Here is a 266,687-nt window from a genome sequence, read left to right on the forward strand (position 1 = left end):
ATCAGAAGTGATGGAGTAAGTAGCCATATTAGTATCAGACAAAGTAGATTTCAGAGAAATCATCAAGGATAAAGAAGGCTATTCCATAATGATAAAAGTGTCAATTCACTAACAAGACACAACAATCCCAAATGTATTTTCATCTGACACCAAAGGTTCAAAATTCATGAAGCCAAAACTGAGAGAACTAAAGGAAGGAATAGATAAATCCAAAATTGTAGTTTGGGACTTCAATACTCCTCTCTCAATGATCAATATAACTAGTAGATAGAAAATCAGTAAAGACACAGAATGGAACAGGACCATAACCAATGGGATCTAATTGACATTTGTAGAAAACTCAACAGGAGAATAAACATTCTTTTCAAGTGCACATATATGATTCACCAAGACAGTCTATATCCTGGATCAGAAACCAAACTTGGGAGGCACCTGTGTGGCTCAGTCAGTTAAGCATCTGACTTCGGTTCAGATCATGATCTTACAGTTGGTGGGTTCAAGCCCCACATTGGGCTCTGTGCTGATAGCTCAGAGTCTGGAGCTTGCTTTGGATTCTGTGCCTCTCTCTCTGTCCCTTCTCCTCTCAAGCTGTTTGTCTCTCTCTCTCAAAATAAATAAATAATCATTAAAAAAGAAAGCAAACCTTGGGGCATCTGGGTGGCTCAGTTGATTTTGGCTCAGGTCATGATCTCATGGTTTGTGAGACTGAGCCCTTCATCAGGTTCTGTGCTGACAGCGCAGAGCCTGCTTGGGATTCTCTCTCTCCCTCATTCTCTCTCTCTGCCCGTCCCCCACTTTGTGCTCTTTTTCTCTCTCTCAAAATAAATAAATAAATTTAAAATAAAAAGAAAGCAAACCTTAAAAAAAAAAGCAAACCTTAACAATTTTAAAAGAGGACATGCAAATCATGTCCTCTAACCTTAATGGAAGTAGAAAAAGCAAATGGAACAGGAGAATCTCTAACCACCTGGAAATTAAACAACAGACTTCTAAATAATTGACGAATCAAAGAGAAAATCTCAAAGGAAATTAGAAAATATCAATATCCCTCAATTTAGATGCAAAATCCTCAACAAAAATTGGCAAATCAAGTAGTATACAAAAGGTTAATACATATTCAGCCATGGAAAGCCATAAAATTCTGAAAAATACTATACTGTGAATGAACCTTGAAAACATTATGCTAAGCCAAATAAGCCAGACACAAAAGGACAAATAATGGATAGTTCCAAATACAAGAGGTACCTAGACTAGGCAAATTCATAGAGTCATAAAGTAGAATAGAGGTTACCAGAGGATGGGGGGAATGGGAACTAATTGTTTAATGGGTACAGAGTTTCTTTTTGGGGCAATAAAAAAACTTTTGGAAATGGATAGTGGTGATGGTTGCACAACATTGTGAGTGTACTTAATGTCATTGAATTCTACATTTAAAAATGGTTAAAGTAGTAAATTTTATGTTATGTGTATTTTACCACAATAAACTAACAAGCAAACCACATAACAACCATGTGGGGTTTATCCTGGTATTTGAGGATGGTCTAATATTTTAAAATGAATCAATGTAATTATATTAGCAGCTTAAAGAATGTCCACTCATGATAAAAATTGTTAGCAAACTAATAATAGAAATTTCCTTAACCTGATAAAGGCATCTACCTAAACCTATAGCTAACATCAAGTTAACAGTGAAAGTCATTCTCCTTAAGATCGAAAACAAGGAGTGTTCTCTCTCACTGGTCTTATTCAATATTTACTAAAAATCCTAGACCTGAAATAAGGCAAAATAAAGAAATAAAAGGCATACAGATTAAATTACATGATTGTCAGTGTGTGAAATCCAAGTAACCTACAAAAAATCTACAACTAACAGGTGCATTTAACAATGTCACAGGATATAAGGTCAACATACAAAAATCAACTGTATTTCTCTATACTAGCAACAAGCAACTGAAGGCCAAAATCTAAAAAATAAGACCACTTACATTTTTTCTATGAAAAATTAAGTAACTATAGTCCAACAAAACATATACAGGATGTAATGACAAAATATTGGTAGAATCGTAGAAGAAATTTTGACAAAGAAGAGTCATACTACTTGAGGAATTACATTCCTTGATTATAAGACTTATATATAGCTAGAGTAATCAAGACAGTGTATTATCTGCAACAAAAAATACAGAAATCAGTGAAACAACATGGAGAGTCCAGATATAGACTCATGTTAATACTATCATTTGATTTACACAAAGGGGCAATAGCAATTTAATGGAGAAAGGATAGTGCGGGGACAACTGGACATCATTATGCAAAAAAACACCCCAAATCCTATTTATTTATTTATTTATTTATTTATTTATTTATTTATTTATTCAGAGACAGCACAAGTGGGAGCAGAGAGACAGGGAGAGAGAGAGAATCCTAAGCAGGCTCCGCGCTGCCAGAGCAGATGGCGACACGGGGCTCAAACTCATGAAACTTAGATCATAACCTGAGCCGAAAGCAAGAGTCAGATGCTTAACTGCTTGAGCCACCCAGGCACCCTTAAGCCCCAAGTTCTTAACATAAATTTCTCACTTAGTGCAAAAATTAACTCAAAGTGGATCATATATATCAATATAAAGTGTAAGATGTGGAAGAAAACCTTGGTGACTTGAGGTTACACTAGAGTTCTTAGACATGACACCAAAACCATGATTCATAAAAGAAAAAATTGGAAGTTGAACTTCACCAAAATAAAAAATGTTTACTCTGTAGAAGACACTGTTTAGATAATGAAATAAAGTAGAGACTGTGAAAGAAAATGTTTGCCAACCACATATCTGATAGAGAACTTGCAATCAGAATACATAAAGTCCTCTCAAGCCTCAACACTAAGACAACAAACAACCTGATTACAATATGGGCAACAAATAAAACACAGTTTACCAAACAAGATATGTGGATGGCAAATATGCCTGAGAAACAACATTCAACAATATTGCCTATTAAGGGCTAAAATACAATCATGATGAGATCTACTTCACACTGGCAAAATGGTAACAATAATGCAGAGCCCTGGACTTCATGTATTTCTGATGGGAATACAAAAATTATATAGCTGCTTTAGAAAACAGTTCGGCAGTTTTTTAGAATTTTAAACATGACACCCACCATAGGACTCAATGATCCCACTCCTGAGTCTTTAGAGCAGGTGTAAGTGAAGTTTTCCTTACAGGGCCAGAAAGTAAATATTTTAGGGTTAAGAACATAGGTCTCTGTCACAACTACTCAATGGTGTCACTGTAGTGCAAAAGCAGCTGTAAGATAGTATATAAATGAGTGGGCAAGGTTGTGTTACATTAGCATTTTATTTGCAGAAATAGGCAGCCAGCCCTAGTTTGCTACCTCTTGCACTAGAGAAATGAAAACTATGTTCATTGAAAAAGATGTATACAAATGTTTATAGCAGCTCTACTTATAATCATCAGAAATTGGTAACACCCAAATGTCCTACAACTCATGAATGGATAAGCCTGTGGTACATTCATACCACGGAGTATTACTCAGCAATGAGAAAGAATAACCTATTGACACAAGCAAAGACTTGGATGAATTTCAAAGTCATTATCTGAGTGAAAGAAGCTAATATCAAAAAGTTACATACTATATGATTCCATTCATGATATTCTTGAAGAGATAAAACTCAAGTGTACAGAAATGATCAATGGTAAGGGCTCAGTTGGGGGTGCAACTCTAATAATGGGAATGAATCTTAGTGGAAGATGGAATTGTTCTGTATCCTGATTGTGGAAGTGATTCCATGAATCTATACATATCAAAATTCATAAATGTACATAAACTATACACCCCCCCCAAATGGGCAGTTTTTTGAGATGTTTGTTTACCAATAATACCAACATCAATTCTCCCTATTTAAATTTTTTAATGTTTATTTTTGAAAGAGACAGAGAGAGAGAGAGAGAGAGAGAGAGAGAGAGAGAGCGCGCGCAAATGGGGGAGGGGCAGACAGAGAGGGAGACACAGAATCTGAAGCAGGCTCCAGGCTCTGAGCTGTCAGTACAGAGCCTGATGGGGGGGCTAGAACCCATGAACCATGAGATGATGACCTCAGCTGAAGTTGGATGCTCAACTGACTGAGTCACCCAGGTGCCTCCAATTCTCCCAATTCTTAAAAACCAATTCTCTCCAATTCTTTTTTTTTTTTTTTTAATTTTTTTTTTCAACTTTTTTTTATTATTTATTTTTGGGACAGAGAGAAACAGAGCATGAACGGGGGAGGGGCAGACAGAGAGGGAGACACAGAATCGGAAACAGGCTCCAGGCTCCGAGCCATCAGCCCAGAGCCTGACGCGGGGCTCGAACTCACGGACCGCGAGATCGTGACCTGGCTGAAGTCGGACGCTTAACCGACTGCGCCACCCAGGCGCCCCTCTCCAATTCTTAAAAAAAGACAGTAATCACCATTTTGAGCCTTTATCTCCTTACCACCTAATCCCTCCTTCACAGTTTGCATGCTAGCTTTGTCTGCACCATTTCTTTCAAAAATGAACTTTTAGGAAGCAAGTCTAAAGAGTTTTTTTCAGGGCGCCTGAGTGGCTCAATCAGTTAAGCATCCCACTCTTGATTTTGGCTCAAGTCATGATCTCATGGTTTGTGAGTTTGAGCTCCGCGTCCAGCCCTGCGCTGACAATGCAGAGCCTGCTTGGGATTCTCTCTCTCTCTCTCTCTCTCTCTGCCCCTCTCCCACTTGTTTTCTCTCTCTCTTTCTGTCTCTCTCAAAATAGTTTTTCTCAGTCATCATTCCTGATCTTTTTGCAGCATTTTATGCTGTTAATTATTCTCTCCTTAAAGCTCTGGTTTTTAGCTTCTGGGATGCTGTACTTTTTGGAATTTCCCTCAGCCACATTGAGTGCTACAGGTAGTATCTATTTTCTTACATAACCTGTTCCTCTTCATGTTTAATATCTGAACAACAAGCAACAGAATTATACAGAACTGTGCTGTCCAATACACTAGACACATATGGCACTTGAGCACTAGAAACGTAGCTAGTGCTACTGAGCAATGAAATTTTTAATTTGATTTAATTAATTTATTCATTAAATTTTTTTTAAATGTTTATATTCAAAAAGAGAGAGAGAGAGTGCATGAGCAGGAGAGGGGCAGAAAGAGGGAGACACAGAATCCGAAGCAGGCTCCAGGCTTTGAGCCATCAGCACAGAGCCCAACGCAGAGCTCGAACCCATAAACTGTGAGATCATGACCTGAGCCGAAGTTGGACACTTAACCGACTGAGCCATCCAGGTGCCTCTGATTTAATTTAATTTAAAAGCTTGATATCTGCTAGCAGCACATAGACTAAAATTGGAATGATAGAAGATTAGCATGGCCCCTGCGCTTGGATGACATGCAAATTCATGAAGTGTTCCATATTTAACAATAAATAACTAGATAGATACGTAAATAAATAAGTAAGCAAACAAACTTGATATACAATTACTGAAAACTTCTAAGTATATTTGGAACAACTTGAGTATATTAATCTATTTTTTTCAAACCTAAATTTTATGAAATCTAAATACAGACCAAGTATTACTGATGAAAACCTGGCATTTGAATTAAGATGTAAATGTGAAATATACACCAAATTTTAAATGCTTAGTACAAAAAAAGGAATGTAAGGTAGCTTATTTACAATGTTTATATTAAATGCATGTTGAAATTACACTATTTTGAATATATTGGGTTGAATGAAAGATTATTAAAGCTGATTTCTCCTGTTTGTTTTTACTTTTTAAAGTGTGGCTTCTAGGGGCGCCTGGGTGGCTGAGTCGGTTAAGCGTCCGACTTCGGCTCAGGTCATGATCTCACAGTTTGTGGGTTTGAGCCGAGTCGGGCTCTGTGCTGACAGCTTGGAGCCTGCTTTGATTCTGTGTCTGCCTCTCACCTGTTCGCACTCTGTGTCTCTCTCTCTCTCTCAAAAATAAATAAACATTAAAAAAATTAATAAAAAAATAAAGTGTGGTTTCTAGAAAATTTTAGGTTACTTGTTGGGTCACATTATATTAGATAGCACTGATTTGGGAGTTTCAGTTCCCAAAGACATACATACACACATATGTATGTGCATATATACACACATATATACATGCAAAGAATGTACATACATATATGTATTTCTCAATTTATTATTTATACAAGCTCTGCCTCACATGATTCCAGGCAGGGTTGTGCTGTCATGTGATAGTTGCAAATCCTTTCTCAGTTGATGGGTGAAGGATCAATTTCTGCACATGACAGTTTAGGTTATATGGATGTCAAGAGCAGCACATGCAAAAACCTTTATTTTCAGAGATGCAACCAAAGCAAAAGTTTTAAAATGAAAATAACTTATGTCCATGAGTAAAAAAATGGCAATGTGCAATCATGTTGGTTTCTCTTGTTCCTAAGGTTCTTTATGAACATTTAAAAAAAATTTTTTTTTCAACGTTTTTTATTTATTTTTGGGACAGAGAGAGACAGAGCATGAACGGGGGAGGGGCAGAGAGAGAGGGAGACACAGAATCGGAAACAGGCTCCAGGCTCTGAGCCATCAGCCCAGAGCCTGACGCGGGGCTCCAACTCATGGACCGCGAGATTGTGACCTGGCTGAAGTCGGACGCTTAACCGACTGCACCACCCAGGCGCCCCTTTATGAACATTTTAAATCTCATCATGTCTATTAAGTTCAAAAGCCAAGAGAATATTCAAAATGCTGTCTACAAAGTAGTAGTTTGGGATTACTGTAGAATCATTCAAATTGGTAGCACTGAGAAAATGATGGGATAAACTGACAGTATGAATGGTTCTGAAGTAAAAAGGAATCATGTGATATATGAAAGATGTGTCTGCAATTGATGCTAATTAGCAACAGATACTAGAGGTGTATGAGGAGATGAAAGAAACTTGTTTTATCAGCATCAATGTTAAATGCCTGTTAGCTCAATTAATTCAGAAGTTGAGGACTCAGATTAATCAGGTAAAACCACTGCTAATGAAAAATGTCATAAGCCAAATATTTCTATGAATTCAACTCTTATTCAAATTGAATTTGCAATGCATCGACATGACTGATGGAGCTGTTAAGAGTGCAATTCATCCCCGTGCTAAGGAGTTCCTTGTAGAGAACATTATAGTTAGATATGTGATTTGGGGGAGGGGTAATTACTTGTGAGAATAAATTTGGGTATAACTGGTTTATGCTGGGAAAAGATGTGCGCTAGAATAGACATCATCATGGAGAGGAATGTCTATTTTTAAAGACCAGAAGGTCGGACTCATCCTCTCATTTGGTGAAAATTGAGGTTTTTAAAGCTTACTAAATTGTACTTAAGAAAAGTCATCCAAGTTCCTCAAGAAGATTCTCTTTTTGGCCCATTCCTTTTCAGAATTTTTGACTAAAACAGATTAATGGTGGTAATATAGTAAAATTAAGTGTGCTTGGGTAAGTGTGCTTGGGAAAGTTGCTTACTGCTCACTTCCTTGGTTTCTGTATCTGTAAAACCAAGAATAATAATATTTAATAGTACCCTCCTCAAGTTGTTGAGAATTAAATGAACTAATACATGTGAATGCTAAGAAAAGGACATGGAACAGCGCAAGTGCTTACTTGTTATCTATGGCTGTTACTACTAACTTTCTTTCCAAGGCAAACTCATAGTTTCAACTGTCACCTAAGGTTTACGACTTCCAATCCATCATAGATCTTCATTCCACTATTCCATCTACCTACTAGGCATCCTCACTTGGATATATAAATGGCACCTAAAGAAAAATAAATTAACTTTCTAAAATAGGATCTTCCATCCCAAACCATATTCTCTTTACATGTTATTTCTAATGTATGTTAGTCACATTACTAATCTCAGAACCATTTCCTTTTCTTTTATTCACATCTAATATGATTGAGATAAAACAAAACAAAATGCTGCTCTTCTCTCTTTATAAAGGCAATATTTACTCCAAAAAATTTGGAAAATATGGAAAAGCCAAAAACGAGAGACTGAGATGGCCTGTAAGAGGCCAGGTTAATTTTATTTTATTTTATTTTATTTTATTTTTTTTCAACATTTTTAATTTTTTATTTTTGGGACAGAGAGAGACAGAGCATGAACGGGGAAGGAGCAGAGAGAGAGGGAGACACAGAATCGGAAACAGGCTCCAGGCTCCGAGCCATCAACCCAGAGCCTGACGCGGGGCTCGAACTCACGGACCGCGAGATCGTGACCTGGCTGAAGTCGGACGCTTAACCGACTGCGCCACCCAGGCGCCCCAAGGCCAGGTTAATTTTAAATGATTGGATAAAATTGTATTTCATCTACATTTAAAAAAAGATAAAAATCATCCATAACCATAACATTATAAACTTCCAGTTAAAAATTTCAACATATTTCATTTGTTTGATATTTTCCAGATAATTAAGACTTTACGTATAAAGGGATATGATCTTTTTATGCTTAATGTCTTCACCACTGAAAATATTTTATAAAATTAATTAATATGTTTATTTATTTAGAGAGGAGAGAGAGAGAGAGAGAGAGAGAGAGAGAGAGAGAATCCCAAGCAGCCTCCCTGATGTAGCAGAGAGCCAGACTAGGGGCTCAAACCCATGAACTGTGAGATCATGACCTGAGCCAAAATGAAGAGTCAGATGCCTAACAGACTAAGCTACTCAGGCACCCCATAAAACTTGTTTTAAACTAAGATTTTAGATTACAAAAAAATTTTTTTAATGTTTATTTTTGAGAGAGAGACAGAGACCGAGCACGAGTGGGGTAGGGGCAGAGAGAGAGGGAGACACAGAATCTGAAGCAGGTTCCAGGCTCTGAGCTGTCAGCACAGAGCCCAATGTGGGGCTCGGACTCACAAACCACAAGATGATGACCTGAGCCAAAAACAAGGGTCGGATGTTCAACCAACTGAGCCACCCAGGCATCCTTAAATTAAGATTTTAAAAATCAAATTTCAAAAGTAAACATTTTTAGTGACTTGTTTTTGTTTTATGGTTACAATATATACTCAGATATTCCTGAGGATAATGATTCAATTTTTAAAAGTTTTCTTCTGTTTTTTGTTTCCACTGGTACTTGTTCTAAGCTGGTATTACACTGGATATTCTAAAAAGCCTGCTGGTAACATTGTTTTCTGTAACGAAAGTTTGGATGGAGGGGCTGTGTAGATTAGTGTAGAGTTCCCTGCCTTCATCAGAGGTAGAACAATTGAGGGACGCCCACTTATATGCACATAAACTGTTAGTAGGTGTTATGGCTCACTTCATTTGTACTGGTTCAGTGGTCCTGACCAAAAATGGTTTTGCAGGAAGAAAAATAATTTTTGTTCATTATAGAATTTTGCTCATTTTGAATTGCTCTCAAGAACAGAATGATTTATAAAACAGTAGTGTTTTTCTTATAAAGAATAGGTATGAAAGATGTATCTGACCGCAAAAATACAAAGAACGGAAAACCTCCCGTTTCAAAGTAAACTGTGTAATTTCACAAATTAGATAAATTAATCAAAACAAAGTACTATTTTTAAATGGTAAATGTATTTTTTGAAGTTTATTTTGAAAGGGTGAGCGAGGGATGGGCAGAAAAAGAGTGAGAGAGAGAGAGAAAGAGATAGAGGGGGAGAATCCAAAGGAGGCTCCCAGCTGTAAGCGCAGAGCCAGATGCTGAGCTGTATTTCACACACAAACTGTGAGATCATGACCTGAGCCCAGACCAAGAGTGGGACGCTCAACCAACTAAGCCACCCAGGCGCCCCTAAATGGAAAATGTATTCTTTATTGTTGAAATATAATTTGAATTCAAATAAGTTTTTTCCAGACCTGTATATAAGTTGAGGACTATCATTGTCAGAATATTTGACTTAAGAAGTTGATTTATTCCCGTTCTGAGAAAGCCATGCAATAAAAGCAGTCTCAGGGTCGTGGGGGAGGGGGAGCGTGGTGGTGGAAGTAAACATTTTTGAAGATTTGGAAAATACAGAAGACTCATCCTGAGATGACTAGTGTAAATATTTGGGTATATACGGCTCTGCTATTGAAATATATATAAATCTGGGGGGCTATTCAAATTATTCCATTATAATAGTCTAAAAACTGTATTTATGGCCTATCTTTTAATTATGCACTTAAAATTTTCTCATATAACATGTTTTTTTTAAAAAAACATGGATTTTTAACATGTATTGCTTCGTATTCACACGTGTCCGACATAATCTATTTAACCAACAGCCTCCAGAAAGGTTTTTTCAATTTACCCGCTCACCAAAATGGGCTGAAAATGCTTTTTCTTTCCACGGCATCGCGTAATGAAGATTACGAAGAAACGGCCCAAAGTTTTGAGAACCCATCTGGGAAAACATTATCTCGTTGATCCAGTGACTAATCCTTGGAACCAGCGCGGCGTTGAACTCTCCTTTCCGGAATCTCACTACCCACGCTCTGACAGCCCAAATCCCACCAGGTCTCGGAGGGACCGCGCGGAGCCTAGGGCGGAGCCAGCCAGTCGGCTTCGCGGCGGGAGCGACGCCGACGTCGGCGTGGCGCACAGTGCTGTCGCAACACGCACGCGGGCTGAACCTCTCCTCGGTCGGCGACGACGCTGCGTCACTGGCTTTCGGGCGCTTCGCTCGCTCCTGGAGACGGAGACCGCTGTGGGCCTCGGCTCTGGCCTCCCGCGCCTTGGGAGTTAGGTCGCTGGCGCGATGAGGCGCAGCAAGGCCGACGTGGAGCGGTACATCGCCTCGGTGCAGAGCTCTGTCCCGTCGCCCCGAGAGGTGAGCGGGGCCTGGAGAGCCGGGCGGCCTCCGCCCTGGCCCTGCCATGGCACGGCGCAGCGCCGGCGTCATGGCTCCCGGCGGCCGCCGCTCCCTGGCGCGTTGAGGCGCCGGTCGGCTCGCGCGGTCCGGTGGGCGGCGTGGCGCTCGCGAGCTGGAGGGGGAGGAGGGAGTCCGCGGCGGGCTGCCGTTGGCGCTTGCTCTTCCTCTTCCTCCTGGCCTGCTCCTGACGGTCTTCGCTCGAGGGCCCATCCCGTCCGGGGGTTCTTTGGCTGCGCCCGCGCGGCCTCGTCTCTCGCGTTCAGGCGCCTGCCATATGCGGCGGATTTCTTCTTGTGTCCCGGACACTTACCCGCTGTGGTGGAAGCGGCATCTTTCAGGCTTTGGAGGTCGATGGAACCCAGCGGGGGACTGACGCAGCTCCCCGGTGGGCTTTTTCCTTCTTTGACGGGCGACCGTCGTAAGCATCAAGCGGACCGGAGCTGGGGCAACTACAGTTGGAATTCCCTGACCACGCACATGACACTGGAAGTCCCCCTATTTTGAGGCATCTGTCATTGTGCGTTTATGAAACGGTTCTGCTCCTACTCTTCACACTTCGCTCCCATTCCCACCGCTCTTAAGAGGCCTATTTGCCTTTTTGACAAACGCAGTCTTGGGAATTCTGAGTTTCTTACGGGCCATTGTTACTATGGCTTAAAATTTTTAAGCTTTTTGACAACATGCTCAGCGTATATTTCCTCTTTTAAGATAGTATGCCAGATATATTTTGGATTCATTGGAATTTTAGTGATTGAATGTGGCGGGTGGGGAAAAAGGATAAGGGTGGGTGGTGTGCACAAGATCTTGAGTCAGTTTGCTTGGGAGTTGAATCACAGCATTGCCATTTATAAACTATGATTTCAGGCAAGTTACGCTTCATCAATAAGATGGAGTAATGGTGTTGATAGGCAAGTTGCACTTCATCAATAAGATGGAGTAATGGTGTTGATAGGAGCATATAGGATGACCCATATTAAACTTTTAGAGCCATGCTTGGCACATAGTAAGAACAGTCATTCAAGGTCTCTTCTCGGCGAGGGCCTATGAAAATAAAGAGGTGTTAGGAAATTTAAAAAAAATCCAGGGACCGACATGATTATAATAGCTATAATTGTTGCTTCGATCATTTACTAGGCATATGTTATCATATGCTGTGTTCCCAACAATCCAGTGGATATTGAAACCTGGAGAGATTAAGGTACTTGTTAAAGGTCAAATAGGTGTCTCTGTAGGATTTTGGTAGTAGGTCTGTTTTAGTTTTTATAGGAGTAATGGAGTAGCCTGTTCCATCAGAAGAGAGAAATCAGTACCTACATAGAGACTGTAATTTCAAGCTGCTGGCATAGTCCTAAACACAAACGTGGTGTCAGAGTCTAAAACAGAACTTTTTACGGGTTTCTGTACCACTGAAACTGATACACTTGTTAAAAAGCAAGTTTAGAGCTTTCATGAGATTTTTAGTGAGGATTCTAACTCCCAAAAGATTGAGAGGCACTGGTCTAGACAGAATTTAGAATGTTCTTTGAACTACCTAACTTTTCCATCAAATAGGGGGTCGGGGCAAAATTTGAAGGACTGGTTATTATGGCTACCTCTGTTTTACATTTAAAGAGTAGTATTTTAATCAGATGTTTTTTTTTCAAACATGAGAAATCATTTACTTTAGAACCTGGGGATTTCAGTGGGATTTTGATTAGCAAGTGAGTAACTTTTATAACAGGTGGTGGTATTCTATAAACTTAGGTCTAAGTGAAAGGACAAAACAGGGTGCTTTGGAAGGGAGATGGAGGAGGCAGAGACTGGTTGTGAAGAGTAGAATGATTAGTATTTACTTGGCTCGTAATTTAGTAGAGACTGACCACATGTGAATTGACTATGCTTTCTGTGATGTCCAACTTCTGGAATGCAGTGATGGGTCCATAGTCCTATGTTCCCAGGCTTTCATTATGCTTTCATTTGTTTGTCTCCTCTTTTGTCATTTTCTATTCCTTCACACCTGCTTTTGTCCTTATTGAAAATATCGCTTGTGTTTCTTTAATTTTTCTTTCTCTAGTTGGCTTCTATTTAGTTTTCCTAGATTTCTGTTCAGTTGGCTTCCCATTCCACACCCCTAATTCCTACTGCTCAGAGGCAACCTGACAGCTCTTAGTTGTTTGTTCTGCCACTTACCACCTATACTTCAGACTTGTGAACAACATATATACATACTTTTATTTCTCCATCTCCTTTTCAACATTTTAGACACTTTCTACACTGTTCCTCCAGATTTCTGTCCACAGATCTTATTTCTCCTCATTCTTCTAGTTCTGTTGTTGTAATTTTTAGTTAAATGAATAGTTTGTGTTTATGTAGTTATGGGAAGGTACATATCATAGCATATTTTTACATTTGAATCACCTTCAATATGTAGTTTTATTTTTCCTGGAGTTAATATTTGCTTTATGTTTTGGTTTGTTTAGTTATCAATCATGTATTACTAATTCTTTACCCAAACTCAGTTTAACTCTCAAGTGTGATCAAAGAGATCACATAATCTGTCAATTTCAGCTTTTTTTTTTTTTAAGTGTTTATTTTTGAGAGAGAGAGAGAGAGAGAGAGAAAGCATGAGCAGGGGAGGGGCAGAAAGAGAGGGACAGAAGATCTGGAGTGGGATCTGTGCTGACAGCAGAGAGCCCAATGCAGGGCTCCCAACTCATAAACTGTGAGATCATGGCCTGAGCCAAAGTTGGACACTTAACTGACTGAGCCACCCAGGTGCTCCTCAGCTTAAAATTTTTTAAGTGTCTTGCTTCTGGAGCACTCTTGTCTTACTCCTGGAGTCTGGACTGACTTCTGCTTCTCTCTGCTACACAGTTCTAGTCCTGGGACTTTGCTTTATCATCATCCTTAGAATTCCCTTCACTTTTTTTCTGTATTAAACTCTTGGTTTCTTGTAACTCATGTCCTCTTGACTTCCTCTATTTTGGTGTAGCACAATCATGTTTGCTTTGAGAAGGAATGGTTGGGAATTTTTTTTTTTTTTTTTAACATTGTATGCCTGAAGAAGTCTTTTATCTAATTTATAGTTTTGTTTGTCAGATTCTAAAAGTATTGCTTCATTTTCTGATCATTTGTATTGTTAGAAATCTGATGTGATTCTTGTTATTGATATCTTGTAGGTTTTCTGGAAGTTTCCTTTCTTTTAAAACATTTTTTAAAAAATGTTTATTTTTGAGAGAGAGAGAGAGAGAGACAGACAGACCGTGAGTGAGGGAGGGGTAGAGAGAGAGGGAGACACAGAATCCAAAGTAGGCTCCAGGCTCAGGTCTGTCAGCACAGAAGCCGTCGTGGGGCTCGAACCCACAAACAGTAAGATCATGACCTAAGCCGAAGTTGGACACTTAACTGACTGAGCCACCCAGGCGCCCCTGGAAGTTTCCTTTCAATTGGAAAACGTATTTCCTTCAGTTCTGAGACATTGTGTTATTTGAGGATTTCTGCCCTGATTTCTACCCCCTTATCTATGTTTTTGTTAACTGAAAGTTGGTTCTGGTTTGATCCTCCATATTTTTTTCTTTTACTTGAGTCTTACGTTTGTTCTGTGTTTAACCTTATCTTCCACAGGAAGGGGTTTGGGGAACACATCATTTCAGTATCTTAACTTTGCATATCTGCTTCTATAACCCCTGCCCTCATACTTTTCAGAGGACTCCATAAGTTTGGAGCCCATTAGTTTGTACTGAGAACAAATCCATTTGCTTAAGCTCTTTCCAGGAGGTGTTGGGGACCTAGGAGTGGGGAGTCAGTTGTCTGTGCAAGATGAGGGTAATGTGGCATCTCTCCAGGTCTCAGTGTTTTTATTTTCAGCCCTACATCTGTTCTGATAGTTAGGAGGTTAGATGAATTCAAATATTTGCTTACAGTGGCATAAAATGTCATGAAGAGAAGTAGTGACTGATTCATGGATGTCCTGAATCATGGACTTGATTCATGGATGTCCTGAATCATGGACTGACTGAATTATGGATAATGTTGGCTCTTTTCTTCCTATCTATGTATCCTTAAACAAGGCACTTAACTTCCTTAAGGCTTTAGTTCCTTTATAAAATGAACAGAATGGGGACAGAAGATTATCATGTTTCCCCCAATTTTATGGTTCTATAGATTATTCTTTAAAAAAATTTTTTTAATGTTTATTTATTTTTGAGAGAGAGAGAGAGTGAGCAGGGGAGGGACAGAGAGAGAGGGAGACACAGAATCCAAAGCAGGCTCCAGGCTCTGAGCTGTCAGCACAGAGCCTGACGTGGGGCTTGAACCCATGAACCGTGAGATCATGACCTGAGCTGAAGTCGGACGCTTAACCGACTGAGCCACCCAGGCGCCATTTGTTCTATAGATTATTCTTTAATAATTGCTGTTCAGTTATCTTAAGGTTGTCTTCTTTAATGAGATATTTGGAAGCAAAATAGTGGAGTTGGCTTTTCTATTATATGTTGACATTTAACTTGTGGGAATCTTCATTTTTTAAAAGGGGAAGAAAGTTGTCATAAACTACTTCTTATCTTAAATTTATGAATTTGGGGAGGGGGATAGAGGCCTTGTGTACCCAGTTCTGCTATATTCATTCTTTGCTTTCAAAAATATTTATGATGAACTACAGTTCAGTCCTTGACTTGTTTTTCTCAGGTATTTGTTAATACTGAATGAAGTTTAAGATTGTAGTTCTTTTAAAATATATCCTGTTAAGGATGTACACACAATACTGTCATACTAAGGTCATGGAATAGTTTTCTGAGTATATGTCACTATTTTGATACAAAATAAAATATTTTCTACAGCTTTATTGAGATATATTTCCCATGCCATATAGTCCACTCATTTATTAAAGTATATAGTGTGATGAATTTTGGTATGTTATGTTATTGATATTTTACATTGTAGTAAAATATATATAACAATATTTGCCATTTTAATGCCTTTTTAAAAAAGTTTTATTTTAATTTATTGTTAACGTAGAGTGTTATATTAGTTTCAGGTATACAATATAGTGATTCAACAATTTTATACATTATTCTGTGCTTATCATGATAAGTTTAAGTTTTTAATCCTTATTAGCTATTTCATTGCCTCTCACTTCTCTGGTAACCATCAGTTTGTTCTCTATAGTTAAAAGTCTGTTTCTTGATTTGTCTCTCTTTTTTTCCTTTCCTTGTTTTGTTTTTTAAATCCACACTGATTGAAATCATAGGGTAATTTGTCTTACTCTGACTGACTTATTTCACTTAGCATAATATACTCTAGCTCCATCCATGTCGTTGAGAATGGCAAGATTTCATTTTATTTTATGGTTGAGTAATAATCCATTGTTACTTCACACACACCCCCACATCTTTATCCATTTAACTATTGATAGACATTTGGGCTGCTTCCATAACTTAGCTCTTGTAAATAATGCTGCGATAAACATAGAGGTGCATGTATCCCTTTGAATTAGTGTTTTTGTATTTTTTGGGTAAATAGCCAATAGTTGCTATTACTGGATCATATGGTAGCTCTATTTTAACTTTTTGAGGAACCTCCATGCTGTTTTCCAGATTGGCTTCACAATTGCATTCCCACCAGCTGTGCAAGAGGGCTCCTTTCTCTCCACATCCTTGTCAACTTTTGTGTGTGTGTTTGTGTGTGTGTGTGTGTGTGTGTGTGTGTGCATGCACGTGCACGCGTGCGCGTATGCCATTCTGACGGGTGAGATGATATCTCATTGTAGTTTTGAGTTGCATTTCCTGGATGATGAGTGATATTGGACATCTTTTCATGTGTCTGTTGACCATCTTGTATGGCGTCTTTGGAGAAATGTTACTACATTGTCTTCTGTCCATTTTTAAATTGGATTATTAGTTTTTTGGGTGTTGAGTTGTATAAATTCTTATATTTTGGATGTCATTTGCAAATATCTTCTCCTGCTCAGTAGTTGCCTTTTATTCTGTTGATTGTTTCCTTCACTGTGGAGCTTTTTATTTTGATGTTGTCCCAGTAGTGTATTTTTTCTTGTATTTCCATTGTCTCAGGAGACCTGTTCAGGAAAAGGTTTCTATTGCCAATGTCAGAGAAGTTACTTCCTGCGCTCTCTTCTAGGATTTTTATGGTTTCAGGACTCACATTTAGGTCCTTGATCCCTTTTGAGGTTGTGTGTGCGTGTGTGCGTGTGTGTGTGTGTGTGTGTGTGTGTGTTTGGTATAAAAAAGTGGTCCAGTTTCTTTCTTTTGCATGTAGCTGTTTAGTTTTCCCAACACAGTTTGTGGAAGAGACTTTCTCATTGCATTATTCTTTCCTCCTTTGTTGGAGATTGACCATATAATTATGGGTTTGTTCTTGGGTTTTTTATTCTATTCTTCTGTGTGTTGTTTTTGTGCCAGTACCATACTGTTTTGATTACTGCAGATTTGTAGTATAACTTAACTCCAGAATTGTGATACATCCAGTTTTTTTGTCTTTTCCAAGAATTGTTTTGGCTGCTTGGGATCTTACGTGGTTGCATACAAATTTTAGGATTGTTCTAGCTCTGTGGAAATAGAGCTAGAGCTGTTGTGGAAATAGCTGTTGCTATTTTGAAAGAGATTGCATTGAATATGTAGATTGCTGTGGGTCAGTAGACATTTTAATATTTGTTCTTCCAATCCATGAGTGTGGAATGTCTTTCCATTTTTTGAGTGTGTTACCTTCAGTTTCTTTCATCATTGTTTTATAGTATTCACCTCTTTGGATAAATTTATTCGTAGATATTTTGTTGTTTTTGGTGCAGTTGTAAATGGGATTGTTTTCTTAATTTCTGTTTGCTGCTTCATATAGATTTCTGCATATTGGCTTTACTGAATTTATCAGTTCTAGTAGTTTTTTGGTGGAGTCTATGTTTAGTATCATGTCATCTGCAAGTAGTGGAAGTTTTGTTTTTTCATTACCAATTTGGATGCCCTGAGATGAATAAATAACTCATTCACCTATATGCCCCAGATGATTTTCAAACTGCTGCTTCTATGCTGTATCTCTGTATGCTGTGGTACTTTAAGGGTGGGGACTCCCCTTCCTAATGCTCACCAGGTTCTCAGAGCTAGATCTTGATTTTTAAATTCCTTGGCCCCTCTTTCAGAGCCAGCTATTATGGCAATTCATCTGCCCCATGAGGGCTCCCTGGTGTGATAAAGTATTTCCCTTCACTACACTACTGACTCGCTGCAAGCCGTGGATGGCCATGGTCCGTTTTGCTCCTAAACCAGGTCTCCTCACCTTTCTACCTTATTCCATGTGGCCTCTTCTCAACCTTTAGTTGTGGAATTTGTTCTGCTAGTCTTTGGATCATTTTGTGTGTTACTTACACTGATGTGCGTGTTCTCTAGTTTTATCTGTGGGATGAGGCAGGCTTAGTTAGGGTCCTCTTTCACCACCACACCATCTTCCCAGCCTTCATTTTAACCACTTTTTAAAAAATTTTATTTTTTTTAACATTTATTCATTTTTTGAGAGACAGAGAGAGACAGTGCAAGTGGGGAAGGGACAGAGAGAAGGAGACACGGAATCCGAAGCAGGATCCAGGCTCTGAGATGTCAGCACAGAGCACAACATGGGGCTCCAACTCATGAAGTGTGAGATCATGACCTGAACTGAAGTTGGACACTTAACCAACTGAGCCACCCAGATGCTCCTTCATTTTAATCACTTTTAAATGTACAGTTCAGTTGTATTAGTTCTATTCATAATGTTCAACTACTACGACTATTTCTAGAAACTTTTTATCACTTCAGGTAGAAACTTGGTAAAAAAAATTTTGTGTAGAAACTTAGTGACAATTAAGTAGTAACTAGTCAGGTTTCTCCTCTTACCTTCTGATTACCACTAATCTTTCTTTAAAAAAATTTTTTTTTACATTTATTTATTTTTGAGAGACAGAGCACAAGTTGGGGAGGGCTAGAGAGAGGAGACACAGAATCTGAAGCAGGCTCCAGGCTCTGAGCTGTCAGCACAGAGCCCAATGCGGGGCTTGAACCCACAAACCGTGAGATCATGACCTGAGTTGAAGTCAGACGCCCAGCTGACTGAGCCACCCCATGTGCCCCTCCGCCATGCGCCCCTCCGCAAATCTTTCTTTATGAATTTGCTTGTATTTGATATTTCATGTAAGTGGGAGCTTACAGTATTTGTCTTTTCATATCTAGATTGTTTTACACTTGGGTTGTTTCTACCTTTTGAATTTTGCAGTAATGCTGCTGTGTACATGGGTGTATGAATATCTATTTGTGACCTTGTTTTCAATTCTTTTGGATATATTTCCTGGAATAGAATTGCTGGTCATAATCTGTTTAACTTTTGATGAATCCCAAACTTTTTCCCATAGTGGCTTCACCGTTTTACATCCCCACCAGCCTGTAAGAGGGTTCCAGTTTCTCCACATCCTTGACAAGACTTGTAATTTTCTTTTTTTTATATCTTTCTTTTTAAATTTTAGCCATCCTGATAGATGTGGTTTTTCATTGTGGTTTTGATTTGAATTTTCCTGATTACTAATAATGTTGAGCATCTTTTTCTGGCTTACTGACCATTTGTATATTTTCTTTATAGAGAAATGTGTTGTCAGGTTCTTTGTCTTGGGCTTTTAATTGAATATTTGTTTTCTTGTTGAGTTGCAGAAATTATATATTGGATATAATTTCCAAATACTTTCTCCCATACTGTATGTTGCCATTTCACTTTATTAAAAAAATTTTTTTTTAATGTTTGTTTTTGAGAGATATAGACAGAGCACAAGGGGGGGAGGGGCAGACACAGAATCCAAAGTGGGGGGGTGGAGAATCTTCAGGCTCCACATAGAACCTGATGTGGGGCTCAATCCCATGACCCTGGGATCACGACCTGAGCCAAAGTCCAGAGTCACTCAACCAACTGAACCACCCAGGTGCCCCAAAATGATGTATTCTTGATTGATTTTCTAATATTGAACCTTCCTTGCATTCCTGGGATAAACCTCAGTTGGCCATATATTGGGTGTATAATACTTTTAATGTGTTTTGGATTCATTTTGATGAGAGTATTTTGTTGAGAATTAAAGTTAAAAATTTTTAATTTTTTGCACAGTTTTAGGGCAGTTATGTTCACAGCAATATTGTGCAGAAGGTACAGATATTTTCCACATACTCCCTTTCTCCACACATGCTTGGCCTCTCATTATCAACATTCCCTGCAGAGGGGTGTCCTTGTTACAATCGAACCTACTGTGACACCTCATTATCACCCAAAGTCCATAGATTACCTTAGGGTTCACTCAAGGTGTACAATCCGTGGGTTTTGACAAATGTATAATGATATGTATCCACCATTATTGTGTCACACAGAGTAGTTTTATTTCCCTAAAGATCCTTTGTGCTCTACCTGTTCATCCATCTTTCCCCCTCCTCCCTGGCAACCACTGTCTTTTTAGTGTCTCTATAATTTTGCTTTTCCAGAATGTCATATGGTTGGAATCCTACAGTATGTAGCCTTTTCAAATTGGCTCTTTCCATTCAGCAGTGCACACCTAAGTCTGTATATCTCTTCATGACTTGATAACTCGTTTATTTTAAAGATTCTTAAAAATTTTACTGGAGACAGCACGTTTGTGAGCCAGGAAGAGACTGGGTGGGGGATAGAGTAAGAGAGAGAATCTCAAGCAGGCTCCACACTCAATCTGGAGCCCAGTGTGGGTTTGTTCCCACGACCCTGGGATCATGACCTAAGCCAAAATCAAGAGTCAGATGCTCAACCAACTGAGCCACCCAGGTACCCTAAAAGTTGATTTGTTTTAAAGTGCTGAATAATATTCTCTTGTCTACATGTATCACAGTTTATTTACCTATTCATCTACTGAAGAACATTTTGGTTGCTTTGAAGATTTGGCTATAAACATCTGTACAGGTTTTTGGGTGCACTTAAGTTCTCAACTCTTCTGAGTAAATACAAAGGAGCATCGTTGCTGGATCATATATACGTATATGTTTAGTTTTATAAAAAACTGCCAAAATGTCTTCCACAGTGTCTGTACCATTTTGTATTTCTACCAGAAATAAATGAGAGTTCCTGTAGCATCTCAGTCTTGCCAGCATTTGGTTTGTAAGTGTTCTGGATATTGGCTATTCTGATACGTAGTGCAGTTGCTGGGTGGAAGGGTAGTTCTATTTTTAGTTTTTTGAGGAACTTCCATACTATTTTCCAGAGTGGCTGCACCAGCTTGCATTCCCAAAATTGGCTTGTTTTCTTATTGTCAGTTGTTAGTATTGTATATTGGATAATAGTCTTTTCTCAAATGTTTCTTTTACAAGTATTTCCTCCCAGTTGTGACCTGTCTTTATTCTCTTGACAGTGTATTTTGCAGAACAAAACTTTTTTTTTCCAGAACAAAATTTTTAATTTTGATGAAGTACAGCATATCCATTCTTTCATGGAATGTGCCTTTGGTGTTGTATCTTAAAAAGTCATCACCAAACCTGAGGTCAATTTAGATTTTCTGGTGTTATCTTCTAGAAGTTTTATAGTTTTATGTTTCCATTAGGTTTGTGATCCATTTTGAGTTAAATTTTGTGAAGGGTATAAGGTCTGTGTCTAGATTTTTTTGTTTTTGTTTTTTGCATGTGGATGTCAGTTGTTCACAAACCCTTTATTTTCTCCATTATATTTCATTTGCTCCTTTGTCAGACCTCAGTTGACTCTGTGTCACCGGTGAGTGCTGTTCCCCCGCAAACCCCAATTCAGCCTCCACTGCTGCTAGGTGCTGTACAGCTGCATCAACTGCTTTTGGGCATATCCAGCAGCTGGTTGAGGTCCATGCCACGGTAGGTGAATTTGTGGAAGGTGGTCTTCTTTTGCTCCACTTCTGCCATCTTGTCAGTACTTGAGAAGGGATCACCTAATACCACATTGTCTTGATTACTCTAGCTTTATGTAAGTATTGAAGTCAGGTAGTGTCTGTTCTTCCAGCTTTTTTCTTCTTCAGTGTTGTGTTGGCTACTCTGGGTTTTCTGCCTCTGTATATAAACTTTAGGATCACTTTGTTGATATCCACAAAATAACTCACTGGGATTTTGATTGGGATTGCTTTGAATCTATAATGAAGTTGGGAAAAACTGACATCTTGTCAAGATCAAATCTTCCCGTGAACATGGGACATCTCCATTTATTTAGTTCTTTGATTTCATTCATCAGAGTTTTGTAGTTACTCTTAGTAGATCTTACACCTGTTCTGTTAGATATATAACTACAGTTGACCAATGAACAACATGGTTTGAACTGCACGTGTCCATTTATATGTGAATTTTTTTTAATAAATGAGGTATAGTATTGTAAATGTATTTTCTTCTATGGTTTTCTTTTTTTTTCTTCTTTATGATTTTCTTAATGTTTGTTCTTTGGTTTTATTATAAGAATATGACATGATGTCACATGCAAAATATGTATTAATCTCCTGTTTATGTTATTGGTAAGGCTTTTAGTCAATAGTGGGTTATTAGTAAAATTTTGGGGGAGTCAAAAGTTATATGTGGATTTTCAACTGAACAGAAGGTTGGCACCCCAACTCCTGCATTGTTCAAGGATGAACTGTATTTCATTTTTGGGGGTGCTAATATAAATCTTCAAATTCTGCTTGTTCATTGCTGGTATATAGGGAAGCGATTGCCTTTTTTATATTACTGTTGTATCCTTCGAACTTGCTTATTATTTCCAGGATTTTTTTAATCAGCTCTTCTGGATTTTCTACGTGGACAGTCATGTTGTCTACAAAGATACAGTAGTTTTATTTCTTCCTTACCAACTTGTGTATCTTTTATTTCCTTTTCTTACTGTATCAGCTAGGACTACCAGTATGATGATGTAAAGGAGCAGGGGCATCCTTTCCTTGTTCCTGATCTTAGAAAACTTTGACTTCCTTACCATTAAGTATGATGTTAGTTGTTTTGCAAACTGGTGCAGCCTCTCAGGAGAACAGTATGGAGGTTCTTCAAAAAACAAAAAATAGAACTATCCCATGATCCAGCAATTGCTCTATTAGGTATTTACCAAAAGGATACAAAAATACGAATTTTAAAGGGATCCATGCACCCCAGTGTTTATAGCAGCATTGTCAACGATAGCCAAATTTGGAGAGAGCCCAAATGTTCATTGACTGATGAAAGGATAAAGAAGATTAGTATATGGCGCTTGGGTGGCTCAGTCGGTTAAGCATCTGACTCCTATAGGGCAGGTCATGATCTCACAGTTTGTGAGTTTGAGGCCCGTGTTGGACTCTGTGCTGACAGCTCAGAGCCTAGAGCCTGCTTCAGATTCTGTGTCTCCCTCTGTCTCTGTTCCTCTTCCGCTTGCACTGTTAATGCTGTTTCTCAAAAATAAAGATTAGGGGCGCCTGGGTGGCGCAGTCGGTTAAGCGTCCGACTTCAGCCAGGTCACGATCTCGCGGTCCGTGAGTTTGAGCCCCGCGTCGGGCTCTGGGCTGATGGCTCGGAGCCTGGAGCCTGTTTCCGATTCTGTGTCTCCCTCTCTCTGCCCCTCCCCCGTTCATGTTCTGTCTGTCTCTCTCTGTCCCAAAAAAAAATAAATAAAAAACGTTGGGAAAAAAAAAAATTAAAAAAAAAAAATAAATAAATAAAGATTAAAAAAACATTTAAAAAATTGGTGTGTGTGTGTGTCTGTCTGTATATCTGTATGTATATATATACATATATATACATGTGTGTGTGTGTCTGTATATCTGTATGTATATATATACATATATACACATACATCTGTATATATATGTATATATATACATACAGATATACAGACAGACACACACACACACACACACACACAAACAATGGAGTATTACTCAGCCATCACAAAGAATGAAATCTTGCCTTTAAAATGATGTGGATGGAACCAAAATATATGCTAAGCGAAATAAATCAATCAGAGATTGAAACCAATATTGCACTGTATGTTAACTAATGAAAATTAAATTTGTTTTGTTTATTTTTGAGAGAGAGAGAGAGCACGCAAGTGCACAGGCAGGGGAGGGGCAGAGAGAGAAGGGGACAGAGGATCCGAAGCCGGCTCTGCTGACAGCTTGATGTGAGGCTTGAACTCATGAACCATAGGATCATGACCTGAGCTGAACTCGGTCACTTAACTGATTGAGTCACCCAGGTGCCTGACAAATTTTAAAGTAAAAAAATATAAATAAAGTTTGATGTTAGTTTTTGTAGCTACTCTTTATTAAGTTGAGGAAGTTTACCTCTGTTTCTGGTTTTGAGAATGTTTTTGTTTTTTTATGAACAGGTGTTGAATTTTGTCAAATGGTTTGCTACATGTATTGACATGATTAAGATATTTTTTTCCCTTTCTTTTTGTTTGTTAATGTAGCTACTCTTTATTAAGTTGAGGAAGTTTACCTCTGTTTCTGGTTTTGAGAATGTTTTTGTTTTTTTATGAACGGGTGTTGAATTTTGTCAAATGGTTTGCTACATGTATTGACATGATTAAGATATTTTTTTTCCTTTCTTTTTGTTTGTTAATGTGATGGATTACATTATACATCAATTGATTTTTGAAAGCTGAACCAGCCTTACATACCTGAGATAAATCCCACTTGGTCATGGTGTATTAATCTTTTTATACATTGTTGGATTTAATTTGCTGGTTTTTAAAAAATTTTTTTGAGGATTTTTGCAGCTATGTTTGTGAATGATGCTGGTCTGTAGTTTTGTAATGTTTTTGTCTGGTTTTGGTATTAAGGTAATACTGGTCTCAAAGGATGAGTTAAAAGTTATTTGTTTTATCCTCTGAAAGATTGTAGAGAATTGATAGAATTTCTGTCTTATTTTTTTTTTAATTTTTTTAAAGTTTGATTTATTTTAGAGAGAGTGAGAGAGAGAGAGAGAGAGAGAATGAGCGGGGGAGGGGCAGGCAGACACACACACACACACACACACACACACACACACACACACACACACACACGATCTGAAGCAGGCTCCAGGCTCTGAGCTGTCAGCACGGGGCTGGAATTCACGAACTGCAAGATCATACCTGAGCCGAAGTTGGATGCTTAACTGACTGAGCCACTCAGGTGCCCCAGAATTTCTTTCTTTCTTCTTCTTTTATTTTTTCCCCAGAAATTCTTTCTTACTAAATGTGTGATAGAATTCACTAATGAATTTGGTGCTTTCTGTTTTGGAAGGTTATTATTTATTCTATTTATTTAATAGATATAGATCTATTTCTTGTGTGAGTTTTGACAGATTATGTCTTAAGGAATTGGTGCATTTCATGTAGGTTACCAAATTTATGGGCATTGAATTATTAATAGTGTTATCTTTAAAAAATATTTTTTGCTTTTAAAGTATTTTGAGTGAGAGAGAGAGAGAGAGAGAGAGCACGTGTGAGTGCGAGTGCAAGTGGGAGAGGGGCAGAGGGAGAATCCCAAGCAGGCTCTGCCTGGTCAGTGGAGAGCCTGATGGAAGGCTTGAACTCATGAACCACAAGATCATGACCTGAGCTGAAGTTTGACCCTTAACCAACTGAGCCACATAGGTGCCCTTTATTCTCTTTTTAGTCATGGGGTCTGTAGTGATCCCTTTTTTTATTTCTGGTATTAGTGATTTCCATCCTTTGTCTTTTTTCTTAAATTACCCTGACTGTATGTTTATTGATTTTATTGGTATTTTCAAAGAATCAGCCCTTGGTTTTGTTGATTTTATCTGTTTCTTACTATGTTTCATGTTATTCTTTAATTTTTATTTTCTTTCTGCCTATTTTGGATTTAATTTGTTCTTTTTATAGTTTCCTAAGGTGGAGGCTTAGATAATTGATTTTACATTTTTTTCTAATATGGGTATTTGTTGCTGTAAATTTCTTTCTAGTGCATGGTGATGGAATGATGGCAGACCCTTCTCTGTGGGCCTTTCATAGTGTACCCATGCCAGAGGAGCATGCAGCCCTGAACCATTGCCCAGCCTCCTCACTGGTGGGCTGTGAGCACTGAAGGGGACTGTACAGTGTGAAAAAAAAAATTCTCTGTAGACAGTGCTTTTGCTGTATCCCACAAATTTTGATAAGTATGTTTCTTTTTTTAGTTCAGACTACTTAAAAATTTGTCTTGAGACATCTTCTAGCCATGGATAATTTAGTAGTTTGTTGCTTAATTTCTAAATACGGAATTATTTAGCTATCTTTCTTTTACTCGATTGTGGTTTGAAATCATACATTATAGGATTTCTGTTCTTTTAAATTTGTTAAGGTGTGTTTCATGGCCCATAATGTATATTTTGGTGAATGTTTGATGTGAGCTTGAGAAGAATGTATATTTTGTTGTTAGATGAAGTAGTCCATAGATGTCAATTATGTCCAGTTGATAGATGATACTGTTTAGTTCAATTATGTCCTTACTGGTTTTCTGCCTGCTGGGTCTATTGCTGATAGAGGGAACTAGAAGTTTCCATATACATATATTTTCCATATATATATATATATATAATATATATATATATATATTCCATATATATATATTTATATCATATATATATCTTTAATATGTATATATACACACATATAGTGTTTTGTTTTTTACCTTACATGTACTGTGTGTAAGTGCATACATACCACATTAAGAACTTCTATGTCTCCTAGGAGAAGAATTGACCACTTTATCAAAATGCTCCTCTTGATCCCAGATCACTTTGTTTGCTCTGAAGTGTTTTTTTTTTTTTTTTAAATCAATGTAGCTACTCTTGCTTGTTTGCTTTTGATTAGTGTTAGATTGGTATATCTTTTTCTAACCATGTATTTTTACCGATTTATGTATGTAGTGAGGTTTAAATGACATAAAATATATTAATTTCAGGCATACAACATAATCAGTATTCATATATATTGTGAAATGGTCACCACAGTAAGTGTAGTTAGCATCTGTCACCACAGAAATTTTTTTTCTTGTGATGAGAACTTAAGATTTCTCTACTGGCAACTCCTTCAGTTTTGTTTGTGTGAGAAAAAAAAATATTTCTTACCGAAGGATAATTTCATGGAGTATTGCACTCTAGGTTTGTTGTTTTTTTCTCTCAACTTTAAATATTTCATTCCACTCTTTTCTTGCTTGTGTAATTTTTGAGAAGTTAATTTCTTACCTTTGTTTCTGTTATAGGTGAGGTCTGTTTTCTTTAGCTTATATGTCATTTGTCTTTTATTTTCAGTTGTTTGAATATGATATATGTAGGTGAATTAGTATTATTGGCATTTATTCTGCTTGATGTTCCTTGAGCATCCTGGATCTGAGCTTCCTGGATTTGTGGGATTTTGTGTAACATTAAATTGGGGGAAATTCTCAGTAATTATTGTTTCAGGTATTTCTCCTGTTCCTTCATCTCTTCTCTTTTATTGTAGTCCTCTTTCATGGATGTTCTTCCTTTTGTTGTTCCATAATTCTTGGATATTATTTTATTTTTCCTTATTTTTTTCCTCTTTGCTTTTCACTTTGTAGATTTTTTTTTTTTTTTTTTTTTTTTTTTGAGATATCCTCAGGCTTGGAGATTCTTACTTCAGCCATCAAAGGCTTTCTTCATTTCTATTTTTTTTCTCTAGAATTTCTTTTTAGTGCTTTAGAATTTTTATCTCTCTGCTTACATTGCTCATTTGTTTTACTTTATCCTTTGGGATCTTTAGTGTATTAGTCATAGTTACTTTAATTTTCAGTCTGATATAATTCCAGTATCTGTTGCATATCTGAGTCTGGTTCTGATACTTGCTCTATCTTTAAACTTTTTTGTTTGTTTGTTTTGCCTTTTAGTATGTCTTGTCATTTTTTTTTTTTTCCTTACAGCTGGACACGATGTAGTTGGTAGAACTTAAGTAATGTGATGGCGTTTTTATCTCTCAAACTTGCCCACACTGAGTTTCCAACAATTGTCTATTACAATTTAGGTTTTCCTACCTTGATATTGGTTGATTTTGGTTCCTGTGGGGATTTCTGCTGTGGTGAGGTTTGATTCTCTGTATTTATCTCCGAGTTTGGAAGGTAGTTAGTGACCTAACTTCTTTTATTATAGATCTAAAAAGAGCTGTGTTTTTTGTTTTTTGGTTTTTTTAGTTCAGCTTCTTACTTGTTGTTTGGGCAGTGTGGCTACTTCTAAGTTCTTATATACCAGACTGGAAACTGGATGTCTGGAGTCAATTTTAAAGGATTTGTCCTTCTTTTTTTCAATTGTGATAGGACTATATAAGATGATATAATTGATTTAAATAGTTATTCTTTTGTCTGGTTAATCTCTTCCTATTAGCTTTTGGGTTATAAAAACTAAAATACTGTTTCTGAAACTCTTTTGAGTAATTTGTTTTATCTTTGCATTTCTAAATTGGTGCCACTGTAAATAATCTGAGATTTCCAACTTCAGCTGAGTCTCCAGCATTCCACAGTCCATTTACCTGTCCCTTTCCCTAGGGCTTATAAATTGTAAAAAAAAAAAACCACATAAAGTTTACATCTTAACCATTTTTAAGTGTGCAGTTTATTAGTGTTAGTGCACATTGTTACGCATCAGAGCTGCAGAATATTTCCATCTTGCAAAACTGAAGCTTTCCACCCGTTGCACAACTCACCATTTTTCCCTTCTTCTAGCCTTTGGAGACCATTTGACTTTGTTTCTATGAATTTATTACTTTGGTTAGTTCATATAAGTGAGTTTATACAGTATTTGTTTTTTTGACTGGTTTACTTAGTATAATATCAAGGTTCACCAATGATGTACCTTGTGATACAATTTCCTTCCTTTTTAAGGCTAAATAACATTCTGTTGTTTGTATTGTGCATATTACATTTTATTTATTCATTCATCCCTTGAAGGACAAAGGTTGCTTATATTAACCCTTGGCTATTATGCATAGTGCTGTTATGAATATGAGTATGCAGATATTTTTTCTTTTTTTTCTTATTTATTCTTTCATTCATTTATTTATTTAGAGAGTGTGAGTGAGTGAGAGGCAGAGGAGAGAGAGATAATCCCACGAGGTGCAGAGAGAGGGAAAGAGTGTGGAGCTAGGAGCAGGGCTCACCAGATGCAGGGCCTGAGCTCACAAACTGTGAGCTACCCAGTTGCCCCTGCAGATATTTTTTTCAATACCTTGCTTTCAGTTCTTTTGGTTATATACCCAGAAGTTGGATTGCTGGATCATATGGTAGTTTTTATTTTAGTTTTATGAGGAATCACCATACTGTTTCCATAATGGTTGCACTGTTTTGCATTTCCATTAACAATGAACATGGGTTCCATCTTTTCCATATTATTATCAACAGTTATTTTCATTTTTTTCTTTTTGGATAGTAGTCATCCTAATGGTTATGAAGTACTATCCCATGGTGACTTTGATTTCCTTTCCCTGATGATTAGGCCATTCATATATCATTTTTAGAGAAATGTCTGGTATAAAGTCTTTTGCTCATTTTCTAGTTGGGTTATTTGATTTTGTGTTATTGAGTTGTAGGGGGGTTTTAAAATCTATCCTACATATTATTCTTTTATCAACTGTATGGTTTGCAAATATTTTCTCCCATTCTATAGGTTGACTTTTTATCCTGTTAATTGTGTCCTTTGATGCACAAACATTTTTAAGTTTGATGTAGTCCTTTTGGTCTATTTTTACTTTGTTTCCCATGCTTTTGGTGTTAATTCCAAGAAATCCATTGCCCATTCATGTCATACAGCTTTTCCCCTGTGTTTTCTTCCAGGAATTTTATAGTTTTGAATCTTAGTTTTAGGTCTTTAATTCATTTTGAGTTAATTTTTGCACATGGTATAAAATAATGGTCCAGCTTTACTCCTTTGCATGTGGATGCCCAGTTTTCCCAGCACCATTTGTTAAAGACTGTCTTTTCTCCATTGAATGATGTTGACAGCCTTGTTAGAGATTATGTATACATGTGAGTGTTTATTTCTGGGCCATTTACCTGTCCTTGATCACCACCTTATCTTCTTCCTTTCAGTCACTGTATTAGAACTTCACTGTCCACCTCAAATTCTTCACAAGTTTTACTCATCAAACTACCTTGCCTCTTTGGTAAACTGAGACTACTGGCAGTGAACCACCAGGCCCTAGTCATTATTCTGTTATCCATATATTTCCTCTTTTTTTTTAATTTTATTTTTTATTTTTTAAAATTTACATCCAAATTAGTTAGCATATAGTGCAACAATGATTTCAGGAGTAGATGCCTTAGTTCCCCTTACCTATTTAGCCCATCCCCCCCACAACCCTTCCACTAACCCTCAGTTTGTTCTCCATATTTATGAGTCTCTGTATATTTCCTCTTCAGCGTTCCTCCCTGACGCCTTTTTTTTTTTTTGTTCTCATCCCTTTCAGCTTTCTGAGCCCTGATTTCTCCTTTTTCATTCAAATTCTCAACTGGCAGTTTTTCCTTAGCATGAAAAACACATTCATGTTCTTTGTCCTAATAACTGTCCACATCCATGTTCTGTCATTGCCCTGTTTCTTCCCTCACTTTGTTAGGCTCTTTGAAAATGATTTTGGGACACCGGAGTGGCTCAGTCGGTTGAGTGACCAACTTCAGCTCAGATCATGATCTCACGGTGGGTGGATTCAAGCCCCACGTCTGTCTTTGTGCTGACAGCTGACAGCGCGGAGCCTACTTTGGATTCTCTGTCTCCTTTTCTCCCTGCCCCTCCCCTGCTCAAATTCTCTTTCTCTCTCTCTTCCCTCCTCCCTGCCCCCCCGAAATAAACATTAAGAAGAAAAAAAGAAAATGATTTAGCAGTATTGGTTTCTTAAGAGAAGAAAGAGTGTGATATCCAAATAGAAAATTTGTATATATATTTTTATGAGTTGAAAAAACTGCTTGGGGGCCTCACCTGGGTGTTAAGCATTTGACTTTGGCTCAGGTCATGATCTTGCAGTTTGTGAGTTTGAGCCATACATCGGGCTCTGTGCTAACAGCTCAGAGCTTGGATCCTTTTTCAGATTCTGTCTTTCTCTGCCCCTCCCCCATTTGTGAGCGATATTTAATTAGTTAATTAATTAGTTTGAGAGAGCTCAAGCAGGGAAGGGGCAGAGAGATTGGGAGACAGGGGATCTGAACCGGCCTCTGTGCTGACAACAGTGAGCCCAATATTGGGCTCGAACTCATGAAATGTGAGATCATGACCTGAGCTGAAGTTGGATGCTCAACTGACTGAGTCACCCAGGAGTCCTGGGAAAGGGGTTTTATTAAGTTAAGGTGCTATAACAGAAGACTTATGTGGCATTGCTAAATGACATTCGAAAGAAGTAGAGAAAATATGGATCATATGGATCATTTAGTAGATGTTACTTGAACAGTTGCCACTTACTTAATGAATTTTTTTGGTTTAATAACTTATTTTAAAAAATTGGGCTTTAGCCTGTATTATTGACCAAATTAAGTTTTAGACTTAAAAGTAATTTTAGAGAAACTGAAAGAAAATATAGATGAGTATTAATCTCATATGAGAAAGATCCTTTTACCATATAATTTGAAAAAAATGAACAGCGGGGCGCCTGGGTGGCGCAGTCGGTTAAGCGTCCGACTTCAGCCAGGTCACGATCTCGCGGTCCGTGAGTTTGAGCCCCGCGTCAGGCTCTGGGCTGATGGCTCGGAGCCTGGAGCCTGTTTCCGATTCTGTGTCTCCCTCTCTCTCTGCCCCTCCCCCGTTCATGCTCTGTCTCTCTGTCCCAAAAATAAAAAAAAAAAAAAAGTTGAAAAAAAAAATTAAAAAAAAAAATGAACAGCAAAGATAGTTTTTACTGCATACAAGTTGAAGCTTTATTTCACAAACACATTAAACACTGAATTAAAGGTGGCAACCTGGGAAAGCTTTGTAAAAAGCCCTCAAATGTCAGTATGGTTTAAGAACCATTAAGGGTTTTAAGAACTCTTTAAAAATTAGTGAGATAATCTTTTCTCTGTCCTTTCAAAGTTGAGAATGGCTAAAGTATGTTAGCAGCGAACTGATACTATAAATATTTCAGTGTGAATATTATAAACTGATCTTCTTAATCAGAGAAATACCAGGTTGACTTAGTCATATCTCTTCTACTTACCAAATTAGTGATGAGTGAAGAAATGGGAAAAATTAATTTTGAAGAATATGCACTCTGACTTAGGCATTCAAATACTGAGTAGGGAAGTAAATAGGTAGACGCTTTAGGGAAAATTGGCAGTATAGCAAACGGTTCAGATATTTATATTCTTTGAACTAGTTATTTAGTTTTTAGGAATTTATTAGGAAATAATCGGGTACACAAATTTATGTGTATTTCAGTAAATAGTGAATATGTGACACCTGCCAGTTAATATTCTTGGTTCCATGGTGGTGGACAAGCCACAGGGGCCTTACCTTAGTGGAGCCTTACAGTTTTGAGGGATAGACACCCATAATAACAAAAATAATTATGACCTGTATGAATTCAGTGAAGGAAATAAACAGGATTTTGTGAGAAATAATGAAGAAGGTGTACTTCAGTCAGGGAAGACAGTGGGAGAGTGCTGTCCAGAATTGTCTGAACCACAACTGTGCTGCTGTGTTGTCCTGCCTAGATGGGATTCTATAAGTGTTTAGTCAGAACCTCATATGTCTTAGTTGCTCATCTGGTAAGCTCATGCAGGCAGTTGATGTCTGAACTGTGGCTCCTCTTTGTACTGAGCAGATTATTATGTAAACAACCCATTATCATCAGAGTCAAATCAGTTTGTCTCATTAAGGTCTAAACTCAGCTCGTGTTGGGTGAAGATCTCAATAAACCTAGTTCTCTTAGTGAGTGAACAATACAGTGATAGGTGACTTCTGCTTCACAAAGATAGGAAGAAGTGATATCAGGGACCAAACAGTGAGATTTCTGAGGGTTTGGCTGCCCAAAGTTAGTATGGTAACTTTTCCAGCATCGCCTCAAAACTTAAAAAGATCAGAAGGATTCAGAGACCCCACTTTCTGGGTCTGTATTCCTACTGAAAATGTAGATTTTTTTTTTTCTTTTTTTCCCCCTTTTGCTTCACTGGAGTTTGCTCTCTTTACTCAGCTAAGGATACCTGTGTTATGTTTTTGACAGATATACTGGACCCAGCCCTGCTTCCCCAATGTGTACAGGGGAGGTGAGAGGGAGGTGAGTGGCACAGGTGGCCTCCCTCTTATTCTACACTTCTCGTTGTTTCACTGTGCCAGACTAAAGTCATGCCCAATAGAGTGATTTTTTTTGTTTTTGTTTTTTTGGAGGGCCAGGTGATTCTCTGAAACTTATTTCCCCTTAGTTGTGGTTTAATTAGGATAGTGAGAATCTTGTTTGTTCATTCATGTGTGTGTTTATTTAGATGATGAGGCATTGGTCTACTTTAAGGGAATTAATAGTTTCTTTTTCATTTACATACATTCATTGAATTTCTATGACATTGAAAACACTGGATGGAAATCATATCACATTAATGCCTGCTGTTGGCCAGATTGTTTAAAACATTCCTCAGGGCTGCCCCCGTTAGAGAGATGCATTCTGGTTTTAGTCATTGGCTAAAATTAAACTATAGTATGCAAAGGCCAGATGAAGTAAAGTTGAAGTAAAGAGCTGGATAGGGGCCATATCATGCTAGTCTTTGGTGAGAGATTTGGGCATTTTCAAAGTATAATTGGAAGCCATGGCAGGATTTTAAGTTTTAAGCAAAGGCATAACATGAATTGTCTTATGTTTGAAATTATACCCCTTTAGTGAATGAATTAGATGGGAGGAAAAATATATACAAGGAAGCAGGAACGAATTAGCTTTTTCAGAAGTCCTAGAGAGAGATCATAGCAGGCTTAGACTTCGGTGGTAGCAACAGAGCTGTAGAAAAATGGATGGATTGAGGGGCGCCTGGGTGGCTTAGATGGTTGACCATCTGACTCTTGATTTCGGCTCAGGTCATGATCCCAGGGTTGTGGGATTGAGCCCCATGTTAGGCTCTGTGCTGAGTGTGGAGCCTGCTTGGAATTCTGTCTCCTTCTGTCCTTCTCCCCCCACCCCCCCTTGTTCTCTCTTTCTCTCTCAAATTAAAAAAAAAAAAAAAAAAAAAAAGAAAAACTAGTAGATTGAGATAACATAGAACTGACAGGTTTTGGTGATGATATTTTATATTTTGCACATAAGTTTAGAGCTCAGGAAAAATGAGAGCCAAAGGTCTATATTTTATAGTCAACATATCAGTGCTCATAGGTGAGATTCAGTATATGTTGCTGATGAGATCTCCTGAAAGGGTAGAGGGTTTAGGACTAGGGGAAGTCTGTGAGGAAGAGCCTGAGAAGGAGTGCTACTAAGGTAGAAGTCAAACTAGAGAGCCTGGTATCTTTGAAGTCATGAGAAGAGTAATTTAAGAAGATGAATGTGATTTAAGAGTATTTTCTGTAGGTTTCATTGAAAAGGAAAAGTTGAAACATAGTAAACAGTGGGGATTAAATTATTGTAATCCAGGTGCTGCCTAGTCTGCCCTAGATAACCACATCACTTCAGGTATCTGATCAAATATCTTGATGAGACCTTTTCTGACAATTCTGTCTCTCTCTTACTTTATAGAATCTATAAATTCTATAGATTTTTTTATCTATAAAATCTATAGAATCTATTTGTGCCCCAGCACCGTTACCAACTAGGAAAGAAGAAACAACTAAATGGGCACAATGTTAGTTAGCATTCTGTGATTTGTGAGATGAATACTGGTTTTAGCTTTGTTTAAAATGTGACATACTATAAATAATAGATGAAATAGTACAAAATAGCACTCTGTTTTCCTCCTGTATAGATAACAGTTTGCTTGTCACCACTCCTAAAATGCAGGCTTCGTGAAGACTGATGTTTTTGTGTACTACTGGTTCCCCAGTGCCTGGAACAGTGCCTGGTGAATAATAGTAGGCATGGCGAACAAATCCTAAATCTGCATTTTTTAGAATAAAAAGAATAAATGAAAACATACTGCTTTGTAGTAGACTTCTTCACTTAATATATTGATTTTTTTTTTCCTGTGTCCTTGTATAGTTTTCAAAGATTAGGTGTTTGATGGCTGTGTACTCTTTTATCATGTGTGTACAACATTATCTGGTGTGTCCCAGCATTTTAAACTTGGGAATAAAAGAGCCAGCATGTGGACTTGGCTTATTACTGGAAGAATTCAACTTTTATTTCTGCCTTTTTAATTTCTTGAGGGTAAAATAGTGATCTGTAGAGATAACAGTACCTGGACCAGAGAGTCCCTGGTGCCTTACTGGAATGGAAGTACCTGCTTATTTTTCCCCATAAAGGCTTACATATGACCAGAGAAGAGAGGTTTCTAGTATACCTCACCTTCCTTAAGAAAACAGGTTTCTGTTGGTTTAGTTATCTTTAAAGTGAGAGAGTGGCACTACATGGTTTTCAGGTTTCTTGCTGGTAATAAATTCTTAATTTCTGACATCGTCTTTTGTTTTGCTGTTTTTGAAATTTATTTTTTGTTTTATGATGAGAATTATAAAACATGGAGTCATGACTTTTACAATATATATGCATTTATACAGGCAGTTTTTTTCCTACCTTTTAGGTGAACAGAAATCAAATATATTAATATTAATCTCATTAGGACAAATTTTTAGTTCTGTGAAAACTTTACAAAGTTCAAAATATGAAAAGTAAAAACTCTTAATTTTTTTTTTTTTAGAAGTCAATGAAGGGATTCTATTTTGCAAAGCTGTACTATGAAGTAAAAGAATACGATCTTGCTAAAAAGTAAGTACCAAACTGTAAACATACTTTAGTTTTCTAAAATCAATTTTTCCCCTTGTATTCTTACTTGAAATGGCTGAAAATATGATGTTTTAGCAGTTCTTCTTCTTCCATGTCCTGGAAATAAAGTATTCGATCACTTCAGACTGTTATAAAGAACTAGCCTCAATTCCATGGAGATTTAGCCTAGAATGAGTATTTTCTGCATGCCTGCTGCTTGTTTATACTCAGGACAAGAAATCATTAGGCTTAAAACACTTCTAAGGAATAAAGAGAACCGTGTTTATTTTTAATTTCTTTCTGGTTAGATACCTATTACTTTAATCAGTTTGAAAATTACCAATGAATATAAAATTAAACTGTGATTTCTGGGCAGGAGAATGAATAGCTTCTATAAAAGATCTTTAATTGACTCAGTAGGTAACACTCTGAGGCTGTCTTATCTGTAAGGCAAAGAAGGTTGGTGATCGATTGGGAGTGGCTTAAGGCAGGAAATTAGAAGGGAAGGCAGGCAGGTTAAAGCATTAATGGGAAGATGGAAATGCTATTAAGTAAGGAAAATGGTAACACCTTTATTTAACAGCAGTGGGGCTGTCAACACTGTTCCTTATTTTTTATTTTTTATTAAAAAAATTTTTTTTTTCAACGTTTTTTATTTATTTTTGGGACAGAGAGACAGAGCATGAACGGGGGAGGGGCAGAGAGAGAGGGAGACACAGAATCGGAAACAGGCTCCAGGCTCCGAGCCATCAGCCCAGAGCCCGACGCGGGGCTCGAACTCACGGACCGCGAGATCGTGACCTGGCTGAAGTCGGACGCTTAACCGACTGCGCCACCCAGGCGCCCCAACACTGTTCCTTATTAATATGACACTTTTTCCTTCAGATTTGGTCTTTGGTCTAACTTCTCTTAGGTAATACTCACTGAGCCTTGAAGATGTTTAACTTATTTTTTAGCTGTTACCTGATATAAGAAATGGAAATTACCTACATTTACTAGTTTATTTAGTAATTTTTCCTCTGTTCTATTTTAGATGGGAACAGTACTGTTAGATATTATATTTTTATTTAGAAGGTGAATAGTACATTCTTGGGGCACCCTGGCTGGCTCACTCAGTAGAGCATGCAACTCTTGATCTTTGGGTCGTGAGTTCGAGCCCCACATTGGGTGTAGAGATTACTTAAAAAAAAAAAAAAAAAAAAAAAAAAAGGTAAATGCATTCTCTTGGTTGTTATTTGGAAAGTTGTTACTCTTAGTATTTTGCATTATGATACTTTAAAAATATTTACTATAATTGTTTTCTGCTTCCTATGTAAAACCTTTTAAGTGCTTTACCAAAATATCAGGAAGAAAAAGCAATTTATGCATTCATTTCTTATGTGTGAGTAGCATTAGAAAAAACATTTAGTAAATATAGTATTTAATGGTAGAATGAATTTATTGTCACTTTTGTAAGTATGTTTGTGTTTATTCTTATGGATACTTTTGAGTTGTCTGCATATTCTACTGTAAATAAATAGTGGTAGGCAATAATTAGAATAACAATGTCAATTAGTTTAGTGGTTGCTTTGGTTTAAGATATTCTCTTTGGTTAGTATTTACATAGAGTTCTGAATGTGAAAATTTAAAGATTATTTTTATATTGTTATTTTTATACAGATATATATCTACATATATTAATGTGCAAGAAAGGGATCCCAAAGCTCACAGATTTCTTGGTCTTCTTTATGAAGTTGAGGAAAATATAGACAAGGCTGTCGAATGTTATAAGGTAAACTGTTAAGATTAAAATATAGCCTTTGCACCACCACACATATGCCCAGCGTAGTTTATATAATAAATTCAAATATATTTTATGGATGCCATGAAAATAGCGTTGGTATCATAGTACTATTAAGCAATACAGATTAGAACAGATTTTAAATTATTTGGCCCAATGTACACTGCAATTTAATCATTAAGAAGTTAGCACTTGTAAAAGATTAACACCTATAAATTCTAAGTCTAACATGGCCAGAAATGCTGTTCTTGTAAGTGGTTTTCTTTCTTTTTTTTTTTTTTTGATATTTACCTAATAAAAACATAATTTTTATTTAATTCATCTGCAAAAAAATTCCAAGGCACTTTAATTTTAACAATTTTTAAATAACACATTGTCATTTAGAAGAGTTTTTAGTGTGGACAATAATAAATTTTTAGCTTTTATAGGTGAGTGTAGGTACCTTAGGAATCGTACTAATTTTATTATTTCTTTTCTGATATCAGCGTTCAGTGGAATTAAACCCAACACAAAAAGATCTTGTGTTGAAGATTGCAGAATTGCTTTGTAAAAATGATGTTACTGATGGAAGAGCAAAATATTGGGTTGAAAGAGCAGCTAAACTTTTCCCAGGAAGTCCTGCAATTTATAAACTAAAGGTAAAAAACTGAATTAAACAAATCATAATAAAAGCAGTTGGGGACGTGCCTGCGTGGCTCATTTGGTTAAGTGTCTGACTCTTGATTTGGGGCTCAGGTCATGATCTCAAGCCCTGTGTCAGGCTCTGTGCTGACATTGTGGAGCCTGCTGGGGATTCTCTCTTTCCCTTTCTTTCTATTCCTCTCTCCCTCATACTTTCTGTCAAAATAAATAAATAAACTTAAAAAAATAAAGCAGTCAGGGAAAACTTAAGTCACAACCATTTCTGATATTTGGAGTTTAAGTGACTTTTCAGTAGCAAACCTGAAACCAGTAGGTGTAGGAGTTGATGGAAAATGGATGAAGGTGGTCAAAAGGTGCAAACTTCTGTGTGTAAAATAAGTTCCAGGGATATGATGGATAACATCGTGACTAGTGTTAACCACACCATATTGTATATGTGAGAGCTGTGAAGGGAGCAAGTAGATCTTAAAAGTTTTCATCACAAGAAAAAAATAATTTATAACCATGTGAAGTGATGGATATTAATTAAACTTACTGTGGAAATCATTTCACTATATACATGTCTCAAATCATTGTATTGTGCATCTTAAACTAATACAGAGTTATATGTCAATTATATCTGTAAAAAATGGCAGAACAAAATTTTTTTTTCCTTCAAAACCTTTCTGAGCATATGCTGTTTTTTTAAGATACTATTATGTTTTACAAGTGGTATCTCATTTACCCTTATGAAATGATTAATATTTTGGGGATTTTACAGTTTTGTAGCTACATGGCAGAGCTAAGACTTAAATTGAGGTCTGATAGAAAATTTTTGCTTTATTGGGTGAAAAGAATGACAGGTTAGTGTTATTTTAAAGCCTTTTTTTTTTTTTTTTTAATGTTTATTTCTGAGACAGAGAGAGACAAAGAGAGACAGAGCATGAGTGGAGGAGGGGCAGAGAGAGAGGGGGACACAGAATCTGAAGCAGGCTCCAGGCTCTGAGCTGTCAGCACAGAACCCAACGCAGGGCTCGAACTCACAGACCGCGAGATCATGACCTGAGCAGAAGCCAGACGCTCAACCGACCAAGCCATCCACGTGCCCTATTTTAAAGCTTTTTAAGAACTATTACCTAAAAATGGAAGGAATTGGGGTGCCTTGCTAGCTCAGTTGGTAGAGCGTGTGACTCTTGATCTCGGGGTTGTGAGTTTGAGCCCCACGTTGTGTGTAGAGATTACTTAAAAATAAAATCTTTAGGGAAAAAAAGGATTGTGTTATGTTATGGGATAGTGATGTTTTCAAGCAAAAGAAAAAGTAGTTTCTCCAGTATGTTACAGATAATTACTAAAAATAATAGGAACTTCTTGCTAATGTACTGACCAATTCTAATTGTTATTTTTTACTGAGTAAATGTAGTTTACTTAAGTAAATCTTTTGGAGCAAGTCTTTACAAATTTGTTAGGCAAACATTTTAAGTGTGTAGTTAACCCTTGAACGATATGGGGGCTGGGGGCCATGATCTCCCTGACTTTATGCAGTCGAAAATCTGCATACAGCTTTTTTTTTCTAAGATTTTATTTTTTCAAGTAATCTCTACACCCAACATGGGACTTAAACTCACAACCCTGAGATTAAGAGTTCCATATTCTGTTGACTGAGCCAGCTGGGCATCTCTGCATATAACTTTTGACTCCCTAAAAACTTTATTAACAGTCTACCGTTGACTGGAAGGAAGCCTTACTGGTAATATAAACAGTCAGTTAACACATATTTTGTATGCTATATGTATTACATACTGTATTCTTACGATTGAAATAAATTGAAAATTTTAAGAAAATTATAAGGAAGAGAAAATATATTTATAGTACTGTACTGTTACTTTTGAAAATAAATCCACATGTAAGTGGACCCCTGTGCATTTCAAGCTTGTATTGTTCAAGGGTCAATTGTATATTGTTTTTAATAGTTCCATCACGCCCCGTTATACATATTTTTGATAGAATTTATTTTGAAATAATTTGTTTTCAACAGGAAAATTGCAAAGATTGTACGGAGAGGTTTTATGTATACTTCACCCAGCTTTCTGCACTGGTTATGTGTTACGTAACTATAGTATAATATCAAAATCAGGAATTTGACATTGGTACAATGTGCGTGTATAGTTCTTTTTCATTTTGTCACATGTAAGGATTGGTGTAACCGCTACTGCAATTAAAAGTATAGAACTGCTACCTCATCATAAAGATCTCCCTCAAGCTTCACCTTTTATGGTCCTACCCACCCCTCTCCTTCCCATCATCCTTAACTCTGGCAGTTACTATCTGTTCTCCATATTTATAAATTTGTAATTCAAAATGTTATATAAATGGAATCATGCAATATACAGTCTTATGAGGTCAGCTTTTTTTCATTGAATGTAATGCCCTTGAGATCCATCCAAGTTGGGTGTATCAGTAGTTTGTTCTTTTTATTATTGCTGAGTAGTATTTTGTGTGTGGATATATTCCACAGGTTAAACCATTTACTTTTTTTTTTTTTAACATTTATTTTTGAGAGACAGAGAGAGACAGAGCATGAGTAGGGGAGGGGCAGAGAGAGAGGGAGACACAGAATCTGGAAGCAGGCTCCAGGCTCTGAGCTGTCAGCACCGAGCCCGATGTGGGGTTCGAACTCCCAAATCGCGAGATCATGACCTGAGCTGAAGTCGGATGCTTAACTGACCAAGCCTCCCAGGCACCCTTAACCATTTACTTTTGATGGATATTTTGGTTGTTTCCAGTTTTTGGCTTTTACCTCATATGAACAACTGTGTACAGATTTTAGAATCTAAAGTATTTAAAAAACTCCAGGACACCTGGTGGCTCAGTTGGTTAAGTGTCTGACTCTTGGTTTCTGCTCAGATCATGATTTCACAGTTGGTGAGTTTGAGGCCCACATTTGGCTCCACGCTGACAGTGTGGACCCCACTTGGGATTCTCTCTTCTCTCTCTCTCTCTCTCTCTCTCTCTCCCTCTCCCTCTCTCCCCCTCCCCCCGCCCCCCCACCCGCCCCACTTGCACACACTTTCTCTCTCTCAAAATAAATATAAAACTTAAAAAAATATAAAAACAACCCTAGAGATAAACTAGTAACATTGTTTTCCTCTTCCTATAATAAGCAGCTGGGTTTTAAATATTAATCTAAAATGTCAGGTCCAAGTGTAGATTTCTTTACCTTATTGTCTTTGTGTTATGCCTGAAATATAATTTCCTTATTGGCCTTGACAATCCAATTTATTTGATGACATTAACATTAAGGAACATATATATTGGTAGGAGTTTATTTTTCTTGTATTGTAAAAAAAGAAAAATGAGCTGCTTTTGAAGGATGGTGATTTTCTTTAGTAACTTTAAAGATACTGTTGTCTAAAGCTAAACCTTTCTTATATCAGATTTTCCCCCATTTTTTTGAGCTTGAAATGCAATTCTATTTCTTCTAAAATTTAAGACTTAACTAAGGTAAGTAGTTTTTTGGCATTTGTTTAATGAATGAAAATATTGGTGAGAGGGCTTTTTCTCTTGGATATGAGAGTAGAGTTTTTGAAAAGCAGCTATGAAGCTATGATCTTTTACTTACAGATTTTTTTTTTTTTAATGTTTATGTATTTATTTTGAGAAAAAGATCAGGCAGGGGGCAGAGAGAGAGGGAGACAGAGAGTACCAAGCAGGCTTCACACTGGCAGCATAGAGCTCAACAACTGAGGCCTTGAACTCATGTTTAACCAACTGAGCCACCCAGGTACCTCTGAAGTAACCTTTTCAGAGAATGGAGAAAGTGAATCTATTAGAGGTCAAGTAGAATTTTGTTCTAGGCATTACCGGTTTGGAGTCTCGAGGTTATGAAAGTCAGTTAGCCTGGTTGTGATTTCCCCAAATTCCCAAATGCCCTGTCCCCTATTGCTCAACTGTTAGTATATAAGGCTCAAAGGAAGCAGATGGTAGGGTTCTTCTAAGGAAAGGTAGAGGGAATTAATTGAGGGCATCTGTGAGCAAGCAGTAATTATAAATATTAGGGATTATGGCATTTTAGTTTGACAGAGAAGGAAAATATGTGTTTTGTAGAAAATTAAAACTTGGTGATATCAGTGTATTGAAGACAGCTTTCTTTCCATGTGGTAGAGACAAATATATGTGGCAGTGAGGGTATGTGTGCCCACAGTGAGGTGAAAGAATAAGAGGGGTATAGTGATCTAACCAGTGTGACCAAAATACAGACTTTGAAGACCCAAGTCAGTGCTCAATGGATGGCTGAGGCTGGAGTGTAGAGCAAAGCCATGGAGATGAGGTAATTAAAGAACTGAGTAGCCAGGCTATTGTGTATCTTTGCACATCTTTCAATTGCTGATACTAGTTGGCTATTAGCAATGGAGGAAGAGTGTTGTATTCCAGCTGCTCATGAGGAATGAGTGGAAGAATTAGATAGCATGTCCTTTGGAAAACAGGATTATAAACGTGTGGGGGGGGATATATGATTTGGAGGTGAGTAGGTCACTAACTGTACCTCCTCTACTTGTATATAGGCTAACAGAGAAAAGGCTACCATGGCAGAGAAGTAATGGGGGTTATCTCAAGGTAATACTCCATTTAGTTAAGGCTAGATGGTGAGGACTCTGAGAAGATAGCAGAACATCAGAAGCTTTAAAGTGTGAGCAGAGTGGATAGGGGATTGAGTCAGATTATGGAGGTGCAGAACAGTTAGGGGATAAGGACCTTGGTATGAGGATTGACAGGAAAGCTAGGCTTCTGGTGGTGACTGGGGTGTACAGAGATGTGGGGCAATAGTCCTGGCCATCTGTGAGGTTTATGTGGGCAACCATTGCTATTATGTAATCCCAGATGTTTCTCTCCACCTAAGTTTCTTGAGGTTTAGCTTCTGGCTGGGAGCAGCTTTCTTCCATGAGAGTTGGGATATATAGGATGGTACTAGTTGTGATAATTTACTAAAGCCGTACACAGTGGAATGGTGTTCATAGGAACCATGATGTGCTTAAACGTGCACAGGCATTTCTCTAAATCATTGATTTTTTTTTTTAATAGGAACAGCTTTTAGATTGCAAAGGTGAAGATGGATGGAATAAACTTTTTGATTTGATTCAGTCAGAACTTTATGCAAGACCTGATGATGTCTATGTAAACATCCGACTAGTAGAGCTATATCGCTCAAATAAAAGATTGAAGGATGCTGTGGCCCACTGCCATGAGGCAGAGAAAAACATAACTTTGCGTTCAAGTTTACAATGGAATTCATGTGTTGTACAGACCCTTAAGGTAGGTAAAAACTCTTGGGTCTCTATGCTTCTATGTAGATAATTGCTATACATTCTTTTGTATTTTAGCGGTGCTCTCTGAGACTTAAATTTCTTCCATTTATGTATAGCAACTCTGAAATGAAATTTTTACTAGGATGATTTCAGTTTTATAATGGGTAGATTGGAGAGATAAATGTAATAAATATATATGCTTTTGGTGTTTTCATAGGTTGATGTAAAAATCAGTGCTTTAATGAGTATAAGGATGGGCAAAAGCGTTGATAGACCTAAAACTAGACATAAAACTAATTTTACAATGCTTGGTAAAGCTTTGTAATTCAGTGTTTTTTCTACAAAACAGGAATATATGGAATCTTCACAGTGTTTGGAGTCTGATAAAAGTAGCTGGCAAACTGCCAATAAAGATCTACTTCTGGCCTATGCTAACCTTATGCTTCTTACGCTCTCTACCAGAGATGTGCAAGAAAGTAGAGAATTATTGGAAAGGTATGTCGACTTAAGGAAAGTACTTTGGTGTCAATTTTAGATTTTCTTTTTGTAGTGATTCAGTACACTGGTCTAACCATCTTTACTGGGTCACTATTTCTATAAAATACCCAGGGGTGATAGTTAATACCATAACTCTCTTATGTCTTTTTTGGGGATATTATAATTGGTTTTGTATGACTTTGATTTTTTAGAGAACTGTGTTACTGTACAGACTTGATTACATTGTTATAGCTATGTATCCAATTTTGGCATGCTTAGTAGTCCTGCAAATGAATGTTCTGCTATTTCATATTTTATTTCAAAAATGATATATAATGTTGAGTGAAAATCAAAATAGACTTCCATCTGTCAGATGTTTTAGTAGAAGCATTTAGTATCCCCAACATTTCAGAAAACTTATAATGTTTTTGCTTAGAAACAAGATAACTAAAATATAATGTATGATTTTTTTGTTTTCCTAAATTTTGACTCCCAGGATCATATCTCCATTTATTAAAATAAATTTCATTGAACAAAAACATCACTTGGATTTGTATGAGAATGTTAGTTGAGAGCAGGGGTTGACCAGAGCTTCTAAGCCAGATATGGCTCACTGCCTGGTTTTGTAAATATGCTTTTATTGGAACACAGCTGTGCCTCTTGTTATGTATTATCTGTGGCTGCCTACATATGACAGTGTTGGAGTTGAGCAGCTGTGACAGAGATTATATGCCTGCACAGCCATATTAGTATGTGGCCCTTTATAGAAGTAGTTTGTCAGTCTCTGGTATAGATTGTGCATTTGCTTGAAAAGTAATTTTTGTTCCCCATCTGATGTTCAGGGAGTTAGGGGATACAGTAATTTCTTGAAGAATTTCTTAGTGTTCTAAGTGGCGAGTAAGGGTGGTATCCAAAACACTTCAACTTTCAGATTATTTTAGAAAATATTTAGGATGTTTTCTTTTATATGGGTTATATACTCAAACATTTTTGATCACCTTAGAAAATGAGGGTGGAAAAAGACAGTTTCTTAGTAGTACTATAAATAATTTAAATTTGGGGCACTTGGGTGGCTCAGTCAGTTAAGCATCTGGCTCTTGGTTTTGGCTCTGGTCATGATCTCAGGATTCATGGGTCGAGCCTCACATTGGGCTTCACACTGACAGTGCAGAACCTACTTGGGATTCTCTCTCTCCCTCTGCCCCTTAACCCCCCAAAGTTAATAAAACTTAAAAAAAATAATTTGAACTTCATGGATACCCTGAAAGGGTCTTGAGAAACAAGGGGGTTCCTGGAACTTACTTGTTATAACCTATTTAGAAATCATGCTTCACATTTCTATCAAGTGTTGCTTTTCTTACAAAGTGAGGATGCTGAGGGCCATTTGAATTTAGAAGCACTAATTAGTACATTTACAAATAATAGAAATTCAATTTAAGCCTGTAGTTATCCCAAATATCTTATCAGTTATTTACTTATAATTTGTTTTTTTTTTTTTTTTTAATTTTTTTTTCAACGTTTTTTATTTATTTTTGGGACAGAGAGAGACAGAGCATGAACGGGGGAGGGGCAGAGAGAGAGGGAGACACAGAATCGGAAACAGGCTCCAGGCTCCGTGCCATCAGCCCAGAGCCTGACGCGGGGCTCGAACTCACGGACCGCGAGATCGTGACCTGGCTGAAGTCGGACGCTTAACCGACTGCGCCACCCAGGCGCCCCTACTTATAATTTGAAAATGGCATGTCTAATTTGAGAAATTCCACCTTTGAATTAAATAGCGAAACCGTATGATCTAGGAGAAACTGGAAAATATTTTAGTTTTCCAGTTTTGTGCTGGTCAGTTATGGAACATACACCATGGACAGTAATCTTATCTTTGTTTTGTTTTTTTTTTTTTAAGTTTATTTATTCGTTTTGAGAGAGGCAGAGACAGCACAAGTGGGGGAAGGGCAGAGAGAGGGGGAGAATCCCAAGCAGGCTCTGCACTGTCAGCATGGAATCTGGTGCGGGGTTTGAACCTATGAAACTGTGAGATCATGACCTGAGCTGAAACCAAGAGTCAAATGCTTAACCAGCTGAGCCACCCAGGTGCCCTAGTAATCTTACCTTCTGGTTTGTAGCTTTTCTGTGATTGGAGGGCTGGAAATAACTGTTTGGAATAAGATATTGTCGAGGCTAAGCTTGAAGTATAGAAAGTATGTTGAATAAAAACAAACACTAGATGATTCATGATTTATAAAATAGAGAAAGGATTATTAGTTTGAATGTGAAAGACGAAGCTTGAAATAAATTCCTTTGTTAATTTTTAATTAAGTCATGAAACCGTGATTATTCACAATGCAGTAGGTTTAATACCTGTTTAATAATTTAATATTACAGGTTTGATAGTGCTCTTCAGTCTGTGAAATCTTGTGTGGGTGGAAATGATGAACTCTCAACTACTTTCTTAGAAGTAAAAGGGCATTTCTACATGCATGCTGGTTCTCTGCTTTTGAAGATGGGTCAGCATAGTGATCTGCAATGGCGAGCTCTCTCTGAACTGGCTGCATTGTGCTATCTTATAGCGTTTCAGGTAAGCTTTTCCTGGTTTTGGGTGTAGTTGACATTTCACTGAGACTCTGTTGTATTTTACATGGAGATGTGTCCTGGTATATATTGAAAATACAAATAAATCTGTAGAATTGAAGTCGAAATAGTTTATTTGAAAGGTGAAAAATAAGAATATTTCTACAGTATTGGTGAGGTGAAACAGGTATGTTGATGCATTGCTGGTGGCAGTCTGTATTGCTTGACTTACTGGAAGACCACTTTGAAGAGTTTGATCTTTTTACTCTGCCATTTCTGGGAACCTGTAATAAGGAAATAATCTCAAATATGGATAAAATTTGATTCAAAAAGATGTGCATGCATAACTTGGACAGAAACTTAAGTAAGTTTTGGGGATGGTTACATAAGCTGTGATAGAAGAATGTGTTTAATATGTTAATTGAAACACATAATGTATGTAATATGTATATAACATTGGTGATATTATCTATAGTATATAACAGTATCTCTTCATCTTTGGAAATGTAATTCCTTTCTTTATACATAGAACATGACATGAATGGGGTGCCTGGGTGGCTCAGTCAGTTGGGCATCCGACTTTGGCTCAGGTCATGATCTCACCGTCCATGGGTTTGAGCCCTGCATTGGGCTCTGGGCCGACAGCTTGGAGCCTGGAGCATGCTTCGGATTCTGTGTCTCCCTCTCTCTCTGCCCCTCCCCCACTCAAGCCTTCTCTCCGTCTCTCTCAAAAATAAATAAAAATTTAAAAAAAATTTTTTTAAAGAATATGACATGAAGGAAAGATGCCAAAATGTGAACCATTATGATGATGAGATGCTGGCCATTAACCCTTCCCCAATCCATTTTTGTAGTTTTAATGTTTTCTTTAGTTAGCTAATATTCTGAAATGAAAAGAGATAAGCAGTCTGCTCCAAAATGCAAAGGGCCTGGCTTATAAGAATAATTGTTAGTTTTGGTGAACTATCTTTTGCTTGAGGGAAAGAAAAAAGGATTCACTGTACTTTTAGGGAAGCTTCCTCCTTCTAGTTCATATTATATAGATCTTTTTTTAAACACTGTTGATACTCATCCCACGATGTTAAGTGCTCCTGTTTGCTCAGCAGAAGCATTTGGGTTCATCAAGAATATATGTATTAGTGAAAATAGAGTGAAGCTAATGAAGTTGCTAATTTATGTAGGCACTAAAAGGTTCTTACGATTAATATTATTAAAGAATCTTCAAAGAAGTGAGTTATTTTTAATGGAAACTGGACTCTTAATTTTTTAAATATATATTTTTAAGTTAATGCAGTCAACTGTTTTAAACTTTGACCCTTTTTAGTGGTAAAAACTAAATTTCCTTCTTTTTTTATTATTTTTTTTAAAGTTTATTTTGAGAGGGAGAGAGAGGTAGGGAGGGGCAGAGAGAGAGAATCCCAACCAGGCTTCACGCTGTCAGTGCAGAGCCCAGTGCCAGGCACAAACTTGCGAACCATGAGATCACGACCTGAGCTGAAATCAAGAGTCAGATGCTTAACTGACTGAGCCACCTGGGTGCCCCTCAATTTCCTTCTTAAACCATTCACTCAAATCTTTCCTACAAGACAAAGACTATTATCAGTATCTTGAATATTTAGAAGTTTTTCTGCATATGTAAGCATAAAACACACCCTTTACTTTTTTTTTTTCTTTTAATGTTTATTTTTTGAGAAAGAGAGCATGAGGAGGGGAGGCGCAGAGAGAGGGAGACACAGAATCCGAAGCAGGCTCCAGGCTTTGAGTTGTCAGCACAAGATCCCTACGTGGGGCTCGAACCCATGAACCACAGATCATGACCTGAGTCGAAGTCAGGTGCTTAACTGACTGAGCTATCCAGGCACCCCTCCTTTCTTTACTTTTAAAACTGTTTTGCCTCAGTGAAGGTGTGCTTTATCTACTGTCTGACATTTTGCTTTTTTCACTGTTTTTCCATTGTCTCATTTCAGCATATAGACGTCCACTTCAGTACTTCTCTTTTACCTACTACACATTTCCATTGAATGGATAAATAATGGAAACCTCTTAGATGCTTGAATTTTATATTACCATGTGTTGTAAAGCTTAATTATCAAATGATTATAAGCATACAGAGGAAGTGTAGACTGGCATAGGAGTGCTTAAGGAATCCTGTCAGGCTAGCATTTTTAATGGTAGGATTTTCAGACTCTTGATCAAGGGAATGTTGTGGTTTTAGTAAGTGTATCTGCGTTTCAGGTAGGCATTACACAAAGTCTTTCTTGAAACTGTTTAATTTCAGATGAGGATATGTTGGCTTGGGATGACGTGACTGAGTGGATTGATAACTAATTAGTCACAAATGATAACTGTAAAAGGGGCCAGTTTTATGAATTGAGGTCAGTTTGAAAGCAAAATGAATTATATCACATTTTGTTTTTCATTTTGTGTGCTCTTCAACATCTTCAGAAACAGTTTGCCATCATGTTTAGAAAACTTATGGATAAAAGCATAAGTCTAACTAATGTTTCTAAAATTCAAAATAAGATTTTAGATTCAAGGAATATATTTTGAAAAATTAGTGTCGTTGGAAAAGTGATTGTATTCATACGGTTTAAAACTCTAGTGGTGTATAAGAGTATACCGTGAGAATTCCTTTCTACTTCTGTTCTTTCAGTCATTTTTTCTCTTCCCTGGGGGAACTAATAATACTCATTTCTTGTGAGTTCTTCAAGAAATGTTTTGTGCATATATAAGCAAATAGACACTGCCCCACTCCTACTTCCCTTAAAAAGTTACAGATAGATACATTCTGTACATTTTTATTTCCTTTGCTTTTTACTTTTTAAAACATTTTTTAATGTTTATTTTTGAGAGGGGGGGAGGGGCAGAGAGAGGTAGACACAGAATCGGAAGTAGGCTCCAGGCTCCAAGCTGTCAGCACAGAGCCTGATGCGGGGCTCAAACTCACAAACTGTGAGATCATGACCTGAGCTGAAGCCAGACACTCAACCGACTGAGCCACCCAGGTGCCCCTCCTTTGCTTATTTTAATGAAATATGTGTTGGTGGTATTTCCATGTTGGTATAGAAAACATAGCATGAGTATTGCATCCTCATTTGTTTTGATAATGGTTGCATATCATTCCATTCTATGAAGGTACTGTAATTTTGGGTTTTTTTTTTTTTTTTTAAACAGTTCCCTAAAACCACGTCATTAGGTTACTTTTACTTTCTTGCTATGCTATTTCAAATAATTCTTTAATGAATAACTTGTGGTATTTCACATGTGAAAATTTATGGGTAAAATAAATTCTTGAAAGAAGAATCAAAGTGTATTTATGCATTTATAATTTGTAGGGCTTTTGTCAAATTTCCAACTTCACAGAAGTTGCACCAGACCACTACCAATTAAGAAAGTCATTGAAATTTGAAAGCAGTTACTCTAACCACTCATGTATTGCTTTTAAAGGGCTATCTCTAGTAAGTGCCTGTTGTCTGTGACTGAATATTTTCAGTGATTGAACATTCACTACTTTTCAAGATAGCCCATTGCATTTTTGATAGTTTGGGTCTTAGTGCTTCCTTATGTGTAGCAAAAGTATTTTTCAGCCTGCTACTCATTGGTGTTTTTCTTTTGGTACTATTTAAAAACATTGAACTCATTTGTGAATGATTTTCTTAATATCTGAAGGGAACTATTGTATTTTCTTCATCATTTTTTCAGCTCTTCATAGGACACAGCTTGGAGTCCCTTTTCCTCTCTTGGCTGTACCACTTTATCCCAGTGGTGTCCCATATTATCCATGCTCTTTAAAAGCGTACTGTCTGTAGTGTGGCATTTGAAGGCGCTTTTATAGTAGAAAGTAATTTCTTGAATGTTAATCTTTGTAGACAGCTTTTATATATTAACTAAATCCTTGATTTCCCAGTTTATTCAGTTGAAAAACTGCTACTCCTACTCAGTTTAACCATTGGTTAATTGTTCATCATCAAAAAAGCGCTTTGTAACAGAAAGGAACATATTACTGTTAGAAATATGGGTATCACTAAATTAAGACTTGATTTTAAAATTATCAGGTTCCAAGACCAAAGATTAAATTAATAAAAGGAGAAGTTGGACAAAATCTACTGGAAATGATGGCCTATGATCGTCTAAGCCAATCAGGTAATGGTAACGTTTAATTAGTTTTATTTTAAAAAGAAAAAGAAATTACTCTGTTAGAGTACACCTTATGATAATCCTGTCTGTTTAGGAGATACTTTGCATAATCATTTCTCTTTGCCATCTTGGATGAGGGCGAGAGAGAACTAGAAGTGTCTCCTTCAGAAGGTAACAAATGTTTGATATTGTTTGCTTCTGGATGGAGAAACTTTTTTTTTTAATTTTTTTTTTTTTTAACATTTACTTATTTTTAAGACAGAGACAGAGCATGAACAGGGGAGGGTCAGAGAGAGAGGGAGACACAGAATCTGAAACAGGCTCCAGGCTCTGAGCTGTCAGCACAGAGCCCGACGCGGGGCTCGAACTCACAGACCGTGAGATCATGACCGAGCCGAAGTCTGACATTTAACTGACTGAGCCACCCAGGTGCCCCTGGAGAAACTCTTTAATCCCTCCTTTATCTAGTTGCTAGAGCCTCCATTTGATATTTTAATGAGCTTCTTGAACTAAATACTGATTTGCCAGCCATTTAACATCAGTAGGTTCTAAGATAACTGCTGTGGAGGATATAAAGGTGAAGTAATGGATCTCTTAAGGAACTGACCACACAGTAAAGAAGATAAAAGATATATACTTAACATACTGTTAGGCTTTTAGAATTTGTAAATTTATTTCCACTTTTGACTATTTGGGATGGATCTTAAAGGTCTATTACATATTATCTGGTTTTGCTGAGGCAGAAACTTCAAGATGTTCATATGGCCAGTGAATCAAGCAATGAGCTGAAGAAGCATAATGCTTTATATAGGAAGCAATTTTGATATAAAATTGAATGAACTTTGTAAAGAGCAAGTAGTAGTATTAAATTAAAGTTACTATAAGTTTTGTCTGTAGTTAGACTGTTGGTCAAAGCTTATATTGCTCCTCTATCCCACAGCTTGCTTTTTTGTGAGAGGTGGACTTTCAGTCCTTAAAGAAGTAACTTTGTATTTTCTTCTTATGTCTCCTGTCTGCCTTGCAAGGCTGTCATAGATGCTTTTGCAGGGTTACAGTTAGTAAAATGAACTGTATTTTAATGTCTTTGATCTGGGCATTCCTGAATCTGTCGCTGCAAATTTTTGGAGAGATAAGTCTGGTGGTAACCAAACCTGACTGACTAGCAGAATTATTTCACGGAGTGGTTTTTTTTTTTTTTTTTTTTTTTTAACAGCTTAATTGAGAGTAAATTCACATACTATATAATTTATATAAATGTACGACTCAGTGGTTTTTAGTATGTTCACAGAATTGTGCACCCATCACCACAATTTTAGAACATCTTCATCACCTTGCAAAGAAACATCATACCCATTAGTAGTCACTTCCCATTTTCCCCCAAACCCTCTAGTCCTGGACACCCACTCATATTCTATCTCTTTAGATTTCCTTATTCTGGGCATTTTTATATAAATTGAACTGTACACTGTGTGGTCTTTTGTGACTGACGCTTCTTCCACTTACCATAGTGTTTTCAAGGTGCATTCATGTTACAGCAGGTACGAGAACTTTATCTAAGGAGTGTTTTAAAAATAGATTCCTTACCCCAAACCTGTGGAATCAGAGTCTCTGGGAGTGTGGCCTGGAAATAATTATTTTTTGTTTTTGTTTTTGTTTATATATATATATACATATACATATATATATATATGTATATGTATATATATATGTTTATTTTTATGTTTATTTTTGAAGGATTGAGAGACAGAGCATGAGTGGGGGAGGAGCAGAGAGAGAGGAGGCACAGAATCTGAAGCAGGCTCCAGGCTCTGAGCTGTCAGCACAGAGCCCCATTAAGGGCTCAAATTCACAAACTGTGAGATCATGACCTGAGCCAAAGTCAGACGCTTAACTGACTGAGCCATCCATGCGCCCCTGGAAATAATTGTTTTTTAAAAGCTTTTTCAAGGATGAGTCTTACCAGCTAGGCTTAGAAATTGGTGTATCAGATCAGAGAATTTGAGCTTGGCTCTGTTCTCCTTTGGCCACTTAAATGACACACTTTCCATCTAAAACATAAATACTTTAAATACTTTTGGCATTTTTCACATACTCTCCTCTTTCCTTTCACTCTGGCATGTAGATATAGTTAACTGTTAAATTTGTAATCTGTGTCCATTTTTTGCTTAAGAACCCTTTTTGTTCCGTTGTGGTTGCTGGGTTGGAGGGTTAGCTCTGAGGTAGTCATGTTTTTTTCTCCTTAGGGTATATGCATGAAACTATTGAGAGATACAAATAAGAACAGTCTTTTTTAATTGATGGTAATAATTTGTTTTTCAGGACACATGCTGCTAAACTTAAGTCGTGACAAGCAAGATTTTTTAAAAGAGGTTGTAGAATCCTTTGCCAATAAAAGTGGGCAGTCTGCTTTGTATGATGCTCTGTTTTGTAATCAGTCACCTAAGGATAGATCTTTCCTTGGTAAAGATGATATTGGAAACATTGCTGTGCAAGCACCAGAGCCTGATGATTTGGCTAGATATGATGTTGGTAAGTTGTTATCTTTTTTTTTTTTTTTTTTTTCAACATTTTTTTAATTTTTTTTTTATTTTTGGGACAGAGAGAGACAGAGCATGAACGGGGGAGGGGCAGAGAGAGAGGGAGACACAGAATCGGAAACAGGCTCCAGGCTCCGAGCCATCAGCCCAGAGCCTGACGCGAGGCTCGAACTCACAGACCGCGAGATCGTGACCTGGCTGAAGTCGGACGCTTAACCGACTGCGCCACCCAGGCGCCCCAGTTGTTATCTTTTAAAGTAAACATTTTGTATTTTAATCCTTTTATTTTAGAAGAATAAAAGCAGAAAGAAATAAATTGCTCATAATCTCATTACTCAAAATAATGACTTAATATTTTCCTGTATTCCTTTGAGGTTTTTGGTGGTATAGGCAGGTATGAGGGGTTGGTAATGGTGGCATGTTTTTCTTCTATACTTTAAAAAATTTTTTTAAATGTTTATTCATTTTTGAGAGAGAGAGACAGAGCAGGAGCCAGGGAGGGGCAGAGAGAGAGGGAGACACAGAATTCGAAGCAGGCTCCAGGCTCTGAGCTGTCACCACAGAGCCCGATGTGAAGCTCGAGCTCACAAGCCATGAGACCATGACCTGAGCTGAAGTTGGACGCTTAACCGACTAAGCCAGGTGCCCCATGTTTTTCCTCTAAATAGTTGTTTATACTGTACATATGATTATTTTCACTCATGAATTCCCTCCCTGTTTATCTGTTTTGGTAAATGCCACTTTTAATGCCAGTACAATCTGTTGTATGAATTAGCCATAATTTTCAGGCCAGTTTTTTGTTGTTCAGTATCTAGGATGTTTTCAGTTTGTTCACTGTTAATATATCTCCATTTCACATTTTCCCATAGAGTTGCCTAAAGACAGAATCACGGGGGTAAAGTTGATGAATTTTAAATCTCTTGCAAATTGTCGTATTGACAGAAGAGTTGTACCTCTTTATGCTTCCAAAAGCTCATAACTTTTTCAGTATTAAATTTCTTGTAGAAGAGGGGTGTCTGGGTGTCTCAGTTAAGGGTCCAACTTCAGCTCAGGTCATGATCTCACAGTTTGTGGGTTCAAGCCCCATGTCAGACTGTGTGCTGACAGCTCACAGCCTGGAACCTGCTTTGGATTCTGTGTCTCCCTCTCTCTCAGCCCCTCCCTCGCTTGCGCTCTGTCTCTGTCTCTCAAAAATGAATAAAAATGAAACAATTTTTTTTTTTAATTTCTTGTAGAAGAAAAGATCTCTTTACTATTCCAAGGGATTAATGTAGTGGTATCCCATTGTTTTAATGACTCTTTACTGAAAGGAAAATCCATTGTTTCAGGATTTTTTATTGGGTGGCTTTTGTCACTACAGTGTTTCATTGAGTTCTGGTGAGTACCTTTTTTCCCTTAGATGGAATTGAAAAGAGCTTTCTTCATAACTATTGTTATTAAAATTCCTAGACAAAAAGTGTGAATATCCTTAGTAAGAAAATGAGACTCTGCTTATCATAGAATTTGCCCCTGTTTTGTTATAAGTAATTGGCGAAACTGATGGCACAAGCAAAATTTCCAAAACCTCAGTCCAGTTTTTTTCTATTTCAGGTGCCATTAGAGCACATAATGGTAGTCTTCAGCACCTTACCTGGCTTGGCTTACAGTGGAATTCACTGCCCACCTTACCTGCAATTCGAAAATGGCTAAAGCAGCTGTTTCATCATTTGCCCCAGGAAACTTCAAGGCTTGAAACAAATGCACCCGAATCAATATGTGTTTTAGATCTTGAAGTAAGCAAAGATTTTAACAAATTAAATATTTTGTGTTTTGTTTAATTTTTTGCCTAATTTAAATTGATTTTTCTTTGAATAAACCAGGTATTTCTACTTGGGGTGATATATACCAGCCACTTACAAATAAAGGAGAAGTATAATTCTCACCATAGCTTCTATCAGCCTCTTTGCTTGCCACTTCCTGTGTGTAAGCAGCTTTGTACAGAAAGACAAAAATGTTGGTGGGATGCAGTCTGTAATCTAATTCACAGAAAAGCAATGTAAGTAGTAAAATAAAAATATTCCTTTAACTTACTGCCTAAGTTTTTAACTTAAAAACCTATTTAGTTTAAAAACTTACTGCCTAGGTATCTAACTCTCATGTGAAGATTGAGTTTAATTCTCATGTGATGATTAACATACATGTAAGTTTTGAAATGCATGTTTATAAATCAGTTTTATTAAATAAAACTTTTTTAGACCTGGAACCTCAGCAAAATTGCGACTTGTTGTTCAGCATGACATAAACACTCTAAGGGGCCAGGAAAAACATGGCCTTCAGCCTGCCCTGCTTATACATTGGGCAAGATGCCTTCAGAAAACGGTGAGTTCGTTAAAGTGTAAGCATTTTTAAGAACATTATGTAATGTTTAAAAATCATAAACTTTTCACTGAGTCTTTTAGTTCAAAGAAACAGTATCAGCTTGTTCCTGTTATGCTAGGTAAAGTGTATTTTTTTAATCTTGCCACGAAATAGTTAACAGTTTACATGTAAGTACTTGGAACAGTGCCTGGCATAGTAAATGTTACATAAGTATTAACTGTTCTTATTAGTAGTTAATAATTATGTTAATGATAATTATTATCCAGCCTGAAATTTTTTTTTTTAACATACCAGTAGCAGAAGGCTTTGTAGGTTAAGACCAATACAGATCTTTGTAAATATTTGAAATCTGTTTTGTGGCAAGGTTAGTTGTAGATGTTTAACTCTGTGACTAAACTGTGACACTTACAGAATGGTTGATTTGGGCTATGTAAAATGGCAGCTTTTAAAGTTTATTTATTTTGAGAGCGAGCGTGCATGAGCAGGGGAGGGACAGAGAGAGTGTGCAAGAGAGAATTGCAAACATGCTCTGTACTGCCAGCACAGAACCTTATGCTGGGTAGAACCCACATCATGAGATCATGACCTGAGCCTGAGATCATGACCTGAGCCTGAGTCGGATGGTTAACTGATTGAGCCAGCCAGATGGCCCTAAAATGGCAACTTTAAAAGAATAGATTGGGCTGCCTCATTAGGTAGTATCACTGAAAGTGTTTAAAAGTTGGGTCTAGAATGATCACTGGTATCAAGATGGTTGGTTATTCCAACATTTAGAGAGTGAGGCATATGACTTTTGAGATTCTTTTTGCCTTGATTTGAAATTTTAACCACTTGTTTAGACCATTTATAAAGGAATTTTTAGATTCTGTTATTTGTGTTCCTTAGGTTGTGTGCTTCTTTCTATTTTAGGGCAGTGGTCTTAATTCTTTTTATGATCAACGGGAATACATAGGCAGAAGTGTTCATTATTGGAAGAAGGTTTTGCCAATGTTGAAGACAATCAAAAAGAAGAGCAGTATTCCTGAACCTACAGACCCTTTGTTTAGACATTTTCATAGTGCAGACATTCAGGTAATGGAGGATCCCTTTGTGAATGAACTGGAGATGTGGATTTCTAGTTTAGAAACAAAGAAATGGAGGTATAAACTGCTTAAATTAATTGCCTGGCTACTTGATCCTTGTCTTGTTTTCAAAATCCACTATCTGTTGCAAAACATGGCAGAAAAGAGGGCTGAGCTGTTAATTTCATTAGAAATTATCGTGTAAAATCTTTGGGGAATCACTTGGGTTTGATATTCTGGAGAGAGGCAGTTGGACTAAAAATTACTAAATGTGTTTAGGCATCTGAAGTTGGTGAATACGAGGAAGAAGCAAACATAACATTTGCTATATTGGATGTAGTTAATGGAAATATAGAAGATGCCATCACTGCTTTTGAATCTATAAAAAACATTGTTTCTTACTGGAATCTTGCACTGGTAAGTAGATGGTGGTAGGTGAGTTAACAGTGTTTTGTGTTAAAAACCTAATTTTTTCATAAGAGCATTCTTTGGATAGATTTTTCACAGAAGAGCAGAAGACATCGAAAATGATGCCCTTTCTCCTGAAGAACAAGAAGAATGCAAAAATTATCTGAGAAAGACCAGGGACTACCTAATAAAGATTTTAGATGACAGTGATTCCAATCTTTCAGTGACCAGGAAGGTAAGCTTCAGGCTGTTTGTACTTTCTTACTGTTGATAACTGGTTAATAAGTGTTTTATGCTTTGCTTTTATATATATATTAAAAATTTTTTTTTTACTTGTTTTATTTTTTACTTTTTAAAATTTACATCCAAAATAGCATATAGTGCAACGATTTCAGGAGTAGATTCCTTAGTGCCTCTTACCCATTTAGCCCATCCCCCCCCAACCCCTCCAGTAACCCTCTGTTTGTTCTCCACATTTAAGAGTCTCTTCTGTTTTGTCTCCCTCCCTGTTTTTATATTCTTTTTGTTTCCCTTCACTTATGTTCATCTGTTCTGTGTCTTAAAGTCCTTGTATGAGTGAAGTCGTATGATATTTGTCTTTCTCTGACTAATTTTACTTAGTATAATACCTTCCAGTTCCATCCATATAGTTGCAAATGGCAAGATTTCATTCTTTCTGATTGCCGAGTAATACTCCATTGTATATATGTACACCACATCGTCTTTATCCATTCATCTGTTGATGAACATTTGGGCTCTTTCCATACTTTGGCTATTTGCTGCTATAAACATGGGGGTGCATGTGTCCCTTAGAAACAGCACACCTGTATCCCTTGGATAAATGCCTGGTAGTGCAATTGCTGGGTCATAGGGTAGTTCTGTTTTTAGTTTTTTGAGGGACCTCCATACTGTTTTCCAGAGTGACTGCACCAGTTTGCATTCCCATTAATTTTTTTTTTAACGTTCATTTATTTTTTGAGAGACAGCAACAGAGTGTGAGTGGGGGAGGGGCAGAGAGAGAGGGAGACACAGAATCTGAAGCAGGCCCCAGGCTCTGAGCTGTCAGAGTCCAACGTGGAGCTTGAACTCATGAACCGCGGGATCATGACCTGAGCCGAAGATGGCCACTTAACCAACTGAGCCACCCAGGCACCCCTGGTTTTATATTTTGATAATTTCAGAAATACTCAGTAATATACCTATTATTAATGCACAGAACAGTGTGTGTGTAAATGTTCAATTAGCATTGCTCTATCTTAGGTGTGGTGTTTTTTAAACTTGGGAACCTAGCTTTTTATTCTTAACAAAAATACTTGTTAGGGAATAAAAGATTTCTAAGGCAGAACATTTATTTTTGTTACCTTGGCAATGTACTCAAAGTAAATATTGCAGCCTAATGCCTTGCTGTTAATGAATTTTGCAGTTAAACATTTCACTGAAATCAGAAATAGTTGCTGACACTTTCAGATTATTTCTCCTCCTCTTTACCTTTGCTGTGAACTGTCTTTTTTTTCTTTTCTTTTTTTTTTTTTTAACTATCAGCAGTTTTAGACTGTCATGATGTTATTAACTTTAGTTGTACCCAACTTTCCAAGTATTTTGTTGATTAATTCATGTTGCTGATCTTAAATTAGGATTGATATTGTCTGGTGCATTCTAGCACCTGTTTCTCTCTCCCCATTCAAAATCAATAAAAATCAGTAGCTTATTTTGTTCATGTGGGAAAATCTTCCTAAGTTAACATTTCTCTACCATTATTATGGCTAATAGCAGGGGTAGATCTATCATACACTTTAGAATCAGAAGACTTTACACAGCAGTTTCACCTATGTTCCTATGTAGAGTGGTTATTATACAAGAGTGAGAAAATAGAAGCACATCCGTAAGATAAAATCTTTGTATTTGTTTCAGAGTTGTTTATTTTTGCAAACTTGATTCATCCCTTTTGTTTTTAGTTGCCTGTGCCGCTGGAGTCTGTAAAAGAGATGCTTAACTCAGTAATGCAGGAACTTGATGATTATAGTGAAGGAGGCCTGCTTTATAAAAATGGTTCTTCTCGAAATGTAGATTCAGAAGTAAAACATTCTACACCATCTCCCACCAAATATTCTTTATCACCAAGTAAAAGTTACAAGGTAAGTACAAAAAAATGAATTACTCCATTGCAGAATATATTTCTATTCTAAATGTTTTAAATATTATTTTGTTACTTTTTTAGTATTCTCCCAAAACACCACCTCGATGGGCAGAAGATCAAAATTCTTTATTGAAAATGATCTGCCAGCAAGTAGAGGCCATTAAGGTAGACCACTTAATATCTCTAAACTGTGTCTCTTCTGTTCCAAGATTTCTTCCTTCACCACTCCCTCACATCTTTGTAAAGCCATTCAAAATGACCCTTTGCCATGCTACGATAGAGTTATGCTTATTGTTTTGCATACGTCTACCTTGACACTTAACCATATTTTTCCTATGTTTTTAATTATAATTTTTTTAATTTAATTTTTTAAACTTTAATTCTAGTGTAGTTAACATAGCATTTATATTAGTTTCAGGTGTATAATACAGTAATTCAGTAATTCCATATATTATTCAGTGCTTATTAAGATAAATATATTCTTAATTCCTGTTACCTATTTCACCCATTCCCCCCCATTCATCTCCCCTCTGGTAATGGACTATCTGTTCTCTATAGTTGAGTCTGTGTTTTTGGTTTGTTTCTTTGTTTGTTTTTAAAATTTTATTTCTTATTTTTTAAAATTTACATGGTGCAACAATGATTTCAGGAGTAGATTCCTTAGTGCCCCTTACCCATTTAGCCCATCCCCCCCCCCACAGCCCCTCCCATAACCCTCAGTTTGTTCTCCATATTTATGAGTCTCTTCTGTTTTGTCCCCCTACCTGTTTTTATATTATTTTTGTTTCCCTTCCCTTATGTTCATCTGTTTTGTCTCTTAAAGTCCTCAAATGAGTGAAGTCATATGATTTTTGTCTTTCTCTGACTAATTTCACTTAGCATAATACCCTCCAGTTCCATCCATGTAGTTGCAAATGGCAAGATTTCATTCTTTCTGATTGCCGAGTAATACTCCATTGTGTGTGTGTGTGTGTGTGTGTGTGTGTGTGTGTGTGTGTGTACATATACATATATATATCACCTCTTCCTTATCCATTCATCCATCGATGGACATTTGGGCTCTTTCCATACTTTGGCTATTGTTGATAGTGCTGCTATAAACATGGGGGTGCATGTGTCCCTTAGAAACAGCACACCTGTATCCCGTGGATAAATGCCTAGTAGTGCAATTGCTGGGTCGTAGGGTAGTTCTATTTTTAGTTTTTTGAGGAACCTCCATACTGTTTTCCAGAGTGGCTGCACCAGCTTGCATTCCCATTTCTTTGTTTTGTTTCTTAAATTCCACATATGCGTGAAATCCTCTGGTGTTTGCCCTTTTCTGGCTTAGTTTGTTTAGCATTATACTCTCCAGATCCATCCATGTTGTTGCAAATGGCAGAGTTTTCTTCTTTTTTATGGCTGAATAATATTCTGCAGTGTATATGTGTGTGTGTATACATACACATACACTACATCTTCTTTATCCTTTGATCTATCATTGGACACTTGGGTTCCTTCCATAATTTTGCTGTTGTAAATAATGCTGTAGTATATATAGGAGTGCATATATCCCTTCAAATTCATGTCTTTATATTCTTGGTAAATACCCAGTAGTGTGAATACTGGAACATATGGTAATTGTATTTTTAATTTTTTGAGGGACCTCCATTCTGTCTTCCACAGTGACTGCACAAATTTGCATTCCTGCCAACATTGTGTGAAGGTTTCTTTTTCTCCACATCCTTGCCAACACTTAACTGTTTCTTGTGTTTTTGATTTTAGCCATTCTGACAGGTGGGGTGATATCTCGTTGTGGCTTTGATTTATATTTCCCTGATGATGATTGATGTTGAGCATCTTTTCATGTGTCTTTTGGCCTTAACCATATTTTTGAAATTACTTGTTTCTGCTTCCTCACCAGGTGTGAATTCTTCCAAGGGAAAGACTCTTTTATCCAAAACATAGCAGCATTCCTGATGTAGAGGTGGTTCCCAAGTGATTGAATTGAACTAGTAAAACTAATTATACTTTGGTCTAGTTCATTTCTCAGACTGATTGTGTCATATTTTATAGCTAGGTATTGGTCTAAGTTTCAGAAAGTCTATCTTTTTAATCCTGTCGAATGAATTGGACTTAATTATGTAAGGAAATGCTTATTTATTCATGATTTTATTTTAGCTGTATGAGAGTAACCTTAACTGTAAGGCTCAGAGGAGCTTTATTTACTTCTTTGGAATTGGAACTATAAGTAGGTTGTTTCATGCTCATTGGGCAAGAATTAAATTGCTCATACTTTTAAAGTTACAGCAAAGAGATCCTGATACGTGTTCAGTTATTACAGTGCTATGTGAGACTGTGCTGTGTTCAGTTATTACAGTGCTGTGTGAGACTTAGCAAAAATACTGTTTGGAAGGGAACAAAATTTCGAATTTGCACAAAGATTTTGTATGCTAATTTTATATAATCATGGCCTATTTTGATATTCTGTACAGTCTTTTCTTACCTTAAATGGGTTTCAGGCACCCAGCATTGTACTCTGTGGCAGTGTAGTGGAGAGCATTACTCTATGTTTTGAAAAGCTGGGTTCTAGTAGTAACTCTGCCACTAATTAATGCTCTTGACCCAAGCAGTTCTTTTCTGTTTGCTTGGCTTCTCATTTGTAAAGTGAGAATTGTTGAAACCAGTTATTAGCACATTTTCTAGTTGTTTGAATTTTAAAAATTATGATTATAGTATAATTGCATGTTCAAAACTACAGTCCAGATACCAGTAGAGACTACTAAATTTTTCCAGGTAATTCTATCAGTTTCTTATTTTTGGATGTGCAGCATCTGGGCTAATAAACACGGTAGATAGTTGGATAGGGAAAATTTTATTTAACTTGAAAGTTTGAGATATTTTTGATCTCAGTATATATAGCTTTGGGAAATATCTATTGGAAAACACTTTTAGAAGAAGAAAGCAGACATGCTGGATCTGTGACCTCACTTATAACTGGTCAGATACCTGGGCCTATATACAAATATTTGATACTGTTTTTAAAAAAGTGGTCTCTTGGGGTGCCTGGGTGGCTCAGTCAGTTGAGTGTCCAACTTGGACTTAGGTCATGATCTCATAGTTCATGAGTTCAAGCCCCGCATCGGGCTCTGTGTTGACGGTGTGGAGCCCGGAGCCTGCTTCAGATTCTTTGTCTCCCTCTCTCTCTGCCCCTCCTTGGCTTGTGTGCGGTCTCTCTCACTCAAAAATAAATAAACGTTAAAAAAAAAAAAAAAAAAAAGTGACCTGTTGACTGATACCACTGTAGTTTCTTTGGAAAAGGAAATAGTTTCTTGATAAGTACCTGTTTTGAAAGGGACATTTTGTAGCTTGGGGTTGTGGAGGGTGTCATTTAGTTGTCTATAAACAGCGGTTTGATAACCAGCTATATAGCTATTATTAGAAAGCAGTGTGTCTGGTGTTTTGTCTAGGCAGCAGGGTGGTATTATGAAAACATTTTTGGAATAAAATCTGGTTTGAATTCAGCTGCTGTTTTCTGCGTCTTTTTTCTCCCCCTCATTTTAAGAAGTGAGTTAATATTGCTTATTTGTATAAGGATTGAGAACTTAAGTACAGTGCCTGGTCTATATTATTATATGTATATAATATATTCTGAGAAGATATCAGTTGTTTTCCCTTTCCTAGTGGATCATTAGAGCATCAGCCTTGAAGGAGTTGTATTGTTTTGTTACATCAGATGTGCGTAAGCGGAAAGCTAGTGGTGGGAGGTAATTTGGAACATTGAGTAGCCCAGATGGACTGGAGAGGAAAGCATTGTGGAAAGGAGGCGGTGGAAGGATGGTTGGGACAGTACTTCTGAGGACCAAGAATATCAGAGAAGTGTAATTTATAGGTACTTGTATTTTTGAACAAGGAAGTGTCTTGGCTAGAACTCAACTTTAGAAAGATTAATTTAGGTAAGTGTGGAAAGGAAATGGAGATGAGGCCATCTAGGAGGTTATCAGTTGTTTAGGTGATAGCTAACTCTAACCTCGAATGCATTAGGTAATGGTACTAAGGAATGAAAGAATGGGAACAAATAAGTTTTAACAAATTAAGGATCATTTTCTTAAATCAGTACCTGGTACTCAGATCTTACTGGAATATAAAAACTCTAAAAAAGCATCATCGAGTATTTACATTTAAAATATGTGTTTGCTCTAGCACTGTTTCTGGCATGATAAAATTGCTTACGGTTGTTTTCTTTCTTCCAACAGAAAGAAATGCAGGAGTTGAAACTAAATAGCAGTAACTCAGGGTCCCCTCATCGTTGGCCTACAGAGAATTATGGACCAGATTCAGTGCCTGATGGATATCAGGGATCACAGACTTTTCATGGGGCTCCATTAACAGGTTAGTTGGCAACTGGATAATTCCAGTTTTTAGTAAAATCACTGTACTTCCCCCTCCTTTACATAGATAACTTGTGAACTCACCTTGTCTATATACATTTGTTTATATACATGTTTATATATGTCTGCTTATATGTTTCTTAAGCTGTGTATGGTATTACTGAGATTTTTCATAACTCCAAGTAGAAACAAAACAAACTTTCTATGATCCTGTGTATATAAAGACTGAAAGAACCCCTCCATACATACCTCAGAGAAGCAGAGACTGAGATAGAACAATTTCTTATAATTGGGAAATGTTACCTGATGTTGTTGTGCATTAAGAGATGGCTAATTGAAACCTCTTCAGGAATTACTTTGATGATATACTTAGATGTATGACATTCATAGGAAATCTTGTTTATTTTGAAATACAGTGGTTGGTTATACAAAGGAAGGAGGTGGAGCTGGACCATATTGCAATTTGAAGTTGTGGTCTCTAGAACTGACCTCTTGAGCCGCTTTGTGTGTTTCAAATGTGGAGATAAAACTTTGCCTCACATGATTATGTGAGCGTTTGTATATGTGTGGATATTAGGCATTTACTTTAGAGTATTTAGTAAACAATGAACCAAGGGTGTTCCTGTGGGTTGTCTGTGTGCAAAAGTGCTTTGGGCATGTCATTTTATTTAATCATAGTAACCAGAATGGTAGCTACCATTATGAATCCTATTTTTATAGTTGAGGAAGTGTGTTTAGAAAGGTTAGGCAATTTATCCATTATTGTACAGCTAGTTATTGGTAGAGCCAGAGTTTAAACTTCAGTGGTCTCACTTTAAAGCCACTCGCCAGTATGATTATGTTGCCCACAGACCACCAGAAATGATAAAAATTTTTTTTTTTAAATGAGATAGATTCTGAAATGGTAATAGTACCCCCCCCCCCCCATTGTTTTTTAACCAGGGATGATTTAGAATAGTGTGTTCCAGTTTAGATGAGCACATTTATGTGATGGTCCATAGGGCCATATTGAAGGCAGCCTCACTGTCCTCATGTGACAGCGTCTTCTAAATGCAGGAAAAATAATAGGAAGGAAATCTTTGTAAAGTCACACTTACTAAATGTCACAAGTCATAGGTAAATACATGAGATGTCAAGAGTTCAAACACTGCTCACTTAAAAACCTTGTGCACTGTATAGAGCCTTGCATAGAGAAGATAAGTAAACTGGCTAGCCTTTTCTAGGGCTTTTTGAGTGCTGTGTGGAATTGGTCATTTAGCAGCTTTTGAGTCACAATTTCCATTTCTTCTATGTACAGACATAAAAGGTCTTCTGGTTGTTAAACATAACATTCACATTGTCTCATTTTATTCTTGCAATTACCCTATGAAATGTGTAGAAGCAGCACATCCTCATTTTACAATTGAGAAAAATGGAGACCCCAAACACCTCATTGACAAGGTCACAAAGCAGTTTTGTGGCCCTACAAGGTGGAGAGCTCAAGTCCCCCATTTGCTGTTCCTGTGTTTATAGATTTTGTTTTTCTTAATAACAGTAAAAATATACCAAGATAGTTCTTGTCTTTTTAAATAAGATAATTAAAAAACAGTGATTAATAAGCTTATAGGAAATGAAGTACTGAACTGTGTAAATAAACTAAAAACTAACTGTACCACAAAGAGTGCTATTAACATTTTGGAGCATTTCCTTCTGGTTCTTTCTCTTTGTTTACATAAAGAATTTTTAGTGATATTTTTATCATTATTGTCTTATATGTAGATGAGTAATCTGTTTTTTAAATATTAGAGTTCTTAGCATTTTTCTTAAATATTTTTTGAAAATACTGTTAATGAATACAAGGTATCCCATCATGTGGAAGTACTACAAATTTTATTTCTTTATTATTTCCAGTTTGCTGTTAGAAATAATGCTGTGAACACATTCTTAGGATTGTTAGGGTATTTAAAAAATACTTTTGTGTTGGGAAATTGCCTTCTGGAAAAGCTATGCCAGTTTATACTGTTATCACCAATATCTGATAGTGCCTACCTCATTGCATTCTTGCTTAGTGTTAATTATTACCAGTTTCTAAAAACCACCAATTTTTAAAACAAAAATGGTATCAGTTTTCATTTTTTTAATACTGGGCATGTTCAACACTTTATAATCTTTTGTATTTCCTGAATTATCTGTTTGGTGCTTTTTTTTTTACTAGATTATTTTTAGTAGGTTTATAAGACCTTTAATTATTTGTTCACTATTAAGAGTCACTAGTTACTGATAAAGTCACTAGTTAAATTTCAGACTTTATGATTCTTGGGTCATATCCATCAACTTGTTCTGTGTTCTGTTTCTTTTTTCTCCCCCAGAGTGTTTCCAAAATAACCATCTTTACCAGGCAGTCCATTAGTTTTCCAAATTCAAACGAGCTTCTTTAGCAATTTTTACTGTTCTAATCCCTATAAAGAGAAGATAAATAGACTGGCTAGTCTTTTTCAGGTCTTTTTCAGGGCTTTCTAGAATCAGTTGTTTAGCACCTCTTGGATCACGGTTTCCATTTCTTCCATGTCAAGGCATAAATGGCCTTTAGGTTTTGTTCTCTGATAAAACTTTCATAAAACAGATCAAACAAATGATTGTGGTGGCTTTGCCATGAACACGAATGTCTTCTAGGTGTTAGTTTCCTGATGAAACTCATACAAAACAGGTGGAGCAAATAGTTTGGACATGAGCATGAGTGTCAGTCATGATGTGCCTTTTTTTTTTTTTTTTTTTTAAGCAAAGGAACACATTTTGTGTTACTTATGAGATTCTTTCCATGAATTTATCAGGTGATTTTTGAGTGGAACATTTTCAGCTTCAGTTTATAAAATGCAGCCTTGTCATTCTGCATATTTTTAAGTCTCACTTTAAAAATGTGGCCCTGGGGCCATCAGATGTATATTTTAGTTCCTTAAATCCTTCCTGTGACTAGTGTGTTCCCAATATTTCTGATGTTGAACGTAGACTGTGCTTTCATATCATACCAATCTTCCTTAGAAAACGGATCAAACAGTTTCTTCTTGGCTCCTTTTTTGGTGCTTGTTGTGAGGGGCTTGTTCTTGTTGACCACTGTGGTTCTGCTCTCTTATTCCTCATGTGTCATATTTAGGGGTTTTTCCTAGTTTGTCATTTGGTATTCTTTATGGTATATTTTGATGTATAGAAATTTTTAAAAATCTATAGTTAAATCTTTCTTTGATTTCTATTGCTTTTGTAATTTATAGTTCTTGCCTAGGTAGTCTTAACTATAGTATAGACTTTTTTAACTGTTTTCTTTCTTTTCTTTTCTTTTTTTTTTTTTTTTTTTTTTTAGTTGCAACTACTGGCCCTTCAGTATATTATAGTCAGTCACCAGCATATAATTCCCAGTATCTTCTCAGACCAGCAGCTAATGTTACTCCCACAAAGGTAACAAAGGAATAATTTATACATTTATAAATATCTCCTTTTTAATTGTTCAGGCTTCCTTCAAAGAAATTCAAGAAGTAGTTCAGCATTAAAACTTCTATGTCCCATAAGATACAGATATTTTAAATTTCTCTCCAGATACAGAGTTTATGCTTCCTACTCATCTTATTTTTATGTTACAATGAGTGTGAACATTTACAATATTTTCAAAAGGGGGTGGTGGTGGTGGTGGTGGTGGTAGTGGTAGTGGTAGTGGTGATGGTGGTGGTGGTGGTGATGATGGGTCCTTCATCATTTTGTTTTGGCGGAAATAGGACTAGAATGGCCTTGCTGAACCACTATGTGGTAAGTACTTCAGGCCTAAAGTGGCTATGTAGGTGTCAATTAACACCCAGTATTACAACCATAGTTGAATTATAAAGCTTTGAAGACAGATGGCTTGGGTGCATTTAGACCTTGGCTTTCTGCTCGCTTGTGACCTTGGGCAAGTTTTTAAATCTCTCTATGCATTAGTTGCCTCATATGTAAAATGAGGATAATAATCCCTTAATTCATAGGGTTTTTGAGGATATTAAAATGAGATACTATATTAAGTGCTTAGAACAGTGCCCAGTTGGCACATTAGTAAATACTTGATAAATGTTAGTCTCCATCATCATCATCATTATTGTTAACATCATTTTACACATTATTTAGGAATGAAGAAATTTATTCTGTGCATTTATTGTAGAATTGGATTTTTAAGATTCTGTCATTAGTTAAGACAGTTTTTATTAAAGAAAGGAGTATAACTGTAAGTATCTTTGTAAGTAATGTTGTCTTCTCTTGATGATGTGCTACATACCCTAATGATATTTTTACCTTATAATGCTCATATCTGTAGTTTGTGAGAATTGGTTTGCATCTAGTTATCTGTAATTTTGTAGACAACCTACAAAAAATTTTAACTTTTTTTTTCTTTTAGGGTCCAGTTTATGGCATGAATAGGCTTCCACCTCAACAACACATATATGCCTATTCCCAACAGATGCACACACCACCAGTCCAAAGCTCATCTGCTTGTATGTTCTCTCAAGAGATGTATGGTCCTCCGTTGCGTTTTGAGTCTCCTGCAACAGGAATTCTATCACCCAGGGGTGATGATTACTTTAATTACAATGTTCAACAAACAAGCACAAATCCACCTTTGCCAGAACCAGGTTATTTCACAAAACCCCCAGTTGCAGCTCATGCTTCAAGATCTGCAGAATCTAAGGTGATAGAATTTGGAAAAACTAATTTTGTTCAGCCTGTGCCAGGTGAAGGAATAAGACCATCTTTGACAGCACCCGCACATACAACACAGCCAACTCCTTTTAAATTTAACTCAAATTTCAAGTCAAATGATGGTGACTTTACCTTTTCTTCACCCCAGGTTGTGACACAGCCCCCTTCTACAGCTTACAATAATAATGAAAGTCTTTTAGGTCTCCTAACTTCAGATAAACCTTTGCAAGGAGACAGCTACAGTGGACCAAAAGCTAGTCAAACCATTGGACCTCGAAATACGTTCAATTTCGGAAGTAAAAATGTGCCTGGAATTTCATTTACTGAAAACATGGGTCCAAATCAGCAAAAGAATTCTGGTTTTCGTCGAAGTGATGACATGTTTACTTTCCACGGTCCAGGGAAATCAGTATTTGGAACACCTGTGCCAGAGCTGGCCAACAAGAGTCATGAAACAGATGGAGGAAGTGCCCATGGTGATGATGATGATGATGGCCCTCACTTTGAGCCTGTGGTACCTCTTCCTGATAAGATTGAAGTAAAAACTGGTGAGGAAGATGAAGAAGAATTCTTTTGCAACCGTGCAAAATTATTTCGTTTTGATGCAGAATCCAAAGAATGGAAGGAACGTGGAATTGGCAATGTAAAAATCCTAAGACATAAAACATCTGGTAAAATTCGCCTTCTAATGAGACGAGAGCAAGTACTGAAAATCTGTGCAAATCATTACATCAGTCCAGATATGAAACTGACGCCAAATGCTGGCTCTGACAGATCTTTTGTGTGGCATGCTCTTGATTATGCAGATGAATTGCCCAAGCCAGAACAACTTGCTATTAGATTCAAAACTCCTGAGGAAGCAGCACTTTTTAAGTGCAAATTTGAAGAGGCCCAGAGCATTTTAAAAGCCTTAGGAGCAAATGTAGCCTCAACCACAAATCAAACTCTGAGAATTACAAAAGAACCCACAAGTCATGATAACAAAGATATTTGCAAATCTGATGCTGGAAACATGAATTTTGAATTTCAAATGTCAAAGAAAGAAGGGTCTTGGTGGCATTGTAATATCTGCTCATTAAAGAATGCTGCGACTGCTAAGAAATGTGTGTCATGCCAGAATCTAAACCCAAACAGGAAAGATTTCCTTGGTCCGCCATTAGTTGAAACTGTTTCTGCTCTTACAACTGGCCCAGAAAATACTCCAGATAGATTTACACCGATGACTCCAAAGAAAGAAGGTCACTGGGATTGTAGCATTTGCTTAGTAAGAAATGAACCTACTATATCTAGGTGCATTGCATGTCAGAATGCAAAGTCTGCCAACAAAAGTGGATCTTCATTTGTTCAGCAAGCTTCCTTTAAATTTGGCCAAGGAGATCTTTCAAAGTCTGTTAACAGTGATTTCAGGTCTGCTTTTTCTACGAAGGAAGGACAGTGGGATTGCAGTGTGTGCTTTGTACAAAATGAAGGAAGTTCTACAAAGTGTACTGCTTGTCAGAATCCAAGAAAACAGAGTTTACCTACGTCTTCTGTTCCAGCATCTGCTTCTTTTAAGTTTGGAACTTCAGAGACAAGTAAAACCTCGAAGAGTGGATTTGAGGACATGTTTGCTAAGAAGGAAGGACAGTGGGATTGCAGTTTCTGCTTAGTACGAAATGAAGCAAATGCTACAGTATGTGTTGCTTGTCAGAATCCGGGTAAACTGAGTCAACCCACCTCTGCTGTTCCAGCACCTGCCTCTTTTAAGTTTAGTACTTCAGAGACCAGCAAAGCTCCGAAGAGTGGATTTGAAGGAATCTTCACCAAGAAGGAAGGACAGTGGGATTGTAGTGTTTGCTCTGTGCAAAATGAGAGTTCTTCCTTGAAATGTGTGGCTTGTAATTCCTCTAAACCAACTCATAAACATATTGCAGAAGCTTCTTCAGCCTTCACACTGGGCTCAAAGACTAAGTTAAATGATTCTTCTGGAAGTCAGGTTGGAACAGGATTTAAAAGTAATTTTTCAGAAAAAGCTTTTAAATTTGGTACTACAGAACAAGGATTTAAATTTGGGCATGTAGATCAAGAAAGTACACCTTCATTTACATTTCAGGGTTCTTCTAATACAGATCCTAAGTCAACAAAAGAAGGATTTAGTTTTTCTGTCCCTGTGTCTGCTGATGGGTTTAAATTTGGCATTCAGGAGCCTGGAAATCAAGAGAAGAAGAATGAAAAGCCCCTTGAAAATGACACTGGTGTTCAGGCTCAGGATATCAGTAATCAGAAGAATGGTAATGGTGTGATTTTTGGTCAAACTGGTAGCACATTTACCTTTGCAGATCTTGCAAAATCAACTTCAGGAGAAGGATTTCAGTTTGGCAAAAAAGATCCTAATTTCAAGGGATTTTCAGGTGCGGGAGAAAAATTATTCTCATCACAAAGCAGTAAAATGGCTGATAAAGCTGACACTTCTGCTGACCTTGAGAAAGATGATGATGCCTATAGAACCGAGGACAGTGATGACATCCATTTTGAACCAGTGGTTCAGATGCCTGAAAAAGTGGAACTTGTAACAGGAGAAGAAGATGAAAAAGTTCTTTATTCACAGCGGGTAAAATTATTTAGATTTGATGCTGAGATAAGTCAGTGGAAAGAAAGGGGTCTGGGGAACCTAAAAATTCTCAAGAATGAAGTCAATGGCAAGCTGCGAATGCTAATGCGAAGAGAGCAGGTACTGAAAGTATGTGCCAACCATTGGATAACAACTACAATGAACCTGAAGCCTCTCTCTGGGTCTGATAGAGCATGGATGTGGTTAGCGAGCGATTTTTCTGATGGTGATGCCAAACTAGAGCAGCTGGCAGCAAAATTTAAAACACCAGAGCTGGCTGAAGAATTCAAGCAGAAATTTGAGGAATGCCAGCGACTTCTATTAGATATACCACTTCAAACTCCTCATAAACTTGTAGACACTGGCAGAGCTGCCAAGTTAATCCAGAGAGCAGAAGAAATGAAGAGTGGATTAAAAGATTTCAAAACTTTTTTGACAAATGATCAAACAAAAGTCACTGATGGAGAGAATGAGAGCTCTGAGGGTGGTGCTGCCACTGCCTCTGATACAACTAACAAGCCAAACCCCGAAAACACGGGGCCCACACTGGAGTGGGACAACTATGATTTAAGGGAAGATGCTTTGGATGATAGTGTGAGTAGTAGTTCAGTACATGCTTCTCCATTGGCAAGTAGCCCTGTGAGGAAAAATCTCTTCCGCTTTGGTGAGTCAACAACAGGATTTAACTTCAGTTTTAAATCTGCTTTGAGTCCATCTAAATCTCCTGCCAAGTTGAATCAGAGTGGAACCTCCGTTGGCACTGATGAAGAATCTGATGTTACTCAAGAAGAAGAGAGAGATGGACAGTACTTTGAACCTGTCGTACCTTTACCTGATCTAGTGGAAGTGTCCAGTGGTGAGGAAAATGAACAAGTTGTTTTTAGTCACAGAGCAAAACTCTATAGGTATGATAAAGATGTTGGTCAGTGGAAAGAAAGAGGCATTGGTGATATAAAGATTTTACAGAATTATGATAATAAGCAAGTTCGCATAGTGATGAGAAGGGACCAGGTATTAAAACTTTGTGCCAATCACAGAATAACTCCAGACATGACTTTGCAAAATATGAAAGGGACAGAACGAGTGTGGGTGTGGACTGCCTGTGATTTTGCAGATGGAGAAAGAAAAGTAGAACATTTAGCTGTCCGTTTTAAACTACAGGATGTTGCAGATTCATTTAAGAAAATATTTGATGAAGCAAAAATAGCCCAAGAAAAAGATTCTTTGATAACCCCTCATGTTTCTCGTTCAGCCACTCCCAGAGAGTCGCCATGTGGCAAAATTGCTGTAGCTGTATTAGAAGAGACCACAAGAGAGAGGACAGATTTAATTCAGGGTGATGACACAGCAGATGCAACTTCAGAAGTTGGAGAAGCATCTAGCACATCTGAAACAACAACAAAAGCAGTAGTTTCTCCTCCAAAGTTTGTATTTGGTTCGGAGTCTGTTAAAAGTATTTTTAGTAGCGAAAAATCAAAACCATTTGCATTTGGCAACAGTTCAGCCACTGGGTCTTTGTTTGGATTTAGTTTTAATGCACCTTTGAAAAATAACAGTAGTGATGCCAGTTCAGTAGTCCAGAGTGAATCTGAAAGAAAAGTGGAACCTAATTGCGAAGAGACGAAGAATTCAGATAGCAAACAGTCTTCAGATGGCAAAGTCAAAAATCTCTTTGCTGCTTTTCCAAAAGAAGAGTCCTCAACTAATTACACATTTAAAACACCAGAAAAGGGTAAGCGCTTAGTCTTTGGTATAAACAGAATTTTTTCCATTAATTTGTAAATATTTTGCTTGATGCATATACTTTTTGGTAGGATACTAACGTCTTAGTAAAAGTTGGGTTATAATAGCTTTGTGAATAGTGAAAAAATATTGGTGTAGATTTTTTTTCTCCTTAAATCTGTTTCCCTGTGTTTAAACAGCAATAGAAAGTGTGTGTGTGTGTGTGTGTGTGTGTGTGTGTGTGTGTGTGTGTGTGTGTAAGTTATTTAGGAGATCTGAGTAACTGGAAGATACTTATATCATGCTTAGTGCAGAGAACAAGAACCTAATACAGTACCAAAGTTTAGTGACTCATGTACTTGAATCATGAGTATTACCTCGAGTCTGATTTTTTTAAGTGTACATTCTTCAACATATTATTCTCTTGTCACTCAAAAAACATGGTACTGAGATGTTTATAAGTTATGTAAGGAAGCCTTGCTGCTAGTACTAAAAGAGTAAAGAAATTACCAGGATAAATAAATATGTAACAGCCAAATTGGTATAAATTGAGGTATTCTGGCTTTTTATATTTTAAAATCACATTGACTTTGATTCTCAAAATGTTCAAAAATGAAATACTCTTTATTTTCTAGGATTTAATTTTAGCCTTTTTAAATCTAATCCAATGGCTTTTTGGACCAGCATCCCTTCCTCACAGCCTGAGAACAAAGGTATAGAGCTAGCATTCTCGGTATGAGATGACATCAGTTGTTTTTTTTGTTTTTTGTTTTTTTAAGCAGCTGGTAGTCCTTAGCATAGTAACTGGCTGTATGAAATTAAGTATTTAACACACAGTGTGCATGTTAAAGAATGTGTGTTTAAACAAATACTTTTTGACTAGGGGTGTGTAACACCCTTTAATGCTGTTTTTTGTTTTTTGTTTTTTGTTTTTTAATGTACTTGGATGTCATGTTTTCTCACTATTGCAAAGCATTATTTTGAGGTAGATCCATACGGTCTTTACCTTTCACTGCTTTGTACTTCGTTATTCTGTCATTTTCAGCTGTGCTTAATGAAGACCTGTGTTTTCTCTAACATTTATCTTTAGCCAGTAAGTAATGTTTCCAGTATCCAGACATGTGATGGCAGCATGTATACACATGGAACAGAGTTTCCTTTTAAGGCTATCCTTTTAGACAGGGTTTAGAAAAATATCATATTTGAAAGACTTCATTTTTAACAGCCACCATTAAATGCTAGTATGTTATAAAAGTGTTGGTATTAGAGTGGAATAATAGGAAGTGGGGGATCTGTTGAAGACCTTCAAGAGCAAGGTTAGGGAATTGAAAACCCATTATTAGTATCTAATAACATATCTTGAGTAACCCAAATATGTTCAATGGTAAAGTGACAGTCCTTGATTTTGGGGGGCCTTTAATTTTTTTTTTTAAGTTTATTTATTTATTTTGAGAGAGAGAGAGGGAGAGAGGGAAGGAGAGCATGAGTGAGGGAGGAGCAGAGAGAGGGGGGAGAGAGAATCCCAAGCAGGCTCCACACTGTCAGTGTAGATCCCAGTGTGGGGCTTGATTTCATGAACTGAAATCATGACCTGAGCCTAAATCAGGAGTCACGTACTCAACCTACTGAGCCACCCAGGTGCCCCTCTTTTTTTTATTAATGTTTGTTTGTTTATTTATATGTTTATTTTATTTAAAAAAAATTTTTTTTCAACGTTTTTTATTTATTTTTGGGACAGAGAGAGACAGAGCATGAACGGGGGAGGGGCAGAGAGAGAGGGAGACACAGAATCAGAAACAGGCTCCAGGCTCCGAGCCATCAGCCCAGAGCCTGACGCGGGGCTCGAACTCACGGACCGCGAGATCGTGACCTGGCTGAAGTCGGACGCTTAACCGACTGCGCCACCCAGGCGCCCCTATTTTATTTTTTAGAGAGAGACAGAGCATGAGTGGGGGAGGGGCAGAGAAAGAGAGGGAGACAAAGAATCTGAAACAGGCTCCAGGCTCTGAGCTGTCAGCACAGAGCCCAGTGTGGGGCTTGAACTTGGCAATGGCGATGTCATGACCTAGTCTGAAGTCAGATGTTTAACCAACTGAGCCACCCAGGTGCTCCTTAATGTTTATTTTTTTGAGAGAGAATGCACGCTCACGAGTGGCAGAGGGGCCGAGAAAGAAGCTGGGAGAGAGAAGCAGGCTCCATGCTGTCAGCACAAAGCCCGATATGGGGCTTGAACTCATGAACCATGAGATCATGACCTGAGCTGAAATCGAGAGTTGGGTGCTTAATCGATTGAGCCACCCAGGCGCCCCTCAATTTTTAAGTATACCAATCACATTACTGGCTAAAGCAGCCCTTAAGCTTTTCTTGAGGATGTATTCTTTGAGAAATTATTGAACAGTGTGGACTTTTTCCTATAAATGACATATATTTGCATGCACAGTCTGTGGGACCTAGGTTAATCCTTGACTCGAGCAAATTTGCCAGTATACTACTGCAGGACAGAAAGCTTTATTCTGTTTCAAGTCCAAGAATGTCATAGTCCCAAAGGATCTTAGAGATGGAGAGTTCAGACATGAGGAAACTGAGGCACAGTGGGCTGTCTGAAATGCTCAAATTGTCTTTACCAGTTAATAACAGAATTGGAGTAAGAATCTGTATCCTACATTAGTCATACTATGTTTTTCTAATTAAAGAGACTAAAAGGCAAGTTTAACATTGTAATAGGGCTCTAATTCTCTAGATCAGGTCAAATATGATCTGTGTATATAATTTAGAATTTTCTAATATCCACATTAAAAAATAGAATAAGAAGAAACAGGTGCAAAAAAAAAGGAGATGAAATTAATTTTAACAATCTATACAGTTAGACTATATCTGAAATACCATTTCAAGTTCTAATCATAAAAAAAAAGATTTTTTTTTTTTTTTTTTTTTTTGTGCTAAGCCTTTAAAATCCAATGTGTATTGTTCTACTTGGAGCACACCTCAGTTTGGAATGGCCACATTTCAAGTGTTTAATAGCCACGTGTGGCTAGGCTACCATATCAGACAGCACCAGTTGGTACATGCTTCATGATTTGCTTTACCCATTCCTTTTGCTAAATACTCTTCTTTATAGACCAGAGTATATTGTATGAAGAATCCCTTTATTCTTCCTTTTTTTCAGCTATAAAAATTTGTGTTAGCTTCTTATAGTGTTACCCCTAGGATAACTGTTTTAATTTGGTTTTATCTATTATCATGCTTGGAAATACACAAAACTGGATGTAACTCTGAACACCTGCCATCCTTGGCAATTGTTAACTTTCCCTGTAGTAACTCATCATGGTTAGCTTTTGCATTAATTTCATATTTATACTAATCCTTGCTCATGATTTACGTAAGTTTTTTCCGTTGTTGAAAATGCATGGATATTTTGCTCAGCTATTGTTTATATGCCAAATACGGTTATGGCAGCATTATTTAAATACCTTTTAAAATTATAGCCAGTAATAGCAATTTTTTTTTCAACGATCAGTAAGTAAAAGCAGTTTTTTTTGGTTTTAATGGATTCTATATTCACTAAGGATTTTTGATGGAATGTTAAAAATCAGGCTTCTAAGTCTCTACAGAGCTCTGTCCACATCAAAGTTTATGTGTTTAACCTAAAGATAAGTGGCGTGGTTTTATTTTCAGTTAGAATATTGATGTTAATACCTACTTAACTCCTGGTCTGTATAATTTTTTTTGACCTGTTTTATAGCAAAAGAGAAGGAAAAGCCTGAAGATTCTCCCTCAGATGATGATGTTCTCATTGTATATGAGTTAACCCCGACCCCTGAACAAAAAGCTCTTGCAAGCAAACTTAAACTTCCTCCAACTTTCTTCTGCTATAAGAATAAACCAGATTATATTAGTGAAGAAGAAGAGGATGGTAAATCTTTTGTTATTTTAAGAGCATTCTGTCTGTGCTAATTTTAGTAATGTTTAAATTGTTTAAGCCTGCCTCTTAGAGCCCATAACTCCTGTCCTTATAGGTAGATGTTTATCCTCAGTGTGTGTGTAAATAGTCAATGGATGTAATGATTGAAACAATCATTCAATAATAATTGAATGAAATACATTCAATGCATTTTTTAAGTAAGGATGTTTTGGATGACTACTATGAGCAGAGCAGGTATTTTGAGAGAATTGAAAAGAATCCTAATTTCCCTATAGACTTAGAGTGATGAGAGAGTGATGAGGCAGATAGGGGTCTGATTATGGAAGACTTTGTGAGCCACAGTAGAGTTTTTCAGCAGGGGAGTTTGCATGTTCAGAAAGAGTTTCAGCAGGATCAGTTGAGTTAGTGAGATAGAGGATCGGGTTGTAGGACATGGAGATAGGAAGATGAGCCAAAATGATAGTAAAGCAGCTCAGAGGAGAGCCTGAATGAAATTTCTGTGATGACAGGAGAGGCATTAGGAATATAGAATTGGCAAAACTGGGTGCTCTTTCAATGTGGGGGGTGAGGGAAAGTATGAAATTGGAGGATAATTTCTAGATTTATGGCTGGGAAAATTCCTGAAACTTACTAGAAATTCTTTTTGTTTAATAAAATCAATTATACTTTAAGATGAAGATTTTGAAACAGCTGTCAAGAAACTTAATGGAAAACTATATCTGGATGACTCAGAAAAATGTAGACCATTAGAAGAAAAGCTAGCAGGTATGTTAAATTAAAATTACTAGTTAAAATGTTTTTTAAAAATCTTCTGTTTAAAAGGAATCTTCAGGGTGCCTGGGTGCCTCAGTCAGTCAAACGTCCAACTTCAACTTCAGCCCAAGTCATGATCTCATGGTTTGTGAGTTCAAGCCCTGTATCTGGCTCACCTCTATCAGCGCAGAGCCCACTTCGGATCCCCTGTCCTCCTCTTTGTCTGCCCCTCTCCCGCTCATGCTCTCTCTCTCAAAAATGAGTAAACATAAAAAGAAAAGGCATTTTCTAATCTGATCATTTTTATGATTATCAGATTTACTTATGTGATATGCCTGTGGCAATTTAAAATATTTGAAAATAATATGAAGTATAAAATAATTGTTTTCCTGGTGATCCTTGTTCTCCATTAGCATTCATAGGTATTGCTATCTGGGTCTATAATCTGTAGATTATATGGAGGACAATTCTTGGAGAGTAGTTGGACTTCTAACTTTCTTTTGCTTGTGTTGTGTGGGATTTTCAGATAATGAAAAAGAATGTGTTATTGTTTGGGAAAAGAAACCAACAGTTGAAGAGAAGGCAAAAGCAGATACATTAAAGCTTCCACCTACATTTTTTTGTGGAGTCTGCAGTGATACTGATGAGGACAATGGAAATGGGGAAGACTTTCAATCAGAGTTACAAAAAGTTCAGGACTCTCAAGTAAGAGCATCTCCATTGTTTTCCTTCTGGTTGAGTTGCCATTGTTGATGCAGTAGATTAGAATATTCTTACCAAATGGTAATAATGTGTTGTGGATAGCAAATGGATTAGGCATTTACCAATCAGCTTTGGCCAGAGAAGGAGGAATGTTGTTCTACAGAGAGGACTTAAAGGTTCTCTCCTGTGTATATGTTGGATTTTTGCAGGGATGGGAGAGATGGACTGTGCAGATATTCTTAAGAATGTTTATCATAATACCAAGAATGATATTAAGTAGTTAATTTTTCATGCAAGTTAGTTAATTTTGTGGTGGACAGAGTGGATAGGAAGTGGCATTTGAGACTTAGTTTCAATGGCATTTGAGACTTAGCAAGGTGGCCTATACCTTGCTTTGTAAATTTCATGATTTGATTACTTTCTTTTTAAAAAATTTTTTTAACATGTATTTATTTTTGAGAGAGAGAAGAGACAGATAGCACAAGTGGGGGAGGGGTAGAGAGGGAGGGGGACACAGAATCCAAAGCAGGCTTCAGGCTCTGAGCTGTCAATAGAGCCCGATGTGGGGCTTGAACCCACAAACGGTGAGATCATGACCTGAGCTGAAGTCGGAGGCTTAATCAGCTGAGCCACCCCGGTGCCCCTTGATTTGTTTACTTTCTTAGCTTAAAAGTAGTGATAATTTTAATAGGTATCAACACCTTGGTATCTTAATTTGTATTCCACAGAAACTAGAAGACAAGATCTGTGTCTAGTTAATTTGTTCATAATCTAATATTGACATCTATTCAGAATGTTCCTTTCCCCCTCAAGTAACACTGTTTTTTGATGGTTTGTTTTTATTCTTAGATGATTAAAATGAAGTAGAGTTCTGGAATTAGTTATGAATGTGGTGGTTTATTTAAAGGATATATGGCTAGAGAGAGATGTGTTGTAACACATGGTCTTAGTCTGTAAGAAATTTATTGCTCTTCATTGACTCTGAGCAGTCTAGCTGACCACCTAGGATGTGTAGGTTTAATCTGTCAGTACACATACAATTAATGGCCATCAGCTGATGTAATGCTAATCATGTTCTCATTTACAACCAGATAGATTTATTTGTGGAAATCTGAAGTGGCCTTACTAAGTGTTCCATTTAAGGTGTATTTCAAATCACTCAACAGTTTCCCTGGACTTACTGGGCATACACAATATTTAATAGCTGTTACTCCAATTACTAGCTGCTAGAGCCTTTATCACGTATTTATTCAACAAATGCAGTAGTCATATTAATATAAATTTAGATTATGCAAATTTAAACAGTATGATTTAAATATGGCCTCTTGTGTGCAAAACTTAAAGTTATTGATTTAAAATGTATTTTAAAATTTAAGGGGCGCCTGGGTGGCTCAGTCAGTTAAGCGTCCGATTTTGGCTCAGATCATGATCTTATGGTTCGTGGGTTCAAGCCCCGCATCAGCTCTGTGCTACCAGTGTAGAGCCTGCTTGGAATTCTCTCTCTTTCCCTCTCTCTCGCCCCCGATCCCCCTCATACTTTCTCTCTCTCAAAAATAAGTAAATAAACTAAAAAAAAAAAAATTAAACTGAAAAATAATATCAGCACTGATGTACACACTGAGTTATACATCATTTATTCTTATTTTCCACCTTGTGGTGCCACTTTAGCTGGTACACAAGAATTTGGTGTCTTTTGTCAGTATTTTGTGAAACATGCTTTTAAAGGAGTTGAAATATCTTATTTGAGGTGACTTGTGTTATTTTAAAGCATTCATTATTGTCATAACTTAATAAAATAATCCTATAGCTATCACAATGTTCATTAAATAGCAGTACTACTGGCTGTTCAAAAATACTTTGGGTACTAAAGTTAAATGTGATAAACCTTTATAAAGGTTGAAAAAAATGGCACAATAAATTATAAAATTTCAGGAGAGCAAGTACCCTTTGATACAGATATGAAATAGAAAACCAAAAACCGGGGCGCCTGGGTGGCGCAGTCGGTTAAGCGTCCGACTTCAGCCAGGTCACGATCTCGCGGTCCGTGAGTTCGAGCCCCGCGTCAGGCTCTGGGCTGATGGCTCGGAGCCTGGAGCCTGTTTCCGATTCTGTGTCTCCCTCTCTCTCTGCCCCTCCCCCGTTCATGCTCTGTCTCTCTCTGTCCCAAAAATAAAAATTAAAAACGTTGAAAAAAAAAAAATTTTTAAAAAGAAAACCAAAAACCATTAAAGCTAAGATATGCTATAATGGATGTAAATTTATACTCTCTCAGAATGCATTGTTCCTACTGTGACAGTCTAATTCATCTTAGATATGCATCCCTTGCATAAAATGGTTATGTGTACTCTGTAAATGTTTACCGTTGAGCTAGCACTGTGCTGACGATTGGGTATACAGTATTGAACAAAACAGAAGTAATCTGACTTGTCTGTGTGGAGTTTTCCATTCAAGGACTGTAAGGCATTAGCAGCTGAATTAAAACAATTCCTCTCACCCAAGCAATTCTAGGCTACTTATTTGGGGTAACGTTTATTGTGATATAATTCACATATTGTGCACCCCATCCATTTTAGAGCGTACAGTTCAGTAGTTTTTAGTATATTCACATGGTTATGCAACCGTTACCACAGTGAATTTTGAACAGTTTCACCACCCCAAGAAGAAAACCTCTAACCTCTAACAGTCACCACCCTTCCCCATTTTGCCCGAGCTCCTCCATCTCAAGAAACCACTACCCCTGATGGACTTTCTGTCTCTATAGGTTTGCCTATTTTTTGGACATTTTGTATAAATAAGTCATGATAATTTGTGGCCTTTTGTGTCTGGCTTCTTTCATTTAATGTTTTCAAGGTATAGCTACATTGTAGTGTATATCTGCATTTTATTAATTTTTATGGCTGAGTAATACTCTGTTGTATTGAATATATTACATTTCATTTATCCATTCATCTGTTGATCATTTAGGTTGTTTTTACTTTACTTTTTGTCTGTTATGAATAATACTGCTATGATAGCCTAAAACATTTGACACATAGAATGATTTATCTTTTCCTTGTGTTTTGGTACATTAAAAAATAAGGATTTTTTTCATTTGTAGTAATTTTTTTATAGAAGTAAAATTCACTTTTTGTTGTGTGTATATGTGTGTGTCTGTTTTCTAGGAGTTCTTTTATATGTTTGAATTCTTGTAGTTCTCACCAGAGGCAGGATATGGAACAATTCCAACACCCCCCAAAATTTCCTTCATATTGTCCCTTTGTATTCATAACCTTTTCTGCCCATATCTTTGGGCAATTGCTGTTGTGTTTTCTGTTTCTATATTTTTGCCTTTTCCAGACTAACATATGAATGGAATCCTACAGTATGTAATTTTTGATGCTGGCCTTTTTCACTCAGCATAATGCCCTTGAGATTTGTCCCAAGTTATTGTATGTAGTAATAGTTTGTTCCTGTCTACCACTAAGTAGTAGTCCATTGTGTAGATGTACCACAGTTTATTCATTGATCCATTGAAGGTCATTTCCAATTTATTTTGCTTTTTCTAGTTTCCTTAAAATGGAAGCTTTAAATGACTGATTTAAGACCATTTTTCATTTCTATAAATATTTAATGCTGTAAGGTTCTTTCTAGGAACTGTTCAGCTTCATCCAACAAGTGTTGCTATGTGATATTTTTACTTTCATTCCGTTAAAATATTTATTTTCCTTGAGATACTCTTTTTTATAAATGCGTTAGATAGTATGTTCCTTCCAAATACTTGGTGATTTTCCAAATATTGTTCTGTTATTGATTTCTAGTTTAATTCCATTATTGTCTACGAACATAATTTGAGTGATTTTAGTTCTTAGAAGCCTAATGAAGGCTGTCTTGGTGATTGTTGTGCACTTGAAAAGAATGTATAGTCTGCTCTTTTGGCATAGAGTGTTCTATAAATGTTAATTAGCTCAAACTAGTTGATACTGTGGTGTCCAGGTCTCATATATAAGACTAACATTTTAATTATTTAGAGGACTGTTGCTAGGCATAATTGTAGATTTGCCTGTTTCTCCTATCAATTTTTGCTTAATGTACTTTTTTAGAAAGTGTCCCCTCTGCTTCTGTTTTCTGGAAGACATTGTAGGAATTGCTATTATTTCTTTCTTAAATGTTTGATAGAACTCACTACTGAAACCATTTGACTTGGAAGGATATTAATTAATAATACATTTTCTTTAATAGATAATAGGCCTATTCAAGGTTATCTATTTCTTTAATAGTTAATAGGCCTATTCAAGGCCAGTATCAAAGATTACATACTGTAGGATTCCATTCATATGTTAGTCTGGAAAAGGCAAAAATATAGAAACAGAAAACACAACAGCAATTGCCCAAAGATATAGGCAGAAGAGGTTTTGAATACAAAGGGACAATATGAAGGAAATTTTGGGGGGTGGGTGTTGGAATTGTTCCATAGCCTGTTTCTGGTGAGAATTACAAGACTTCAAACATGTAAAAGAACTCCTAGAAAACAGACACACACATATACACACAACAAAAAGTGAATTTTACTTCTATAAAAAAATTACTATGGGGGCGCCTGGGTGGCTCATTCGGTTAAGCGGCTGACTTCAGCTCAGGTCATGATCTCGCGGTCCATGAGTTTGAGCCCCGCGTCAGGCTCTGTGCTGACAGCTCAGAGCCTGGAGCCTGTTTCGGATTCTGTGTCTCCCCCTCTCTCTGACCCTCCCCTGTTCATGCTCTGTCTCTCTCTGTCTCAAAAATAAATAAACGTTAAAAAAATAAAAATAAAATAAAAAATTACTACGAATGAAAAAAATCCTTATTTTTTAATGTACCAAAACACAAGGAAAAGATAAATCATTCTATGTATCAAATGTTTTAGGCTATCATAGCAGTATTACTTACAATAGACAAAACTCTTGTGTGAGTTTTGGTCGGTTTTGTCTTTCAAGGAATTGGTCCATTTCATCTGAGTTCTTAAATTTGTGGGCATAACACTGTTCATGAAATTCATTAAAATTTATTACCCTTTTAATATTCATGAATTAGAAGTGAGTAGTGATGGCTCTTGTTTCATTTCTAGTATTAATAATTTGAATCTTGGGGCGCCTGGGTGGCTCAGTCGGTTAAGCGTCTGACTTCGGCTCAGGTCATGATCTCGCGGTCCGTGAGTTCGAGCCCCGTGTCGAGCTCTGTGCTGACAGCTCAGAGCCTGGAGCCTGTTTCAGATTCTGTGTCTCCCTCTCTCTCTGCCCCTCCCCTGTTCACGCTCTGTCTCTCTCTGTCTCAAAAATAAATAAACGTTAAAAAAAAAAAAATTAAAAATAATAAATAAATAATTTGAATCTTCTTTCTTGTTTTCTTGGTTAGCCTGCTTAGAAGTTTGTTGATTTTTATTGACTGTTTCAAAAAGGTCAATTTTGTTTGATTTTGTTCATTTTTTTCCTGTTAATTTCCTGTTCTACTGATTTCTGCTCTACTTTTCATTATTTCTTCTCCTTTGTTTAGGTTTATATTGCTTTTCTTTTTCTAGTCTTAAGGTGGAAATTTATTGATTTTAGATTTTATTATATGCCTTCAGTACTTTAAAGTTTCCCTTCCTTGTTTTTGTTGTGTTCTAAGAGTTTTGATAAGTTGTAGTTTCATATTTATTGTTTAACTTATTTTTTTATGTTTTATTAATGTTTTTATTTATTTTTGAGAGAGAGACAGAGACAGAGATAGAGCATCAGTGGAGGATGGGCAGAGAGAGCGGGAGATACAGAATCTGAAGCAGGCTCCGGGCTCCGAGCTGTCAACACAGGGCTCGAACTCCCGAACCGTGAGGTCATGACCTGAGCTGAAGTCAGATGCTCAACTAACTGAGCCACCCAGGCTCCCCTTCATATTTATTTAGTTAAAAATATTTTTAATTTGCCTAGAGACCTCTGGACACATATATTATTTAAAAGTATGCTGGGAAATCCCAAATATCTTAAATATTTGGGATTTTTTTCAACTGTATTTCTGGTAATGATTTCTAGTTTAATTCCATTGTGGACTGAGAATATACTTTGTATGACTTCTGTTCTTTTGAATTTGTGGAGGTGTGTTTTATGGGCCAGAATGGGTCTTTCTTGGTAAATGTTCCATGTGAGTTTTCTGTTACTGTATTTTTCAGTTGTAAAATTCCCACTTGGTCCTTTATGCCTCCTTCTTCTTCTTTTTTTTTTTTTTTTCCTGCTGAGAATTTCTTATCTTTTCATTTGTTTTAAGAGTATTTGTCCTTATATCTTGGAGCATTGTTATAAGAGCTTCTTTAAGATTTTTTTTCTGATTGTTCAACACATGGATCATTTCAGAATATCCCCCACCTCCTGGCCAGGGAGAGCTGGCTTCTCTTGGGACGATTTTCCATCTCCATCATTGGCAGCTTCAGTTTTTGGGCTTCTCTAGCATCCAGGCTGGAATATAGGTTTATGGAGCAGGAAACACCCCACATGATTCTCACCACTGAATTATCCCTAATGTCTTGAGGTTCTTAATCCTCCTGTTTTCATCCACCTTTCAGAGACTTTTTATACTTTATCTGTTTCAGTCCAGTTCAGTCATAGGTATTGGGAAAGATAAGATGGAGTGTGGAATGGGAGAGATAACATGAAGTGTGCTTATTACTCTATTTTATCCAGAACTCCCAAGTCCTCAGTTTCTTTCAAAACAGGGCATGGGTGTGCCTGGTTGGCACAGTCAGTTACGGGTCTGACTCTTGATAGTGGCTTAGGTCATGATCTCACAGTCAGGGGATTGAGCCCTGTGTGGGGCTATATGCTGAGCAGGGAGCTTGCTTGGGATTCTCTCTCTTCCTCTCTCTCTCTGCCCCTCCCCTGCTCATGCATGCACACTCTCTCACTCTCTTTCAAAATAAACAAATAAAAACGTAAAAAAAAAATAGGGTATGTGATTCTTTTTGTCAGTCAGTATTTAATGGCATTGTTATTTGTTACTTCCTCTTTGCAGAAATCCCAGAATGAGGAAATAAGTAGCCTGGCAGACAGTGTGTATACTGGTGGGACTAAAGTGACTGTACCATTTTTATGTAAATCTGAAGAACCTGATTTTATTACCAAATCTATTAGTTCACCACCAATTTCTTCTGGAACTGTGGACAAACCTGTAGATTTGTCTACTAGAAAGGAAAACGATGCAGATTCTACAAGCCAAGGTAAAATTTGATAAAATGTTTACAAAAACCTTCTAGGGCATGCATTGCATAAGGTGCATCTGTATGTTTGAGAAAATAGGCTTTTAAATGTCAGTCCTAAAAACTCTTTTCCCTTAAAACAAATTTGGAGATGTACAAAGGTGCATGAGATATTTCTGATAATAACCAGAAAATCATACTGCCTTGCCAACAAAGATAATAAACATGTATTTTTATTGTTAGGGTTGTAGTTATTAAGGAATATGAAGCATTGTGACTCTGACCTATCTACCTGAAAATAAATGACAGTAGTTTGCTTACATCGAAATTTTCTTTGTGATAATCATTTCATTTGAATATTGTTTGAATTATATTATCACTGAAGTATATTAAAATTTATGTATGAAGTAATTGTAGATAGTACAGTAGGGTTGTTAAGTTTTTATGATACTTAAATGTATTTTGCTCTACCTGTTACATTATATTAATCAGTTATAGTTACTCATGTTTGATATGCTTTCCTCGTTTTTTTATTTCCATTGATTTTAGAAGAGGGGAATCTTTTAAAATTCTATTCTTTATAATTGCTTATCTGTATTACCTAATGTATTTCAGAAATAGTCTTAAATAATGTACAATTACTACATTTATAGACACCTGAGAGTCTTCATATTCTAGAAGAGGAAGTAACTTCAGACCTAAAATCGTTTCTTTCTTTCTATTTTTTTTGTTTTGTTTCAAATTTTTATTTAAATTCTAGTCGGCTAACCTATAGTGTAATGTTGATTCCAGGAGTAGAATTTAGTGATTTATCACTTAACATATAATACCCAGTTCTCATTGCAAGTGCCCTCCTTAGTACCCTTCACCCATTTAGCTCATCCCCTGCCCACATCCCCTCCATCAACACTCAGTTCCCTGTAGTAAAGAGTCTCTTATGGTTTACCTTCCTTTCTCTGTCTCTTTGTTTTTCCCCTTCCCCTATGATTATCTGTTTTGTTTCTTTAACCACATATGAGTGAAATCATATGGTATTTGTGTTTCTCTCATTGACTTATTTTGCTTTGTATAATACACCCTAGCTCCATACACATCATTACAAATGGCAAGATTTCATTCATTTTGATCAGACCTAAAATTTCATGTTTTCAGATGATGAAAGTAAGGCTTAGGACTTCAAGAGATCATGTAGCTGCACATTGTCAAAATTAAGACCCTCAAACTCCTGGTGACCAAAAATAAATAAGACATGCATTTTTTGTGAGCTTATTATTTTTTTTTTAATTTTTTTTTTTTTAACGTTTATTTATTTTCGAGACAGAGAGAGACAGAGCATGAACGGGGGAGGGGCAGAGAGAGAGGGAGACACAGAATCGGAAGCAGGCTCCAGGCTCTGAGCCATCAGCCCAGAGCCTGACGCGGGGCTCGAACTCACGGACCGTGAGATCGTGACCTGAGTTGAAGCCGGACGCTTAACCGACTGAGCCACCCAGGTGCCCCGTTGTGAGCTTATTATTTAGCATAGAGAACACAAACATTCTTTATGCAGATCATTCCTAAAACCCCACGTGTGAATGAATATTAGTTTTAGATTACAGAAGACTATAAAGAAGAAACTGTATGGTTCTATTATCTAGCTTAGTATAGATCTACGTCTTGCTTTTTTAAAAAGATTTTTGTCATGCTTTTGGTGTAGCGTTCAATGAGAATAGTACCTGTAAACTTAATAATACTGAAATAGTTCAGAATTGGGTGTATTTTGTAACTTTTTAAAATTTAAAAAAAAATTTATTTTTTTTTTTTTAACATTTATTTTTGAGACAGGGAGAGACAGCATGAATGAGGGAGGGTCAGAGAGAGAGGGAGACACAGAATCTGAAACAGGCTCCAGGCTCTGAGCTGTCAGCACAGAGCCTGATGCTGGGCTCGAACTCACAGACCTCGAGATCATGACCTGAGCTGAAGTCAGATGCTTAACTGACTGAGCCACCGAGGTGCCCCTGTAACTTTTTTTTAGAGAAATAACCGGGGGCGCCTGGGTGGCGCAGTCGGTTAAGCGTCCGACTTCAGCCAGGTCACGATCTCGCGGTCCGTGAGTTCGAGCCCCGCGTCAGGCTCTGGGCTGATGGCTCGGAGCCTGGAGCCTGTTTCCGATTCTGTGTCTCCCTCTCTCTCTGCCCCTCCCCCGTTCATGCTCTGTCTCTCTCTGTCCCAAAAATAAATAAAAAACGTTGAAAAAAAAAAAAAAGAAAACAAAAACTAGAGAAATAACCAGAAGACAAATGTTGCACACCCCACACCCGACCCTCTTGGGAGTATAGAATGTCTATCCCCATTCTCTCTGGGTTCTGGGAAAAGCTTTGATATTCAGTATATATTAAATGAAATATTAAATTATTCTTTTCCTTTTGCCAGTGGAAAGCAAAACAGTTTCATTTGGATTTGGAAGTACCACAGGGCTGTCATTTGCAGACTTGGCTTCCAGTAATTCTGGGGATTTTGCTTTTGGTTCTAAAGGTAAGATCAGGAGGAGAGATTTTAATGGTCATGTTATAGAATCAAGCACAACTGAAAGAACTAGTTCTTTGCCACAGTATTGTAACTAAGATGGACATTTCTTCCCTCTTCTACACCCTCCAGTTTGTTTAGTGTTTTAATAGGAAAGGCTCTATATTTTACTATTACTTTAGACATTTATTAATATAACCGTTAAGAATTTTTTCTTAATCAGTATAAATTCTGTTGATAGTCTTCCCCATTCTGAAATGTAGATCCACTTTTCCAGTTTTGGAATTACCTTGATTTTGGTGCATTGTTCTTTTAATTATACTTTTAGGTTTGGTTTGTTTAATATTTTAAGATTTGTGCATCTGTATTTTTTAAGGGGGTGATTTTATAGTTTTCTATTTTTCCATTTTCCTTAATCAGATTTGAATATAAGGGTTGTGCTAATTTATTGTGATAAATTTATAATTGGTGGGGTCTCCCATCTTTTTTCCATGGTTTTTCTATTTTTAGTCCATATTGGTATCATTTGCAGAAGATAATACATTTCTTGATTGTTTAGAATTTATTGGCATATTATTTTCTCATTCTTATAATGTCTTTTACATATATGATTATAGTATCACCTAAATTGTTCTTAAACAAGATACTTGATTTGATTTGTAAATGAATTTTACTGAAGATATATACTTACGTGATTTATCTAGTTCAGAATAGCATTTTTTTTTTTTCAAATACCTTTAGTTATGCAGAATAGCATTCTTTCCTCTCTCATGCTTACACTGGTTTACAGCATTCACCACTCAATGGAAACACATATAAAACTTTTGGAAATTACCTTCATGTTGTGTTGGAATTCATAACTTTACTGTTGTCAAATTTTGTTATTTTTGTTTTAATGTATAGTAGCCTGAAGTCATAGGATAATAAGCAGTATAGTGGATACAATTATCCACAAAAAAAGTGTTAAATAAAAATTGATGTGTTAGGTTGCTTGTAATTCAGTGTACCTTTCAAAGTACTCTTGTCTGGACTATACAGTAAAGTGTAAAATAGGTAAGGCTCAAACCTCATGACATTTACTCCTCACCACCACTTGTCATTTTTTCAGTGAAATTATTCACCAAGCTCTTTGTTAAACTGCATTTCTTACTTTGTTTTGTTCTTAGATCTGACAGGAATTTATGCTGTCTTTTCAAAGAAGCAGCTTTTGGTTTTATCAGTTCTCCTTTTTTGTGTGTTTTTTATTTATTTTTAGATTTTTTTTGTCACTTTATTAGTTGTTTTGTTTTTTTTTTAATTTTTTTAATGTTTGTTTATTTTTGAGAGAGACAGAGTGTGAGTAGGGGAGGGGCAGAGAGAGAGGGAGACACAGAATCTGAAGCAGGCTCCAGTCTCTGAGCTGTCAGCACAGAGCCCGACACAGAGCTCGAACCCACCGTTTGTGAGATCATGACCTGAGATGAAGTTGGAAGCTTAATCGACTGAGCCACCCAGGTGCCCCTAAGTTATGTTTTTTTAAGAGGTCATAAATTTCACCAGAATGTGGGCATCATTTTTTTTTTTTACTTGTTTCTGGCATTGCATGGACCTTTCTCATCTTAAACTTTTTATTTAAATGTTTATTTTTGAGAGAGAGAGAGAGTGAGAGCACATGAGGCGGGGGAAGGTCAGACATAGAGGGAGACACAGAATCCAAAGCAGGCTCCAGGCTCTGAGCTGTCAGCACAGAGACCGATGTGGGGCTCAAACCCACAAAACCATGAGATCACGACCTGAGCCAGTGTCGGATGCTTAACTGACTGAGCCAACCCAGGTGCCCCTCTGATCTTAAACTTTTTGTTTTGGTGGTTTTCAAGCTCAGAGGAATCTTTTTTTCTCTTCTCTTGCAAATGTGGTGATTCCTTTTTAAAAAAAATCTGTTCATTTTGTGTTGCCTTTTTTTTTTTTAAATTCATTTTCTTCCAGAAGTTCTATTCACATAGGTCTATCAATCATTCTGTCTGTTGTGTAATATTTAATATGGAAACTAAGGGAATAAGAAGTTCCTATTTAGAGATCCCCTGTCTTTGTCAGTGATCACTATTTTATCATATTTCCTTCAGATTTTGTAATGTTTTCATTAAGCCTGGAAACAGTGGAAGCCTCCTAGGTACAATTACCTAGAACTGTTACTGTGAAATTGATACTGATTATTGACATGCATATCTTCATACTATTTTCTGTAAAATTCTTCCTCCCGGTCCCTTCAGATCAGTGATTTTCAACTTTTGACTTCATACTCGAATTTCCTGGGAGATCTTTTCTTTTATAAATGCCTGTTATATTGGGCTTTGGCATTGGCATTTTACAAAAGCTCCTGTGTGATTCTAATAATGTACCCAGCATTAGGAACCATTGCTTTAGAGGAATTTTGAAATTTTCTCCCATACCTCTGAAGGGTTTTTGGGGTAATTAAACCTTTTTCTCTGCTTGGGAGTTCCTGAACCAGTTATTTTTGAGCCCCAAACCTATGTATCATCCTAGATCTTTGGTTATTATTCTGAGAAAGCCTCCACACAACCTGAGGTTGTGCTTTTCTAGTTTTCAGAGCATTCTTTTGAAATATTCAAGGTTTTTTTTTTTTTTCTCCCCATTAAGTTGGGCTTAGAGTTATTGTTATAGATATTTATTTTGTGCTTTCTTCAAGGTGCTGAGTTACTTTTTAAATGATCTGTGATATTTTTGCTTTCTTAAACATTTCTAGTACTGGATATAGAGTTTTCTAACACGATTTTATCAGCAAGCAATGAAGTGTTAAGAGGTGTTTCTTTCCTGTAAGGTAGGCTAAGCCATCTCGGTTGAGATGGGGATGAAGAAGTCATTTTCATCTTCTCCAAAGTGTGAGGGAGAGTAATGTTCTTTTTTTTCTCTGCATGGGAACCAGGGAGGTCATCAGCCCCAACAGGCTAGTGCCTGTTAAGGATAGTTGGGAGTCCGTGAGCTTCTCCCAGTGCTACCATCTCTATCACCTGGCCAAGAAATCTAAGCTGCAACTCTAGTTACTTCAGGGAGAAGTTGAGGTAGAGAAGTTTATAAACATGTGTTTATGCTGCTTTGGCTACTTTGGAAGTAGCAAATTTGGCCTCTGAGAGGATATTTTTAGATTCAAAAGTTACTTTTCTAATTTGATAAAAATGTTCTATGAAATAACCTACCTTTGGAGCTGAGCTAAGTGTTCAAAATTCCAAGGTATGTACTTTTAAAACACTACTTCATTACTGAAAGTTCTTGTGTAGTTTAGTATAAAATTTTCCGAAAGCTCTGATCATCTTATCTTTGTATCTCAAAGCACAAACAGTACTAAAGGTACAGTGTGCTCGCTCCCGGAGTTGAACTTGCTAGAATAATTTGCATCATGTTTACTAAAAGTATATGTCATATCATTAGAAATTATAGGGATTGATAAAGTAATGGGAGGGGGGTTAAAAGCTTATAAAATTAGATGCCACTATTTAAATATCCTAATTTATTCATCAGATAAAAATTTCCAGTGGGCAAATACTGGAGCAGCTGTGTTCGGAACACAGTCAACCAGTAAAGTTGGTGAAGATGAAGATGGTAGTGATGAAGAAGTAGTTCACAATGAAGATATCCATTTTGAACCAATAGTGTCATTACCAGAGGTAAATATTAAAGAATGGAACTCTTACTAACAATGTCACATTTTAAGTTTAAAACTTGACATAGCCTAACTTTGACTTACAGAACTAGCTTTGTTTACATTTCTTCAGAATATTTACAATTTCAAATGGAAGGTCTTTATTACGTATTATATATATATGTAAATCCTACATGAAACTGTTGGGAAGAACTAAATTTTTTCATAGGTCTTTAGAATATCACATTTGTTTTCATAACAAAATTCAGGTGGTAAAAAAGTATCCAATCTCATACTTGGCAAAAATCCTTTCAATAAAAAGTAAACCACATTTTCTGGACAGGAATGTTGTTTTAGGCAAATTACTTGGTCAGTTTTCAACCACAATGGTTAATATTTCTTTTGAAGAATACTTTTTGAAACCTTTACTGTCCTATAAAAGAATGTATTACTTTCCAGAAGGAGGAAGAATACTACATAAGGGAAAAATGTTCAATGACAAATCAGGTCTTTACTGCTCCATCCAAATCAGATGTATTCGTAGCCCTTGGATATTACTATTTATCTTGATACTATAGTTCAAATTCTGTTAATGTCATTACAAAGACAATGTCATGAGGAATTTGGATGTTTGGAATTTGTCATGGAATATGTCAAAAGCAGGAGCTTATTTATCTACTGCCATAGGTAGAAGTAAAATCTGGAGAAGAAGATGAAGAAATTTTATTTAAAGAGAGAGCCAAACTTTATAGATGGGATCGAGATGTTAGTCAGTGGAAGGAGCGAGGTGTTGGAGATATAAAGATACTGTGGCATACAATGAAGAATTACTATCGGATCCTAATGAGAAGAGACCAGGTTTTTAAAGTGTGTGCAAACCATGTTATCACCAAAACAATGGAATTAAAACCCTTGAATGTTTCAAACAATGCTTTAGTTTGGACTGCCTCAGATTATGCTGGTGAGTACATTCAATGCTACTTCTCACTTTTTGAATTTTTTTTAAGTTTATTTTGAGAGAGGGAAAGCAGCAAGCGGGTGGGGGGCAGAGAGAGAGGGAGAGAGAGAATCCCAAGCAGGTTCCCCACGGACAGTGTGGAGCCTGAAGTCGGCTCAAACTCAATGAACCGTGAAATCATGACCTGAGCTGAAACCAGGAGTCGGAAGTTTAACCGACTGGGCCACCCAGGTGCCCCCACTTTTTGAACTTTTTAAAAATACATAAAAAATACATAAGACAATTGTAACAGTGATTTTAATATTAAGGTCACTGTTTTGTTTTGTTGTTGTTGAACAGATGGAGAAGCCAAAGTGGAGCAGCTTGCAGTGAGATTTAAAACTAAAGAAATGGCTGAGTCTTTTAAGAAAAAATTTGAAGAATGTCAACAGAATTTACTGAAACTCCAGAAAGGACAAGTATCACTGACAGCAGAGTTATCGAAGGAGACAAATCCTGTGGTGTTTTTTGATGTTTGTGCAGATGATGAACCCCTTGGACGTATAACTATGGAGTTATTTTCAAACATTGTTCCTCATACTGCCGAGAACTTCAGAGCACTCTGCACTGGAGAGAAAGGCTTTGGCTTCAAAAACTCCATTTTTCACAGAGTAATTCCAGATTTTGTTTGCCACGTAAGTATTTAATTGTATGTCACAACTGAAGTCTAGAAAAGCGAACCACACTAACTTAGGAAATTTGAGTGTTTCTCTTAAGTTTTTTAAGATTTCTTTAGCTTTTCTGTACATTAGTTGTCACCACCCAATTTCCTGTCCCCACAAAAACTTTCAACCTGAAGTAGTTCAAATTTCTAATATCTTGAAACCTGCTGGAAATTGAGGATGGAAAAAAGACATTTTCATTTTTGTCTTTCAAAATTTTCTTATTTTTAAAAACTATGTTTCTTAGTTTTCAAACCACATTCTCAAAGAAGTTGGGTGTTTAGAATTTATCCTGTAGTGGTAGTTCTGTGTGTATTTTAATATTCAGGATTCCTATTAACTGAGATGTTTTTTCAGGGGGGAGATATCACCAAACATGATGGAACAGGAGGACGGTCCATCTATGGAGATAAATTTGAAGATGAAAATTTTGATGTCAAACATACTGGGCCTGGCTTACTATCAATGGCCAATCGAGGCCAGAACACCAATAATTCTCAATTTTATATAACACTGAAAAAAGCAGAACATTTGGACTTTAAGCATGTAGTATTTGGGTTTGTTAAGGATGGCATGGATACTGTGAAAAAGATCGAATCATTTGGCTCTCCTAAAGGGTCTGTTAGTCGAAGAATTAGTATCACAGAATGTGGACAGATATAAAATCATTGTTTTTCATAGTAAGTTTTACCTGTATAAACAGTTGAATTGAAGCTTAGCTGTTATGACAATATGGTAATTATGTTCAGCTTTTGAAAATGGACGTTTCCAATGTACAAATGTAAAATTGCAGCTTATAGCTGTTGTCACTTTTTAATGTGTTATAATTGACCTTGCATGGTGTGAAATAAAAGTTTAAACACTGGTGTAAATCAGGTGTACTTGTGTTTATGTACTCCTGACATATCTGTATTAAAATGGAATAATATTAATCTTGTTAAAAGCAATAGACCTTCTCAAACTATTGAAGGATTATGATATATGCAATTTAATTTTACCTTTTAAGATATTGGACTTCCTGCATGGATAAACTTACCATTCGAATAAGGGACCACAACTTGGATAATTTTTATTTTAGATTTGAAATATATTTGGTAATTTTAACTGTTGGTGTGCTCATTTATGCATTGAGGCTCACTTTTGAATGGGTAAAGCCACAGAGGGTAGAGACTTAACCAAAGTGCTCTTCTATAATCCTTGCACCTCCTGTATAGTTAAATTAACTTTTAAGTAGAGTACCTTCTTTTCTTAAAATGATGTAGTTTCCTGTGCCCTTTCAAAGGTATTAAATTAATTTTTACATTTTAAACAAGTTAAGTATGTCCTTAGTTTTTATTTTATTTTATTTTTTTTTTTAACTTTCCTGTCATCTTTCTACTACCTCAAACTGCAGCTTGGTTCTGATAGAACTTGAATTTTTCCTTGCAGTTATTGTGATAAAGTATGACTATTTTAAAAAGGTCTATACCATGTTCTTTGGTTAAAGATTTGCTTTATACTAGATTGTTGCAGTACTTTTCTCTGGTGAATTTTGTAGCAAAAATAAAGTGACAATTGTTAACAGCCATGACATTTAAAAAATTTATTACTTGTGCATCTAGTTGTTTGTTCATTCTAGAGCCAAAGTGAGGAGGACAGTTAAAGTTCTGTAAACTCAGACTGCCATATAATTTCCAGAGCTCCCAAAGGAAGTAATTTCTGTTCAAGTTTGATACACACTGAACATTTATTTGGAAATGGCTAATGACAAAAGTTAGGCAAACTGCTTAAAAGGCGGCGGGGTGGGGGTTGGGGAAAGGTATTCTCATCAACCTATTCAATATAGAACTACAAAGAATCTAGTTAGAGCACAAAATTTTGTGTATTCCAGTTACCAACAGTGACCTTCCTATACCCTCCTGTGTTCTTCCCAGTGAAATCATTTCATTTTGTTTAGTGAAAGACAGTGGGAGTTTATTCCATTATTTGGGGATTTGGAAATAGGCTATCATAATACTCGTTCAACCATCAAAGGAGGAAGGGATGTCATGTGTGGTGTGTATGTGAGTAATGAGTGATGAAATACCATCACTAAATTCACTTGGCCACAAAGCCAGATAACGGAAATAAACCTACTCCAGTGTATCAGTTGAACTTAACCTGAACCTTAAAGACAACTATGGATGACATATATGCACATTTAATATTAAGAACTGGCTTCTTTGGAGACCTATGTAAGTAATATAAGTTGACATAAAGTGTGTTGTTTTTGAGCTGGAACCCTTTGACATTTTAGAATAAATTCCAAGTGAAGGCAAGTGTGCTTTAGAGATTATAGAAACCAGTTTTACACTATCTACTGTGCTATCATAAAGCATTAAAACAATGTATTAAGCTTTAAAAGCTAATAATACTTGGACCAAAAATTTGATTAAATGACATGTAAACTGACTTCCAGAATTAGTATTCCAAAAATGCTTACAAGTGGCTTGGGACATTAATGAGAAAGGACTGATTTCTCTTTATTTAATTGCTAATGCAGTATAAATCCACACTGAGATGTACTCCCCCCCCCCCCCCGCAACTGGTTCGATTTTATATTGTCTCATTAAAAATCTTAAAATAGAATATAAAAATGTTCATTATTTGTACACTAATATTTGATGGCAGAGAGTATTGGTTTAAATAATTTTCAGATAATACTTTAGTAAGATGATCTTGTAAAACTTTGGCATTTGAAAAACTAAAGATAATCCAGAGAATCTAGGATTTGTTAGTCCAGACATGCTGTTGAACATCATCTATCTATCTATCTATCTATCTATCTATCAGCTAGCTATTTTAGAGAGAGAGAACCCAAGCAGGCTACGCAAAGCCTGATGAGAGACTCAAAACCACCAGATCATAACCTGAGCCAAAATCCAGACTTGGATGCTTAACTGACTGAGCCATCCTGGCACCCTGAAAGCGGTATCTCCTTACCTGACGCCATGGTGGGGGTGGTGCCTGAGGCCAAGGCTGAGTTCCCTCTCGTGAGGGGCCACATCAGCTAAGGTGTAACTGCTGTGAACAACCCTGCTTTTTTTGGTGCCTTGGATACGAGGGAGGAAAACTTAAGTAACAAAATTGTAAGACAAAACACCATCAGTCAAAATAACAGTGGTGAAGGAATTAGTCATTAAAATATTCGGCAGGAAAAACATTTGTACCGCCAGGACGTTTTTAACATAGTACAGAGAGTCAGACCAAGGGGCCCTAACACGCGCGCCTCCGTCGCTGTCGCCTGCGGCGGAGCGTGGGTCCCACCATAGTGAAAGCGCCCCCGGGCGGTTCGAACTGCGAGCGCTTCGGCGTAGCTGTTGACCCCCGAGAGGTGGAGCGTGCCGTGCGTCATGACGCAGTTCCGTTGCGCGAGCTCCGCCCCTGCGCGTACGGCCGCGGTGGGTTTGAACGCTGTTCCCGGGGAAACAACGGCGGACTTGGTGCACCATGGAACCGAGAGTAGTGAAGCCGCCGGGGCAGGATTTGGTAGTAGAGCGTCTGAAAAGCCTCTACGGACTAGGGGGCAGGCACCTCGCCGAGGTGAGGCTTCGCCCTTTCCTCGGCCTTGTCCCTGGGCCCGCGGGCCGGTTTCTGCCGGTGTGAAGAGCCCTGACGGGCAGCTGCGCCAGAGGCCTCGGGGCCGCTGTTCAGAAGGACCCTGGGTGAGGGAGCCACTCTCCGGGGCTCGAGCAGCTCCGCCGGAACCAGGGTTAGCGGAAGGTAGCTGCGGGGGCAGAAGTCATTTGTGGCCACAGATGCTCCATATGTGGGAAAAGCACATTTTATATAAAAAAATTCTTTACTGTAAATTCTTGAAGGTTTATGTTACTACAGGCATAGCATGACACTGTTGAAAGTGTATCTGAACTTTTATTTACAGTGACTTGAGCGGAGTTCGAAAAGCGATTTTAATTTATTTAAAAACTTTCCTATTCTGAAAAAAAATTCCAAATTTAAAGTTGCAGGAATATACAAGGAACTCTTGAGCACTTCGCATGGATTTGCCATTGGTTAACATTTCGCCACATTTGCGTTACTATTATCTTCGTATTTTTGACTCCCTACACACATTTTTTTCCTTTTAACTAAGGATAATTTGCCGGTGCTGTGACACTTTTACCCCCAAAAATAAATACTTAAATGTATTTTCTAGGAATAAGAATATTCTCTTATATTTGCAGTAACAAATTGAGGAAGCTGACCATTTATACAATAATATGTAACATATAGTTCATATTCAGATTTCACCAATTATCTCAATAATGTCCTTTATACATTTTTTTTCCTCTGGTGCAGATACAGTCTAAAGATGAGCATTGCATTTGGTTTGTTTCTTTTTTTTTTCTTTTCTTTTCTTTTTTTTTTTTTAATCTGGAACAGGTTTTTAAGCTCATGTCTTTTATAATGTTGATATTTTAATTTTTTTTTTTTTAGTGAGAGAGACTGGGAGCTGGAGAGTGAGGCAGAGGGAGAATCTTACGCAGGCTCCAAGCTCAGTGTGGAGCCCAACACCAGGCTTGATCCCTGGGATCATGACTTAAGTGGAAATCAAGAGTAGGTTGCTCAACCAACTGAGCCACCCATTTTTGAAGAGTACAGGATAACTGTGTATTGGACTGTCTCTTAACTGGAGTTTCTCTGATGGCTGTTCCTCTTGACTATCAGGTTATGCGTTTTTGGCAGGAATACTACTGGGAGTGATGTGTGGGTTGCGCTTGTTCATTAGGAGACTTGCAATGTTGCTTTGTCCTCACCAGTTGGTTAAGGTAGTGTCTACAAGATTTGTCCACTCTAACCTTTGTAATTAACCCTTGTACTTAGTACATAATTGGTGGGGAACTCTTTTTTGAGACTGTAGATTGATTCTTAATATACAAATTAAATATATCTTTTTTTTTTAAGTATGATTTTTCAAATTTTGATCAGGCTAAATGGAAGAGAAGATCTCTAACCTCCCCAGGTAAGCTGATAGAGTATTTTGTATACTTGGGGGTTTTAACAAATTTAATTTGAGAGAAAACATTAAAAAAAAAATGTTTAGATTTAAGAGTAAGTGCCAGATATCTCAGATATCTTGTGATATTAAGCTTTCTTCAATCGGGTAACAAACTAATAGTAAACCAAGATTTTGTGGGTAAACGTAAGATGTCTTTAAATCAAATTGAATTAATTTTTTTGGTGTTTTAATTACAATTTTTTTTTTTTCCTTTAGAAATTGGGTAAAGTATGTTGGGTAAAGAAAACTGCTTTCTTTTTAAGGCATAGACTTTCCAAGTTACTGAGATAATAATTGTTGCACTGGGAGAATTTATCAAATGTACTTGATAAAGATAATTGTGGGATTGGGTGCATTGGAACATTATGTGGCAATCTGGAAGTAATGTATAACTAACCATTAGTCTTTTGATTTGTTGATACTTCTTTGGTGATGTTTTTACAAGTATAATCGTTGAATTTTGAGGTGATTGCAACAAAAACAGTATGTTTAAAAGTTTTGTCAGAGTAGATTAGAGAATTTCATTTTTTTCCAAGTTTATTTCATTTTGAAATTTTGTAAACACTCTTGAAACATTTCTTCAGTGTGAAAAAAAGACCCAGTTATTACTGAATCTCGTATCTAAAAAATATCTTAAAATTATATTTTAGTTTGAAATATAGCCTAAAATTTCCAACTTTCTAAAATGTAACAAAAAGTATAGCTCATTTAATTTCTGATGGGGTAAAAATGTATGTTAGACAAAGGTGCATACATTTAAAAATATTTATAGGGATTCCTGGTTGGCTCAGTCAGTAGGGCATGTGACTCCTGATCTTGGGATTGTAAGTCTGAGCCTCACATTGGCTGTGGAGATTACTTAAAAATAAAACCTTAAGGAAAAAAAAATTCTAAATTTCTTATCAGAGAAGCTCTCTTTGCCTTTTAGTCTCTGAATTTGGATACAGGCTAACAGTCTGTTAAATGTTGAATGTTTAAAATATATAAAATTAAAAAAAAATGTTTAATGTTTGAGACTGATGAAATATCATGATTAGGTAGGAAGAAGGCTGAATTCTGAATTTTAATCTTTCCACTTGCTGGTTCTGTTACTTAGATAACTTCACTAACTTCTCTGGTCCTTAGACTTACCACCATTAGAATAGGGTTAAAGGCACCAATTCTGCTTACTTCAGAGTCAGCTAGCTGTTGCTAGGATCAAATAAGGTAATAAATGAAAGAGCATTTTGTAATCAGTTAAGTGCCATATTAATACAAGGCTTGATGCCTGTTTTCTGAAGTTTGCATTACAGAGATATACACATTAAAATCATTAGATAATTTTGCCATCTTACCTTAGAAGCCTAGAATGAGATTAGTATCTGATCTTAGTAATCTCTGCTTTTTTCTCTTTTGTTAACAGATGATTTGGATATCTTCTCATCTGGTGATAAAGTTGGTTCATCATTAAGATGTTATTCCGATGAAAGAAAGCATTGCACAACACCACTTTGTAGTTCATTCAAACAGTTAAATGTGAATTGGTAAAGTACCCTGAATCCTTACTGTTGCTATCCCCTCAGTGTCTAAAAAACTGGGAGATTAAAGAGTGGTTTGTTTATGTCTTTGCCTTTTTTTTTTTTTTTTTTTTTTGAGGAAGTAACAAGCAGTCTGGAGCTTGCTGAATGGTTATAGAGACTGATTTATTTTTACTGAGATCTTTGTTATAAAAGCATGAACCTAGCATTCATTACATTTGGTAGTATAATGGAAAGTTATTTACACAGTATAAAACGTGAAGTTATTTTTATGGTTATTCATCCAGGACCCAAATGAACACCATATTCCCTTTCTTTCTTTCTTTCCTTTTTTTTTTTAAAGGATGTAGGATAAAAATGAATGCAGGTTTGTTGGGCAGTGATGTTTAACGCCACATTCATTATCTACTAGGGTGGTAAGCTATATTTTAGGTAGTTGAGAGAAAGAGATGGAAGAAACCGGTCTGGTGAGTTGGTAACTACAAAATATGCATGATAGAGTGTTGGTCTGTGAGGGGTAAATAGTTTTGTAGAGGAGATTGTACTGTGAGTGAAATCAGTATAAAAACAGTGGAAGCTAAGATGAAATCAAGCTCTAAGTAGGTGTTATTAAAAGCCAGAAATACATGGCAGAAGAAAGTGCTGTGGGTATCAACATTTTGAAATAATGTTAAACCATAAAGATGTATACATACACAAAATGAAATGTTGAGATAATTGTGGGGAGAGGAAGAGTTAACTGTGCCTAAAATATACATATAATATTAACGTAATTGATATTTGAGAGCTTGAATATTTTATATAATTGCTTCTTTCTCTGCTTAAATGATTTAATCCATATAAAGCACTTAGAATGGTGTTTAGTACATAGAAAAGCACTCAAAGTGCTATTACTGTTGTTATTACTGTTTCATTTGGCATTCACAAAGTAGCATTGTTAATCTAGATTTAAGATTTGGACATGAGGTAGATTGAATATAGAGTAAGGAAAGTAAAAAATTGTTTTCAGATTATGAATTTCTGGAAATTATTTTCTTATATTTAACTGATAGTTTTGTCATTTTTTGTTTTTATAAATAATCTGGGTATAATTTCCAGTTATAATTTGAAGCCTTTGAACTATGAAAGTTTTTGTAACATTAGACAGTTTTTTCACATTCCCTAGTTATTATCTAATCTGGAATTATAGTACTGTCCAGCACAAGTAGCCACAAGCCACATGAGGCTATTGAGTACTTGAAATGCTGTAAGTACAAAATACACACCGGATTTCAAAGATGGATAAAGAATGCAAAATATCTTAATAATTTTTATATTGATTATATGTTAAAATAATCTTTTAGATATACTGGGTTAAATATAACACATAGTTAAAATGTTATCTTTTTATGTTTTTAGTATGACTCCTAGGGAATTTTAAATTATCTTATGTGATTGAATTATATTCCTTGAACAGCACTGCTCTAGAAATTTCAACTTTGAGATCATCTTTTTGGAGAAAACACCTGAGATTCTAGTTCTGCTTCACCTTACTAGTTATGTCACCTGTCCATTATTTAAATTCTTTAGGGTTTGGTTTCTTCCTGTTAGACATTACATTTTTTTAGCTAAAATTATAGCTGACATTACCTGTTATAGTGACCTCACAGAAATATTAGGAATCAAAGGAAAGAGATTGGCAGTTGTAGAACATTCTATAGGTATATGTTATTTTAAATTGTGCCCATTTGAATATGTAGAAAGATGTTTGTAGTGAGTTTTTAGACCATTGGCTGTTATTTTTCATATTTTTATGTTTTCCACTTTAAAATGTTTACTTGTTACTTTGTTTTCAATTTTTGTGCTGTTAATATTTGGAAAGCACTTTTATCTTTTTTAAATACTGTAGAAAACTTCCAGAATGCTGTGATAGAATTTTTTATTTTTAAAGCCTAGATGATGAACTGGATTCTTTTCAAGATTTGAAGCAAAAAGAAGCAAAAGAAGACTTAATTGAAAATGATTATGGAGTTAGTACCTCCAAAATAACCAAGCAGTCTTTTAAAGACATAGAAAAAGGTAAAAGAGATACTCATTTTAGAACAGTCATTTCTTTCATTCTTTTTTTTTTTTAATGTTTTATTTATTTTTGAGAGAGAGAGAGAGAGAGAGAGAGGGAGGGAGAGAGCACGAGCCAGGGAGGGACAGAGAGAGAGGGAAACACAGAATCCGAAGCAGACTCCAGGCTCTGATCTGTCAGCTATCCACCTGTGAGATCATGCTCTGAGCCAAAGTTGGACACTCAACCAACTGAGCCATCCAGGTGCCCCTAGAACAGTCATTTAAAAAGTAGCTTTGTTAAGTAGAGCACATAAAGCTTATCCTGTAGTAATAACACTGGTTCTCTGTATATTTCTGTGATCTTACATTTGTGTAAGCCATGAGGCAGTAATTGTGCTTATTGTTAAACTAAAGAAGAGAAAGATAAACTTCATTGTTTTCCAGTAGTATTCCCATACTCTCAAAACTTACCAAAATAATTAACATACTGTGTAGTATTGATTTTAGGAGTAGAATTTAGTGATTCATCACTTACACACAACGCCCAGTGCCCATCTCAACAAGTGCCCTCCTTAGTACACATTATTTAGCACAACCCCTTGCCCCACCTCCTCTCCAGCAACTCTTAGTTTCATCTGTGTATTTAAGAGTCTCTTATGGTTTGCCACCTTCTCGTTTTTGTCTTATTTTTCCTTCCCTTCCCCTATGCTCATCTGTTTTGTTTCTTAAATTCCACACATGAGTGAAATCATACGATATTTATCTTTCTCTGACTGGTAATTCTCTTAGCATAATATACTCTAGTTTCATCCACATCATTGCAAATGGCAAGGTTTCATTCTTTTAGATCACTGAGTAGTATTCCATTAGATAGATAGATAGTTATAATCTGTATATATAGACATAATCTTCTTTATCCATTCATCAGTCGATGGACATTTGGGCTATTTCCATAATTTGACTCTTGTTGATAGTGCTGTTATAAACATTGAGATTCATGTGCTTCTTTGAATCAGCATTCCTGTATCCTTTGAATAAATACCTAGTAGTGCAGTCGCTTGGTCATAGGGTAGTTCTGTTTTAATTTTTTTTTTTTCAATATATGAAGTTTATTGTCAAATTGGTTTCCATACAACACCCAGTGCTCATCCCAAAAGGTGCCTTCCTCAATACCCATCACTCACCCTCCCCTTCCTCCCACCCCCCATCAACCCTCAGTTTGTTCTCAGTTTTTAAGAGTCTCTTATGCTTTGGCTCTCCCACTCTAACCTCTTTTTTTTTTTTCCTTCCTCTCCCCCATGGGTTTCTGTTAAGTTTCTAAGGATCCACATAAGAGTGAAAACATATGGTATCTGTCTTTCTCTGTATGGCTTATTTTACTTAGCATAACACTCTCCAGTTCCATCCACGTTGCTACAAAGGGCCATATTTCATTCTTTCTCATTGCCACGTAGTACTCCATTGTGTATGTAAACCACAATTTCTTTATCCATTCATCAGTTGATGGACATTTAGGCTCTTTCCATAATTTGGCTATTGAGAGTGCTGCTATAAACCCTGGGGTACAAGCGACCCTATGCATCAGTACTCCTGTATCCCTTGGGTAAATTCCTAGCAGTGCTGTTGCTGGGTCATAGGGTAGGTCTATTTTTAATTTTTTGAGGAACCTCCACACCGTTTTCCAGAGTGGCTTCACCAATTTGCATTCCCACCAACAGTGCAAGAGGGTTCCCGTTTCTCCACATCCTCTCCAGCATCTATAGTCTCCTGATTTGTTCATTTTGGCCTCTCTGACTGGGGTGAGGTGATATCTGAGTGTGGTTTTGATTTGTATTTCCCTGATGAGGAATGACGTTGAGCATCTTTTCATGTGCCTGTTGGCCATCGGATGTCTTCTTTAGAGAAGTGTCTGTTCATGTTTTCTGCCCATTTCTTCAGTGGGTTATTTGGTTTTCAGGTGTGGAGTTTGGTGAGCTCTTTATAGATTTTGGATACTAGCCCTTTGTCCGATATGTCATTTGCAAATATCTTTTCCCATTCCGTTGGTTGCCTTTTAGTCTTGTTGGTTGTTTCCTTTGCTGTGCAGAAGCTTTTTATCTTCATGAGGTCCCAGTAGTTCATTTTTGCTTTTAATTCCCTTGCCTTTGGAGATGTGTCAAGTAAGAGATTGCTACGGCTGAGGTCAGAGAGGTCTTTTCCTGCTTTCTCCTCTAGGGTTTTGATGGTTTCCTGTCTCACATTCAGGTCCTTTATCCATTTTGAGTTTATTTTTGTGAATGGTGTGAGAAAGTGGTCTAATTTCAATCTTCTGCATGTTGCTGTCCAGTTCTCCCAGCACCATTTGTTAAAGAGACTGACTTTTTTCCATTGGATGTTCTTTCCTGCTTTGTCAAAGATGAGTTGGCCATGCTTTTGTGGGTCTAGTTCTGGGGTTTCTATTCTATTCCATTGGCCCATGTGTCTGTTTTTGTGCCAATACCATGCTGTCTTGATGATGACAGCTTTGTAGTAGAGGCTAAAGTCTGGGATTGTGATGCCTCCTGCTTTGGTCTTCTTCAAAATTACTTTGGCTCTTCGAGGCCTTTTGTGGTTCCATATGAATTTTAGGATTGCTTGTTCTAGTTTTGAGAAGAATGTTGGTGCAATTTTGATTGGGATTGCATTGAATGTGTAGATAGCTTTGGGTAGTATTGACATTTTGACAATATTTATTCTTCCAATCCATGAGCATGGAATGTTTTTCCATTTCTTTATATCTTCTTCAATTTCCTTCATAAGCTTTCTATAGTTTTCAGCATACAGATCTTTTACATCTTTGGTTAGATTTATCCCCAGGTATTTTATGCTTCTTGGTGTAATTGTGAATGGGATCAGTTTCTGTATTTGTCTTTCTGTTGCTTCATTATTAGTGTATAAGAATGCAACTGATTTCTGTACATTGATTTTGTATCCTGCAACTTTGCTGAATTCATGTAGCAGTTCTAGCAGACTTCTGGTGGATTTTCCATGTATAAGGAAAATCCATCGGATTTTCCATGTATAATATCATGTCATCTGCAAAAAGTGAAAGCTTGACTTCATCTTTGCCAATTTGGATGCCTTTGATTTCCTTTTGTTGTCTGATTGCTTATGCCAGCACTTCCAACACTATGTTAAACAACAGTGGTGAGAGCGGACATCCCTGTTGTGTTCCTGATCTTGGGGGAAAAGCCCTGAGTTTTTCCCCATTGAGGATGATGTTAGCTGTGGGCTTTTCATAAATGGCTTTTATGATGTTTAAGTATGTTCCTTCTATCCTGACTTTCTGAAGGGTTTTTATTAAGAAGTTGCTGAATTTGTCAAATGCCTTTTCTGCATCAATTGACAGGATCATATTGTTCTTTTATTAATGTGATGTATCACGTTGATTGATTTGCAAATGTTGAACCAGCCCTGCAGCCCAGGAATGAATCCCACTGGATTATGGTGAATAATTCTTTTTCTATGCTGTTGAATTCGTTTTGCTAGTATCTTATTGAGAATTTTTGCATCCATATTCATCCAGGATATTGGCCTGTAGTTCTCTTTTTTTACTGGGTCTCTGTCTGGTTTAGGAATCAAAGTAATACTGGCTTCATAGAATGAGTCTGGAAGTTTTCCTTCCCTTTCTATTTTTTGGAATAGCTTGAGAAGGATAGGTATTATCTCTGCTTTAAACGTCTGGTAGAACTCCCCTGGGAAGCCATCTGGTCCTGGACTCTTATTTGTTGGGAGATTGTTGATAACCGATTCAATTTCTTCGCTGGTTATGGGTCTGTTCAAGCTTTCTATTTCCTCCTGATTGAGTTTTGGAAGTGTGTGGGTGTTTAGGAATTTGTCCATTTCTTCCAGGTTGCCCAGTTTGTTAGCATATAATTTTTCATAGTATTCCCTGATAATTGCTTGTATCTCTGAGGGATTTGTTGTAATAATTCCATTTTCATTCATAATTTTATCTATTTGGGTCATCTCCCTTTTCTTTTTGAGAAGCCTGGCTAGAGGTTTGTCAATTTTGTTTATTTTTTCAAAAAACCAACTCTTGGTTTCATTGATCTGCTCTACAGTTTTTTTAGATTCTATATTTATTTCTGCTCTGATCTTTATTATTTCTCTTCTTCTGCTGGGTTTAGGCTGCCTTTGCTGTTCTGCTTCTGTTTCCTTTAGGTGTGCTGTTAGATTTTGTATTTGGGATTTTTCTTGTTTCTTGAGATAGGCCTGGATTGCAGTGTATTTTCCTCTCAGGACTGCCTTCGCTGCATCCCAAAGCGTTTGGATTGTTGTATTTTCATTTTCGTTTGTTTCCATATCTTTTTAAATTTCTTCTCTAATTGCCTGGTTGACCCACTCATTCTTTAGTAGGGTGTTCTTTAACCTCCATGCTTTTGGAGGTTTTCCAGACTTTTTCCTGTGGTTGATTTCAAGCTTCATAGCATTGTGGTCTGAAAGTATGCATGGTATGATCTCAATTCTTGTATAATTATGAAGGGCTGTTTTGTGACCCAGTATATGATCTATCTTGGAGAATGTTGCATGTGCACTCGAGAAGAAAGTATATTCTGTTGCTTTGGGATGTAGAGTTCTAAATATATCTGTCAAGTCCATCTGATCCAATGTATCCTTCAGGGCCCTTGTTTCTTTATTGACCGTGTGTCTAGATGATCTATCCATTGCTGTAAGTGGAGTATTAAAGTCCCCTGTAATTACCACATTCTTATCAATAAGGTTGCCTATGCTTATGAGTAATTGTTTTATTTATTTGGGGGCTCCCATATTCGGTGCATAGACATTTATAATTGTTAGCTCTTCCTGATGGATAGACCCTGTAATTATTATATAATGCCCTTCTTCATCTCCTGTTACAGTCTTTAATTTAAAGTCTAGTTTGTCTGATATAAGTATTGCTACTCCAGCTTTCTTTTGACTTCCAGTAGCAAGATAGTTCGCCATCCCCTCACTCTCAATTTGAAGGTGTCCTCAGGTCTAAAATGAGTCTCTTGTAGACAGCAAATAGGTGGGTCTTGTTTTTTTATCCATTCTGATACCCTATGTCTTTTGGTTGGCGCATTTAATCCATTTACATTCAGTGTTATTATAGAAAGATACGGGTTTAGAGTCATTGTGATGTCTGTATGTTTTATGCTTGTAGTGATGTCTCTGGTACTTTGTCTCACAGGATCCCCCTTAGGATCTCTTGTAGGGCTGGTTTAGTGGTGATGAATTCCTTCAGTTTTTGTTTGTTTGGGAAGACCTTTATCTCTTTCTCTATTCTAAATGACAGTTTTGCTGGATAAAGGATTCTCGGCTGCATATTTTTTCCGTTCATCACATTGAAGATCTCCTGCCATTCTTTTCTGGCCTGCCAAGTTTCAGAAGAGAGATCAGTCACGAGTCTTATAGGTCTCCCTTTATATATTAGGGCACGTTTATCCCTTGCTGCTTTCAGAATTTTCTCTTTATCCTTGTATTTTGCCAGTTTCACTATGATATGTCGTGCAGAAGATCAATTCAAGTTACGTCTGAAGGGAGTTGTCTGTGCCTCTTGGATTTCATTGCCTTTTTCCTTTCCCAGATCCGGGAAGTTCTCAGCTATTATTTCTTCAAGTACACCTTCAGCACCTTTCCCTCTTGCTTCTTCTTCTGGCATACCAATTATGCGTAGATTATTTCTCTTTAGTGCATCACTTAGTTCTCTAGTTTTCCCCTCATACTCCTGGATTTTTTTCTCTCTCTTTTTCTCAGCTTCCTGATTTTCCATAATTTTATCTTCTAGTTCACCTATTTTCTCCTCTTCAATCTGAGCCGTGGTCATTTCCATTTTATTTCACAGCTTGTTTATAGCATTTTTTAGCTCCTCCTGACTATTCCTTAGTCCCTTGATCCCTGTAGCAATAAATTTTCTGCTGTCCTCTATGCTGTTTTCAAGCCCAGCGATTAATTTCATGACGATTATTCTAAATTCACTTTCTGTTATATTGTTTAAATTCTTTTTGATCAGTTCGTTAGCTGTTGTTATTTCCTGGAGATTCTTTTGAGGGGAATTCTTCCGTTTGGTCTTTTGGATAGTCCCTGGAATGGTGCAGACCTGCAGGGCACTTCCCTGTACTGTCTTGAATAACTTGCATTGGTGGGCGGGGCAGCAGTCAAACCTGATGTCTGCACCCAGCCCACCGCTAGGGCCACAGTCAGACTGGTGTGTACCTTCTCTTCCCCTCTCCTAAGGTCAGGATTCACTGTGGGGTGGCGTGGCCTGTCTGGGCTACTTGCACACTGCCAGGCTTGTGGTGCTGGGGAACTGGTATATTAGCTGGGGTGGATAGGCAAGGTGCATGGGGGCGGGAGTGGCAGGCTCAGCTCCCTTCTCCTTCTTCTCCTTTCGGTGATCTGCTTCGGGAGGGGCCCCGTGGCACTGGGAGGGAGTCAGACCCTCTGCTTGAGGGATGGATCCGCAGAAGCACAGCATTCGGTGTTTGCGCGGTGCAAGCAAGTTCCCTGGCAGGAACTGGTTCCCTTTGGGATTTTGGCTGGGGGATGGGCGAGGGAGATGGCCCTGGCGAGCGCCTTTGTTCCCAGCCAAGCTGAGCTCTGTTGTCCGGGGCTCAGCAACTCTCCCTCCCGTTTTCCTCCAGCCTTCCCACTCTCAGAGTAGAGCTGTTAACTTATAACCTTCCAGATGTTAAGTCCCGCTTGCTGTCCAAACACACTCCTTCTGGCCCCTCTGCTTTGCCAGCCAGACTTGGGGTCTCTGCTTGGCTGGCGGGCTGCCCCTACCCCCCCGCCCCCGGCTCCCTCCCGCCAGTCCGTGTAGCGCACACCGCCTCTCTGCCCTTCCTACCCTCTTCCGTGGACCTCTCGTCTGCGCTTGGCTCCAGAGACTCCATTCTGCTAGTTTTCTGGTGGTTTTCTGGGTTATTTAGGCAGGTGTAGGTGGAATCTAAGTGACCAGCAGGATGCAGTGATCCTAGCGTCCTCCTACGCTGCCATCTTCCCCTCTGTTTTAAATTTTTTGAGGAACCTCCATACAGTTTTCAACTAAGTACTTTTTATAATTTCTTGGTTTTTTTTCATAGCAGTATTTGTTAGGAAGTCAGTAAATATTGTGGTAAATTTGAATAAACCCTTAATATTTTAAGACTACTGCAGATTGCTTAAGGTACGACTTCTTCAGGCACTTGTTTAATAACTCTCTCCGTACATGGCTGCATGTCATAGTTTTGTCAGGATTTCAGGGCACCCAGAGATGGTTTCCTCTTGGCTGCAAGACTTTTAGAGCACTGTTCCCTCTCTGATAGCCTCCGCGCATCTCTTCTGGGCATACATTGTCTGTACGCAACACAAACTCATTTCTCCCTTCCTGCTCTTTGTCATCCTCTTTGTTCCATTCATCTCAGTTTGAGGAAAATGAAAAATAATTATGCCTGGACTTGTGTTTCCGGCTACATGGTGGATTTTCCCCCTGAAAAACAATTGAAAATAGAGGATAATGTAAAAAAAAAAAAAAAAAAAAAGGTGAATATATTTAAAAGTTAACATAATTAAGGAATATTTAAGCTACTGATTGTGAGCTGGGAATCTAGAAAGGCAAGCAGCACACTGAAAGTGTCTTTCACTTTAAGGGCGTTTGCTGGACTGAGTGAAGTGAAACTTTTTCTTTGTTAAAAATTCATGTAATTTTTATTTTGGCTCCCTAGGGTCTGTCCAAGATGGGGAGTAAAATAGACCCCCTTCTTAAACCTGGCATTCTGGAAGTAAAATAGGAGTCCCCCTTCTTAAAACTGGTGTTCTCAGGAAGGCTAATGCAAGTTAAAACCACAGCTTTCAGTATTAACAGAAAATAAACTCTGACAATACAGTGTTGGCAAAGAAATGAAGCAAGAGGAACTTGGTCATCCGCTGCTGTTGGGAGAGTAAATTAGTATAAGCACTTTGGGAAGCATTTTGGCATCACTAGCACAGTTGAACATGTACATGTACCCTGTGATCCAGCATTGTTGCTGTTAGTCATATACCCTAGGTAAACTCTTGAATGCGTGTAACAGGAGCCATGTGCATAGAGCATCTATGTAGACAAACAGCTCACGTATCGACCTATAGTAGAATGTTGGCATATAAAAATATAAAACAAAATGAAGTAGTGAAGATTTTGACCTGATTCTGTCATTAACATAAGAACATATTTAAAGGAGGTTATAGAAATTACATAATTGTATCATTAAATGATTACAGATATTATATAAAGTTTAAAACAGGCAAAACAATAGGCAAAACAAAGTCTTAATTTTTTTTTTTTACCCAAGTAGTAAAAATTTAAAAAGTAAAGCAATGGTTAATGCTATATTTGGCTTAGTAGTTAATTTGGTTTAAGGGAGAGAAGGGAATGTGATCTGGGGCTTCTGAGGTAATTTTCCATTTCTTGGCCTAGGCAGTTAATACATGAATATTTTCATGCACTTTGAAATCTATTTTGAAATAATTTCAGACTTACAAAAAAGTTGAAAAAAGAGCAAAGAGCATCTGTAAGACCTTTACACAGATCTTCTAAATGTTAACATTTTATCGCATTTATTGTATAATTCTTTCTCTCTGCAAGTCTCTACTTGGAGACTTCTTTTTTTGTTTTGTTTTGTTGTTTTTGAGAGAGACATGAGTGGGGAGGAGGGACAAGGGAGAGAGCGACAGAATCCCAAGCAGGGTCCATGCTTAGCACGGAGGCTGACACACGGCTCGATCTCGCGACCGTGAGAGCACAACCTGGGCCAAAATCAAGAGTCAGGTGCTCAGCTGACTGAGTCACCCAGGCAGCCCAATACTTGGAGACTTTTTACAATACTATAATTCACATTTAAAGTAACTTTCTGAAGATTACTCTGAAATACTTAAAACTGTAAATTAATAAGCTTGATAATTTTTTTTACCAGTTGCCCAGCCAACTAATTTGGCCGCAAATTCAAGAAATTGGACTGAATGTTGTAGTGATGCAAGTGACTGTCCTCTGAGACGTGTTAGCTATCCGACATCTAAAGTACCAAACAAGCAGAGAATACTTCCATATCAGATTAATCAGATATATGATGAATTATTTCAAATACATCAGAAACTGCAGGTAAGAACTCAAAACTGAATTTAGAATTCAGATGTACTTATGTTCTAAATACCAAACATTTATAAAATTTGAATAGAGTATGTCATTTAAATTATTTTAGGTAAGTCTGTTGAGATACGGTGAGAAGGGACAAATTTATTACAATTATTGAAGGGAAATTTTATAGCTGAGGGAAAAATTTAAATGGTGTTTTTATGAATAGGTATATTTCTTGGATTTCAGACTGTCTGGTGTTTTATGTTTATTTCTTTATTTCCATCCCATCCTTGCTTCTGAAATAAAACAATATCTGCTGGTAAAATGTGCTTTTTCTTTTTTTTTTTTTAGTTTGTTTGTTTGTTTGTTTATTTATTTATTTATTTATTTAGAGAGAACCAGCAGGGGAGGGGCAGAGAGAGAGAGGATCCGAAGCAGGTTCTGTGCTGACAGCAGAGAGCCTGGTGTGGGGCTTGAACTCACAAACTGTGAGATCATGACCTAAGCTGAAGTCGGATGCTTAACTGACTTAGCCACCCAGGTGCCCTTAAAATGTGCTTTTTGAAGTAGTGTTCCTGATGCATTGTTTTAAATACCTATACATAAGAAGTTCTCTTGTCACTTCTCACCAGAATTCAGTTCAGAACATTGATATTTTGTCTTCTTTGGGATTTTTTTATTTCTAAAAGATGTAATTCATATATTTATTAAGTGTCCACTAGGTGGGAGTACAGAAGGAAGCAAAAGTATGTAAAATACACAATTCCTGACTGAAACTGTTCTAGCTGGAATTGTACATATGTTTGCATACAATGAAATGGTTACACATTTTTTTAAAAACTAGTATTAAAAAAAGAACAACCCAGTATCTCATTTTGTCTAAATAATTCAGATTACAATTACTGTAGCATTTCAGAAAAATTATTTTTGCCTAAAATCACTAGAGAAAAGCTCAAGGAGGGTCTAAAGTTGACTGAGAAAAAATTTAGAGAGGAGGTGGGAAGGCCATTCCAGGTGGCAAGGAGTTGGAGGGGAGAAGTTTTGGGAAAGGAGTGATTTGTCAGACTGAGTTTATCAGCCTGTCTGAAGAAAGAACAGCCAGGCTAGCTGTTACAGGCTTTTTTAAAATGTGCTTTGTTTTTTTAAAGAGAACTTTTTATTTATTTATTTATTTATTTATTTATTTATTTATTTATTAATGTCTTTGTGAATTTTTAATGTTTGTTTACATCTGAGAGAGAGGGAGAGACAGAGCACAAGCGGCTGAGGGGCAGAGAGAGAGGGAGACAGAATCTGAAGCAGGCTCCAGGCTCTGAGCTGTCAGCACAGAGCCTGATGTGGGGCTTGAACCCACGAGCCATGAAATCATGACCTGAGCTGAAGTCAGACACTTAACTGACTAAGCCACCCAGGCACCCCTGTTTTTGTTTTATTTTTGAGAGAGGGAGCGCGTGCACATTGTGGGGAGGAGCAGAGAGAGAGAGGGAGGCAGAATTGGAAGCAGGCTCCAGGCTCAGCTAATCAGCACACAGCCCAGTGTGAGGCTCGAACTCACGAATGGTGAAGTCATGCCCTGAGCTGAAGTCCAACTGAGCCACCCACGTGTCCCAGCTGCTACAGGTTTTTAAGCAAATGAGTGACAGAGTAACAAACAGCGCATTGGAAAGATTCTTTTACTAATAATTTATAAGATAAAAAAGAATTAGCAGGCAAAAAGAATAAGCAAGTTTGTAAAGATACATCATTTACTGTAAACACAATATAGATACAAATATTTAATTAAAAATGAAGTGCAGTGGATTAATCTAGTTTAATTTATAGTTGACTCTAACTTAAACATTTTTTTTTTGGTCATCTGTTATGTTATTAAGTGTACATATTTTGTCTTACTCTTTGATTTTATTCAACATACATTTGAACACTTGTTAATATGTATTTGCGTGCTTGGTGTTGAGTGTATGGAAGTAAATAAAATATATATGGTTCTTGCCACACATAGCTTATTAAAATCAATTGTGAGCACTCATATAGTTATAATTTTATAAATTTAAGTAAATAATATAGGTACAGTATGAAACCTGATTGGGATAGATTGAAAGGTCAGGTAAGGTTTTCTGAGAAAGTAACATTTAAATTAAACTGTGGAGGAAGAATAAGGGATAAGCCCTACTAGACTGTGATGGTCTAGTATGAGAAGCCCTAGAAGCCTGATGATATGTTCATTCAAGGAAATTGTAGTAAGTAACAGGATTTTTAGAGTAGGGGAATTGCTTAATGTAATGTATGCTTATTAAATCAATGGGTTGTAGGGGCATAGGTGTGGAAGTTGGGAGACTGGGAAGGATATCCTACTGTAATCATGCAGGTGAGAGGTAATGGTAACTTGGACTGGATGGTGGCAGAGAAATGGAATTGAATAGATTAGAGATTGCTTTTGGAGGTAAAATTGGCTAGACTTGGTGTAATGAGTTGAATGTGGTATAGGAGAGAATAGGTGTCTGGGATGATTCCCATATTTCTGGTTTGTACAACTTGGAAGAATAGATATAGAGAGAAAGATCAAGATTTTAGTTTGGAATGGATTAGGTTTGAGAATTTAATGGAGACATAATAGTTAAAAGCTTGGCATTTAGAACAAAGGTCTTGGATGTGTAACTAAATTGGGAGTCATTCACATAGATATTTAAAGCTGTCACCTGTAGCTGAGATCTAGAGAGAGGGCAGAATGTGAAGACATGTGACTAGTCTGATGGTGTCCTGGGTTAGGATGATGGGTAGAAAGAAGTGAATGGAGTCTAAACATTTTTAAGGGATGGGATCAGTAGGTCTTGGAGATTGTTTTGATATGGAAGGTGTACAGTAGGGTTTTATTCTTTTTATTCTTTTTAATGTTTATTTATTTTGAGAGAGAGAGTGGGGAAAGGGTAGAGAGAGAAGGAAAGAGAATCCCAAGCATGGGATTGCTGACAATCCATGCTGATAGCTTGGAGCTGGATGCAAGGCCCTGTCTCACTAACTGTGAGATCATGACCTGAGCGGAAATCAAGAGTTGGATGATTAACCAACTGAGCCACCCAGGCACCCCATTCAGTATGGTTTTAGTCAAGAATGAAATGTAGGTTTATTCTTTTGGCTATTGGATAAATGATGCTGCTTTTTGTTAAGGGTAGGGAACAAAACTGGAGGAGGAGAGAATTCTGTTTTTTTGAAATTTATTTTTTCCTTTTGAATGTTTTTTTGAAATGTATAACTTCAATTTTTGTGCAGGAAATAATTCCTTTATTATTATTAGTATCTTTTCATTTGCAACATTTGACTAGGTAACACTGTATTTTAGTTTTTAAAAGTTTATAAAATACTTAGGACCTACAGAAAAACATAGGGAATATTATAATATCAACTGTATACCCATTAATATTGCATAATGCTAATGTTTTATTAATAATTCTATATATTATTTTTAAAAGAAATAGAGTATTTCACTTAGAGTTGAAACAGCCTTCTTCCCTCCCATTTCTTCTCCCTTTTCCCAGAATTAAGCACTCCCTTGAAATTGGTGTGGATCTGTTGTCTCCTATTTTAGCACTTTTATGTATTCACATGTAGTAATTGCTTTGAATGTTTTAAAACATTACATAAGTAATGATATATTGTGGCTTTCTTTTTGTAGTTTCTTTGCTTCATTCATTGTTATATTTTTGGATTTATGTGTTTGGAAAATGTAGATCTAGTTCATTCATTTTATTTTTTTATTTTTTATTTTTTAAGATACTCATTAAAGAAATTTTTTTAATGTTTATTTTTGAGAGAGAGAGAGACAGAAACAGAAGCAGGGGAGGGCAGAGAGAGGGGCAGATACAGAATCGGACGCGGGCTCCAAGCTCCGAGCTGTTAGCACAGAACCTGATGTGGGTCTCCAACTCATGAGCCATGAGATCATGACCTGCGCTGCAGTTGGATGCCTAACCTACTGAGCCACCCAGGCGCCCGTATTTAACTGCCATGTAGGATTTCGGCCTCTAAATAAACCACCATTACTTTATTTATTTCTATATAAATATATAAGATGGAGTTTATACTTTACAAACAGTTCTGTTTAAGTATCCTTAACTTATAAGAAGAAAATGTGCAGGGTGCTACTAAATTGTTCTCCAAAGTGGCTGTGCCTACTTATTTATGTTCCCATCATCAACATCCCAGAGTTGTCTTTCCCCCATAATCTGATAGCTGTCTCACTGATGTAGTTTGCATTTTTTGTCTGTGAATGTTAAATCCATTAAGATGATTCTGAGTTCTGACACTAATGAGACCATATTTTTAAGCAAACCAGAATAGTAATTTGCAGATGCATATCCACCACTTTGAGTAAAAGTACCAATTTCTTTTATATTAAATCAGAATGTTAAAAGTATATGAGATGACAACTCTGTGTTCAGGAGTTAAGTTTCAATTTTGTAGAATTCTGGGATTCTTTGTTAATCAAACAATATAAGCATCATAGTAGGACATTCTGGCTTTCATCATGCTGAGATAAAAGAATTCTAGCAAGTTTTTGTTAGCAGTTGACCAGTGGTGGTGCATCTGTTAATGATTGCATTAGAATCCATCTCTTCCAAGGCTAAGTATATCTCCCTCAGGAACTGCTGGAACTGAGGCAGGTGAAGGCAGGTGGAGGCCTGGTCCCAGAAAGTTTCTACATCTAAAACCTGATAGTCAAAAAAAGGTCTACTAAATAAATCTTTTTTTTTTTTTTAAGTTTTTAAGTCCAGTTAACATACAATGTTATGTTAGTTTCAGGTGTGCAATATAGTGATTAAACAATTCCATACATCTTGAGCCATCTCCAATAAAGGGAAAATGTGATATATCCTCACAGTGGCCTCCTGAGCGCTACATAAAACAGTGAACACGCATCAAATAGTTCCAGAAGCTAGGAAGTCCAAGATCAAGCTTCAGCAGATTCATTGTCTGTTGGGAGCCCACTTTCCAGTTCATAGACAGCCATCTTTTTGTTGTATCCTTACATGTTGGAAGGGCCTCTTATTTTTTTTAAAGTGTACAATTTAGTTATTTTTGGTATATTCAAAGAGTATATGCTGCCATCAGCACAGCCAATTTTAAAATATTTTCATTATCCAGTCTACTCATTAGATACCTCCCACCCCACCTAACTCCTCTCAGCCCTAGGCAACCATTAATCTATTTTCTGGGTATAGATTTGTTTATTCTGGACTTTTCATATAAATGCAATAATATAATATGTAGTGTGTATGAAGTGCCTGGCTTCTTTCAGCCTGATATTTTCGAGGTTCATCTGTGTTGCAGCATATATCAGAACTTTATTCCTTTTTATTACTGAATACTCCATTACATAAATACACCACATTTTCTTTTTTTCTTTTTTTCCATCAGTTGATGGACATGTGGGTTTCTACTTTTTGGCTATTATGACTAATGCTGCTGTGAACATTCATGTTTACATTTTGTGTGGACATCTGCTTTCATCTCTCTTTGGTGTATTTGAAGGAATAGAATTGCAGGATCATGTGGTAGCTCTGTGCTTGACTGAGGAATTTTCAAGACTTTTCCAATATGACTGCATCGTTTTACATTCCCACCAGCAGTGTATGAGGGTTCTATTTTCTTGACATCGTTGACAACATTGGTTATTTGTCTTTTTGATTCTGACCATCCTAGTGGGTGTGAAGTGACACCTCATTGTGGTTTTGATTTGCATTTCCCTGATGGCTAATTGAATTCAGTTTTGGACATGTTTATTTTGTGCTACCTGAAAGCAGCACAATTCAGTAGGCAGTTTGGACTTGAGTTTGGAACTTAGGAGAAAGAGCTGAGCAATTGTAGGTGGGGAGCAGTTAGCACATACATGGTAATTTAGCCATTGAGTGGAGAGAACCAAGCAGAGAGAGTATAAGATGAGAAGGGAAGTGGCTTAAGCCCAAATCCTGAGGAACATTGGTAATGACAGTAGAGGAAGCAGAGCCTGCAAAGAAGACTGAGAAGCCCTGGCCAGAGAGTGAGGTGGAAAACCAGGATAAAGTAGTGTCATGGAGACCAATGAAAGAGATTACTTTAGGTTGGAAGAAAGGGGCTCTGGTATAAAATGCTGTTGAGAGACTCTACAGAACTGAAAGTGACCTTCAGATGCAATAATAGGTAAGCCATTTCATTAGGGGGATACAGGCCAAGGCCAGATTGAAGTAAATTGAGGAGTGATTAGGAAATAAAGAAGAGGGTTCAACAGGTGTAGACAGACTGTTAAAGAATTTTATGAAAGGGAGGCAGTTAGTGGGCATTTTCAAAAGAGACTCCATTTCAGATGAGATGGGAGAGATTAAAAATATTACAGGGGTTATCAGCATGGCAGTGTCCACAAGAAGACAGCAGGCAATGAGATCCTGAGTCTGCCTTTGTAATGTAATGTAAAGAAGAGAACTGTGTGTCTTGAGGGCAGGAGATTGGTGTTTCCTTCTGCTGTCTTCTGTATTCCCTGTGAAGTTAGAGATGAGGCTGTCTGAACAGAATGGTGTAGGAGGGAGGTGAGGTTTCAAAGTAAAGAGTGGAGAAGGCTTGAAATAAACACTGTGGAGAGTGAGAGAGAGAGAGTGAATCATGAAAATATAAAATGATTTCTGGACTGCATTGAGAATCTGATATAGGTTCCATGAATTTACAACAGTACAACTTTTCCTGATGTGTGAGTTCTCTCCATTGGTATGGAGTAGTGCGGCATTGAGGCTGGGTAGGTGGTTAGTACTGTAATGTAGGGCTGGGGCCTTTCGGTCCAAGTGAAGGACAAGAAGGGAAGGGGGCGGAGAGTATAGGAAAAGAGCAGATGGTGAAGTTGAAGTACGACATGGAATTGAAGCTGGAAAGGGAGTTATTCTGCATAGTACTGATGCATTTTGTACCTCAAATTCTCCAGAGTCCTCATAGTAGAATCTCACTATGTTGTCACATCATTTTGCAACAAGATAGAATTTCTGTGCAAACTTAACTTGCTGTGCTAGTCTGGCTGTTACTGTAATCCACACTTTACTTGTACCCATGTAGTCCTAAACACCATTTGATTAAGCTACAACCTCAGTAAATAAAAACATAATTTGTAGAGTTTGTGAATGTATTTTCTAAAAACACTTGAATCTGACATTTTAATACAGTGTGAAACTGCAGCCCAACAGGAGTTTGCTGAAGAACTTCAAAAGCGGGAACGTTTTTTAGTTGAAAGAGAACAACTGCTTTTCAGACATGAAACTGCTTTGAGTAAAATTAAAGGTGTCGAAGAAGAGGTTCTTACAAGATTTCAGATTATGAAGGAGGTAACTATATAGCATTTGATTTCATAGTAATATAATTTGTGTTTTTCTTCTTAATTTAGATTCACTAGATCTTAGCATTTTGTCACATTCTTCTCCAACCTCCCTTCCCCCCACGTATTTTTTCCTGAGCCATTTGAAACTCATTTGCAAAAATCATGACTCAACACCCCTAAATACTTCCTTAGTATTATCACTACTTAATCTTAGGACTATGTGTCTCCTAAGTAAGCATAAGGGCATTTGCTGCATGGTTAACATATTAGGAAATTAATGGTACTTGAATAATTTAATGTAATACACAGTCCACATTCACTTTCCCAGTTGGGCCTTGAAATCTTTTGTTTTTATTTTCTGATCAAAGAACTAGACAGAATTTTTGCATTACATTTGATTTTTATGTCTTTTTGGTTTCTTTGAATGTAGAGCAGTCAACCAGTTTTCTTTTTTGTAAGACCTTTCTTTGAAGATTCCAGGCCAGCAGTCTTATGTCATGTCCTGGATGGATTTGCTAAGGATTTTATTCAGGTTAAATATTTTTCTCAAGAATATTATCTAGGTGATATAGTATACTTTCTTTCATATCAATAGATACATTACTATCTGTGTAACTTACAGAGAATGAATTTCATTCTGTTTTGAAAAATGCATATAGTCTTGTAATCACCACCATAATTCTGATAAAGAATAATTCTAGCATCCCAAAGGTTTCCTTACACTCCTTTGTAGTTATCTCTCCCTGCTCCCTGCACCCTGCCCTGGCAACCCCTGACCTATTTTCTGTCCCTGTACTTCTGCCTTTCCCAGAATGTCATGTAAATAGAATTGTGATTTTTCTTTATCTGTGGTTTTCAGCAGCAATTCAATTAGGAGGTATCTCCACATGTTTTTCTTTGAGTTTACCCTGTTTGGGGTTCCCTGAACATCTTGACTTTGTAGATGAATGTCTTTTACCAAATTTGGGAAGTTTTCAACCAGTGTTTCTTCAAATATTTTTTATGTTCCAACTGCTTTCTCCTCCTTCTGTGTCTCCAGTGACTCATATGTTAGGTCTTTTGCTGTTACAAACTGCTGAGGCTCTGCTCCTTTTTCCTCGTCTATTTCTTCTGTGCTCTTCAGATTTGATAATATCTGTTGTCTGTCGTTATGTTCGTTGTTTATCCTTGCATATCCATGTTGCTACTGAGATCATCTAGTGAATTTTTTGTTTCTGATATTTTAATGTTCTAAAATTGCTAATTAGGTTCTTTTTAAAATTATGTTTAATTTTCCTCATGAGCATTTTTATCTTTCCATTTGTATTCATTTGTATTTACCTCATAGAACACACCTAAAAATTCAACATCTGGGTCATGTAAGGATTGGTATTTTTCTTGCGACATAGTCACATTTTTCTTGTTCTTTGCATGTTCAGTGACTTTTGGATTATATTTGGGACCTTGTGGATATTATACAGATTCTGGATCTGGTTATAATCCTCTGGAGAATGTTTCTTTTTTTAAGCAGTCAACCCAATTGAGTTGTTTGTTTATAAATTGAAGTATAGCTTATGGACCTTATGTTAGTTTCAGATGTACAACATAGTGATTCAACTTTTATATATATTATGAAATGCTCACCACGATAAACTAGTTACCATCTGTCACTATATAATGAATGCTATTACAATATTATTAACTGTATTCTCTATGGTGTACTTTACATCCCTGATTTATTTAATTTTATAACTGGAAGTTTGTGCCTTTTGACCACCTTCACCCGTTTTTCCTACTGCCTACCTCCTCCCCTCCCATCTGGCAGTCACCACCAGTTCTTTCTTTTAGGAGTCTGTTTCTGTTTTATTTTGTTTGTTCATTTGTTTTGTTTTTTAGATTTTATATATAAGTGAAATCATGCGGTATTTGTCTTTCTCTGACTTCTTTCACTTAGCATAATACCCTCTAGGTTCCTTCATGTTGTCACAAATGGTAGAATTTCATTCTTTTTTACGTCTGAGTACTATTCCATTGTGGATTTATACCACATCTTTATCCATTCATCTATCAGTGGACACTGAGGTTTCTTCCATATCTTAGCTATTGTAAATAATGCTGCAGTGCACATAGGTATGCATATATCTTTTGAAATTAATGTTTTCATTTTCTTTAGGTAAATAACCAACAGTGGGATTGCTGGATCATATGGTATTTTTATTTCTAATTTTTTGAGGAACTTCCATAGTGCTTTCCAGAGTGTCTGTATCAATTTACATTTTCACCACCAGTGCACAAAGTTACCCTTTCCTCACGTCTTACCAATACTTGTTATTTCTTGTGTTTTTGATACAAGCCATTCTGACTGGTATAAGGTGATATCTCATTGTGGTTTTGATTTGCATTTCCCTGACAATTTTAGTGGATTGAGCATTTTTTTCATGTACCTGTTGGCCATCAGTATGTCTTCTTTGGAAAAGTATCTGTTCAGGTCCACTTCCCATTTTTTAATTGGATTGTTTATTTTGGTGTTGAGTTGTATGAGTTCTTTATATATTTTGAGTATTAACCAGTATCCACATTTATTGGATATATAATTTGCAAGTATCTTCTCTTGTTCAGTAGGTTGCTTTTTTGCTTTATTGTTTCCTTCACTGTTCAAAAGCTTTTTAGTTTGATGTAGACCCAGTTGTGGTTTTTTCCCCCCCAATTGTTTATTTTTGTTTTTGTTGCCCTTGTCTGAAGAGACAGACCAAAAAAACATTGCTAAGACTGATATCCAGAGGTTTAATACCCTTGTTTTCTTTTAGGAGTTTTATGGTTTCAGGTCTTACATTTAGATCTTTAGTTCATTCCTAATTTATTTTTATATATGGTATGAGAGAGTGTTTTCCTAAATTAAGAAAGTTTCATTCTTTTGTATGTAGCTTTTTAGTTTTCTCAGCACTATTTATTGAAGAGACTCTTTCCCCATTGTATCTTCTTTCCTCCTTTGTTGTAGATTACTTTACCATATAAGCGTGAATTTATTTTGGGGCCCTCTGTTCTGTTCCCTTGATCTCCATGTCAGTTTTTGTGCCAACACTATACTGTTTTGATAACTATAGCTTTGCAGTATTGTTGGAAAAGTGCGAGGATGATACCTCCAAGTTTGTTCTTCTTAAAGTTGCTCTGGCTGTTTTGGGTCTTTTGTGGTATTATTTGTTCTAGTTCTGTGAAAAAGACTGTTGGTATTTTGGTAAGGATTGCATTCAATCTGTAGATTACGATAGGTAGTATGGGCATTTTAACAGTATTAGTTGTTTTAATCCATGAGCATGGTATATCTTATTTATTTGTGACATCTTCTATTTCTTTTATTAATGTCATATAGTTTTCAGAGTAAAGGTCTTTCACCTCCTTGGTTAAATTAATTCCTAGGTATTCTTATTGTTTTTAGTGCAATTGTTAGTATGATTGTTTTCTTAATTTCTCTTTCTGCTATTATGGTATTAGTATAAAAACACAACTGATTTCTGTATATTAATTTTGTATCCTGCAACTTTACTGAATTCATATATTCTAATAGTTTCTGGTGAATTCTTTATGGTTTACTATATAGAATATAATGTCATCTGCAGATAGTGACAGTTTTACATCTTCCTTACCAACTTGGATGTCTTTTATTTCTTTTTCCTGTCTGATTGCTGTGGCTAGGACTTCCAATGCTGTGTTGAATAAAAGTGGTAAAAGTAGGCATTCTAGTCTTATTCCTAATCTTAGAGTAAAAGCTTGTAGCTTTCACCTTTGAGTATGATGCTAGCTATAGCTTTCCAATGTATGGCCTTTATTACGTTGAGGTATGTTCCCTCTGTACTCACTTTGTTAACAGTTTTTATCATGAATGGATGTTGCCTTTTGATAAATGTTTTTTCTGCATCTGTTGAGATGACCATATGGTTTTTATCCTTCATTATTTTAATGTGTCATATCACATAGGTGTGTGAATATTGAGCCATTCTTGCATCCCTGGAATAAATCAGGGTAATCCTGGCCTCAGAGTGAATTTGGAAGCATTCCTTCCTCTTAAATTTTTTTGGGAATACTTGAGAGAAGAATAGGTATTAACTCTTTGTATGTTTGGTAGAATTCACCTCTGAAGCTAGCTGTTGACAGTTTTTGATTACTGATTCAATTTCATTACTAGTAATTGTTCTGTTCAGATTTTCTGTTTCCTGATTCAGTTTTGGAAGATTGTGTACTTTTTTTAAAAATTCTTTTATTATTATTATTATTATTATTATTATATTTGAGATAGAGAGAGGCAGACAAATAGTGCGTGAGCAGGGCGGGACAGAGAGACACGGAGACAGAATCCAAAACCGGCTCCAGGCTCCGAGCTGTCAGCACAGAGCCAGATTCAGGGCTCAGACTTATGAGCTGTGAGATCAGGACCTGAGCCAAAGTTGGATGCCCAACCCACTGAGCCACCCAGGAGCCCTATCTCTCACCCTTCTTGATGTGTCTGTTTCTTTATGTTTTTACCTGTGAAAGAGCTGTCCTGCTAGTCTTCAGGTCATTCTCAGAGGGAGTTGCTGTCCATATAGTTGCAACCTTGGTGTGTTCATGAAAGGAGGTGAGCTCAGGATCTTCATACTCCATTTTCCCTATTCCATCCTCATTAGATTTAGGCCAGGGTTCTTTCTCACCTTCTGTGGGAAGTGACCCAATCTCAGTTCAGTTTTCAAAGCTTTGGAGTTGTACCTGTGCCACTTAGGTTTACTCTAATACTCAGGCAATGGTTTAAATCAGTTCAGTTCTCAAGACCCTTAGTATGGTGCCTGTGTCTTTCCCATGATGGCAGAATTGGGGGTTAGTTTGAGATGTGGGTGGTATTTTTAAACCGAACTCTGATCTCTCCACCTTTGCTTTGCCACTTTTGTTTGTGCTATGCTTAGAATTAAGCCAGATTTCTACAGGTGTTTGTACACCTGAATGAAAAGATTCTTCTTCTGAGTCTCTGAGATACTGCACACATTCCGTGGCTCACAGTGGCCCTTTTCCTGGCTTCCCTGACTGTAAAGGCAGAGTTTCTCTCAGTTTAGCAGCCTACAGTGCTCTGCTGCACTTCAGAGTGCTGGGGGTCTGCCCTGGGGCAAGACTGCTACAATTCCCTATTTCTGTTTACGTTTTACAGTCTTTAGGGTTACTTTTTGTGTTTTGTCTAAGGTTTTCAGTTGTAATCAGTAACAGAACTAGAATGTAGTGGGCTTATCTTGTCATTCTGGAAATGGAACTCATATCCTATTTTTAACATCTTTTCGATTTGGAAAAATATGGACAATGAGAATGTTAACCTAATGTTTGAAATACCTGTATTTGTGGTTAGATACTAAGTTATTTAAAGAATCATTTAATGTAATAATAAAATTGCATAAAGCTAATGTTTTCACGTGGTTGGATTTTTAAACAGGGCAAAAGAAGAAATGCTTGGATTCTCAAGAGGTTTCCATACTAGACTTCTTGATTTTTTTTCTCTTTAGATTTGTCTGCTATTCTTAAGTGTAAAGATAACAGCCTTTTTTAAAATAGTTCCTATATGATTACTTGGAAGAAAGAAATTAACTCAATTTTTTTATTTCATATAGAAATTTGCTTGTTTTAATACATTATGAATAAATTGAGAATAAAAGGTGACATGTATCTGTACTTTAAATCAAAAAGTGCTATCTCATTTAAATGTGATTAGAAGGTTAATTGATTTCAATTATTTATAAAACTGATTAAGGAAAGTCAAATAGTTTAAGACTCAGATATATTGGGGCACCTGGGTGGCTCAGTCAGTTAAGTGGCCGACTTCGGCTCAGGTCATGATCTTGTGGTCCGTGAGTTTGAGCCCCGCATCGGGCTCTGTGCTGACAGCTCAGAGCCTGGAGCCTGTTTCAGATTCTGTGTCTCCCTCTCTCTGACCCTCCCCCGTTCATGCTCTGTCTGTCTCTGTCTCAAAAATAAATAAACGTTAAAAAAAAAAATTTTTTTAAAAAAGACTCAGATATATTAATATGTTTTTAAATTTGAGATGTAAACAATTAGCTACTTTATGAGAATAAGCAATTAGTTCTATATCTATGGATATTTATTCCTCAGGGTAACTTAAATCTTAAATTTTAACTTATAAAGCTATGAATTGCTAACCAGACTCTTGAAGAAGATCAGAAACCCGGGGAGCCTGGGTGGCTCAGTTGGTTTAAGTGCCTGACTCTGGTTTCAGCTTGGGTCATGATCTCACTATTTGTGAGATTGAGCCCTGCCTCAGGCTCTGCACTGAGGCAGAGAACCTGCTGGGATTCTTTCTCTCCCTTTCACTGCCCCTCCTTCTCTCACACCCACTCACTCACATTCTCAAACATTAAAAAAAAAAAAAAGATCAGAAACCCTTCATTGTTTTATCATTCCATGGTGTGAAAGAAATTATTTTAGTGAGTTTCAGTGGACTCTTTTGAGCAGAAGCACAAAATAGTTTTTTTAGTAAGTACTTAACAAATGTTTTCAATGCTTAGTTATTACTTTGTTTGATGACATAGTTTTTATAATTAATTGTGGTATTAGTCATATATGCTTAAATACATTGATAAAAGTCCTGATTCAAGGAGTTCTATTTTTTTTTTTTTTTAATGTTTACACTGAGAGAGAGGGGGAGCACTCACGTGCACGAGGCACAGAGGGGCAGAGAGAGAAGGAGAGAGAGAATCCCAAGCAGGCTCTGGTCCATCAACGGTGAGCCTGACACAGGGCTTGATCCCATGACTGTTGAGATCATTACCTGAGCTGAAATCAAGAATTGGATGCTTAACTGACTGAGCCAACCATGCGCCCAGAGGAGTTCTAATTTTTAATTACTTTGTGTTCAGTAGCATTTGTGGCATGGAATCCACACCTAATTTTTAAATCAGATTTTTTTTCCCCTTCTAGCAGCACAGTGCAGAAGTTGAGCACTTAACTGAAGTTCTTAAGGAAAGAAATAAAGAAAGTAAGAGGCTAAGGTCCTCTTTTGATGCATTAAAAGAATTGAATGATAACTTAAAAAAGCAGGTAAGATCTATTTTAGTATATACTAGATTTCAAAATACTCTTAAAACTTCTATCATCTATACTTAAATTATTTATCAAAGTCTTAGGATATATTCTATCTAGAGAAATTTTTTTATTAACTTTATTTGCTAACTTTATTTTGTATAATACTTCCAAATATAAATATGGTATTCTTAAGCTTTTGGTTTTTCATCATCTATTTTAGCAACTAGTTGAGATGCTTTTGCAATTTGAAATTTTTAAAATTAAAAACAAGCAAAAAAACCTGCTTGATAACCTGGGGATTTTTAGGCATTTAGCTAATCTAATACTACTTCTTTTAACTGCTATTTTACACCACTGCTTATTTAACATTCGTTTATTTTCTGGGTATCTATTATGTGCTAGGCAGTGTACTAGAAGGAAGCCTACACATTGCTTGTAGTCCCATGAGTATAGAGTGCTATCATGTTGTACTGTGGTTATGTGTGTGATGTAATCTCGATTGCTACTTAATACTGAAGTTGCAAATATTTTTATGAGTTGTATCTGTTTTTCTTTTTTTGTTTGTTTAACTTTTGCCAGTTTTTGACTGAAAGATGTGAAAGAATATGTTGAAGAGAGATGAGAGACTGATTGTGTGTGTATTTGTGGGAAGAGGAGAAGTAGACGAGCAGAAACTGGGCTAAACCCAGTCACTTCAAAAATTAAAGCTTTGGGGGCGCCTGGGTGGCGCAGTCGGTTAAGCGTCCGACTTCAGCCAGGTCACGATCTCGCGGTCCGTGAGTTCGAGCCCCGCGTCAGGCTCTGGGCTGATGGCTCGGAGCCTGGAGCCTGTTTCCGATTCTGTGTCTCCCTCTCTCTCTGCCCCTCCCCCGTTCATGCTCTGTCTCTCTCTGTCCAAAAATAAATAAAAAACGTTGAAAAAAAAAAAAATTTAAAAAAAAATTAAAGCTTTGGGCTGGAAAACTATATGGATTCTAAGCTCAGACTCTCAGAGATAATATGAATACTGGAATTCCTTAGGTAGCTAGCTATATGTTCTCAGTTTCTCTTTTTGATGTCCTGTAGTCACGGCTTGTTACAGCTTTTCTCAGTGGCCTTGATAACTAGGGATACTGTTTCTCATTTGATCTAAGTTCTTTGGCTTCTCTGAATTCATTTATGGCCTCCCACAGTTGGAGTATGGCCTTCACTTACTGTTGTTGGGAAGCCTGCTTTATCCCTGGTGAGATTACTTTTTCCCATCACACTCAGTGTAGTGCTCTCTCCCTCTCTTTTTTAAATTGTAGTTGACACACAACATTGTATTAGTTTCAGGCGTTTTCAGGCGTACAAATTAATGATTTGACAACTTTGTATGTTATGCTGTTCTTACCACAAGTGTAGGTACTGTCTGTCACCAGACAACTCTAGCACATTTTTTTTGAGAAGGGTTTCTTTAACTACTAGCCAAGGAGCATTGTTGCCTATACCTATCTTTTAAGGTTGTACAATTCTTAATAGTCTTGCATGTGTTTGTATCAGTATCTGGTGAGCGGAGTGGATATGTAATTATTAAGTGGTCAACCTATTGATAATTGGATTTTTGATCTAGTATGTCCAAACTGAAAAAGCCTGGGAGAAACCCTTTGGTACCAACTGGCAGAATGCTTTTTAAAACAATTTTTTAAGTTCATTTATTTTGAGAGAGGGAGAACACATGAATGAGAGAACACAAGTGGGGTAGGGGTAGAGAGAGAGGAAGAGAGAGAATCCTAAGCAGACTCCCCACTGTCAGCGCAGAGCCTGATGTGGGGCTTGAAATCATGAACTGCGAGTTTATGACCTGCATCGAAATTGAGAGTCAGATGCTTAACTAACTGAACCAATTAGGTGTCCCCCGGGTGCTTTTTTATAGTTACTTTGTTTAGTGTGGATAAGGGATCGTTTTTTGTTTTCTGTTAAGGATGAAATAGTAAATACTTTGGACTCTGTGAGCCATACAGTCTGTCGCAATGACTCAACTCTGACATAATGCAAAAGCAACTATGGTCAATAAGTGAGTGAGTATGGCTGTGTTCTAATAAGACTTTATAACAACAGTGTTCAGATTTGGCCCATGGGCTATAGTTTGCACTATGAATGATATATACAGCTGACCCTTGAACAACACGGGTTTGCACTGTTATACTTATATGCAGGTTTTTTTTGATAAGTAGTACAGTACTGTAAATATATTTTCCTTAGGATTTTCTTAATAACATTTTGTTTTCTCTAGCTTATTTATTGTAAGAACATAGTATATAGGAGTAAAACATACGAATTATGTGTTAATTGACTGTCTGTTATCACTAAGGCTTTTCTGGTCAACAGTAAGCTATTGTAGTTAAGTTTGGGGAGTCAGAAGTTCTATATGAATTTTTTATTGCCTGGGGGTCAACACCCCTAACGCACACATGGTTTAAGGCTCAACTGCATTTCAAAATTGCTAAATAAAAAAGTAAGTTATTTCCATGACTGTCTTAAGTAGTAATTTGTGGCACCAGTGGGCATAAATAAGTTTGAAACAATAATAACAACATCAATGATAACAAATCCGTTAAGTCATGCTAAGCTGAGGAGGCAAGGATTAATATTCAGGACTCACCAGGCTGGAGAGTCCCTGTGGACAACATAGGTCCTCAGTTGAAAAAGCAGCAGGGAAGACACTCTTAAATACTGAGAACAAACTGAGGGTTGATGGGGGGGTGGGGGGGGGGGAGGGAGGGAAGGGTAGGTGATGGGCATTGAAGAGGGCATCTTTTGGGATGAGCACTGGGTTATATAGAAACCAATTTGACAATAAATTTCATATATTAAAAAAAAAAAGCAGCAGGGTTGCACTCTAGGAAGAGGCAAATTAGAGTAGATGGAACCCTCCTCTGATTGAAATTTCCTAAATGATCTTAGTTCCTGTTTAGAGTAATCAGTCTCCATTTTGAATACCTAGAATGAGCCCTCTTTTTTTTTTTATTTGATTTTTTAAATTTACATCCAAGTTAGTTAGCAGACAGTGCAACAATGATTTCAGGAGTAGATTCCTTAATGCCCCTTACCCATTTAGCCCTTCCCCCCTCCCACAACCCCTCCAGTAACTCTCTGTTCTCCATATTTAAGAGTCTCTTATGTTTTGTCCCCATCCCTGTTTTTATGTTATTTTTGCTTCCCTTCCCTTGTGTTCATCTGTTCTGTGTCTTAAAGTCGTCATATGAGTGAAGTCATATTTGTCTTTCTCTGACTAATTTCACTTATAATACTCTCTAGTTCCATCCACATAGATGTAAATGGCAAGATTTCATTCTTTTTGATTACCGAGTAATACTTCATTGTATACATATACCACATCTTTATCTATTCATCTATCGATGGACATTTGAGCTCTTAGAATGAGCCCTCTTTGAAAGAAGATGTCATGTGCATAGAATTTGTAAATTTTCTTAGTCATTCTGTACGAAATTAATAATTGCACTAAGGGCAGAATCACATGACTATGAAGAGAACAAAAATGCCCCAGACAATATGAATATACCTGCGAGTGATCCAGATATTGGAGCTACTAACCATGACTTTAAAATGATGATTACAATTAAAAAACTGATAAGGATGCCTGGGTGGCTCAGTTGGTTAAGCGTCTGACTGCGGCTCAGGTCATGATCTCAGGGTTCGTGAGTTCAAGCCCTGCGTCGGGCTTTGTGCTGACAGTTCAGAGCCTGGAGCCTGCTTAGGATTCTGTGTCTCCCTTTCTCTCTGCCCCTTGCCCACTCTCATTCTGTCTCTCTCTCCCTGAAAAATAAATAAACATTAAAAAAAGTTCTTTTTAAAGTTCAGAAAGTGATTAATATGTTCAAATAAGTAGGAAAAAAAGATTGAGAACTTCATTAGAGAAGCAGAATATGTAAAAAGGAATTAAATTGAAATTCTAAAACTAAAAAATGCACTAATTGAATTTCAAAACTCCAGTGAAAGGATTTAACAGTAGATAAGTCACAGCAGAAGTTAGGATTAATGAACTGGAGGATCATTTCCTAAAAAATCTTGAAATGAAAACATTGAGTGGAGAAAGAATAAGAAACATTTGTTAAAAGTTTTAACATGGGAATTCAAAAAGAGATCATAGGGCTTGATAAATTACTAGCCAGTTTGATCAAAAAGAAAAAGGAAAGGACCCAAATCAAGAATGAAAGAGATCACAAGCAACACAGAAGAAATAAAAACAATAATAGAATATTATGAGCAGCTGTATGCCAATAAAATGGGCAATCTGGAAGAAATGGACAAATTCCTAGAAACATATAAACTACCAAAAGTGAAACAGGAAGAAGTAGAAAATTTGAACACACACATAACCAGTAAAGAAATTGAATTAGTAATCAAATATCTCCCAAAAATCAAGAGTCCAGGGTAGGTGACTTTCCAGGGGAATTCTACCAAACATTTAAGGAAGAGTTAACACCTATTCTCTTGAAGCTGTTCCAAAAGATAGAAATAGAAGGAAAACTTCCAAACTCTTTCTATGAAGCCAGCATTACTTTGATTCCAAAACCAAAGACCCCATTAAAAAGGAGAACTACAGACCAATTTCCCTGATGAACATGGATGCAAAAATCCTCAATGAGACATTAGCCAACCAAATCCAACAATACACTGAAAAAAATAATTCACCACGACCAAGTGGGATTTATACCTGGGATGCAGGTCTGGTTCAGTATCTGGAAAACAATCAATGTGATTCATCACATCAATAAAAGAAAGGATAAGAACCACATGATCCTCTCAATAGATGCAGAGAAAGCATTCGACAAAACACAGCATCCTTTCTGATAAAAACCCTGAGAAAGTAGGGATAGAAGGATCATACCTCGAGATCATAAAAGCCACATATGAAAAATCCAATGCTAATATCATCCTCAATGGAGAAAAACAGAGCTTTCCTCCTAAGGTCAGGAACAAGACAGGGATGTCCACTCGTAACCACTGTTATTCAACATAGTATTGGAAGTCTTAACTTGAGCAGTCAGGCAACACAAAAGGCATCCAAATTGGCCAGGAGGAGGTCAAACTTTCACTCTTCGCACATGATATGATGCTTTATATGGAAAACCCAAAAGATTCCACCAAAAAACCACTAGAACTGATTCATGAATTCAGCAAAGTTGCAGGATATAAAATCAATGCATAGAAATCGGTTGAATTCCTACACAACAACAATGAAGCAACAGAAAGAGAAATCAAGGAATCAATCCCATTTACAATTGCACCAAAAACCATAAAATCCCTAGGAAGAAATCTAACCAAAGAGGTGAGAACTCTCTACATTGAAAACAGTAGAAAGCTTATGAAAGAAGTTGAAGAATAAACAAAAAAATGGAAAAATATTCCATGCTCCTGGATAGGAAGAACAAATATTGTTAAAATGTCAACACTATCCAAAGCAATCTACATATTCAATCCAATCCCTATCAAAATAACACCATTCTTCACAGAGCTGGAACAAATAATCCTAAAATTTGAATGGAACCAGAAAAGACCCCGAATAGCCAAAGCAATCTCGAAAAAGAAAACCAAAGCAGGAGTCATCACAATCCTGGACTTCAAGCTGTATTACAAGGCTGTAATCACCAAGACTGTATGGTACTGGCACAAAAGCAGACACTCAGATCAATGGAACAGAATAGAGAACCCAAAAATGGATCCAAAAACGTATGGCCAACTAATCTTTGACAAAGCAGGAAAGAATATCCAATGGAATAAAGACAGTCTCTTCAGCAAGTCGTGCTGGGGAAACTGGACAGCAACATGCAGAAGAATTAACCTGGACCACTTTCTTACACCATCCACAAAAATAAACTCAAAATGGATGAAAGACCTAAATGTGAGACAGGAAGCCATCAAAATCCTTGAGGAGAAAGCAGGCAAAAACTTCTTTGATCTTGGCTGCAGCAACTTCTTACTCAACACGTCAAGGGAAACAAGGGAGGCAAGGGAAACAAAAGTAAAAATGAATTATTGGGACCTCATCAAAATAAAAAGCTTCTGCACAAGCAATGCTAAAAGGCAACTGACAGAATGGGAGAAGATATTTGCAAATGACGTATCAGATAAAGGGTTAGTATCCAAAATTTATAAAGAACTTATCAAACTCGATACCCCCAAAAAAATAACCCAGTGAAGAAATGGGCAAAACACATAAATAGATACTTCTCCAAGGAAGACATCCAGATGGCCAGCCAACACATGAAAACATGCTCAACATCACTCATCATCAGGGAAATACAAATCAAAACCACAATGAGATACTACCTCACTCCTGTCAGAATGGCTAACATTAACCAGGCAACAACAGATGTTGGAGAGCATGTGGAGAAAGATGATCTCCTTTGTATTGCTGGTGGGAATGCAAACTGGTGCAGCCACTCTGGAAAACAGTATGGAGGTTCCTCAAAAAACTAAAAATAGAACTACCCTACGACCCAGCAATTGCACTATTAGGTATTTATCATAGGGGAAGAGGTATGCTGTTTCGAGGGGGCACATGCACCCCAATGTTTATAGCAGCACTATCAACAATAGCCAAAGTATGGAAAGAGCCCAAATGTCCATCAATGGATGAATGGATAAAGTAGAAGTGGTATATATATACAATGGAGTATTACCCAGCAGTCATAAAGAATTAAATCTTGCCGTTTGTAACTATGTGGGTGGAACTGGAGGGTATTTTGCTAAGTGAAATTAGAAAAAGACAAATATATAACTTCATTCATATGAGGACTTTGAGACACAGAACAGATGAACATAAGAGAAGGGAAGGAAAAATAATACAAAAATAGGGAGGGGACAAAACATAAGAGACTCTTAAAGATGGAGAACAAACAAAGGGTTACTGGAGGGGTTGTGGGGGGGGATGGGCTAAATGGGTAAATCATTGTTGCACTATATGCTAACTAACTTGGATGTAAATTAAAAAAATAAAATAAAATAAAAAATAAGAGGGATAATAGGGCAAAAACAAAATATGGGAAGAGAAATAATCACTATCCAAAACGGTAAAAAACAAACAAGCAAACCCACCAACCTACAGATTCAAGAAATTATGTTAAGCCTAAGCAGGGTACATATTTAGGAAAACCATACAGAAGAACACTGCTTTAATTTTAAGACTGCTAAAAACATTAAGTAAAGATAAAATTTTAAAAGTGTTCAGAGAAAAATAAGACCAGGAACAGTAAAACTAATGACTAACTATTAAGGAGGAAACATCCTGTGTCTTAAATATAAATAGGAAAATAGAAAAACTCCCTTTCTTGTTGTAAGAGGCCAGTGTAATCTTGAAACTAAACATGTCAAGAATGTTACAAGAAAAGAAAAATTCAAACCAGTTACATGAATATAGATGTAAAATTTTTAAATGTTAGCAGGTTGAGTCTAGCAATGCATAAAAATAATACAACTGAGTGGATTTAATACAGGAATACAAAGGTGATTTATCATTTGAAAATTAACACATCTAATAAGAGTAGAAAAAGAGTAGAAAAATCATAATTTCTGCTGATAATAAAATTGAGCACCATGTTGATAATAGTAATAAAAGAAAACTTAATTTTGATAAGTATCTACAAAAAAAAACCAACAGCAAAATCATACTTAATATAGGTTATTGAAATGTTTTCCCTCTGAAATCAGAACAAAGTGTCCTCACTGTTCCTGTTTCTATTGAACACTATAATGAAATTGCTAGTCAGTGCAATAGGGAAAAAAAAAAGTAGAAAATAAGGATTGGAAAAATAAGGAATAAGAAGTAAGACTTATCTACTGATGATATGATTATGTACTTATATACAGAGGTATCCAAACAAGTAAGTAGAATTAAGATAAGTATACAGACAAGTATACAGACAAGTTAGTAGAATTAAATAAATTTAGGAGAATCTTTGGATATAAGTTCAATATTCAAAAACCAGGTGTATTTTTATATACCAAAAATCAGATAATAAATGTTATTTATTGAAAGATACAGATAATAACATCAAAAAATATTAGCTATCCAGGTTAAATCTAAATAAAGATGTGTATAACATATATACTGAAAAGTACAAAACATTATTAAGATAAAATAAAGAAGACCTAAATAAATTGAAGTTTATGTTATGATCATAGGTGGGAAGACTCAATATTTTTAAGCATGACAGTTCTTCCCAAATTTATATATTAATCCAATTTCAATAGTTTATTACACTGCATGCTTTAATGATTTGTACACTTTTCTATACATACATTATTGTTCAATAAAAAGTTCAATTAAAAGATCTTTCCCATTAAAACATATACTTGTAAGATATCAGGAGACTTAACAGATTTTTATAGAATGCAGTAAACTTAGATACTGTTAGTACTTTGAGGACTAATGATGATTTTTAGCTGTGTTTTATTTTAATTAAAAAATCTATTTTATTGTTGAAGTATAATTGACATACAATATCCTGTTAATTTCAGGTGTATATCATAGTGATTCAATGTTTTTATACATTTCAAAATGATTTCCAAGATAAGTCTAGTTACCCTCAGCTGTGATTTTCTTTAATCATGAATACTACCTCTGTTTTGTTACATTGTGTGGTTAGCCAGACTAGATAAGATAGTAGATTATTTTGGAAATCTTTAGTATGAAATCAGCTTAAGTTTTATATTGAAATATTTAATATTTTCTCACTGTAGTTAAATGAAGTAAGTGAAGAAAACAAGAAGATGGAGATTCAGGCTAAGAGAGTTCAAGCTCGTTTAGATAATTTACAGGTAAGCTGCCTGCACAAGTGAATTTTAAATGATTGCCTTTGGGTTTTCTCACATTTAATACAATTGTGTTTTAATTCATGGATATGCACTGTTGCAGAGGAAATATGAGTTTATGACAATACAGAGACTGAAAGGAAATTCCCATGCTGCTAACGAAATGAAAAGTTTAAGACAAGAAAAAGTACCAGTCTCAAAAACTCACAAGGTATGATGTGATTGAAAATTTCTCCAATAGAAGGCAAAGACATTTTTTCTCTTTGTTCTTGAACCTTTTTTTTCCTATCCTTTTTGATATGAAAAGATTCACCATAATAATTCATTTACAGAGAAATAGCTGTATAATGTTTCTAATATGCTTCTATTTACAAAAGCAAAACAAAGTATTTCAGTAGTGTTTCAGGCCTAGTAACATTGACAGATCACAGGACCTTAAGCTTAATAAGAGCTTTATTATTCATTGTGTTTTAAGAACCCATAAGCTTTCAATGTTTTCTGTCAAGACTGCAATCCACACCTGAATGAGCTCTAATTTATTTATTTTTTCCTAATAATTTTTTTACATTGAGGCATAAATTACAGTAACATAATGCATATTGTTAAGTATATAGTTTGGTCAGTATTGAAGAATGCCTATACTCCTGTAACCTACAACTAGATAGAGAATATTTCCATCACTCTAGAAAGTTCCCTTGTCCCTTCTCAGCTCTTCCTTGTAAGAAGTAGCTGCTAATCTGCATTCTATCACCATGAATTCATTTTACCTATTTTAGAACTTAGATCAATGAGATTGTATAGTATGCATTCATTTGGGTAAGGCTTATTTTACTCATTATAACATTGGGTGTATCAATAGTTTGTTCCTCTGTAGTTGCTCAGTAGTATTCCATTGTATGACTGTATCACAGAATTTGTTTATTCTTCTGTTGATAGACACCTGGGCTATTTCTATTTTTTGTCTATTATGAATAAAGCTGTTAAGAATATTTGTGTACAAGGCTTTTAGCGGACATGTGTTTTCATTCATCTTGGACATACAACTAAGGCCAGAATTTATGGGTCATAGATATTTGACTTTTCATGAAACTGCCAGTTTTCCAAAGCTGTTGTACCGTTTTATACTCCTATGAATTTTGTGATTGCTCCACAACCTTGCCAACATTTGTTTTCAGTCTTTTTCATTTTGACCTTTTCGGTAGGTGAGTAGTGATATCTCAATGTGGGTTTTTAATAATTTTTATAAATCCTCTACTTATTTTCATAAAGTGGGAACACAGCACTGTTTAAAGATTTTTCTGGAATCTGAGTAGTAAAATCAGGAGCCACCATTGGGCAGTGTGACTCTGAAGGTGTTAACTATCTGGCTTATGATGAAGACATCATGACTCAGGACCAAATTCAGCAAAAGATTGCTATGCAGAACCTTCTCTTCTTGGAGCTACTAGAACTCACCATCCTATGCAGGGAATATGCTGGATGACATCTATCACTGGAAGATTGAGCACCTCCACCAAAAGTTCTCATACATCTGCAAGACCAGGCTTTATGTGAGCAGCTGCTGCTGCTGCTCCTCCTCCTCCTCCTCCTCCTCCTCCTCCTCCTCCTCCTCCTTCTTAAATGTTTATTTATTTCTGAGAGAGGGGAGGGACAGAGAGAGAGAGGGAGATAGAGCATCCAAAGTGGGCTCCGTGCTGCCAGCAGAGAGCCCAATATAGGGCTTAAACCCACAAACTGGGAGATCATGACTTACGCTGAAGTGGGATACTTAACTGCTGAGCTACCCAGATGCCCTTATATGAACAGCTTCTATCGAGGTTTTGGATTCTCCACGTGGAAATGCTGCTGGATGTCAGCAGGGAGTTTTAGCAGTTCAAGCCCGTGTCTGCCAAGATCAAAGAAGACCTGGTGTCCCAGGGCTTCACTGTTCACAGTTGAAGATTTCCATACCATGTTTATAGACCTAACTGAGCAGATGGAGAAGCAGACCTAAGTAGCCAACTTGTTGCCCTCCTTCAATAACCAGAGGACCTTGGACTTTCTGTTAGTCTACCTGCAACTGTTCACCTCAGGCTTCCTGTAGTATGAGCACTTCATTGAAGGTGGGTGCACTGTAAAGGAATTCTGCCACCAGGAGGTAGAGGCCACGTATGAGGATAGTAACCACATTCTTGTCATCATGCCGGCCCATGCCCTCAGGGTTCCATCCAGGTGGGTGGAAGGAGATTGCACAGAGGGTATAGCACCAACCTGCACATCTTTTCCTGAAGTCTCTGGGCCTAAGATCTACCTTCTCTACCTCCTGGAACTACGATTTCCTCTACAAATAGGACTTGCCCCTGTCTGCCACTGCCCTGGCCTGCCACTGCCCTCTGCCAGGCAGCACATATGTTCAGAAATATTTTTTGTGGTTGTAAATGGAAATATTTCATACCCCCACTCTGACCTTTTTCCTCTTATACAGCCTTCCATGTTGTATTAACTCAGTTTTATTTCTACTCGGTACTTAATGATGACTGAAGTCATCTAAAGTTTCCATTTGAAGAAAACAGGTTAAAATTACTCGTTCAGAATAATGTAACTCTAATCTCATTCTGATTTTGTAGATTGCTGTCTGCTTAATGTTACTTTGTTATTTATTTATTTGCTTTTGTTTCTTTGTCTTTTCAGATTTCTAAAAAACTAAATCTAGTGTAGTTCCCTGTTTAAGGTAGATGTGTGATAAATGTAGAATGAAATTGACTAAAAGTGATTTGAAGGAATACTAAAATCAGTGTAATTGAATCTATAAATTTTTCTGGCATTTTGTTCTTTACTTCGGTTTGATAGACTCTCAGAGATAGACTCTCAATACATATTTTAATGGCATTCTTTAGGTAACTTTTTCTATAATCCCCAAATTTAAAACTTGTCTTTGAAATTTTATCAGGTTGTGAACTGAAATATATGTTTGGTTTAATTTTTTACATATAGGTACCACTTAATGCACAAGTTTATGAACTTTTAACTGTCTTCATGGACTGGATTTCAGATCACCACCTTAGTAAATTAAAAAGCGAAGAATCTGGAATGGATGGTGAAAAGCCCCTACTGAAATTTGCTTCTCAGAGAAATGATATTCAGGAGAAGTGTATAAAGGTTTGTTTCTTGATTTGATACATATGACTTATGAAGATCAAAACTGGAAAGCCTATTGTATATGTTATAAGGGAAAAAATATTGAAAATATTTTTGATTGAAAATTGACCATACCAATAGTTCTGAAAAGATTCATTTCAGACTTAATTAAAATTAGTTCATACTTTTATTTTTCTTAACATAATGGGAATTTCTTTTTAAAGATAGAGACTAGAAGTTAACATCTTAATCCAGAAATGGCAAAATAATTGTATACTAGAGTTAGGCAAATGATCAGTGATACAAACAATTCCTGATTGATAACACATGATTTCCACTAAAATAATTTTGTTTTACTTTTTGTCATGAAGGGATGAAAAGTCTATTTGTAAGGGGCTTCTCGTTAACAAAAAGAAATGACCATTTTCTTAAGTTACAGACATTAATTTGGATATTAGTACTCATGATTTCTAGTTAGTATATGTGGTCATTAGAGGTTGACAACTATATTCTACAAGAAATATATTAAAACTTTGAAGAGTAGACATCTAAAGTTGTTTGTTTAGTGTTTTCAGAAACAATTACATAATTGTTAAATATTGGCTAGGGTTTCATTTGACAAAATTATTTCCAGTTTTCATCTTTACGTAACTAAAATGTTTCTTCTAAATGCCTTTTCTGCTTGGCAGAATAATGGCCTTCAAGATACTCATATCCTAATCCCTGGAACCTTTCCATATGTTATGTTATATGGCAGAAGTGAATTACGGTTTGCTAATCAGCTCACTTTCCAATAAAGATTGACCAGGTTGTCTGAGTGGGTCCAGTAGTCATGTGAGCTTTTAACCAGACAAAGCAGAAGAACAGGTCAGAGATTCAGCCCATGTTTGCTAGCTTTGAAGGTGGAAGAAAAGTGCCATAAGCCAAGTAAAGCTTCTAGAAATTAGTGCAATTTTAGTTATATTTAAGGCTGTGATTAATTTTCAGTTAATTTTTTGTCTCTGGTGTAAGATAAGGGTCCACTTCATTTTTCACAAGTGAATATCCAGTTTTCCCGTCACCGTTTGTTGAAGAGACTGTCCTTTTCCCCATTGAGTGGTCTTGGCACCCTTGACAAACATTATTTCACCATGTATGTGAGGGCTTATTTCTGGGCTCTCTGTCTCATTGGTTTTTATATCTCTATGTGAATATGACACTGTTGTGATTACTGTAGCTTTGCAGCAAGTTTGAAATCAGGAAGTGTGAGACCTTCAACTTTGTTCTTTTTCAAGATTGTTTTTTGTCTGTTCACTGTGCCTGGAGATTCCATATGAATTTTAGAAAGAGTAGTAGTCTATGTTGTATAAAAGTTTTACATTTTTGTGTAATTAAGCCCATATCCTTTCTTATTTATTTATATATGTATTTATATATGTATTTTTTATTTTGAGAGAGAGTGAGTGAGTGAGCAGGGGAGGGACAGAGAGAGAAGAGAGAGAATCTCAAGCAGAGATTCCCAAGCCCCTGACAGAGCAGAAGTCCAGTGCAGGGCTCAGTCCCACAAACCATGAGATCATGACCTGAGCTGAAATCAGCAATCAGACGCCTAACTGACTGAGCCACCCAGGTGCCCCCCCCACCCTTATGCTTTGTTTTGTTTCTGCCACTGCATCAGTGTTATTTTTTTTTTCAATCTATGAAGTTTATTGTCAAATTGGTTTCCATACAACACCCAGTGCTCATCCCAAAAGGTGCCCTCCTCAATACCCATCACCCACCCTCCCCTCCCTCACACCCCCCATCAACCCTCAGTTTGTTCTCAGTTTTTAAGTGTCTCTTATGCTTTGGCTCTCTTCCACTCTAACCTCCTTTTTTTTTTTTTTTTTTTTCTTCCCCTCCCCCATGGGTTTCTGTTAAGTTTCTCAGGATCCACATAAGAGTGAAACCATGTGGTATCTGTCTTTCTCTGTATGGCTTATTTCACTTAGCATAACACTCTCCAGTCCCATTCACATTGCTACAAAGGGCCATATTTCATTCTTTCTCATTGCCACGTAGTACTCCATTGTGTATATAAACCACAATTTCTTTATCCATTCATCAGTTGATGGACATTTAGGCTCTTTCCATAATTTGGCTATTGTTGAGAGTGCTGCTATAAACATTGGGGTACAAGTGCCCCTATGCATCAGTACTTCTGTATCCCTTGGGTAAATTCCTAGCAGTACTATTGCTGGGTCATAGGGTAGGTCTATTTTTAATTTTCTGAGGAACCTCCACACTGTTTTCCAGAGTGGCTGCACCAATTTGCATTCCCACCAACAGTGCAAGAGGGTTCCTGTTTCTCCACATCCTCTCCAGCATCTATAGTCTCCTGATTTGTTCATTTTGGCCTCTCTGACTGGCGTGAGGTGGTATCTGAGTGTGGTTTTGATTTGTATTTCCCTAATGAGGAGCAACGTTGAGCATCTTTTCATGTGCCTGTTGGCCATCCGGATGTCTTCTTTAGAGAAATGTCTATTCATGTTTTCTGCCCATTTCTTCACTGGATTATTTGTTTTTCGGGTGTGGACTTGGTGACCTCTTTATAGATTTTGGATACTAGCCCTTTGTCCGATATGTCATTTGCAAATATCTTTTCCCATTCTGTTGGTTGCCTTTTAGTTTTGTTGGTTGTTTCCTTTGCTGTGCAGAAGCCTTTTATCTTCATAAGGTCCCAGTAATTCATTTTTGCTTTTAATTCCCTTGCCTTTGGGGGTGTGTCAAGTAAGAAATTGCTACGGCTGAGGTCAGAGAGGTCTTCCTGCTTTCCCCTTCCAGGGTTTTGATGGTTTCCTGTCTCACATTCAGGTCCTTTATCCATTTTGAGTTTATTTTTGTGAATGGTGTGAGAAAGTGGTCTAGTTTCAACCTTCTGCATGTTGCTGTCCAGTTCTCCCAGCACCATTTGTTAAAGAGACTGTCTTTTTTCCATCGGATATTCTTTCCTGCTTTGTCAAAGATTAGTTGGCCATACGTTTGTGGGTCTAGTTCTGGGGTTTCTATTCTATTCCATTGGTCTATGTGTCTGTTTTTGTGCCAATACCATGCTGTCTTGATGATGACAGCTTTGTAGTAGAGGCTAAAGTCTGGGATTGTGATGCCTCCTGCTTTGGTCTTCTTCTTCAAAATTACTTTGGCTGTTCAGGGCCTTTTGTGGTTCCATATCAATTTTAGGATTACTTGTTCTAGTTTTAAGAAGAATGCTGGTGCAATTTTGATTGGAATTGCATTGAATGTGTAGATAGCTTTGGGTAGTATTGACATTTTGACAATATTTATTCTTCCAATCCATGAGCACGGAATGTTTTTCCATTTCTTTATATCTTCATCAATTTCCTTCCTAAGCTTTCTATAGTTTTCAGCATACAGATCCTTTACATCTTTGGTTAGTTTTATTCCTAGGTATTTTATGGTTCTTGGTGCAATTGTGAATGAGATCAGTTTCTGTATTTGTCTTTCTGTTGCTTCATTGTTAGTGTATAAGAATGCAACTGATTTCTGTACATTGATTTTGTATCCTGAGACTTTGCTGAATTTATGTATCAGTTCTAGCAGACTTTTGGTGGAGTTTATCAGGTTTTCCATGTCTAGAGAGAGAATTCTAAGTAGGCTCCATGCTGTCAGCGCAGAGCCTGACACAGGACTAGATCTCATGAACTATGAGATCATGACCTGAGCCGAAATAGTCAGATTCTTAACTGACTGAGTCCCTGGGTATTCTTGATTGCATGTTTTTTCCTTTCAATACTTTCAATATAGCATGCCACTTTCCTCTGGCCTACAGAGTTTCTGCTGAAAAATCTGATGATAGCCTTTTGGGGTTTCTTGTAAGTGATTGTTTACTCTTGCTGTTTTTGAAAGATTTCTCTTTATCACCACTTTTTGCCTTTTTTTTTTTCTTTTAAGCAGGCTTCACACGCAGCAGGAGCCCAATGTGGGGCTTGAACTCATGACCCTGAGAGCAAGACCTGAGCTGAGACCAAGAGTCAGATACCTAACCAACTGAGCCACTTAGGCACCCCGCTCTTTGCCATTTTTGTATGTCGCTTGGTGTGGATCTTTTGGTTTACTCTTACTTCCTGGATCTGGATGTCTGTTTTCTTCCCCAGATTTGGGATATTTTCAGCTATTATTTCTTCAGATAAATTTTCTGTCCCCTTCTCTCTCTCTTCTCCTTCTGGTATCCCTATGATGTAAACATTATGCTTGATGATGTCACTGAGTTTTCTCAACCTATTCTCATTTATTAGTAGTAGTATTATTTGCTGTTCAGTCTGGTTGCTTTCCATTACTCTGTCTTTTATATCACTGATCCCTTCTTCTACCTCCTCTAACTTACTACTGATTGCCTCTACTGTATATTTTATTTCAGTTTGAATTCTTTATTTCTTACTGGTTCTTTTTTTATATTTTCTATGTATATGTTGAAGTTCTTACTGAATTAATACTCTCTTGTCTCCAATCTAGTGAGTATCTTTTTGATCATTATTTTGAATTCTTTATCAGGCATATTATCTCTGTTTCACTTAGCTCTTATTGCTATGGTTTTGTCCTGTTCTTTCTTTTGGGACATATTCTCTGTTTCTTCATTTCATCTAACTCTCTGTGTTTGTGTCTATGCACTGTGTAGGTCAGCAGTGTCACCTTGTCTTGAAAACAGTGGTCTTGTGTAGAAGAGGTCCTTTGGTGTCCTACAGTGCCATGCCCACTTGTCACTAGAACCAGGTACTCCAGGTGTTTCTCCTATGTGGTGTTTCTCCTATGTGTTTCCCCCTTTTGTGTCTAAAGCCTTTAGCCCAGTTGGTTACAGTGATCCTGCTTTGCCTGGTATTAGCATAAAGGGCAGGATTTGTTTTTTTCGCCATTCAGGTATCTGTCTGAGGCTTCCATGGGCTCATAGGTGGGTGGTGCCAGCAGTCAGGCTAGCTGTCTGCAGTTAGCCTGTCTGCTATAGATGCAAGGCACTGAGCAGCATTACTTTCTCCCAGCAGGGCCAACTGAGAGGCTTTCCTTGGTGAATGGAGCTGGCAGTCAGACTTGATTCGGCACTTAGCCTCTCGGCCATAGTTGCTGGTGCACCCAATGGCAGGGCTTTCTCCCCGTGCAGCTAGCTAAAAGACTCAGCTGCTAGAACTGTGGGCGTGCTGGTGTATGGGGTTATCTCCCCCTCACCAGGTCAAGAGTTACTTTGGAGTGGTGCCCATCCCTGCCAGGGCTGCTTGCAGGGTGTAGTGGGGTGGGACAGCTTTGGATGGCTGCCTGGTGAGGTGGATGTTTTGGATGGGACAGGTTTTTACAGGGATTACTAGGCTAGCGTAAGGTATACAGTGTTAGCAAGCTAGGTGGAGAGTTTTAGCCTCGGCTCCCACAAGTGCCTGGCTATCTGGTCTCGGGGAAGGAAAAAGAAATGGTACCTGCGAGCACTTTTGTTTTTGGAGGAATCTGAAGATCCCTGCCCCTCCACTGCACCTTCTGAGATTAGTAAATTAATCTCTACATATACCCCAGGTGCTTTTCAAACTGCTGCTTCTGTGCTGTGTCTTGGGGCTGGAGTTATTTATTATGGGAGCTCTTGAAGGATGAGGACTCAATTTCCTGTTGCCTTCTGGATGCCCAGAGTTAAGCCTGCTGATTTTTAAAATACCTGAAGTTAAGCCTGGCTGATTTCAAAAGCTCCCAAAGTTAAGCCCCACTGGTTTCTAAAGCCAGATGTTACTGGTACTTGTCTTCCCAGTGCAAGTCCCCAGTGCCTGGGGTGCCTGCTGTGGAGTCTCATCCTCTTGCTTCTCTGTGCTTGTGGTATCCCTCCCATTTGTGGTTAGTGTTACTGGGGATTTGGTTCCCAACTACATCCCTGCCCCTCCTACCCTTTTTGATGTCATGGCCTTTCTACAATTAACTGTTGAAGGTCGTTTCTCTCAGTCTTCAGGTTGTTTACATAGTGAGTTGAATAGGTGTAGTGTGAGTGTACTTGTGGGACAAGGTGAGCTCTGGATCCTATTCCACCATCTTCCTTTGGATCATCTACTTTTTCATAGTTTTAAAAATGCTTCCACATATATTTTTTCATGTAAACCTCACAGCAATTTTTGTGAGATAACCAGATCTGTTATTATGCCAGTTTCACAAGCAGTATTAAGAGAGTTTTGAGATTTTATTATTCTACATGGCTGGGAAGAAAATGGCAGATTTGGAATTTAGTTCATGGACATTCTGCTGTCTTGTCTCTTATAATCCATGATGAGAAACAAAATTGAGTAAGTCTCTGTGTAAAGGTTATAAGCATCAGTACAGTTTTCCATGAATAGCTAGCTACTCATCCCTTTATTGGCTTTGTCAATCAAAATTTTTCTTTAAAGTTGATGTAACTCATTATCCACTAAGATATGAAAATTCAAGTTTCAATCGTATACAAAAGTCTATTCTAGACCGCACAGTTAAAATAGTAGTAGAATATGAAATAATTGTTTAAAATAGCTTGGAAACTTACATGGTAGCTAAGATTATTATAAGTATGACTCCCTAAGAAAGCCATATCTCTCCATCTGTATCTCTCCATTCATCCATCCATTAGAGGATCAACTACTTTACCTTTTTTACTTTACCTCACAAATGTCTATTAAATTCCTATTACTTTTAGTGTATAATAAATGTGGAGTTTTTTTCCATGTTGAAAGGCTAAAGATTGGCATGTAAAAAATTATTACAAGAATTACTGAGCTCTCTTCAGGACTGAGACACTGGGTATCAATAGATTTCCTGTCAGGTCTCTCATTACTGTGTATTTTCTGTGTGCTAGCTATTATTTCTATGTATATCTTGAATGCTAGGTAATTGACTGTTTTGTGTATTTAAACATAACTGCTTATAATGTCTTGATTCTGTATTTTAAAGTTCATTGAGGTTTTGAGAAGATGTTGGAGACCCAAATGATGGTTTTAGTATTATTTCCCTGTATCTATTGATTCCAAAAGAAAAGTAACCTAGAATTTCTAGTCTGTTAAAATACAAAGTTTGAAGTAATAATTTTTGTTATAAGTATTCAGCATGCAGCAATCAGTAAAAAAAATTGTAGAGGTTTAGAGGTCTTTCTAAAATATTTAATAACTGGTCCATATACAGATTTCCACAGGTGGCCCCCATCTTTTTTTTATATTTAGTTCAAATTTCAATCTAACAAGGCAGATATCCATAGAACCCTCCACTCAACAGTTGCAGAATATACATTCCTCTACAGTGTACCTGGAACATTCACCAGCATAGCCCATATGCCAAGAAAAATGGAACCTTAATACATTATACAAAGTATATTTTCTGACCACAGTGGAATTAAATTAGAAATCAGTAACAGAATGAACTTTGAGAAATTCACAAATGTATGGAAGTTAAATAATATGTAACTAAATAACCAACTGGCCAATGAAGTAATCACAAGGGGAATTAGAAAGTAAGATGAAAAAAAAATGAAAACACATTTACCAAGACACATGGGATGCAGCTAGAACAATACTTAGGGGAGGATATGTAGCTGCAAATGCCTACATTAGAAAAGACGAATCTCAGTAATGTTACCTTCTACCATAAGACACTGGGATAATCAAGCAAACTAATCCTAAAGCCAGCAGTAAAGAAGTACTAAAGAGTAGAGCAGAAGTTTGTGAAACTGAGAATAGAAAAACAGTAGAGAAAATCAGCAAAACTGAAAGTTGGTTCTTTTTCCAGAGGTTTTGAAACCTGACAAACCTTTATCTAGATTGGTCATTCGAAGAAAGACCAAACCAAGATTACTAAAATTGGGGGGAAAAAAGAGACATGATCATCTTACAGAAATAAAAAGATTTATAAGGAAATACTATGAATAATTGTAGGCTAATAGATAAGTGAGGTGAAGTAGGCAAATTCCTAGAGGGATAAAAACTATCAAAAAATGACTCAAGAAGAAGTAGAAAAGTTAAATTGATCTGTAATAAGTTAAAGAGATTAAATTAATCAAAATACTACCTACAAAGAAAAAGCCAGGTCCATATGGCTTCGTTGGTGAATTCTAATAGTCATTAAAGAATTAATGTAAATTCTGCACAAACTCTTCTCAAAAATAGAAAAGGATCCCACACTTAACTCATCTTATGATGCCAGTATTATCATGATAACAAAACCAGACAAATATATCACAAGAACAGTAGAAACCAATCTCTTAGGATTACAGACACAAAACTCCTCAACCCAATACAAGCAAATTGAATCCAGTCACATATAAAAAGAATTGTATACCATAACTAAGTATGATTTATCCCAGGAATGTAAGGTTGACTTAACCTCCAGAAATCTACTCATGTTATACCAGTAAAATAAGGATAAAAATCACATTATTTTCTCAACAGATGCAAAAAAAAGCATTTGACAATTCAACATACTTTTATGATAAAAGCAGTTAAAAGCTAGAGATAAAAGGGAACTTTCTTTATTGATAAAGTACATCCACAAAACCTCCACAGTTAATATCATACTTAATGATGAAAAAAAACCCTGTATGCTTCTCCCTAAAATTAGGAACAAGAAAAGAATACTTATTCTGACCTCTTCTATTTAATATTGCACTGGAGTTTCTAGCCCGGGAAGTTAGTTAAGAAAATGAAATAAAGGCATCCAGAGTAGAGAGAAAGTAAAACTATTTGCAGATGACATAATCTTGTTTATATAAAAACCTAAGGAAGTCACTAAAAAAAAAAAACTATAAAAACTAATAAGCAAATTAAAGGATACAAGTTCAATATTCAAGAAATCAATTGTATACTTATATGCTCGCAATGAACAATTTGAGAATGAATGTAAGAAAACAATTCCCCTTTCAGTGGCATCAAAAAGAATACTTAGAAATTAGTTTTTCAGAAGAAGTGTAAAACTCATGCTCTGAAAACTATAAAACATTGTTGAAAGAAATTAAGAAGATCTAATAAAAATTGAATGACATCCTTATTCATGGATTGGAAGATTTAGCATGCTGGTATTTCCTAAACTGATCTACATATTCAGTGCAATCCTTATTATAAAATCCCAGCTTGCTTCTTGGCAGAAATTAATAACCTCATCCTGAAATTCATATGGAAATGCCAGGGACCCAGAATATCCACAACATGCTTGAAAAAGGACTGAGTTGGAGAACTCACACTTCCTGATTTTAAATTTTTCTACAAAGCTACATTAATGGATAGAGTGTGATGTTGGCATAAGGACAGATGTGCAGGTCTAGGGACTAGAATTGAGAATCCAGAAATGACCCCTTATAGTGCATCCAAGGCCTACATATAAGAGGTAAAAAACACAAAACTCTCTGAAGAAACATACATGTAAATTGTGCCATTGGGTTTGAAAATGGCTTCTTAAATATGACACTTAAAGCAGAACGAAACAAAGAAGAAAGATAACTGGGGGCACCTGGGTGGCTCAGATCATGATCTCACGGTTTGTGGGTTCGAGCCACGCCCATGTTGGGCTCTGTGCTGACAGCTCAAGGCCTGGAGCCTACTTCAGATTCTGTGTCTCCCTCTCTCTCTCTGTGCTCTGGTGCTCTGTCTCTCTCAAAAATAAATAAACATTTTAAAAATTTTAAAAAGAAAATTAATTAAAAGATAATTGGGCTGTATCAAAATTTAAAACTTAACTGATTAAAAAATGGGTAAAGGACCTGAATAGACATTTTTCCAAAGAAGACCTATGCATGGCCAACAAGTATATGAAAAGGTAAACATCACTGATAATCCAAGAAGCACAGATTAAAACAAACCTACAGTGAGATCTCACCTCAGACCTGTTAGGATCTCAAGTGTGTTCTCACCACCAAAAATAAATAAAAGGTAACTGTGTGAGATGATGGGTATGTTAATTATCTTGGTTGTGGTAGCCATTTCACAATGTATACATATATTAAAACATCACATTGTACACCTTAAATGCATTCAGTTTTGCTCATCTTATCTTAGTAATAAGGGTATATGGAAATAACATGAAAGAAAACATGGAATTGGGGAAAAGAGCAATGTATGTTATTTACAGAAGGTCTGGATGGCTGGAGTACCAGATGTGAAGAAAGTAATGGGCAGTAGTGGGAGAAGAAAGCAGGGTTGAAGCATGGTGATCTTTGGAGTTTTGCCAACAAATTTGGCTTCTACATCTCTACAGCCCTAGCTTCTTACAGTGCCTGATAAAAACACATATTCAATAAATGTTAATTGTTGTTAAGACCGAACCAGAAGACAAAAAAACCTCCGTTGCTGAGAAAATTCTAACTAATAAAAATGAAATTTAAGATAAAACTTTTTTTCTTTTTAACTTTTATGCTCCAGAGGATACCATCATGAAAGTCAAAAGACAACCCAACTGAATAGAGAAAGTATTTTTCAAGTCATATATCTGATAAGGGACTTCCATTTGAAATATTTTTTAAAAAGCCTTACAACTTAGTAATATAAAAGAAAACCTAATTAAAAATGCACTATGGATCTGAGTAGACATTTCTGTAAAAATCATATACAAATGGTCAATAAGCACATGAAATGATGCTCAACATTACTAACTTGGGAAATGCAAATCAAAACCATTTTGATATATCACATCCCATCACTAGGATGGCAAATTAAAAAACAAAAAACTAGGTAATCTTAATTGTGACCAAAATGTAAATGAAGAAATTGAAACTCATATACTGCTGGTGAAATTATAAAACTGTAGCACCTTTGGAAAATAGTCTGGCAGTTCCTGAAAAGATTTAACATAGATTACTATGTAAGTCAGCATTTCCATTCCTAGGTATGTACAGGAGAGATGAAGGCATATGTACGCACAGAAATTTGTACAGGGATGTTCATAGCAGCGTGATTCATAATAGCCAAAAAGTGGACAATCCAAATGTCCATCGGTGGATAAATGGATATGGTCTATGTATACAGTGGAACATTATTTGGTGGTAAAAAGAAATGCTGTATTGATGCATACTACAACATGAATGAACCTTGAGAATATTGAAAGTAGGGGCGCCTGAGTGGCCTCTGTTGGTTAAGTGTCTGACTTAGGCTCGGGTCGTGATCTCACTGTTCGTGAGTTCAAGCCCTGCATTGGGTTCTCTCTGGTCAGCACAGAGTCTGCTTCAGATCCTCTGTTTTCCTTTCTCTTTGACTCCCTCCCTCTCTCTCTCTCTCTCTCTCTCTCTCTCTCTCAAATAAACATTTAAAAAAACAACAAATGAACCCAGTCTCAAACCTTAAAAAAAAAAGAAAGAAAATATTCAAAGTGACAGAAGCAAGTCACAAAAGACCACATATTGTATGATTCCATTTATATGAAAAATCCAGAATAGGTAAATCTATATAGAGAAGGCAGATCAGTGGTTGGGGCAGTATTGGGATGACTGCTAATGGTTAGGGTTTTTTGGGAGTAGGTGATGAAAATGTTCTAAAACTGATTATGATAATGTTTTCACAACTGTGTGAATATACTAAAAATCACTTAATTGTATGCTTTAAATAGGTGAATTATATGGTGTATGAATTATGTCTCAATAAACCTATTAACAAAAAATTCACCACAACAAAAATAGAAATATAACCAGGCCTTTATGGTTGTCTTGGTCGAGTCTCTTTAAACTTAAGATACTTCACTTTCTCCACCATCCTTCTTGCCTCCCATTTTTATGGTAGTTTGTGGAAGAGCTCAGTTGAATATCTCACATTCTTAATTTTTCTGCATCCTTCTTTTTGGTATTATGTAACTTGTGTGGCAGAAATGCTTTATAGGTAATTCTGTGTACTCTATCTTGCCTACATATGTGTAGTCTCATTTGAAAGATTTCACTCTGAAAAAAATCACTTTGATGATGATGATGATGATACTTCTCCTCCTCCTCCCCCTCTTCCCCACTTGGGGGTTGAACTCACAACCCCAAGATCAAGGGTCACATGCTCTACCAACTCAGCCAGCCAAGTACCCCAAATCACTTTGATTCTTTACCAATTTTAAATCTCATATTAAAATATAGGGTGAAGGGGATTAAGTATACAAGATTTTACTGGAATTATGGCCTTAAGATAGTGAATAGTTATTAAATTCCATTCACCCATAAATATACAGTTTAGACATTTCTCCTTGAGGTGTCTAATTTTTCAGTTTTGCTTGAAATTTCATTCCAGAAAATAATAACTAAGACTAGTAGGAAACCAGTGAAGATCTTTAAGGAGAAAACAGCATCAGATTTATGCTTTTGAAGATCCTTCACTGCAGTGAAGGCTCCAGAGCAGATGCTGGAGAACAGTTAGGAAAGTCTTAAGTAGTTCAGATGAATTAAGACAGTAATTTGCATGAGAATCATGGTTATTCAATTAGAAGTAGACTGTTGAGAAAATATTTAGGAGGTAAAACAGATGAGACTTCTTAATGGATCTAGTATATAAGTTGAGGTATCTAGTTGGTTCCCAGGTTTCTGACTTTTGCAACTGGATGAATGTCAGTAGCATTCTCTCAAAATAGGAAATATTGGAGTACATCTGGGTTTGAGCCTCCTTAATCTGATAAGTTCTGGACAAGCTGAGTTTGAGATACCAAAATGGATGTGTCTGATAGACATCAATATAAGGGACCAGAGCTCAACACAAAGAGGAGTCTGTGCTAGATATGTAAATATGGGAGTCATTAGTTTGTATGGGCTAATTAGTCTGTGTTGGCTAATACTGAATTTGAGGAACGCCAACATTTAATGACCAAGTGAGTGAAGATGAACCGGCCAGAAAGACTGATAGTGACTAGAGAAGTAGAAGGAAAACTAGGAGAAATTGGTGTCGCAGAAGCCAATGAGTATTTCAAAAGGAGGAAGTAGTCAGTAGTGCCTAGATGGTACTGTGAAAGGCTACATATGTCCTTCCAAACTCGTATGTTTATTTTCTGTACCTATTGATCATATCTGTGGTCTAATTACATATGACTTTGTATCCTAGCTTTTATTGTTTTTACTTAATTATTATTAATATTTTTCTTGTTTATAATCTTTAGTCCACAGAGTAGATATACACTTTTTTTTAAATATGAAATTTATTGTCAAATTGGTTTCCATACAACACCCAGTGATTATCCCAACAGGTGCCCTCCTCAATGCCCATGACCCCTTTCCCCTCCCTCCCACCCCCCATCAACCCTCAATTTATTCTCAGGTTTTAAGAGTCTCTTATGTTTTGACTCCCTCCCTCTCTAACCTTTTTTTTTTTTCTTTCCCCTTCCTCTCTGCCGTGGTCTTCTGTTAAGTTTCTCAGGATCCACATAAGAGTGAAAACATATGGTATCTGTCTTTCTCTGTATGACTTATTTCACTTAGCATAACACTCTCCAGTTCCATCCACGTTGCTACAAAAGGCCATATTTCATTCTTTCTCATTGCCACGTTGTATTCCATTGTATATATAAAGCACAATTCCTTTATCCATTCATCAGTTGATGGACATTTAGGCTCATTCCATAATTTGGCTATTGTTGAAAGTGCTGCTATAAACATTGGGGCACAAGTGCCCCTATGCATCAGCACTCCTGTATCCCTTGGGTAAATACCTAGCAGTGCTATTGCTGAGTCATAGGGTAGATCAATTTTTAATTTTTTGAGGAACCTCCATACTGTTTTCCAGAGTGGCTCCACCAGTTTGCATTCCCACCACCAGTGCAAGAGGGTTCCCGTTTCTCCACATCCTCGCCAGTATCTGTAGTCTCCTGATTTGTTCATTTTAGTCACTCTGACTGGCATGAGGTGGTATCTGAGTGTGGTTTTGATTTGTATTTTCCTGATGAGGAGCAACGTTGAGCATCTTTTCATGTGCCTGTTGGCCATCTGGATGTCTTCTTTAGAGAAGTGTCTATTCATGTCTTCTGCCCATTTCTTCACTGGATTATTTGTTTTTTGGGTGTGGAGTTCGAGTTAACCATTTCCCTATTGCTAAGTAATTAAGATACCTCTACATTTTTGAAGCACCTCATATGCTTTAGAAGGGGTGTATTTTAGGTGTTTTTCTTAGGCTACTATACCAGAAGTAGGATTCCATCAAAGGCTTAGAATATATCTTTGTGGTCTTGACATTTTCTAGCAAAATGACATATTTTTGAAGCAGTGTTCATAGACATCTTTTAAAAAATTTTTTTAATATTTTTATTTTTGAGAGACAGAGACAGAGCACTAGTGGGGGAGGGGCAGAGAGAGAGAGGGAGGCACAGAATCAGAAGTAGGCTCTAGGCTCCGAGCTGTCAGCACAGAGCCTGACGCAGGGCTTGAACTCACGAACCATGAGATCATGACCTGGGCCAAAGTAGGATGCTTAACCAGCTGAGCCACCCAGATGCCCCATAGACATCTTTTTTAAACATTTGATTATTTTTACAAATTGACTTTATTAATTATTATTATTTATGCAAGTCACACCTCTTAAGAGGAAAGTATTACCCTAATTGCTAAAACTTTATAGTATTTTTAAAAAATATTCTTTCATATATCTTTTTAAATGTACCATAAATGGCATCATATTACACTTGTTTTTTTGTAATCCGCTTTTATCATCTAAATAAAATACAGATTCCATTATAATTTTTAGTGGTTACATGTGTATCTTAAAATTACTTAATCTTTTAAAGTCCAGATAATATGTTTGTATAGGTTCATCTCATTTAAAATCTTAGTGTACTGCTGCTGGGTTAAGGGATATATGTATTTAAATTTTCAAATATATATTTCTACATGTGTTGCTTATGGTTTCAAAGTGAGGGTTTTTGTTAGAGAACTCTTTTTCTTTTGAAAAAGGATAATTTTTGGAAAATTGTGGTATCTGATTTCATATGTCTAAAATTACTGTGCTTTTGTATCTTCCATCATTTTATCTTTAGCTTTTGCCTGTGATTACAGAGCAGTTACAGTGGATGCCATTTGTGAATGCCAAACTTCATCAGCCTTTTGTAAAATTTATATATTGGTCTCTAAGGCAGCTAGATGCTGGAACACAGGTAATTGATTAATAGTCTGTGTTTTTTAATTATTTCTCTTGATCTTGTTCTTTTACAGGTTTTTTGTTCTGTTTACATTTCAGAACTTTTTGCCTTCTCTGCTTTATTACTTTTTCTTTATCCTTTTATAAATACTGTTTTTCAGTGCCGTAGGTTTTAATCAATATGTAAAATTGTTTTTTGAGTTTCAAAATTATATAAGTGTCACTGTTCGGTTATTGTTAAAACTTACTGCCCCCTCCCCACTATATTTTATAATATTTCATATTTTACTGAAGGTAATAAAAATGTAAGATTTCTTGTGTTTTATGCCAATAAGTACATATTAGCTAAATTAGATAATAATTTTTATAATAGCCTAATCAGAACAAAAAAATTATTCTGGCATATTATAAAATGAATGCTATGTGTTATCTGTTCATATAAGGTTCATTCAATTTAAATTATGTCATGCATATGTAATCATTTGTGCTATGAGCTGTATTAGGTTTGTAAAATTTTATTTCCCTAATTAGTATTAATAAATGCTGTTACAGCTTTCATTTACTTAAAGGAGAAAAATGAATTTGTGCTTGGGTAGTGTCATCTTGGTCCTATGGAATTATAGAAGCACATAGCTAAATCACTCAGTGTGGTACTTATGATTAAGTAGTATTAATTGAGTCATGTGATTATTATGTAGTATGATGATTAAGATTAAGCAAAAATATCTTTCCTGAGGTGGTATTCCATATATTTTGCCTCTGTGTTGCACAAGTAAACACAGGAGCATAAATGCACACATGTGCTTGCACACCCCCCAGCCCCATGGAATATCATTTTTAATTTATTAGTCTTAACTACATTTGTCACTAAACAAAGTTATATTGATTATCAGGTCTTGTAATGTTGCTATCTTCTTCTTAAAATTTTATTTTGCTGTTTGTATAATGGTTTCTGAATGCTCTCAGCCACAAAAGGCTAGGCTCAGAAATTGAATGAAATCTTACTTTATCTTCCTTCCAAATATTCTTCTCATTTTCCTTCAGATAATTTATAGTTTTTTTTTGTCTACAAATATATACTCTGCACCCTACTCTGTGTGCTATTCTAGACAGATACTAGCCTGCATCTGTGTTTCTAATGAAAAGTAGCATTCTTGCCACAGTCCTGTTTCTTTATTCAGCATTGATGGATTTCTGATATTTCAGTTTTAACAGTTGTCTGACTGCAAATACTTTTTCATTCTTTTTAATGTTTATTTTTAAGTTTTAAAAATGTTTATTTATTTTTGAGAGTGAGAGAGACAGAATGTGTGCAGGGGAGGGGCAGAGAGAGAGGGAGACACAGATCTAGAAGTGGGTCCAGGCTCTGAGTTCATGTACTTTTTAAAAATTAAGCTTTTTATTTTGGCACAATAGTAGATTCACTCAGTAATAACAACTACTACAGAGAAATCACTTGTGTCCCTAACCCACTTTCCCCCAATGGTAACATCTTGAAAAACTAGTACAATATCACAGCCACAATTGATAGTAGTCAAAATAGTAGGAGTTCTACACCACCATAGAGATTCTTCATGTACACATATATATATATATACAGACTTTATTTTTTAGAGCTAATTTGGGTTCACAGTAAAATTGAGAACAGAAATTCCCCATATACTCCCTGACCCCACATATGTACTGCTTACCACACTATCAGCTTCCTGCAACAGAATTTGTTACAAGTTGTTACAATTTGTTACACTCGAACGTATCTTGGTATGTCCTTCCACTCCAAGTCCATACCTTACATTAGAGTTCACTTTGGTGTTTTACATTCTCTGAGTTTTGACAAAAATATAATGGTATATGACCATCATTTACAGAATAATTTGATACTAAAAATAGTTTTCCCTAAAATTCCTCTGTGCTCTGCCTATTTATACTTCCCTCACCCCTAATTCCTGCAGACCACTAATCCTTTCACTCTTTGCTTTTTACATAATGTCATAGCTTTGCCTTTTACAGAATATCATATAGTTAAGAGTTATTCTGTATGTCGCCTTTTCAGATTGGCTTCTTTCACTTAGCAGTATGTACTTAAGATTCCTCCATGTCTTTTCTTGGTTTGATAGCTCATTTCTTTCAGTGCTGAGTAACACTCTGTTGTCTGTATGTACCACGGTTTATCCATTCACCTACTGAAGGATCTCTTGATTGCTTCCAAGTTTTGGCAAGTATGAATAATATAAACATCCATGTGCAGGATTTGTGTGACATTAATTTTCAATTCCTTTGGGTAAATACCAAGGAGCACAATTGTTAGATAGATATGGTAAGAGTATGTTTAATTTTTTTGAAAAACTGTAAGCTACCTTCCAAAGTGGCTATACCATTTTGCATTTTAGCAGCAGTGAATGAGAGTTTCTGTACATTTGGTGTTGTCAGTGTTTTGGGTTTTGGATGTTCTAATTGGTGTAGAGTCAAGTCTCCTTTTTTTTTTTTTTTTTAATTTTTTTTTTTCAACTTTTTTTAAATTTATTTTTGGGACAGAGAGAGACAGAGCATGAACGGGTGAGGGGCAGAGAGAGAGGGAGACACAGAATCGGAAACAGGCTCCAGGCTCCGAGCCATCGGCCCAGAGCCTGACGCGGGGCTCGAACTCACGGACCGCGAGATCGTGACCTGGCTGAAGTCGGACGCTTAACCGACTGCGCCACCCAGGCGCCCCAAGTCAAGTCTCCTTTTAATTTGCAATTCCCTAATGACATACTGTTGGGCATCTTTTCATATGCTGATTTGCCATCTGTATATCTTCTCTGGTGAGGTTTCCAGGTTCTTTTGCCCATTTTTTAAATTGGGTTTTCTTACAATAGCGTTAAAAACGCTAAAGAATTCTAAAAGAATTCTTTCTAAATTTTGGATAACAGTTCTTTATCAGATGTGTCTTTGCAGATATTTTCTCCTCCCAATCTGTTTCTCATTTCTCATTCTCTTGACAAGAGTGGTTTTTAATTTTAATGAAGTCCAATTTCTCAGTTATTTTTTGTGCATCATGCCTTTAGTGTGGTATCTAAAAAGTATTTATTGTATCTAGCATCTTACACACTCATGGAGAATTGACCCCTTTATTATTGTGTAATGCCTTTCTTTCCCTGGTAACTTTCCTTGCTCTGAGATCTGTTTTGTCTGAAATTAATATAGTTATTCCAGCTAGCTTTTGATTAGTGTTTGCATGGTATATCTTTCTATCCATTTACTTTCAATCTGTATTTGTCTTTATATTTAAAGTGGGTTTCCTAAAAAATAAAAAATAAAAAAAAATAAAGTGGGTTTCTTGTCGACAGTGTGGGTCTTATATTTTGATTTAGTCTGATAATCTCTTTTAATTGGTATATTTTGACTATTGATATTGAAAGTGATTATTGATATTGTTGGATTAATATCTACCATAGTTGTCACTGTTTTTTATTTATTGACAATTATTCTTTGTTCCTGTTTTGTTCTCTCAGTCTTTTCCTGCCTTTTGTGGTTTTAATTGGACCTTTTATATGCTTCTAACTTTCCCTTCTTTCTTAGCCTTCAGTTGTACTTCTTTTTTTACATTTTTTAGTGGTTGCCCTGACTTTGCAATATACACTTAGAACTACTCTAAATCCACTTTCAAATTACACTATACAGCTTTACATGTAGTGTGAGTATCTTATAATACAGTAGACTCACCTTACCTGCGATTTCAGTTACCCATGGTAAACCAAAGTCTGGAAGCAGATTATCCTCCTTCTGAAGTATTGTCAAAGGTCAGTAATAGTCTAATGCTAAGTAGGGTCACAATGTCTATATCATTTACCTCACTTTTTCTCATCCTGTAGACATTTTAGCATCTACAATATTACCATAAGGGTGAGTACAGTACAAATAAGATATTTTGAGGGAGAGAGAGAGGCCACACTCATACAACTTTTATTATGGTATGTTGTTGTAATCTGTTTTATTATTGTTAACCTCTTACTGTGCATAACTTACAAATTAAACTTTATCATAGGTATGTATGTATAGGAAAAGATGCAGTTATATAAAAGGTTTGGTACTGTCCATGGTTTCGGATATCCACTGTGGTCTTGGAACACATGTCCCGTGATAAGGGGGGACTACTATAACAAAATACTGCTGATGTCTTCCTCCTGTCTCTTATTCCCTTGTATAATTCCTGTCTTTCATTTCACTACACATTAACCTACATAAACATGTATATATCTATATCTACGTCTATGATACAATGATCAATAATACAATTGTGTATACACACATACACACACAGGCACACATGCACATGCTCACAGACACACAGGCATCCATAATCCAATACATTGTTGCTATTGTTTTCAAAAAACTTATCTGTTAGATCAGTTAATAACAAATAAAAGCACTTATTCCTTCTCTAATGCTCTTTATGTACATCCAGGTTTCTAAGCTATATAATTTTCCTTGTCTCTAAATAACTTTTATTAATATTACTTTCAGTAACAGAATCCCTCAATTTTTGTTGGTGTGAGAAAATCTTTATTTTTCCTTTATTTTTGATAGATAATTTCAGAGTATGTAGAATTCTAGGTTGGTGGGGTTTTTTCCTCAGCATTTTAATCATTTCATTTTATTTTCTTCATGCTTACATGATTTTTGAGGAGACTTTGGATGTAATTCTTATCTTTGCTTCTCTGTAAATAACCTTTTTTCTCTTTTGGCTTCTATCAAGATTTTTTAAAAAAGCTTTTATTTTCTGAAGTTTGAATATGATATGCCTTAATGCATTTTTGTGTGCATTTATTTATCCTCTTAGGTGTTCTCTGAGCTTCCTGGTTTTGTGGGGTTTGTTTCTTGTGTTAATTTGGAGGAAATTCTGTCATTACTGCTCTCTCTCTATATATATATTTTTTATTTATTTATTTTTTTTTTTTTTTGAGAGTGTGTGAGTGAGTGAGGGGCAGAGGAAGAATCCCAGGAAGTGCAGAGAGAGAAGAGACAGAGTGCAGAGCCCAGAGCAGGGCTCAGGGTCACCAGAAGCAGTGCTCAAGATCACCCAATGTGGGGCTCAAACTCACAAGTCGTGAGATCATGACCTGAGCCCAAGTGGGATGCTTCACCAGCTGAGCCACCTAGGATCCCCACTTCAAATATTTATTTTATTCCTTTGTTTATTTTCCTTCTGGTATTTTCATTACCCATGTGTTGCACCTTTTGTAATTGTCTCATAATTTTTGGATATTCTGTTCCATTTTTTCCAGTTTGGGTTTTCCTCCTTGTGTTCCAATTTCTGTTGATGTGCCATCAGACTTAGATATTATTTCTTTGTCTGTGTGTAGTCTACTAATGAGCCCACCAAAAGTATTCTGCATTTACAATGTTTCTGATCTCTAGTATTTTTGGGTTTTTTTTGGGGGGTTTAATTTATTTATTTTGGGGGGGTACAGAGAGAGAGGGGGGAGAGAGAATTCCAAGGAGGCTCCACACTATCAGCACAGAGCCCAACACTGGGCTCAATCTCAAGAACCGTGAGATTGGGGCGCCTGGGTGGCTCAGTCGGTTAAGCGGCCGACTTTGGCTCAGGTCATGATCTCACGGTCCGTGAGTTCAAGCCCCGCGTCGGGCTCTGTGCTGACAGCTCAGAGCCTGGAGCCTGTTTCAGATTCTGTGTCTCCCTCTCTCTGACCCTCCCCCGTTCATGCTCTGTCTCTCTCTGTCTCAAAAATAAATTAAAAAAAAACGTTAAAAAAAAAATTTAAAAAAAAAAGAACCGTGAGATCATGACCTGAGCCAAAATCAAGAGTCAGACGCTTAACTGACTGAGCCACCCAGGGGCCCCTCTGTTATTTCTTTTGATTCTTTCTTAGAGTTTCCATCTCTCTGCTCTCTGTTGTCTACTTGTTTCATTAGAGCTCTTAGAATATTAATCATAGTTGTTTTAAATTCTTTGATTATTCCAGCATTTCTACCATATTTGAGTCTGATTCTGAAGTTTGCTCTGTCTTTTCACACTGTGTTTTTTGCCTTTTAGCATGGCTTGTAATTTTTTCTTGTTATCTGGACATGATATACTATGTAAAAGTGACTGCTGTAAATGAGCCTTCAATACTATGGTAAGATGTGTGGGAAGGGGAAGTGTTCTGTAGTTGTGTAATTCAGTCTCAGTCATTTGGTGAGCTTGTGTCTTGGGGCTATGAACTTCATAAATGCCTCTCAGTTTTTCTCCCCCTGAGGTGGGGCAGGATTGCTAGAGTGGGCTGGAGTTTTGTATTTCCTTTCTGCTAGGTCTGTTAGATTCTTATAAAATCTCAGTAGGTTAAGCTCTGGTAAGGTAGTTTCTCTTGAGGACAGATCTTTTTAACAAGGACAAAATTGTGTCATATTTCCAAATGGTAACTTTTTTTACCCCCCCCCCCCACCCACCTGAAGCATGAGGGGATTTTTCTCCAGTCTTCACTGTGAGAACTGTTAGAGCTCCTCATCTAAAACCAACAAAATCTGAGAACTCCCTTGTGACTGGCCACAGCCAGCATTCTTAATTCTCAGACTTGTTCACATTGGGCCTCCAGCAGTTTTCTTTTCTTTTTCCTTTTTTTAAATATGGCACACTTCATGAATTTGCATGTCATCCATACTCAGGGGCCATGCTAATCTTTTCTGTATTGTTCCAATTTTAGTATATGTGCTGCCGAAGCAAGCACTCCAGCAATTTTTGGTTATGGTTCATATTTTCCTACCCTGGTACCAGTTCCCACAGAGATTTCAGCTCATGGGTTTCTGCTGCAGTAAGCTGTAATTCTCTGTATTCACCTGTCTGTCTCCAAATTTGGGCTTTGCCCTGTGTTCTCACTTCTGTTGGATCTAAGAAAGTTTAATTTTTCAGTTGTTCAGCTTTTTACTTTTGTTAGGATGGAGTGATAACTTCCAACCCCTTACCTGCCTAACCAGAAATCAGAAGTTCTCATGTTGCATTTTTATAGCAATACCCACTTTACATTTTTTTAATGTTTGGTTATTTTTGAGAGAGAGAGAGAGAGAGAGAGAGAGAGAGCATGAGCAGTGGAGGGGCAGAGAGAGAGAGGGAGACACAGAATCAGAAGCAGGCTTCAGGCCCCGAGCTGTTAGCACAGAGCCTGATATGGGGCTCAAACTCACAAACTGCGAGATCATGACCTGAGCTGAAATTGGACACTAAATGGACTGAGCCACCCAGGTGCCCCCTCATTTTCCTGTTTTTCAAAATGTTTATAAATAGTTCCTTTGCCTTTCCTTATACATTTTAGAATAATCTTCACTGTCTACAAAATTTCTTGCTGAGCTTTTGATAGAAATTGCATTAGCCTGTATACAAATTTAAGAAAAATTGGCATCTTTACAGTGTTGGGTGTTCCAGTTCAGAAACATGATTTCTCCATTTTATTTAGAAAGTTGATTTCTTTCATCCATGTTATGTAGTTTTAAGCATAGAATTCCTGTCCATTATTTGTTAGATTTTCAGCTGCATATTTAGTGTTTTTGAGTGGTTAAAGTTGGTATTTTTAAAATTTTGGTGTCCCTGTTGTTCATTCTGTATCCTATGAGCATGATCTTATTAGTTTTAGGAGTTTTCTTGAAGATTCTTTGGGATTTTGTATATAGTCATGCATCTATGAATAAGAAAGTTTTCTTGTTTTCCTTTTCTGACTATATGCTTTCAATTTTTGTCTTTCATAAGCTACAATATCTAGGACTATGGTGAATATGAATGATAATGGAAATCATTGGCTTGTTCTTGATCTTAGGGGAAAATAGTCCTTTCGCTATTAATATTAGCTATAGTTTTATAGATGCTTTTTGTCAAGTTTAGTTCCCCTCTATTACTATTTTTCTGAGTTTTTATAATCATGAATGAATGTTAAAATGTTTTTTAAATGGATTTTTGTATTTACTGATAGGATCATGTGATTTTTTTCTTTAACCTGATAATGTGGCTTTCAAATGGCTTTCAAATACTGAGCTAGTCATGTGTTCCTAAAATAAACCCCACTTGGCCATGTTGTATAGGTCTTTTTATATTTGCTGAATTCTGTTTCCTGATATTTTGTTAAAGAGTTTCCTATCTATATTCATTAGGGGTATTGATTTACAGTTTTCTTTTATACTGTCTTTGTCTGGTTTTGTATCAGGGTCATACTATCTTCATAAAATTTATTGGGAATTGTACCATCCTCTTACTTTTCTAAAAGAAATTAGATAGAATTAGTGTTCATTTTTCTTCAGACATCTGGTAGAATTCTTCTATGAAACTCAGCCTGAATATATCTTTTTTTGAGAGATTCAAGTTCCTTAATAGTTGTAAGGATATTCTAATAGGTGATTCATATAAGTGATTTATAGAAGTGTGTGCTTTTCAAGGAATTGAATGACCCATTTTGTCTAAGCTGTTAAATATATATGTGTAAAATTTTGCGTAATATTCTCTTATCCTTTTGATGTTCTCAGTGTTGGTAGTGATGCCCTCTCTTTCGTTCCTGGTACTGATACTGTGTCACTTTTTTTTGGCTTTCTTGACAGAAATTTGTTTGTTTTATTGATTTTTTTTTCCCCCAAAGGATTATCTCTTTGTTTCATAGTTTTCATTTTTATCTCATCTTTATTATTTCCTATCTTCTGTTTGCTTTGGATTTATTTTGTTCTTTTTTAGGTTACTGAGGTAAAAACTTAGATTATTGATTTGGGACTCCCTTTTTTTCTAACATAGTGCTATTTTTAGTGCTGTTTTTCTTTCAGCACTGCTTTAACTGTATCCCACAAATTTTGATATGTTCCATTTTCATTTACTTTCAATTTAATGTATTTTTAAAAGTTCCCTTCAAACATCCTCTTGACCCATGATTTATTTAGAAGTTTGTCATAGATCTCACTTTTACCTTTCTGTTTTTTCTGGTTTGGTTGCATTGTTGATGTTGTTTGGCTGAAGATATGTAGTCTGCTGTTGTTGTGTAGAGTGTTCTATAAATGTGGATTTGATTCTACTGGTTGATAGTATTTTAGAATTAGTTTAGGTCCTTGTTAATATTCTGTCCAGTTGTATCAAGTGTTCAGTGAAGTCTTCAGCTATAATTATGAATTTATATATTTGTCCTATTTGGTATTATCATTTTTTTGCCTCATATATTTTGCAACTCTTTTGCTTTGCACATATAAATTTAAGCTTGTTTTGTCTTTTTAGTGGATTGACTCTTTTTTCGTTATGTAATGTCTCTGTACCTGGTAATTAACCTTGCTCTGAGATCTATTTTCTGATATTAATATGACCAACCACTCTGCTTTCTTTAGATTTATAATGTCCTTTTCTATTTTTTAATTTTGACCTACTTGTAATGTTATATTTGAAATGAGTTTTTTATAGATAGCATATAGCTAGATTTTCTTTTTACTCAACTTTATCAAGTTCTGTGTTCTAATTGGTATATTTAGGCCACTTATATTTAATGTAGTTATTGATATGTTAGGGTTTAAGTTTTTTGACTTTATTTTGTGTTTACTGTTTGTTTTCATTTCTCTTTTCCATTTCTCTGGGCTTTTCCCCCTGCTTTCCTATGGGTTACTTGAACATTTTTTAAAACTCCATTTTGGTTCATTTATAGAATTTTGAGTATTTCTCTTTTTATAGCTTTTTTATTAGTTTTTCTAGGTAGCACATTGTATATAAATAATTTACCATAGTCTAGTGGTGTTTTCATTTTGTCAATTTGACTAAAATAGAGAAACCTTGCCTTTTCATCCCTTAATTAACCCCCTCTATAATACTACTATTTCTTCTACATACATTTAGAATCACATTAGACAGTGTTATTATTTTTGCTTCTACTGTCAAACATAAAACTCAGAATTTGCCCATATTTTTTGCTTACTGTGTTCTTTCTTCTTTCCAGATATTATAGGGTTCCTTCTTTTATTATTTCATTTCACCATTGAGAACTTCTTTCAGGCAGTCTTTTAGAAGAGGTCTGCTGTTAATAAATTGTTTTAGTTTTACTTCATCTTAGAATGTCCTAGTTTCCTCTTCATTCCTGAAGGATATTTTCACTGGGCATGGGGTTTTGAGATGATAGTTATTTTCTTGTAATACTTGAAAAATGTTGTGCTAATTTCTTTTAGCCAATTTTCATGGCTTTACAATAGGAAATCCACTGTTATTTGAATTGTTTTCTTCATATATGTTAATTTGTGTTACTGCTCTCAATTTTTTTCTTTCTCTTTAGTTTTCATAAATTGGCTATGATGTATCTTGGATTTGATTAATTTGGCTTGATTACTTTGGATTTATCCTTTCTGGGGTTTGGTCACTTTCTTCAGTGTCTAGATTTTTTTTTGCCCCCAAATGTGGGAAGTTTTCAGACATTATTTCTTCAAATATTTTTTCGGTCCCCCCTGATTTTTTTTTTTTTTCTTTTCAGGATTCTGATTGACATGATGGTTAAATATTTTGTTTTAGTTCCTCAGTTCCTTGAATTTCTGTTTATTTTTCCCTCCAGTTTTGTTTTGTTTTGTTTTTATGTTGTTCAGATTGGGTAAATTCAGTTGTTTTATTTTCCAGTTAACCAATTATTTCCTTGTGTTCTCCATTCAGCTGTTTAACCTATTGGTTTTTTATTTTGGTTAATGTATTTGCAGTTATAAAATTTCCATTTTATATGAAAATTTTTTATATTTTCTCTGGTAAGGATTCTTTATATTTTCTCTGGTAAGGATTTCTATTTCTTTGATAAGTTTTCTATTTTTCTTTTTTTTAAATGCATAATTACTAATTTTATCACAGCTGCTTTAAAATGTCAGATAATTTTTAAAAAAATTTTTAATGTTTATTTTTTTGAGAGAGAGACTGAGCACGAGCAGGGGAGGGGTAGAGAGAGGGAGACACAAAATCTGAAGCAGGCTCCAGGGTTTGAGCTGTTAGCATACAGCCCAACTCTGGGTTTGAACTCATGAACTGTGAGATCATGACCTGAGCCGAAGTTGGACATTTAACCAACTGAGCCACCCAACTGCCCCTGTTTGTCAGATAATTCTAACATCTTTGTGCTATTGGTATTGCCAATTACTGATTTTCATTCCGTTTAAGATCTTCCTGGTTCTTGGTGTGATTAGTGATTTTTTTATTGAAAACTGGACATTTTGGTATTATAAAACTTTGGATCTCTGTTTATCTGGCTTTGACACTGCTCTTGCAGAGAGGAAATACAGGGTGGCTCCTCTTTATTGCCAACTTAAGTAGGAGTTCTGATTCCCCATTAGGCCTTCATTGAGATACCTCCCTAACTGGGAGGGATGGGAGTGCCTCATTACTACCCCTCACATGGCCTTCCTGGACACTTTGTTACTGCCTGGTTTTAGGCTTTCCTGGAAAGTGTAGGCTGTCCTTGAAATTTTGTTCATCTAAGTGGATATTGGACCACAGATTTTTCTCTCGTTGGCTGAATTGTGGTTCTGTCTAAAAGTTTCTTGTCTTGCAAGGCTGCTCTTTTCTTAGCCTTTTGGCTAGAGAGAGCAGGCTTATGTTGGGGCTTTTTTGTCTGCAGTTTCCAGGTTGCCAGCTCTTTCAGCTGCAAGTCTGGGAAATATGAGGCATCAAGAAACTTATAGAATTTCTAATATTTTCTCCTATTTTTATACCAAGGTTTTAAAACATATATGTATTATCTTTTCCTAATGTTATTAAAAGCTTATTTAAAATTGTTTTTCATTTGACTGCAATTGACACACAGTCTTATATTAGTTTTGGGTATACAACATAGTGATTCAACTTTTATATACGTTATTCTATTCTCTACAACAAATATTAGCTACCTACTGTCACCATATAACACTACTACAGTATCATTGACTATATTCCAGTGCTGTGCTTTTTGTTCCTAGGACTTATTCCTTCCATAACTGGAAGTTTATATCTCCCACTTCCTTTACCCATTTTGTCCTTCCCTCCAGCAACCATCAATTTGTTCTCTGTATTTGAAGGTTGATTCTTTTTGTTTGTTTGTTTTTGATTCTACATTATGAATGAAATCAGATGGTATTTGTGTTTCTCAGTATTATTTCACTTAGCATAATATTCTCTAGGTCTATCCATGTTGTCACAAATGACAAAAATCTCATCTGTTTTTATGACTGCATAATATTCCTGTGTGTGTGTGTGTGTGTGTGTGTGTGTGTGTGTGTGTATGCCACATCTCTTTTTTCCAGTTGTCTGTTGATGGACACTTAGGTTGCTTCCATATCTTGGCTATTATAAATAATGCTGCAATAAACAGAGGAGTGCACATACCTTTTTGAGTTAATGTTTTTGTTTTCTTTGGGTAAATAACTGATAGCAGAATTGCTGGATCATACGGTATTTCTATTTTTAATTTTTTTGAAAAACGTCCCTACTATTTTCCACTGTAGCTATACCAGTTTACATTCCTATCCACAGTGTATGAGGGTTCCTTTTTTTGATTTAGAATTTACTGACCATATATTTAAATAAATTAGATTGCATCTGTTGCGCCATTCACCACCCAATCATTGTGTTTTTTGATACCCATAAAACCTCCATATACCTCTTTAATTTTAATATGTAGAAATTCTAAACAAATACTTGTTACCCATATTTATTTCAAAGTGTGGGTATGTACCCTCATCTGCAGCAGTGTGAAATGGTTTTCCTTTATTTGGTTCTTAATATATATGTCGAATATCATAAAAGCTTATGTTATTTTAGAAATATTTTTATGCCAGTATGTCTGTTTTGCCCATTGTCTTTAGTTTATTCACCATGAGAATCATCCATGATTCTAACCATGTATTTTATTCTGCAATTGTTAAAAAAGTTATCAAAATCACTGTGATGGTTATAATCATACTGAGTTGTAAAGCAGTGAGGCCCTAGATGATCACTTTATAAGCTAACACTGTAAGATACACACCCGATAAGCTATTTATCAGTAATGTTGGAGGAGTGAAGAACCTATAGTCGTCTACCTCTCAGCTCAGTTGATTTCTCTGTGCCAGAAACATATCATATTATGTTCTTAAACATTTTCAAATTCTCAGTTCTCCTAATTTTTTTCATAGAAAAGTACCATTTCCAATTTCTTAATTCTTGTAGACTGCTTATTTCTATTTTCGAATGTTTATTTATTTTGAGAGAGAGAGTGCATGTGTGTGTGAGTGGGAGGATAGGCAGAGAGAAAGGGAGAGAAAGAATCCCAAGCAGGCACTGCACTGGCAGCATGGAGCCTGATGTGTAGAGCTCTATCTCATGAATTGTGAGATCACGACCTCAACCAAAATCAAGAGTTGGACGCTCAACTGACTGAGCCACCCAGGTGCTCCAGACTGCTCATTCTTTTAGAAAAGTAATCAGAAATAATTTTTAAAAGTTGATTATAAAATTACTACTTTTTAATCTTGTATATTTCTAACCCATTTTTTAATTAGAAAAAATTTGACTTTTTCTTGTTTCTATATTTGATTGTAGTATTTGAAATATATTATGGATATAGACAAATATACTAAGATAATACATATTTTTAACAGCATTCAACTATGACATCAACATTGAGGAGACTGGGTGAAGACATATTCAAAGGAGTAGTAACTAAGGGAATTCAGGATAATTCTTTAGACCATTCAGTGGAGAATAAACCAAAGACAGCTGCTTTCTTTAAGAGCTCCAATTTACCATTGAGATTTTTATCAACTTTAATTGTTCTCAAAACAGTCACTCAAGGTAAGCTTTCAAATGTGCTTATGGTATAATTTTTCATAAACAAGTAGAAGAGAATACTATATAATGAAGCAACTCTTACATAGTCAAATATGTTTTCCATTTTTAGAATGAGATTTTATAATGGTGGCACATTATAGTAAGCTTTTATTCGCTAAATTTGAGAAAATGGATTAGTCAGTTGGATTGTTGCCCCCTCCCAGAAGACTTTGTTGATTCTTTTAGATCATGTTCCCATGGTAATATTATTGTATTCACCATAAAGTATTGAAATTCCTAATATGTTATTTTTTACTGGAGCATGTGTTGGCAGACTATAGCCTAGTGATCAGATCTGGCCCCACCACCTGATGTGTAAATAAAGTTTTATTTAAACACATGCATGCTCACTTTTTACCCGTTGTCTATGACTGTTTTTGTCTTATAACAACAGAGGTGAGTAGTTGACAACAGAGACTATATGGCCCCCTAGATGCTTATGTTATTATGTGGCCCTCTACAGCAAAATTTTGTCAATCCCTACACTAGTTTGTAAGTTGACTGAAGAAAAATTGCCTTGTTTACTACTGTATCCCCCTGCAACTAGCATAGTGCTTGATGTATAATAGTGAATAGGAAATTAATGGATTAAAAATAATGTTTCAATCAAAGTTGACCATTTTAAATATAGTTTTGATATATAGCTGTAAGAAGTTATGTTTTTGGATTACTAAACAGGTGATTTCTTGTTAAAGTAAGCCATACCAATATAGTCAGACATTAAGTATGCATCCTTTTATCTTTCCTGTTTGTTAAATTATGTAACTCAGTGTAGGGTTTTTTTTCAGTGGGAAATGGCAATAACTTAATTTTACTACTTTATCTGAAAGTGTGTATGATTTAGTTACACCTGATTATGGACTTTTACAACAACAACAATATGAAACTATAACTATCTTCTTAATTATTTTTTCCTTATGTTTGAAAGGTCATTTATGAGAAGGGTATATTAGCTCAAAATAAAGTTCACCACATACCAACATACATTACAACATCATTTGATAAAATGATCACTGATAAAACTAATGCAATAGAGATAAAACAAGAGAGAATGGGTACTCTCTGTCACCTTCTGTGGAATTCAGTATTGGACATGCTGACAGTCTTCAACGATCCATTAAAAAAAAAGGAAAGAAATGAATATTGGAAAGGAATGCAGAAAACTATTAATAGTCTTAAACTATTAATAAAAAACTATTAAATTTGTGGATACTCTCTATAAATCAAGGCCATCCAATAAGACTAGCTAAGAAATAAATTGAATATAATGTGCTATGATCTGAATATTTGTGTCCCCTAGAAATTCATATGGTGAAATACTAACCCCCAGAGTTAATGCTGTTAATAGTTGGGGTCTTTAAGAGTGCTTATTAGATCATGAGGGTAGAGCCCTTGTGAATGGAATTAGTGCCCTTATAAAGATACTCCATGGAGATCTCTCTCTTTAGCCCCTTACATCATGTTGAGGACACAGTGAAAAAGAAGTTGTAGGCTGTGAACCAGGGAGAGGGTCTTCACCAGAAAGTGATCATACTGGCAACTTTGTGTTGTATTTCTCCACCTCCAGAACTGTAAGCAATAAAATATCTGTTATATATAAGCTACACAGTCTGTGGTATTTGCTATAGCAGCCTGATAGAATTTGTTTCAGAAAATCAAAGAAAATTCACAAAGTCTATTGACTTTCAATAACTATCATCACCATCTATGACTATCTATGGCTATAGTATGACTACTATGAGTATCACTAACAAATAGCAATAATATATTTTTTAAAAAGACTTATTAATATAAACAAAACAAAAAGTGTAAAATATGGATATAAGTCTAGTACGGTGTCTGTAAACCCTTTGTGAAATATAATAGGGCATAAAGATATGGTAAATAATGGATGAATGAACAGGGTAATAAAGATTATAGATGAAGTTAAATGACATAAATAAGGGACTTTTATTCTTCCTTATAAATATTTTAAAAACTATAAGATACTCCAAGTGACGTAGTGTAATAATACCAATGAGAATTCAACTATAGTTTAAGTTGAGAAAGTGGTAGGAAAGGTGAAAAAACACTTGAAATGAATGTGATCATTTAAAACAAGTAAAACAGCAACATGGGTCATGGCTTGCCTGAGAAGATTTTAAAGCAACCTTGATAGAGTCCAGGAAGAAGGCAGACTAGAAAGATCCTGAGCTTACCTCCTCTCAGGGACACGGCAAAGCTGCAACTACATATAGAGCAATTCTTTCTGCAAATGGCCTGAAGACTAGGGAGAACAGCTATTCCACAGCTAAAGACACAAGGAAAAAGTCACATCAAGAAGGGTAGGAGGGACAGAGACATGGTCTGTTTAAGAACCAAATACATGCTGTGGTGGTCAAGAATCAGGAAGGACATCACAGGTGCAGAGACCTCTCTAGGAGTGAGGGGTTCGAGCCCTACATTGGGCACCCCACCCTAAGGATCTGCACTGGGAAGATGAGCCCAATAATGTCTGGCTTTGAAAAACAGTGGGTCATAACTCTAGGAGAGCTGGGGAGGGCTGTAGGAAATGGAGACTCTGCTCTTAAAGTGCCCATGCACAGTCTCATGTAGACAAAGCATGGGGAAACAGTTTGAAAAGCACCTGGGCCATAAGTGAAGGAGATTTATTAACTAATTATAGGGCATGTGCTTGGAGGGATAGGGATCTATAGGAACTTTCTCTAGGAACAAAGTGCTGGCAGGTGCCATTTTTATTGCCCTCCTCAGTCTAGCAAGGCATGATGCTGGCATGCCTTTTGACACTCCCTATCTACCTTAATGGCACTGCTTGCTCTCTACCAGTGTTCCCTTGTGAACATGCCCATCCCAAAGCACTTGCCCGAGCAGGCACATTTTTAAAGCGCCTCCTGCCCTTCTTCACACTAGTGGTTGGCCCCACCAACCAGCACACCTGCAGTAATCGACAGCTGGTCCCCTCATCCAGCTGTGCCAGGGCCAGACCCTCCCACCAGTACGTCCATAGTAGTCATGGCTGGGCATTGGTGGGCAGCTGGTTCAGTGGTCACCTCAACCCACCAACTGGCACAGCATTTGCAGCCCAGTCACAACAGGTAGGTGCACATAGCCCACAAGGATACACTGCTTGAGGGTTGAGTTCTGGTGATCAGAGTACACTGTGATTCTGGACCCTCCAGGATTTTTTCTATGTAAAGCCATTACTTTCAAGATCAGGAGATATACTAATCTACCTAATACATAGAAACACAGACAAAATGAGGAGACAGAGGAATATGTTCAAAATGAAAGAACAAGACAAAACCTCAGAAAAAGATCTAAACAAAATAGATAATCTACCTGATAGAGTTTAAAATAATGGTCATAAAGAGGACTCCTGAACTTGGGAGAACAAACACACTAGAGGAGTCAACAGCAGATTAGAGGATGCAGAAGAACAGGGTGCCTGGGTGGCTCTTCAATCTGGGAGACAGAGTAGTGGAAATCAGGCTGAACAGCAAAGAGAGAAAAGACCATAGAAAAGTGAGATAGGTTAAGTGACCTCTAGGACAATATTAAGCATACTAATAACTTCATTATAGGGGTCCTAAAGGAGAAGAGAGAGAAAGATAAAGAACTTACTTGAAAAAATAATAGCTGAAAACTTTCCTAACCTGGGGCGGGAAATAGACATCCAGGTCCAGGAAGCACAGAGAACCTCAAACAAGAGGAACCCAAAGGAATCCACACCAAGAAACGTAATAATTAAAATGTCAAAAATTAGAGGGTCGACTGGGAAGATGGAAGAGTGGGGGGACCCTAAGCTCGCCTCATCCCCTAGATACAACTGGAGAACACATCAGCGTAAATAACCCATAAAATGATTTGAAGACTGGCAGAACAAACTCCACAACTAAAGGTAGAAAAGAGGCCACATTGAAAAAGGTAGGAAGGGCAAAGACATGGTCTGGGAGCAAAGCAGACCATGGCTGTCTATGGTGGGGAGGGAGCCAGTGGTACAGAGAAGGTTGAAAACAGACTTTCACACTGAGGAGCCCACGAATGGGAAGGATGAATCCCCATTACATTTGCCTTTGAAAGCAAGAGGGACCAAACTTCGTGGCTTCTTACAACCAGTGAGACTTACCACCTATAATTTTCATTTTCATTTAGTTTAGTTTAATTTAATTTAATTTTTTGAGAGAGAGAACAAGCTGGGGAGGGGCAGAGAGAGAGAGAGAGAGAGAGAGAGAGAGAGAGAGAATCCCAAGCAGGCTCCGCCCTGTCAGCACAGAGCCCACTGAGGGGCTTGAACTCAAGAACCTTGAGATAATGACCTGAGCTGAAGTCAAGAGTCAGCTGCTTAACTGACTGAGTCACCCAGGTGCCCTTTAACACCTGGAATTTTAAAAATCAGTATCTCAGCTCTGGGGGAGACTTGAGGGCATTAGGAAGTAGAGTCTACCATTAACATGACAGCAGGACAGACAGCTGGTGTAAATAACAGCATAGAACCATCAGTTTGAAAAACTCCAGGGGCAGATGGGAGAGAGAGTGATTTGCTCATCTTCAAGTATGGCTTGGAGAGACGGGGACCATGGGGAGACCTCTCCAGGAGCAAAGAAGCTGGCAGGCACATTTCCCTCCTGCATAAAAAAAAAAACAAAACAGCCATCTGCCAAAACCAGTGCAGTGCCGACACTTTTTACCTAACTTGTTACACCAAGCCTGTGGCCTCCCACTTTGGTGGATCCACTCTTCCGAGTCACACTTGCCTTAGTTTGCTGCAGTCCCTCCCCCCAGAAGACCAGTACAAACCCTGCCAACACATCTCCTAACCTACATGTCTGAAGGACCTCAGTTCCACTGGTGGCAGGGGCAGGTCTCGTTTCTCACGCAAACCACTGCACACGTTAAAATGCTCCCCACCCCCGCTGGGGACCAAACACTGCACACAGTAGGCAAAGAGTCTCTACAGACAACTGGACTGAAGTAAAACAAAAAACAAAAAACAAAACAAAACAAAACAAAAAAACTAACACTCAACAGCAGAGCACATGCAACACACATAGGACACACTCCCTGAGTGCCAGGCCCTGGAGAACAGGGGACACAAGACACTATATCACCTCTTCTTTATAAGACTGTTATCGTCAAGAGCAAGAGAAGTAGCTGCCTTTCCTAACACAAAGAAACAGACAAAGAGACAAAATGAGGAGATAGAGAAATATGTCTCAAATGAAAGAACGGGACTAAACCACAGCAAGAGGCCTAAGTGAAATGGATGTAAGTAATATGCCTGATAGAAAATTTAAAGTAATGATCATAAAGATACTCACTGGACTTGAGAAAAAAATGGAGGTAAAAACAAAAAAAAAATGTGGAAATTAAAAATTAAAAAAAAGTGTAAGACATCTTAACACAGACATAAAAATGAATCAGAGATCAACAACACAATAATGAACAAGCACAAAGTGAAATTAAGAAAACAGTCCCATTTGCAGTTGCACCAAAACCAATAAAATATTTAGGAATAAACTTAACCAAAGAGGTGAAAGACCTGTACTCTGAAAAGATTTCAAACTTGATTACAAAACTGTTGTTATCAAAACAGACTGGTATTGGCACAAAAATAGACACACAGATCAATGGAACAGAATAGAGAGCTCAGAAATAAACCCACATTTACATAGTCAATTAATCTGTGACAGAGGAGGCAAGAATATATAATGGTGGAAATGACAGTCTCTTCAATGAATGGTGGTTGGAAAATTGGACCAGTTTACTATACCATATAAAACAAATAAATTCAGAATGGATTAAAGACTTAAATGGAAGACCTGAAATCATAAAACTAAAAGAATAAACTCCTGGATAATAGTCTGACCAATATGTTTTTGAATATGCATCCTCAGGCAAGGGTAACAAAAGCAAAAACAAACAATTGAGACTACATCAAAACTAAAAAGCTTTTGCATAGTGAAGGAAACCATTCACAGAATGAAAAGACAGCCTTCTGAACTGGAGAAGATACTTGCAAATGATCTATCTGATAAGGGATTAATATCCAAAATATATATGGGACTTAGTATAACTCAACACCAAAAAAAAAAAAAAATCCAATTAAAAAGCAGGCTGAGAACGGGAACAGACATTTTTCCAAAGAAGACATATACATGGTCAACAGACACATGAAAAGATGTTCAGCATCAGGGAAATGCAAATCAAAACCATAGTGAGATGATATCATCTCACACCAGTCAGAATGTCTGTTATCAAAAAGACAAGTGGGGGGGCGCCTGGGTGGCGCAGTCGGTTAAGCGTCCGACTTCAGCCAGGTCACGATCTCGCGGTCCGTGAGTTCGAGCCCCGCGTCAGGCTCTGGGCTGATGGCTCGGAGCCTGGAGCCTGTTTCCGATTCTGTGTCTCCCTCTCTCTCAGACCCTCCCCCGTTCATGCTCTGTCTCTCTCTGTCTCAAAAATAAATAAACGTTAAAAAAAAAAATTTAAAAAAAAAAAAAAAAGACAAGTGGGGTACCTGGGTGGCTCAGTCAGTTAAGTATCCCACTGTATCTTAGCTCAGGTCTTGATCTCAGGGTTGTGAGTTCAAGCCCCACATTGGGCGCCACACTGGACATGAAACCTACTTAAAAAAAGACAAGACATAGTAAGTGTTGGTGAGGATGTAGAGAAAAGGCAACCCTGGTATGCTGTTGTTGGGAATGTAAATTGATGCAGTCACTATGTAAAACAGTGTGGAGGTTTCTCAAAAAATTAAAACTAGAACTACCATATGACCCAGCAATTCCACTTCGGGTCATTTACCTGAAAAAAAAAAAAAAAAAGACAGTAGTTTGAAAATATATGTGCACTCCTGTCTACTAACTGCAGCATTATTTGCAATAACCAAGATAAGGAAGCAACCTTAGTGTTCATTGATACATGAATTGATAGGAGGATGTGGTGCCTGTGCGTGCACACACACACCACACACACAGAGGAATATCACTCAGCCATAAAAAAACAATGAAATCTTTATATTTTTGGTGACATGGATAGACCTAAGCGGTATTATGCTAAGTGAAACAAGTCAGAGAAAGAAAAATACTACATGTTTTCACTTCTACATGGAATCTAAAAAACTAAATAAATGAATAAACGAAACAGAAACAGACTTACAGAAAACAAATTGGTGGTTGCCAGAGAGGGATGGAGGAAACAGGTGAAGGGGACTAAGAGGTACAGACTTCTAGTTAAAAAAATAAGTCATGAGAATGTAAAGTACAGCATAGGGAATACAGTCCATAATATTTTAATAACTTTGGTGACAGATGGTATCTAAATATCATTGTGAGCGTTTTGTAGTGTATTTAAATGTCAAATAACTATTTTGTACAGCTGAAACTAATGTAACATTATATGTCAACTATATTTTTGAAAAAAATAAATTTTAGTTAAAACAATCATGATATATTATAAAAAAGAGTAATTTTAACTTAAAACCTCAAAATAGGGCAATAGGAATGAAATGACACAATTAGTGAATTTGGTGACTTCCTTGTGCAAGTCACTTTTTTAAGAAAATGGAATCGTAAGTGCTTTCAAAGTCACTAGAGTCTGGTGGGTAAATAGATTATAAATATTTAATTCTGCTTCATCTTATAATTTCCACACAGATGTTTAAATAATGTGCTCCTGTTTAAAAGAGAGATGATAGGGGCGCCTGGGTGGCTCAGTCAGTTAAGCGGCCGACTTCAGCTCAGGTCATGATCTCGCGGTCCGTGAGTTCGAGCCCCGCGTTGGGCTCTGTGCTGACAGCTCAGAGCCTGGAGCCTGTTTCAGATTCTGCGTCTCCCTCTCTCTGACCCTCCCCTGTTCATGCTCTATCTCTCCCTGTCTCAAAAATAAGTAAAAATGTTAAAAAAAAAATTTTTTTTTAAATAAAAAAATAAAAAAATAAAAAAATAAATAAAAGAGAGATGATAAATTACTTTTGGTAGTATGATTGAGGGGATCGGGAGACGATATAGTATAAGCAGTTAGCATTTGAACTGGACTGTCAGGGGTGTGTAGGATTTCATAGGCAGAAAATAAAGAGAAAGACCTTTCCTAAGGGAACAGTATGAGCCAGTGCTTGAAACTGTGGAAAAGCATGACATACAAGGAGACCAGTGAGTTATTTCAAGAGGAAAACATTTGTTGGGGTCACAGCTGTTCTGAAATGGTGTTATATCAACCTCTTAAAACATTACTTTTGGTTTATCTTCTTTGAAAAACATACAGAGATTATACCATGTTTTTCTACATGGTTAACCATTTTTAGTTAACAATGTGTTTACAATTCATTCATACTGGCACAATATGTGGTGAATTTTAAGCTTTGTGTGTTACTTGGTAATAAAATTTCTAGCCAGAATTCACATTATGGTATCTCTTGTCCATCCTTGTCACCTCATAACTGTCTTGTTTTTGTTATGAGTTTTGTCCAATTTCTAAGCTAATAGCTTCTGAAAAGTGTGTATATTTTTAAGTATAATCTTTAGTATATAAAATGAAAGTTGAAAAATTAGACAAAACTCCCATTAATTTATTTTAAGAAACTAAGAACTGTATAAGTTTATTATCTTTCATCTAAATGTGTGAATACACAATTTATGCTGTTTGTTTAATTTGAAAAATTATTTGTTTAGATGTTTTTTCTGATTCTGAAATGGTTTAAAAAATTTTTTTAAAGAAATATCTGAGAAATCACTCAGAATTCACTTAGAAATATATCTTAAAGCATTTTTAAGAATCCCATAGGAGATTCCAGAAGTATTTGTATATAAATTGATGATTGAAAATAATCTGTTAGGTCTAATTTGGCATCAGACAAGATTTGAGAGCTGGAATCAAAATTCAAAAATCAGTTAAGTCATTACAAAACAGGCAGAATGAGTATGATTAACTGAAAATAAGTTGGGTATGTTATTAAAAATCTAATCAATAGCTCAGTCGGTTGAGCATCCGACTTCGGCTCAGGTCATGATCTCACAGCTTGTGAGTTTGAGCCCTGCATTGGGCTCTGTGCTGACAGCTCAGAGCCTGGATCCTGCTTCAGATTCTGTGTCTCCCTCTCTCTCTGCCCCTAACTCACTTGCATTCTGTCTCTGTCTCTCTCAAAGATAAATAAACTTTTTAAAAAAAGTTATGTATTGCCTTATGGTGTATAAAACTTACCACCCATTATTCTCTCCTAATTTTGATTAACTGACAAAGCACATAAAGCAACAAATATGTTTTCCTAAAGTTGTAAAACTATCCCTAATTTTCCATTTGTGACAAACACATCTGGGGTTAGTTTTTGTTCAGTTCACTTTTTTCTATAACAGTTTATTTCTTTTTTAATAGAAGTGTTTATGGCAAAATATTAAGAGCTGCTAGGTCTATGTGGAAATAATCTTTTTTTTTTTTTTTCATGTTTATCTTTGAGAGAGAGAGAAAGAGAGAGTGAGTACATGAGCTAGGGAGGGGCAGAGGAGGAGACAGAGGATCTGAAGCAGTCTCAGCGCTGACAGCAGAGAGCCCAGTGTGGGGCTTGAACCCATAACCATGAGATCATGACTTGAGCCAAAGTCAGATGCTGAGCCACCCAGGTGCCCTAACATATGCATCTTTTATACCATTTTTCTAGGTGTATAGTTCAGAATTCATTTTTTGAAATTAAAAATTATTTTTCCAGTGGAAGTTTTGAGAGATTTAAGAACTGTGCAAACTTCCATGGGAAGTAGAGTGAGAACCTACAGAGGGCCCCAGATACTTCGATTATTACTTTAAAAGACATCTGCATGTTTTCCTAGAACATCATAGCAGTCTGTGTCATGGAAAAGCAGCTCTGTGGGTTAAATAATAGATGTGACTCAAAAAAACAGAGAGTTGTGGTCTGTAGTTAAAAACCTTTGAGAAATTTGAGGATAACTAAAGTTTAATAATGCCAATACTTTAATTTCATTACCAGTGGGCTTTCTGAGTCACTAAAACTCAAATATATTATATGCAATATTTCCCAAACTTATTTAATCTCCAAATCCTTTCGGAAGAGTGATATATAGCACTAATTTTCTGAGAACAACTTGAGAAACACTGTCCTACAGTTTATAAAGCACCAGTGTAATGCCTTATGAAGGTTAACATTATCCTGAAGAACACTTTCAAGGAGAGAAAATTAATGTTAAGAAAAGTGAGTGGCTGAAAGGTGAAATTCACATCGGTATCCTATTCTAGAGCTGATGAACTATTTCTTTTTGATCTTGTGGTTTTTGTCTTCATTGTCTGGTGCTCTACAGGTTCAGTAGGCTGAGGGTTGAAAGGCAGCTGGTGGATCAGCAAAGCAAGCCAGGTAGAAGAACCAGAAAAGGAAAGAGATGACATGTATTAAATACAATTAGGAGAAATGATTATAAAAGTATAGGGCAAAATAAAAGATATACCTGTCTTCTGGTGTGCTACAGCAAACTTTGGGAGAACTAAAAATTTACACATAGGAAAAACCTAGAATACTTGTCTTAACTCTGGTAAGAAGATTATTTGCTATTTATAAAAGAAAAGTATCCCTTACAAGATTGATAAATTTAGTATAAAAAGACAAAAACAGATAAATGTGTTGGTTAATATACATAATATTAAATACTTGGTACCCAAATATATATAGATCTGTAAGATACTTGGTTTCCATTGACTGGATAGTGCAAATATGTTGTTCAAAAAGATAATAATACTGGGTGTGATTAACTCTATAATCCTAAGCCCTTTATAGATTGTCTCTGAATATTATTGTTCCCATATTAGTTGTTACTAGTTTATAGAGGTTAGATAATTGTGTCACAGCCACACAGCCAGTATTTGACAGAGTCTGGTTCAGCTCACCTCTCTCCATTTCTAGAGCCCACCCTCTTGACCCTTTGTGTGACTTCCTAAAATCAAGTGCTCCTGAGACAATCAAAGAAATAATAATACTTACATAGCACTTACTATGTTACAGGCTAAGCACTTTACATATAGTAACTCATTTAATCCTTATAACAAGGTTATGAGATGTCAGTATTAACATCTCAATTTTATAAATGAGAAAATTGAGACATAAAGAGGGTAAGTCTGCATTCTTACTGTGCTACACTGATTCTCTGAAATAAAATATAACTGTAAGATATAACCTCTCCATTACGCTCAGAAAAATAAAATGATTGAATATAATGTATTGCTGAGAAGAAATAGGTACAATTTTAATCATTGCCAGCTAAAAGTATATTGGTAAAATGCATGTATATTTGACTTTAATAATACAGTATTTCAATATGCAGCACTTCAAATTACAATACAATAGTTCACTTGTAAGATTAATATGTAATATTTATATAAATATTACAATTTAAATATAAAATCAAAACTGTCTTGAGAAATATGGGTTTTTTAAGTTTTTATTTTTTATATAATTTTTTAAAGTTTATTATTTTTTAATCTTTATTCATTTTTGAGAGAGAGACACACACAGAGCACGAGCAGGGGAGGGGCAGAGAGAGGGAGACACAGAATCTGAAGCAGGCTACAGTCTCTGAGCTGTCAGTACAGAGCCTGGTGTGGGGCTTAAACTCATGAACCACAAGATCATGACCTGAGCTGGAGTTGGATGCTTAACCAACTGAGCCACCCAGGTGCCCGTTAAGTTAATTTTTGGGAGAGAGCACAAGCTGGGGAGGGACAGATAGAGAGGGAGACAGAATCTGAAGCAGGCTATAGGGTCTGAGCTGTCAGCACAGAGCCTGATGCAGGGCTCAAACCCACCAACCTGAAGACCATGACCTGAGCTGAAGTTGGATGCTTAACCAACTGAGCCACCCAGCCGCCCCTAACTTTTTATTTTAATTCCAGTTAGTTAAAATACAGTGTTCTATTAGTTTCAGGTGTACAATACAGTGATTCAACACTTCCATACATCACCCAGTGCTCAAAAGACAAGTGCACTCCTTAATCCTCATCACCTATTTCACCCATCCCCCCACCCACCTCCCCTTTGGTAACCATCAGTTTGTTCTCTATAGTTAAGAGTCGAAACAGGTACAATTTTGATTGTATTGTAACTTAACCATTTCTGAAGTGCATTCTGCTTATAGGAGTCACCAAAATGTATCATAACCTTTAATAAGATTTACTGCAAGGAAATAATTCAAAAGGGAAAAAGTTCAAAGGGGTTAATGTGCTGTTTGTAATAATGATAAAGGATAAATAATTGACAAATCCACAATTAAAGTAGTGAAGGACATAAGTTCTTGTACTGTTGTTGGCATTTTTGTAATCATTCATTTTTTTCAATTTTTTTCCTAGCAGTAACCTTAGGAAATAGAGAGTATTGTCATTTTTACAGAAGAGCAAATGGAGGGTCAGGCACTTGTAAGGGACCCAGATCTTTTCTTGACCCTAAGTAATCAGGCCTTTAACAATATCATCACGAGGACAGTAGAATGTTGTGTGTCATTAACAGATTTAAGTATGCCGATGTGGGAATCAATGTAAAACATTTTAATTAATAAAACTTGCGGTACACATTAATTTCATCAGTATAAAGATATGAGAAGTGAAAGCGGTAGTAAGAATCTTACCTGATAGTTAAGCATCCAGCTTTGGCTCAGGTCAGGATCTTCATGGTTTCGAGCCCTGCCTTGGGCTCTGTGCTGACAGCTCAGAGCCTGAAGCCTGCTTTAGATTCTGGGTCTCCCTCTCTCTCCCCCTCCCCCGCTCTCACTCTGTCTCTCTCTGTTTCTCTTTCTCTCTCTCTCTCAAAAATAAACATTTAAAAAACATATATAAAAAAGAATCTTACCTGATAGAACTATTTTAGGGACAAATTTCTGGTCTTACTAATTAAATATACTCTCTCTTCTGTTTAGTTGTGTGCATCAGAGCTAGTTCTGCTGTACTGCCCTTCTCAACACTTGGCAGATTTATATATTATGCATATTTATTATACTTATGCAGATTTATATATTTATAAACTATGTAGTTATTTATACTTTAGGCCCAAAGAAATGTAAGGCATTATTGCCATTCTCAGATAACAGGAACAGTGTAGTAGTTAAGAACTTCAGTTTTGCAGTCAGATAACTAACATTTGGGTCTCAGTCCCATCACCAGCTATGTGACATTGGGCATGTCCCTTTTCTGTGTTTCACCACAATTTTTTGAAGAGCAAATGAGAATTAATATGAAGGTTTAGTAAAGAGTCTGGCATATAGTAAGTGCTAGCTGCTATCATCATCATAATCATTTTTGTTTAACATCTAAGAGTTGGTTTTACTTGAGATCAGAATTGAGGTCTATTAGACTGCATTAGATTTCTGTTGGTTCATAATAAACCACCAAATACTTAGTTGCTTACTTAAGACAACAACCAGCTTTGGTACAATTGATAACTCAAATTTCTTTAAATACTCTTAAAGTTAATTTTTTCTTGATTTTAGACAATCTTCACTATTAGGGAAATTAAAATAAGAATTTAATTTTCACTTAAGGCAACTTAAAAAATATAACCAAATAGGAGCGCCTGGGTGACTCGTTGGTTAAGTGTCCAACTTTGGCTCGGGTTATGCTCTCTCGGCTTGTGAGTTTGAGCCATGCCCCTGCTTACGCTCTGTCTTTCTCTCCTTCGAAAATAAATAAACATTTAAAAAAAATTTTTTTAAATATAACCAAATACCATTCCTCTCCCCAAATTCATAAAGGACAATTTTTTAAGTTTACGAATTTGCTGCATCATGTAGCATTTAGCCTATTTAATCTCAGATGATGTATTAATGAGAAGTGAAGTCTGTGTCAAATACAGTAGGTGGCACTATGATAAAAACTTCTGTTTTTGTGAAGAATTGAGTTCAGGATTCATCTGTACTCTTCTGCCTGAGTTTTTGCTAAATAATGGTAGGTTACTAAATAAGACAAATATGAACAGAATCTAGCAACTTTGCTTAACCTAAATACACAGTAATTTGCAGTGTTTTATTTTGTTAAATTACAAAAATTAAGTACAATAATAGCAGTGTTCCTTGAATTAAATTCTAAAAGGAAGAATAGAGTGTACTATAAATTGATCTAGAGGCACAGATTTTAATTTCTCAAAATTCTTTCATATGTATTTTAATGTGTATGTATTTTAATTCTTTCATAGGTATTTCACACAGGTTATCCTCAGCTTCTTATTCTTAATAATTAGGATCTTAAATTACATCTTTAGTGTATGTAAACTGATGCAGCAAATATGAAATGTAACACATCAGCCAGAAGACAGTAAATTTTTTTAAATGTTTATCTCTGAGAGAGAGAAAAAAAAGAATAAGTGGGGGAGGGACAGAGCGAGGGGGGCAGAGGCTCTAAAGCGAGCTCTGAGCTGACATCAGCAAGCTCTATGTGGGGCTTGCACTCAAAACCAGGTCATGATCTGAGCCAAAGTCGGATGTTCAACCAACTGAGCTACCCAGGTGCCCCGAAGACAGTAAATTTTAATGGATAGATTCTGTCATATTTTCTGTTCATATTTTCAAAGTACTCTTGAGCCTTCTTTAAACAAATCTCAGGAGAAAACTCACTAGTATTTGAACAGCATGAACAGTTTTTTTTCTTTCAATAGTATATTGAGTTTAGGAAACTGAAATATTCTTATACATTTAAAAGTGCAATGTAAAATTGTTGTAAGAGTACTGATTGGGTTGTTTGGTGTATTGGAGTATAACAATATAAGTATCTTACTATCTCATTTGCATTGATTCTGGTTAAATTAGTCTCAGTTCTGGCTTTGCAAGCTTCCCAGTCATCTGTAGAACATCTTTAGAAGAGTTCCAGGGAGTCTGATCTAGTGGGTGTCATCATAATATTGGCCTTGAGAAAACTTTACTGTGTTAATGGCAGGTATATCACAAAAAAGTAAAACACCAAAGCATATTCAGTCTTCTGAAGTCTTTCAGTGGCTGTTTAATCTTTATTAAGAGACAAAAATAGTCCTTTAAAAGTTTGCATAAAGTTACATTTTGAAGTAAGTAAATACATAGCGATAAAAACCACAATCTCTAGGGGCACTTGAGTGGCTCAGTCGGTTGAATGTCCGACTTCGGATCACGTCATGATCTCACAGGTTGTGAGTTTGAGCCCCACATAGGGCTCTGTTTTAAGATTTGGAAGCATATGGTAGTTATCAGATATTGAAAATAAACATTACTTGTGGTGTTTACTATTAAACATCAGCTGTTATAATAAAAAGAAATAGATATTATTAATTCAGTGTTAAAATATGAAGGAAATTTACCCTATCATAGTGTAATTCCTCTTTTTTCTTCCTTTGAAGCATTTGAATCCTACCTGATTCTAAATTTAGCAGCAATCTCTGGTCATTGAATTATTGTTCCCCCCCCATTTTTTTTTTCCAAATATCCATTTTTGTTCTTTTTTTTTTTTTGTAATTTATTGTCAAATTGGTTTCTATACAACACCCAGTGCTCATCCCAAAAGATGCCCTCCTCAATACCCATCACCCACCCTCCCCTCCCTCACACCCCCCATCAACCCTCAGTTTGTTCTCAGTTTTTCAACGTTTTTTTTTTTTGTTTTGTTTTTTGTTTTTATTTATTTATTTTTGGGACAGAGAGAGACAGAGCATGAACGGGGGAGGGGCAGAGAGAGAGGGAGACACAGAATCGGAAACAGGCTCCAGGCTCCGAGCCATCAGCCCAGAGCCTGACGCGGGGCTCGAACTCACAGACCGCGAGATCGTGACCTGGCTGAAGTCGGACGCTTAACCGACTGCGCCACCCAGGCGCCCCTGTTCTCAGTTTTTAAGAGTCTCTTATTCTTTGGCTCTCTCCCACTCTAACCTCTTTTTTATTTCCTTCCCCTCCCCCATGGGTTTCTGTTAAGTTTCTCAGGATCCACATAAGAGTGAAACCATATGGTATCTGTCTTTCTCTGTATGGCTTATTTCACTTAGCATAACACTCTCCAGTTCCATCCACGTTGCTACAAAGGGCCATATTTCATTCTTTCTCATTGCCACGTAGTACTCCATTGTGTATATAAACCACAATTTCTTTATCCATTCATCAGTTGATGGACATTTAGGCTCTTTCCATAATTTGGCTATTGAGAGTGCTGCTATAAACATTGGGGTACAAGTGCCCCTATGCATCAGTACTTCTGTATCCCTTGGGTAAATTCCTAGCAGTGCTACTGCTGGGTCATAGGGTAGGTCTATCTTTAATTTTTTGAGGAACCTCCACACTGTTTTCCAGAGCGGCTGCACCAGTTTGCATTCCCACCAACAGTTCAAGAGGGTTCCGTTTGTCCACATCCTCTCCAGCATCTATAGTCTCCTGGTTTGTTCATTTTGGCCACTCTAACTGGCATGAGGTGATACCTGAGTGTGGTTTTGATTTGTATTTCCCTGATGAAGAGCAACGTTGATCATCTTTTCATTTGCCTGTTAGCCATCCGGATGTCTTCTTTAGAGAAGTGTCTATTCATGTTTTCTGCCCATTTCTTCACGGGATTATTTGTTTTTCGGATGTGGAGTTGGGTGAGCTCTTTATAGCTTTTGGATACTAGCCCTTTGTCCAATATGTCATTTGCAAATATCTTTTCCCATTCTGTTGGTTGCCTTTTAGTTTTGTTGGTTGTTTCCTTTGCTGTGCAGAAGCTTTTTATCTTCATGAGGTCCCAGTAGTTCATTTTTGCTTTTAATTCCCTTGCCTTTGGAGATGTGTCAAGTAAGAGATTGCTACGGCTGAGGTCAGAGAGGTCTTTTCCTGCTTTCTCCTCTAGGGTTTTGATGGTTTCCTGTCTCACATTCAGGTCCTTTTTCCATTTTGAGTTTATTTTTGTGAATGGTGTAAGAAAGTGGTCTAGTTTCATCTTTCTGCATGTTGCTGTCCAGTTCTCCCAGCACCATTTGTTAAAGAGACTGTCTTTTTTCCATTGGATGTTCTTTCCTGCTTTGTCAAAGATTATTTGGCCATGCTTTTGTGAGTCTAGTTCTGGGGTTTGTATTCTATTGCATTGGTCTATGTGTCTGTTTTTGTGCTAATACCATGCTGTCTTGATGATTATAGCTTTGTAGTAGAGGCCAAAGTCTGGGATTGTGATGCCTCCTGCTTTGGTCTTCTTCAAAATTACTTTGGCTATTCGGGGTCATTTGTGGTTCCACATGAATTTTAGGATTGCTTGTTCTAGTTTCGAGAAGAATGCTGGTGAAATTTTGATTGGGATTGCATTGAATGTGTAGATAGCTTTGGGTAGTATTGACATTTTGACAATATTTATTCTTCCAATCCATGAGCACGAAATGTTTTTCCATTTCTTTATATCTTCTTCAATTTCCTTCATAAGCTTTCTATAGTTTTCAGCATACAGATCTTTTACATCTTTGGTTAAATTTATCCCTAGGTATTTTATGCTTCTTGGTGTAATTGTGAATGGGATCAGTTTCTTTATTTGTCTTTCTGTTGCTTCATTGTTAGTGTATAAGAATGCAACTGATTTCTGTACATTGATTTTGTATCCTGCAACTTTGCTGAATTCATGTATCAGGTCTAGCAGACTTTTGGTGGAGTCTATAGGATTTTCCATGTATAATATCATGTCATCTGCAAAAAGCGAAAGCTTGACTTCCTCTTTGCCAATTTTGATGTCTTTGATTTCCTTTTGTTGTCTGATTGCTGATGCTAGCACTTCCAACGGTATGTTAAACAGCAGCGGTGAGAGTGGACATCCCTGTTGTGTTCCTGATCTCAGGGAAAAAGCTCTCAGTTTTCCCCATTAAGGATGATGTTAACTGTGGGCTTTTCATAAATGGCTTTTATGATCTTTGAGTATGTTCCTTCTATCCCGACTTTCTCGAGGGTTTTTATTAAGAAAGGTTGCTGAATTTTGTCAAAGGCCTTTTCTGCATCGATTGACAGGATCATATGGTTCTTCTCTTTTCTTTTTAATGTGATGTATCATGTTGATTGATTTGTGAATGTTGAACCAGCCCTGCAGCCCAGGAATGAATCCCACTTGATCATGGTGAATAATTCTTTTTCTATGCTGTTGAATTCGATTTGCTAGTATCTTATTAAGAATTTTTGCATCCATATTCATCCAGGATATTGGCCTGTAGTTCTCTTTTTTTACTGGGTCTCTGTCTGGTTTAGGAATCAAAGTAATACTGGCTTCATAGAATGAGTCTGGAAGTTTTCCTTCCCTTTCTATTTTTTGGAATAGCTTGAGAAGGATAGGTATTATCTCTGCTTTAAACGTCTGGTAGAACTCCCCTGGGAAGCCATCTGGTCCTGGACTCTTATTTGTTGGGAGATTTTTGATGACTGATTCAATTTCTCTGCTGGTTATGGGTCTGTTCAAGCTTTCTATTTCCTCCTGATTGAGTTTTGGAAGTGTGGGTGTTTAGGAATTTGTCCATTTCTTCCAGGTTGTCCAGTTTGTTAGCATATAATTTTTCATAGTATTCCCTGATAATTGCTTGTATCTCTGAGGGACTGGTTGTAATAATTCCATTTTCATTCATGATTTTATCTATTTCGGTCATCTCCCTTTTCTTTTTGAGAAGCCTGGCTAGAGGTTTATCAATTTTGTTTATTTTTTCAAAAAAACCAACTCTTGGTTTCATTGATCTTCTCTACAGTTTTTTTAGATTCTATATTGTTTATTTCTGCTCTGATCTTTATTATTTCTCTTCTTCTGCTGGGTTTAGGCTGCCTTTGCTGTTCTGCTTCTATTTCTTTAGGTGTGCTGTTAGATTTTGTATTTGGGATTTTTCTTGTTTCTTGAGATAGGCCTGGATTGCAATGTATTTTCCTCTCAGGACTGCCTTTGCTGCATCCCAAAGCGTTTGGATTGTTGTATTTTCATTTTCGTTTGTTTCCATATATTTTTTAATTTCTTCTCTAATTGCCTGGTTGACCTATTCATTCTTTACTAGGGTGTTCTTTAACCTCCATGCTTTTGGAGGTTTTCCAGACTTTTTCCTGTGGTTGATTTCAAGCTTCATTGCATTGTGGTCTGAAAGTATGCATGGTATGATCTCAATTCTTGTATACTGTTTTGTGACCCAGTATGTGATCTATCTTGGAGAATGTTCCATGTGCACTCGAGAAGAAAGTATATTCTGTTGCTTTGGGATGCAGAGTTCTAAATATATCTGTCAAGTCCATCTGATCCAATGTATCATTCAGGGCCCTTGTTTCTTTATTGACCGTGTGTCTAGATGATCTATCCATTGCTGTAAGTGGAGTGTTAAAGTCCCCTGCAATTACCGCATCTTATCATTAAGGTTGCTTATGTTTGTAATTGTTTTATATATTTGCGGGCTCCCGTAGTTAGTGCTTAGACATTTATAATTGTTAGTTCTTCTTCATGAATAGACCCTGTAATTATTGTGTAATGCCCTTCTTCATCTCTTGTTACAGCCTTTAATTTAAAGTCTAGTTTGTCTGATATAAGTATGGCTACTCCAGCTTTCTTTTGACTTCCAGTAATATGATAGTTCTCCCTCCCCTCACTTTCTCTTTTTTTTGTTTTTAATTTTTTTTTTAACGTTTATTTATTTTTGAGACAGAGGGAGACAGAGCGTGAACAGGGGAGGGGCAGAGAGAGAGGGAGACACAGAATCTGAAACAGTCTCCAGGCTCTGAGCTGTCAGCACAGAGCCTGACGCGGGGCTCGAACTCACAGACCGTGAGATCATGACCTGAGCCGAAGTCGGACGTTTAACCGACTGAGCCACCCAGGCGCCCTCCTCCCCTCACTTTCAATCTGAAGGTGTCCTCTGGTCTAAAATGAGTCTCTTGTAGACAGCAAATAGATGGGTCTTGTTTTTTTATCCATTCTGATACCCTTTGTGTTTTGGTTGGCGCATTTAGCCCATTTACATTCAGTGTTATTATAGAAAGATATGGGTTTAGAGTCATTGTGATGTCTGTAGGTTTCATACTTGTAGCAATATCTCTGGTACTTTGTCTCACAGGATCCCCCTTAGGATCTCTTGTAGGGCTGGTTTAGTGGTGACGAATTCCTTCAGTTTTTGTTTGGGAAGACCTTTATCTCTCCTTCCATTCTGAATGACGGACTTGCTGGATAAAGGATTCTCGGCTGCATATTTTTCTGTTCATCACATTAAATATTTCCTCCCATTCCTTTCTGGCCTGCCTAGTTTCAGTAGAGAGATCGGTCACGAGTCTTATAGGTCTCCCTTTTTATGTTAGAGCACGTTTATCCCTAGCTGCTTTCAGAATTTTCTCTTTATCCTTGTATTTTGCCAGTTTCACTATGATATGTTGTGCAGAAGATCAATTCAAGTTACGTCTGAAGGGAGTTCTCTGTGCCTCTTGGATTTCAATGCTTTTTTCTCTCCCCATATCAGGGAAGTTCTCAGCTATGATTTCTTCAAGTACACCTTCAGCACCTTTCCCTCTCTCTTCCTCCTCTGGAATACCAATTATGCATAGATTATTTCTCTTTAGTGCATCACTTAGTTCTCTAATTCTCCCCTCATTCTCCTGGAATTTTTTCTCTCTCTTTTTCTCAGCTTCCTGTTTTGCCATAATTTTATCTTCTAGTTCACTTATTCTCTCCTCTGCCTCTTCAATCCGAGCTGTGGTCACCTCCATTTTATTTTGCAGCTCATTAATAGCATTTTTTAGCTCCTCCTGGCTGTTCCTTCGTCCCTTGATCTCTGTAGCAAGAGATTCTCTGTTGTCCTCTATACTGTTTTCAAGCCCAGCGATTAATTTCATGACTATTATTCTAAATTCACTTTCTGTTATATTGTTTAAATCCTTTTTGATCAGTTCGTTAGCTGTTGTTATTTCCTGGAGATTCTTTTGAGGGGAATTCTTCCGTTTTGTCATTTTGGATAGTCCCTGGAATCGTGCGGAACTGCAGGGCACTTCCCCTGTGCTGTCTTGAGTAACTTGCATTAGTAGGTGGGCAGCAGTCAGACCTGATGTCTGCCCCCAGCCCACTGCTGGGGCCACAGTCAGACTGGTGTGTGCCTTCTCTTCCCCTCTCCTAGGGGCGGGATTCACTGTGGGGTGGCGTGGCCCTTCTGGGCTACTTGCACACTGCCAGGTTTGTGGTGCTGGGGATCTGGTATATTAGCTGGGGTGGATCGGCAAGGTGCACAGGGGCGGGAGGGGCTGGCTCAGCTCGTTTATCCTTTGGTGATCTGCTTTGGGAGGGGCCCTGCGGCACTGGGAGGGAGTGAGACCCGACGGATGGATCCGCAGAAGCACAAAGTTGGGTGTTTGTGAGGTGCAAGCAAGTTCCCTGGCAGGAACTGGTTCCCTTTGGGATTTTGGCTGGGGGATGGGTGAGGGAGATGGCACTGGCGAGCGCCTCTGTTCCCAGCCAAGCTGAGCTCTGTTGTCCGGGACTCAACAACTCTCCCTCCTGTTGTCCTCCAGCCCTCCGGCTCTCGGAGCAGATGTTAAGTCCCACTTGCTGTCCGAACATACTCCATCCGGCCCCTCTGCTTTTGCAAGCCAGACTCGGGGCCTCTGCTTGGCTGGAGGGCTGCCCCTCCGCCCCGGCTCCCTCCTGCCAGTCCGTGTAGAGTGCACCGCCTCTCCACCCTTCTACCCTCTTCCGTGGGCCTCTCGTCTGCTCTTGGCTCCAGAGAATCCGTTCTGCTAGTCTTTTGGCGGTTTTCTGGGTTATTTAGTCAGGTGTAGGTGGAATCTAAGTGATCAGCAGGATGCGGTGAGCCCAGGGTCCTCCTACGCCGCCATCTTCCCCTCCTCAAATCTATTTTTTCCCTTTTGAATTTAAGTGATGGTATTTTCTTTTATTTTTTTTGATTACCAACTACACTCCTGACTGATAACAGCAGTTGATTTTATGTATTTTTTTTCAGCTGACTACCTGGCTCAGGCGTTTGATTCTCTGTGTTTAGACTTGAAGACAGATGAAGGAAAAATCTTGTTTTTGGAGTATCAAGCTGTTCCAGTAATACTAAATCATCTAAGAATATCCAGTAAAGGACTCCTCTCCAATGTCATTGATAGTTTGCTTCAGATGACAGTGGAATCTAGTAAGTTTTAAAGTTTTTAGATACACAAAGAAAGGACAGTAAGATTATTCTCCTCATGTGTTCTGAATGTATAACTCTACATAGACATACTGTATTTTATAATAGAAATGGTTTAATGTACTTTTGGCAGCTGTATAGTAGAGTCATTAATAACATTACTAGGAGTTATGTGTCTAGATTTCCACTAAGCACAATTTCCAATATTCAGTCGTTTCAGTTATATAGATATATTCTGCATTGTTAGTCATGTTTTCGAGCTTCTCTGTCTGTTCTCCCATCTAATCATTCTGACATATGTAACCCTGTATTCTCTGTTTGCTCAAAGGGAGTGAGATGTTCAAGTGTATCTCCATCTAAAGTGAGAGTAATGACAAAGCTACTCATTGCCTCTTCAACCTTACTGTTTTTGTTGGAGTTTGGGGGTTGGGGGAGCACTTATCTATATATATGGGTACTCTTTTTCATGCATATTTGTAACATTTGTAGTCTGTGGATTTATTTGACCTTTTTGGTTTTTATATTGGCATAACAAGTTCTTCAAACTTACTATTTTGATGGTTCCTAATTTAGCACTGATATATATGGGGATGTTGAACATAAATATTTTCATTTGCTTTTGTTGGTATTGCTCTTTGAACCTCAAGTAACCCCTTGACTTGTAACAAGCAACCATTTTGCCTCAGTAATTCTTTTTCACTTTAGTTTTTCCTCTTCCCTATTCCTTCTTCCTTCTACAGTACTTCTAAAAATGAAATGTTTATGCCTTTCAGAAGGTGGAAACTAAAACTGGAAAGCCATTGCCCAGTGTGGTAGTAAGCAGTCTGTGGAATTTGATGCTGCTTGTGGGCGAATTCCTAAGAGCTGGGTATAAACTATAGTTATATTTCTAACTAGGTACATTCAGTGTATGGCTTCACATTTTCAATTCACTTTGTATACTTTCTCATTTTTTCCTTTACAACATCCCTGTGAAGGGCCTGTATAGAAAAACTGAGGCCTGGAAAAATTAGGTAACTTGTCCATGGTTCCATAGTGAGACATAGGTAGGACTTAGACTTGAAACCAGGTCTGATTCTAGATGTAACAAGGTACAATTCTACTGTTGCACTGTGATTAGGTTTTCCAGAGGCTTTTTTCCTGCTGCAAAATGTCAAGTCTTCTCTGACATATTTAATATTTTTAGCCATTTTTGACTATTGGGTGTCTAGCTACCTAGATAAGTAATCTCAGGGTTTTGTATCTTGATTAACTAATGTAACGTATAGAGCAAAAAAGTGAAAAAGTCGTAAAATGAGACACAGCCACCCAAGATTACTTGTTTAAAGTGGGTAGATTTACAGTTAAGTTTCACAGGATTTTTCTTAATGAAGAGAATAAAAATTTTACCAGATGCAAATGTCTGTTTATTAGAAACAACTCTGTGTGAACATTTCTAACAGAGATGAAATCTTGCATCCAAAGGAAAACTAAATATAATTTTATGAAATAGTGGGCCTACTTGGGTAAAATGACTTTATGGCACTGTAACATTCATATTTGGAGAAATATAGTAGATAAAAAGTCAACAGATGTTCAGTTCATTCACTCATGTTTTCCTTTTTTCAAATTATTCTCAAATCCAGCGTTATCCTTTCTTGTTCAAATTGAGTAAATAAAGCAATTTCTTATGCGGAGTGCTAGAAAAACATGTCATTTTTAGTGATGGGAAACTGTTGGAAGGTTAGAAATGAGTAAACCTTTGGGGTGCCTGGGTGGCCTAGTTGGTTAGGCATTCGACTTCAGCTCTGGTTCATCTCATGGTTCATGGGTTCTAGCCCTGTGTTGGGCTCTGTGCCAATATGATGGCATATTTCAAGTGTTGTGTTTGCAGTACTTGCTGAACCTTATGGCTTCCTTCAGTGTCCATTTAGGGCTTTGGAGAAAGGCTGGAGGAAGGTGTCAGTGGACCAAGCTCTAGCCTGGGAGTACTCAAAGTGCTTAGTACTGGTTCTCTAACACAGGTTAGTATAGAAATAGTGTTCAAAACCTGTGTAGTAGTTGTCAAGTTACTAATTGTATGCCAAACTCAATAATAATTTAAAACATTTGGACTTGTGAGGTGCCTGGTTGGCTTAGGTCCATCCTAATTTCAGCTCAGGTCATGACCTCAGGGTTGGTGAGATTGAGTGCCGTGCTGGGCTCTGCGCTGACGGCGCTGTTGCAGAGCCTGCTTGGGATTCTCTCTCTCCCTCTCTCTGTCCCTCCCCTGCTTATGCAAAAATAAATAAATAAACATTTAAAAAATACATTTGGACCCTTATTTTGTATGTTTGTTTTATTTCATTTCTAGTGTTTTTTAATGGTATTGTAAAAAGATAAATTTTAATAGTTTATTTGAGCAAACACCAATTCTAGTGGGGAGCACCAAATCTGAAATGATTACATGTGCTCTGCCTATGGGGCCTAGGGCAGAGGTTTTAATAGAAAAGACAGGGAAACAAAACAAAAAAAATTATTTAATTGGTTTTAACTTAAATGTTTGCTTTGTTTGGGAAAATTTAGTTATTTGGCCGTGATGATAGTTTTTCTTGAGGTTCATTTTCCTAGATTTGAGAAAATCTAGTTGACTGTTGATGAGTAGTTTTTCTTGGGTTTTGTTTTCTTAGATTGAAGCACATTGACTGCTTTAGAATTTGATTTGTTTAGGTAAGGTACCATGAGAGCTCTTCAGTGTAATAGCCTCTTTGTTTAACTATTTTAAACCGTATTTTGTTAAAATGTGTTATATTCTCTGTGCTGGATTGGAAATCTCAGACTGGTGCTGACCCACAGTAATTTGAGGAGCAATAGGATACTCCATCTCTACTTGATATTTCATATTAAGCCACGATATAGTTTGTATTGCTATAGTTGATGGTTTTTCTCTTGTACCCTTGTGCTCTTCCCCCAGATTCATCTTTTCAGATACGAGAAATGTTATGCTATTTAAGTATTAACTGTTTTTTGAAAGCTGATAAAATGCATTTTTTAAAATCTAGATCTATTTTATTTAAAATTTTTAAATGTATGTTTATTTGTGAGAGAGAGAGAGCACAAGCCGGGGAGGGGCAGAGAGAGAGGGAGACACGGAATCTGAAGCATCTCCAGGCTCTGAGCTGTTAGCACAGAGGGGCTCAAACTCACAGACTGTGAGATCATGACCTGAGCCAAAGTCAAACACTTAACCGATTGAGCCACCCAGGCACCCCTAGATCTATTTTAAAATGCATTTCTTTGAGTATAAATTGAGATCGGTACATTGATTTACCTCAACACATGTTATGAATACTTTTTTTTTTTTTTTAAGATTGAGTGCTTCTGATAATATCTCTTTTGGGTGTGAGTGTATATCATATAATAACTTAGTAATGTTGCTTTTAGAAAATTACTTTGTGGTTTCTTTTTTCTTTTTCCTGTCAGTGGTTAAAAGCTATTATTCATTTACCTGGGTTTAGCTGGGTAAGAACTTGAGTCTTATTTTATTTCAAAGAATACTTTCCTTTTCTTGTCAGACTTAGTTTAAATAGAGGGATTTAAGTTTGTATTTGTATTATTTAGTTCACTCTGTTTTGTGGCTTAAAACTGCCTTGTCTAAGGTAATATGCTACCATTTAACACTTGAATGGCAATAATGTTTTTGAGTATATTTTGCAGATACTTTTTGAAGTTTATTTTTATTACAAAAATAATACAAAGTTGGAAAACTACAAGCTAGAAAAAAAGTCTTACTATCCAAAGATACCTACATTTACTTCATATGAATATTACTTTCTCTCTTTTTTTCTATGAATAATTTTTATGATGTTGGGTATTTCTTTTCTTTTTCATTGTTTAACATGGTTAAATTCTAGTGTACATTTAGTTGTATCAATCTCTGCTTATCTGTCTAAAATACCAAAATACAGGAAAATATTAGGGTATTTTGCAAAGAAATATACTTGCGTTCTGTTTAAATTGTGAATATGTGTAAAAAATATAATAAAGATAGCACAGAATTATCGAATACTTTGGACTATGCTACATGCATTAAATTTATTCTATGGATCTAGAAATTATGTGTTTATATTTTTTAGTTTGGTGCTATTTTTCATTGGCAGTTTGATTTTTCTTGATTTGGGCAATATTATTTCTTCCCTTCTTGCTGTCATTCTATTATGTTTTTATTCTTAAGGAGATAAAAGCAAGGGTAATTTCAATGAAATGATATATGTGATATTTCCAACAGTGTACCAACTTAGTATGCACACACCCATGTTTCTAGTCATGAATCCCTCATGCATATAACCTGTTTTCTCCGTTACAAGCTTTCAAATGAAAGAATGTTCTCTATAACAAAACACCATGGGAAGATTTGTTTTTAATAACTGAAGAATATATAATAATTTTTTAAGTCTAAAAGAATTTGACACCCCTCTTAATTCCACCACCTTGATAACACATAGTTTGCATATTGCCTGATATGTGTTTTTTTACATAGTTGCAATCATAATATGCATACTTTGTTTTATAAGAAGTGCATATTGATTATAGAAAGATTAGAAAATACAGATTTATTTCATTCAACAAATATCTGTCTGTAGACTGCACATTTATCCCTGGCACTGAGTGGGGCACTTAGGGATACAGCAGAGAACAAGATAAGTAAGTCCCTGTCAACGTGGAACTTCTTGTCTACTTGACTTTTGTCAAATTCCTGGTATACTTGGGATGATAATAATACTACTATCATAGAATTATAAAAATGGTAAGTGAGTTAGCCATGCAGAGGTTCGGGAAACTATTCTAGGGATCAGGAACCGCTAGAGTAAAGACGTTAGGGTAGATATTAGTTATTAGGTATGATTTTCAAGACACAGCAGGGAAGTCAGTGTAGCTGAAGGAGAGTAGTAGAAGAATCAGAAGATGGGGTCTGGCACTTGTTCAGAAGGGCCTTGTTGCCCATTAGTGAGACGTGGGGACTTTCATTCCTCTGGGAATATCCTGGGTGGCTCATTTGGTTAAGTGTCTGTTAGTTTCAGCTAAGGTCATGATCTTACAGTTTGTGAGATCAAGCCTTGTATAAGGCCCTGTGCTGACAGCATGGGGCCTGCTTGATATTCTCTCTTCTTTTCTCTCTGCATCCCTGCCCCCCAATAAATAAATAAACTTAAAAATTAAAAAAACCAGAACTCCTGAAGCTTTCCCTTTCTATTCCACTTTGTTGAATGTCATATTATGAACCTTTTTTGGGTATATTTCTGCATAGCCCTTATTTTTGCTTATTTTCATTATATTCATGTACTATGTATTTATGTAATACTCATTTATTATTGTTACCATTTATTAAGACATTTCTTGTGGGAAGTTTGTATGAAATTTGATAAGAAAATCAATTCATTGGTCTTCCATCCCACCGTCAAAGAGCTTTCAAGTAGTTTGTGGCCAGCCCCATGAGGGATATGTGGCACAGGGAACTAACCTAGTAGACCCTTGCATGACCTTTTGAAGTCTACTTAAGAGTCAGTTGATGTTCACATGTAGCTCTACATATGATAGTGGTCTCTGAATGCTGTCAGATTTATAGCTATAAGTTGCATAATTGCTTTAATGATGTTTCCATTTCCTAGTCTGACACTATAAGAGAATCTTTTTTTTTTCTTTTTTTTAGATCTAAGCCTGGATTTCCTAGTGTAACGCTAGATGACAATGAGCCCTTTTTTGGTCAGGTTTAGGTTTATTTTATATATAGCCTGTCTTGAGGAAACTTGTTTCAATATTTTGTGACAACAAAAGAAACCAGTGTCTATGTTAGGGAGTAAAATCCCACCTGCCAATTAGTATGATAGAGGAAGCCAAGAAGAAATCAAATAAATAATTAAATGTACAGATAATGAATATACTATTTTTATTTATTTATTTTTTAATAAAAGTTCTCTGGGTATTTAACTTAAGGATTTTTTTCAACACTGCATTTATTGTTTAAAAGAAAACACATTCACATAGCTAATCATTTCAAAGGTACAAAAGTGAAAAGTCTTCTTTTCCTTCCTTTGAGAAAGCAATTTAACTAGCTTTTTCCAAATTATTTCATAGGTGTACCATGTCTCTCTACATACACACACACATGCCAGTTCTTACTCCTTCATTTTTTTCAAAATAATGTTAGCATACTATATGTGTTATGAAAAATACATCTTAGAGATCTTGTATTAGTACATAAAGAGTTTCTTCAATGAAAACTTATTCATTTAAGATGACCATTGATAGATGTGTTAACCTTAAAAAATAAAACTACCTGGGGCGCCTGGGTGGCGCAGTCGGTTAAGCGTCCAACTTCAGCCAGGTCACGATCTCGCGGTCCGTGAGTTCGAGCCCCGCGTCAGGCTCTGGGCTGATGGCTCAGAGCCTGGAGCCTGTTTCCGATTCTGTGTCTCCCTCTCTCTCTGTCCCTCCCCCGTTCATGCTCTGTCTCTCTCTGTCCCAAAAATAAATAAAAAACGTTGAAAAAAAAAATTAAAAAAAAAAAATAAAAAAATAAAACTACCAGTTAATTCTATCAGCAAAAATGGGTTTATTTGGTAACAGCAGAGAATTGAAATACAGAACAAACAAGCTACCAGAAAACCACAGGCAAGACCAGAGAACAAAGGACTCCTCTGAATACAAGAAAGTGGTGGTGGTGGTTGGGGGGTTGGGAGGGTGGATGGGTGGGAGGGCTGTTATAAACAAAAAGCTCATCTGAGTAAACTGGGAGTTGGAAGTAAAGGGGCGTTTCATTTACTGAGTTGTGACCATTTCTTCTTGGCTGGGCTTTTGCTGTGGAAGGAGGAAACCTTTCTTCCACCTCCTGGCTTAGTAAAGTAGTATCCATGTGCAAGGTATATCTCTTTCTGTTGGGTCTGCAATTGATCACAAGTGTTAGGGCATGAGAGCGCCCTCTGCTGGCCTTCTGACCCCATTCAAAATGAGATTTCCTTTTATTAATTTTCACAGATATTTGGGTTGTCTAGGCTTTTACTAATGCAAACAGTGCTTCTTTATACAAAAACAAATTTGCACATGTGGGAGCTTATTTGAATTGTATAGATACCTAGAAATAAGAATAGATACCTAGGAAGTAGAATTGTTGGATCAAAAGAAAATTTATCAGATTGTGAGAATGACATGGAGTAAAAAGTAGGTAAAATAACAAAAGAAAAAGAACAGGGAAGTCAAAAAGGCAGTTACAAAATTGTTTATTCATTTACTTTGTTGTTTATGTTTTACAAAATGATTTTTTCTAATAATTCGTAGTTCAGAGACGTAAGAATTGAGTATATAGGTGGGTATGGTGATATGGATAATTCAGGCAGCTCTTACACCCCATACCCTTTTCTTTATGTGACTCCATCCTCCCTACCACTTCAGCTCTTTGCTCCTTCTTTCCCTACTCCTAAATCCATCTACCTGTTACTCAGTATAGTGCATTGAGTGGGTGAAGGTAGCCCATTTGCCCAGCTAAGACAGCAGCGCTGCTGACATGGAAACTTTGGCTTTCTGAGCTTCTCAGTGGTTGTTGCACAGCAGTCTAAGTACAGGAGGTAGTCTGGGGGGTTTCCAGATATAATATTTGGAGGCTGAGGACTGCCTCTGTAGACATCTTATTTCAAGTTTAATCGGGGACAGGTGAAAAGCAGTTTTTTTTTTCTCTTTTCTAAAGCATTTCCAAAATGCCACTTACATATCAGTTTTAGTTCATTTTCTTTGAAATTGTTTTTTAATTGTAAAATACATATATCATAAAATTTGCCATCTTAACCATTTTTAAGTATATAGTTTGTTAGTGTTAAGTACATTCACATTGTTGTGCAGCCATCCATCTCCAGCCATCTTCAGAATTGTTTCATTTTCCCCAGGTACTTTTATGATTCTTACTACCATCCAATGCCAAACTATCATATCTTATGTGAACTACCGCAGTAGTTTCTCACTGATTTCCTTGCTTCCCCCCTTGCCACTCTTCTCACTGCATTCTCTTTGCCTCCACCAAAGTGTATGTCACTCCCTTGAAAAACATAAGTGTAAGAACTCCCTAAGTAGCTTCTTGTTGCAGATAAAAGGTGAGATTCTTGAAATGACCCACAAGGCCTGTTAAGGTCTGGCCTCTGGCTGCCTTTTTCAGTTCATGTCTTACCACTTTCACCAATTGTCAGACTTGCTCCTTCCTCAGTGGTCTTTGCAGCTGATCCTCCCACCTGCAATACGTTTCTCCCAGATAGTGGCAAGGCTTGCTTACCTCCATGCCTTTGGGTCCCTGCTCCAATATCACATCCTCAGAGAGTCCTTCTTTGTTCTATGTAACTGAGCCCCATGCACTTTCCTTATCCCCCTTACTCCATTTTATTCTACCCTCTAATGCTTACCTGACATATGTACATGCACACGCACTGATCTCTGATTCATTTACAGTTTATCTTAGTGAAAGCTATGAGGTGTTATGGATTAAACTATTTTTCTAGATGGCTACCCACCCTTTATTCCACAAACTGTCTTTCCCCCTTTGTTTAGAAAGTCTATTTTAGAGTATTTAAAGTTTATCTGCATTCTCTAATTGTTTATAATGGTTTTCATTCCATTCTTTTGGTTTCTCCAGAAATACAGTCATATTATCTGTAAATAATTTATCTCTTTCTTAACAATCTTTATAATTTTATTTTGCCTTGTCTCATTGACACCCAGTCACCTTTAGTACAATGATAAAATAATGGCAATGGTAGCAAACATTTTCATCATAGTCCTCATTTTATTTTATTTATTAAAAAAATTTTTTTTATGTTTATTTTTGAGAGAGAGAGCATGAATGAGGGAGGGGCTGAGAGAGGGAGACACAGAATCTGAAGCAGGTTCCAGGCTCTGAGCTGTCAGCCCAGACCCCGACATGGGGCTCAAACTCACCAACCATGAGATCATGACCTGAGCCGAAGTTGGAAGTTTAACCGACTGAGCCACCCAGGCACCCCAGTAGTCCTCATTTTAATGAGAATGTTCCTAGTGTTGTTTCATTCAGCAAAATGTTGCTGGCTTGGGTTGAAATACATACGTCTTCTCATTTTAAGAAAATATTCATCTACAGAGTGCGTGTTGAATTTTGTCAAATGAATTTTTAGTATTTATGGAGTTTGATATATCAAAAAAGGATCATGTGATCAATAGAGGGAATTAAAATGGTGACTTTATACCATCTTTAGATTACTAAAATAAACTACATTTAGTATTGGGATGTTTTTCTTATACTGTACTGCTGATTTTGTTTGCATCACAAAAGAAAATAACTGTCTCATTTATGATATCCATTTAAAATTCTAGACTGAATATTAGCATTTATGTCTACTGTAACAATTGAATGCTGAGTTTTATTTCTTTCTATTTTACTTTATGTGTAAAGTGTACTTTATGTGTAAAGCTCTGGGATGTGGACATGTTACTAGTTGTATAAGTTTTCTATGGCTGCTCTAACAAATTACCACAGACCTGTTCCTTCACACAACAGAAATTTATTCTCTCACGGTTCTGGAAGCCAGAAGTCTGACATCAGTTTCACTGGGCCAGAATCAAAGCATTGACAGGGCCATGCTTTCTTCAGAGCCTCTAGGGGACAGTCTGCTTCTTGTCTCTTCCAGCTTCTGGTAGCAGGTAGCATTCCTTGGCTTGTGGCTACATCATTAATATCTGCCTCCTAGGTCACATTTAATATGTAAAATAATTTCTTTATTATTCAAGTATGTTGAATCCAACAAACAGATCAGGAGGTGACTGCCATTAAAAAGATCCTTTATACTTACAGTTTCTTTTTTTTTTTTTAATGTTTATTTATTTTAGCAAGTGGGGAGGGGCAGAGAGAGAGGGAGACAGAGGATCCGAAGCAGCTCTGCGCTGACAGCAGAGAGCCTGACACTGGGCTTGAAGTCACACACCATGAGATCAGGACCTGTGCTGAAGTCATACTCCTAACCGACTGAGGCATCCAGGGGCCCCTGTACTTACAGTGGCTAATTGAAACGGGCACACCATTTGTAGGGGGCCACACAGGAAGCACCTAGGTCAGTCAGCAGGCAGAGGAGGGAAAGGCGGGGAACTGTGAACAGGAACCTTTATTGTGGCTTCCCCTGGGAAGGTATGGGCAAGGCAGAATAAGCGGGTTTAGGATTGGCTATTTTGAATAATTTCTGTGGGTACCGGGGCACAGGGGTTGGTACCTGTCCTGAGAGTGATTAGAGCAGGTGGATAGTGGTCTGAAGTGTAATACCACACAAGAGGTGATTGGGGGGCATGGGCTATAGATTGGTTGGTTTGCATATGGAAGATGCATTCACAGGCAGATCATTTACTATCTGTAGGAACTATCTCTCCCCATCTCACAATCCTTAATTTAGTCACATCTGCAAAGCTTTTGCCTTTGCCATCCTAAGCACTAGCACATTCACAGGTGCTAGTGGTTAGGATATGAAGCAGGCTCCAGGCTCTGAACTTTCAGCACAGAGCCTGACATGGGGCTCAAACCCACAAACCTAGAGATCATGACCCGAGCCAAAGTCAGACACTTAACCTGACTGAGCCACTGCAACCCAGGCGCCCTTTCCTTTGTGTTTTAAAGGAACTGTTTAAAATGTTTTATAAAATGTTTATTATAAAAAGATGGCATGAGTCACTGAATTAGGAACTGCTCCTCTAGTTCAGCTACTTATTTTATATATAGAGGAGATTGCAGGCTGGCAAAGAGATTGCAGTAAAGTGAATATTGCAATAAACTGAATCCTAAACTTTTTGGTTTCCTAGTGCATATAAAAGTTACGTTTACACCATATTGTAGCCATTTAGGTATGGAATAGCATCATATCCCCCACCCCCTCAAAAAACCAATGTACCTACCTTAATTAAAATATATTACTGGGGTGCCTGGGTGAGTCACTCCATTAAGAATCCAGCCTTTTTTTTTTAATTTAGTTTATTTTTTTAATTTATATCCAAGTTAGCATATAGTGTGACAATGATTTCAGGAGTAGATTTCTTAATGCCCCTTATCCATTTAGCCCTCCCCCACCCCCACAATGCCTCTAGTAACCCACTGTTTGTTCTCCATATTTAAGACTCTGTTATGTTTTGTCCCCCTCCCTGTTTTTATTATTGTTTTTGCTTCCCTTCCCTTGTGTTCATCTGTTTTGTTTCTTAAAGTCATCATATGAGTGAAGTCATATGATACTTGTTTTTCTCTGACTAATTTCGCTTAGCATAATACCCTCTAGTTCCATCCATGTAGTTGCAAATGGCAAGATTTCATTCTTTTGATTGCCGAGTAATACTCCATTGTATATATATACACCACATCTTCTTTATCCATTCATCCATCGATGGACATTTGGGCTCTTTCCATTCTTTGGCTATTGTTGATAGTGCTGCTATAAACATTGGGGTGCATGTGCCCCTTCAAAACAGCATATCTGTATCCTTTGGGTAAATACCTAGTAGTGCAATTGCTGGGTTGTAGGGTAGTTCTACTTTTAATTTTTTGAGGAACCTCCATCCTGTTTTCCAGAGTGGCTGCACCAGTTTGCATTCCCACCAGCAGTGCAAAAGAGATCCTCTTTCCCGCATCCTCTCCAACATCTGTTGTTGCCTGAGTTGTTAATGTTAGCCATTCTGACAGGTATGAGGTAGTATCTCATTGTGGTTTTGATTTGTATTTCCCTGATGATGAGTGATGTTGAGCATGTTTTCATGTGTCAGTTGGCCATCTGAATGTCTTCCTTGGAGAAGTGTCTATTTGTGCCTTTTGCCCATTTCTTCACAGGATTATTTGGTTTTTGGCTGTTGAGTTTGATAAGTTGTTTATAGATTTTGGATACTAACCCTTTATCTGATATGTCGTTTGCAGATATCTCCTCCCATCCCATTGGTTGCCTTTGAGTTTTGCTGATTGTTTCCTTTATTATGCAGAAGCTTTTTATTTTGATGAGGTCCCAATAATTCGCTTTTGCTTTTGCTTCCCTTCCTCCAGAGACATGTTGAGTAAGAGGTTGCTGTGGCAAGGTAAAAGAGGTTTTTGCTTGCTTTCTCCTTGAGGATTTTGATGGCTTCCCGCCTCACATTTAGGTCTTTCATCCATTTTGAGGTTTTTCTTTTTTAATTTTTTTTAATGTTTATTTTTGACAGAGAGAGAGAGAGAGAGAGAGAGAGAGCGAGCATGAGCGGGGGAGGGGCAGAGAGAGAGGGAGACACAGAATCCGAAGCAGGCTCCAGACTCTGAGCTGTCAGCACAGAGCCCAACATGGGGCTTGAACTCACAGACCGCAAGATCGTGACCTGAGTCAAAGTTGGACACTCAACCGACTGAGACACCCAGGTGCCCCATTTTGAGTTTATTTTTGTGTATGGTGCAAGAAAGTGGTCCAGGTTCATTGTTCTGCATGTCGCTGTCCAGTTTTCCCAGCACCACTTGCTGAAGAGAGTGTCTTTATTCCATTGGACATTCTTTGTCAAAAATTAGTTGGCCATATGATTCTGGATCCATTTCTGGGTTCTCTATTCTGTTCCATTGATCTGAGTGTCTGTTTTTGTGTTAGTACCATACTGTCTTGATGATTACAGCTTTGTAATACAGCTTGAAGTGTGGGATTGTGATGCCTCCTGCTTTGGTTTCCTTTTTCAAGATTGCTTTGGCTATTCGGGGTCTTTTGTGGTTCCATACAAATTATAGGATTGTTTGTTCTAGCTCTGTGAAGAATACTGGTGTTGTTTTGATAGGTATTGCATTGAACACGTAGATTGCTTTGGGTAGTATTGACATTTTAACAATATTTGCTCTTCCTATCCAGGAGCATGGAATATTTTTCCATTTTTTTTGTGTCTTCTTCAATTTGTTTCATAAGCTTTCTATAGCTTTCAGTGTATAGATTTTTCACCTCTTTGGTTAGATTTTTTTCCTAGGTATTTTATGGGTTTTAGTGCAATTGTAAATGGGATCGATTCCTTGATTTCTCTTTCTGTTGCTTCATTGGTGGCTTATAGGAATGCAACCGATTTCTGTGCATTGATTTTATATCCTGCAACTTTGCTGAATTCTTGAATCAGTTCTAGCAGTTTCTTGGTGGAATCTTTTGGGTTTTCCATATAGAGTACCATGTCATCTGCAAAGAGTGAAAGTTTGACCTCCTCCTGGCCGATTTGGATGCCTTTTATTTCTTTGTGTTGTCTGATGGCTGAGGCTAAGACTTCCAATATTATGTTGAATAACAGTGGTGAGAGTGGACATCCCTGTTTTGTTCCTGACCTTAGGGGGAAAGCTCTCATTTTTTTCCCCATTGAGGATAATCTTAGGATTGGGTCTTTCATATATGGCTTTTATGATCTCAAGGTATGATCCTTCTGTCCCTACTTTATTGATGTGATGAATCACACTGATTGTTTTGTGGATATTGAACTGAACCAGCGCTGCATCCCAGGTATAAATCCCACTTGGTCTTGGTGAATAATTTTTATAATGTTTTGTTGGATCTGGTTGGCTAATATCTTATTGAGGATTTTTGAATCCATGTTCATCAGGGAAGTTGGTCTGTAGTTCTTTTTAGTGGGGTCTTCATCTGGTTTTTGGAATCAAGGTAATGCTGACTTCATTGAAAGAGTTTGGAAGATTTCCTTCCATTTCTATTTTTTGGAACAGCTTCAAGAGAATAGGTGTTAATTCTTCCTTAAATGTTTGGTAGAATTTTCCTGGAAAGCCATCTGACCCTGGACTCTTGTTTTGGAGGAGATTTTTGATTACTATTTCAATTTCTTTACTATTCAAATTTTCTATTTCTCCCTGTTTTAATTTTGGTAGTTTATATGTTTCTAGGAATTTGTCCATTTCTTCCAGATTGCCCATTTTATTGGCATATAATTGCGCATAATATTCTTTTATCATTTGTATTTCTGCTGTGTTGGTTGTGATCTCTTTAATTCTTGATTTTATTTTTTGGGGTCCTTTCCTTTTTCATTTTGATCCAACTGGCTAGTGGTTTATCAATTTTGTTAATTCTTTTTAAGAAACAGCTTCTGGTTTCATTGATCTGTTCTACTGTTTATTTTTGGTTTTGATAGCATTGATTTCTGCTCTGATCTTTATTATTTCCTATCTTTTGCTGATTTTGGGTTTTATTTGCTGTTCTTTTTCCAACTCTTTAATGTGTAAGGTTAGGTTGTGTATCTGAGACTTTTTTTCCTTCTTTGGGAAGGCATGGATTGCTATATACTTCCCTCTTGTGACTGCCTTTGCTGCATCCCAGTGGTTTTGGGCTGTGGTGTTATCATTTTCATTGGCTTGCAAATACTTTTTAATTTCCTCTTTAACTTCTTGGTTAGCCCAATCATTCTTTAGTAGGATGTTCTTTAGTCTCCAAGTACTTGTTATCTTTCCACATTTTTTCTTGTGGTTGATTTCAAGTTTCATAACATTGTGGTCTGGAAATATGCATGTTATGATACCGATATTTTTGTACTTGAAGGCTCATTTGTGTCTCAGTATGTGATCTATTCTGGAGAGCGTTCCGTGTTCACTGGAGAAGAATGTATATTTCGCTGCTTGAGGATGAAATGTTCTGAATATATCTGTTTGGTCCATCTGGTCCAGTGTGTCATTCAAAGCCATTGTTTCCTTGTTGATTTTCTGTTTACATGATCTGTCCATTGCTATAAGTGGGGTGTTCAAGTCTCCTACTATTATGGTATTATTATCAATGAGTTATTAATTATAATTATGATATAATGCCCTTCTTCATCTCTTGTGACAAGTCTCTTTTATTTATTTATTATTATTTTTTAATTTTATTTTTTATTTTTTAAAATTTACATCCAAATTAGCATATAGTACAACAATGATTTCAGGAGTAGATTCCTTAATGCCCCTTACCCATTTAGCCCCTCCCCTCTCCATCAACCCCTCCAGCAACCCTCAGTTTGTTCTCCATATTTATGAGCCTCTTCTGTTTTGTCCCCCTCCCTGTTTTTATATTATTTTTGTTTCCCTTCCCTTATATTCATCTGTTTGCCTCTTAAAGTCCTCCTGAGTGAAGTCATATGATTTTTGTCTTTCTCTGACTAATTTCACTTAACATAATACCCTCCAGTTCCATCCATGTTCCATTCTTTTTGATTGCTGAGTTAATACTCCATTGTATATATATACCACATTTTCTTTATCCATTCATCCATCGATAGACATTTGGCTATTGTTGATAGTGCTGCTATAAACATGGGGGGTGCATGTGTCCCTTTGAAACAGCACATCTGTATCCCATGGATAAATGCCTAGTAGTGCAATTGCTGGGTCATAGTGTAGTTCTATTTTTAGTTTTTTGAGGAACCTCCATACTGTTTTCTAGAGTGGCTGCACCAGCTTGCATTGCCATCAGCGGTGCAAAAGAGATCTTCTTTCTCTGCATCCTCACCAATATCAGTTGTTGCCTAAGTTGTTAATGTTAGCCATTCTGACAGGTGTAAGGTGGTATCTCATTGTGGTTTTGATTTGTTGTTCCGTGATGATGTTGAGCATGTTTTCATGTGTTGATTGGTCATCTGGATGTCTTTCTTGGAGAAGTGTCTATTCATGTCTTTTGCCCATTTCTTCACTGGATTATTTGTTTTTTGGCTGTTGAGTTTGATAAGTTCTTTATAGATTTTGGTTACTACCCCTTTATCTGATATATCATTTGCAAATATCTTCTCCCATTCCATCAGTTGAATTTTAGTTTTTCTGATTATTTCCTTTATTGTGCAGAAGCTTTTTATTTTGATGAGGTCCCAGTAGTTCATTTTTGCTTTTATTTCCCTTGCTTCGGGAGACGTGTTGAGTAAGAAGTTGCTGCAGCCAAGATCAAAGAGGTTTTTGCCTGCTTTCTCCTTGAAGATTTTGATGGCTTTCTGTCTTACATTGAGGTCTTTCATCCATTTTGAGTTTATTTTTGTGTATGGTGTAAGAAAGTTCATTCTTCTGCATGTTTCTGTCCAGTTTTCCCAGCACCACTTGCTGAAGAGACTGTCTTTATTCCTTTGGACATTTTTTCCTGCTCTGTCAAAGATTAGTTGGCCATACATTTGTGGGTCCATTTCTGGGTTCTCTATTCTGTTCCATTGATCTGAGTGTGTGGCAGTCTGTCTTAAAGTCTAGATTGTCTAAGTATGGCTACTCTGGCTTTCTTTTGACGACGATTAGCATGATAGATGGTTCTCCATCCCCTTACTTCCAATCTGAAGGTTCCTTTAGGTCTCAAGTGGGTCTCTTATAAACAACATATAGACAGATCTTGTTTTCTTATCCTTTCTGTTACCCTCTGTCTTTTGATTGGAGCATTTAGTCCACTGATGTTTAGAGTGAGTACTGAAAGATACGAATTTACTGCCATTGTGTTTCTTGTAGAGTTGGAGTTTCTGGTGGTGTTCTCTTGTCCTTTGTTGCTTTTGATCTTTTTTTTTTTTTTTTTTTTTGTCTTTTCTCCCCTCAGAGAGTCCTGCTTAAAATTTTTTGCAGGGTTGGTTTAGTGGTCACACACTCCTTTAATTTTTGTTTGGGAAACTTTTAATCTCGCCTTCTATTTTGAGTGACACCCTTGCTGGATAAACAATACTTGGCTGCATATTTTTTCTGATTCAGCACATTGAATATATTCTGCCACTCCTTTCTGGCTTGCCAAGTTTCTGTGGATAGGTCTGCTACAAACCTGATCTGTCTTCCTTTGTAGGTTAAGGACTTTTTTTGCCTTGCTGCTTTCATGTTTCTTTCCTTGCCTGAGTATTTTGTGAATTTGACTACGATATGCCTTGTTGATGGTCGGTTTTTGTTGACTCTACTGGGAGTCCTCTGTGCTCTATGGATTTTGATGTCTGTGTCTTTCCCCAGGTTAGTAAAGTTTTCCAGTATGATTTGCTCACATAACCCTTCCACCATGTTTTCTTTCTCTTCATCTTCTGGGTCCCCTATGATTCTGATGTTGTTCCTTTTTAATGAGTCACTGATTTCTCTAATTCTTAAAATGTGCTCTTTTGTCTTAGTCTCCCTCTTTTTTTTTCTGCTTCATTATCCTCCATAAGTTTATCCTCTATATCACTGATTTGCTGCTTTTGCCTCATCCATCCTTGCCGCTCTGGCATCCATTTGAGTTTGCAGCTCAGTTATGGCATTTTTTATTTCCTGCTTACTAGCTTTTACTTCTTTTATCTCTACAGAAAGGGATTCTAATCTGTTTTCAATGCCAGCTAGTATTCTTAGTGTCATGATTCTAAATTCTCGTTCAGACATCTTGCTTGTATCTCTGTTGATTAAGTCCCTGGCTGTCTTTTCTTCCTGCTCTTTCTTTTGGGGTGAATTCCTTCATTTCGTCATTTTGAAGGAAGAAAAGGAATTAATAAGGTAAAAGAAATTGAAACTAAAAAATTATCAACAACACATAAAAATCAAATAAACGCTAGATTCTAGGTGTGTTTTGGTCTGGCTGTTAAAAGGAGATTGATAGAGAAAAAAAGGGAAGAAAAAAGGAAAACATTTGAAAATTTGAAAAAATGAATACAGTGAAATAGAATAAAATGAAATGATGGAAGTAAAATGGAATTTGAAAATTTACGAAAAAAGTAAAAAATATAGTAGAAAAAAAGAAAAATATTTTTAATAAAAATTGAAATAAAATTAAGTTTTTTCTAGTCCTGTAATAAAAAAAAGAAATGAGAAAGAAAAATGAAAATTGAATAGCTGGACCAGCAAACAGACTGAAATACAATTGAAATTACATCCTTTTCCCCTAAAAGTCAAACTTTGAAGCATTTTGTAGTCTGTAAACTAAGCAGGTGGAGAGTCTTGTGATGTTCCTGAAGTGTGAGGTTGGCCCAGTTGGGCTGGGCTTAGTGTAACAGCTCCATTCTCCACTAGATGGCGCTAATAGCTTACTGGGGTGGATTGTTGTGGGGCTTGTAGGCATGTATGCTCATGTGCGGGAGGGGTGAAAATGCGTCACCCAGCTACCCTGTCTCTAGTATCAGAACTCTGTGCTCTTCCCGATCAGCAATCATGCACCTGTCCTTTGTCTTCAGCTTCCATCTGCCCCCTGCTTTTACACTGTCTGTGACCAAACTGTCAGGTTCCTAGGCGGCACCTCCCTCCTGAGTTTTCTGTCAGATGCAGCTGTGTTTCCCGACCCCTCACTCTGAGGGACTGCAACTTTGACCTGCTCAGACCTCCTGCGGGAGAGTCTCACTGAGCAATGGCCAGATGCCGGCCACACCCAGGAATGTTTGCAGAAAAGTGCTGCTACCGATGCCCAGATACTGCTGCTGGGTACAAACCCGCCTCAGAAAAAGTTCATAGGATCATGTAGCAGCAGTGTTTAAGGGATTATGGAAAAACACAACACACATCTAGCGCCAGGCTTCACAAACCTTAACGACCTTGTTCCAGCACCAGTGAATGTGGTTGTTCAGTGATTGTGGAACCTTTGCCTGCGGGGTGGCCACACAGCCTTTACCAGATGTCCTCCCAGCAGGGGAACTGCCTCTCCTGTGTAGCCTGAGGATCCCCGGATCTCACTCTTCTCCTGGGGATTTGCCCTTCCCACTAGAGCACCACCAGGTACTGAGCTGCGGTGTTTCAGACTCTGCACTCCCCCTCTTTGTAGAGTCTTAATGGAATTTACACCCTTTGCTTTCTCCTTTCTCCCTTTTTAGTTCAGTCCCTGTGGCTGTTTCCTCTTTTCCACTTTCTCTCCAGCTGCTTTGGGGGGTGGGGAGTGGGGGGTGCTTTTCCTGTACTCTCCCCCTGTCTCTGTTCTCTCTCCACAAGCGAAAACAGCTCCCTGCCTTCTGCGGCTTCTCTTTCCCCCCAGTTCTCCTCCCCACGCCATGTACCTGCTGAATTTTGTTGTGCAGATTGTTGTGTTAATCCTCATTCACTTTTCTGGGTGTGCAGGATGGTTTAGTGTTGATCTGGCTGTATTTCATGGATACAAGACACAAAAAGACTTCCATGCTGTTCTGCCATCCTGGCTCTTCCCTTAGCATCCAACTCTTGATTTGGGTTCAGGTCATGAGATCGAGCCCTGTGTTAGGCTTTGTGCTGGCTTAAGATTCTCTTCCTCCCCTTCTGCCCCTCCCTCCTCATTTACTCTAATATATATAGATAAATATATATTACATATTACCAAAAAGTGTTAGCCATCATCTAAGCTTTCAGTAGGTTGTAGCATTTTTGCTGTTGGAGGGTCTTGCCTCCATGTTTATGGCTGCTGATTGATCAGGGTGGTGGTTGCTGAAGTTTTGGGTGGCTGTGGCAAACGTCTTAAAATAAGACAATGAAGTTTGCCACATCAGTGAACTCTTCCCTTCATGTGATACTGTTTGGTAGCATTTTACCCACAGTAGAACTTCTCTCAAAATTGGAGTCAGTCCTCTCAAACCTTGCCTCTGCTTTATTTTATCTACTAAGTTTATGGAATATTCTAAAATCATTTGTTGCCATTTCAGCAATCTTCACCAAGAGTAGATTCCATCTCAAGAAACCACATTCTTTGCTGATTTATAAGAAGCAACTCCTCATCTTTCCAAGTTTTATCATGAGAATGCAGCAATTCAGTCACATCTTCAGGCTGCACTTGGAATTCTAGTTCTCTTGCTCTTTCTACCACATCTGCAGTTACTTCCTCCACAAAGTCTTGAACCCCTCAAAGTCATCCATGAGGATTGGAATCAACCTTTGACAAACTCCTGTTAGCATTGATATTTTGATGTGTTTCCTTGAATCATGAGTGTTCTTAATGACATCTCGAGTGGTGAATTCTTTCCAGAAGGTTTTTAATTGATTTCTCCCTGAACCATCAGAGGAATCACCATCTATGGCAGCTATATCCTTACAAAATGTATTTCTTAAATAATAAGACTTGAAAGTCAAAATTACTTTTTTTTTTTTTTTCTTTTTTCAACATTTTTTTTTTTAATTTATTTTTGGGACAGAGAGAGACAGAGCATGAACGGGGGAGGGGCAGAGAGAGAGGGAGACACAGAATCAGAAACAGGCTCCAGGCTCCGAGCCATCAGCCCAGAGCCTGACGCGGGGCTCGAACTCACGGACCGCGAGATCGTGACCTGGCTGAAGTCGGACGCCTAACCGACTGCGCCACCCAGGCGCCCCCAAAATTACTTCTTGATACATGGGCTGCCAAATGGATGTTGTATATCTCCATGAGAGCTGTTGGGTGACCTTGTCAATGACCAGTAATATTTTGAAGGGAATTTTCTTTTCTGAGCAGTAGGTCTCAATAATAGGCTTAGAATATTCACTGAATCATGTTGTTAACAGATGTGCTGTTATCCAGGCTTTGTTCTATTGACAGAGCACAGGCAGAGTAGATTTAGCATAATTCTTAAAGGCCCTAGGATTTTTTGAATGGTAAATGAGCATTGGCTTCAACTTAAAGTCACCAGCTGCATTACCTCTTAACAAAAGAGTCAGTCTATCCATTGAACCTTTGAAGCCAGGCATTGACTTCTCTCTAGCTATAAAGTCCTGGATGGCATCTTCTTCCAATAGAAGATGTTTCATCTACACTGAAAATCTGGTGTATGGTGTAGCCATCTTCATTATCTTAGCTAGACATTCTGGGTAATTTGTTGCAGCTTCTACATTAGCACTTGCTGCTTTACCTTGTACTTTTATGTTATGGAGATGGCTTCTTTCCTTAAACCTCATGAACCAACCTCTGCTATCTTCAAACTTTTCTTCTGCAGTTTCCTCACCTCTCTTAGCTTTCATACAATTGAAAAGAGTTAGGGCCTTGCACTGGTTTAGGCTTTGACTTAAGGGAATGCTGTGGCTGGTTTGATCTTCTATACAGACCACAATTTCCCCATATCAGCAATAAGGCTGTTTCACTTTATCATCCATGTACTTAACTGGAGTAGTACTTTTAATTCCCTTCAAGAACTTTTCCTTGCATTCACACCTTGGCTGTTTGGTGTAAGACACCTAGCTTTTGGCATATCTTGGTTTCAGCATGCCTTCCTTCCTGAGCTCTTCCTTTTACTTGAACATGTAGAGGCCATCACAGGATTATGAATTGGCCTAATTTCAATAGTGTTGTGTCTCAGGGAATAGGGAGGCCTGAGGAGATGAGGGAGAGACAAGGGAATGACTGGTCAGTGGAGTAGTTAGAAAACACACAACATGTATCAATGAAGTTCACCGTCTTACATACGAGTGTGATTTGTAGCACCCTAAAACAATTAAAATAACATCAAAGATCACGGATCACAGATCACCATAGCAAATATATTAATAGCCAAAAATCATAATGAAATATTGCAGGAATTACAAAATGTGACACAGAGACATGAAGTGAGAAAGTGCTGTTGAAAGATGGCACAAATAGGCTTGCTTGCCACAAACTTTTAATTAGTAAAAAAACACAGTATCAGTGAAATCAATGAAGTGAATAAAACATGGTATTCCTGTAGATAAATGGGTACCTGATGCCCTGAGAAATGATGTGACTTGTTTCACATCACATGGCTATGGCCAGGGCAGTGATGAGGAATAAATGTCTTTCAGAAGGAGAACGTAGAGACAAGGGAGAAACTTCCCTTGGACTGAGGACCCCAGAACCAAGGGATTCCAGAGCAGAGAGTGGTGGTAGCATTTACTGTGCCCCAGGGATTAAAAGAGAAAGAAAAGAAGGGGATGGGAGGAAACTTTGGAATTCTCTCAAGAATGAAGAAGTAGAAGGAGGACCAAGGATTTGAGCACTTTGTGTGGGATTGTCCTGTTCCAGAGAGAGATATTGTCCCTGGACTATAGTACATTTCCCCACCTCAGGCCCATGACAGACTCCCTCTCGTCTTTCATGAAATAATCTTCAGTGTGTTTTACAACCTGCCTTGTTCCAAAAAAGAATGATGGTAGACTTGGAAAAAATACTTAAGGGGGGAGTTTATGTAGAGTTGCATGTTTTCAAAAGATTACCTATGCATGTCCTTCTTACTATTGCTCTTGTTTCCTGTTTAAGTATTAGTGACCTTTATTCAGTGCAAGGATGGGCAGCTGAAGTTTTTTGGCTGGTGTTGAATGTTGCCATGTTAGAACTTTGGAACCATCAGAACTAGAAGTAAAAAAGCCTTATTATTAAAATATTACACATTTTGTCCCATGTAATAACATGTTAATATGTCTGAGAGTTGAGAGTTTGATTTTGAAATAATTTTATTCTGATTACCACTTTGCCTTAGAATTCTGAAAAGATTAAAATAGCTGCTACCTGGGAAATACAGACTTAAATTCTTAGTGTGTAAACTGCATAAAGTATTCTAGTCAGTTATCAACAAGCTGATGTCTAATATTTGCAGACATATTCTTTATCAAAGACTGTGCTGTATTGCTGATAGCACATACTTTTTAAAAACATACCACGATTAGAACTGTTGGCAGATCTTGGATAAATAATTCTCTTGAGAGATTTCAGTGATTGACTTTTAAATTTATAAGAATGTGGTTATTGTCTTAAGTTGCCCACTAATACAGTGTTTTGTCAGATATTAGTATAATGTTGGTGTAGGGAGTTCTTATGCCACTCTCCCCTTTCTATTGAAAGTAACCTGTCACTGAGATTGTGTCTTTAGGTAATCCTTTCTCAAATTGAAGATTTAAACACCTCCCACCAAGTGTATGGAGTATAAATTTACATAAAATACTGTGACTCAAGAAAACATTGAAAAAAATTGTTTTCAAGAGGGAATTTAATTTAGCCCCTTGTGGCAAATATTATGGGTTGGCTGCCCCATCACCATTCTCATCTTTCTCCTTCATCTTCTCTCAGCAATTTTGCTGGCAGGAATGGCCACATGCATGACACACTTATGGTCAGTGAAGGGGAATTTAGAAGTTCACTGAGAATTTCCTGGAAACCTTTTGCTTTTGATTTTCTGATAAGAAGGAACAGATGATTGGCACTGTTCCTAGTCTACATGCTTCTTTTTGTCTTGTTGTCTAGAGCCTTTTGATCATGAATTACACTTGAAGAAACAAAGAGTCTGAAATGAAAAGTTTGGGTTTCTGATAGCATAGTCTTGTACCTGACCAGTTCTAGGAAGTGCCTACCTCTTAAGAGAGAAACAATAATCTGTTTGATTAAGCCACTACAAATTAGACTTTCTGTTACATTCCCAACTGAACCAACATATACTTTATTTCATACTTAGACTGAATTTCATTTTACTCTCTAAAAATTCTGTTTTCTTTGAAGTCTTTTTTGGGGGATTCAAACTATATGTTTATTATTTTAAAATTCAAGTAAAGATAGATATCAGCAAGATGGGATACTGGGGTGCTCCAGACCCTCATTCCTCCCATAAATATCAATTTAACAACTACAGACTAAATTAACTTTATAGGAGCTCTGGAAAACAGTCAGAGATCTGTAGCATTCAACCTAATACACATTCAAGAACGCCATAATCAAAATTATAGGAAATTTTGTTACCTTTTTGTTGCCTCTGCACCATCCCATCCCTGGAGTGGTACAGGGCAGATGGGAGGAAGTGGCTCAATTCCTTGCTCCCTCCCTTGGGACAGAAAAGACAAGGTAGAACTAATCTTCAGTATTCTGGCCTATTTCAGTTGCCCAAAGGATTGGTTTCTCTCTTGCCTGACTTAGAGTACAGACTAGGATGTTTGCTAATAGCTTGGATCTCAGACTGAAGGCTGAGAAAGGCAGTGGTAGGCACCATGGCACTTGAAAGTTGCAGGGGGACTCTAGACCTACAGATGCATGGGACAAGAAATTATGGACAGAGGAATACAGTATAACATTTAATGTCTCAAGAGTAAGCTGAGGTGAGACTCTGGAAAATTAAGACATGTAAAAGCAGTCAGGGGAAATTGGGAAAAGAAAAAGCACACACACAGGCCCAGACAGGACTTATGCCTAAAAAAGACCAGAGAAGACCTTAGGCCTATACCCAACACTGTTCCCAAGGTCCCAGAGGACTGCTAATTAATGAAGGAGATCTTCCATACCAGTCTGCAAGGACTAGGAAAGGTGACTGTTTTTTCAAATAATAAATTTTCAGCCAAAAATTACAAGGCATACAAAGAAACAGGAAACATGGCCCATTCAAAACAAAACAAAATGAATCTTGAGAAAATATCCCTAAAGAAACATGCAGTAGATTCTCTCAGCCAAGACTTTAAAACTACTGTCTTGGGGCACCTAGATGGTACAGTTGGTTAAACATCTGACTCTTGATATTGGCTCAGGTCATGATCTCATGGTTGTGACATCGGGCCCTGCATTGGCCTCCATGCTGAGCAGAGAGCCTGCTTGGAATCCTTTCTTTCTTTTTCTCAAATAAATAAACTTAAAAAAAATTATAAGGCAACTGCCTTATATATCCTCAAAGAGCTAAAAGAAAACACAGAACCAAAAGAAATCAGGAAAACTATGAAAAAGTGAAAATTTCAACAACGAGGTAGAAATTATAAAAAGAAGCAATTAGAAATTCTGGAGCTGAAAAATACAATAACCGAGTTGAAAAAGCACTAGACAGCTTCAACAGATTCAAACAGTCAGAAGAAAGAGTCAGTGAACTTAAAGACAGAGCATTTGAGGGAACCCTGGGTGGCTCAGTTGGTTAAGTATCCCAACTTTGGCTCAGGTTATGGTCTCATGGTTCATGGGTTTGAGCCCCGCATCAGGCTCTGCGCTGTGTGGAGCCTGCTAGGATTTCTCTCTCCCTCCCTTTCTGCCTCTTCCCTGCTCATGCGTTTGCGTACACACACACTCTCTCTCTCTCTCTGTCTCTCTCTCTCTCAAGAAATAAAAACTTAAAAAAAATTTTTTTTTAAAAGACGCATTATTGAGACTGAGGAGTAAAAAGAAGAATGAAGAGAAAGGAACAGAGCAGGGCCTAAAGGACTTACGAGACATCATTAAGTAAATCAATATGCACATTATGGTAGCTCCAGAAGAAGAGAGAGAAAAGAGTAGAATAATCTGCATCTTCATAATCTATTTGAAGAAATAATGGCTGAAAACTTATCAAATTTGAGGAAGGACATGGTTTTACAAATCTAAGACGTTCACCAAATTCCAGAGCTCGGTGAACTTCAGGATAAACTCAAAGTGCCTACAGTAAAGACACATGATAATTATATTGTCAAAAGTCAAAGAGAGAATCTTGAAAGCAGCAAGGGAAAATGTGATGTATACATAAAATGGAATATTATTCAGCTTTAAAAAGGAAGGAAATTTTGATACCTACTACAACCTGGATGAACCTGGAGGACATTATGTTAAGTGAAATAAGCCAGACATAAAAAAACAAATATTACATGATTCTATTTACACAAAATACCTAGAATAGTCAAATCTATAAAGAGAGAAGTAGAATGTTGGTTGCCAGGAGCTGAGGGAACACATGGAGGTGGGTGTTAGTGTTTCATGGGTGCAGTTTCTGTTAGGAAAAATGGAAAATTTCTGGAGATGGATGTCTGCACAACAATGTGAATGTATTTAACACTAACAAACTCTACACTTAAAAATGGTTAAAATGTTAAGTTTTATGCATATTTAACCACAACCTAATATTAAATATAAATAAACTTTTAGAACTAAAGAAAAAAAAATCAAGTTAAGATGAAGTGTAGAAAACGTGTTGTTGTTGTTGTTTAAGCATCACCATAAACTTTATCATTTAGAAATGACCATCAGGGTGCCTGGGTGGCTCACTTAAGCATCTGAAGCTGTTGGTCTCAGCTCAGGTCTTAAGTTAAAGCCCTGTACTGGGCTCCACGCTGGCTGTGGAGCCTACCTTAAAAAAAACAAACAACAAAAAAAAACACCATCATTAACATTAAGTAAATGTTATTTAGGGCACCTTTCTATTGTTGTGTACATGTGAAAATACGGATGAATGGATAAGCAGATGGAAATACTTTTACAGAAATGGGATTTATTATACATGTTACTTAATGAAATCTATTTTTTTTTAAGTTTTTATTTAAATTCCAGTTAGTTAAGGGGTGCCTGGGTAGCTCAGTTGGTTAAGCATCTGACTTTGGCTCAGATCATGATCTCACAGTTTGTGATTTCAAGCCCTGTGTCAGGCTCTATGCTGACAGCTCAGAGCCTGCTTCAGCTTCTGTGTCTCCCTCTCTTTCTGCCCCTTCCCTGCTCATGGTCTGACTCCCTTCCTCCCTCCTTCTCTCTCTCTCTCTCTCTCTCTCTCTCTCTCTCTCTCTCAAAAATAAACATTAAAGAGGAGGGGAGAAGATGGCGGCATAGGAGGACGCTGGGTTCACCGCGTCCTGCTGATCACTTAGATTCCACCCACACCTGCCTAAATAACCCAGAAAACTGCCAGAAGACTAGCAGAATGGATTCTCTGCAGCCAAGCGTAGACAAGAGGCCCACGGAAGAGGGTAGGAAGGGCGGAGAGGCGGTGCGCGCTACATAGACTGGCGGGAGGGACCCGGGGTGGAGGGGCATCCCACTGGCAAAGCAGAGCCCTGAGTCTGACTTGCAAAAGCGGAGGGACCAGACGGAGTGTGTTCTGACAGCAAGCAGGACTTAACATCTGGAAGGTTATAAGTTAACAGCTCTGCTCAGAGAGCGGGAGGGCTAGTGGACAATAGGAGGGAAAGTTGTTGAGCCCCGGACGACAGAGCTCAGCTTGGCAAGGAACAAAGGCGCTCACCACTGCCATCTCCCTCGCCCATCCCCCAGCCAAAATCTCAAAGGGAACCACTTCCTGTCAGGGAACTTGCTTGCACCTGGCAAACGCCCAATGCTGTACTTCTGCGGATCCATCCCTCCGGTGGCAGATCTGACTCCCTCACGGTGCTGCAGGACCCCCCCTTAAGTGGATCACCAAAGGATAATTGAGCTGAGCCTGCCCCTCCCGCCCCTGTGCACCTTGCCGATCCACCCCAGCTAATACGCCAGATCCCCAGAACCACAAGCCTGGCAGTGTGCAAGTACCCCAGACAGGGGTCACACCACCCTACAGTGAATCCCACACCTAGGAGAGGGGAAGAGAAGTTACACACCTGTCGGACTGTGGCTGCAACAGTGGGCTGGGGGCAGACATCAGGTCTAACTGCAGCCCCGCCCACCAATGCAAGTTATTCAAGACAGCACAGGGGAAGTGCCCTGCAGGTCCCCACCACTCCAGGGACTATCCAAAATGACAAAACGGAAGAAATCCCCTCAAAAGAATCTCCAGGAAGTAGTGATAGCTAATGAACTGATCAAAAAGGATTTAAGCAATATGACAGAAAGTGAATTTAAAATAATAGTCATAAAATTAATCGCTGGGCTTGAAAACAGTATAGAGGACAGCAGAGAATCTTTTGCTACAGAGATCAAGGGACTAAGAAACAGCAGGAGAGCTAAAAAATGCTATAAATGAACTGCAAAATAAAATGGAGGTGACCACAGCTCAGATTGAAGAGGCAGAGGAGAGAATAGGTGAACTAGAAGATAAAATTATGGCAAAACAGGAAGCTGAGAAAAAGAGAGAGAAAAAATTCCAGGAGAATGAGGGGAGAATTAGAGAACTAAGTGATGCACTAAAGAGAAATAATCTATGCATAATTGGTATTCCAGAGGAGGAAGAGAGAGGGAAAGGTGCTGAAGGTGTACTTGAAGAAATCATAGCTGAGAACTTCCCTGATATGGGGAGAGAAAAAAGCATTGAAATCCAAGAGGCACAGAGAACTCCCTTCAGACGTAACTTGAATCAATCTTCTGCACGACATATCATAGTGAAACTGGCAAAATACAAGGATAAAGAGAAAATTCTGAAAGCAGCTAGGGATAAACGTGCTCTAACATAAAAAGGGAGACCTATAAGACTCGTGACTGATCTCTCTACTGAAACTTGGTAGTCCAGAAAGGAATGGCAGGAAATCTTTAATATGAACAGAAAAAATATACAGCCGAGAATCCTTTATGCAGCAAATCTGTCATTTAGAGTAGAAGGAGAGATAAAGGTCTTCCCAAACAAACAAAAACTGAAGGTATTCATCACCACTAAACCAGCCCTACAAGAGATCCTAAGGGGGATCCTGTGAGACAAAGTACCAGAGACGTTGATACAGGCATGAAACCTACAGACATCACAATGACTCTAAACCCATATCTTTCTCTAATAACACTGAATGTAAATGGACTAAATGCACCAACTAAAAGACATAGGGTATCAGAATGGATAAAAAAACAAGACCCATCTATTTGCTGTCTACAAGAGACTCATTTTAGACCTGAGGACACCTTCAGATTGAAAGTGAGGGGATGGAGAACTATTTATCATGCTACTGGAAGTCAAAAGAAAGCTGGAGTAGCCATACTTATATCAGACAAACTAGACTTTAAATTAAAGGCTGTAACAAGAGATGAAGAAGGGCATTATATAATAATTATAGGGTCAATCCATCAAGAAGAACTGGCAATCATAAATGTCTATGCGCCGAATATGGGAGCCCCCAAATATATAAAACAATTACTCACAAACATAAGCAACCTTATTGACAAGAATATGGTAATTGCAGGGGACTTTAATACTCCACTTACAGCAATGGATAGATCATCTAGACACATGGTCAATGAAGAAACAAGGGCCCTGAATGATACATTGGATCAGATGGACTTGACAGATATATTTAGAACTCTGCATCCCAAAGCAACAGAATATACTTTCTTCTCGAGTGCACATGCAACATCTCCAAGATAGATCACATACTGGGTCACAAAACAGCCCTTCATGAGTATATAAGAATTGAGATCATACCATGCATACTTTCAGACCACAATGCAATGAAGCTTGAAATCAACCACAGGAAAAAGTCTGGAAAACTCCAAAAACATGGAGGTTAAAGAACACCCTAGTAAAGAATGAATGGGTCAACCAGGCAATTAGAGAAGAAATTTAAAAATATATGGAAACAAATGAAAATGAAAATACAACAATCCAAACGCTTTGGGATGCAGCGAAGGCAGTCCTGAGAGGAAAATACATTGCAATCCAGGCCTATCACAAAAAACAAGAAAAATCCCAAATACAGAATCTAACAGCACACCTAAAGGAAACAGAAGCAGAACAGCAAAGACAGCCTAAACCCAGCAGAAGAAGAGAAATAATAAAGATCAGTGCAGAAATAAACAATATAGAATCTAAAAAAACTGTAGAGAAGATCAATGAAACCAAGAGTTGGTTTTTTGAAAAAATAAACAAAATTGACAAACCTCTAGCCAGGCTTCTCAAAAAGAAAAGGGAGATGACCCAAATAGGTAAAACCATGAATGAAAATGGAATTATTACAACCAATCCCTCAGAGGTACAAGCAATTATCAGGGAATACTATGAAAAATTATATGCCAACAAACTGGACAACCTGGAAGAAATGCATAAATTCCTAAACACCCACACTCTTCCAAGACTCAATCAGGAGGAAATAGAAAGCTTGAACAGACCCATAACCAGCGAAGAAATTGAATCGGTTATCAAAAATCTCCCAACAAATAAGAGTCCAGGACCAGATGGCTTCCCAGGGGAGTTCTACCAGACGTTTAAAGCAAAGATAATACCTGCCTTTCTCAAGCTGTTCCAAAAAGTAGAAAGGGAAGAAAAACTTCCAGACTCATTCTATGAAGCCAGTATTACTTTGATTCCTAAACCAGACAGAGACCGAGTAAAAAAAAAGAGAACTACAGGCCAATATCCCTAATGAATATGGATGCAAAAATTCTCAATAAGATACTAGCAAATCGAATTCAACAGCATATAAAAAGAATTCTTCACCATGATCAAGTGGGATTCATTCCTGGGATGCAGGGCTGGTTCAACATTCGCAAATCAATCAACGTGATACATCACATTGATAAAAGAAAAGAGAAGAACCATATGACCCTGTCAATCGATGCAAAAACATTTGACAAAATTCAGCATCCTTTCTTAATAAAAACCCTCGAGAAAGTCGGGATAGAAGGAACATACTTAAACATCATAAAAGCCATTTATGAAAAGCCCACAGCTAACATCATCCTCATTGGGGAAAAACTGAGAGCTTTTTCCCTGAGATCAGGAACCCGACAGGGATGTCCACTCTCACTGCTGTTGTTTAACATAGTGTTGGAAGTGCTAGCATCAGCAATCAGACAACAAAAGGAAATCAAAGGCATCAACATTGGCAAAGATGAAGCTAAGCTTTCGCTTTTTGCAGATGACATGATATTATACATGGAAAATCCGATAGACTCCACCAAAAGTCTGCTAGACCTGATACATGAATTCAGCAAAGTTGCAGGATACAAAATCAATGTACAGAAATCAGTTGCATTCTTATACACTAACAATGAAGCAACAGAAAGACAAATAAAGAAACTGATCCCATTCACAATTGCACCAAGAAGCATAAATTATCTAGGAGTAAATCTAACCAAAGATGTTAAAGATCTGTATGCTGAAAAGTATAGAAAGCTTAGGAAGGAAATTGAAGAAGATATAAAGAAATGGAAAAACATTCCGTGCTCATGGATTGGAAGAATAAATATTGTCAAAATGTCAATACTACCCAAAGCTATCTACACATTCAATGCAATCTCAATCAAAATTGCACCAGCATTCTTCTTGAAGCTAGAACAAGCAATCCTAAAATTCATATGGAACCACAAATGACCCCGAATAGCCAAAGTAATTTTGAAGAAGACCAAAGCAGGAGGCATCACAATCCCAGACTTTGGCCTCTACTACAAAGCTGTCATCATCAAGACAGCATGGTATTGGCACAAAAACAGACACATAGAGCAATGAAATAGAATAGAAACCCCAGAACTAGACCCACAAACATATGGCCAACTAATCTTTGACAAAGCAGGAAAGAACATCCAATGGAAAAAAGACAGTCTCTTTAACAAATGGTGCTGGGAGAACTGGACAGCAACATGCAGAAGATTGAAACTAGACCACTTTCTTACACCATTCACAAAAATAAACTCAAAATGGATAAAGGACCTGAATGTGAGACAGGAAACCATCAAAAGCCTAGAGGAGAAAGCAGGGAAAAACCTCTCTGACCTCAGCCGCAGCAATTTCTTACTTGACACATCCCCAAAGGCAAGGTAATTAAAAGGCAAGGGAATTTTAAAAAATGAACTATTGGGACCTCATGAAGATACAAAGCTTCTGCACAGCAAAGGAAACAATCAACTAAAAGGCAACCAACAGAATGGGAAAAGATATTTGCAAATGACATATCGGACAAAGGGCTAGTATCCAGAATCTATAAAGAGCTCACCAAACTCCACACCCGAAAAGCAAATAATCCAGTGTAAAAATGGGCAGAAAACAGGAATAGACACTTCTCTAAAGAAGACATCCGGATGGCCAACATGCACATGAAAAGATGCTCAACGTCGCTCCTCATTAGGGAAATACAAATCAAAACCACACTCAGATATCACCTCACGCCAGTCAGAGTGGCCAAAATGAACAAACCAGGAGACTATAGATGCTGGAGAGGATATGGAGAAACGGGAACCCTCTTGAACTGTTGGTGAGAATGCAAACTGGTGCAGCCGCTCTAGAAAACCATGTGGAGGTTCCTCAAAAAATTAAAAATAGACCTACCCTATGACCCAGCAGTAGCACTGCTAGGAATTTACCCAAGGGATACAGGAGTGCTGACGCATAGGGGCACTTGTACCCCAATGTTTTTAGCAGCACTGTCAACAATAGCTAAATTATGGAAAGAGCCTAAATGTCCATCAACTGATGAATGGATAAAGAAATTGTGGTTTATATACACAATGGAGTACTATGTGGCAATGAGAAAGAATGAAATATGGCCCTTTGTAGCAACGTGGATGGAACTGGAGAGTGTGATGCTAAGTGAAATAAGCCATACAGAGAAAGACAGATACCATATGTTTTCACTCTTATGTGGATCCTGAGAAACAACAGAAACCCATGGGGGAGGGGAAGGAAAAAAAGAAAAAAGAGGTTAGAGTGGGAGAGAGCCAAAGCATAAGAGACTCTTAAAAACTGAGAACAAACTGAGGGTTGATGGGGAGTGGGAGGGAGGGGAAGGTGAGTGATTGGTATTGAAGAGGGCATCTTTTGGGATGAGCACGGGGTATTGTATGGAAACCAATTTGACAATAAATTTCATATATTAAAAAAATTTAATTTAAAAAAAAAAAAGGAAAGAGCCCAAATGTCCATTGATGGATGAATGGACAAAGAAGACATAGTATATATACACAATGGAGTATTACTCAGCGACCAAAAAGAATGAAATCTGGCCATTTGCAACTACATGGATGGAACTAGAGGGTATTATGCTAAGCGAACTTAGAGAAAGACAAATATCATATGACTTCACTGATATGAGGACGTTGAGATACAAAATACATGAAAACGGGGGAAGGGAAGCAAAAATAATATAAAAACAGGGAGGGAGACAAAAACATAAGAGAATCTTAAATTTGGAGAACAAGCAGAGGGTTACTGGAGGGGTTGTGGGAGGGGGGATGGGCTGAATGAGTAAGGGGCATTAAGGAATTTACTCCTGAAATCATTGTTGCACTATATGCTAACTAACTTGGATGTAAATTAAAAAAAGAAATTAAAAATTTTTAAAAATAAAAAAAATAAAAAATAAACATTAAAACTATTTAGTGTACATACTTAAATCTGTTTAATAGGAAAGATGAAATGGATTTGAGTTATATTTTGTATTAAAAATTCCTTCTGTTAAGAACAAGGTAAAAATCCTCTCTCTCAAAAATAAAACATGAAAAAAATTGAAAAAAAAGTTAAAAAGCATTGAGTCTTTTTCTTTTTTTATTATAAAATAAAAACGTAAAATTTGTCATTGTAGTCATTTTTAAATGTATAGTGTATTTTAAATACTGTTTTCAGTTTTAGACAGTATTGACTCCCAGCCAAAAAAGATGAAGACATCAGCAATAGTGCACTTTCAATCTCTCTTCCTCCATTTCTGAGTTTTTTAGTTACATTATTTTTTTTACATTATCACAGTTTATATTTTTCATTCTGTGACCACAATTTGTACATGTGCTTCATATTAGTTTTCTTATTATTTTGCTTTATTTTAATTTTACATTCAATTATATTCACTATTCAAGTTCTTTTACTGTAACTTCTACATTTCTTTGTTCATAATTTTGAATAATCTCTTAATTGCTCCCTCCCCCATGTGTGTCCCACACTCCCCCTTCCCCAATTTAGGAAGTGCTTTGCGAGGTGCTGAGTCATTTCATGTTTGAAAATGATGGCATTTTGTACTTAACAAGATCTTGCCTGAGTAGAGTAAGTTTAGATCTCCCTTTCTTTTGTTCAAAACTTTGTAAACCATGCTTATACTGTTGCAGAGAAGTCAGAGGACAACCTGTTTTTTCCCTGTTAGTGGTAATTTATTTATTGTTTTGCTTGGTTGGCTAACAATTATTTTATCTATGAAGTTTAGGGTATATCTTGCTGTTGAATGTTCTGAAGCAAATTTTCTTGGATCACGATTGTGCTCTTTCAATATGCAGATCCATTTCTTTGTTCATTTAGTATTTCATATATACAGTTGATCCCTTGAACAACACAGGTTTGAGCTGTTGTCTGTCCACTTTTTTTTAATGTTAATTTTTGAGACAGAGTGTGAGTGGGGGAGGGGCAGAAAGGGGGTAGTTAGAGGATCTGAAGCAGGCTCTGTGCTGACAACAGCAAGCCCAATGTGGAGCTCGAAACTCACAAACTGTGAGATCATGACCTGAGCCGAAGTTGGACACTCAACCAACTGAGCCACCCACGTGCCCCTGAACTATGCCTGTGTACTTCTATGTGGATTTTTTTTCCAATAAATACAGTATAGTACTATAAATGTATTTTCTCTTCCTTATGATTTTCTTAACATTTTTTTCTCTAGCTTACTTTATTGTAAGAATACAGTATGTAATGTATATAGCATACTAAGTATGTGTTAATCAACTGTTTGTTATTGGTAAGAGTTCCGGTCGGTAATATGCTGTTAATAGTTAAGTTTTGAGGAGTCAGAAGTTACACACAGATTTTTGATTGTGCAGGGGTGGTCAGCACCCCAACCCCCATGTTATTCAGGGGTCAACTGTAATATATATTATTTTATTAACTTTAACTCCTTATTTTTTAAAATTTTAATTAGTTAACATACACTGTAATATTGGTTTCAGGAGTAGAATTCAGTGATCTATCACTTACATACAACACCCAGTGCTCATCATAAGTGCCCTCCTTAGTACCATCATGTACCGAGCCCATCTCCCACCCACCTCTCTCTGTCAACCCATAGTTTGTTCTCTATCATGAAGAGTCTTTATGGTTTGTTTCCCTCTCTTGTCTTCCCACACCCCCCCCCCCGCCCCCATTCCTATATATTCATCTTTTTTGTTTCTTGAATCTTATTTTGGATCTTTTTGGTCTTCCATATATTGACTTCTTTCTGATTATTTATTTCCATCATTTTCATTTGTATTCTCTATAATTATCTCAGATTTTTATGATAGTAATATAATTTTCAGCTGTGTCATTTCAGTTTTGTGATGTTTTAAATTTATCAGTTTTTTAATGGTGGTTTAAAATTTTCCTTTTTAAAATCTTGTTTGTCATCTCTTCCTATTTTATTGATTAGCCATGTTTTTATTAGGTTAATATAGACCTCAAAACTCTTAGGAAAACTGTCCTGTTCTTTGAGCTGTGTCTTCTTTTACATTTGACTATCTTGTGCTTGTTTTGTTCCTTTCTTATTGATTGACTGATCGATTGATTGATTGATGTAATATTTATGCCAGGTTGCCATACTGTTTCTAAATCAATCTTGTTCTTGCTTGGACTTCCTTGTCCATACTTTGTGTGTGTCCTCATAGAAGGGTGTGAGGCACTGTCTTCTTACCACCCTCTCCAAGTCCAGTTTTCTTTTCTCCTTTGAGCTACAGTTTAAAAGCCATTTTCCTTAATATATACATTTTTTTCTGTGGCCCATGGGTGTAGTAATGGCATGCTGTTAGATTATCAGGACTGTGTTCTCACTTCTGAGATTTGGCTAAATATTTTGTTTGGGTTTATTTCACCTAATTAGGAAAGTGAGAGGTATGAGTATCCTATTCCCACAGAGAAATTCTTTTGGCTTCAGACTGGTTCCCCAGTGTAGTGTGTGCTCAGGAACATCATTTTCAAATTGACCCTGGTAACCCCTTTCTCTGTTTCCCAATCAGAAGAATGAAAAGGTAACAGCTGTTTTATTTGCTCCTCTTCAGATTTGGGGGTTATTAGTGAGAATTCCCAAGATTTTGTCAACCCCAGTGTGTGATATGAAAGAAGGATGATGAAGGTATGCTAGGATCCTGGCCACACTTCTAACTCTTCTCCACTCTAGAACTTTATGTTTTTATCCTAGACCATTTGCCAGAACTTTTTAAGTTTGTGACCTTGATTTTTGCCCCTTTCTGTTTCTGTGTTTGTGTTTGGTTGTTATAGGTAAGAGGTTTTTGAGGGGACTGGTTTTTTGTTTTACAATTTTTGATCAATACGACTAGGTATTAGGGGAGAGAAATTATCTCAGTCATTATCTTTCCATTTTAATGTAGAAATCAGTGAAGACATGCTAAGTAATTTGTCCAGTGTTACATGAATTTTAGAAGACAAGTCACCTGGCCTTTTGGGCCTTCAGTTTTTTTTTTCCACTCTTGTACTAGCCACCTTTATTCAAATTGAAGTTCTTCTAAGCTTAAAAAAATGTATTTAATTTGAACATTGTAGAATTGAAAAATGTTAAAACTGCAGAGTTTCAGTCATACAGTTAAACCTAACCCAGTACATAAAGAATTCCAGAATTTCCTTTCTCTTTATTTTATGGCTTTCTCGTAGGTTTAAGAGTGACTGGAAATCAAACCAGTGAATCTCTTTTACTTGTAAAAGATCTGTACAAGCTTCACATTTTAAGTATGCTGATGTATTAAAGTTTTTGGATGGTCTTGTTTTTTTCTTCCATTATAGAAGTCATACAAGGAAGTTCACTTTTATTTGGCAATATTTACTTGGGGCTTTTAGTAATAGCCCTTAAATGTGTGTGCTTTGTTCATTCCAAGACTTGATTTACATTTACAGTGTAGTCAAATAAAGGAAGATACACTCTTTCATGCCTTTACACTACCCACCCCCCAAGCAGTTGAAAATCTGCATAGAACTTCTAACTAACTCCCCTAAAACTTAACTACTAATAGCCTACTGTTGACTGGAAGTCTTACGGATAATGTAAGCAGTTGGTTAACACGTAGTTTGTATGTTATATGTATTATGTGCTGTATTATTACAATAAAGTAAGCTAAAGAAAAAAATGTTACTAAGACTATCATAAGGAAGAGAAAATACATTTATAGTACTGCACTGTTTATTGAAAAAAAATTGTGTGTAAGTGGACCTGTGTAGTTCAAATCCGAGTTGAAGGGTCTACTATACAAAAAGCCATTATAGTTTTCTTATGTGGTTTCTACGCTTTTAAATTGAAAACATCAATATTGTAAATTATAGGTATGTTAAGAACCCTCAGTGGTCTTTCTGGCAGTGACTTATATGATTGTTCTTTACCCATTAATTTCAAGTATATTAGCCATATATATAACTTTCCTGTTCAGAGTTGACATGAATCATATGTCTTAGGATCTGAAATAAAACTGTGTGCATTTTTTTAATGAAGCTGCTTGGAAATTACAGTCAGCGTGTTTTTAATGCTATTTGTAGATTATGTGTGCTATATTTGTAACCTATATTTCATTCTTTAAGAAGATTCTGTAACTGATCCTCCCTTCCCAGGATAATAGAACTATCTTAAGAATTATGCTTGCTTGTATTTGATTCACAGTTCTTTGGATCTTCTTCTCTGGTATGTTTATATTGTAGCAGTGGAGCTTCTCCCCCACCCCCCACCCCTCTATTGGGAGCACATTTAAGAAACTCCTTATTGGAAGGTGAATTTGGCCTTGTATTTAGCATTTGCAATGAAGAAAAAGTGCCATGCCTTTAACTTAATTTCTTAGAAAGATGAGTCTCACTAGCCCTAGTGTTTGTCAGCTAGTAACAGTGTGACAATGATGCAATGATGAGAGGGAGAAAATGGGAAGGGAGAATTCAGGAAAAATTAGTTTAAATACCCAATAGAAATTGTTAAAACTTGCAATGCAAAGTAATAGTAATGCAAGATGGAATTCTGCTTCTCAAGAAATGGTATTGAGAAGGCTTTAAAAAAAGGCAAATAGCTTTTTGTAAATGATTTCCATGGAATTACAGATGAGAATTTTAAGACTTTACATATTTTCCCCAATTTTTACTAATGTGTAGACATATGTTTAAAGAGATACTTGAATAATTTGGAATTTTAAGATACTGGTTTAAAAGTGTTTACAGAAACATCTTTGTGCAGAGACGAACCTGAGAAGAGATCTCATTTCGTTGTGTTTTTTTTTTATGTATTTTTATAATGTTTTATTAACTTACCTAGTGGTCAGTGGTGGGAAATATATTGGTATCTAATTAAAGTTTAGAGCAGTAAAATGCACTAAAGAGCTCTTGGTATACCATCAGGATTATAATTCAGATCTTAATTTTAGAAGACCTCTGAGTAAAAAAAAAAAACAGTATTTCGACTTCAGGAAAAATTAAAAAGCGTAAAGTACCATGTTGGTGAAGGATTTTGCAGTTCTGTTAGTAACTTCCGTTGATTAGGTAGATGCATTCAGGTAACCCATAATCCTAATTTTTCCCCCCTTAATTAAGTATCCAACATAGAAGGTACTTTGCTGAGAAATACTTGAATGACACACTCCTCCCAACCTCTCCAGTCCCCTGCTTTGAAACAGGCCTTTTCACTTGTAAAAGAAATTAGGTAGGCTAATAAGAAAGTGTGGTTTTTAAGAAAAGAAATTTAACTTCAGTCTTTTCAGTAGCGTATAGGCACATCTCATTTTCCTCCTTTGTAAAATGGGATTACTACCGGCCCTACCTCATAAAGGTATTATATGAGAACTAATTTGTAGCTGTTTCAAATCATGAAGTACACAATGTCACAGATGATAGAATATTTATAACTTTTATTAGATGCTTAATGTTCATTTAAGTAATTTTGATGCAAAAAGTAAAAGTATACACTTAAAAAATACCATAAGAATTTTCATATTTTTAAACAAAGCAGTTTTATAGTCTTTTAAGATGAAATACAGCTGCTCCTGTTTTTGTTTAATTTTTAAACAGAGGCTTTGGAATATTTTGTGTGAGTAGGTAACTTCTAGGAGTTCAGAAAGGTTGAAATGTTTTTTAACTAAATTCAGTGCACATTCCTGGATCAATTTTCAAAGACTGATCAAAACCTGCTGTGTTAAAATAACATATGCTGTTTTTCATCAGATTTGTTGATGATGTAAATAAGATGTGTAAATATATTAGTAAATGTTAATATTCATGTATTTTAAGTTACGGTTATAAGATTTGTCACAATGTGATTTTTTTTAATTCACATAAAGTGAAAACAGATGTGTGTAACTATTTTGAATATTGGTTTATTAAACATTCATATTCTTTATCAAATAAAAAAAAAGATTCTATAACTGAGATACATGTGCGTGCACACACACACATAGGCGTACACACACACACACACACACACACACACACACACACACACATAACACAGGACTTGATGAAGTCAGTTTAGTCCATACTTGGGTTAGACTGCTGTAATACTGGGGAAAGTATTACATTTTTTCTCCTACTTTTTACCACATGGTAATATGCAGAGGACACCATTGTCATCATGCTCCATTGCCAGCCTGTATCACCTCTCATCTGTTATCACAACATTCTTCTGACTTTACTAGTATGGATTTTGTTGGTTTCATTATTGAATATTTTCTTCAGTAAAGACAGTCTTTCAAGCTGTTCTTGTGGATTCAAAAATAATGATTATACAAAGCTCTCATATTTTTTTGTCCTTTGTATCTATGGACTTATTTACCTGTGTGAAATAAAGTCCTGTATTTACTGTGGTAGCCTCTGAATTTTACAGAGGCTTTTTACACGGGAATTTACCTATTTTAAAGGCGATAATGTATGATCTAAAAATCTCTGATTTTTGCTTCTTTTCAAGCCCCCCTAATTACCAATACTAGTGATGTACATCTTTTTTTTAAATGTTTATTTATTATTATTGAGAGACAGAGACACAGAACGTGAGCAGGGGAAGGGTAGAGAGAGGGGGAGAACAGAATCTGAAGTAGGCTCCAGCTCTGAGCTGTCAGCACAGAGCCCAATGCGGGGCTGGAACTCACAAACTGCAAGATCATGCCCTGAGCCGAAGTCAGTCACCTAACCAATTGAGCCACCCAGGTGCCCCACTAGCGATGTGCATCTTAGTATGTTTATACGTTATTGTGTTCAGCTCATAACCACTTTAGCAAAGCTTTCAGTTCTCACTATTACAGACTTTTCTGTGGCCCATATGCACAGACCTCTGCATACATCTGATTCCGACACAGGCTTAGAGGCAGAATTGCTGAATCGAAGGATATACCCTTTTAAGACTTTTGATACACATTTGCCAAGTTCTAATTATTTTATTCTTGCTAAGGTTGAATATGTTTTCTATATTTATTCTGTCATGATTGCTTGCTTGTGCCCTTTGCTCATTACTAAAAAAAATATTAGGTCCATCTTTTTCATACTGATTATAAAAGCTTTTTTAAAAATAGTATCAGTCTAAAAAAAAAAGTATCAATCTTCTGGCAAATATATTACAAGGGGATTTCCTTTTTTTTTTTTTTTTGCTTTTGTTTTTTAGAACTTTTTGCTTTTTAAGTTTTGTAATTTTTTTTTACATAGACGTGAAAAATTTTTTATTTTGTAATATTTTCAGTCTTTTCACCCTTTTGCTCTTATGTTAAAACGTTATTCCCTAGCCATTGATTATGTAAATTGTCATTAACACACAAATGAAATTCTTAAAGGTAGGGTTTTTTTAAAAAATTGCTGTTCCAAAAATATTTCTTATTGCTAATTGTTTAAACTCAGTCTACTATTATGAACTTACTGAAGAAATGACTTTCCCCGATTCTTTCAAACATGGAATTTCTGCTAAGTGCTGACTAATGGAAGTTGGATATTAGGGAAAATAATCTTATTTTTGGTTTCATTGTTCAACAAGAGCCAGTGGAGACTTTAATTTTTCAAGTGATGATATTTTTGCCCCAAAGTATGAAAAGAATGAAAATCCAAACCAATATTTATGAATGCCCCCATATACTTCAGGTTTATTTTGTTTTTAATTTTCTTTTTATCTACTCCCTAACAGTAAAGCACTGGTAATTTGTTTTGCAGAATCTTTGCAGCCTTTCCTGGAAGCCTGTAGCAACACTTTATTTTTTCGTACTTGCTCAGTGCTGCTTCGAGCCCCTAAGCTTGATCTTCAAATACTAGAAAAGCTCAGTATTATTCTGCAGAAACTTTCCAAAATCAAGTAAGATTTTTTTATTTCTAAAATTTTGTATTGAAAGATGTATTATTGTGATGTAGAAACTTGAGAATCATAAAATATTAATGCATGTCTAAGATACATACTCAGTAACAGATGAGAATTGGAGTATCCATCTAGAAACATCTTGTTTCCATAGTTCATTTCTGCTAAACAAACTTTAAGTACCACAGGGTATGTAAAAATAAGAGCAGTTTTTAGCAAGTAGGTGGTAGTATCAGAGTGACTTACTGCACACGGATACTCTGTAATACCACAGGTGAAAATAAAAAAGGTAATAAAAGTATATATGCAAATCCTTATTGATGTATTGAAACGAATTTAGGGAATTAGAATGAAGCAGAATTATGGGCTTGTTACGCCACTAATTTGGATTTTATTGTGAGAATTAAGGGCTTTTGCATTTCGTCTTCTTTCCCCTGATGCAAACTTCGATATAACCAGTTACTAAATTATAAATAAAGGACATAGATTTTAAGCTTTATTTTCCTAATCTTGAGGTATTTTCTGTTGTTTCTTTTGAGGCAAATTAAACACCTGTCTCATCCCATGTTTATAATGGTAAAATTTTGATTTTGGTTCAGCTCCACTGCCCCATTCCTTTCCTCTCCTTTGTGATTTGCATGGTAATGAACCTAGGTATTTTATCTGGCCTCGGTGTACTTGAATAGTAAATATAATACATCTTAAAATTATTTGTAGATGTGTGCTAGTAGGTCCACATGTTCTGCTTGGTGCTTAGTACACTGTACCACACCACAGTAAGTTATTAATTGTCAAAATAAAACCTCATACATTATTAGTTTGGGACAAATGTCAGGTAAACTTATCAATTAATTTTCTTCCTTTATTTGCAGACTGACGGTACCATGGTTATCTTGATTTGTAATCAGTAAATTCTCAGGAAGACATGTTGTAGTTTACCTGTAGTGCCTTGAAGCTGCAGTAACATTACTTGGGTTTAATTTGGTCTTGGCTCTTAATTCACGGGTTTATGTTTATGTATTCCCAAAGTGCAAGTATATCCTTGAGCCAAAGCATTTTACTATTCTCGATGTGTTTTATAGCTTACGTTCATTTCAGACTGAGAGAAAGAGCTAGAACAAATCTCTAAATGGAGGGCTGGGAATAGCTGACGCTCAAGCAGGTCTTGAAGTAAATCTTTAAAACCACAAAGATGTGAATCGTTTTGTATTTAGCAGGTGGTTATATAGGTTATTTGATAATTTCTTTCAGGAGGCAAATATATATAGACAAGGAAATAAGAAAAATGTTTCAGATATTATTCTGATTGAAAATGAAATTACTGACTGATAATTACAGGTAGGTTGGTTGAAAAGGTATTTTTGACCTAAGTCAAAAGGTAACCCAATGTTCTGCTACTTACTTAAAATAAGATGATCAAGTATTTTAATTTTTCTAACTGTGAGGAAGAAAATATTCTCAAGCATTTTAATGGTGAATAGGGTTCAGTTTTCAGGATCATAGAGCATATTCTTTTTTTCCTTGAATAGTTTTCCACTTTAGGCTTCTCTCCTAAAACCCCTTTTTGTTTGTCTTGACATATTAATCCTTTAGTTACATATTTTCTGCACTATGTTGAAAACCAGGTGCCATTTGCCCACATTTACAAGTAAATGATTGCTCATTGCCATTCCAGATAAACTCCCTAAGTGTGTGCAATTAAGTTAATGTATTCATTCTCTTCCAGGAGTAATAAGAAGCTCTTTGAACTTTTTACAATTCATCTGATGCTTCAAGAAATGCAAAGGACAACACATCCAGAGCATGCCTTTCTCTGTATTAACTTAAATTCAACTCTGTTCAATTTGGGTTTAATAAAATGCAACTCCTTGGCCTCCAGTGCAAGCCATTAGAATAGCTTAATATTATTTTATATAAATTATATATGTGTTGCTTATTTGTAAGATTGTAAAAATCACCAAAGTAACTAAAAGTCTACCAAGTAAAGTTATCAGTAGCATCATTTATCATGAAAAATATAATTTTTTTTTCACTTTTAAGTTGAATCTATAGAAGCTATGGAATTTTTGGACTGTTTCAGTTCAGTTGAGGTAGTACTTACTAATGTACAAAATGGAATTTCCAGAATTAGTGATACTGGGGTTACTTTTTGTAAGAGTGTTTTAGGAAAAGTTTTTAAATTATGTGATTATTTGGAATAAAATTGGTGTTTATGTGGGAAAGAGGATTAGATCATGTTGTCATTCTTTCTCAAAATATCAATAATTTCCCCTTTCAGAAGCAAAAGTATGTAAGTTAAAAAAAATCTTTTTAATGTTTATTTTTGAGAGAGAGAGAGAGAGACAGCATGAATGGAGGCAAGGGGTAGAGAGAGAGAGGGAGACAGACACAGAATAAGAAGCAGGCTCCAGGCTCCGAGCCTCAGCACAGAGCCCAACGTGGGGCTGGAACCCACAAACCGTAAGATCATGACCTTGAGCCGAAGTCGGAAGCTTAACCACCTGAGCCACCCAGGCACCCCAAAAGTATATAAGTTTTAACTGCCATCCTCATACCATAACTTTTGTGTATATCCTAGATTCACAAAAACTGATTTTTATTGTGCTGTTCACAGAGTAAAGAATTTTTTCTATTATTTTTTCCAAAATAATTTAATCATCACCAAACTATGTATGTACCATAGATGGGTTTTTTAAAAAAAAAAAAAAAAACATAAAAATATCTTAGTCTCCCAACACCCAGGGATATCTCTTGCTATATAACCCAAGATGGGTGAAGTAGCCACAGGTCTGGGTGAGGTGGATGGAGATGGTGGGAGTTGGGACAGAATACTGAGAAACACAGAAAAGGAGCATTGTCCTAAATTATGCTGTATCGGTATATATTCTCATTTCCAGAAATGGAGAAATTTTCAGGAAACACTTGGGCCTCTTCAGATGAGTATAAAAAATGTGCTGTTTGTGAAGCAGAAACAGAAAGCCATAAAGAGAGAACAGGTTGAGTATAGTGACACTTTAAGGAACTAAAGAATGCAGAAGGAGAAATGCACAGCAGACACAAAAATATACCATCACTGATATGGCAAAAGATAGAATCAGTGTCACGAGAAAAAAGAGTAGCTCTCACAAGTACCTTGAGATGGTACCAACGAGAGAGTGGACAGCCGATGGAAGAGCAAAGGTTGGCACTTGAGCCTGGCATATTTGATGTTTCTGAAGAAAAGAACAGAACAGATAGAGCAAAAGTACTGCTCAGAGATATAGTTGAACAAAGATTTTGGGGCAGCAAAGAAAGATCTACATGTATGGATTGAAAGAGCACATCGTGTTCCAGAAAAATCAATGAGAAAAGCATTCTATAATTAGATGCATCCTATAATTTAAAAATGAACTGTAATTTAATTCTAAGTATTATGAGGATAAAGGCAAGAACAAACAAAAGCCAGTTACCTGCAAGAGAAGAAAAACCAAGTTAGCCTCATGCAATGCCAGAAGTTGATAGGAAACTACCCTCTCATGTTTTGGAGAGGAAAAGTTTTACTTAAAGAATTTATACCTAGTGAAGATGCTTTCACAGATGAAGACAATGGAAGAAAGACATTTTCAGATATGTAAGTGTTTAGAAAGGATACCATGTCTTGAGACAAGAAGCTGCTTACTTAGATCATTCCAACCAACTTAGACATGAAGGGAAATTGGATTTATTAAATCCACCTCATACTACAAGACTAGTGAAACTGAAATCACATAAGCATAAATAAATGTAATTAATTATTGTAAATTTGTAAAATGGGGTGAAGTGTTAAATTTTTCAAAAGGATAAAAAATGGGAAAAGCAATAATTTAGTGATATTTGAATAAACTATATTAACTGATGTTAAAAACTGAGAATTAATGGAGCCCAGAGATTGAAGCACAGATGGAAGAGCTAGTGAGTAAAGTCTTCCATATTTTCATGAGAAATAGAGTCAGAATGTTCCATATCAAAATTAACTTTGACAGAGAAAAGAAGGATAAAGGCATGTTTGTCAAAAATGTCAGGGTAACTACTATTAAAGGCAGGATCAATATTCTCAAAACACTGAAGAATAAAAAGAAAATACATAGTCATAGCAAAAAAATAGAAGCCAGGAACTTGTAAAGAATAAAAATATTTATTAGGATAAGTAAAAGTGTTTTTTTAATGTTATAAATTCTTTATTACCCTGTTCTGATAAATTTGAAAATCTGGATGAAATAAACTATTTTCTAGAAAACAATTTATAAAAATCATATCAAGAAATATGCAATATGGGACATCTGGGTATCTCAGTTCGTTAAGTGTCAATTTCGGCTCAGGTCATGATCTCACGGTTTGTGAGTTGAGCCCCACATCGGGCTCTGTGCTGACAGCTTGGAGCCTGGAGCCTGCTTCAGATTCTGTGTCTCCTCTCTCTGACCCTCCCCCACTCACACTCTTGTCTCTCTCTCTCTCAAAAATAAACACTAAAAAAATTAAGAAATATGCAATAGAAAATTATTGAAGTCTTTGATAAAATTACAGAAGAATTCTTTTTAAGTTTATTTATTTTGAGACAGAGTGTGTGCATGCATGTGGGGAGCAGGGGAGGCGCAGAGAGGGAGAGAGAGAACCCCAAGCAGGTTCTGTGCTGTCAGTGCAGAATTCTACACAGAGCTTGATCTCACAAGCATGAGATCATGATCTGAGCCAAAATCAAGAGTCGGACACTTAACCGACTGAGCCACCCAGGCATCCCAGAATTCTTTTTAAAAATGACATCAAGTCCAGGTGTTTTACAGGAGAATTGTTTTGACATTTTAAGGTGAAAATATTTAAAGCTGTTTAAACTGTCCCAGAATGTAGAAAAAGCATCCTAATTCATTTTATACAGTTAGCATGAACCCAGTAGCAAAAATTGTCAAAGGAAGTAGGAAAGAATTTAACAGATTAAAAAGTCTAAAGAATTATGAACAAGTCAATACCAACCATGTATCACCAGAACAATCCATGACCAAGTAGGCTAGCATGCATTCTAGAAATACAAAGTTGGAAATTGTGGTTTATATAACAATGGAATACTAAGTGGCAATGAGAAAGAATGAAATATGACCTTTTGTAGCAACGTGGATGGAAATGGAGAGTGTTATGCTAAGTGAAATAAGCCATACAGAGAAGGACAGACTCCATATGTTTTCACTCATATGTGGATCCTGAGAAACTTAATGGTGTTCTACCATGGGGGAGGGGAAGGAAAAAAAATGGTTAGAGAGGGAGGGAACCAAAACATAAGAGATTTCTAAAAACTGAGAACAAACTGAGGGTTTATGGGGGGGTGGAGGGAGGGGTGGGTGGGTGATGGGTATTGAGGAGGGCACCTATTGGGATGAGCACTGGGTGTTGTATGGAAACCAATTTGACAATAAATTTCATATTAAAAAAAATAAAGTAAAATATTGACTATAAAAAAAAGAAATACAAAGTTGGCTTTCTGGTAAGAATAATATATTTTAGTGTATTTTTATAATAAAGGGGGAAAGTCACACAGTCTTAATAAATGCCTAAAAGGTTATAATTCAACTCCTATCCCTGATATATGCTTAAAGGAATATGAAATCAACAACAAATTTATGAAGCACTACATACATGCTTAAGGTTAGGAATAAAATTAAGGAGTCCAGTGAGGAAGTGTAACTTTGGGAAAGGGAAAAAACAATCATTTGCAGATAAATGTGATTATCCGGAAAATGGTAAGATTCTTACAAAACTTCATCAAGATACCCAATTGTAAAATAAACATATTAAAAGCAAAAGCTTTTATATATTCCAGCAATAAATAATTAGAAATTGTTTTTACTTATAATAATGCATTTAATAATTTAATTAACTTTTATAAAATATGAAACAAACATGATAGAAATGTTCAGAACCTAAATGAGGGACTGCCAAATGTTTGCTGAGGAATATCAAAGAAGACTTAATGATATACCATGTTTCTGGATGAAGAGACTTGATTTTGTTGAGATGTCAGATCTCCCCAAATTACTTCCTATATTTCAACCAAAATTAATTTCAGTCAGAATTCTAAAAGAATTCTTTTTAGAAATTGAAAAAAAAATTCTAAAGCGTATCTGGACTTCAAATAACCAGGCAATATTAGAGAAAGAAGTTTTTGAAAATAATCATAGCTAATATTTGTTAACTGTTTTAAGTACTGGACACTGATCTACATTTTTACATGTATGATTTAATCCTTATAAGCACTTTGAGACGGGTCTTACAATCATTGCCAGTTTACAGATTGGAAAAGAAACAGCCTCGGGGAGACCTGAGAGGCTGGCTAAACTAAGCCACTATTACTTATATGACTGGAAGTAATCTTCTACACAAAGGGAGATAATGGGGACAAAGTCAATACGAGATTTTTAGCCATATTATACTTGTGGCTCAAGGCCGTGCATTTTCCTTCTCTCCCAACATCCAAATTCTATGGGAATAAGAGAAGAAATACTTCTAAAGTACATAAAGTTAAATAGAAAATTTTTGTTTCCAGCAGTGTGGTATGCTACACTTATCCTCCAAGTGCAGTACTGCTAAGAATGTTGAGGACACACACACACACACACACACACACACACACACACACACACCTGAGCAAATGGCAAAGTAAAAAAATTCCTTGGAGGCCCGAAATGATGATAAATATAAAATCAAAAGGGTAATTGAGGACTGGAGCCCAGTGTTTCCCCTCAGGTACCTGCCAATCACTAGTAGCCAGGGTAGGCATATGGGGCAGAAGGCAAAGACTTGAAACGATCAAGATGGTAGATTGAACCAGTGATCCCTGCATAAAGTTAGGACTCCTGAAGGACAGTGTGTGTGATAGAACTAGGGAAAGCCCTATTCTGCAGAGGGAGAAAGTGGGAATGCCTCTCAGCTTTGACTCTGGGAAGGAAATCTCTCCTGGAATTCCTAACTACCTGTCCACATTTACATGGACATGGGACTTGAATTTGTTGGCAGTCAAAATAGTTAAGCAGAGAATCTGGTTGAAATGAGTCCCAGACTGGTTACCCTTAGGTGCCTGATCGAAGAAGCATCCCAGACCTTAGAAGTTTACTCAGATAAGGTGCAGAGCAACATGAGTTCACAGTGAAAACACATACACAAAGCTATAAGTGAGAGCAGAAATTGACTCACAATTGAGATACCGAATTACAACATAAAGTACGTTCAATAGGTTTAAAGAAACAAGGTCATTAGAAATATAATGAAGAAACAAAAGGTAGAAAAAACGGCTAGTAAGTTTTGAAAAGTAACTTCATAGAAGTGAAAATATTGAATTAGAAATTCAATGGATATGGTTTAGAAGAAAATTGGTTATAGAAATTATACAGAATGCCTATAAAGAAACAAAAATCTAAAAGATGTAATAAGTGAAGGAAAAAGCATAAGGAGATCTAATATACATGTTAAATGGGTTCCAGAAGGAGGGAATAGGGCAGATATAATGTGTGAAAAAATGATAAGGATTGAGAATAAATTGAGAACTGATGAAAAATATGAATCCCTAGTTCAAGAACCCGAATGAATTAACAGAAAGATAAAACAAAGATATAAAAACATCATATAGAAAATGAAAGAACAACAAAGACGGAGTAGAAACTTAAAAGCAGCCAGAGATAAGACAGATTAATTTCAAAGCAGCAACATAGATCAAAAATGACTTTCAACAACAACTGGTCCATTAAATGGTGGAATATTTTCAATGTACTAAAGAACAATGACTGTCAAAGTAGAATTTTCCTACTCCTCAAAATATCTTTCAAGAACAGTGGCAAGATAAAGACATTTCAGAGAAACTAAATATTTACTACCAATAAACTACATTTAGGGGAATTTCTAAAGGATGTACTTTAGGAAGAAGCAAAACGCTCTCCGGAAGTTTAAGAGGTGAGATGACACCAAAGAAAATGGTAAATGTGACTATAGCAACTTATAAAATAGCCATATTTAATTTGGTTAGAAAAGAACTAAAACCCAGGACACGAACAGCAACTCAGGAATGGGGTAACTAGAATTAGAGTTAAAATGTTCTTTTGTTTAAAAAAAAATTTTTTTTTAATTTTTACTTATTTTTGAGAGAGAGAGTGCAAGCAGTGGAGGGGCCGAGAGAGAGGGAGGGAGGATCTGAAGCAGGCTCCAGGCTCCCAGCTGTCAGCACAGGGCCTGATGCCAGGCTCGAACTCACAAACAGTGAGGTCATGTCCAGAGCTGAAGTAGGAAGCTTAACCGACTGAGCCATCCAGGTGCCCCAGAGTTAAAGTGTTTTAAGTTATTATGTTGCTTACCAAAGTAACTCAAGCTTTTAAATTAAACATGATGTTAAAATTTCTAGATAAACCACCAAAAGATTAAAAACAATAATTTCTATACTAATAAAAGAGGTAGAGGACTCTACCAATGAAGGCATGAAAAAAATAAGGGAAAAAAGGAAATCTATATAAAATAAGATAGTAGAAGTTAATCCAATTACATCAGTAATCACAATCAATATAAATGGATTAAACTCACCAGTCGAGGCAATGATTATTGGAGTGGATTTTTAAAATTCAGCTATAAATTGTTTTCAAGAGCCATTCTAAAAACATAAGGACACAGAAAGAGTGAAAATAAAACAGTGGGAGAAAAAAGATACACGGACAAGACATATCCAAAAAAAAAAAAAAAAAAAGAAAGAAAAGAAAAGAAAGGAAAAAGAAAAGGGGGGGAAAAAAGTACAACTCTAAAATACAAGTAGTATGAATAATTTTTGAAAATCAGAAATAGGTCATTATTATAAGGGGAGATTTTCATACATCTCTTTCAGTAATCAATAAATCATGTCATAAAAAGTACTAAGCATATAAAAGATTTGAACAAGACAATAAACTTAATATAAGAGTATATGGAATGTTGACTGAACAAAATACACATTCTTTAAATGTGCACAGAACATTTCCTACAATTAACCATGTATTAGGCCATAAATCAAGTCTTAAGTTTCAAAGAACCAATTTCAAAATGAGCACATTTTCTGACCATGTGCAATTGTTAGAGGTCAGTAACAAAAAGATAATGTAAATACTCATACATTGAGAGCATTGACATTGTTTTAAATAACTGAAAGGTCAAAAAATCATACCGGAAATTAGAAAATACTTTAAAGGATGATATGCTACTTGCCAGACCTTGTATTATGCAACTAACTGAAGTAATTTTTCCACAGAAATGTGGGGTTGAATTATCAGAAAGGAAGAAGCTGAAAATATGTGAACCAAACATATAGAGAAGATGGAATAAGAACAACAAAGTAAGTATAAATAAAGTGGAAGGAAGGAATATTAAAAAGATAAGCAATGTAACAAAGGATCAATACTGAAAGCTGGTGCTTTGAAAGACTAAAGCAAATCTCTGACAAGATTGTCCACAAGAAAAAGACAACACAAAGTATCATATTAATAGGAGTGAAAAGTAGTAGGAAGTCCCTGGCCAGCCTGAATTTTGTTCCTTTAAGGAGTGGAACAAAGTAGTACCCAACATTTATTTAAACTTGGGAATTCACTCATAGTGTTTTCAGGGGCCCTTTATTTTGTTTAGTTTTCACTTTAGCACTCATTTAGTGCTCCAGTGTATCATTTCCAATCTTACTGTTGACAGTGAAGTTAGTTTCTCCAAAAATCTTCTCCATTGAACCTATCTTTCTTTTTGTCTAATACTTTTACTTACTCATTGTAATGGCTTCTTTTTTGCTCCAACTGAGCCACCCAGGCGTCTTCCTGATTTTAAAAGAAATGCTTCCACTATTTTGTGTTAAGTGTAGTGTGTGTGTGTCTGTGTGTGTGTATACATTTATACAAAGTATTTGTGTATATACATGTGTATATGTGCATATACGTATATATGTATACATAGACACACATATATAGCTGTGGGATGGGGAGGAAGGGAATTTCTAGGTGTGGTCTGTGGAAGGAAAGAGTCACTAGGTTGTTCTGTAAAGAGAAATAAATGCACATGGCACAGTGGATATGCTGTGCAGCCCTGCCCTGCAAAGTGTTTTGTGTAATGCATCCACAGTGGAAATGTCTGAGTCCTTGGATGGTCAGGGTCGAGGTGAGAGGTGCTTGGCTGAAGCTGGTGAGAACTGACCAGCATCAGGTGGGGGGAATGGAGAAGGGAGGGACTCCCAGGGTCAGACTCCTTTGAAAATCACAGTGATAAGCCCACCCACAGGAAGGGGATGCAGGCAGAACAGCCCCACCAGCCATGTGGCAAGAAGTGCTGGCACTGATTGGGATTCCTAATCTCTCCATCTTACAGTCTTCAACCACATTCACATACTTGATCTCATCTGTTCTCACAACCACCTCATGAAGAAGAATCTTAGGAATCCCCATCCTCCTGATGCAAAAAATGAGTCTCAGAAAAGTAAGCTGTAAGGGGAAGAGCTGAATAGCAGACCCAGCCCCTCTACTTTCTGTGATTCTCTGGGCTTTCAGACTCAAAGCTCAGTGTGGCAAGTAGCAGGCTTGAGACCAAGGGCACAGGGAAATGTCCAGTCCAGTTATCCATTGTGCTACAGGTACATTGTTAACTTCTTCCCCAAATATTTTTCACCATCATGCAGACATAGGTAAGGCTGCTGTTACACCAACAGTAGGATTTTTTTGTGCTTGGTGGCCCTTGAGACTGTGTTGATGAAGGGCCTTTATGAGAGATTGTATAAAGGCTGTCCAGGCTCCATCAGTGACAGAGAGTGATATGTGAAAGATCCCTGTGCTGGAAAGCTCTGACAGTGATGGTCTGGTTTCCCTTTGCCTCTTCTTCATGAGCCTGAACTGTAGTTCAACTTCATCCTGACCCAAGTGCAGGGAATAACCACAGTCACTGGAACGGAGAAGAACAGAGTTCCACACAGGACCATGTTCTTGCCTCTTCAGGGATCTTGCAGAGAAGAATACTTTAGATCTACACAGCTGGGGTGTATGGTGGGAAGAAGTGTGTATTAGTTAGCTATTTAAAAAAGTGATTCAGGAAGGCCTGAGCAAAGCTTTTCACCATCGTCTTGTTTTATGTTCTGTAGGAATACTTGTTGGAGTACCGGAGCCACAAGAGATAGACACAAACAAGCCTGCCTCCTTCAACCCCACTGTGCCTGGACCAGCTCATACCTCTACTTCTCAGCCTGCCACGAAAATAGCCACTTGTTTCTTTGAGCTAACTGATTTCTCACTATCTAGGCTTCAGGTGAGGGGCTCCTCCAGATCATTGGACACTTGAGTTGCTTTTTGTCCAGGTGTGAAGCTGACACCTTGAGTGGCACATGGAAAGGCACAGCCTAGTCTTGTTTCTAGAAGCAGCAGGTTGGCTGGAAAGTGCTTGAGGTGTAAAGGAGATGACAAGTTTCCTTTTGGGTCCAGGTGGTGTGATCCCAAGCAATCGCATTTCTGAGTCACAGTTTATTTATCTAGAAAATAGAGGATTGTGTATGCAGTTAGGGAGAGGTTTGTGATTGGAGGACTTCTGAGGGCTGGCAGTGTTCAATCTCATGACATGGGAGGAAGTTATGCAGACATTCACCTTATGATAATGTATTATTATACCTCACATGGTGTGTTTACATGGTGGGCACTTTTGTGTATGTGTGTTATATTCACATGAAAGATTTTATTTAAATAAAGAAAATGAGAGTAATGATGGTATTTCACAGGATTATTGTGAAAATTAAAAGCAAGGAAAGCCCTGGGTGGATAGTAAGCAGTGCTGTGCAGGTGGCACAGTGCATGAGAGTGAGCCCGTCACTGTCACCACTGTAGCCAGTGCACATAGATATCACAGGACCACAGAATAGCAGCGGAATGTGTGCAGAATGTGGAGTTGGCATCCTTCTGATGGTTGTACACTGGTCTCAAATCCCTTCCTGTGCCAGTGAAGGATTTAAGGGTTGGGAATTCAGAAGCAGAAGCTCCTGAAAAGGTGTTATCAGCCAAAGCCATATGCCTTATTTCTCTCTCTCTCTCTCTCTCTCTCTCTCTCTCTCTCTCTCTCTTTCTCTCATCTTTACCCATTCAAACCTTCCCCTCATTGTGGACCCATCTGCTGTATCATCACAGAAGAAGCCCCCAACCCCTTCCTTCCTCCAACCTCCTCTGTCCACTCCCATCCCCCACCTCATGCCATCCTCCTTACCTCTCTATGCCACATGTTCATCACATCCCTCTCTTCTCGGGCCTCCTCTCCCTCTCTCATGATCTCTTTCTAATCCATTTATTCTCTAAATTCTTGGACACCTAAACTGGCCTGGCCAGGCAGCAAGCTATGCGGTTAGGTGAGCATCTGAAGGAATGTCAGTCCCATGCAGTTGACGATTCATGCACAGACCTTGAGAGCTGAGAGATGTGAAGTTGGGGCTCAAGTGTGGTATGGTTGGGGATTGGCTAAGGAAGAGCCTTCTCTTGGTGTAACAGTGCCATCAAGCTAGAACTCGTTACGGAATTCAGTAGTGCTCAGTTCCATTCCTTATTTTTACCTGTATTTCATTTCAGTGTGGTTTCAATCTATCCATTCCACTTGACAAGCCTGAAGTCTTTGGATGTATATAGAGGAAGTTATGATACAGCTTTCAAATCCATTAAATTTGCCCAAGTAATAGTTTGTAGCACAAAGTCTACAGTTACTTTTTTCAAAGCTCTAAAAGCATTTCATAGCAAACGTGTAGCACCCAGGTGAGATGAGACCAAACCGGAAGAACTGCCAATGACTGCATTATAGGTTCTGTGAGGTGAAGATGAGATCAACAATCAGAACATCCAGTTTGCTGGGCACTTACCTGGCACTGGGCCAACTGCTTTTCAGGTATCATCTTCTCCCCAGTCTTCAGCACAATGTCAGAGTCCAATACTTGTACCATTCCTAACACATAGATAAAGAGATGAGGTTAAATCTAACCTCTCCCCAAGGTACACAGCCAGTAGTGGAAGGGCTAGGATGGGCACTGTGTGTGTCACTTTCCAGAGACTGGCATATGTACAGTGCTCTTTCCAGAGTCTTTGGCTTTGTGAAAAGAGACTAAATCCAGGACATCTAGTTTTAGCCTCTCTGGCTGTGCTGGATTCATTGGACCCTGCAGATGGAAGGCTGACCTATGTGGGCTTCCTGCTGAGTTTGGACAGCAGAGAGCATAATCAGGAGGTGGGAGGGTGTTTATTGCTCAGCTCCTTCCTACAAGGTCCCTGAAGCCAGGAGAACCCTTTTGCCCCAGGTCACAGCCTTGTCAAACTGCCCCTCTACATGGTGCCCTCTGGCTCCAGGGTCTGGTAACTGCTGCCTCTCCTGCCCCTTCTGGTTTCTTTAGATCTTAGACAGGACAATTCCTCTCTTTGTAAATAATTCCTTCATATCACCCACCTTGAATGTGCCATCCATTTCCTACTGGGAGCCTGACTGATTCACCAGCTTCACTCTTAAATTGTGTGAACTTGCAAGCCATTTAAGTTCCCTGGGCCCAAATTTTGTTGTTTTTTAAGGTTTATTTATTTGAGAAAGACAAAGACAGTGCAAATGGAGGGATGCAGAGAGAGGGAGACAGAGAATCCCAAACAGGCTCTGCACTGACAGTGCAGTCTGGCATGTGACTTGAACGCACGAGACCACGAGACGATGACCTGAGCCAAAACCAAGAGTCAGACACTTAACCAACTGAGCCACCCAGATGCCCCTATAAAATTATCTTGGGGGAGGAGCCAAGATTGCAGAATAGCATGGAAGCTTTCTGTGTGTCTCACGTCCATAAAATACAACCAGACCAACACTGAACCATCCTACACACCTAGAAAACTGATTAGAGGATTAACACAACAATCTGCACAACCTGAACCACAGAATTCAGCAGGTACACGGCGTGGAGAGCTGAACTTGGGGAGCAAGAAGCTCCGAAAGGTAGGGAACCGCTTTTGTGCGGAGAGAGGACAGAGACTGGGGAGGGGAGAAGAATACGGGAAAATCACCCCTCCCCAAAAGCAGCTGGAGAGAAAGTGGAAAATTGGAAACAGCCACAGGGACTAAACTAAAAAGGGAGAAGGGAGAAAGGAGAGGGTTTAAATTCCATTAATACTGTAAACATGGGGAGCGCAAAGGCTACAACTCTGCAGCTCGACAACTGGCAGTGCTCTGGTGGGAAGGGCGAGTCCCCAGGAACAGAGTGGGGTCTGGGAGGTTCTCTGGCCACATGGGGAAAAGCGGTTCCACTGCTGGAAGGACATTTATTTGGTAGAGACTGTTGAAGCCACCTCGTCCCAGCAGACCCCAGAAGGCGACCACATTCGCTGGCGCAGGGGCAAGGTTGTTAAGGGTGAAGCCTGTTGCCAGATGTGTATTGTGATTTTCCATAATCCCTGAGATGCTGCTGCTACATTATCTCACGAACATTTTCTGGGACGGGCTGGCACCTGGCCACAGTCTTGGGGCACCATCAACAACAGGGTCCAGCAGGTGTACCTGGGTGCAGCTGATATTTGGCCATTGCTCATTTGGCCATTGCTTGGTGAGACCCTCCTGCAGAGGGGTGGAACAGGTCAAAGCCGCAGTCCTTCAGAAGTAGGGTGCTGGGGAAAACAGCCACATCTGAGACAAGGCTTGGGAGAGAGGTGCTGCCTGGGGCCTGGTCATGGAAAGTGAAGAAGCGGGGAGTGGATGAGAGCTGAAGACAGAGGACGGGTACACAATTGCTGATCTGGGAGAACAGACTGGGTAGCTGGGTGGCGCCATTTTCACTGCTCCCATGCATGTGCATACACACCTATGAGCCCCGCAACAATCCACCCCAGTAGGGTAGCAGCACCACCTAGTGGAGAGCGCAGCTGTTACACTGAGCCCCACCCAACTGGGCCAACTTCGTCTCAAGAACACAAGTCTCACCGCCGGCTTAATTTATGGACTATAAAGAGCTACATAGGCTGACTTCTAGGGGAAAACGAAGCAATTTCAGTCCTACTTCAATCTGTTAGCAGGTTCATCTATTCAATTTTCTTTCTTTTTTTTTCCTTTTTCTCTTTTACAATTCTTTTCTTTTTTTTGAATAAAGAGAAAAAAATCATTTTTATTTTCAATTTTTATTAAAAAATATTTCTTTAATTTTTATTACTATACTTTTCACTTTTGTATAAATTTTTTCAAATTCTACTTTACTTCCATTATTTTATTTTACTCTACTTCAGTGTACTCACCTTTTCAAATTCTCAATTTCCCTTTTTTTCTTTTTCTTTTTTCCTCTTTTTAATTTCTTTTCCTTTTCTTGAATGCAGAGAGAGAAAAACTTCATTTTTACTTTCAATTTCTATTAAAAATATTTTTATTTAATTTTTATTACTATATTTTTTGCTGTTATGTAAGTTTTTTCAAATTCTATTTTACTTCCATCATTTTTTTAGTCTACTACAGTGTATTCACTTTTTCAAATTTTCAAACTATTTTTTTTATTTTATCTTTTTTCTTTTTCATTTCTTTTCTTTTTTCTTAAATACAGAAAATGAAAAAATTCATATTTATTTTGAATTCTTATTAAAAATATTGTTCTTTAATTTTTTTCTACTACATTCTTTACTTTTGTGTATATGTTTTCAAATTCTATTTTACCCCCATCATCTCATTTTAGTCTACCTCAGTGTATTCATTTTTTTCAAATTCTCAAACGATTTCCTTCCCCCTACGCCTTTTTTTTCTTGAATCTGTCAAACCACTTTCAACACCAGACCAAAACACACCTAGGATCTAGCATCATCTATTTGATTTTTGTGTGTGTGTGTGTGTTTAATTTTTAATTTCAATATTTTTTTTTATTTTAATTTTTTTATTTCAATTCTTCTACCTCATTAATTCCTTTTCTCCCTTCAAAATGACAAAACGGAGGAAATCACCCCAAAAGAAAGAGCACGAAGAAACGACAGCTAGGAATTTAACCAACACAGATACAAGCAAGATGTCTGAACCAGAATTTAGAATCACGATAATAAGAATACTAGCTGGAGTCAAAAATAGATTAGAATCCCTTTCTGTAGAGATAAAAGAAGTAAAAATAGCCATAATGAAATTAAAAATGCTATAACTGAGCTGCAATCACGGATGGATGCAGCGGCGGCAAGGATGGACGAGGCAGAACAGAGAATCAGTGATATAGAGGACAAACTTATAGAGAATAACGAAGCAGAAAAAAAGAGGAAGATTAAGGCAAAAGAGCACGATCTAATAATTAGAGAAATCAGTGACTCATTAAAAAGGAACAACATCAGAATCATAGGGGTCCCAGAAGAGGAAGAGAGAGAAATAGGGGTAAAAGGGTTATGTGAGCAAATCATAGTGGAAAAAACTTTCCTAACCTGGGGAAAGACACAAACATCAAAATCCAGGAAGCACAGAGGACCCCCATTAGATTCAACAAAAACCAACCATCCACAAGGCATATCATAGTCAAATTCACAAAATACTCAGGCAAGGAGGGAATCATGAAAGCAGCAAGGGGAAAAAAGTCCCTAACATACAAGGGAAGACAGATTAGGTTTGCAGCAGACCTATCCACAGAAACTTGGCAGGCCAGAAGGGAGTGGTGGGACATATTCAGTGTGTTGAATCAGAAAAATATGCAGCCAAGAATTCTTTATCCAGCAAGGCTATCATTCAAAATAGAAGGAGAGATAAAAAGTTTCCCAGACAAACAAAAATTAAAGGAGTTTGTGACCACTAAACCAACCCTGCAAGAAATTTTAAGGGGGACTTTCTGAGGGAAGAAAAGATGAAAAAAATATATATATATATATATATATTTATGTGTATATTTATATGTATATAAATTTATATGTATATTTATATGTATATAAATACGTATATTTATATATACATAAATACCAAAAGCAACAAACGATTCAGAGAACATCACCAGAAACTCCAACTCTACAAGCATCATAATGGCAATAAATTCCTATCTTTCAATACTCACTCTAAATGTCAATGGACTCAATGCTCCAATCAAAAGACATAGGGTAACAGAATGGATAAGAAAACAAGATCCATCTATATGCTGTTTCCAAGAGACCCACTTTAGACCTAAAGACACCTTCAGATTGAAAATAAGGGGATGGAAAACCATCTATCATGCTAATGGTCAACAAAAGAAAGCTGGAGTAGCCATACTAATATCAGACAATCTAGACTTTAAAATAAAGACTGTATCAAGAGATGCAGAAGGGCATTATATCATAATCAAGGGGTCTCATAGACCACGAAGACTTAACAATTGTAAACATTTATGCACCAAATGTGTGAGCGCCCAAATATATAAATCAATTAATCACAAAAAAAAAAAAAAAAACTCATTGATAGTAATACCATAATAGTAGGAGACTTTAATACCCCACTCACAGCAATGGACAGATCATCTAATCAAAAAATCAACAAGGAAACAATGGCTTTGAATGACACACTGGACTAGATGGACTTAACAGATATATTCAGAACATTCCATCCTAAAGCAGCAGGATATACATTCTTCTCAAGTGCACATGGAACATTCTCCAGAATAGACCATATACTGGGACACAAATCTGCCCTAAGTAAGTACAAAAAGATCGAGATCATACCATGCATATTTTCAGACCACAACACTATGAAACTCTATATCAACCACAAGAAAAAAATTAGAAAGGTAACAAATACTTGGAGACTGAAGAACATTCTACTAAAGAATGAATGGGTGGGGCGCCTGGGTGGCTCAGTCGGTTGAGCATCTGACTTCAGCTCAGGTCATGATCTCAGTCCGTGGGTTCGGGCCCCACATCTGGCTCTGTGCTGACAGCTTGGAGCCTGAAGCCTGCTTCAGATTCTGTATCTCCTTCTCTCTCTGCCCCTCCCCTGCTCATGCTCTGTCTCTCTCTGTCTCAAAAATAAATAAATAAAATTTAAAAAACATTAAAAAAAAGAATGAATGGGCTAACCAAGCAGTTAAAGAGGAAATTAAAAAGTATATGGAAGTCAATGAAAATGATAACACCACAACCCAAAACCTCTGGGACGCAGCAAAGGCAGTCATAAGAGGAAAGTATATAGCAATCCAGACTTTCCTAAAGAAGGAAGAAAGAGCTCAGATACACAACCTAAGCTTACGCCTAAGGAGCTGGAAAAAGAACACCAAATAAAACCCCAAACCAGAAAAAGACAGGAAATAATAAAGATTAGAGCAGAAATTGATGCTATTGAAACCAAAAAAAAAAAAAAAAAAAAGCAAAACAAAACAGTAGAACAGATGAATGAAACCAGAAGCTGGTTCTTTGAAAGAATTAACAAAATTGATAAACCACTATCCAGTTTGATCAAGAAGAAAAAGGAAAGGACCCAAATAAATGAAATCAAGAATGAAAGAGGAGACATCACAACTAACACAGCAGAAATAAAAACAATAAGAGAATATTATGAGCAATTATATGCCAATAAAATGGGTAATCTGGAAGAAATGGACAAATTCCTAGAAACATATACACTACCAAAACTGAAACAGGAAGAAATAGAAAATTTGAACAGACCCTATAACCAGTAAGGAAATCGAATTAGTAATCAAAAATCTGCCAAAAAACAAGAGTCCAGGGCCAGATGGCTTTTCAGGGGAATTCTACCAAATATTTAAGGAAGAGTTAACACCTATTCTCTGGAAACTGTTCCAAAAAATAGAAATGGAAGGAAAACTTCCAAACTCTTTCTCTGAAGCCAGCATTACCTTGATTCCAAAACCAGACAGAGACCCCACTAAAAAGGAGAACTATAGACCAATTTCCCTGATGAACATGGATGCAAAAATCCTCAACAAGATATTGGCCAACCGGATCCAACAATACATTAAAAAAATTATTCACCACATGCAAGTGGGATTTATACCTGGGATGCAGGGCTGGTTCAACATCCGCAAAATAATTAACGTGATTCATCACATTGGTAAAAGAAAGGACAAGAACCATATGATCCTCTCAATAGATGCAGAGAAAGCATTTAACAAAATACAGCATCCGTTTTTGATAAAAACCCTCAAGAAAGTAGGGATAGAAGGATCATACCTCGAGATCATAAAAGCCATATATGAACGACCGAATGCTAATATCATCCTCAATGGGGAAAAACTGAGAGCTTTCCCCCTCAGGGCAGGAACAAGAAAGGGATGTCCACTCTCGCCACTGTCATTCAACACAGCATTTGAAGTCTTAGGCTCTGCAATCAGACAACACAAAGAAATAAAATGCATCCAAATCGGCCAGGAGGAGGTCACTTTCAATCTTCGCAGATGACATGATACTCTATATGGAAAACCCAAAAGATTCCACAAAAAAACTGCTAGAACTGATTCACGAATTCAGCAAAGTGTCAGGATATAAAATCAACGCACAGAAATTGGTTGCATTCCTATACACCAACAATGAAGTGACAGAAAGAGAAATCAAGGAATCGATCCCATTTACAGTTGCACAAAAAACCGTAAAATACCTAAGAATAAATCTAACCAAAGAGGTGAAAAATCTATACACTGAAAACTATAGAAAGCTTATGAATGAAATTGAAGATGACACCAAAAAATGGAAAAATATTCCATGCTCCTGGATAGGAACTAGGAGCCCCTAGTTGTCCATACATTTGTGGGTCCATTTACGGTTCTCTATTCTGTTCCATTGATCTGAGTGTCTGCTCTTGTGCCAGTACCATACTGTCTTGATGATTACAGCTATGTAGTATAGCTTGAAGTCTGGGATTGTGATGCCTCCTGCTTTGGTTTTCTTTTTCAAGAGTGCTTTGGCTATTTGGGATCTTTTCTGGTTCCATACAAATTTTAGGATTAGTTGTTCTAGCTCTGTGAAGAATGCTGGTGTTACTTTGATAGGGATCTCATTGAATATGTAGATTGCTTTGGGTAGTATCGACATTTTAACAGTATTTGTTCTTCCAATCCATGAGCATGGAATGTTTTTCCATTTTTTTGTGTCTTCAATTTCTTTCATAAACTTTCTATGGCTTTCAGTGTATATATTTTTTCACCTCTTTGGTTAGATTTATTCCTAGATATTTAATGATTTTTGGTGTAATTGTAAATGGGATTGATTCCTTGATTTCTCTTTCTGCTGCTTCATTATTGGTATATAGAAATGCAACTGACTTCTGTGCATTGATTTTGTATCCTGCAACTTTGCTGAATTCTAGCAGTGTTTTGGTGGAATGTTTTGGGTTTTCCACATAGAGTATCATGTCATCTGTGAAGAGTGAAAATTTGACTTCCTCCTTGCAGATTTGGATGCATTTTATTTCTTTGTGTTACCTGAGTTCTGAGGCTAGGACTTCCAACACTATGTTGAATAATAGTGGTAAGAGTGGACATCCCTGTCATGTTCCTTGACCTTAGGGGAGAACTCTCAGTTTTTCCCCATTGAGGATGATATTAGCAGTCTGTCTTTCATATATGGCTTTTATGATCTTGAGGTATGATCCTTCTATCCCTACTTTCTTGAAGGTTTTTATCAAGAAAGGATGCTGTATTTTGTCAAACGTTTTCTCTGCATCTATTGAGAGGACCATGTAGTTCTTATACTTTCTTTTATCAATGTGATGTATCACATTGATTTTTGGATATTGAATCAGCCCTACATTCCAGGAATAAATCACACTTGATCATGGTGAATAATTCTTTTAATGTATGTTCAATCCAGTTGGCTCATATCTTGTTGAAAACTTTTTCATCCATGTTCATCAGGGAAATTGGTCTGTAATTCTTCTTTTTAGTCAGGTCTTTGTCTAGTTTTGGAATCAAGGTAATGCTGGCCTTGTAGAATAAGTTTGGAAGCTTTCCTTCCATTTCTATTTTTTGGGAACATCTTCAAAAGAATAGGTTTTATCTATTCTTAAATGTTTGATAGAATTCCCCTTGAAAGCCATCTGGCACTAGACTCGTTTTTTGGGAGATTTTTGATTACTGATTCAATTTCTTTACTGGAAATAGGTCTTTTCAAATTTTCTATTTCTTCCTGTTCAATTTTGGTAGTTTGGCCATCTCTTCCAGATTGTGCAAATTGTTGGCATATAATTGCTCATAATATTCTCTTATTATTGTTTGTATTTCTGTGGCGTTATTTGTGATCTCTCCAATTCATTTGTGATTTTATTTATTTGGGTCCTTTCCTTTTCCTTTTTGATCAATCTGGCTAGGGGTTTATCAATTTTGTTAATTCTTTCAAAGAAGCAGCTCCTATTGATTTCTGCTCTAATCTTTATTATTGCCCTTCTTCTGCTGGTTTTGGGCTTTATTTGCTGTTCTTTTTCTAGCTCTTTAAGGTGTAAGGTTAGGTTGTGTATTTGAGACCTTTCTTTCTTCTTTAGGAAGGCCTGCTATATACTTCCCTCTTATGACCACCTTTGCTGCATCACAGAGGTTTTGGGCTGTGGTGTTTTCATTTCCATTGGCTTCCATGTACTCTTTAATTTCTTGGTTTACCCATTCATTCTATAGTAGGGTGTTCTTTAATCTCCAAGTATTTGCGGTATTGCCAAATTTTTTCTTGTGGTTGATTTTGAGTTACATAGTGTTGTGGTCTGAAAATACACAAGGTATGATGTCAATCTTTTTGTTCTTGTTGAGGGCTGACTTGTGTCACAGTGTGATCTGTTCTTGAGAATGTTCTATGTGCACTTGAGAAGAATGGTTATTCTACTGCTTTAGGATGAAATGTTCTGAATATATCCGTTAATTCCACCCAGTCCAGTTTGTCATTCAAAACCATTGTTTCCTTGTTGATTTTCTGCTTAGATGGTCTGTCCATTGTTGTAAGTGGGATGTTGAAGTCCCCTACTATTATGGTATTATTATCAATGAGTTTCTTTATGTTTGTGATTAATTGATTTTTGTATTTGGGTGCTTTCACATTTGGAGCATATATATTTACAATTGTTAGGCCTTCTTGGTAGATAGACCCCTTAGTTATGATATAATGCCCTTCTTCATCCCTTGCTACAATCTTTATTTTAAAATCTAGTTTGTCTGATATAAGTATGGCTAATCCAGCTTTCTTATGATTACCATTAGCATGTTAGATGGTGCTCCATCCCCTTACTTTCAATATGCATATGTCTTTAGGTCTAAAATAGGTCTCTTGTAAGCAGTATATAAATGGGTCTTATTTTCTCTTCTTTAAAAAAAATTTTTTATGTTTATTTATTTTTGAGAGAGAGAGAGACAGAGACAGAGAGAGAGAGAAACAGAGAGAATGAGCTGGGATGGGACAGAGAGAGAGGGAGACACAATATGAAGCAGGCTTCAGGCTCTGAGCTGTCAGCAGAGCCCGATGTGGGGCTCAAACTCACAAACCATGAGATTATTACCTGAGCTGATGTCGGATGCTTAACCAACTGAGCCACCCAGGCACCCCTGGGTCTTGTTTTCTTATCCATTCTGATACCCTGTGTCTTTTGATTGGAACTTTTAGTCCATTGACATTTAGAGCGAGTACTGAAAGTTAGGAATTTAGTGTCATTGTGTTGCCTGTAGAGTTGGTGTTGTTCTCTGGTCCTTTCTAGTCTTTGTTGCTTTTGGCCTTTTTTTTTAATGTTTATTTTTTTTTATTTTTGAGAGCCCACAAGCACGGGAGGGGCAGATAGACACAGAACGTGAAGCAGGTTCCAGGCTCTGTCCTGTCAGCGCAGAGCCTGATGTGGGGCTCAAACCCACAAACTGTGAGATCATGACCTGAGCTGAAGTTGGATGCTCAACTGACTGAGCCACCCAGGTGCCCCAGTTTTTTTGTTTTGTTTCATTTCTTTCCCACTCAACGAGTCTCCCTTAAAATTTCTTGCAGGACTGTTTTAGTGGTCAGGAACACCTTTATTTTTTGTTTCTCTGGGAAACTCTTTATTTATCCTTCTATTTTGAATGACAGCCTTGCTGGATAAAGAATTCTTCGTGCATATTTTTCTGATTCAGCACACTGAATATATCCTGCCACTCCTTTCTGGCCTGCCAAGTTTCTGTGGATAAGTCTGCTGCGAACCTGATCTATCTTCCCTTATAGGTTAATGACTTTTTTTCCCTTGCTGCTTTCATAATTCTTTCCTTCTCTGTGTATTTTGTGAATCTGACTATGATATGCCTTGGTGATGGTAGGTTTTTGCTGAATCTAATGGGAGTTCTCTGTGCTTCTTGGATTTTGATGTCTGTGCCCTTTCCTAGATTAGGAAAGTTTTCTGCTATAATTTGCTCACATAAACATTCTGTCCCCTTTTTTCTCTCTTCATCTTCTGGGACTCCTATGATTTGGATGTTATTACTTTTTAATAAGTCACTGAGTTTTCTTAGTCTTGTATTGTGCTCTTTTGCCTTCCCCCCTTTTTTCCTGCTTGTTTATTTTCCATAATTTTGTCGTCTCTATCACTGATTCGCTGCTCTGCTTCATCCATCCTTGCCAGTGTAGCATCCATTCAAGCATGCATCTATGCTGACAGCTCAGAGCCTGGAGCCTGCTGTGGAATCTGTGTTTCCCTCTCTCTCTCTGCCTCTCCCCTGCTCGCACTCTGTCTCTCAAAAATAAATGAACGTTAAAATTTTTTTTTAATAAAAACAGAGTTAAAAAAATAAAGATGTGAATGGAACTGGAGGGTCTTATGCTGAGTGAAATAAGTCATTCAGAGAAAGACAGATACCATATGTTTTCACTCATATGTGAATCTTGAGAAACTTAACAGAAGACCATGGGGGAGGGAAAGGGGAAAAAAGTTACAAACAGAGAGGAAGCGAGGCAAACCATAAGAGATTCTTACATACAGAGAACAAACTGAGGTTTGATGGGAGGTGGGGGGAGAGGGGAAAATACTAATGGGAATTGAGGAGGTCATTTTTGGGATGAGCACTGGGTATTATATGAAGCCAATTTGACAATAAATTATATTTTAAACAAATTAAAGACAAAACAAAAAATCAAAGGAAGCTCAATCCTAGGTGTGTTTTGGTCTGTTTGTTGAAAAAAGCATGATAGAATAGACAAAAAAAAAGGGAAAGAAAAGAAAAAAAAGGTAAGAAAAATTTTAAATTAAAAAAATCATGGAATAAAATAGAATAAAATGAAATACAGAAAATGAAATAGAATAAAAAGTTTAAAAAATAAAAAAAGAAAGCAAACGATAATTTTAAAAAATTTTAAAAATTAAAAATAGAAAACAAAAATAAAATTTTCTCTTTCTGTATCCAGGAAAAAGAAAAGAAAGGGAAAAAAGAGAAAACAATGTAAACAAAAACAGAAGCAAAAAAAAAAAAAAAAAAAAAAAAAGAAACCCAAAAACCGGACTAATAAATTAACCAGCAAACGGAATGAAACCTGAATGAAGTTACATCCACTTTCCCCTAGAACTGAAACTATGAAGCCCTTCTATAGTCTGTATACTAAGCAGATGGAGGGACTTGTCCTCGTCTTCTAGGGGATGTACTTGGAGGGCACAGGGGGCGGGACTTGGTATAATGTCCCCGTTCTCCACTAGATGGCACTGCTTAGCTTACTGGATCAGTGTGGTAAGCATGTGTATGCGTGGGAGAGGTGGAAATGGCTTCATCCAGCTCCCTAGTCTCTGGCACAGGAATATTGTGCCCTCACAGACCTGTAATCAAGCACCCCTCCTTTGTCTCAGTCCTCTGTCCACTCCCCACCTCTACCTTGTCAGGTGCTGGGTGGCACCTCCCTCCAGAGTTTTATCTCAAATGCAATGTTCTTTCAAAATCCCACACTTCAGAGACCCCTGCAGCTTCGGCCCACACTGATTCTCTGGGGGAGGGTCTTGCTGAGCAATGGATGGGTGCCAGCTTCCCCAGAAAACATTTGTGTGATCACACAGCAACAGAGGTTCAGAGATTGTGCCAAACACAACACACAGCCAACACCAGGTTTTACAATACTCTGGCATCTTTGTCCCAATACCAGCAAACTGGCTGCTCTCTGGGGTCCACTGGGACCTTTGCCTGTGGGGAGGGCATATGGCCTCTACCAAATGCACTCCAAGCAGAGGAACTGCTTCTCCCAGTGTGGCACATGGACCCTTCAGACCCCACTGCCTGCTTCTGGGGATTCACCCTATTTTCTCACCAGAGCACCACCAGGCACTGAGCTCCAGACTTTCTGACTCTGCTCTCCACTGTTTATAGAATCCTAGTGGTATTGAGACCCTCTCCTTTCTCCCTGTCCGTGGTTTTGGGGAACAGATTTCTTATTCAGTCCCCTGCAAGTGTTTTCACTCTTTTTCTTTCTTTCTCTGCAGCTAATTTTGGGAAACTGTTTTTCCTGTACTTTCCTGATGTGCCTCATTCTCCCCTTTCTCTGTCCTTTCTCTGCTATAACAGCTCCCTACCCTTGGTGGCTTCTCTCTCCCACAATTCACTTCTATGTACTGCATACCTGCTAAGTTTTGTGGCTCAAGTTATACAGATTGTTGTGTTAATCCTCAGATCAATTTGCTAGGCGTGCAAAGTGGTTTGGTGCTGATCTAGCTGCATTTCAGGGATGAGACAAGCTGAGGTTCTCCATGCTGCTTCACCATCTTGATCCAAAGCCCAGACCTAACTTTCTTTACCTGTCAGTCAGGGATCGTGATCCCTGGCCTCACTTGCTGTGAATGTTGAAGAAAATAACAGATGGAAAGGCACTTTGGAAAACATAAAAAGGGTGTGCTATCAATGTAATTTTGTGAGGCACAGACTGGGCATTTAATGCATAACCTGATTTAAATTAGAACATCTTTCATGAGAAAAATGGGACTCTGAGATGGTGAGTATGATTCTATTCTGAAGAGCCTAATAAAAGCAAAATAGCAGAAAGAATATTACAGAAGAGAATGAGAGGAAACAAGATCTTTGTTTTATTTTTTGGTTTTTGGTGGTAGTGGTGTTGTATTTAAAAAGCCCCTTTACTTAGTATCCTGTGATAAAACTACACATAATAAAAACATCAGAAAGTCAAGGCTGATTTCATCCAAGGTGATGGTCTTGGCCAAGAAGCAAGGTAAACACACCGCAGCTGTCCTAGCGGGTTCCTCTCGGTGAGTGTGTGCCAGAGGCCATCTCCCTCCCCTGCCCAGCTAGAACTCTCCAGCAGCTGTGGTTGCAATCTTCAAGCTGGGAAGGGCCACTTGGCCTTTTTCTTTCCCTTTCAAATGCCAGGCCGCTGTGAGTCCAGACATGCCACCTCTGGGTGCAGGCACAGGAATGGAAGGTGTGCCTGCCAAGCCAAACTTCCTCATTTGAAAAAATCTTTCCTCTGTGGCCAGGTGCTTCAGCACCTCCCCACTCTCTGTCAGCAGAGGCTTCTGGAATTTCCCTGTCTGCAGAATGAGAACAGCCACACCAACATTCCTTCCCAGGGAGCTAATCCGAATACTGCCAACAAAAATCTTTGCAGAAGACTGAGGCCGAGAGACGCTGAATTATGATTCAGCGGATATAGTTTACTCATCAGTGTCTCCTTCCCGGGAAATCTGATGGGATAGACCTCTGAGATTTCTTTCTGTTCACTCTACCAGCGCTTGACTCCTGATGATGAAGTTGTGCTTGGACATTTTATTGTTTGGGAACCAAATACATTTTTAAAAATTATCTTTAAAAAATGGCTGTTAGAAAGTGTTACATATGTTTTAAACAAATAGGCTTTGAGTCTCCTAAATATTGTTTAAAAATTAAAGAACAAAACATTATAGCTCCTCAAGCAGTTTTTCTTTATTTAGATGTGTCTTGTCTACCAACTTAATAATGAAAGTGACTTGTATACACATCAACAACTTTGAGAAATTGTCCAACTGCATTTTGTATGGACAACTGTCCTGTTTACTTGAAGAAAATGCTCTGAGTGAGGATGATGACTTTGTGTTTGATGTAGGTTATTTCCCCATCGTGTTTTATAAATTGAAAGGGTAAGTGGAGGAAGATTTCTGATGAATAACCAGCTTGGGGTAGGGGAATTCCAGTGCACATAGCAGATGCTACTGTTAGTCTGCACCCACTCTCCCCTTCTGCCTTCCTAATAAATTTCTGAGTTGACTGAGGGTAATGACTTAGTTAAAAGACTCAGCTTGCCAGATTGCCTTGCAGTACGATGGCTGTGAGACTCACTCTGATGATGAAATGAAGTTACTAACAGGGCTTCCAGAAGAGCTACTGGGACTGTACCCACCCCCAACATCCTGCCTGGGCTGTGGCCCCTACTCTTTGTTCAATGCATAAACACAGTGGGAGCCTAAGTCCCTGCTGGCCGTGCTGTGGGCTGCCCCTCTAGACTTCCTGTTACAGGCAAGAATAAACCCTAGAGTTCTGCCACTGTGCTTGCCTTACTGTTATACAAGTAGCTGGGAATAATCCTAGCACAGAAGGGCATGCCAAGGATGCCAGGCCTTTTTAACCTGGGCCTTAGAGGTAGGTTCAAGTGATCTACCTCTAGTCCCGGAGGAGATGAATAGTTAATGTTTATCAGCATCATGAGTATAACAAGGGGAGAAATTTGCACAAAAAGTCCAATTACCCCCTACCTGCCCTTTGGCAAGCTGCTCAATTTTGGTCACCCTCTCTTTGAACCTTGAGCCTTGCTCCCAACCCACTCTCAGACCTGAAAAGTCTGCCAGGGCAGGGCCCCTGGAGAGCCCTGATAGGAGGTCAGAGAGAGGGGAGAGCAGGGTGGGTTATGGGATTCCCCACATCCTCCCCATGGGACTACATTGTTGGCGGAGTCCTGGCCTCTCAAGATGGCCTTCTATTCACAACTTTCTGCTTTAAGGTTCTGGAAACTGCTCCCTATGCTCTCCAACTCCCTGCCCAGCCACCTTGGGCCCAGGGCTGGGAACAGCTGGTCTGGAACTGCATTTATGGCTGTACCCTGGGCATATGTTGGTAACCAACCTTTCATGAAACCTCCCTTATCTTGTCCTGATTTGGGTGCCGTCTGTGCCTGGGGGCTCTGGCAGGTACACAGACTAAAGCATAGGGAGGTCAGCATGGCATCATCACTGGACAGCCCATTCCCCAGCAGTGCTCTGTCCTGTCACACTTCCCCCTTCATGCAGGATCGTAGAGGGAAGGGACCTTTTTATCAGTGATACTTAATGTATCCAGTTATTCATTCATCAGCAGTTTGCATCTATTTTGTTATGAGACAGATATCACAGTTTGCTCTAAGCTCGCTTGGCTTTTTTCTTTCCTACCTTTCCTCTCCCTGATGCGGCCTCCTGCTCCATCCCCTCTAGCCTCCCCTTTTTGGGCCATGTGCCTTTTCTTCCAGGAAACTGGTTTGTGCTGACAGCTTGCTGGATGCCCTCCCCAAGACATACACACATCCACTTTGCCTGCTCTCTCCCTGATGTGGGACTCAGGTCTCTAGACTCATTTGGATAGGTAACAAAGACTTCTATTAATATATTTTGCTTATTTAGATTTCAGAATACAGGAGGCCATTTTTATCTCTAGTTTTAGATTCCCTTATAGTATATTTAAAATTTGTCTTACATGACATCTCTCCAAGAATTTGTTACTCCTTTTTCTTTGGTGTTCCCCATATTTGATTTTTAAACTTAATTTTATTTATTTCATTTTGTTGAGATTGCCTTTCTTATTGAGATATAATTGACATAGTATACTGGTTTCAGGTGTACAAAATTATGATTTAATATTTGTATCTATTATGGTATGATCACAATATGCCTAGTTAACATCTACTACCACACATAATTAGCTTTTTTTTCTTGTGATGAAAACTTTTGAGAGATCTACTCTCTTAGCAACTTTCAAATATACAATACAGTATTATTAACTATAGTCACCTTGCTATACGTTGCAATCCATGAACTTAATTATTTTATAACTGGAAGTTTGTACCTTTTGACCACTTTCACCCTTTTCACCTACCCCCACAATCCATCTCTGACAACCACCAATCTGTTCTCTGTATATATGAGTTCTTTTTCTTTTCTTTTTTTAAAGATTCCTCGTATATGTACAGTATTTATATTATTTGTCTTTGACTTATTTCACTTAGCATAAAGCTCTCAAAGTACATATATATTGCTATAAATGACAAGGTCTCATTCTTTTTGTGGTGGAATAATATTCCATTTGTATATATTATAGATATATGAATCTCTTCATTCATCTATCAGCAGACACTTAGACATTTCCGTCTATTGTAAATAATGCTGCTCTGAACATGAGGGTCCAGATATTTTTTGAGTTTGTGTTTTCACATCCTTTGGATAGGTACCCAGAAATGGAATTACTGGATCATATGGTAGATCTATTTTAATTTTTAACGTTTATTTATTTTTGAGACAGGGAGAGACAGAGCATGAACAGGGGAGGGTCAGAGAGAGGGAGACACAGAATCTGAAACAGGCTCCAAGCTCTGAGCTGTCAGCACAGAGCCCGACGCGGGGCTTGAACTCACGGACTGCGAGATCATGACCTGAGCTGAAGTCGGCTGCTCAACCGACTGAGCCACCCAGGCACCCCATTCTATTTTAATTTAAAAAAATTTTTTTAACGTTTTTATTTATTTTTGAGACAGAGAGAGACAGAGCATGAACAGGGGAGGGTCAGAGAGAGGGAGACACAGAATCTGAAACAGGCTCCAGGCTCCGAGCCATCAGCCCAGAGCCTGACGCGGGGCTCGAACTCACGGACCGCGAGATCATGACCTGAGCTGAAGTCGGCCGCTCAACCGACTGAGCCACCCAGGCGCCCCTCTATTTTAATTTTTAAAGGAACGTCCATACTGTTTTCCACAGCGGCTACACCAATTTGCATTCCCGCTAACAGTGCACCAGGGTTCCCTTTTTTCCATATCCTCACCAACACTTGTTTTGTCTTGTCTTTTTGACAATAGACATTCTAACAAGTGTGAGGTGATATCTTACTGATGAATAGTGATATTGAGCATCTTTTCATATACCTGTTGGCTTTTGGAAAAATATCTGTTCAGATCCTCTGCCTATTTTTTAAAATTTTTATTTTTTCCTGAGGATGTTGTGCTTTGGGGTTTTATATATTTTTAAAAGTAATCTCTACACCCAGTGTGGGGTTGGAATTTGAATTCATGACCCCATGATCAAGAGTCGCATGCTCTACCAACTGAACTAGCCAGGTGCCTCCACCTCCTATTTTTTAATTGAATTATTTTTTGTGCTATTGAGTTGTAGGATTATCTTTTTAACATATCTAGATTTTGTAAAAATATATCTCACTTGACTTTCTAACTTGGAATTTTGGAACTAGTGATCCTAATACTTTCTAGGTACAATTTTTACACTATCAATCTAGTAATTTAAATATATTTATAATCATCTACTTTATATAACATCCCATCAGCTCCATTTTATCCTTGAAATATAGTAATGAAATATATTAGACGGAGCCAGTCCCCTAGACTTGGAAATTTAGCCTAAATACAAACTTCAAAGAAGGAATATGTGTTAAAAATGTTTCTGGCAACATATTTTTTAATAGAAAAAAAAATCCCTAGAAACTTGTTACATGTCTAAGTATAATAGAACATAAAGTTTGATGGTTTACTTGAGGAAGTATTATGCAAACATTCACAAAATAAACTCAACAGCTGTCTACATGCATGGGGAAATTCAAACGAAATAGTATTAAGCAGAAAAACTTAAACTAATATATATATTTACTGTGGATCCAGCTACATATAAATTGTTACTTTAAGAGAGAAGGACATGGGTCTACATTTGTTGGCATAAGTGCCTTCCAATGAAAGCAGCCAGCACCTTGGATAGTATGGGTACTGAGTGGTGTTTCTTGGAGCCTGATCCTTAGAAGATGAGATATCTAGAAGACCCTCCCCAGTGGAGAAGGCTAAGAGCTGAACCACAAACCTAATTATGTACCTGGGAGCTTGGATTTATGAGGAAAGGCCTAGTGAGAAGTAAGTTTAGTTTGGCTCAGTTGCACATCCTCATGTCTCTAAAAACCATTAACTTGAAAGAGAGGGTCAGAGCCTGATTATAGGAAATAATCAGAACAAATATGGAAGGCTTAAATGATCTGATTTAAAAATGACTATTAAGTCACAGTAATCAAGGCAGTATGGCATGAAACATATAGATCAGTGGAATAGAACAGGACTCCAGAAATACACCCACACTTCTATAGCCCTTTGATTTTTGACAAATGTGATAAAGCAATTCAATGGGGAAAGAAGTAAGTGGTGCTAGAACAACGAAAAAAGTGAATCTCAACGCTTACTTTGCTCCATACACAAGTATTAGTTTGAAACAGACTCTAAACATAAAAGTTAAGCATATAAAGCATTTATAAGAAATAATAGAAGAATCTTTATGACTAGTGTAGGCAAAGTCTCCTCAAAACAGTAACCAAAAGGAGGAGGTGGACGGAAGCAGTATGAGAAGGGAAGGAAGAAAGAGGAGGAAGAGAAAACTGAACTAATAAAAATTATACATTTTCTGCTCATCAAGAGACACTTTTAAGAAAATTAAAAGCAAGCTACTCACTCAGAGATAATATTTGCCGTACATGTACTTGACAAAGAACTTGTATCCAAAATCTACAAGAATGCCTTTACATTATTTTAAAAAGTAAACAAGAAAGCTTGCTCCTAGAATGGCCATGTGAGAAGCTACATGGATCTGCTTTCCAGGGAAACAACTGTAACTAGTAAAAGTTATCATTTAAAATCTCTGGAGGTTGGCCTGTGGGTGGGCATACATACAGCAGTTGAAGAAAAAAAAGATAAAAATCTTCTTCACAGCAAAGGAAACAATCAGCAATGCTAAAAGGCAACCTATGGAATGGGAGAAGATATTTGAAAACCACATACAGATAAAGGGTTAGTATCCAAAGTCTATAAAAAACTTATCAAACTGAACACCCCCAAAACAAATAATCCTGTGAAGAAATGGGCAAAAGACATGAATAGACACTTCTCCAAGGAAGACATCCAGATGGCCAATCAACACATGAAAAAATACTCAACATCACTCATCATCAGGGAAATACAAATCAAAACCACAATGAGATACTACTTCATGCCAGTCAGAATGGCTTAAATGAACAACTCAGGCAATGACAGGTGTTGGTGAGGATGCAGAGAAAGAGGAACCCTTTTTGCACTGCTGGTATGAATGCAAACTGGTGCAGCCACTCTGGAAAACAGTAGGGAGGTTCCTCAAAAAATTATAAATAGAACTATCCTATGACTCAGCAATTGCACTAGATATTTATCCAAAGGATACGGGAGTGCTGTTTCAAAGGGGTTCCATGCACACCAGTGTTTATAGCAGCACTATTGACAATAGCTAAAGTATGGAAAGAGCCCAAATGTCCATCAATGGATGAATGGATAAAGAAGAGGTAGTATATACATACAATGGAGTATTACTCAACAATAAAAAAAATAAAGAAATCTTTCCATTTGCAACAATGTGGATGGAACTAGAGTATTATGCTAAGCAAAATAAGTCATTCAGAGAAAGAAATATCATATGATTTCACTCATAAGTGGAATTTAAGATACAAAACAGATGAATATAAAGGAAGAGAAGCAAAAATGATATAAAAACAAAGAGGGAGACAAATCATAAGAGACTCTTAAATACAGAAAACAAACTGAGGGCTGCTGGCAGAGTGTTGGATGGAGGGATGGGCAAGGGGCATTGAGGAGGACACTTGCTGGGATGAGTACTGGTGTTGTAAGTGATGAATTACTAAATTCTATTTCTGAAATCGTTATTGTACCATGTTAACTAAGTTGGATTTAACTTTTTTTTAAGTTTAAAAAAAGACTTTGAAAGAAGTAGTGTGATAGGCCACTGATCATGATGTGCATCTGTTATTATGTAGTGATTTGTGCACTGAAAAGCCAGTAAAAAATTTGTACTTTATGCAATTACTCACAGTTCATATTTCATGGTAACTGAAATCTGAACTGTGTTGTTGGAGGAGTAGTGTTTTTTTTTTTTAATTTTTTTTTCAACGTTTTTTATTTATTTTTGGGACAGAGAGAGACAGAGCATGAACGGGTGAGGGGCAGAGAGAGAGGGAGACACAGAATCAGAAACAGGCTCCAGGCTCCGAGCCATCAGCCCAGAGCCTGACGCGGGGCTCGAACTCACGGACCGCGAGATCGTGATCTGGCTGAAGTCGGACGCTTAACCGACTGCGCCACCCAGGCGCCCCGGAGGAGTAGTGTTTTTAACTAAACTATAGCAACTGATAAGCATGCATATTGAATCCATGGAAAGCAAGATCTGCCTGTATATTGGGATTTTTTTTAAGTATTACTATTTACCAGTATGATGATTTGAAATCACAAAAGAATGAATTTAAAATTTTCAAAAACTATTAGAAAGTTTAGCAAGGTGCCAGGTCACAAGATAATTTTTTTTATCTTTTTAAAATTTAATTTAATTTTTTATTTTTTAAAATTTACATCCAAATTAGCATATAGTGCAACAATGATTTCAGGAGTAGATTCCTTAGTGCCCCTTACCCATTTAGCCCATCCTCCCTCCCACAAGACTTCCAGTAACCCTCAGTTTGTTCTCCATATTTATGAATCTCTTCTGTTTTGTCCCCCTCCCTGTTTTTATATTATGTATATATATGTGTGTGTGTGTGTGTGTATATATATATATATATATATATATATATATATATATATACCACATCTTCTTTATCCATTCATCAGTTATGGGCTCTTTCCACAACTTGGCTGTTGTTGATACTGCTGCTATAAACATTGGGGTACCTGTGCCCATTTGAATCAGCCTTTTTTATTCCTCAGATAAATACCTAGTAGTGTAATTCCTGGGTCATAGGATAGTTCTATTTTTAATTTTTTGAGGAACGTCCATACTGTTTTCCAGAGTGGCTGCACCAGTTTGCATTCCCGCAAGCAGTGCAAAAGGGTTTCCTTTTCTCTGCATCCTCACCAACATCTGTTGTTGCCTGAGTTGTACATTTTAGCCATTCTGACTGGTGTGAGGTGGTGACTCATTGTGGTTTTTATTTGTATTTCTCTGATGATGAGTGATGTTGAGCATCTTTTCAGGTATCTGTTAGCCATCTGGATGTCTTCCTTGGAAAAGTGTCTATTCATGTCTTTTGCCCATTTCTTCACTGGATTATTTGTTTTTGGGGTGTTGAGTTTGATAAGTTCTTTATAGATTTTGGGTACTAACCCTTTATATGATCTGTCATTTACAAATATCTTCTCCCATTCCATCAGTTGCCCTTTAATTTTGCTGATTATTTCCTATACTGTGCAGAAGTTTTTATCTTGATAAGGTATCAATAGTTCATTTTTGCTTTTATTTCCCTTGCCTCCAGAGACATGTCAAGTAAGGAGTTGCTGTGGCTAAGGTAAAGAGGCTGTTGCCTGTTTTCTCCAAGATTTTGATGGTTTCTTGTCTTACGTTTAGGTCTTTCATCCATTTTGAATTTATTTTTGTGTATGGTGTAAGAAAGTGGTCCAGTTTCATTCTTCTGCATGTCACTGTCCAGTTTTTCTAACACCATTTGCTGAAGAGAATGTCTTTTTCCATTGGAGATTCTTTCCTGCTTTGTCAAAAATGAGGGTCCATTTATGGTTCTCTATTCAATTGTATGGATCTATGTGTGTGTTGTTGTGCCTTTACCGTCTTTGTTTTAATGTCTATGTTGTCTGATAGAAGTATAACTACCTTAGCTTTCTTTTGGTTCCATTTGCATGGAATAGCTTTGTTCAACTCTTCACTTTCAATGTGTGTGTGTCCATACATATAAAGCATGTCTCTTATACGCGACATATAGATGGGTTTGTTTTTTAATCAACTCAGATACTCTATGTCTTTTGATTGGAGAATTGGTCTGCTTACATTTAAAGTAGTTATTGATAGGTATGTGCTTATTGCCATTTTGTTTATTGTTTTTCTAGCTTTTTTTGTAATTCCTCTCTGTTCCTTTCTTCTCTTTAAATTTTTTTTAACATTTATTTATTTTTGAGAGGGAGAGAGGAAGAGCGAGCATGACAGGGGGAGGGGCAGAGAGAAAGGGAGACACAGAATCCCAAGCAGGCTCCAGGCTCTGAGCTGTCAGCACAGAGCCCAATGTGGGCTCAAACTCATGAACTATGAGATCACGACCTGAGCTGAAGTCAGACACTTAACCAGCTGAGCCACCCAGGTGCCTCAGTTCCTTTCTTCTCTTGCTCTCTTCCTTTGTGATTTCATGACTTTTTAAGTAGTAAGCTTAGATTCTTTTCTGTGTATCTTTTGTGTTTTTTATTGTTGTTGTTTGTTTGTTTATTTTGTTTTTTTTTGTTTTTTATTGCTTTGTGATTACCATTAGGCTTACATATAACATCTTATATTTATAACAGTCTATTTTAAGTTGGTAACAACTTAAGTTTCATTCCATTTAATGCTCAACATTTTTTGTTTCTCCTCCCTCATATTATGTATTTTATGTGACATCTTATCTTGTGTATCTTTTTTTTTTTGAGAGAGAGAGAGTGTGTGAGTGAGCATGTTGGAGAGGCAGAAGGAGAGGGAGAGAGCAGATATTAAACAGGCATCTTCATGCCCAGTGTGGAGCCTAACATGGGAATTAGTTTTACAACCCTAAGCCAAAATCAAGATTCAGACACCCCACAAACTGAGCCATCCAGGCACCCCATCTTGTGTATCTCTTAACTAATTATTCTAATCATAGTTATTTTTACTACTTTTTTCTTTCAATTTTAATCCTAGCTTTATAAGTAATTAAGCCACTACCTCTACTATATATTTACTTTTCAAGTGAGATTTGTTCTTGCTAATAATTAGGACCCTTGCTAATAATGTGTTCCTTGCTAATAATTAGCACCCTTTCTTCTTTCAGCTTGAAGAAGCTCCTGTAACATTTCTTGTAAGGTCAACTTAGTGTTGATAAACTCCTTTAACTTTTGCTTATCTGGAAAACTCTATCTTTCCTTCAATTCTGAATGATAACTTGGCTGGGTAGAGTATTCTGGGTTGGAAGTTTTCTCTTTCAGCACTTTAAATAAATACATCATGCCACCCCCTCTGGCCTGCACAGTTTCTGCTGAAAAATGTGCCTAGTTTTATGGGGTTCTCCTGTATGTTATGAGTTGTTTTATTCTTGCTGCTTTGATATTCTCTCCTTGTGTTTAACTTTGACATTTTAATTATAATGTGTATTGTTGTAGGTCTCTTTGAGTTCTTCTTATTTGGATTCCTGGATCTGGATGTGTTTCTTTCCCCAGATTAGGGAAGTTTTAAGCCATTTTTTCTTCAAATAATATTCCCCTTTTTCTTTGTTTTCTCCTGCTAGGACCCCTATAATATGAATGTTAGCCTGTTTGATGTTATCCTATAAATCCCTTAAACTATCTTCACATTTTTTCATATTTTTTTTTCTTTTTGCTGCTCTGATTGGGTGAGTTCCACTGCTTTGTCTTATAGTTGACTGATTCTTTCTTCTGCCTCATCTAAGCTGATATTGAACCCCTCCAGTGTATTTTTCATTTTAATTATTGTATTCTTCAGCTTTGTGACTTCTGTTTCATATTTCTTATAGTTTCCATCTCTTTACTGAATTTCTCATGATGTTCATCCATTCTTCTTCCAAGTCTGGTGGGAAGAAGACTATTTGAGACCATTACTTTGAACACTTTATGAGGTAAATTATCTTCATTTCATTTTCTCCCCTAAGGTTTTATCTAGTTATTTCAGTTGGAATATATCCTTCCATTTCTTGATTTTGCTTGATTCTCTGTGTTGGTTTCTACACAATAGATGAAACCACCACCTCTCCCAGTTTGAAGGAGTGGCCTCTTGTAGCAGATGAAACTTTTCATTCAACACTACTCCAGCTTTTGGTCATATCTCAAACCTTTGTGCTTATCTAAGCAATCAATCCCAGTAGATGAGGATGTGCCAAGACCTGTCAGTACCCCAAACGGGAGAATGTTAGCACCTAGATTCAGGCTGAGTGGAAGAGAAATACCCAGGGATCAGCTTTTTTTTAACTTTTATTTTTTAATATTAAATTTATTGTCAGATTGGTTTCCATACAACACCCAGTGCTCATCCCAACAGGTGCCCTCCTCAATGCCCATCACCCACCCTACTCTCCCTCCCATCCCCCCATCAACCCTCAGTTAATTCTCAGTTTTTAAGAGATCAGCTTTTTTTAAAATTTAAATTGGTTTCCATACAACACCCAGTGCTCATCCCAAAAGGTGCCCTCCTCAATACCCATCACCCACCCTGCCCTCCCTCACACCCCCCATCAACCCTCAGTTTGTTCTCAGTTTTTAACAGTCTCTTATGCTTTGGCTCTCTCCCACTCTAACCTCTTTTTTTTTTTTCCTTCCCCTCCCCCATGGGTTTCTGTTACGTTTCTCAGGATCCACATAAGAGTGAAAACATATGGTATCTGTCTTTCTCTGTATGGCTTATTTCACTTAACATCACACTCTCCAGTTCCATCCACGTTGCTACAAAAGGCCATATTTCATTTTTTATCATTGCCACGTAGTATTCCATTGTGTATATAAACCACAATTTCTTTATCCATTCATCAGTTGATGGACATTTAGGCTCTTTCCATAATTTGGCTATTGTTGAGAGTGCTGCTATAAACATTGGGGTACAAGTGCCCCTATGCATCAGTACTCCTGTATCTCTTGGGTAAATTCCTAGCAGTGCTATTGCTGGGTCATAGGGTAGGTCTATTTTTAATTTTCTGAGGAACCTCCACACTGCTTTCCAGAGTGGCTGCACCAATTTGCATTCCCACCAACAGTGCAAGAGGGTTCCTGTTTCTCCACATCCTCTCCAGCATCTATAGTCTCCTGATTTGTTCATTTTGGCCACTCTGACTGGCGTGAGGTGGTATCTGAGTGTGGTTTTGATTTGTATTTCCCTGATAAGGAGCGACGTTGAACATCTTTTCATGTGCCTGTTGGCCATCCGGATGTCTTCTTTAGAGGAGTGTCTATTCATGTTTTCTGCCCATTTCTTCACTGGGTTATTTGTTTTTCAGGTGTGGAGTTTGATGAGCTCTTTATAGATTTTGGATACTAGCCCTTTGTCCGATGTGTCATTTGCAAATATCTTTTCCCATTCCGTTGGTTGCCTTTTAGTTTTGTTGGTTGTTTCCTTTGCTGTGCAGAAGCTTTTTATCTTCATAAGGTCCCAGTAATTCACTTTTGCTTTTAATTCCCTTGCCTTTGGGGATGTGCCGAGTAAGAGATTGCTACAGCTGAGGTCAGAGAGGTCTTTTCCTGCTTTCTCCTCTAAGGTTTTTTTTTTTTTTTTAATTTTTTTTTCAACGGTTTTTATTTATTTTTGGGACAGAGAGAAACAGAGCATGAACGGGGGAGGGGCAGAGAGAGAGGGAGACACAGAATCGGAAACAG

At 37.2% G+C, this 266,687-nt stretch overlaps 2 protein-coding genes, 1 long non-coding RNA gene, 2 other non-coding genes and 2 pseudogenes across 18 annotated transcripts; 6 read left to right on the forward strand and 1 right to left on the reverse strand.

Annotated features, from left to right (window-relative positions):
• The first annotated feature begins 5,343 nt into the window (after window positions 1-5,343).
• On the forward strand, window positions 5,344-5,440 carry LOC131486412 (U6 spliceosomal RNA; annotated as a pseudogene).
• A 5,197-nt stretch (window positions 5,441-10,637) lies between these two features.
• On the forward strand, window positions 10,638-94,338 carry LOC131485295 (E3 SUMO-protein ligase RanBP2). Of its 4 annotated transcripts, XM_058684604.1 has the most exons (30): window positions 10,641-10,824; window positions 35,570-35,637; window positions 37,294-37,405; window positions 37,900-38,052; window positions 43,115-43,345; window positions 43,688-43,833; window positions 46,195-46,387; window positions 50,436-50,523; window positions 52,837-53,046; window positions 54,645-54,826; window positions 54,914-55,089; window positions 55,289-55,412; window positions 56,322-56,483; window positions 56,753-56,890; window positions 56,970-57,116; window positions 58,837-59,016; window positions 59,100-59,183; window positions 63,251-63,386; window positions 66,720-66,814; window positions 67,779-72,402; window positions 73,028-73,105; window positions 76,135-76,305; window positions 76,987-77,079; window positions 77,594-77,772; window positions 84,766-84,970; window positions 87,365-87,466; window positions 90,974-91,119; window positions 91,782-92,055; window positions 92,392-92,726; window positions 93,111-94,338. In XM_058684604.1, exons 1-30 carry the CDS (start codon window positions 10,753-10,755, stop codon window positions 93,414-93,416), a joined length of 9,210 nt encoding a protein of 3,069 aa, XP_058540587.1. In that variant the 5' UTR covers window positions 10,641-10,752; the 3' UTR covers window positions 93,417-94,338. The 4 variants fall into 4 exon arrangements, with proteins under 4 accessions (XP_058540589.1, XP_058540587.1, XP_058540588.1 ...); XM_058684605.1 differs by lacking the exon at window positions 73,028-73,105 and having other exon boundaries at window positions 10,642-10,824; XM_058684606.1 differs by lacking the exons at window positions 77,594-77,772; window positions 87,365-87,466; window positions 90,974-91,119; ... (1 more) ...; window positions 92,392-92,726; window positions 93,111-94,338 and having other exon boundaries at window positions 10,638-10,824; window positions 84,766-84,914.
• On the forward strand, window positions 25,762-25,898 carry LOC131486452 (small nucleolar RNA SNORA42/SNORA80 family). The gene has a single exon (XR_009249353.1). It is a non-coding gene; the product is annotated as a small nucleolar RNA SNORA42/SNORA80 family (small nucleolar RNA).
• A 1,213-nt stretch (window positions 94,339-95,551) lies between the features above and the next one.
• CCDC138 (coiled-coil domain containing 138) lies at window positions 95,552-230,408 on the forward strand. Of its 11 annotated transcripts, none has more exons than XM_058684609.1 (15): window positions 95,556-96,314; window positions 97,677-97,734; window positions 99,173-99,293; window positions 101,218-101,345; window positions 110,261-110,445; window positions 117,600-117,758; window positions 124,682-124,798; window positions 133,511-133,588; window positions 133,686-133,793; window positions 136,556-136,720; window positions 151,628-151,744; window positions 165,295-165,487; window positions 187,422-187,598; window positions 228,048-228,186; window positions 229,913-230,408. In XM_058684609.1, the coding sequence occupies exons 1-15, from the start codon at window positions 96,222-96,224 to the stop codon at window positions 230,076-230,078; spliced, it is 2,004 nt and encodes a 667-aa protein (XP_058540592.1). In that variant the 5' UTR covers window positions 95,556-96,221; the 3' UTR covers window positions 230,079-230,408. The 11 variants fall into 11 exon arrangements, with proteins under 11 accessions (XP_058540598.1, XP_058540596.1, XP_058540594.1 ...); XM_058684610.1 differs by having other exon boundaries at window positions 95,558-96,314; window positions 97,701-97,734; window positions 124,679-124,798; XM_058684612.1 differs by lacking the exon at window positions 229,913-230,408 and adding an exon at window positions 229,438-229,906 and having other exon boundaries at window positions 95,558-96,314; window positions 124,679-124,798.
• LOC131486137 (ubiquitin thioesterase OTUB1-like) lies at window positions 134,712-136,055 on the forward strand (annotated as a pseudogene).
• On the reverse strand, window positions 158,329-158,435 carry LOC131486383 (U6 spliceosomal RNA). Its single transcript, XR_009249298.1, has one exon. It is a non-coding gene; the product is annotated as a U6 spliceosomal RNA (small nuclear RNA).
• A 3,161-nt stretch (window positions 230,409-233,569) lies between the features above and the next one.
• Window positions 233,570-239,919, forward strand: LOC131485300 (uncharacterized). The gene is made up of 2 exons (XR_009248761.1): window positions 233,570-237,535; window positions 239,309-239,919. It is a non-coding gene; the product is annotated as an uncharacterized LOC131485300 (long non-coding RNA).
• Window positions 239,920-266,687: the final 26,768 nt, after the last annotated feature.

The sequence above is a fragment of the Neofelis nebulosa genome, chromosome 9 (assembly GCF_028018385.1).
Source record: "Neofelis nebulosa isolate mNeoNeb1 chromosome 9, mNeoNeb1.pri, whole genome shotgun sequence".
In the NCBI taxonomy this organism is placed as follows: Eukaryota; Metazoa; Chordata; class Mammalia; order Carnivora; family Felidae; genus Neofelis; species Neofelis nebulosa.

Excerpts from the sequence above, each read along its gene's own strand:
- CCDC138 (XM_058684618.1), top strand. The coding sequence starts at position 96,125 with ATGACGCAGTTCCGTTGCGCGAGCTCCGCCCCTGCGCGTACGGCCGCG. Across the intron at positions 99,294-101,217 it reads AAACAGTTAAATGTGAATTG|CCTAGATGATGAACTGGATT; the intron begins GTAAAGTACCCT and ends TTATTTTTAAAG. Across the intron at positions 133,589-133,685 it reads CTCGTTTAGATAATTTACAG|AGGAAATATGAGTTTATGAC; the intron begins GTAAGCTGCCTG and ends GCACTGTTGCAG.
- LOC131485295 (XM_058684604.1), top strand. The coding sequence starts at position 10,753 with ATGAGGCGCAGCAAGGCCGACGTGGAGCGGTACATCGCCTCGGTGCAG. Across the intron at positions 55,413-56,321 it reads CAAGATGCCTTCAGAAAACG|GGCAGTGGTCTTAATTCTTT; the intron begins GTGAGTTCGTTA and ends TTTCTATTTTAG. Across the intron at positions 91,120-91,781 it reads CAATAGTGTCATTACCAGAG|GTAGAAGTAAAATCTGGAGA; the intron begins GTAAATATTAAA and ends CTACTGCCATAG.